Source organism: Falco peregrinus, chromosome Z (genome assembly GCF_023634155.1).
Source record: "Falco peregrinus isolate bFalPer1 chromosome Z, bFalPer1.pri, whole genome shotgun sequence".
Taxonomy (NCBI): Eukaryota; Metazoa; Chordata; class Aves; order Falconiformes; family Falconidae; genus Falco; species Falco peregrinus.
Window position 1 is genome coordinate 58,488,182 of NC_073739.1, and position 288,358 is coordinate 58,776,539.

The following is a 288,358-nucleotide window of genomic DNA, read 5'->3' on the forward strand; positions in this document are numbered from 1 at the left end:
GGTGTCATCTGCAAACTTGCTGAGGGTGCGCTCGATCCCTTCATCCAGATCATTGATCATCAATAAAGATTAAACAGGACTGGCCCCAGTGCTGAGCCCTGGGGAACACCACCTGTGACAGGTCACCAGCTGGATGTAACCCCATTTACCATGACTCTCTGAGCTCAGCTGTCCAGCCAGCTTTTAACCCAGCATAGAGCACACCCGTCCACACCATGAGCAGCCAGTTTTTACAGGAGAATGTTGTGGGAGATGGTGTCAAAGGCTTTACTAAGGTCCAAGTAGGCAACATCCACAGCCTTTCCCTTATCCACTAGTCCGGTCATCTTGTCATAGAGATCAGGTTCATCAAGCAGGACCTGCCTTTCATAAACGCATGCTGGCTGGGCCTGATCCCCCATTGTCCTGCACATGCCACGTGTTGGCACTTGGGATGATCTGCTCCATAACTTTCCCCAGCCTGTAGTTCCCCAGATCCTCCTTCCTGCCCTTCTTGTAGACGAGCACCACATTCTGGGACCTCTCCAGTTAGCCAGGACTGCTGATCCATGATGGAGAACAGCTTGGCACACTCCTCCGCCAGCTCCCTCAGTACCCTGGGGTGGGTCTGATTCGGACCCATAGACCCGTGCATGTCTAATTGGAGCAGCAGGTCACTAATTGTTTCCTCCTGGACTGTGGGGACTTCATTCTGCTCCTCCTCATCCCTGTCTCCCAGCTCAGGGGGCTGGGTACCCTGAGGGTAACTGGTTTCACTATTAAAGACTGAGGCAAAGGCAGCATTAAGCACCTCAGCCTTTACCTCATCTGTTGTGGCAGTGTTCCCACCTGCATCCAATAAAGGGTGGAGATTAGCCTTGGCCCTCCTTTTGTTTCTGATGTGTTTGTAAAAACATTTTTTGTTATCTTTTAGAGCAGTGGCCAGCCTGAGTTCCAGCTGGGCTTTCATGTCTCTGATCTTCACCCTACATAATCTCACAGCTTCCATATATCTCTCCTGAGTTGCCTGCCCCTTCTTCCAAAGGTGGTACACTCTCCTTTTTTCCCCGAGTTCCAACCAAAGCTCTCTGTTCAGCCAGGTCTTCTCCCCCACCAGCTCATCTTTTGGCACTTGGGGATGGCCTGCTCATGCACCTTTAAGACTACCATCCTGGAGAACGCCCAGCCCCTCCTGGACCCCTTGGCCCCTCAGAACTATCTCCCAAGGGATTCCATCAACCAGGCTCGTAAACAGGCCAAAGTCAGCCCTCTGGAAGTCCAACATAGCCATTCTGCTGACCATCCCCCACTCCCTCCATACTTCTCCAAGAATCGAAAAATTCATCTTCTCATGCTCCCTAAGCCCAAGGTGTCCTGTGACCACCACATACCCACCAGCGCTTCCCTGTGTGCAAACAGCAGGCCCAGCGGGACATCTCCCCTGGCTGGCTCACTGACAGCTGTGTCAGGCAGGCATCTGCCGCACACTCAGGAACCTCCTGGTCTGTGTCCTATCCGCTGTGCTGTATTTCCAGTGGACGTTTGGTAAGTTTAAGTTCCTCACAAGGACAAACTGTTGAAACAGTCCCTGACATACGGAGCTACCCCACCGCCTCTCCTTCCTTGCCTGTCCCTTCTGAAGAGTCTGTAGCCATCCCTTGCAGCACTCCAGTCATGCGAGTTTCCCCCCATGTTTCCGTGATGGCGACTATGTCATGGTCTTCCTGCTGCACGATGGCCTCCAGCTCCTCCTGTTTGTTGCCCGTGCTTCGGGCACTGGCATAGATGCACTTCGGCTGTGCCATCGATCTCACCTCCAGGCCTGGCATCCCACCCGCAGGCTCATCTCTGATGAGCTCGGGTTTATTCCCTTCCCGCTTTGAGTCGGGTTTAAAGCTGTCTCGACGAGCCCTGCTAACTCCTGACCAGGGATCCTTTTCCCCTTCTGAGGCAGGTGAACCCCAGCTGTGGCCAGCAGGCCTGCTGCCGTGTGAACTGACCCACGTCAGCCCCCCCGAGATCTGGCCATTGACACCAGGCCCAGAGCCAGTGCTGATCTGTGGGACCTTGCGGTGACACAGCCCCTCGCTCCCTGCGGCCGGCAGGACAGAAGGAAGCACCACCTGTGCTCCCGATCCCTCCCTCAGCCCTGAGGTCTCTCTCCGTCGCCCTCAGACTTCTTGGCGTTGGAGTTCATCGCTGCCCCTTGGAATCCCAGCAGTGGGCAGTGATCAGAGGGCCGTACCGGGCAGGGGGTGTCCTGGTGACGTCCCTTACCCAGCCCCAGGGAGGCAGCAGGCTGCCCAGGGGCTGGGTCCGGCCGGCATACAGCCCCTCTGTTCCTCTCAGAGTGGAGTCGCCGATGACAACCACCTTTCAGTTCTTCCTAGCAGAGCTGGTCACCATGCGTGGGGTTGGCAGCTCCTCCAACCCGGACGAGTTTTTGCCCACATCGACACTTTCCTGACCCTCAGGCTCCAGAGCCGCACACCTGCTGTACAGGGGCACCTGGGAAGGTGGAGCAGGCCAGCGGTGACTCGCCTGCTGTCCCCAGCAGGGACCTGTTTCCATTCCTCCCGATCACTCGGGGCCCTTCCTTCTGCCTGGAGGCGAGCAGGCAGGGGACCCTCCCGCTTCCCGTGGTGACGTGTCCCTGCGGTGCATTTGTCTCAGCGATGGTAGAGCGTCTCCACCGGTCTGCCTCCCTCTCACAGTCCCTAATACTCCTCAACCTTTCTGCTTCCCCTTTCAGCTCTGCCACCAGGCTGAGCAGCTCGGCCACCCAGTCACCCCTCACACTGGTGTCACCCCTGCTGCCCTCCAGCAGCAGTGACCGGCGCAGGCAGCCGAGTGGCCCGTGACGTGGGCAGCTGTGTGCTGACATGGGAGCTCCGGCTGGGTCACCACACACCTCCTGGCACTGGCCTTTGGCCAAGCAGAAGCCATGAGTGGCTAGGTTTCTTCTGGGGGGGTGATGACAGCTGCTGGAGCTCGGCTCTCTGGGACATCAAGGGGACGGTGCCCCCCCTGCGGCCACAGCTGCCCCATGGCCACCCTCAACACTCCCTGCTCTGAGCAGGGCTGGGGCTGCCCCGCCATCCCCCCAGCGCCCACGACTCTCGGTGTTGCTGGTTTGCATAAAGCTCACCACTGTCCCCTGCCGTGATCCTCTGTGAGGCACCTCGGAGGCCTGGCTGAAATGGCAGTGACGCTGGACGTTAAACTGCCACCTTCCATATGGAGCTCTGACAGCACAGCTCTGAGAAAGGTGGTGGCAGACGGTCTGTCCTTCCACCCCTCTCAGTGGCCTTCTGGCATGGAGTGAGGTCTCTTACTGTGGATAACTGGCTAGCTGAAAAGGGTCACATAGACCTAGTCCAGCTGGCTGGACAAAAATGCACATCGCTCTCAGCTTATCTGAAGTAAAGCAAAATACACTGTCTTTGGCTGTCCTTGTTACACAGTAACAGGAAGATTTTGGTGGGAAAAGAATGTTGCAGGTGGGAACAGGTAACTACAGAAGAGAAAGTAGGGGCGGGCTTGGTATTTAGGCAACTAACCAATAATGAGCTTAACTTTTGTCATATGTATGAGCTAATTATAACAAGGCATAAAAGGTGACTGTAAGGCACAATAAACGAAGTCTGCTGATCACTCATATTGAGTGACTGTGTCTTCCCTCAGTCGCAACATCTTACTACTCACAGTGCTTTGAAGATACATCATCATCTTTTCTGGGATGTGGCATACCGTTTTTGAGGTCGTGCCTGCTTCCCTCTCCCCCTTCGGCTTTGCTAAGGGAAGGTTCACACTGCGCTGCAACACCAGCTGAAACGAGGAGGGGATGGTTCGGGCTTCAGGCAGTGTCTGTGTTACAGCAACAGCTTCTCTGCTTCGAAGATCCTCTCTGTTGCCTCAGGAGAAGCTCATGCTCCCAGCAGATGCGTCTTGCTTTACACTCAAGGCAACCGCCATGCTCTGCGCCTGGTGGAACTCCTCGCACTGACAGTTCTGTGCCTTGTCTCCCTGCCCAGAGACCGCCACTGGCCCCCGGCTCACCTTGTTGCACCAGCCCCTGGCAGGAGGCCTGCTTCTGGAGCTAACCTTATCTCCGCAGCACCCTAGGCCTTTTGCAATCTGTTAAACAATAAAAATTACCTCCTGTCCCATCTTCACTGCCCTTTTATGTTCAGTCCAGGGGGATTAATTTATTGTCTTTTCTCTCTTTGTGCTGTAAACTTGTGTAGTCACTTTATTTAACACAGTCCCTCAGCTATGAACGATTCGCTGCTTGTGGTGAAATGGCCAAGAGCAACCCGATGTCCTGTTAAGATAGAAAATCACTTAATGAGTAATCCTAGCCTTGAAATTCTGTCAACAACTTTTAAAAATGTAAATTATGCAATTAACTCATTATATAAATCATCTGTTACATAATCAAACAGAGCAAATAATTTCAACAAGCTCACACACAGATCTGTAGGGTGGAAGGCTTTGTGCTAATAATTCACCACCAGCGAATGGAGAGTGCTGTATGCTTCGTCTGAAAGCCATTTTGATCCATAAAGGTGACAAAAGGGGGATTCAGACCCAAAGCCTGTGAGATGAGTGAAAAAAAAATTAATATCCAAGTTTTATTAACAAGGCAGAAAAAAACTTTACAGCCAGTACATACCTAACTGACCTTCCCTACTGTTCTGTGTTATTTCAGTATGTGCACATGTCTGGATCAGACAGTTCACCAGAGGTTTCTCTGCAGGAGTTCTGCCGGGAGGGCTCTGCTCTGTGCACTGGAGATGTTCTTACACAGAGCTGAGATAAAGGCCTGGCCCCACACAAGAATCCAGTTTCCCAGACACTGGCCAGTTGCATAAGAAAGGTTTTAGAGGGTGTTGAACAGACCTTGGGTGGCTGGAAATAGCGTTTGCCTTCCATTTCTGTTTCTCTCCACCTCCTCCATCTGTCTGACCAATTGTCTTTTGTGTCTGCTGTGTCTTATCTTCAACAACTGCAGAAAAAGGTTCTTTTAAAGATACTTTCAAGGTATAGAGGTGTACTATAGAGCCTCCAAGCCCACACTGACAAGCAGCTCAGCAGTTGTAGGACTGCATTGTTGCTGTCTTTTACATGACTGATGAGGGGATTTGGAGATGTTCAGAGGTGGGGGTGGGCGGGGCGTTTTGGCTCACCTATTTTGTCTAGTCCTACAGGGGGTTTGCTCAGTCTGCGGTAAGATCTGTTTCCTGCATTGCGCTATTGCATAGCTCCTCAGACTATGGGGCTACTTGGGGTAGCTGCAACCAGGGAATTGAAAAGAAAGTGTTTTTCAAAACAGGAAAGTAGACATCCTCTTACCTTTTTTTAGGCATTTTTGATGTCTAGCTATGCATTCCATCTCTGTTATGTTATTGTGGTCAACACGAAATTATTATCTTCTGTTGGTGAAGTCAGGTTAGTTGTATCTCTGTGACTTTGTCTTAATGACTGTGCACTTGAAGCAGAAACACAAGGCTGGTTAGGGGAACATCCCACCCCAGGGTGCCAACAGCCAGTCAGTTGTGACGTACGGAATTAAACTCTAAACTCGAAAGTTATAAAGTAGGTATGTTTATTGCACACAGATGCACGGGGGATCGCTCCTCCACAAGGAGCATGCCCGAAGTGATGAACCATCTCACATTTATACAATAAAACAAATGAATATTCAATTAACGCCTATACATATGCGTTACCTAAACCCACTTACTCTCGCTTCCTATGTTAATTAGCTTATCAGTCCTTTGCCTGGAATGTGGTGGTCTTGCAGGCTTGTAGGTGATTCAGGTCCCTGTGACCATCCCATCTTCTCCAGCAAGAAGCCTTAGCACTCCCACCCTCTAGATAACATTGGAATGTCTCTCATCCTTTTCCCATCCTTTTTATAAATAGCCCCTTTGTTAGAGGCGTCCCCTCAGAGCTGTGTGGCTATGTGACCAGACACCGCACCCATGACCAGTCACCATACCCACATTCCTTGAGCAGACATATACAATCACAATCGATGTCCATTGTCCCTATTTCACACTATTTCTCCATATCAATCCCCCCTTTTCTATCAAACTAAGTAAATTCTTTTACTTAAGCAGCCTTCCCGAATGATATAAAGCATCATACATAAGTGTTACCCTTTTAAACATTCTCCAAACCCACAAACATAACATAATGGTTAGTATTAAGGAAATTCCTAAACTGATCAATAAGATCACAATGGGGTGTACCATAGCGTTAAGAATTCCTGTTGCAGAAGGTGACCAGCCAAAGAGAGTATCCCACCAATTATGGTTTCCATCAGGGAATCATTTACATATTCATTACAATTCCAGGAATTCATTTACATATTTCGCTCCTGCGCAATGTCCTTGAGGAGTGGTCATCTGGGGGTCGATCAGGAGTCTTCCTCCAGTGAACCTTTTTTGCCTTCTTGTTTCTGCACAGACTCTGTTCCTCGATAGACTAATGAGCATGATTCAAATTCCTTGTTTAGGTAGCGTTATATACACAACAGAAACTTAGGACCAGATGGCCCTTATAAAGGTAACGAATCCAAGGACCTTGTGTCTAGTACATCCGTGGTGCTGACACTAAGGGTCTTGGTGTGTTCATCATGTTGACAATAAGGGTCCTTGAACACCTCCCAACTTTGGATAATTATATATAAGCACATCATTTTCTAAAAAAGTAGTATACCATTCATCACTCGTTGTACGTAGCTCATTATTCAATCCCCCTGTTCTAAAAACTATCATTATGCTCTCTGATCATTATGCTCTCTGATCATTGTTTGACAGCACCAAACAGAACACTGAAGTAATGAGGAGTATGTAATTGCCAATCTATTCCCAATACTGTACTCACTTGTTGTACTATTTTGGCACAAAAGTGTGAGTCTCTATTGGAAGAGATTGTTGCCGGAACCCCAAAGCGGGGGATAATTGCATTTAACAATCCCTTCGTTACCTCTCTTGCTTTATTTGTTCGACAAGGAAAGGTTTTTGGCCAACCTGAAAACATACCAGACATAACTAATAAATATTGGTACCCCCCTTTTCTTGGGAGTTTCTTCCTTCCTGGATGACCCTCTTATACCAGCGGTGGCCATTCCTCACATCAAGGTCTGGCATGGCATATGTCCCCACCGCTCAACACCTACTGGGTTGCAGCCAACAGCAGAGCTCAAGATTCTTCTTGGTGGCAAACACCGAGGCCAACCCAGTCTTGCCCTTGACTATGGTAGGAGGCACCTGACCAACCTTATTCCTTGTACCTCGTTGTCAATGCAGAGTTTCATCTGCGCAACTCATAACAAGTCACTGCCATGGCAAAACACACAGATTTACATTAGTAGAACTACTACAGAGTGTATTTTATTTCAGCTTTTCTGCCAATATGCCCCACAGCCCTGCTGACCAAGGGATACTGTTTTATCTGAACTGGGCAAGCCTCCCCCTTATCATTTTTACTGTAACAGGTAAAGCATTTTTCACCTTTCCTGGAATTTATTTTCAGATACACCTGGTTAAAAATTTCTTTTACTTCAGGGAGGTCCTCTTTCCCTCTTTTCTGTTTAATTAAAGATAAGCTCATTATTTCAATTACTTGATCATTTTTAACTTTTAGTTTCATTTCTCCTTTAAACGTCTAGATGTTCTAATAAATCTCACCCCAACAAAGATTTTGGTGAATTTGGCATTCTTCTTGTTTTCTTAGTTTGTACTTTAAAGGTTTCAGGATGTTTTCCTGGTGGCCAGCAGCTCCCACAACTGTAACAAATTATTAATTTTTTTTTTTTTTACTGAAGTTTAACAAATAAGTTGTTTCTGTATTCACTAAAATTCCACCTCATTTTTCCTAGTCCCTAGTTCACTAGAGCCCCTTGCTGGTTCTTTAGCTTAGGGCAATCTCACTTCCAGTGTCCGCTTTCCCTACAATATGCACACTGATCCGATCCCATAGGAGAGGGGTTCACTCTTTCACTTCTGCCCGACATTCCTCCTGTCTCTGCCTCGTCTCCTCTACCAGTTTAGCACGACCCAGCTCTTCTCTTACCTTCTGTACACGTTCCCTGTTCCTTCTATCAACTTTTCTATATCACGCTTACCTAGTAACTCGAACCTTTATCTAGTCCTATTAGATCATCCTGACAAGCCTTTCATAACCAACTTTCAAACATCTAAATTTCCCATCAGAGATTCACCTTTATTCTCCTCAGACCCACTGCCTGCCCTAAAGGGGCCGTTACCGGTCCTGTTGTGCTGCAAATGCTGCAGCACTTGGGGTGACATTGTCAGGTCCTTCTGCTCAACTGTCAGCAACAGCAACCCCCTCCTCCTCACCAGCAGAAGGGTTCGGGCAGGAGATGCTGTTCCTGCTCCGCAGGTTACGCAAGCCTGCCTCTGCAACAGCACTTCTGGTTTAACTCTTTCTGACCCTGAATGCAAATCTGCTCCTTGTTGCTTTAAGTCTGTGTGCTTACCTATCAGCCTCCGCAGGCAAACAGCAAACACCCTGCCCTGCGTCCAGCGGACTCAGCCGCACCTTCGAGCGGGTACGGGGGTTTGTACAAACTTACTCCAATACTCTTAACACTTTCACAAGGTCTCTCACACACACACACCCCGCCTCAGGTTTTACATACATTAGTACAAGTTTTTATCTTACAACGTGTTTCATTCTGGTTGCTCCACAGAAGGAACCACAACCTGAGGTTTTTAACACAAAAATTTCAACATGAACATCTTTCTAGTTTAGGTCTCAGGGCTTTTTTCCCTATCCTTTTCTGGCGCCATACTCAAAGATCAGGTGATGTTAATCCCGCACTCTTTCTGCCACATAAACATATCTGCACACATTATTTCATCCCACTTCTGTTCTCTACGAAGAAACAACATAAGCTGTAAAATTGTGTTGTAATGTAAGACTTCCTTCAGGTGGCCATCTTTCACCATCGCCTAATGTATACAAAGGCCACCAATTCCGACAATATTTTAAAAATGTCTTTTTTGTTCAAATTTCCTCCGGGAATTCCGCCAAATTCTTTCCAATGCTTCAAAATACATCCCAGGGGAATTTTGGTATTTATTTCTTGGCTCGGTTTGCCCCCCATCTTCTTAGTAAGTCTGACATATTTGTCTACAATGTATTAGTTATTTAGCCTTATTTCTTGGTCTTTTTTTTTTTTTTTTTTGAAAGGAGATAATATATTTTAGACACTTGCCACCCTTTGTTCGAGTATACAGACAGCACCTACGACACTAAGGGCAGAGGTTAATTCGTGCTTTTTCCAAATGATGTTAGCTCTAATGTTTTGTCCACAGTCTCCCTCTCTAATTTCTAATTATGCATTCCAACACTTCATAAATTGATTTTTCAATCGCTCCGTCCCTCTCTGGCCGGCCCCTCGCGGGGAACACGGACAGGCAGATCGGGACTCCCCACTCGCTTTGCAGTGACACCCACACAGGTCACACTCTCCGGGCAGCCCGCAGTCACACAGGCAGTACGTTACACGGTACCGTGCGCTTACATACAGCCCTAGTAATGCTGACAGTTCGCGTTATCACACAAAGTACGCATTTCAATGAACAATTGCCAAAAAACAGATTCTAATTCTTTTCTGGCCTTAAGCAGAGTGTTAAGTTTTCAGCTATTTGCCTAGAATTACCAGAATATTTTTTTTTCAACATACATTTCATAACTCCAAGTTTGAACATGTAACACATGTAACAAGACAACACATAGAACAAGACACAGAGCGCTATTTCAGTTGTTACGTTCTAGGAATTCCCCAAATCTTAAGACAACCTAAAGGAAGTTTTTAGCTTCCCAAATCTTTATGAAGTATTTAAGATTTTGTTACTCCCATGTTTTCTTTTTTTTTTTTTTTTTTTTTTTCCCCGACGCAAAAGTTTCCCTTTTACTTTTGCTGTGAGGTCCCTCTTAACTTGTTCCTGTGAGATTCCGCCTTATTCCGTCGCGCCCCCCGCTTTTCGTAGCGAGGCCTCCGGGCTTTTAGGATCTGGCAGTAACCTCGGGTTTGCCCGATCTGCCCTCAGGATCGCTAGCGGCCACCCCTCGGTCAGCAAACCCCCTCCCAAGGTACCTTTCCGCCTGGGGACTACGCTGCGCGCCGGACGTCTCCGTGCGTCTCGCCAGCCGCCCCGTTACTAAACATACCGTTTTACCCGTGGATCCAGGGGTTTCTCTTCTGCTCCTGGGGGAACAGCTGAGAAGAGGAGGCTCCTCCGAGGAGATCTCCCGGGGCGCGCCTGGGAGAGTCCGCTCCGCAGCTGGTCCCTCGGCCGAGCAGAAATCCTCCTGCCTGGCTCGTACGGAATTAAACTCTAAACTCGAAAGTTATAAAGTAGGTATGTTTATTGCACACAGATGCTCGGGGGATCGCTCCTCCACAAGCGTGCGTGCCCGAAGTGATGAACCATCTCACATTTATACAATAAAACAAATGAATATTCAATTAATGCCTATACATATGCGTTACCTAAACCCACTTACTCTCGCTTCCTATGTTAATTAGCTTATCAGTCCTTTGCCTGGAATGTGGTGGTCTTGCAGGCTTGTAGGTGATTCAGGTCCCTGTGACCATCCCATCTTCTCCAGCAAGAAGCCTTAGCACTCCCTCCCTCTAGATAACATTGGAATGTCTCTCATCCTTTTCCCATCCTTTTTATAAATAGCCCCTTTGTCAGAGGAAGCAGGGTAGGTGTCCCCTCAGAGCTGTGTGGCTATGTGACCAGACACCGCACCCATGACCAGTCACCATACCCACATTCCTTGAGCAGACATATACAATCACAATCGATGTCCAGTGTCCCCATTTCACATTATTTCTCCGTATCAGTTGCAACAAAGAAGTCAGCAGAAGAGCCTGTAACTAGGGGAAAGGTAAAGGCAGCAGGGTGTGTGGTGTGTGTGTGTGGGGGGAGATGGGGGCTAGGTCACAGTCACCCACTGAATTTGGGACTAAAGACTCCCCACCCGAGCCCCAGACATATGTGGTAAGTTAAGAATACACTGCAACTTTAAATGGAAGCAATAAATTTGTAGACCAATAGAAAACTGCCACGCATCTTTTAGGCAGAGTTTGGAAAATACACATGTGTAACTGGGCTATACGAATACCTTTCCTGGTCTCCTGGGCTTTGGGCTTGCTTTGTGGAATACCACTTAGCCCCCAGCTTTACACAAATCTGTAGTAAAGAAACACATCAACCCTGCGTGTTGACTGGCTCTTGCACACTGGGTGAACGGTTCCACTTCTTGGACAGCATTTGTGGTGACGCTGCTGTGCACCTCGGCTAGGCAGAAGGTTATCCACCATAGAAACAAGCAAACCTCAGAAACCATCCCTTGTGGAACACTAAAGTGCATTTTGTAGACATTTTTACTTTTCCTAGCTCTCAGCTTATATTCTTTCATTCTCACCACATTATGACCACACTAACCGAAGCTGACCTGTACACCAGACAAAACCTGTTTTTTGTGTGGAATTAAACTGTATAACTCAGGATGTTATAAAGCAGGTATGTTTATTGCAGCACCAGACGCAAGGGGGATTGCTCCTCCTAACTTGCACACCTAGTTATACTCACAATACATATTTATGCAGTGAAGTTGGTTAGTTCAGCCCAAAGTCTACACCTACTAACTGATTATTGGTTAGTTGCTTTCTTGCTTCAATTTAAAGGTACAGTTCACTTTAAATTTACTGGGCATGCTCCCCAAGTGGCAGATGGGTGTGTGAGGGATTCACTCTCTTGGGGGGGGGGGGGCATTTGAGTAGGAGGTCCTGATCTCCCACTACCACAATTATTTTATCCTAGTGTCCTTGAATCTTATCACTACAGTAGTTTTTCTTTTAGTAATTAGCACATCCTTGTCAGAAGGCTACTGATTTACATTCTTGTGGAGCTCATCTGCATCTGTACTAACTGTCCCTTCTGAAGTGCTGAGCGGGCCAAGCTCCAGACCTTCTCTCGCAGCCAGTGAGGCTCCTGCCTGCTTGTTGATGGTTCCTGTTATCTATGCAACTCCAGCCTGCAGAGTTGTAGGTTTTTCACTATATTTTCTCGCATCACCCACCTCCTCTGCCCCCTCTGGGTGGTGCCAGGGATGGGGGCTCTGTTCAGTTCATGGCAGCTCCTCTCTGCCGCTCCTTCCTGCTCATGCTTCTCCCCAGCATGAGTGCCACCCGTGGGCTGCAGTCCCTCGGGATGAACAGGCCTCCCCTCCGGGGGCTGCAGGGCAATCCCACGCCTGCAGCTGCCTCCTTCCCTGCCCTCCGTGCTCCCAGGGCCCTTCCTCACATTTCTTGCCCTCACACCTCGTTGTCTCGGTGCTGTTTCGCTCTTACTTAGGCACATTTTCCTCAGCGTGCTGCAGCCGAGGGGCTGGGTCGGGCCCTGCGGCAGAGGCTGGGCAGACTTCCTCGCAGGGACCCCTCGCCGGGACCCCTTGCAGGGACCCCTCAGAGGAAGCCCTCACAGGAACCCCTCACAAAGACCTCGCATCACTTAGAAGCGCAAGGAAGCTTTCAAACCATTACCCAAGCCTTTTGTTGACTATTTTCTTCCTTTAATGTCAACGCAGGCCTGTTAAGCGCCATGGGGGAGGCAAGGCACGATGCCTGTGGGGCCCAGCAGCAGCCGGGTCCCTGGGCGCGCCCCGGTTCAACCAGCAGCCCTGCTGTCCGGGCTGAGGGGAATTGTCACCGCCCCGGGAGAGCATGCTTACACCGTGTCACACTTGCAGGGGTTGGCTTGTGCTGATATTTGTATCATTTGATTGGGCGTGGTGGGGGGCACCACCACTGTGTGGTGATACTGGTAAGGGTATGACAGGGTTTATGTTCCGTGCAGCATGAAGTCCTGTTATAAAAACTGCTATTAAAAAAACCACAATATAACTCTAGTTTTGGGATCGGCAGGACAAATTTAAACGATATATACGGGGCATTTCTGCCACTTCTTGAAAACGGAGGCTTCTCTGTCTAGAAACGGTGCAAAACGCCGCGTCCCGAGGAGAGGCCGACGGGCGGGGCCGGGCCACCGCTCCCTTTCGCGCCGGTAACTGTTCGTTCTGCCTTGGGCGGCCCCGACGGCCCCCGCCCTGCTGCCGCGCCCTCCCGCGGGCCGGCGCCCTCAGCCGCGCTCGCACCGGCGCCGCTCCGAGAAGGGCCGCAGGCGGTTTCCCGCGTCCACCTTCCGCTGCGCAGGCAGCCTGAGGGGCGGCGCGGCGCTGCGGCTCCCACTGACGAGGGGTCGGCCCCCGCCGCCCGGGCAGGCCGCCCCCCACCCACGGCTGGGCTGAAGCAGCGGTGACACCGCCCGGCCGGTCCCGTCCGCCGTCCCCGAGGTCCCCGCGGTAAGAGGAGGCGCCTCCATGGTGCGGACCGCGCATCCCGCCCGCCCCCGCCCCGCCGTCCGTCGCCAGCCCGCGCGAACCGCCAAGCCGTGAGGTGGCGCTGCCGCCCCGGCCGCCCCATCGCCCCTCCCTCCGCCGCCTGCCCCGGGCGCGGCAGTCGGGTCGGCACGGCGCGGCCTGCACCATGGAGGCGCCCCCCGTCACCATGATGCCCATCACGGGCGGCACCATCAACATGATGGAGTACCTGCTCCAAGGTAAGCGGCGGCCCGGCCGGCCGGCAGCTCCCGTCCGCCGCTCCGCAGAGCGCCCGGCGGCCGCGGGCCTGCCTGCCGCCGCCGCCTCGGCCGGGGGGCAGCCTCGGGAGCTGGGTCTGAGGGGGGGCGCGGGGGGGAGGCGGCGCGGGCGGGCGGGGTTGCGGCGGCCTGCGCTGCGGGGAAGGCTCCACGCGGGCGGGCGGGGAGCGGGTGACGGAGCTGCTGCCACTGCCCGCTGCAGGGAGCATCCTGGACCAGAGCCTGGAGAGCCTGCTGCACCGCCTGCGCGGCCTGTGCGACAACATGGAGCCGGAGACCTTTCTGGACCACGAGATGGTGTTCCTGCTGAAGGGGCAGCAGGCCAGCCCCTTCGTGCTGCGGGCGAGGCGGGCCATGGACAAAAGCGGGATGCCCTGGCACCTGCGCTACCTGGGCCAGCCAGAAATAGGTGACAAGAATCGCCACGCGCTGGTGCGCAACTGTGTAGACATTGCTACTTCGGACAACCTGACAGACTTCCTGGTGGAGATGGGCTTCCGCATGGACCATGAGTTCATGGCCAAAGGGCACGTGTTCCGCAAGGGCATCATGAAGATCATGGTGTACAAGATCTTCCGCATCCTAATGCCAGGGAACACGGAGAGCATTGAGCCACTCTCCCTCTCCTACCTGGTGGAGCTAAACGTGGTAGCGCCAGCAGGACAGGACATTGTTTCTGATGACATGAGGAACTTTGCTGAGCAACTGAAGCCTCTCGTGCACCTGGAAAAAATTGACCCCAAAAGGCTTATGTGATTAAAAAGCTGGGAAGGCATTGGTTTTATTAAGTGTTCCTAAAGAGGGAACACTCTAGGAAAAAAAAACTAACTAATTTTTCTAGAAAGCCTCCTGAGGGCAAATTAAAGTAGGAAGAAGGGGATAAAGGACTGTGTATCAGTTTTATCAGTTGCAATTACAGAGTGCTTTTTTCCTTCACTTGTGGATGTGAACAAAAGGGAGATGCATAAATACCATTCAAAACATCAGTAAATGCTCACAATGGTCATTTTCCTTCTCCTGTTGGGGAGATACACATTAGAAAGCATATTACCTAACAATCCAAAACCATCAGACACTGGAATTCATCCTTCTGTGTACCCACATCCTGGTGCTGCTTGCCTTTTTTTTTTTAAAGCACAATTCATGTATCCTACCTAGTCATCCAAATTTTTTCCTTTGTATTAACTTTATAAAATTGATTATCCTTTAATGCAGGAGGTGTTGTTTAATACAGGCATAAACCCAGGAACTGCACCAGAACGTCTACACATTTACAGCAGAATAGTAAAGCAGTTGCATGTTACAGAACAGCTAGGGCTTAAGATACTTCAGAACGAAACAGTGTCTGATAGAACCAAAGCTGGAGTTGGCAAACCATTCAGCAACATTAGAACTGCAAAAGCCTTCAAAGCTTTTAACGCTGTTCCATCTTTTTCACTTACATTGGGTATGGCAGTCAGGTCATGAGAAAGCAGTGAATTACATGGGTTTGACTTCTCACGCCTGACAGCAGTATTGAAAATCGGCACAGATTTGTTTGGCACCTGTCTTGATTAGTAGGATGGTTAGTTACCCTCTCTGTATTTCAGTGATAATTGAATTGGTTTTGAGTTTTCAAATACAGTTCAAACAAAATAAGGTTGAGAAAAACAACAAAGCAGCTTATTTAAATTTCTCGCAGACCACAACTATTTTACCCATTACTAAAACCTACCAAACCCCTGTCAGAGACATTGCCACCCTTTAGCACCACACAACTCTAGATGAGAACTAAGGGCCAAGACCACTCCCACAAAAAACTTCAAAAAAAGCCTTTTATGTTAACAGCTCCATTTTCAAGGCAGAGCTTGCAAGAGATAAGCCATGACAAGTGGCTTAGTGCTGCCGGAGTGCAGTGTCTCAAGTGTTCCACTGATGCAGGCTCTGCATAGGGGGTGTGGGGACAACAGAGTACTTAACAGTGTTCTCCAGCCAGTGTTTTATGTTGGATGCATCACAATGATTTCCAAGAGGTACAAGGGTGACTGCCCATTGTCTAGATTGGAAACATTTTCTGGAGGCTTATGGACACACCTACAATTCTTTTCATACTCGGGCATGACTTGCCCTCATCAGACAGCACACTACCCTGGTCCTCTGAGTCTGGAATTTATTAGTATGCTGTCACAGGGCATAACTTCCTGGGGCCAGGGGCGATGAGCAGGGCCCAAAGCTCTGCCTGTACCTGAGAGCTGAGTGTGCTGAGTTGCTCTGTGATTCAGTTGCAGTCCCACCCCTGCAGGTGGGAATCCTTAGGGCTGTTGTCATATCCTGCCACTGCAAGACTGGACACTTGCCACAGAATTCCACAATCCATGACTTGTTTCTTGTGACACAAAATTTAGAGAGAAGTCCAATGGATCAGAAAAGTTGAACGTTGCATGCCAGCTTTTCCAAGCAGTAGGTACTTTCAGGTACCTTGAACATACAGAAAACACTTAAGCACATAGGTCCTTCCCACTGCATCTGAAAGGAACTCACAAGGTAATTTACCTTCCAAGTTTCTTTCTAAGTGGAGGGGCAAACAAATCACAGAACATTGATACTAGTATAGCGGTGATAAGACAGGAAAATCCCACATGGGATTTCAGGCACACCAGCTCAAACACAATGAGACTTCAGAAGACAGTATGTCTGACTATTGCTTCATTGAAGTTATCAAAAATAAAAATGACCACTTGAAATAGTTCTTTTCACAGAGGATTAGTTTAAACCTTCAAAATTGCAGCAGCCCACATTACCAGCCTTCCTAAGTCTAGCTGTAGTCTATGCATAGATGAGACAGGTGTGCAAGTGTCACGACGGAGGGAAGGCACAGTCACTCAATATGAGTGATCAGCAGGCTTCGTTTATTGTGCCTTACAGTCACCTTTTATGCCTTGTTATAATTAGCTCATACATATGACAAAAGTTAAGCTCATTATTGGTTAGTTGCCTAAATACCAAGCCCGCCCCTACTTTCTCTTCTGTAGTTACCTGTTCCCACCTGCAACATTCTTTTCCCACCGAAATCTTCCTGTTACTGTGTAACAAGGACAGCCAAAGACAGTGTATTTTGCTTTACTTCAGATAAGCTGAGAGCGATGTGCATTTTTGTCCAGCCAGCTGGACTAGGTCTATGTGAACTTTTTCAGCTAGCCAGTTATCCACAATTCCCCTGTTTTTATTTTGGGCGACATAGGCTTGGTTGACCATTTTCAATAACAGAGTTTTAACACAGGAAAATACACAGCCAACTTATAAAATCTCAGTTCAGAAGTATAATTCCTGAAATACTTGAAAAATAAAGTTAGCTTGAAGATTTAATTTAGATGCTCTTTCTGTTCCAGTGATATAAAAAGTTTAAAAAATTCAAAGGTAATTTTAAAGTTCTGAACATGGACTAATGCAAGCTCAAAACCCAAAAAGAAACCAAACTGATGTTTGACTAGGAATATTTGCAAATATTTTAGTGGAAAATCCCTGACCATTAACAATTTTCTGTCCAAATAACAACTGCCCTTATGCAACCAACCAGTCCATACATTTTCTGAAGAATACCTCATTGATATCAAAGAATTAACAAAGGGGGAAATTAGTTCTAAGCTATATACATTCATAAGTGGATTTTTCAATAGTTACATACAGATTTACACACTAAGCCATAATGGCTTGTGGGTGATACACACAAGAAGAGTACGTTGCTTATCTGTCTGAATGTCTATGCTAAATTTGACAGCTATGCCACAAGCCAAGCCTACATGGGTGCTGTGTGTTATGCACGCTCCTTAACAAACGGAAGTATAATAGACAAATTCCCAAGATCTAGTCCCCAACCTAATTATATTATTTTGTAGCCAATTAAGGAAAATAACACAAATGTGCATATCTACATGTGCACACACCTTTTAGTTCAGAACCGATCTGTGATAAAAGGCCTTAGCCTTATGGCATCATCGAATCTTAACGAGTACAGTAATTAAAAATGCAGTCTTAATGTAAGTGCGATTTACGCTGACATTCCCTCACATGCTACACGTATTTCTCACTCAACTGCCTCAAGTTAAAATAGTAGTATTTGTTAATATGTATTAAAAAATCATTAATTCTCTACAATAGCAGTTGACTTCCATAACACTATGTAAGCAAAAGAGGCTTAAGATGGGTTTTCTGAATACTAACAATTTATTTTAGACTGTCTAAACTCGGGTCTTGAAAGATTTCACTCTGCCAGACATAGAAACACTGTTGCACTCCAGTTGTGATATCCCTTTTCCCAAGTTGTCACATGCACATCCCGCTCAAGCAACATTATTGTCAAAGTTTCTCTCTGCTACATAAAAGCATATTGCACTTGCAGGCATAAAAGACAGCACCCTTACTTAGATTATTACCTTATTACCTCATAACTCTTAGTATACCTTGTATCTCTGATTTCATCACTTCAAAAATTCACCAGGAGCAGATAAAACCACAGCATCAGACTAAACTACACCTTAACTGCTGATTCAAATAAAGGCATTCTCTTCCAGACATGCCTAATGCTTACAAATAATTTTGGCTGGTTTTGATCAAAAAACTATTATTACAGTAATGATCAAAAATAATAATCCCGTTTGCAAAATGCCTTTAAGCCAGCCTCCTAGTCCCAACCAATTTCCACATTCAGAATACAGCGTAAATACAGAATACAGAATAAATGATCTCCATCGAGGCAAAAAGGCTTCTTTTTAAACACAGAGATGTTTGCTAGTTCAAAGCAGAAACCCATTTCTTCTAGGTGACATCTGAAGCACTTTTTGTTTGTTTGTTTGTTTGTTTGTTCGTTTGTCTGTTTGTTTGTTTGTTTTTGGTGGGTTTGTAATCAAGTCCGTATTTTTCCTTGAGAAGCTTAAGCTGTTCCTCTTGTTTCAGGAGTGTTTCCAACTCTGATGTGTCGACTAGCTCCGTATTTCCCAAAAATATCACACATTTCCTCTGCTGTGATTTTATACGGCAGGTTCCGAATATAAAGGACCCGATTGACCTCTGGGGGCAGCCAGATGTTAGCTCGCTTGGCCGCTTGCATCGCCATGGCGCCGATCGGAGGGGGGGGGTGGGGTGCCGCCTCGGAGAGAAACCGCGGCCGGGAAGGGGCCTGCCGGGCTGCGCGCCGCCGCTCGCCGCTGCCGCGGGGACCCGGACGCTGTCCCATACGCTAATAACCCGGGTAATTCCTTTTTACAATCTATGTCCCGAACGCTCCGCTTTTCTAAAAAGCGTATGAGCGAATCGTACGTCGCTTGTCCCTCCATGCCTTCGTCATCGCCGTTGCAGCCTTTGCGAGACTTCGGCGACGCGTGGCCGGCGGGACCCTCTGTAGGTGCCCCCGGGCGCGGGGACTGTGCCCTTCCGCCTCCTGCGCTGCTTTCAGCACCGGTACCCGAATCTCCGTCGAACCGTGGCTCGCAGGTTCAGCCCTCTCTAGGGTCCCTGTTCGGGCGCCATTTGTCGCGACGGAGGGAAGACACAGTCACTCAATATGAGTGATCAGCAGGCTTCGTTTATTGTGCCTTACAGTCACCTTTTATGCCTTGTTATAATTAGCTCATACATATGACAAAAGTTAAGCTCATTATTGGTTAGTTGCCTAAATACCAAGCCCGCCCCTACTTTCTCTTCTGCAGTTTTCTGTTCCCACCTGCATCATTCTTTTCCCACCGAAATCTTCCTGTTACTGTGTAACAAGGACAGCCAAAGACAGTGTATTTTGCTTTACTTCAGATAAGCTGAGAGCGATGTGCATTTTTGTCCAGCCAGCTGGACTAGGTCTATGTGACCCCTTTTCAGCTAGCCAGTTATCCACATGCAAGGAAAAAAGCTTACTGCATCTGTGGTTAGAGCTGAATTAAAATGGATACTTTGAGCATTAGTGGCCTGAAAGTGTATCCTCTTCCTTCACCTAACGAAATACACTTCTCTCCTACTATGAAACTTGGCTTTTATAGGTGGAGACTAAAGATAAGAATAGTGATACCATTCATAATACACACTGGCAAATTACGTGGCATAACTCTAACTACTTACCCTTCACTGCATCTAGGGTCACATTACACTGTAGTTACACAGACAGCTACAGAAGAGCAAAATCTCTCCTTACTGGAAAATATGTATTTTTTTAAAATTACACACATAACTTATGGGTCAAGCATGTGACTATTTTTATTTTATTTTGGGGGATTTCTTTGTGCCAGCTAAAATAGCTGAATTCTTCCAGGGCAAGTCTTGGCTCAGGATTATGTTACTTGATGCAATACATTACCAGAGGCCCGGTGCAACTAAGCTTTTGGTAAGTCTTCTTTTTGCGCAAGTGATGCCTCCATGTTATTTCAAATTGTTCCTCTAGTCTTGCATACTTGTAAGGTTTCTACAGCTTTATTCATTACTACACAAAAAATAGAAATCCCTCCATAACAAATAAAGGTAGGATTGTTGTTGATACCTTAGGCACCAGCTATTTCAGCTATTAAAAAAAAGCTTCCTCTACAGAAGCTCATCTCTGTTTTTAAAAATTCTTCGTATTTCAGGAAAAGCCACATGTTTATCCTCTGGCACTCCTCAGTCTTGGACCTCTCTTCACACAGAAACTTCGATGATGACGTTCATTCTGTACAAATGAAGACAAGAGCTGAAATACTTTGTAAGTGCTCTATATTAAGACTATATTGTACAGGAATTTTTTTTTAACATGCCTCAAAATGTGGTTTTCTATATATAAACTAATGTGGCATTCAATTTTTCATCTCTGTAACCTCAGTGATAAAAGCAAACTGCTTTCCTGTTAAATGTTTTCCATACAGTATAATGCAGATTATAAACAACTTTTAGATCATGTGTGAAGTATAATGTTTTAAGTAAGTTTCTCTAAAGCACTGAAAGTTGATAGTAACTACAAACCAGGATTTTTCTTAATTTTTTTTAATACTTTCAACTTTTAAATACTGTTTTAGATTTGTGATTGTAACATGGAAGAACCAACTTCTTTCAATTTTTGAAACTTATCATTAGAATCATAAAGCTATTATAGAACAGTTACAGTCTACACAATCAAGGTACTCAAAAATATGACTCATGTTTTAAGTCTGTAGATGAACAGTGGCAATTCAAATACAGTGTTATCTGTACAATTTGACAAAAATACAGGTGGACAATCTGATTAAAGAGAATCTGCACAACTTCAGATAAGCTAGCTCAGCCCGATTAAATAAAAGGTAATTTTCCCCCCCCCCCAAAGTGCATCACATTTTTCACAGATAAATTTGTCAAAATAAGAATGTTCAGGTTCTCAGACAGGAGAACAATGACAGTCTCATCCTCTTTCCTAATACAAGTTCCATCAAGTCATTTCCTTCAGATCTAGTTTGGCAGCATCCAAATGGCTACAGATATTTAGAGAATGGTATCTAATGGAGATGACTGTTGCGTTCTCAGCCCTTCAGACTGGTTCAGCTTCTAAAGACATCCAGTCTAGAGTCAGGAGCTGCTTCTGCCAAGACCACCATAGCTGTATAAATACTACTGAGCCATTAACAGGAAAAAGTGAACTCAGAGCACACAGATACAGAGCAGTGACTGGAGTGATGGGCAAAAAGAGAGACAGGTCGAATGTCTTAAAACCATAATAGCAAGATCCCTTCCAGAAGAATCTAATGGCTAGTTACACACAGAGTAATCTGAGAGTCCTACAGAGAAGTGTCTTTTTTTTTCTTCATTTTTTTTTATAAAGAGGTCAATTAATACCCATTTCTGTATCTTGCAACTCCTTCCATATTCTTAAAGAAGCCTCTCAACATTGATGGGGCAGGGCTAGCTGTAGTGAAGTACCAGTGCCTTTATCTAAAAGTAAACACTATTCTTTACAAATGGTATCTGTAGTGTAATTTTATTTACAGAATAAATCACAAAAGTACGTCACATTTAGTGCAAATGCAACTAATGATATAAATTTATATACTGCTTTGTAAACTTTCCATACCTTCATAGAATAAAGCTATCCAATTATATTAATAAACTTGCCTGTGTTCCAACAGTTACCAGAAATGGCAAATAAGGAGTTAATTTCTTTCTATTTTGGATTTCATTTTTTTTTTTTTAAAGTTCCCATCAGTGGCTATGGCGGAATGTACCATTGCTTGGTTGATTGTAAAAAGATGAAGTACATTTGAGGTATAAGATTTTTTTTTTTTAACATCTCTATATAAAATGCTCACTGGTGATAGAGTAAACATGTACATATTTTCATCTTATTTGCCTTACTAGCATTACCATATAGGCACTTTTCTACATGTTTGAATTAACAGAGTAACTCTGTAATAAGGCATACTCCATGCACACCATTATAGAGAAAGGCAAATAAAAAGGGAAGAGTTATATGGAGCATGAAATCTGCATGCATGTATTATGCATGATTTCACCTCTACAGAGAAGATGAACAGACTGAAGTCTTTCAACACTGCGCAGATCACATTTAATCATTTACCAAATCTTCACTGAGTTACTATATTTATTTTCAGGCACCTACCATACTATATCAAATAAGACTTTCGGCTTTCTTTTGAAAAAGACATGTCTCAAACTTCTCTTGAGATAGCACAGGTTAGTCAAACACTGAGCAATCTCTGAAGGGTTTCCAGCTATGGGACATGGACAAAAGACCTCAAAGCCAGTACCAGTCTGCCACAGTCCTCTCCTAATGAGCATCTCCAGAATCAAAGGCAGGCAAATATCTGACATTCAAATCCTCACAGCAACTAAAGGGAACTTTTCCAATAAGGACTATGCATTTTTATAGCTCTGACAGGTTTTTGATCAAGAGGCAAGTAACTTTCTACATAAACCTCATATCATGGCTTTATCAAGATGAGGAAAACACATGCAGGATCTGAAAATAATGTACTCATCCTCATTCTAGACTGGGAATGTTGCCTTATGTAGTTCATATTACTTCAATAATTACTATAGTGTACCTTCTCACAGTTTTGGGAAAGCCCTGGATATCATGCAAGAAAGCAGTCCACATACAGCATGGACAGATGACTTCTAGCTTTCAGGAGTCTCTTGCCCTCTCATACAGAACCTTCCTAGGTATTTCTGGATCATGTTTAATAACAAAAATTCTGTAGCACATATTACAGAACTAAAAAATACAATAGAAATATAGATATATCTGGAAAAAATAAAGCTTTTCACACTCTTACTCCTTCAGAACTAGAGATCGTCATAGGAGTAAGACAATAGAAAAGGCAAAGTCGTAAGGATATTGACAGCCCTCAGGTATTAAGTGACATTTTATGTAACAAGATGATTCATTATAGAAACCAGCAGCAGTGAACTGTGATTATACAAAGCAAAACAAAACCTACCAATAAGTCACCTGGGCTTTACTGAAGTCCCTCCCCTCATCCTCCCCAAAATACCACTAGATTTTTGTGCATATAAAGCACATACAGTATGCTATATGTGCATTTGTCTTTTGTGCTTTTTAGACATGCACAAGAACTGCGCGAATATCTTAGGAAGGCTGACTGAAATTCTGCAACTTGTTTAAAATTAAAGCAGTAACTCACGTTGCTGATTCAAAGTTGTACATGTTCTTTTAAAGCAAGCAAATAAAAATAGAGCCATATACATGTTATCAATACATGTATTTATAATTACACACTGATTCAGCAAGAAAAGTTAGCAGGAGAGAGCTAGTGTTAAATATTCAGCCCCACGGTGTTGCAACACTTCAGTATAGAAAGCCTAGAACTTGGGCCATAGAGAGACTGTAGATCCTTTGTTCCAGCATGGAGTGCTCTATGCATGGTCACTTCTCCAACGTGGAATGCTCACCCAGTCTTGTTTGGATTGCTGCAGGTAAGCAAAGACAAAAATACAGCACTGAAAAGTTTGAACACTAAGAGGAAAACAAGAACTTGTTGAACACCTTAAATACTATCAGCACTGCTATGGTCACAAATGAACTGTTTGCTCGTGACAGCCATGTTTTTAATGGTTCACCTACACTAGGTCTCCAACAACATACAGTGAAAAATGTGAATCGTTGCAGGGCTACCTGTTACAGAGGGATCAAATAAGTAAGACTTTTGGAGTCTGACATAATAAACAGAATCCAAAAATAGAGGTAGCTTATCTCATGCCTAGAAGCAGCAATTAAAAACTTACTTTCAGATCATGCTGTAATACTAGAATTACCACATGGAATTTGATGGTTTGATACCAGTTACACATAATGAAGTACGCAGCAAGAGTCCACACTAACAAGAATTAGAAAAGAATACTTTGACCATCAAAATATTCTATCAAATATGCAATTATAAGAATTTAAGATATTAAAACATCACAGGGCTCCAGAGAGACTTCACTCTGTTCTTTTCAGAACAAGTGTAAAATGCCTGTGGTAGCTGAGAAAGAACAGTATCTATTCATACTTCTTCATAAATTAAGACGTGTGCAAAAACGTATAAGATAAACTAATAAAGTCTACAAAACTTAATACTTGGTAACTTGTGGAGCCCTTATTTTTCATCCTAGTAATACACAGGAATTAATGAATGTTTTAAACTAAGCACCAAATTTATGCCAATCATAAAACATTTCTAGATGGAATACTTCTGTTTGACCTTAAATTTACACAAGTGAATGAAGAACGAAAAAATTAATGTATACCTGCTAATACTAGAATAAAATAGGCTTTCCTGCTGTTTTCTCTTGCACGTATGATGTAAAACGCTTCAAGAATTTTGGGTATTCTCGTTTTGCCACTGCCCGTAACACTGATGCTGGTGCCCATCCTCCTGGGTTCACTAGAAGTAGACAGGAAGACAGACACTGAAATACAGCAAATCCACTAAAGGCTAGAAAAGAAAATTCAAGTTCGTTATTCCCGCAACTCTTTCTGAATTAAGAGGGAAGAATAACGATCACCAAATATTTATATGCCCTTACAGCTTAAGCTTAGTCCAATTCTATGATGCCACTATTTAAAAAACATTAAACAAGAGTGTTGTGAGTCTTTGGGGAATACCAAATGGATGATGATATTCTTTAAGTACTTCCAAGAAACAACAGAAAACCGAGACTTCAGTCACTTCTTATTTCAAAGAAAAGAGAAGCCAAACGTAACTTTCCAGTAACTGCTGCATTTGTCTGCGGAATTGCTACATGGCTGCTGTCTTACAAACTATTTTTTAAAGCACTTAAGATTCAAATGAATTCTGAACTATGCTTCAAGTCACAGGGGAAGTATTTTGCTGAAAAAGCTGTCACTTCACATATAGTCATAGTTCAGAATTTATCAATGAAAATGTGTTTAAGTAACCGGGAAACTTCTAAAAAGGAAACAAAGCAGCTTACCCCATAATTTAGTTATTTATTTAGTATTATTTATACAGGATTTAACACAGATCATATCACTCATATGGCAAGGATTTAGGGAACTAATTTTTCAGACTTTGACTCTCAGTAAGCCATGTAATAGGTGGTTAAAAGTAATAAGCAGGTGAACTACTCAAAGTGTTTCGTAGCTGCAGGAGAGGAGCTATTAAGTATGTAGCTCATACTACAATACACTGCTAAATACTGGGCCAGTGACAAAACAGTTTGGCTTTAGTAACTTTTCAGTCAATATTAAAGATACTATCAGTTAAAAAGGCTAGATTATACAGCTTGCAAACATCCTCATATTTGCTCTTCCCTAACACTGAGGGTACAAACTGTATCTTCACTGTCAGCAGCTTTTCAGCCTAACAAGATGAATTGGGGGGAAAAAATTACAGCAATACATGAAAAAGACATACTATTACTGAAGCTAAAAGCTATGCCAAGTCATCCCAGTTGCAGACAGTTCTGCCCACCCTCCTCCACCCCAAGGGTCTGTACTTAGGACTGAGCTACACACCATTTCCGTTTATTCCTCCCAGCATGCCACAGAATGAATGAATCCATTCTCTAATTCATGTAGCACATTAATTCAAGTATTTTTGAACATGAAGACTGAAAGTGTGACGCTATATGTAAATGTAACAGAAAAGTACACAAAGCTTTTTTTGCCAGTATTCAGCTCCCCAGAATTAGCTTACATCACAAATGTCATATTGAAAAATTACTTACCATTAGCTACATACGTAATCTTGCATAGGATGTTGTCCCTGCTTATTTCCTTGTTCCCCTCTGGTGGGCTTACTAACGTCTGACAAATCATAGCTATATTTATTTTGGCACGGACACAGCGATTGTTCAGCTGCCAAAAAAATTAAACATTTGTAAGTCTCTAAATTTGTTCCAGCATACTTAGCTGCTAACATTTCAATCTGCTATGAAGTCCAGGACACCTCGGAAGCTGTGTTTCTGAGAGTGTGCATTCTAGCACTACATGGATGTAACAAGTGTGTGAAATGAAAGGTACATGGTGAACTGGGAAAGGGTTGAACTCAAATGCCTGAATCTCAGGTTACTGCTTGCTTAATAGGTATTACAAGTGAATTACTTCAATTACTGTGACAAATGAGTAGAGAAACATTTAAAGATTAATGAATCAGCATTTACAAATACCAGTTAAGTCACTTTTCCCTGGTAAGCTGGCTATGGCATAGCAATCAGCACAGAAATACTCCACAGAAAATAACTCACTGCTACTACCTGACAGAAGCAAGGCAGAACTGCAAGATGGAGGTTTAACAGATTCCACACCTACAGTTATACAAACCTACTCCTGTATCTGACAATATGTAAGAGTTATTGATTTGATTCCACATGAAATCAGCTCAATTCTTTAAGATGTTCACAAATCTCCAGAAATTTTGCTTGTATTCTACTGCAACACCTTAGGTCTGCCAACTGCTGAGGTAAGGCAAGAACGCTTTTGGCTCAGAATGCTCTCATCAGGTCACTGCATCACCTAGTTTAAATAAACTAGGTTTTTGCACAGCCTCCTCAACTCCCACACATTAGTATTGCACACGCATTATCATGTAATGGAAAAATATTACCTTAAAAGCAGAACTTGACAGAATGAAAATAACACTTACAGGAGCACTGTCATGTTCCACTGAGAAATTGCACACAATCCATGTTTCAGGATCATTTTCACTGAATGCTGGTATCTTTCTGATGGCAGACAAATATAGCACATCCCTTTGAGAAGCTGGCCACACCCTCTGCAGAGAAACAGCTGAATATAAACTCTCCCAGTTTTGCAAATTAAATACTTACTATCTTTAAAAGCAAAACACAAGCAAGGCAAACCAGGTTAATCACATTATTTAAGTAAAGTTTCTTCAAGTTAGTTATTTCATTTTCAAAACTGAAACAGAATATAGCTGTTGTACAGATGAGTATCAGGTTATATGGCCATGCTTAATTTTTAAAAATTTAAGGCAAAAATTTAAGGCCTTTGAAACACAGAAAGCCAAGCTGCAATGACTTTTTCAGCAGACAAACAGGAAGAGGCAGTTCCCCTCCTGTTCCCTCAACCTGAGGTTTACTTTTTAGTTAATACTTGTAAGACACAAACTGAACTAGTATTTAAGTATAAAGTAGATGCATCCACAGTTACTTAAGTCTTCAGAGAGAGGTGGAGAAACATATTTAAGACATGTATTATTTCAAAAAGCTACTACTTCAGTAAGATAGATTTGGTAAACTGGTATTATCTAAGAGAGTTTCAGAAGCAAAATGTCTGACAAAATAAGAAAATATAGAAGAGCCATTTTCCTGACACTCAATAGGGTTAAAAAGTCTAGCCGTTACTATAACACTATACACTTCACACAACTGTCTACTTAAAATCACGAGTCCTCTTACAATACAGAAGTTTAAGGTAACTGCATTACTGACAAAATTGTCAAAGAAAACTATGTGGTTTAATATTTGAGTATACTAATACGTGGAATCATGCAAGATTAAAGATGAATCTGTACACTTCATTCCCAATTTTTTTGAGCCTTTAAGCTACAGTTGTGGAGTTATAATACAAAGGAACTTTTTAGTAAATTTACACTAGAACTGGCTGCGGGAGGAAGAACATAATGAAATTACAAGAACAAATGTTGAACCAGCAATTATACCACCTCATAATGCAAATATGCTTGTCAACAATAATTTGCATCATTTCATGAAAACATATGATACAGTGGTATAGGTTTCTTCCTTGTAGTCAAGTGTTGATTTACTGTTTCCGTTTGCTTTAGATGACTCTTGCCTTTCTGACAGTGATATATTTAAGAGATTAAAAGCAATTCTCATTTGTTATTACAAGCTCTATCAGGCACATGCACAACTGAATATGCTATCAAGACAAGTCTGAAAAATTGATGAAGTTGCAGTTTAATACAGAACTTGTTCTGAAACAGTTCTGAACAGTATTTTAAATTAAGACATGAAAGTATTCAGAATAAGATTAGAACACATATGCCCCAGACTGTCTCAGTAAGGTATGCATACGGCTGAAGTGTTATTACCTTATGTGTCTGGTAAATGATGATTGCGTTATCAGCTAAATTTTCCACAACATGGAAATTTTCAATTGTTGCTAAAAGAGGAGGAGGGGGGAAAAAAATAATCCATCAGTAACCAAGCAAGATGTTAGGTCATTGTTATAAACAATATCCTTGCTGATAAACGTGCAAAACTTAAGAACCCATTCCTTACTTTCCCAGTCATTACGAACATCGACATTCCAGAAGTAGTGGCAAACTTCATGCCCTGTCACCCCTTTAACAGCATGGGTTGCTTTCAAAGGATCTAGAACTATTCCGTTCTCTTCCACCTCTCGTCTGTATACCTATAGCCAAATATAAAGAAAGAAATGTAGAATAGAAATTGTCAGAACTGTTCATGTTTTAATTGTTTAAATTTCATCAGTTTTTTTTAAAAAACAACCACCTAGAAGACTAACACACAAACCATTTGCCGTGTCACGGTTCCTGGTAACTACCACTGCAGACATTCTTACACAGCAATTCACATAATACGTAAATACTAGTACTTTGACTCCCTACTCAAAAATTAAGCTACTTTATTTACCACTATGTACAAGGATCCATACAAGCACAGTAGAGCAGCCAACACAGTAACTTGCTACTCTTAACATGTTTGTACATTCAATTTACACATCATTTTGATACCATGTTTTAAGTAGGAGAAAATGAGAAAGTAATCTGCAAAGGCAAAGCTATTGCAAGAGTTAGACAGGATTTTGTATGAACAATTAAAAGCCACAGCTCTTTGTGGACTCCAGTCCTAACTTGAAAGAATGCCATTCTCAGAAGTTTTAACAGCATAACTTGCCGAGTAATACTATTCCCAGAGAATCATAGAATCATTTAGGTTGGAAAAAAACCCTTCAGATATCATGTCCAACCATAAATCTAACACTGCCAAGTCTGGCAGAGTGAAATTATCCATCTTCACAGCATATAATCTCACATCAATTACACAAAACCCCAAGCATTTACCTTCATTTCTCCTTCTTCTACCACTAGCTGCCAATTGGCATCTCCTCCTACATCTTGCAAGGAATACGTCATGTGGTTCTGTACCACCTCTTCCACCTTTAAAGAAGAAAAAAATAAATACACATTTTTAGCTCATTCATTTCATCTTCTTGGGCAGAGACTGTACACTATTGGAAGCCACAAGTCAATACTTCAGACCCTGTGCAGAAGCAGAATTTGGACAACAGAGCTTTCTATTACAGGTTAAGAACCAGCAGATACTTCTGGACTTTAGAAACAAAGCCCAAGACCTTGATTCAGCTTCCAGCTTTCTTTATGGGTATTTCCTATCCTTCCTTTTACCTGTAAAGTGTCAAAACTCACTATTTCTACTTAAGACAATTTTATTTCAGCATACAGGAACTTACTTCAGGTATCTCTAAATGCAATTCCAATGCACTGCAAGATACTCAGAGGAGCATTTAAAAATATGAACAAAGGTGGGGGGTGGGGAGGAAGACAAACTAAGAAAACAAGTGCATATCACAAGTTATATTGCAAGAACAGTGAAGGAAACAGTAATGAACAAAGCATGCTTATTCGGTTTCATTGGCATCTTTGCACAGCTAGAAAAAAAGACAGAAAAGCTTACATTAAGAAAATTTATGATGAATCAGACTACTATTATAAAATAATAATTTAAAAATTATTTAGCTAGGTAGAAATGTCCTTTTCTTAAAGGCCAAATATTGGACACATTTTTGTCAAGCTATGCGAATACCTCATTTTATTCCATATACCATGCATGTCCTGGGACAAAGAAATAGGATTTTTATTTTAAATCTATAATCTGTTTCTTTTGTGTCCCCCGCTACCCCCATCCCCCCTCCAAAATCCCACTCTCCCCCAAATAAAAAGAGAAGCAAAAATATAAAGTATTCATTGCTGTGTAATTTTTAAAAGTACTGGAACTATTTTAATAACTTTTTTTGCACCCAAAAGACAGGCGACCACAAAACTTGTCACAGCAAATAAGTCCATGTGATTGACACTATTTTCCCAAATCACTAGAAATACCATTTTTTTCAAATCAGACAGCACTACAAAGGTTAGTTAACTGACCAACACAAAGATTAGTCTAAGTGCACAATCACAAGATGAATAGCTTGAACCTGTACTGTGAGTGGTTTTGCACAACTTAACAAAAAAATAAAGCCTAGTGTGCCTATAAAAACATATAAAACCTATTTGAGCAAGTAGTACAAGTAGAAACCAAAATTAAGTCATATTTAATTATCTTTCTGATACAATACAGAATTGAAAGATGTTATTTACTTCTAACTTCAAGCACTAATTTTGTTTGTACTATGTACTCCATGGACAACACATTCAAAAACCAGGAAGAAAGGTAATTGAATCAATTAAAAAAAATCGTTGAAGTACATAAACTAGAATTTCCACGCAATGGATTTTATTTTTATTTTAACTATAGTCTTCTGTACAAAAGTTATCAGTCCAGTTTTTTGAGTTTTGTTTGGTTTTGTTGTTTGTTCTTGAGTTATAATGAACTAAAAACACCCACAAGATTTGTGTTCCTGCTTTTAAACAGGACATCTTTTCCTGCCAGTTACTAGCAGGTTTCCTGTAAAGGATTCTTCTATTTATTTTTTCCAGAGAAACAATGACAGTATAATCCAAAACAGGTAAGAATGTGGACTGTTTAGATATTTAATTACTAGCTGTAGGTCACACTTCTTTCAGAAATTAATCCTCAGTATGACCCCAATGTTTACCTGCAACACCTTCAGGTCTCTGTGTGTCTTCTCCCCTAGCTCTTAATCTATTAAGGACAAAGCTAGCTTTTGTATGTTTGTTTTGTCTTTTGCGGCTTTTTGCTTCATGCTAAATGCAGAGGAATGATGGGAGTAGCAAGGGAAGAAGAGAAGGTCGTATCAACAGGAGCGCAATGTCAGCTTTCTTACTTCTGCTTCACCAAGCAACTGCAGTACCTACAACTGCCTTGTGCATACATACTACCAGTCCAAACTATGTAATCTACACGTTGGCCGCTGTCTGTCAGCCTGCAGCTATTGCAGAGGCACACAGTCAAGACTCACAGGCTCCTCCCTACTGGACAGGCCTGCATTTACCTCTGGTTCCCTTGTAACCTGTATGCCAGGTGGCCTTGGCATGAACATTAAGTGGGAAGTTCTTCACTTCAAAGGCCCTTAGAACAGCTTAATGTTTTAAAATCTCAATGCTTTAAAAGTGATCTACAATTCAAAAAAGTAACTGCATTTTAAATGAAAGTGACCTGACCTCCCACTTAACTGGCAGAGACAAATCAATGCCTTTCTAGAGGCACACTGCAGAATTAGCTCCCATCAGAATATATTTTTATAATTCTCAATCTTAAAAACAAGGCTGCAAGTCTGTACTTAACCTTTTACTGATACGAAAATTCCCTTTGTATGAATGAAGTCTAGAAACAAGTCACATTTATTCAGAGTCAAGATATTTGCTTGCCTTTCTAAAAGCCAAATCTTCAGCCTGGGGACAGAGGCCAGCTTCATATTAATAACCATTCCAGAACAGGCTGCCACCAAAAGAAGGTGTGCTTATGTTTTCTTCATACTCTCAGTTGTCTTTCACCTGCTTTTTCAGTAGCAATGGAACTCCACAGTAGGTGGATTTATTTGTTGATCTGGCAAAAATTTGTTCTAGTGAAAATATCTGGGTGTGGTGGTGACACCAGTCCATTTGATCCTGATCCTTAACCTCAATCTGCATTATTGTGATAAGGATGCGGTCCATCTCAGATTTGTTTCTAAATGGTTAGATTTCAGCCTCACTAGTGCCCAGATACTCAGGTTTATCATACAAATGCACAAACGTTACCACAGGCATAAGAGAGGTGAAAATGAGGAGGCCTGCATATTTTAGCAGCTGTGAGTTTCCCTTGTATTGAACTGTCCATGTACCCAATAGCCTGACAGACAACTAGTTCCTATCTTTGGAGTCAAACGTGCTTCTTTATTACTTGATCTCCCCCCTCCTCCCAAACTAAAACTGAAAAACTAATTTGCTTACTGGAGTACCAGCAGATGAGCAAGCCTATCAGTATTGTGCAATTATGACCCACACGCTCTTTCCCTAGTGGTAAGTTCCAATTTCAGAAACTGACTGCAAGACCAAGTGTCAGGGTTTCAGTCCAATGAGCATACCCTTAAATATTAGGGTCCTGCTCAAAGCTGCTAGTAAGGTCTGCAGATGCTACAATTCCAGGCTCTGTTAATCAAAAGAAAATTCATTCCTTCTATTTGAAAAAGCAAGTTTTTTTCAGCATTAGTTAGTGATTTCAAAAAACCCTCTAAAATGACAGATGTCAGAAGGAAGCTCCATATTCACAATCACATACTGACCACAGCGGAAGGAAACTAATGGCATGAATGCCATGTCTGAACAACCTTTTTTGAGACTAAAGAGCGAACACATGAACTCACCTATCTAATTCTACTCTAAATGATGATCTTCAGAGTAAGCACCTAGAGTAATTTTGTATATTACTGGAATATGTCTATGACTACACTGACATATTCAGGATGTCGACTTGTTTTCTGAAGGATAAGCGAATATATTGAAATGCTCAGTAAAAATTCTCATACCCACAACCTTGTTTGCCAACAGACTTTATGACCTTACAGTAATAAAACTAGTGGCAGTGGTAAAAAAAATGGTAATACGTAAACCTTGATGTTTAGTATATTAATGTCATTACAAACAAAAGTTAAAGACAAAAATTAAACTTTGGATTTAAAAACTATTCAATCTCCAGCCCACACAGAACAGGTGTTACTCAACTTCTATAATAATCAGAAATGCAAGATTTTCAAATGGTAGGCATTTTTATTAAAGCTATGGAATTAAATCCAACAGTTTCACAAGATCTGGGCCTCTGCACAAGTGATATGCATGCAAGCTGAATGTAAAAAGACAACCATTTAGTACAGAAATAGAGAACTCCTTTGTTTATCTCAATGTACTAGTTTAAAGCAAGCAGTGATTTATGTAACAAAAAACCCAGGTTTCTAGAGAAGAGGATGAAATATAGCAGAGATATGCAACCCCCACTCTACACATTAATACAGTACCTGGGCGCTGAATCTGTGAACATCATCAGAGGCACTGACTAGATCAATGGAAGACATGGAGGAAGAGCGACTATAGGGCTACCAGAGACAGACAAAGAAAAAACCAAGTAATCAGAACAAAGGCACAACAGAGCATTCAGTACCAACTTACAAGCACAAGATAATGAAGAAAAGGAAAACAAAAGCACCATAAGCAGCAAGCACAGCAGCAAACGCTGATCTCATGCACCTATTCTGTATTATGCTCCCAGCGCAGCTCTGAGAGGAGCACAGTGTTTCTAGTAACACTAAAAAACAGTCAACTGATCCTGATACAAGTGACTGGATGTTTTTTTTTAATAAAATCAATTCAATGAATTTTGGTGAAGGTATCTTAAAAACACTGAGGGTCACAAATTGGGAGTTTTCCCTTACTAATTCTGACAAGCTTGATACAAGTCAAGAGTATTCTAAATAGATACTCATATCAGTATTTTTTGAGCCAAGACAGAAAACAGTCCTTCTCCAATTCCAGCTACTTCATTTGGAAGTGAGTATACCACTGAAAGTTACTAGAAACACCTAAAAAAAGTTAATATCTCACCGACTCATACAAGATATTATACAGAACGATTACAGGTCAGCCCATTATTTGGAGGAGATCACAAGAAGTATCTTACCTTTTGGACAAATCTGTGAGTCCCCACAGCAGAATATGCATCTCCAGAAGGTAAGGATGTTGGCCAGTGTAATCTAACCTTTTCACTTTGGGACTGCAACAAAACAGGTTTAATTATTAGTAGTCAACTGCCTGGACTATGAGTCATCCTCAATCTATGTAGTGGCTAAAACAACTAATGCTGTCCGCGACAGGCATGAAGCTGTCATCCTGCTGGAATTCTCAGTAAGTGAACAGGCCTGAAGACTGAATTCATGTATACTTCAAGGTATATTTCTGCGTTAAGCAGAATAGATCAGATCCATGTAGTCGTACAAAAGTCACTCAGAACTTTCACACTCAGCTAAGAGACCCCAGCACAGGTAGACTGTTGGGTATATATGCACCCTGGAAAGTCTTTTAGTTTTAACCAAGTAATTATATTCACGGTATTCATAAGCCTAAACACTTTCAAGACAGAGGATGCTGCACCACTTTGTTAATCCCTTATTTTATATACTGCTGTGTGTTCTCATATCCTGTATTTCCTCACATGCATCTTACACCTTTTTTGATCCTTGTCATTCAAGTGTATTCAAGAAATAAATTAGAGAAGTAGTTGCAGCCTTCAGAATTTTTAAATAAAAAGCAAACACCAACACAACTGCCATCTTTCCTATTTCACATACTGTTAGTCAACAGATGCTTCAGAGCAATTAATTAGGTTTTGAGAAACAGCTGCAGCATTTGATATCCTTATTTGCATAGGGCATCAGTTACATATAAAGGTAAGTTTTATACAGGACACTCATTTAGGAGTTAGAAACTAGAGACATTCAGTTAGCATATCACGCTGTCCTTTTCTATATAAACTATGAAGTCACTTTCTCAAAATTAGTGTTAAGCAACAATATTTAATGTAAAAAAATTAAGTGAATTCCTCTTATCAGTGTCAGAATAAGCTACCTAGAGCTTCATGAGATGCACCACAGGACTGAGTTTAAGTCAGAAGTCTCCCATGAAGTGCCCACCTTAAGACATTTTTCAAGTACCAATACCTGTTCTTCCATTTTATCCTGTCTATCAAGAGCAGCTTCAACGGCATCAAAGAACTCTTCTTCATTAATCAGACTATTAGGACCCTCCTAGAGCATAAGAAACAAAACCAGTTCAGAATTTTTGAGCTATGAGAGTTCCACTTCACTTTAATATTAGAAATTCATACTTATGTATTATGCAGAAGCAATTTTTTTCTATAGACCTCAAATATTTTCACCAATATTCTTAGATTATAGTTTCTCTGAAAACTCTACTTGTTAAAGGAAGTTACTCTAAGTACAATTTAGGGATAGTTGTATAAAGAAGAAAAAAACCAGGAAACTAAGTTACAGTGTTAGCATGCTTTCACATCAGATTTAGGTTTTAATTAAATCTATATAGTCTCTTACAGATGTTTACAGTGTGTCAGTAAAGTACACATTAACATAATTGTGTAGCTAAGACTCCTTCCAAGTATTCCAGTGCCTTGGGGAATCCAATCCAGGATAGACTTCAAATATGTGCTCTCAAAACATAACAAGAGAAGATAAAATTCTGGGGATGTCTATCGAAAATTCTTGGAAAGAACAGTTTAACACTAAACCACTGGTAGAGCTGAGTCAAGGCATAGCATTTTTTAAAATTTCAAAAGTAGAATTTGTACCTCATAGTCTGGCCCTCCAAAGTGGGACTTTTTCTTCAGTTCTGTCACAGCATTTTTGTATGCTTCTTCAATTCTTCTCCTTTTTTCTATCTCCTGTAAAATTACATGATCATTTGGTGCAGAGAGAATAAACTGACTGAAAATAGTCAACATACCAATAAATGGAATGACCAGTATAGCTTTTTTCCAAGTTACAACTGCAAAGCTCTGATTTTCTGAATATATACTATATATACACCCATATACATATACTACATAATACAAAGCTTGGGGAGCCAGTAACCTTCAGGGTACCTTCTTTAAGTCACAAGAAAGAAACCACATCAGTGACCAAAAACTAGTTATCTAGTTTAAGCACAGCTATTCATGGTTTATTAAGGGTCAGACTTTGTATCTGAGTGACAGAAATCTCTTTGACACAGATGCTTGGGCAGAGATAACAAAGGGTGAGTAGTAAGACCAATAAAAAACTAACTTGTTGAATGTGGTGAGATACTAATAAGTCACAGCATGTAACTATGTATCTATGATCAGCTGGCATGGGACAAATGCAAATCATTGTGAACTCCATGCAGAGACTAACTACTCAACATCATTTTCCCATAATAGGTGTGACTGTACTAGAGCCCTTGATGTCTGTAGTGTTGTATATTTTGAGTAAAAAAGTAGTAAAGCCAGAATCAGATTAAGTCTAGTATTTCCTGGGCAAATTCTACATACTTCCAGATAATTCCCAGTGAAAAACCTATAAACACAAAATTCTTGCAGAAATCAGCTTTAATATGCAAGATGTTCCTCTGTCCCCTTTCAGAATCACTTCATGTGGAACAAAGTTCGGTCTTCCAGGTGATGACAACTTTGTTGTAGATATCAAAATAATTATACAGCAACCCAATTTGAATTTTAAAGATTCAGTGGAGAACCCTTAAGCAATACTGAAAGGCTGACTTTACCAACTGGGTATCTGGTGGTAACATTCACTCTGGAACACATTTTCCAGTTTCTAAAGAAAAGTTTCAGAAGTAAAGCAACAGTTTTGATGTAAAACGAAGTAGTATAGTTTTCCACAGGAAGATTCTTAGGAAAAAAAGCAGCACTTTGAAGACAGTATTGTCTTTATCTGTGAGTGTTTTCCTTTCTGACACTATCACAAGGAGGCAATAACTGCTAACACTTACGTTTCACAGAACTTGGCATATTTATCTTTTTTTGAAAGTAACTGGAGAGTCCTGAAGATGCATAAAGCATGACTTGACTATAACTCATTGAGAAAAAGAAGTTTTACCTGAACACTTGGAATGAAAAACAATACACCCCCCCAACTCCTCCTCCTGCTCACCTCAAATCCCCACACCTTCTGTACTTACATCTGCAAAGTAGTGATAATTCACATATGTCAAAAGATAACTAAATCTGCCAGCTTCTCTTGGCAACAACATTAAATAGGGAAGAAACAGGGAAACTGCACAGCAGAAAAATTACTGGTGTATTAAAACCATGTAAGATTTAATGAAACGTTTAAGTTAAAATTGTCAAAGGTGAACAAATAAGCTACCTAAACATGCTAATCTTGAATTAAATGTTCAGAAGCTAAGTTTGCTCATTAATAACAACTAGTACAGCCAAATGAAACTAATAGAAAAATGTTGTGGGACTCAAGACAACATGAAAAGCATCATCACAAGGATTTTGTTGCAAATGAAACAGTGGACCGAATACTAGAAATTATACCCTTGCTTTGTTCATACATTTTAAGAAAAGTCTATTTTAAAATATAGTTGAGAGGATCATACTGGAAAACGTAACTGCACTGGATAAACAAGAAGCCAAGCTCAGGATCTTAACATCTAAAAGTAAAAGGCTAAAAGCAAAGCTGTAACTATAATTGCCTCTAGATAACATTACATGCTTTTGTATTAATTTTATTCTGGCCATCATCTATTTTGGTAACAGAAATTAAATATAGAACACTAAAATTACAATAATTAAGTGCGTTACTTTAGCTGTGTCCTTAAAAATAAAAAAATGTTTTTATAATAAGTTTCTTATTCTCAAAGGTTTAGAAATAGTTTCCAACCTTCAGAATGTAACATAACCCCCTGTTATTTAAAAAAAGCTACAAGGCTGGGGGTTATAGAGAAAGTTATTAACTTCGTAACACTGTATTCATCTCTAGTCAGACTGTAGTCACCTGTAGATTCAACAGATTCTACCCAACTTGAGCTTTTTTAATAGGAGAATTTTTTTAGGACAGCTATGATTTTGAAATATATTTGCTTCAAGTTCAGCAGACATAAAACCATCTTGCATCTTTAGGCTAAGCTAGCTCTTAACAAGATAGAGGCCGTATAATTTTGTGAGGTCACGGGACCCTTACTAACCACCTTTGTGTGTTGCTGTTAAGTAAAAGGCAGTTCTGAAACTACTGGATTGAGGAGGCTGGAGAGGAGAGCCAGATTACAGGGGCACTTACACTACTTGTAAAAAGCTCATTGATTTTAGCCACTGACTGAGATGTTACTCTTCCTCTGGCAAAACTGCACACCACAGAGCCAGAGTTGTCAATCTACTGACACGCAAATGACAGATTAGATGCTGTCCCTTTCAACGCTGCTAGATGGTCTTTTACAGGCATTGTAGCTCTAGAACCCTCCCAGCTAGAAAGTAAACACTAACAGTTGTGCAATTTAATGTAATTTTCCCCTCTAATCTCTCAGAGAAGGTATTCTGAACTTCATAATCCCACAGTATTTACTTCCTTTTCACAGCAGTTTACAATCTAGCCAAGAAAACCAGAAGTACAAAGATAAATACCATTCTCCTCCCACATCTATTTATCAAATGACTGAGCAATGTTTTTTGTTCAGGCCCACAGTTAGAGAAGATAACTCTAACAAAGCCACGTTTAACCACTGAAATAACAAGACAGAGGAGAAAAAAAAAAGCAGCTCTACAACTGAAGTGGAACAGTGTGAGCAGAGGTCTGAACACAGTCAACTTTTGTCTTTAAGGGTGTAGGTGTCATGGTGCTGGCCACAGAGGACTGCAGGGGTGGCCTTTGTGGGAGGAGGCCAGGGGCTGCCCTGTGTCAGACACAGGTGGCTCTCGCCAGACCTGAAACAGACCCACTGCAGCACACAGCTGAGTCCACCCACCACAAGTGGGGCACCACTCTGAGAATGTATTTAAGAGCAAAAAACACCCCAGGGAGAGAGGAAGGGGGAGCAAAAAGTGAGAAAAAGCCCAGATGCCAAGGCCAGAACAGCAGGAGGAGCAGCTCCAGGCCAGAGAACATATCCACACTGCAGCCCATGGCGGGCATCAAGCCAGAGCAGAGGGACATTTCCTGAAGGAACAGTGTCCTGTGGAGGACTCACACTGCGGCACATTTTTTTTCCCCAGAGGACTGCTGCTGCACGGTAGGGATCTGTGGTGGTGCAGGGAAAAAGTTTGAGCAGAAAGGAATGGCAGAGATGAACTGTAACCCCCATTCCTTACCCCACACTGCTTGGGGCTAGCAAGCAGTGGGTAGAGGGGCTTGCAGTGAATGAGTGAAGCTGTGCTTGGGAAATTGGGGAAGAAAGCTGTTCTAGTGTTTGTTGGTTTGCTTCCTGTTAACTGAATCTTTTATAAATCAGAAAAGTGATTTTTTTCCTAAATCAAGAATGTACTGCCATGAAAAGAACCAGTAAGCAATCTCCCTTTCTCTTGACCCATGAGCATTCTCATCCTATTTATTCCATTAACCCTGCTGAATGGGTGGTGAGCAGCTGGACAAGCATCTGACTGTTAGCCAAGGCTAGCCCACCACAATTGCAGATTATTTAATTAAAAAACTCCTCTTCCAGAAGGCCAGCAATTAGAGGAGTACAAATAAAAAGTAATTATTTTATATTAGAAGTATTTTACCTTGGGTGTGCTGTAAACCCCAGAAAATTTCATTGACATATATGATTTTAAAAAAGTTTCAAGTTTACCAAAGCAGAGTAACTTAAAACCTCCAAGACTTTAGAAAACTGCTGGTATTTTAATTTTCGGGAAAAGAACTCCAAATAAGCTTGTGACCCCTTTCAAAATGTATTTACTCATGCTACACAAGGCATCAGTCACATGAGACCTAACATGTAATTTAGGATGAATTTGTTAACCCTGTGCAGCTTAAAACAAGTGCTTTACAGTTAGTCCCCAGAAGAAGAAAAAAGTTACAAATAACTAACCTAAATGAATTGAAATTATATAGTAATTATTATTCTGTATTAACATATACTAACTTAGGGACAAGAAAAATTCATCACTGGGTAAAATGCTGGCTGGACAGTTGAGCCTGCTGGTCACCAGTGGTGTTCCCCAGGGCTCAGCATTGGGGCCAGTTCTGTTTAACATCTTTCTCAGCGTTCTGGACAAGGGGATCGAGTGCACCCTCAGCAAGTTTGCAGATGACACCAAGCTGGGCAGCAGCGCTGATCTGCGGGAGGGCAGGAGGCTCTGCAGAGGGGTCTGGACATGCCAGACCGATGGGCCGAGGCCAGCTGGATGAGGTTCAAGAAGGCTCCGTGCCGGGTCCTGCACCTGGGTCACACCAGCCCCACACAGCGCTACAGGCTGGGGCAGAGCGGCTGGAAAGGGCCTGGTGGGAAAGGGCCTGGGGGTGCTGGTCGGCAGCCGGCTGGGCATGAGCCAGCAGTGTGCCCAGGTGGCCAAGGAGGCCAGCAGCACCCTGGCTTGTGTCAGAAGCAGTGTGGCCAGCAGGGCAAGGGAAGGGACTGTCCCCCTGCACTGGGCACTGGTGAGGCTGCACCTCGAACCCTGTGTTCAGGTTTGGGCCCCTCACTGCAGGAGGGACGTAGAGGGGCTGCAGCGTGTCCAGGGAAGGGCCACGGGGCTGGGGAAGGGTCTGGAGCACAAGGCTTGTGAGGAGCAGCTGAGGGAACTGGGGGTTTTCAGCCTGGAGGAGGCTCAGGGGGGATCTTGCTGCTTTCTGGAACTACCTGAGAGGCTGTAGACAGGTGGGGGTGGGTCTCTTCTCCCAGCTAACAAGCAATAGGACAAGAAGAAACGGCCTCAAGTTACTCCAGGGGAGGTTTAGATTGGATATTATTACTGAGAGGGTTGTCAAGCATTGGAAGAGGCTGTGCAGGGTGGTGGTGGAATTGCCATACCTGGAGGTGTTTAAAAAAACCACGTAGATGTGGCACTTCAAGACACGGTTTAGTGAAGGCCTTGGTATTCCTGGGTTAACAGCTGGACTTGATGATCTCAAGGGTCTTTTCCAACCTGAATGAGTCTATGATTTTATGATCCATGCACTAAGCAAAGTCTCAATGTGAGTGAACTGTGTTTGCTCAGCCAAGAGACAAGAATGTTTTTGAGGGGGGGACCTAACAGTAGCCTTTCGGTACCTCCAAGGAAGTCATTAAGAAACAGAGCCAGACATCTTCACAGCAGTCTACAGTAGAAGCACGAAACACAACAGGCAGATACTGGAATAGGAGTTACTCCAAGTGGATATAAGAAAAATATTTTTTTCACTAGAATAATAAATGAGCAGTGGAACAGGCTGCCAAGAAAAGCTGTGCAGTCCCCAGCCCTGGAGATGTGAAACCAGGCTCACGAAAGCCCTGAGCAACCCAGCCTGATCTCAAACTGTCCTTCCTTTAAGCAGGAGGTTTGAGACAAAAACCTCTTGAGGTCTTTAGCCTAAACTGAATTACCCGCCAATTCTACTAACAAGTTTCAAGCCTTAGATCTACTGTAAATTCCTCCAATGACTTAGATGAAGCAGTAACAAGCACTGATAGAAGTCTTAATACAGTTAGACAGGGCTAGACCTTTGACATATGAACAAAGGTGACCCAGGAGACAGGCTAAGGATTCAAACATGGAAGTACTTTGTCGGAATGCATTCGTTGAATTGTGTACCACTAAAACATATGAAGTAGGATTTAAAGTGTGACATACACACCACATGGAGTCATGTTAAATGAAAAATGGAATAATAGCTATAGGACTGCACAGGACACCAGCCATTGATGGCATGATTCTAGAAATCAAAGCCTGAAGTACAACCTAGTCATGCCTCCAGCACATCTCAAGAGATGACACTGCTCCTTTTAAGTTGCTATAGTCATTTAACAGGCTCAGCATGAACTATTGTTGCCATTAGAACAACAGATATCCTAATACCATGTTTTAGCCAATTAGCATAAAACATGACTTAATCTCCTAAAGGAAAGTAAATAATTGTATGTCAAAGACATCTGAAGTTAGAACAATTTGTTCTCCTCAGTATTGTCAATATCTACCACAATTAAATTATTTCTGAGATTTGCACATTATTTTGCAAGCATGGATAATTAGGTCTCTTTTAGAGGGCTGCAAGCAATACACTTATTACTGTGCAATACTGTCAGGTTCTCTATAGGCCTGTATTTTTTATACCTACCATCTGAACAAGAGCTGGGAAAAGACAGACTATAATGAATAATGTTACTTTATCACCAATCAGGACAAGGCTTTAATGTTTTCTAGAAGTAGTAATGAAAACACTTAAAATTAACAAATGCTGTACATAAAAATAAAAGCAATTCCTGGAACAAAAATTTAACAAGAACTCATTTGAAATGTCAAGCTAAACCTTTGTTTTTCAACAAAAGTAAATGGAAAATGATCTTACCTTATCTAACCTTTTTTGCCAGCTTTCTTCACGTTTTACCATGAGTTCAATACAATGAGAGAGTGTAGCAAGGATCCCAGCAGTAGTTGCCTTGAAAGTTATAGCTTCTCCTTTAAAGTCTATGCCATTAATTCCTTTGGGTGTCACATGCGGAAACACTAAAACCAAACATGAATCATTCACTGATAGCTGCCTTTAAGTCAAACAAGCATTTTACATGTATGCTTCATATTACAACTCTTTGATGAAAATAGACTGGCTAGAAAGTTAATTAAAAATAAAAATCAAAAGTCCTAATAATTTTCAGCTCTCTACAGGATAAGGAAAGAGGTTCAAAAGGAGGAACACATCCCTTCAGCTTCATCTTGCTATACTGTATTTCAATTCTGCTTGTAATGCTGTATTACTCTGCACTCTGCAAACCATGTGGGTGGAGGGAGTGGTAATACTTTGTAACAATAGCAGTTTGACAGCTTGAAGTGGGGCCTAATTAACACAGAGCAACCTTAAAACATATCTGATACAGCACTAGGAAAAGGAACAATTTCAAAATGCAATCAAACCCAGAATGTAACAGTCAAGGTTGCCTTAAGCAGGTAGTTACAAATTTAAAAAACTCAAAGCAAAAAGGTATAAGATAAAAGTATCAAATATGTTGAATTACCCAAGTACTGTGGGTTTTGAAGTTCCAACAACTATTCCATGCTGTCAACCAAGCCATCTGTTGCTAAGGTTATTTAAAGAAGTCATTTAAAATGTGTGACAAAAAAGGGTACCTATTACATGTCAAACTCCTATGCAGATTGACATAATAACAAATCAAACACTACACATTAATGTAAAAAAATACTAGAAAGCACAAGTAACACTCATGTGCAAGCTGACTGAGCCCAGCACAAAGTAACTCCTGCTATGTCATGGGGCAAGCTAATGCCTTACCATCTAGCTGGATATCACTTTTTTACCCTAGTCTGTCAGTTTGTCAACCTATCACTGTCATAGTTTAAAAAGTACAAGTAATTATTTGTTTAAGTTTAACCTATAGCTCTCTGCAAGAGCAAAGCAGAGCTTTCAAGCAGTTGAGTTCTCGTAGGGAAGATAAATGCAGTTGCTGTTCTCCAATGACAGAGCACAGTTATCTACACTTCAGGAACAGAGAGCAATCATCACATGGTCTTAAGCAGTGGCTCAAGTTTCTAGAGGTTTTATACACCCTTTTTTCAGAAGGAACCAAACTTTTTCAGAGAGATGACTACAGGCTACACACTACAAATACCTCAAATAAGCATACATGCTACAGTAGAATACAGCTTATTTGTTTCATGTTAATCAAGAATATTCCCTAAAAGGTAAAAATGATGGAGGCTGGAGAAAAAAAAAAAACTGTTTCAGAAAGAATAATGATAAAGCAGCTCCCCCTCCCCCTAATAGCTGCAGAGGGACCATGCGGGAAGCCAACGCTGAAAGTGGTATAAGCTGGCAAGGAGGCAATACAGCAGATTCCCCGAGAATGATGAAAATTCCACAAGAGCTTCCCATAGCACTTCATGACTGAAAAACACAGTTTATATTAATAATGTGTCCTGTTGGTGTAGACCATGCTCATATGCAGGCTTATCAGCACAGCTACAGTGCTTACAGATGTGATTTTTTTCTCGTAATTATGCAACACGCTAGACATGCTGAAGAAACTACTACTGGCTGCAACACTATAAAATCATTCCAGAAATCTCTGTGGAAGATTGTAAGGCAGAAGCAGCAACACAGCTCATTTCCTGGAAGAGTACCAGCTTTTTTCCTAGATACCTTTAGGTCTCAGCTATAGCTCATTAATACTTCCATACAGTTTCAGTCATCATATATTCAAAGTCATTCTTTAATGGCTAGTCTCAAAGTAGCACTGATACATGCAGAGCTTGCAGTTTTAAAGACAGTGTCCATAGTTTCTTTCAGCCATTGTAATACCGGGCAAAACCGACCTTGTTGCAGGAAGATGCAAAACCTGTTTCTTTGAAGAGATGGTCAATCAAGAGATTCCTTATGATGGGAGTATCTTAATTCACTCCTAATGACAGGAGACTTTTGTCTTCCTGGAAGATGTCAAAAGATGATCTCGAGCCTCACCTCAGTAACAGCTGAGCTTCAGCACATTAGAAGTATTTGTCAGGAGATTCTCTTATTTAGAGAGCGCAAACATCTTTCCTATTCCTTTTTTATGCTTTTTTCCTGTTAGCTACAGATTTAGTGTTTCCAAATGAAATCTGGCATCAGAAGATCTATATGGTTCAAGGTAAAGGCCGATAGGAAAGTGTTCTTACCATTACTAGCTTGGTGATCAAACTACATGTAGCCAAGTGAAAAAAGCAGCAGGATGATTTTTTTTCCTGCTTCTAACTTCAACACCTTCCAAATGGTTCCTTTTTAGTTATCCTGTCCTCTAAGCATTTTACTTTATTTCTGATTTTTCTTCTCTTGCCTTTCATGTAAAGGATTCTTCATATCATGCTTTAGCCTTCAATAGCTCTTTCGTCCTGCTCTTCTACACCTTTATGTCTGTTAAGATAGGTCAGTTTTCCCTTCTTGTTCCTAACATTGTTTGTAACTGTGATAAACGCAGTCATGATTCATGTCAAAAATAAAATGTACTGTGATAAGTATAATTGTTGTACCCTGTGTAAATCTGGGACCTGTATCGCAGTTGTGGTGAGTGGGCACGTGTGGTTCTCCTTTAAGACGACATGATGGCTTCCCTTTCCCCTGAGGCAATCACTGCCTGTAAAAGCCCGCCAAAGGAGATAAGGTAAGCAAAACCACACCATGCCAGAGAAGGCCAGAAGGCCTGCGAAGGAGACAAAGACCTTGAGATTTGAAAAAGCGCGCTAAAGGAGAGCCAGTAGGAGGAGAAGGCATACCCTAACGGCCCAATGGGGAAAGAGCGGGACGAACATCTGGCGAGAAGGGATTTGGTCAAGATCCGGGCATAAAAGGCGCTGCTTTTAGGACTCAGGTGTGTGTGTGGTGGAACTAATTGAGTTCTCCATGCACCCAGCGCTGTTTTTGCTTAGTTTCTCAACCTAAATTGATTGAACCCAAAATAAAATTGTTTTAATTATCGTTTATAACATAACACTTCCACAGATGTTACAAGCACCATGTGTTTGATCAAATCTCTTTTCCAGTAAAACAGCAAGTTATTTTAAAGACAGTAGCTAGAAAGAAGTTCCTTTATCTTTCCCATTTTATGCCACCTTAACATCTTATGTCACTAAAGTGAAAAAACATTCGAGTGCATGACCATTTATTAATATGAAACAGAACAAGGTCTTAAAAGATTAGTCAGGATGAGTTTGGTACAATGCTCTGGGTGATGCTTCATTTAGAAAGGAATGTACTCTGAATAATTAGAAAAGATAAGGTGGGCACCTGAAGGAGATAAGGAGACCATCAAGTCAGAAAATTGCTGAACAAAGAAAATTGAAAGGCCTACTCCACCTAGATCCCACCTATTGTGAATGGAATGTTTAGGTGTCAAAATCACATGAGTACATATGTAAAGATGTTGTGCAACCTCTCATGAAAACTGTATAAAATACCTAACTTTCCACTGAAAACAAAATACCTAACTTTCCACTGAAAACTTGTGAGCTAATTTGTCCAGTGTGAATCAGCTAGCTCCCCAACGTTGCATGAAATAAACACCTTTGCTGCTTAAAGACAAAATTAGTCTGAGCAGTTACTCTGTGCCGTTTTGGCATCAAATACCTACTGTTGCTTATCTTCTGTGGACAGCAGTAGGATCAATTATGCTTAGTCTTCCAATAAGAACAACCCCATTATTTCAGCAACACATTGATGAATATTCTCCCTCCATTCAAAGCACAGAAATCCAACATAAAACCCACTGTGGTTTACATTGAATTTCTCTCCTTAAGCTTGTGCAGCACTTCCATCTTTATAGTTCCAGCACAAAACCACCTTCCATCTTCAAAGAGGTTCCCTTAAGTAGGTTTCACCTGCTCTTCATATTCTTACATAACTTTAAATCAAATACGCTCATTTTCCTAAGCACATGAATGGGAACACCTCCTGATCATGATTATATGTTCTTAGTGAATAGAGAATGCTGTACCACTTATCTAAAGGATGACACACCTATGTTTAGTTAAAAGTCGGGAAATGTCTAAGGACCCTTATTGCCACATGACGGATGTACAGACTGCTAAGTCCTTGGGTTGGTTGTCTTTAGAAGGGATATTTTGTCTTAGATTCCTGTTGTACATGCAACATGGCAAAGATGAAAACTTTAAACATGGCCGCTAAGGAATAGAGTCTGCGTAGAGACAACTCCTCAAGGACATTGCGCAGGCATGAGATATGTAAATGAATTCTCAGAATTGTAATGAATATGTAAACAATTTCTTGGAAAACTAATGAATAGGTATGAGTTGCTTGTATAAATGGGGGACTGAAAAGTCCCCTCTGTGTACATGACTTTGGTGGAGTGATCCCCCATGCACCCAGCGCTGCCGAATAAAGATAACCTCCGCTCGCCTGCATATTACTGATTCTTCAAATCATTAGAATCTAGGATTCCCAATGGGTAAATATTGCTCAGCCAATCTCTCCCTTGGTGTTTTGTACATGCAACTTGTTTCATTTACCAGATTTTAACTGGAAAGTGACCAATAAATCTGAACATCTTCACAGTATTCTTCCTAGGTCTTCACTCAAATATCCTAGAGAACAAAGAAAAGAAAACCCCTCCCTATCCAGAACTACTACTTCAGAGTTGTTGTACACAAATCTCCATAGTCATGTTAACTTTCTCCTCCCACCCAGGGGAGGTGCAGAGGAAGAAATTTCAAAAGACAATGTGAACATGGTTCCCCAAGTCAGCCTTAAATAATGCTTCGAGCATTGGATTGGTGCACTAGTGGTTTGAACAGTGGGCTCAAACACTGTTTCGTATCATAGTAGGCTGACTAAGAGGTTGAACCCACGCTTCTCACTTCCTGCAACAATGACTGCTGAGCAGCTCCGCAAAAACAGGAAAACATTTCTCAGCTATGGTTAAAAAGATTGTTCCAGTCCTTCCAGGACTGAATAAAGACTTCAAAAAGTGAACCTGAAATTTGAGAAACCAAAGAATCTTAACAGCTGATCTGAGACTAAGCTTTAGAAAAGGGGGAAGATGAAGTTAAACCTTTCATTATCAGTTAAACCGAGTAGTTCACTGCCCAATACATGGGCATGGCTGCCTCAACCCAAGACATCTACTTCCCTCACTGCGCCACTTTCCACTTATGATTCTCCTTTAGGGCAGAGACTCTAATTTTTCATTTGTAATCAAGCTCTGCAGCACTCTGCTACCAAATATTTAATGGATTTAGCTCTCAGAAATCAAAATGAGCCACAGAAAAACTGAAATGGAGATAAAGCTTTTCAAAGAAATAATTGATGGAAAATAAATTTAATGCAATCAGGAATCGTAACTGGATTAGTTCTGTAAAACACAAGGGGTTGCAGAAATGTTCTGCAGTGAGCAAGTTTATATACAGGTACCCATTCTTAGCATCTATGTCTCTAAAGACTTGATACAGAACTTTTCACAAGACAAATGTGTATCACTTCAAATTCCTATTAAACAGGTGATAAAAAAAGGGAGTGAACTACTTCAAATTTAAATATTCTGAGATAACCAGATGTACTAAAAATACAGACTTTCCTAATGACATTCCCCATATCATATGTGTATATATAGCAGATACACTAGAAGAACGTAGATAGATATGAAGAGATGTTCTAAAGGTAAATTAAGCTGAAACTCCTACATGATCCACAAAAATTAAGTTTGACAAAGACATCTCCTTCAAAATGAATCACACAGTGAAATTAAACTCTTACTTAACATTTTTTTAGAGAAGACTTTTCTGAAATTTGTTCTGACAAACTAATGTCCACAAAAAAATGTACATTAATATACACAATAGGGTTAGTGGAGGTTCGTGCAATTGTGCATTTGCTTACAGGTAGGCATTATAAGCTTGTTTAACTCTAGTGATAAGAGGCATGAAAGCCTTATGCGAAACCTCTTTTACATGCTATTTAACCTCTGAAATCACTGTTATGATTAATTCCCAGTACAGCAAGCCCTTCATATAATTGAAAAAAAAAATCTAATCATATGATGAACTCTGAAAGTATCCTGAAAGCTCCTTCCATTCCCCTTCCTCATAACAGTTTTGGCTATGCTCTAGAACAAGTAAGCTTTAACACATAGGGGCAACAGCCAAACAAAAAGAAAACTGAAGACACAGAAAAGGCTTATTTTGTCCATATATTTTCTAGGTTCTCGATTAAAGTTTTTACATTTAAAAAACACTTTTGACTAGTCTTTGGGAGATTACATGCAATTTGAAACTAGAGGCAGTGCAACTTGAAAATGTTGTGAATCTAAGTCTAAGAAATACCTTAGGACTAACAGAAGTGTAAATAGAGAATGTAAACGCTAAAATATTTCAGCCTTTCTGTTGTTTCCTGACTAAGAAGAATGCAAACAGATTTTAAATGTACTGACAACTTCTGCCAGGCCAGAAGTATTAGATTTCTAGAACAACAAGACTTGCACGAGTTCTTCATATTTACTGCATGGATCATTTAAGATTAAAAATCATAATATCGGAAATGTTCATCATAACAATGGAAAATACAGCAAAAAATTGCTAGAACTATGACGAATGAGAATCAGTAACCCTTGACTTTAACCATTATGTAGTCATAGAACCTGGGAAAACCATACCAGGACATACCTAACTAGAAAATCATTGTGCTCGAGTACACACCTAAAGCAGGTAACACTTGCAAGAAAAACTGCAATTACCTGTTCCAAATCTCAGTTCCCACACCTGAATGACATCTGTTTCAACAGAATTTTGTAGTGAAAATTGCTTTGGACACAGAACAGGAAATTCCAGCTTGACAGGCTTGCATTAATATTTGTGTGAATTAAGAAAGGCTTAGAACCACGAAAAGCAGCTAATGAATGACAACATGAGTAAGAACTTCCTGTCACATACATTTAAATAACTACTCTTGCCATTTTCTTCTGAGAAAAAATATAAATATCCATGTTCTGCCAGGCTTATCACACCATTCATATGAATGTTCAGTGAAGAAGTTGGAAGACACTTACACTTTTCCTTACTGCTGTTGCTATTATGTACAAAATCCCCATCGGAACGCACTGTAGGGAAATCATCTTCATCGTCTTCTACCACTAAATTTGAGAAAGAGTGTGTTATGGGAGTGAGAAAGCTTTTCCAATTCTTTAGTGTGCAAGAAAGAATTAAGAGCACCTTCATGGCTAAATGACATTTAAGAATTTTTTTCCTATAATAAGTCACAAACACCCTGCCCCCTCCCCCCTTTTTTTTGACCCAAGACTTCTATCAACATTAGTGTCAGAAAGCATTAGGATACTAACATTTGCTCAATGTTGAAGTTTAGCACTTGATTCTATGGTAAATACTCTATGATAAATCAACAGTATTTTGGTGTTACATCTGGATAACAAGGGAGCCATGATTCAGCAACTATCTATTATTTACACTAGGAAGTTCACCAAGAAGTGTAATTGTACTTACCTACCACTTTCTTACTAGCAAAACTTTCAGGTAACTTGAACAGAACAAACCCAGAAATGAATATAAATGCCTCAGGCGTGTGTATGGATACCATAAAAAGCTGTGCTTTGGGAAGAGCAATTCAGAGATATGTAGACATCCACATGTGAGTCTATTAGGGCCTCAAATGTGCATTCAGTGCTCTACTTCCAGCCCATACATCTAAGGAGCATTCATTATAGCAGCACCTTTGTCTTTTTTAAAGAATGTACTGTTCATATCAAACCAAATATCCTATTGTTTTTTTGTTTTGTTTTGTTTTTTCAAAAGAAAAGGTAAGAGACACAGCAATGAACCTGAATTAATCTTATAAGGTTAAACTATTGTTCTATAATATCAAATGCTTAAAAGAGCATTTCTTTTGTACAGCTGACAGCTACAAATTAATATAAACTTAAGCAGATTTTTACAGGTGGCCAGCTTCTGAAGTGGAAGTCGTTAACACTATGCAGAAATAGCTATGATTGATCCCTATAATAAAGCATAAATTTAGGATACGTATTTTATTTACATGGCATCAGATGCTATAGTAACTATTTCAAGGGCTATTACTGTGTAAAAAGCTGAATGTTACGGAGGTAAGAGTTTTCAGTTACAATTTTACCTTTATCCCTCTGGAGTTCATCTTTGGAAACTGCATCTGCACAGGCATCGAAGTATTTCTGTAAAGTATCAACTTGTCTACACAAGATATCTCTGAAGGTTTCCATTTCTGCAAGCTTCTCACGCAAGCTATGGCCCTTCTGAATATACAAGAGAAAAAAGCCTGAAATGCTTCTAGATACTCCGCAATAGTTCAATGTATAAATAAATAAAACATTAGATTTCTGCAGCTATGAAGAACAAACTCAACACCACTATGGACATCTTAGCAGCAGCTATGAAATGCTGTTAATATTAGAAGAGTGCAAGAAACTGTATACGAAGTGTTCCTTACTCATTTTGTCCACTAGTGTCAATTTTTCCTTGACTGCTACTTCACAGCATTCAATATCAGCTTATAAAATGTGATCTTACATGCTCCCAACTTTATGCCTATTGACCTGAAAACAGTCAGCTCTAGTTCAGGATCTTTATTCCTGTCTTTACTCGCCTTTCTTTTGTTGATTCTCTTCCACTCTCCCAGAAGTACAGCCTGCTCAAGTTCATGTGTTAAATACATACACACATGAGACAAGGAAAGCCGTCATCTGTCTATCAGGTTAATCATATTTATTAAGTCATAGAATCAGCATTCATTTAGAGGGCCTGCTATTCTGAGGAGTAAGTGAGGAACAGTTAATAAATGCTCCTACAGGTTTTGATTTTCTTGCCATTGGGAAATGACAACAGTTTATGATGGACAACTGCAAAGCAGCGCAAGCGAGCTTCCTCTATGATGAATTACTAACACATACAGTAAACCAAATCTGTATTTTTTCCATAATTGTGTGAATGAGGCTTCACATATATTCCTTCTTTTCGAGTTGCATGTGTTATTTACACACCAATACTATGAAAACTTTATTCACTAACCTTGAACGAAGAGGTGGATGTTGCAGAGTATCCACTTGCTCCAGAAACAAGAGACACCATGGAGCCATGGCGTCGTAAACTCGATTCTGATCCATATCCTGATTCCGTCTGAAAAACAAACCATGCACAAAACTAGAGTGCTGAGGCTTTTAATAAAAAAGAAATTATGAAAGCAAAACTCATGTCAGGAAGCAGCAGGGGCTTAACTCAAATTGCACCTGCATATTCAGGATGTTGACACAGCATCAGTAAAGTTACTATGAATCTACTTTTTTGTTATTGTAGTCATCTGTAAAAGATTAATTATCTACAACTGATTATATGCCTGCAAAATGAAAAGGAAATACATATTTAAGGGTTCAAGAAAAGGACAATATTCCATTATCTTGCTTTATGTAATCCCTAACAATCAATTTTCACACAGCATTCAAAAACCTACAGTACTCCACAATTAATCAGGGATTAACATGGTTCAGTTTGAAGACAATCAGTCTCAATCAATCCTTCCACTGGTTCATATAGCGCCATTTTATTTTTAAAAGCAACAAAACAGATCACAGAAAAACAGACAATTACTGCTGCCAAGTTCTTCTTTTCCTTTTTCCAGGCTTTTGTAGCCAAATTCATTATACTAGACTGCAATTACTTTTTACACTTGAAAGAATTCTACATAAAGCAAGATGAGATACTAAAATCAAGAGGGAGAAAACAATCAATAGTAACTAAATAATGAAAAAAGAAAAACATGTCTATTAAAATAACATTTAAAAGATCTTAAAATACAAAGTTTGACAAGTTTCCTCACAAATCAGAATCAGATACTAAGGAACTGCAAGAAAAATACTTCCCTAAAGGTTAACGTAAATGGCCTGTGTATGGCAGAGGAGAAGAAAAACACTGAGAGAAAATGTAAGAAAAACAGATGGTTCAGAGCAACAATTAAAATACTGTAAATAGGTATGTCTGATTCAAGCAGACAGTGACAACACTGTAAAAGACTTTTACCAAAAATATGAAATTCTGCAGTAGCACAGAAATTCAGATGGGGCAGGGAAAAGGGGATGAAACAAATGATACAAAACAAGAAGCAAATTCTAGCTATTGTACTTTTTATGGAAAAATTGAAAGTGCATTGACTTGGGAAGGCAGGAGAGTGCTGACAGAATCATAGAATCATTTAGGTTGGAATAAACATTTGAGATCATCAAGTACAGCCGTTATACCAGCACTACCAAGGCTATCACTAAACCACATCTCAAAGCACCACATCTACGCAGTTGTTTGAAGGCCTCCAGGGATGGAGATTCCACCACCGCCCTGCACAGCCTCTTCCAATGCTTGACAACCCTCTCAGTAAAGAAAGTTTTTCTAGTATCTAACCTAAACCTCCCCTGGACTAACTTGAGGATGTTTCCTCTCATCCTGTCACTCATCTGGGAGAAGAGACCCACCCCCACCTGCCTACAGCCGCTTCTCAGGCAGCTGTAGAGAGCAGTAAGGTCCCCCCTGAGCCTCCTCCTCTCCGGGCTAAACCACCCCAGTTCCCTCAGCTGCTCCTCACAAGCCCTGTGCTCCAGACCCTTCCCCAGCCCCGTGGCCCTTCCCTGGACACGCTGCAGCCCCTCTACGTCCCTCCTGCAGTGAGGGGCCCAAACCTGAACACAGGGTTCGAGGTGCAGCCTCACCAGTGCCCAGTGCAGGGGGACAGTCCCTTCCCTTGCCCTGCTGGCCACACTGCTCCTGACACAAGCCAGGGTGCTGCTGGCCTCCTTGGCCACCTGGGCACACTGCTGGCTCATGCCCAGCCGGCTGCCGACCAGCACCCCCAGGCCCTTTCCCACCAGGCCCTTTCCAGCCGCTCTGCCCCAGCCTGTAGCGCTGTGTGGGGCTGGTGTGACCCAGGTGCAGGACCCGGCACGGAGCCTTCTTGAACCTCATCCAGCTGGCCTCGGCCCATCGGTCCGGCATGTCCAGACCCCTCTGCAGAGCCTCCTGCCCTCCCGCAGATCAACGCTCCTGCCCAGCTTGGTGTCATCTGCAAAGTTGCTGAGGGTGCACTCGATCCCCTCGTCCAGAGTGTCAATAAAGATACTGAACAGAGCTGGCCCCAGTGCTGAGCCCTGGGGAACACCACCTGTGACAGGTCACCAGCTGGATGTAACTCCATTTACCATGACTCTCTGAGCTCAGCTGTCCAGCCAGCTTTTAACCCAGCATAGAGCACACCCGTCCACACCATGAGCAGCCAGTTTCCCCAGGAGAATGCTGTGGGAGATGGTGTCAAAGGCTTTACTAAGGTCCAAGTAGGCAACATCCACAGCCTTTCCCTTATCCACTAGTCCGGTCATCTTGTCATAGAGATCAGGTTCATCAAGCAGGACCTGCCTTTCATAAATGCATGCTGGCTGATCACAGAATCATTTAGGTTGAAAAAGACCTTTAAAATCAATCATGAAATCTAACCATTAACCATGCAAGATGCAAATGAATATAAAGAGTACTAAAAACAGGGAGAAAGGACAAAAAGTTGTTTGATGTGTGGGTTAAAACTGGAGGATTTGGACAATACTGCAATGTGTGGGACAAAGTATGTATGTTTGGGTTACAAAGGAGCAGTGGCAGAGAAGCACAAGTTTGGGGAAGTGAAGGCATAACCAAAAAGAAAAATACAAGTCCCCGAATTCTCAACAAAATTCCTCAATGAACAAGACTGAATGATACTATCCCACGAAACCAAGCAAGAAGGAGCCAAGAGTCAATTTTTATCTGGCCCATTTAAAGACTGAGGTACAAGACAAGAAACCACTGGGGAAACAGAAGAGAAATAGAATGAGTATCAAAAGTAGAAGTGGAGCTGAAAAATGAATGACCAAGAAATTGAGTACCTTTTTCTAACTGTACTTACAAGTCTAGATAGAAGGTGGCTAATTGGTCATGAACTTGATTTTTTTTTTTCTTTAAAACAGGTACTTGAAATTCAAAAGATTTAATGAGGCACATCTTAATTTCACTTCACAAAAAAATCAGAAATACTGCAACATATCTGAACTAGCAGAAATAGAAGTTTATATTTAATGACAGCTTAGACTGAAATGAAAAGTTTTCTTATGAAGCCATACTATAAGGATGTATTAATAATTTAGTAATTTCTGGTATAAACCATGCATTTAAACTATTTTATACTGAGCAAGAGTCCTAGAAAAATAGCTACACAAGTGTAGCAATCAAAGTGGTAATAGTTCTACTTTTTAAGAATTATTCCTGATATGTGTTTTAAAGTATGGCTTTAAAATATCTATTGGAATAGACTTTTCCTTAAAAACACTCAGTCTAAAAAAGCACGATGTATCCAATATATTTCAAGTGTTATGCTTTGGTACCTGGCTTTGGTAATGTATTTGGGATATTGGATCATATTTTGAATTGCAATGCAATTCAGTGCAAAGACTGTAACTTTAATTCACTGGGTTGTAGTTTTAAGCATAACAGAAGCCAAATAATGAAGCTTTAGTTTTTTTTCAAATATTGCAGTAAGGGCTTTTGGCTTTCTTTAATGGCCTTTAAGTCCTCCAAAGGCTTGACAATTAAAATCAAAGTGGCTAAGGGAACAAAAGGATTTTCTTAAAAAATGGAGAGTTTTGGGCATACTATTATTTTGTTTCAGAAGTGTTTGATAAACATAGACCTCAGAAGAGCATTTTAAGTCACACAGCACCTTGAGGCATGAAACATTTCTTTAAAGATTTCCTCTAAATGCAAATCTAAACAAACTTCACTATTCTACTAGTAACCTCAGTATTTATTAAATATGCTACAAATATTAAGATGACTGAATGTGCTTTTACTACAGTTTGACAGTGGGAACTCATTCAATTTTCTCAGTAAGTTTTACACACTAGGAAAGGTAAATTTCATTTTATCAGGATATGACTTCATGAACCAATTTATTTTAAAATGAGCCAAAATAGCCATTGCATTGAGGTCAGAGCATTTTAACTAAGGACAGCAAATATCTTGTGATTGCTTTCTCCTTTAAGTAAGAACCTGCATTTCAACTTACAAAGTAAAACTTGCTCATTTCTCTATCTGAAGTTTTAATCTGTCACATCTTAATAGTACTACTTACAAGAATAGATGCAATCTTAGAAGCAGAAAATCTGGTGACTTATATTTTACATTTGATTTAAATCATTTTCTTCCAACATTACTCCTACAGTTAATGCTCAGTTAATTTAGTTCATAAAATAAAAGCTGAGGGTGAAAAAACACCCCCACTTCTTTCCATATCATTATGTAAGCTTTTATTTTTTAAGGTACCTTTGACTGTCATTTATGCTTGTGATTAATAATTCTACTGAACAGTTTATCTGTGCTTCAGGATTGTATACAAGACAGCCATATATGGCTCTCAGCTGTATACAGCTATCAGCCTGCAAACCCAACCAATAGAAGGGTGCTACATAAAAAGCATTTTGGCAGTTTTAACTCTTTGCAACCAAGGAGCAAATTCAGCAGATGGAACAGCAGACAAAATTAATCCAAAGCATGTGCATTTACAGACCATGTTCACAAAACTGTCTTAGACAATTATGTTTTAATAGCCAAGGAGAAAAAGTGAAAATAACATCAAGAATACTTATTTGTCAGAAGAATCAGAAAACAAGTATTCCTTTACAACTGCTACAGAGACAAGCCATCCAGCTCACAGCAGACACATGCAAGCAGCTTAACACAAACAATGAAAGCATGCATCATGCAAAGCCCCACCATTCTACTACCGCAACATCTAAACGAGAGCAGGTCACTGCCGCATTTATATCTTGCAAAGCAGATCATCATTAACTATTCACTGCAGAAATACTCAATTACATTGAGAAGAGGAGTGTTGACACAAGCTTCTTCTGTTTACACGATTTTTGATTTCCCAAGATAAAATTCAGAAAAGCAGGTAAAAGTCTATGTGATAGATGCTAACAGTCTCCACTTGAAAACAAAATAACTTGCAGAAGTTGTATCAATTCATACTACCAAGCATTAGCGCTGAATTACCACGCTCGGTATATAGATGCAGTTCTTTTAAATTCCATGCATACATAGTAGCTTCAAAGCTATACTAAACCAGCATTTGTTAGTACATTGCAACACCTTCAGCTTTCTAAGGTGGTGCGCAAAATCCATTAATCCTTTCGTTATGACAGATGAAAGAGCCACATGATCCAAAGCTTCATGTGATTCTTTACTGGAGCAGCTGCTGCTATCAGCAATAAGGCAGTATGTCACAAAAGTCGCTTTCAGTAAAACAGCTAAGTATTTGCAGAATCATATTGCAGAACTCCATTATGGCTCACACTGATCTGCTAAAGTAGGTCAATAATACTCTTGAGTAAAGCACACTCACAGGAAAGCTCCCTCTTAAAAAGAAAAATCAAATAAAGCAAATTATTCTCCCATGTCTTCAAGGAATTAACATTGATTATGTTTCAGATCAGTGCCTGTCAAGCACTTCAGTGTATGTTAGTCCACCAAGGCAGATATTTTCAGTTAGCATTATAAATTATTTATTATTTTTACATAGCACAAGCAGCGGGCAGCTCCTCCCTCTTAAGGCATATGGCTCACCCTAGGAGGTGATGAAACAGACATTAGGATACAGTGACTCTAATCACGTTCTCTGCAGTTACTTGTGAAAAATCCTACTAAAACATCCAAGAGATCAAACCACAGTATCTTACGAAAAACAAGAACGCAGAAAAAAGTAAAAATGCAAAATGAAAAGAACTATAAGGCCCCACAAAAGACTCTGTGGAGACTAAGCAAGACAAGCTCTGTAAAACATATATGTCCCAAGGGCTATTTTTAGACTTGCTACACATACTTCAACATATATTGAAGAAAGAAGGGTTACTGCTAGGACAAGCCATGGAAAGGCTACCTAGGGATGGCTGCAGACAGACACTACAGGTAGAGCAGTTCAGGATGCACTTCTGAGGACTGAAGTTAAAGATACAGTTAACATGTGTCTGCAGGTCTGACTTTTCAATTGTTTCACAGCCACTGACAATGCAAATTTAAGGTTTCAAAACCAACGTAGTTATTAGCAGGAAAGCAGAGATGAGAATTTCACAGCTCAGGTCACTGCAGCTGGGTGATGATTTCACTACCTACAGCCCTCCCAAGCACAGTGCAGGAGACTACTTAGAAAGCAAAAAAGCTTGTAACATGATCTTTGCAACTGCAGAACCAGGTAAAGATATGTAGAGATGTTTTTCCTTCAACAGCGATAGATGGTGCAATTCCATACTAAATAAACACACCACACACAGGAGGAAAACACCAGGCATTCTGAATTGAAAAATAAGTATTTGACAACTGAAAAAATAGAAACTATAGCAATATAGCCCCAAGACTATTGTAACTGCTATATTCACTTGTTGAATCACCTCGTGTCTTTACTTCTCAAACTCCATATACTTTTGCTAAGTCACTGTGTGTTGCCTGCAGACAATAAAGCCTCCAACAGCTGCATGAGCTAGAGCAGTACACAAGCTTATAAGCCCTGAAACCACATACTGCATTCTGAAGAAGGAGGAAGGGCTGTGGTATCAATACAAATTATTGCAGAGAGAACGCAAGTTGACAAAGGGGCAGCCAAAGGTAAATGACTGGACTTTGATAATCTTTATCCACATACTACACACCCATGTTTAATTACATGTACATATACTGTTATTCTATTAATTCTCTTAACTGTTAATGAACACAGGAAAACTATTCAATATCTTTAAATGCTGAGATTCCACAAAAGCTGAACGAAGAACAGCCAGGACACTCAGCATGGGCCAAGAGCCCACAGAGGTGAGCAACAGAATGCCTTTACCATCCTATTTCTGAGGCTTGGGAACCACTATATCAAAGTGTGATTTTTACAGACTAAAACTGCTCCCTGAGCAAAAGCACCAAACCCCAAGCTGACAATAACTGCATTCTGCTGTATACTGACTTCGTAAAACTAAAGCAGCTTGTACTGTACAGCAAGACTGGGAGAGGGCTCCCTTTTTCCCTCCTATGAACTTGGGCTGTCAGGAGAGGGACAAGTAAGATCTCTAGAGCTGCACAAGAACTAGAAGTCTCCACTGTGCTATTAGACACTGTCAGGAAAAGCACTGGTGTTCTAGCCTCACCTTCCAATGCAATGAATTAAGTGTTCTTACTTGCTTTAGTACTTTGAAAGCTAGAGGGAATAGTCATAGTTTAAAGACTTAGTTCCTTCAAATACATATTGCTTGATCTTGGTTTAAGGACAAACCTTGCACAACTGTGCCTTTAAAAAGAACAGTTCTGATCCTAACTGAAAGCACCTGCCATATCACTCTTTTTAACAGTTATATAACATTACATAGTAGTTAAATTGTATTTAATGGTTACACTAAATATTGCTACATAATTGCTATGTATAAAATAATTTTATCCAATACAAATATTAAAATCACTGAAATGGTGACAATCATATAAACTATATATTTGTATTAATTAATAAAAATCAATAACAAAAAATAAAATTGCCAGGGACAATGCACAAAACACTAGCAGGCAGAAGAGCCGGGAGGTGGCAGGAGCCCGGGAAGCTGCCTCTGAGCGCTCATCCACAGAGCAACAGCTGGGCAGAGGGAGAGCTGCGTCCTGCTAGGACAGAGCACACCGCCAGAGCCTCTAAGCTCGTACCTACCAACAGTCTCAAGGACTAAACTACACACTGTGTTCACAGTTAACAGACATTCAGGTACTATCTTTCTTATCCTTCAAAGCAGCAGTAAGGAATGTTTACCCCTTACTTCAATTGGGGTGTGTGTGTGTTTAACCTATGTAAAGTTGTGAAGTACTACATTAATATCACCTCTGTACAGAAGTGGAAAAACACATCCACAGTCAGTGTTAGACTGAAGAATCTTGGGCTAAAGACCGTAACTCGATTTGAAAGGAGACACCACAGTTGAACAGCAGGGCTTTTTTCACCTTTGCAGAAAGTTATTTGTTGCAAGTCTGAGCCAGTTTTGGTCCTGAAATTCAGAAGATTTCACTTCACTTATTCAGAAGAAACATTTTTATATCAAGTACCCCTGCAATTCAAAACACAGGAAGAGATGGACTACAAAGACTTTTACAGCAACATAGAACATATCCATCAGCAGGCTTACCAATAAGCAGTAAAACAATCAAAGCAAATACTTCTGAAAAAAACACCAAGACCACTAAATCTCTTGTTTACCTAGCACAGTTAACAGTTTCTTGTTATTGCTACACACACAGTAACAGATTTCCCCCCCCCCCCCTCCCCCTGCTTCCTTCAACCCTCAGACATTCATTCAGCCATCAGAATGCTTGGCATACCCAAGTATGCACCAGTAGCAAGTACTGGAGGATGAAGAAAGTTGAAATTGTCAAGGACTGAAAAGTTCATTTGTTTGACAGAGGATTTTAAAAAATGACCGGAAAATCACGAGAACACATTCAGTTTAAACTTCAATCTCAGAACAGTGATTTGGGAAAAGGCAAGGAAAGAGTAGTTTACTTTCTAAACAGTCCTTGTTTTGCATCTCACACCCTATCAAATTAACACATTTTTCTTGACTTTCAAAGCTTAGTCCCTATTCTTATTTCCTTCTTGCTGTAGCCCTTTTTATCAGCTCTCAACACCCACTACCCTCAAAAACAAGGGAAGCACACTGCAGGTAGTTGAATAAAAAAGGTTATACAAATCAAGAGACTCTCCAGGACATGCATTTTTTTGTCATGTTCCTGATATAGCTTCAGATTCCTGAAGCTGTCTAGGGTTTAAGTTTTATAAAAACAGTCCTCCTACTTGTGTCAAAATATGTTTGGTTATAAATGAAGCCCAGTCTGGTTTAAAAGCTTTTTACACATATGGAATTCTGCCATCAGTAGAAGCTTTATGCCCAATCCCAACCATACATCCACTTGACAACATAAAGATTCTGCATCTTAAGCTCAAACTAACTAGGCAATAATTCTGTTCAAAGGCAATTTGTTGTTTGTTTTTTTTTTTTTTTACAGAAGATTAACACGCTATAATTGACACTTTCAATCTAAAGTTCTGAAAGGATAACGACATAACTATAAAAAAGTTCCGCATGACAAGCAGAGATTTACAAGATCTTAAGTCAAACACCTGAAGCACAACAGATACCAACATTTTTTAAAAGTTAAATGAAAACATGAATTAGTTTAGAAAAAATAGCACTACCTGATTCTATTATTTTCATGTTAGTTTGTAGGTCAAGAACAGTCTGACATGATAAAACCAAAATTCTTCTAAAGTTATTGATGTTTAAGTGATAAATTTTCTTAGCACTTCAGATGTGTAGATGTAAGACCTAGTCCCAGACACAGAAAGGCAACAATATGCATAAAGTGCAGTTCCCACCTCAAAAAACTTTAGAAGCAAGTTTAGATTATGCTAAAAACTCTGTATGATTAGGTTTCATATTAAAAGCACATTTGGATATCAAAGGATAGAAACTCAGACGATTTCTACAAGCTTGTTGAATGATCAACTTGAAGCATGACAGTATGTCCTCCCATTACAAGATATAATAATACACTGCATTCTGATAGGCCAGGTACTGGGCAGATTAGTTTTCCATACACGCCATATTACTTCTGTGCTAGTTTACTTAAGTACAAGCATTTGAAAAGTTACCATACAAGTTCATGTGTTTAACCTCCCCAAGTCAATATCCTGTGTGACCACTAGAGGGAAGTAGCAAAAAGGAAAGAGACGCGTCTAAAGGTTACTATTGGTCAAAGCCCAACAGTAACCCTTACCCTGTTTCTGCTTCAGTCCCTGTGCCTATAAAACCTCCTTTCCTTGGCAGACAATTAAAAACAGCGCAGTTTTACCTTTAGCCTTTATAATTACATTTTATACTCATTGCTAAGTGAGGATAAAATTGACATCTATTGCTGAAAGAATGACAGTGAATCAGAAGTTTTCATAGAGATTTAATTATTCTAAAGTCACACCTCTCAGCCAATTCAAAACAGTGAACTCATTAACACCACGTTAATTTCCAGTTAAGATTGTCCGAAGTCATTAGCATCAAATTGACAAATGTTTAGGCACAGATTTCTTAGAATTTCATCTACCATGAAGTAGTTAGGCTCAAGATGATTTAGCTTTTAAAAAAAAGAATGCTTAATACATGACATAGAAACTGGGCACTTGTCAAGCACCAAGTAGGAGACTTCAAGGAGTCCAAGTAGGAGACAACTTTTCACATTCAAAGCTCTGCCATTTGTCTGCAGCTGTCAAACTATACAGCTTATCAGGAAAAGGAGGTTTATATATCAGCCAGATGAACAGGCAGGATTTCTTCCTGTAGGAGTACACATGAAGTAGGTACTCACCAGACCAGTTTTCCCTGGAGGCATATGCGTTTTGAGAAGCATCAGAAGAAACAAAGTTCTAGTTAAACCCTTCCAAACCCATGAAAAGTCCTGCAGCAGTGATACAGAGACACTTCATTTGAAACAAGTCACCTACTCTATCATAACGCTTAAGTTTAAGCAGGCTTACTCCAGAGTTTGTTGAACTATTTTGTGCAATGCAATTTTCAGAAAGCTAATCTTTGATAATTAAAATGTTACCTGACATTACACACAGTATCACTAAAAATACTAAGTTCAACTTAATCTGCCAATGTATCATTCATTTCTGCAAAAAGAAACGGACTGTTTTTATTTGCTGAAAGCCAACACCCTCTGTGCAAGACGACAGGAAAAACTTCAAGCATATCACAGGTCTCTACAATAAGCTGACCTACCCTGCCCTTTAAGAAAAGCCTGGGAACCAGTGGGATAAGTTTGTGAAAGGCTGCCTGTAGTGCACCAGAGGAGCAAACCAAAGGATCCAGGCTCTAAAATGCTCAGGACTTCTAGCATAAGCATTATCACCAGTTTCATACAAGACTGTAATACTGTTGGCCATCATTAGGTTGTGCATTAATGTGTGGGTCACCTTTTTCGTTCTTACTGCTTTCCAGAGGGGTAAAAAAAAAAAGTATGAACAAGATACAGGATGCCAGTGTGGTGCTTGGTAACAAGTAAAAGGAGGTAAAAACCTCCCTACAGTAAGCATGACTTAAAATAGTGTACTACTGATAAAACAAGCAGATTAGTAGCCTATTCTAGCTCAGTCTTCTAGTAACTAAACTGTCTCATTTCATGACAGCACCACTGTGTTTTACACAAGCTGTAGGAGCACTTTCTGCAAAACCTTGTGCATTAACTGCACACTGTACTATGAAAAGTCCAGGCAACTGCAGAAACACATTCAATATGTGAGTCCTCAGAATAAAATATTTTGTAGACCCGTGTATTCTCTACATGCTGCTGAGGTCCAATCCCATTGCTGATTCCCTTACACCAGTATATCCCTGAAGAATTAATCATGAAAAAGCCACCCATGTATTAAGAGGTCACAGACTGCTCAAAACACTGATGCTACTTGCCTGCAGACACCACAGTGTGTATATGGAGTGATGTATGACTTAAAGAGAACAGCCATATACTCACTGTAACCTGCTTTGAATTGCAACACATCAAAAGCTGACCTTGCACCACTGCTGAGTGAGGGGAGGGAGACTTGCCTTGTCTACCATCAGGTGGAAGGTGTTCCCTGCCTATTCTGCATGGCAGTGACAATCATACTCTGCCACCAGACCTCTGACAGATCTGCATATAGTCCAGTTCAGGCATCACAAAGTAGCAGTCATAAAACCAGCAGAAATGTAAAACTATGATATCCCCACCCAAAAGCACTCCACACTCAAAGCCACCCTACAGTCTAGGACAGTTAACGAGAAGTTTGCAGACTGCCTGTGTACCACAGGGCTCTAAAAAGATATGACCCTTCAGGAAGCATTTTATATTGAAACACTATAAATTAATGAGGCTGGCAGAAAACCTTTCCAGCCAGGTGACAGAGGTTTTGCTTCTAATTGCAGCCTCAGGTCACATATTGCAGACTTCCTTTTCACATGACCAAGGCCAAACACATAGAGCATTTTTTAACTCTAGGTGCATCACCTGGTTACTCACATGAATACTCCAAGAGGCAAGGCTATATATGGCTGGTGCTGTCAGCTGAACACTCTTGATCTGTTAAACACATGCATCTAGCAGGCATGATGGCCTCTTTTTAAACAATCAAAACAAAAACCAGCCCAGCAAGTCTTTGAAGGTTAAGATACACTTGCACAAACCTTTAGTCTTATGTATTGTTTGACTAGATTATGGAAAGTGTAGTCTAAATAGCTGTTGATGCTTACCTCTGCACTTTCTTTTTACATTTCAAAATGGCAGGTTTACCCAACAGACTTCCTCAAACCTACTAATACCACTAAACACATGAAATAAGTATTTTCTGCTTAACCCTGTTTAGCATATTTTGGGGCACGTAGAAACAAGAACCTAAATAAGCAGAAGCTGCACCTTCTAACAGTGCAAAAATAAAGCAATACTTCAGGACAACAGAGTTTAACCAGATCTTTTACTTACAGAGTGTGAAAAGAAGGAAAAGAAGGAAATTGAAACTTCACCTTGTTAAAAAAGGATGATTTCAAGACAGGAGTGAAGAATCCTTTTGCTGTGAAGTAGAAAATACTAAAACATAAGCAGGGAAGAATTGAACAAAGATACAAGAAATGTGGTTTTATCATGAAATCAGAATGACTAGGTTGCAAGGTATCTCCAGTACCACCTCCTGCTCAGAGCATGTCCCATTAGATGCCCAGGCCTCCACCCCATAAGGAGGCATTCTTCAGGGAATTATAGTATCTATTTTCAAAGCCAAAGTGATTGTTACGAAACATAACTGGAACACACAGGCAAAGAAAGATTGGGCTGGTCAAAGTGAAACAATCTGCATTGTCTATAGTTAATCAAGTGTGTTGAGCTGGAATGGACTGACAGCTTCAGTCCAGCTTTGAAAAGTCATAACTACTTAATAAAGCTACAACTTACAGCTGCTGTTTGAACATGGCATCCTTTTGCCACTCTTGGGCCCAAGACAAAGAACAATTTTCTTCTGTCCTCTGAAAGGGAAGTTTCAACAGTTTGGAAGTGACAGCATTTAGGTTTGCTGCAGCATACGCTTGTGTACAACTGCAACTGCTGATTCACTGGCTTTCCCCTAAAGTCTTCTTTCAGGAAATACAGTTTCGAGCAACAAGCACACTTAGCAAATTTAGTAACATTAAATGACAAGCAATATCATATGTATTGAAGAGTTAGTTTGTGCTGGTAACAATGCTAGAATAATGGCATGTGTAAGACATACCCAGCTTAGCTTTCCTGCTTGAAAGAGCGTATTTGATTAATTTTCAAAGGCAGAAATTTTTGTTATTTCCAGTAAAGGTCTAATAGCTTGAGCAATCCACCTGATCTTCCCCTGAAAGCAGAGCTTCCCTACAACATCAACCAGTTTCACTGCCAGCATCATAATGTACATCAGGGCAAGTAGTTCTTACCAGCTGAACAGCCTCAGCTGAACTTCCTTGTTGAAATCCGCAATTTTAAGGTAATACCCAAATCTCCACAAATTATTTCAGATTACTGGGGGGAAGAAAGATGCACCTGCCTTTATTCCCCCCCCGCCCAACATTTTCTGATGCCTGTGTTTGTACCAATCAATGTAGGACATTTAAATACTAGCAGTTAAATATTAACCCTTTCTTCATTCCTTCTTGTTTAAAATACATATGCTCAAAACACCAGAATTTTGATTCCCCTGCAGTAAGACCACTCACCCAGATAACACTAAAGTGATAGCAAATGCATATTTGCAAGTATTATCTATTTTCAGAGAGAGGAAAGGATCTTGTTGTTGTCCTACAGCAGAAATTACATTAGAAGAGTTACCTTATGAGTTTCCAATAATAGCAAGTGGATATTGAATTAAAAAAAGATGACGACCCAAAGTCTTGTCGTTCTGTTTTTAAAAGAATACCCCTAGCTAACAGAGTCACATTAGCTCCTGCAGCTATTCTGTTTTTCAGGAGAGGCACATGGTGGTGAAGTGTGCATGCATGTCTTGTGTCTCTCAAAAGAGCCAGGAATTTACCACTGTTGAATGCTACTGAATACGTACCATTGCTACTTGTGCACACCACCCAGGCAGCTAAGCAGTATTTACTCCCTATGGCTAAGGTGTGAGTCTGGTCTGTTAAAATCAACTCAGTGCATTTCACTGTAATGAAAGATCACCAAAGAAAACCCACCCCTTTCAAAGTCATTTTTGAAAGAAAAAAGACTGCCTTTGGTATATGGAGGCATACAGAGTATCCAAGATTTTCCTGTTAAACTGATAATGCACAGTACTGTTTGAGCTGATGAGTAACAAACAGCACGTAGATCTATTTGGCAAGCGTCAACTGTTCAACCACTCACCACTTCCACATTGCAGCTTTGTACTTTGCTCTTGATACCAAAAGCTTACCCTGATTTGAAGGGGCATTTACCACCAAACTAAAGCTTGACACGTGTCTCTCTCAATGAACAACCCTGTTTTCAGGGAGACCATGCAAAAACATGTTGCCATTGCCACAGAAAGCTGTGTCTCATTCCGCCAGCTACAAACACTGGCATTCCCCTTCTTTCTATTAAATGAAAGCGTACACTATCGAAATGATCTACCACAGTTGTTTTCAAAGTGAATTGATAACACCTTTGAGTTTACTACTAGAAACCCACCTGTTTACTGAATGATGAATGATGTACTACTTATCTATAGGATGTACTTATGTTGATCTAAAAGTTGGGAAACATCCAAGGACCCTTATTGCTAACATGACAGTTGTACTAATTGCTAAGTCCTTGCATCTGTCATCTTTAAAAAGGCTATCTGGTCCTAAGTTCCTGTTGTTTATACAACGTGGCAAAGACAAGGACTTAAATCATGGTCACTAGTTTGGTGAGATATGTAAATGAGTTCCTGGAAAATTAATGAATATGTATGAGTTGCCTGTTTAAAGAGGGGACTCAAAACCCCCCTCAGTGTGCATGACTTCGGTGGAGCGATCCCCCATGCACCCAGTGCTGCCAAATAAAGATAACCTCCGCTCACTCAAATACTGGTGACTGATTCTTTAAATCACTACAGCAGTAAGACTGGTTATTTACTGCACAGCCAGCTGCATGTTGACTCCGGTAGCTTAGTTCCAGTCACCATAAGACTCAGCATTATTAGACCTGACACCAAGTTTACTTTAGCCATGTACATCACCCCTTATTAAATAGCATTACAAAAATATTGACCAACATACTCTTTAACAGCTTACCAGTAGTGTCACAAGCCTTCCATATTGTCTGATACTCATTTAGCACTTTTCAAAGTGTTTCACATGGTATTACACCCATAAGACAATGCTCTGCTAATCTGCATTTTTGCCAGAAATGTTCAGGCATTTTTAGATATTTCAGAACACACCAGTTAACCAGTCTGACTATACAGGGATCCAAAAGTTACTTGAACCTTTATGTGCATGTGAATGTTCAGTCAATTAATATCTTTAGCTTATTAAAGGGAAAGATGAGAGTAAACCATCTCAAGTTCACCGTCTTTTAGGGGTACAGGTTTGAGAACCTTGAGAGGTTCAAGACCTCTACTAAGATTATGAGGACTACCTGTTAATGCTCTGACTAGATGGAGAAGAACACTTTTTAATTAGGAACATACGGCAGTCAGTGACCACAGCTTTCATGGATACAAAGACTTAAGTTTATCTTAAGTGCACACATGTATACAGCTTCAGATAAGCAGTCCAACAGAGTAACAAACAATATCAGCTATCGATCAAGATAGTGCTAAATGATCTAGCCTTTCTTCACCCCGCTAGTCTCCATACTTCAGAAAGTACAAGTAGCACAATCACTTAAGAAACTGAACCTAACCCAAGTAGCACAAAGAATTATTTCTGGAAAGAAACCAGAACCCAAGACAGAGCTGGGAAGACTGAAGCTGACAGAGCAGTAACAACTTAACACTTATGTACACTGAAGAGAAATAAGGCTTACTTGGTTATAGGAAATACTGTACTGCACAATTATAGGACAGGTAACAATCTGCAGATACTCCTAGCAACTAATCAGATTTAATAGTTCAAACTGAATAAATAAAAAAGTCATGGTGTTGCAAAACAGGGTAGTCGACAAGACCCATAAAATACTCTTATATTCTATACAACATCTGTAGGATCCTCTGTAGGAATACTGACTCCAATTTTGGTGCTGTACATCAAAAAAAGATGAGGGCTCAGTCTGGAAGAGAGCCATACAAAGTATCAGAGATTTGTAAAATGCATCCACATGAACAACAATTTATGAACAGGCAGCTGTTACATTTAACAGTAAGAGAGAAGAATTCTTACGTGTTGCAAAGCTGAAGACAATAATGTCCTCTCCAGATTAAGACTGTTCTATAAAGGAATACTCAGCTTTGCTGAAGATGGCAAGAAGAAATCCCTCAAACAGCAGAAAAAGGCTAAAATGTTCCACAACCTTTTAACTGCTAACAAGACTTAGCAGTTCAACTTATAATGAAACATGGCATCTAGTAAGGATGACTTCAGTTTGTATTAGGGGAAGAATTAGGATGAAATTTATGACTCTTCCTTCAAGAGGGCCCTTTCGTTTATTTCTCCTTCCTTATTTCAGATGTCACTGAAGAACAAAAAGAAAAAGGCAGTATTCAAAGGATCACTGAACTTGAAAAGCTAGACAAGGTGCTTGGACCTGAGACAGCTACATTGTTCTGTGTATATCCCACTTCAGTCTGATATTCAGGCCAAAATTAAAAGTAAATAAGCTTATTACTGCAGAGTTCAGAAGACTATGCCTGCACTCATTTTCTTGTTTAGTTATCAGGGAGTACTTTTGCAAACACTTCAAATTCAGCTTTGAATGAACATACCAAATGTGAATACACAAGAACCTAAGTTAGGTATTTTATGTCAACATGCAACAGTAACATAAGAGCAACAGGAGTACATCCAAGTTCCTGCATGAGCTTGAGCAACGGTTCATGGCTTTCTAGTTTCAAACTAGTATACGATGTTTTTGCAACACCTTTAAGCAGGTGTCTCTACCACTCACCAGCTACCTGCCTACACATTTAAGTCTGTTAAACAGGTAACAACCTTTTACAGCTTAACACAGATCTGAGTGCTGTACTCTAGCCTCCACTCAGGCAAGCTGCGCTGCTGCAAATGAATGCCTTGTAATGCCACAGTGAGAGTGGGCCACCAGGTTCTGGAGTGACATGCAGTATCACAGAAACTAACAGGGTATTTTATACAATCCAATCTGTCAGCACCAAACAAAAATTTAGACTTTGTTGATGTTCAGTTGTCTGATGCTCTGCAGCACAAGGCAACCCAAATCAATTTCATAGGGAACAATAGCTGACAACAAGTCTAAGAAAGAAACTTGGGTTCCAACACTCAGGCCAGCAATATTAACAGCGGAAAAAGGAGGCTGCATCATCACTCTTACAATCCTCACTATGAACTTAATAAAACCAAATTTAAATAACATTTACCTACTGTCATACCTCCTGTGCTTTCCTTTGTCTGCCTATTGCCTCCACTTAAGCTAGTCTTATTTGTGAATGGGTATGGAGGGGAAGTACGGGCAGAGGAACAGGTGTTAGGATAAAAGGTCAAAAAAATGAACAGACTGGGGAGCCACATTCTTTTTCCTTTTCAGACCTCACCCACTGCTGCTGAGGAAGCACGCAATTTAAAAATCACACATTACTGAAACACCTAAACTCCAGGACAGGAAGTTGATTGAGAAATGTCAACAGACACTATTCCTGTTGCTCCCTCCTGTATGGTATGTCTGAAATTGCACTATTTGAAAGCTCTAATTTTACAATAATCAGCAAGATTGTATTTACAACTAGCATTCACTCATCAACATTAGAACAGATAGCATTTGCTAGAAATTACTTGACATGCCTAACTCAGCAACACAGTAAACTGGCACAAAAAACATTTATAAAGGTCATAAAACATCAATGCAGACTTCTGAAGACCACTTGCACAATGCTTCATCATGCACTTAAACGTAGCCTACATAAACATCCCAACTACTAATTTCAGTGGCTCCATAAAAATATCCCAGCAAATAGGAAAATCAAGTTCAATGTACAAAGCTATTTAACAATGGGACAAACTAGAAACTGAGACATACAATTTGTTTGTTACATCAGTATGCTGAATCAAAAGGTTTCCATAACATCTCTACTCCACATATATTTTCCTATTCATTCTGAATTATCTTACTAATACTGGTTTCAGTCCAGACATACAATAGATTTGGAGCAATTTATTTGCATGTCTTTATTGGCCTTGTCAGTAAATTAGTTCAATCCTAGGGGAGGATTACAAAGCTACGGGAAAGGAGAAAACTACTGACTTCACAGAACGTTATAGCCCTTCTCACAATTGCTGAAAGCCTGTGGACAAGTAGTAGTAGCACCCTTCTGTACTCTCCTGTTGATAACCAGAACTCTGTTTTTCACAAAATAAAACTCTGATAGTGGTTTCTGACCCAATTAACCGGTCAGAAAACTTTTGTTATGGCATCCATTGCTAATAAAATAGTAGTATGAGAAAGTTACGTCCATCAGCATTTTTCAATGTTTCCTTAGCACAGGTACCTAAAAAACATCTCATAGATCAATATTTACATACAGTATTCAAAGAAAAGCTTGACTTAAAGTATTGTTAATGTGAAATTTCCTAAGACAAATATTAGGTTGAAGGAATGGGTAGATGCACTTCAGTCTCAGTCTGAAGGTGAAGTATCCCAATTACAGAACAAAACACAGGGAACGGAGATACTCTGGGTGCTTATCACCTAAAGTTTAAAGTGAAATTTAAGGTTTCCTCCGAGTTTGAAAAAAGTTACTCCTGCATAACCTCTTATACTTCAGTTCGTAAGAGAAGTAACACAAAGACAGAAGGCCAACTTGAATTTTAAGAAATACTTCAACATAGTACTGCAATATTTTAACAGATGCTCTTCATCCTGTTTACCCAGAAGCTGATTTGTATAACCAGATTTAGAACTGGAATAACTAGAACAGTTTGAGGGAGGTCCTTTAAGAGGACTCTGTGGGTATTCAAGATGCTTCTCAAGTGCACAACAATATGGTACTATGTAGCCATTGGGAGTTTTGCTTTTCTGTGTTGTTGCATTCATGTTAGACTAGCAAAAGCCCAACTCTACTCCTTTTCCTCTCCTCAGACACCTACCTGGCTGCCCCTTCTGCTTCAACATCACAGTTACTGTTAGCACTAAAATTTTCCAATGCCTAACAGCACATTCAGTAACTCCTTTAGAACAGTACATCAAGAGAAAACACAACATGTAGATGACCTTCAGGGTGAAATTAATGACTCTTAGTACTTTGTACATAAGGTAACTGTCAACTTTTTTAGGTTATGTGGTACCCCTTCCCCACATTTCATGAGGTTAACAAGCATTTTTTGAAAGTTTCAAGCTCACAGTGGTTTTTCTTTTGTTCCCCCCCACCAACAGTAATCTAAAGCGCCCTTATTAACTACAATCAAAAATAAGCTGTTGAAAGTTTCCTCTGCAGTTTTCTAAGTGAATCTATGAACTAGGATCCACACTCAGAAAACAATTGTCTCAAAACTAAGTGTTGTGATTCTAGTTTACTTGTTTGGCAACTTACCAATGTTTAATAAACAAAGTGAACCAACTGTTTTAATACTTACAGCTAAATTTGACTTCACCAGATTGCCAAATCCAGCATTTTGGTTTTTCAGGATCTTAACTAGATCTGTACTTAAATGCAAAAAACTGGGATGTGAAGTGTCTGAGTTTGACAACTGATAAAATATACTAAAATTTGTTTCTTAAATTAAGAATTTCACAAAATTAGAATAATTTATAAGCTAAACTATCTTTGATACCTGAGGCTGCCACGCCCCCTTCTCCCAGCTATCTGGGGGAAAAAATTGCTAGAAAAATAGATGTGCCACTGTTCCTAATGTTTTTATATAACCCTATTCTAAGTAGCTGATTTGTCCTTTCCCAGAGTCTGATCAACAGTAAAAACAATGTAATCACTCCTTCAAGGCAGCCACTTGATGCCTTTCACAGGCTTTGAAATTCATGCCTCCTGCTCTAAGAGCTTGTATCTAGAGGATATACAAACATGTTGTACACTATCACTTCAAAAATGAAACAAAGCCTACCTACTTCTTACATGCCAAACTTGTTCGTTATCTAGACATCCCTGTGGAGAATGACCTTTTCCAGTTTGACACACTGAGGACAGGTATTGTAAGAAGTTCAGCAAGACTTAAAACAGTATTTCGGTTTGATAAAAAAAAATTTTGAAAATCCAAGACTTAAACCACTGTCAGTTTATTTTGCTGAAGGGTCACAAAGTCAATGAACACATGCAGAAACTGTGTGGAAAAAATTAAAACCAAGATAGAACAAAATGGGACACAAGCTGATCCAGAGTTTCTCTTGAAACATTAATTTCTCAACCAATTCTCAACATGTTTTCAACTCAGGTGTTAGATTAACATTGCAAGAAATCAATATCTGGCCTTCAGGAGTTCAAATTTCCTCAAAATAAATTCAATCATCCAGATGGTTTTCACAGCAAACAGCAATTCACTCCCCTCAGTTACATACCTTGTAAGTTAACATACTGACTCTACCAGAGAAAAGGGTAAAGAATGAAAACTTTTGGATAAGTTTAATGTGTAAAGAAACACTTTCCACTTCAGTGAAAAAGTAAATCTTGTTTATTCATATACATGGCACACTTTCATTTTTTTTGTTAGAGCTATATGCTGCAGAAGTCCACTTTCTCTATACGTAAACCCAGACATTTTCTTCACAGTACAGAACTAACTATATGTAAGCCCGTTTCTCTAATCTCGTTAAAAATTCCACACCATTTTCAAACCATGGTACAGACATGGAGTAAGTATTTCAATTTATTATTTAAGGGAACAGCTTTTCAAAAGCATCGGTACCTTGCTACCCATGCACCATCAATGTTTTTACACCGGAGAAGTGTAGAAACTTAATCTGGTCTTGAGTTCTTCAGCAATATATACTGCCATTAGATCCGTCTAAGAAAAGGTCATCAGCCATCCTAGACCTGACTATCTCCTAGGGTAGGAGAACAGAGAAGCTTCCCAACACAACTTTACAACCAGGTGTTTTACAGATAAATATCTGCTTAGTGTATTTAATGACATATTTAAGCAGAAGAAAGGACTCCTAGTTAGACGTGAATTATTTCCTCATTTGCCCCACTGACAGTCTTATTGCTGTTCTAGAGTTTTCCCACTTTCATTTCAGTGAGGTTAATAAGCATTTTAGAAGCTGTACTTGAAACATTTAATTTAGTAAGCATTCAGGAACCTCAATAGAAGAGAAGGCTAATGCAATGACTAAAAAAGCAGCAGCAAATTCTAGCAGGTTTTATGCTTGAACACTGTATGTTTTACATTTCTTGGCTACCAGCTACTCATTGGTGTTGCTAAGCAGAAAGTTTTTCTAACTCTTCTCATATTATACTCAGATTTAATATCGAATTCATTAAATCACTGTTTTCTCTGTTCAGAGCACAATGAAAGCCACAGTTTCAGTCCATCTTTCATACTCTAAAGATAAACAACCTTGTGACATGCTACAGTAAGTCTCACAAACATATTTTTGTCAGCAAACAGCTTAAGCAGCCTATCAGAGCTACCAACCCAGTAAGCAACAAAGAGCTTCAAAAACAAAAAAGTACTTCATATAGCAGTAGACCCAAGTTAATCATAATGACTGCTTAGTAAGACCAAATAATTTCCTCTTTCAATTTTATTCAAATTATTATGTGTCAGTTCAAGAACCTAGTTCTCAAAGGAAAAGAATTTTTATCTGGTGACAACAGCTTGTCAAGGAACTTTTGCTTGAGTTCTGGAAACCTGACCAGGAAAGTTCCTTCAGGAAATTTCAGAGTAAACAGACAAATCCAAACTTTTCAGTGAAATTGGATATTTTGCCTCAAAACCTCATCTTCTGCTCTTATTCAAGTGTTTAGATATAAAACTTCCACACAGGCTGAAAAAATCTAAAGGATGGGTGAAAAGTTAGCTAAAAGTAAGGATCACTGAAGTGTGGTGTTCATGCAAATTCAACTGAAAAATGGGATTAACTTCCCGACTCCAAGAAAACCTATTTTTCAGATCCTATTGATGTTATTAAGCAGCAATACATTTTTCCTACAAATACATAGATTTTGTATAATATAAGTTGTACAGAATATAGTATATACCACTTGATTTGGAAAATATAGAAAGACATTTGAAGATACATTATTTAAGAAACATTAACTGTAACCAGACTGAAAACTGGGTTTTGACATTTCTGTTTTATGGCTAATTACATCAAACACCTATTTATGTGCACACAGCACTTTTCCAAGGCTTCTGGCGATAACTCCTACGTATTTTAGTCAGAACAGTTAGAAGGAACAGCTGCACCTACAACCTGCAATATTCATCACAGAAAGCCGCTACTGTATTAAGAAAACAACAGAATATTGCACTGGAAAAAAGTGCTAGTAACCAATAGTTTTCTGAGATTTAATGACATACTTTTAACTTGAGTCCAACCTATTGTTACAAGACTGCATTACTTTTGGCTCTTCTTGACTCATCTTGTCTTGATCATGGTATTTAGTTGCATACTACAAAGAGAATGCTTTTAAGTAATGTATTGCTTTAACATATTAAATGGTTTGATGGTTTATTCAGAAGTGAGGTGCCATAATATTTCCCTCTAAGAATGGAAACTGCTATTTGTCTTGAACACTGTAAACACTACAGAGTAAAAATGACAGAGTACACAATGACTACACAACAAACTAGAAAATGTCAAATAGCCATGAAACTACAAACTATACATACTGAAAAAGCCAGATTCAGAACAGCCAAGTCCACTGTTATTACATTAGGACAGCAAGATGTAAACTGAACTATTTCTTGTCAGTTCAGAATATACAGAAATATTTTTATTTCCATTTCCTGCTTGTAGACATACTTTTCCTCAGAGTATGTAACACTGCAGAACATAACTGACTTTAAGCAATAAGCAGAATGATAATGCTAATTAAATAATGAAAAAAGCACTCATTACCCTTTTCCTGATACTAACTCTAAGTGAATACTGAAAAAATTGGGTAGTGGAATTATCCAAGAAACCTCTCATTCCACTCCTTTCAACATCAAGACAGATCTGGCACAATTATTATTATTTTTTAAAAACCACCAAATTCCTGAAGTTTAAACCTGTTCCAAACTAAAGTCAAAGGAAGCTTTTTTTTTTTTAAGTGGAAAACTGCATAATTAATCAGGCATCTTCACAAAGAGAGGTTACTTTTGGAATGCTAGAACTTATGCCTCTCAACGCTCATTAATCTGAAAAGGAGATCGAATAAGATGCCTTTAGTTTACCAGTAATAACACACAGAAAAAGAAGATACCTCACAAGAGAGGCAGGGAGAGGCAGTAATGCAGGATAAGAAAATTCAGTGTTGACAAATACAAGATTTTTTTTTTTTGTAAGTGACAAAAACAATTCCAAGTTTACAAGTACAATGGCAATCTATTACCACGCAGTACTTCCAATTATAAATAGGCAGTTCCATAAAACTGTCAGCTCAGAATTCAGCAACAGTTAAGGACAGCCTTAAAACAGGGAAAGGAACAGCATGAAAAAGACTTGCCTTTGAGGTTGTGCAGAGCAGAGTTTATGACAGGATTTGGGTTTTCTTCCTCGTTCATTCCTGCGTGGTAGCATGCAATGACTTAGCCCCCATTTCTGCATATCTGGACTTCAGGTTAAGTTCTGCATTTCAACAGCTAAATCATTCACCAAACCTAGTCTGAATTTTAGCCCAGGGTTATCAAGTTCCATGTCCCCACAACCCTATACCTGAAGACCCCTGTGCTTGTAAAACAGTTGTTGCCAGCTCCATGGATGTGTAATCCAGCAACTTGTTCATTGTATCCTCTTGAGACATTTCTCTCAGGTATTGCAATAGCAAGAAATTACAGTGGTTTTGTCTTAAAAATACTCCATGGTTAACTTTGTATTTTCTCACTAGACTACAGAAAAGAATCCTGGTTTTGCAACTCAGTTTTGTTTTAATGTTACCTCTGCATCAAAACTAAGGCAAAATGCCAAGCTAGAAAATGGTTTAATACCCTAATTGAGATTTCTTTTCACAGCACCATTATCAAAAGGCAGCACTTTAAATTTAAGAGCTTGTACTGCTTATTCTAAGAAATGCCCAATAAAAGTTAAAACTTCCTAATTATGCATAAAACTTATGTAAGCAGTATGTCAAGAAACTCACGGTAAAAATACATACATAGGCAACTAATTTAGTTCGTATTCCTGTAACACCTGTATAACCCAGATGCAGAAGTTGCATTGTGCCAGGTGTTGTAGTTAAACACCTTGAAGCAGTGTCTATCTTGTATCTGAAAACATAGTGGGTATTTTGTGCACTACATACTTTTAAAAATATCTGACCTTAGAGCCCTTTAGGTGAAATGAAAATAACTGAGTTCATTGCAAGACATAAGGAATAGATCAGCAAAACAAACAAAATGCTGATGAAGAGTAGGGCCTTAAAAGACAAGGAGACAAAAGCCAGTAATTAGATACTGTAAAAGCAGCTAAATGATGAAAAGAGAAGCCTAAAACCAGAATGATAACCTAGGAGAACTGACTCTAAGACTAACAAATTTAACACCTAGGAAAGATAAGAAACAACTCAATAATGAGGGAAGATGGAAAAAACCTAAGAAGTCACTCAAACATAACGCAAGCTTTTCCTTTCTCAAGCTTGGGAGCTTCAGAAAGGTTCTCAGATGTTAGCTCCCAGTTCTCTAAACTCTCATCTATGAAGAACAAGCAAATCAACTTCTTTAAAACATTTAACATACAGCTTCAATCTTGCAGCTTCTACCTGCCATAAATACCTGGAATATTTTAATGACTGTACAGGGAAGCTTACAACTCTCAGCAAGCACCACCAGATCTAATGAGGGAGTGAGAAAGAATATCAGAATAAAACAAAACATACCTTGTGTTGTTCTATTGCATCTATCCACTGTTGTCTGTGGTCTGGGTCCTGAGCTCGGAGGTACCAAACACTATCGTTTACACTAATATCAAATCTGCATTCGTCAAAGTCATGGGGCTGTGACAGAAAAGAGTGTAAGAGTAGCTAAAATTAGCAACATAATCAGCAACACCTCACAGAACATTCTAACAATCTAAAACACTGCAATTAGATAATCTGGTCTATATTGCCTTGAATTCATCCTAGATTCTAAATGAGGGGTCCTCAAACTACAGCCCATGGGCCAGATACGGCCCCCCAGGGTCCTCAATCCGGCCCCCGGTATTTACAGACCCTCCCCCCCCCCCCCCCCCCCCCCCGCCGGGGGTTGGGGGGGAAACCAAGCAGCCGCAGATGGCTGCCTGCCACTGCATCCGTGCGCCGGCCCCCTGGTTAAACAGTTTGAGGACCCCTGGTCTAACTGCTGGTTTATGTGGCTGTCTCAAATAATGAACATACACTCTTATGAAAAATGCCTGTCTTCTGAAATAGAAATACCTGTTTAACATATTATTAAATAAAATTGTCACAAAAATGTTCCACACAACACTGACCAAAACTTCATATTTTGAAACCAATCCTTTAGCAATGTAACTATGAGACACAGCCAGGAAAATACACCTATGTTTTTTTGGTTTTTTGGTTTTTTTTTTTTTTTATTTCACAGCAGGAAAAAAAGTTACTGCTATCAATATTGATTTTACGAGGAAGAAATACATACATTGTAGCAAAAAGCATCAGGACAGAACCATACACGCAGACTACAGCAAAATGACAAGGAAAAGTAGGGACTAAAGGAAGCTGTGGTACCCACTGCCTCAAGTGTTTTCCCTACATAAGGCAGAATTGCCAGAAATTAGGAGCAAAATTCCAGCACTCCCACCCACCCTGCACCAAACCCTTCAAAAACATTCTTAAACATAACACAGATATACCTGAATACCTTTTCCAATTTTAATATGAAGAAAAATTATATACACAAATAACCATAGGAAGCCAACAGGCTCTAAGGTTAAGGCAAATTACATGATCTGAAGGACCTCAAATATTGATTCCAGATGTTATAGATAAGTCTACACATGTCAGTATTATCCTTCACAATGCAAGAACCACTCTGAATACACTCATCTTGCAGACAACTAAAGCACCATGTATCACTTATAAAACACTTCACAAAAGAAAACCTGAAAATAAGTCTCATTTTGACAGGCACAATGGTCCAGTGTCAGTGAAAATTATTTTCAAAGCATCTAGAAATCTGAAGTTACTTACACATAACACACTCTTTCTTGTTTAAATATACTAAGGAAGAAGAAAAGCACAACGGAAGTCAAACTACCCAATAAAAAATGAGCAAGGAAATTTAACAAAGTACATGAATATTCACCTTTTTTTAAAAGCTTCACATATTCGGTCAAGCATCTAGACCTAAGTTCAATTTAAAGAAATTTAAATCTCCCATAGAAAAAAAACCCCAACAGACAAAACTGAGTCAAACAACTGCAGCTACTAATAACTTAGTACCTGACCATCTCAACTTAAATTCAAACAACTCTCAGAAGTGGTTCTATGCACTACTTTGTCTTCACTGAACTACAGAGCAGAGGTATGGAAGAAGGGACATGTGGTGACTTGACCCTGGTTTGATGCTAGGTGCCCACCAAATTTGCTCTCACTTCCCTTCTCAGCTGGACAGGGGAGAGAAAATTTAACAAAAAGCTCATGGGTCAAGATGAGGACTGGGAGATAGCATTCACCAATTACCATCACAGGTAAAACAGGCTCATCTTGGGGAAATTAATTTACTTTACTGCCAGTCTAGGTCAGAGTAAGATGATGAGAAATAAAAACAAAACTAAAGGCACCTCCCACCCACCCCTTTCTCCCCAGGCTCAGCTTCACCCTCTATTCTCTCTACATCCTCCTCCTGAGCAGTGCAAGGGGCAGGGAAGGGGGGTTGTGGTCAGTTCGCCCTGCGTTTCTTCTGCCACTCCTTCTGCCTCACATTCATCCCCTGCTCCAGCGTCAGGTCCCTCTTAAAGGAGACAGACCCCCCATGAACTCTTCCAACATGGGTCCTTCCCACAGGTTGCAGTTCTTCATGAACTGCTCCAGCATGAGTCCTCTGCAGGGTCACAGATCATGCCAGCAAACCTGCATTCCTCTCTCCATCAGTCCATAGGTCAATCCAGGAGCCTGCTCCAGCAAGGGCTTCCCACAGGCTCACAGCCTCCTTCGGGCAGATCCACCTTCTCTGGCATGGGGCCCTCCACATCTCCAGGGCGCTATCTCCTTCACTGTGGGTCTCCAAGGGGGAATCTGTTTCACCATGGTCTTCAGCATGAGCTGCAGGGGAATCTCCGCTCCAACACCTGGAGCCCCTCCTCCCCCTCCTTCTTCACTGACTTTGGTGTCTGCAGCATTGTTGTTCTCACATATTCTCACTCTTCTCTCCCAGCTGCTGTTGCACAGCAGTTTTTACTCTTTCTTCAGTATGTTATCACAGAGGTGCTACCATCATCACTGATTAGCTCAGCTTTGGCCACCAGTGGGTCCAGACAGAACTAGCACTGTCAAATACAGGGGCAGCTTGTAGCATCTTTTCACACAAGCCACCTCTGTATCCCCCCTGCTACCAAAACCTTGTCATGTAAAGCCAGTACAGGAGATCAGGTCTTCTAGTCCAGGCCCCTCTTCTTCAAACTGCATTTGCTACATTATTATTACTATGAGAAAGACATTTGTCTGTTCTAGGGTAGTTTATCTGTTCTAGTAGTATCTAGAACAGCTTATATGCCTGTTCCCAGCCACTCACCTGCCAGGCCTTCCTTTAGCCACATGGTGGGGGACATGCATCTATGACAATGGAAGATTCTCTCCAAAAACAACCCAAAAGGCAGGTGTGCAACAGCTATCAAAGCTTTTCCTAACATGATAGCATTTCTCATCTCAATCCCCCCCCTCCCTCTGAAGCCCTTTAGGACGAGTTGAAAGCAGTTACATGCTATGCAGCTAGAAAGACTTGTTAAAACCAATCTTAAACACCTGCAGTAGTGCTGTTTCCATACACAACTTATTCCAGTGCACAAGCATCCATGCTTGTTTTTCACCCCTGCATCTTTAACTAAGAAGATTAAAAATCTTCTAATGTGATTTAAGACCATCACCTCTCTGCCCTTTTCAAAGGCAGGTTTATGTATTCCTTTTCTTTGCACAGCAAGTTTTAATGTTTAGAAATCTACGCCTTGCTGCTAAGACAGGGAAGGGAAATGTTTTCCTTGAGGTCTAGCTAAAACCTTTAAACACTTTTCTGGGTCATTCACTGCATACACTTCTGCATTACCTGTAGTTAAAGAAACTAGGCCGTATAAAAAACAGGCCTAGGGTTTTACTTAGCTCATTGTGTAGTTCCATGTTACAAAGAAGCCAGCTGATCAGGTGGTCCAGTTAGACAAGCTGCTTGAAGATGAACAAATCTTGTGTCACCTGACTAAGTTCCTTGTTAGTGCATATTTTTTAACAGACATGTTACCTATTTACCATCTTACAGTACTTAACTGCCCATTTTCCATATTTTTTGGCAACTGAAATCAGACCCATTTTTCTCCCCCTTTTCCCTTTTTTTTTTTAAGACAGGTCACACCATAATAATACAATAATTATTTATTTAAAAAATTAAAAGGAAATATGTAAATTTCTATGATGAAAAAGAAAATTTGAAAAACAGAGGATATTGATCCTTGCAAACAGTTAACCAGGCATGGCCTTGGGAGAAGGAACAGACACCATAAATACCTTGTTACTACTTAGCTTGATGTAAGCTAAAGGATAACCGAACGGTTAACAAGACCAAACAGAAAATTACTTGAACCATGTGAACTATCATAATTTGCTTGGGAGTGGATGTTTTATTATGCTAAAAAAGCCTACTCCCCACAGAATATGCATGATAAAAAGAAAAAATACTGTACCTTTAAATGGAGACGAGGCTTGCAAGAACCAATAAGAATTAGTTATTAAAAAATAACTAAACCTAATTATAAACATTTGTTCAAAGTGTATAAAATGCTTTACTATGTGTTAAGAGGTGTGCTAGCTTTGTGGATTTACTACCTAGCACCCAGGTCTGCACAGACATGCAATAAATAAGTACCTTGACTGTGTGTGGATTGGCTCTTCCACACTAGGTGAATAACCCAGACTGGGCTAACAACAAGAATGCTGAATTAACTGAAAATGAAAGCCAAGTTCCCTAATACACATTCTACCAAGAGCAAATAACACTCCTGAATCACATGTGACCTGTTCTTTCCTTAACACAGAATAAGTCAAGTTACTGTTGAATAACCCTCTTCTCAACCAGGAATGACTTCACATTTCATCTTCATTGATAGCTTGGTAGACTGAAGTATGTAACTTTTTGGTATCGTTACATTTTCCTCCCTACTGAGCTGTGAACAAACTTCCTTGATTTCTCCCTTGGTATAAATGCTTTTACCCTTTTCTGTAGCTGCATCTAAGAGTCCACAAAGCATCATTCACCACTTCTCAGGGGGGTCCTTTACTCTTCCAACATCCTCTTCAGACTACTTACACTTGCTGGAAGTTTTTCCCTTTCTCTTCACTTTCTTCCTGTTGATCCCTACACATTCCATTGATATCTCCTGTTTTGCTTAGGTTCCCTGTTTCTAGTCTAGTGTTGACTTTCCTCCTTATGCTTAGAAGCGATTATAAAACAGTACAGTTCTTAGTCAACTGCCTGACAAGACACTGGAGGGTGAATAGCGATTTTTGCCTGTAACAAGCTATAGATAGACCTGTGCTGAAGCCAGGATATGTCCTACTGCCCTTTCTCAAGGAAGATAAGGCAATAAAGAGGAATGTTTTAGTCATGCAGAGAAGCAGGAATCAAGTAGCAGTTCACCATCTACTCTCAGGACCTGAAATTGGGGAACTTCAGCTGCTTTTTCCAAACACCCCCACCCCACAGCAGCCTCAAGCAGCACACACATGAATTCAGAGGGCACTGGGGAACAAAACCCAGGCTGACACAATACCAAGTAGGAGCACAAGAAAACCTTTATAGCATTTTAAAAGCTGAGCTGGGCAGACTTTAACAGTCTGTGGCAGAGGCAGTCTGTGTGTGTATCAAGGCCTCCTTCTAGAGCCAAAATTAAAAAACCAAAAAATATCCCGAACAGCCAAGTCATAATTCCATGCAAGAATACTCTGCAAGAAATAGGCCTCCAGCATCTCTGAACACCCTTTCTGCATGCCTCCTAAGCTTTCTTCTGAGGGAAGCAGCTGCAGAGAAATAAAGGCAATTGCCAGTATTCAAGTGTCCCCGATCTTTCTGTACAAAACCAATTGATACTACCTCTTAAATTCTAAACAAGCAAGAACAGTTTACATGAAGAAACATTTACTTGGCTACAGTTACTGAGGAAGTCCATAGGCAGCTCTGGTCTCATGAGTCATAGCTGACTACTGCCACAAAGTCCTTCCTGCTATACAGCTCACAAGACCAAGGTACTCACAGAACAAGCTTCAGAACAGCATCTGCTTGAAAAATACTGGTTCAAGTGCTTAAGTCAAATCAGACAGAGAAGTGTGTTTTTATATACTTCATAACCTTTGAGAGTACCCCATGTGGAAAAATAAATACCTGAACAAAGAAACTTTTGCTTGCTTTCTCACTACTCTTATACTGTTCCTCCTTTTCCCTACAGAAGCAAACCAGAGCAGTTCATGGTAGATCCAGCTCAAGTTTGCACATCACAACTCTCAGAAGTGTCCTTGTGCTGCTATTCCCACTGCAGAGCTAAAAGTTATCTACAGTGAATTTATTTTAAAGTTTCAAAGGTTTTCATATTAAGAAAATATCAAGGGCGGCACTAGGACACAAGACCAATGACAGAGGCCTACAGAAAATGAGAACTACCATCCTTCAGTCCTCAGACACGAATGTCACTAGCATAAACGTGACAGAGGCTGTTAGCTAGCCTAGCTCCACAGTTCTCAGTTATTAACTGAACAATACCATATACTGCTACGAAGGTAACTGCTCTTTACAAATACATGGTAGTAACATATTAACTGAGTGAAGACAAACATTGAACTTTAACTAATCCAGCAGTATAAAGCTATTTATTCATGAAGCTTCGACATAGCAGTTTTATGTTACTTTTGTGATACCAGTAAGTATTTTTTCACAGAAGATTAAGAAAAATTTAGTGTAGCTGCACAATGATTTTGCCTATGGCTAAATGTGAAAACCTGTTCAGCTACCGAAAATAATCCCTGAATTTCTAAATTCCAGCTGTATTTAAGCCAGATTCCAGTAAACCTCTAATGCTAATTCTCATTCATCCTGCTAGAGCACTACATTTACTTTTCTGCCATAAAATCTTGTAACAATTAGATCATAAAAGTAATTTTACAATGAAGGCAAATAATTAAGTACTACCTGGTTTATTCCCTCTAATAAAACTATTGCAAAATTGTGAGTAATCATTGCTTTGGAAAAGGCTTTTTGTGAAGTGATGCATTTTGGTTTACTTAATTAGGTAAATTCTTTTAAGAGAAAAAGCTTGAATGATCTGAATTCCTCTGATGATTAGTTAGCTTTCAGTCATTAGTGAAGACTTTAGTAATAGCTTTAAGTTAAAACATGAAACCTGACATTTCTTCCTCTTACTGCAGCTCAAAAGTTTACAGAACTTCTCATTCTCTTCTCTAGGTAGGCTTGATGATGGTGTCAGTCAAAAGGCACTTAACTGAAAACTGAGAAAATTAATTTTTTATAATCAAACTGAAAGTTTTTTCTTAGAAAATGGTCTAAACTTACATGCCTTAGATCAGAATATCTAAAGCTATAAAAAAAGTAATTCTCAGCTTTTAAAAAAAATGCCCTATATAAACAAAACTGACTTAATATAAGACTATTTTTCCTACATAAATGCAAGTGTTTTGTATATATTCCACTGATGTAAATGCTCTAACCCATTGTTACAGATTTTCCTTTTTTTTTCCCCCTCAATTAGGATGTGTGTAAAGACAAGCCACCAAAATCACTTTTCCACTCAGAATACAAGTTGCTGCATTCTGCCCTTTGCTTCATCTGATGGGACAGTACCAGAATACCACTTTGCAAGTCTGATGTTTATCTGCAAGAGTCTTCACATTCACATGCTTGAAAAATATTTTAAAGGCAGCAGTCTCCACCAATTGCAACCTCTTACAAAAGTGGACACGAAAAGTTTTATCCTGGAAAACAACAGACAAGCCAGGCTACCGTAACCAATGTTTGCCAGCTCAGAGTTGAATACAGTATCTTTTCGCACATGAATAGTTTCACTTTCCTACAACACAAGGTACAATTTATCCACTGGTTTGTGGATTAGTGTTTCCACCATCCCCATGGAATTCAGGAAAAAATGTCCATTCTGCACCACTCTGCAACTTCCTGAAATTCTCCAGTTACACAGCACCTGAACAAACTACCTCTTCCCTCCACAACGAAAATGTTCCAAGCAGTTACCACATAACAAAATCTACAGATCTGCCTGTATGTTCTCATAGGTCATTCAACAGGTTCTGGACCTGGATGTATTCATGCAAATGCCCAAAAAATCCCTCTATCCTCTCCAGTTCCCAGCAGGAAATCCAGAAGATCGTTCCAGGACAATATGTACAGGACAAAAAAGGATAGAGGTGCACAAACTATCCTCAGAATATGCTAAATTGCATCTATAACATCGTATTACTTTTAAAACAAACAGAAGTTCAAGAGAGGACTGTGTTCACACACAAGCAAGCAAACCGCCTCAAAACAGGAAGCAGCCAACTGGAAAAAGGGAGAGATGTGTATTTCCTATTTTAGAAAGTAATGGACAAAACCACCATCACATATTAAACAGAAGGTGTAATATCTTACATTATGTGCTACAGAAATACAATACTAAGGACCTTAAAAAGTAGCTTACCTGATGCAACAGAAAAAGGGGAAGCCAGTGAAAAGAATGTAACGTTAACAGGTAAAAACAAAATAAAATTAAAAAACCCTCTTCATTTTCAGTAAGCTAAGAAAAACATTACATTTATTGAGAAGTGACATTAACAGTGTGCATTTTGACTGTGGGAGCAAATAAAGAACCTCCCTGACGACAGGAAGGGAAAGTTATATGACATTTTTCTATATGTACTTACGTTGAGGTGCTAAGAACCCCCCAAAGTTTACTTAAGATTTGTGCTGTACAGTTGAAGGAATTAATTTTCAAAGTACAGACAATTACTTCATTTCATCTCCCATGTAAAACCAGCTTGGAATTGGCAAAGGCTGTGATTTTTCAGCTAGGAAAAAAGCAAGTGAAAAACCTCAGCCAAGTTTCAAAAAGTGCACATCTTAAAATAATTTTTCTGAAGCATTTAATCCACAACAGATCCAAACTGCAGAGAAGTTATGTCCCCTCCCTACAAAATTCAAAATAGCTGAAAACATGCTAATGTAAGAAAAAACATTGAATGGAACAGATAGTAAAATAAAGTACCACAGATTATTGTAAAGTTGTATTCCTGTGAATAGTACTTAAAATCAAAGGAAAACTCCTCAATCAGCTGAATCAACGCATGTGTGTTTTACCAATGACTACTACATTTGGCTAAAAATTTAATCACATACAATAGGTCTAAAAACATGTCTTCTGTGCCCTATTGAATACTACAGAGAAGTATTTAGTCAGGTTAGTGTATTTCTTTCTGGAGTCACTGGTCATTTTTTAGAATACTGCCTGAACACTGGCACTCCAAATAGTCTGTTCCTCCTTGTACTCTTCCATGACATTATTTACTCTGAATGGGCATCATCACTATATTTTCCGTTAGAGATTTCTTCCCTTCCCAGAGTTTGAGTACATGCAGCATTCTGTTCCCTCAACTTTTGAGAGAATCCTTGTCCCTTCCTACCCTTTCAAACACATACATTAATCACAAGCTATGTCTATAATGACTCTCTAGATGAATGTGGTAGCTTAACCCTGACTGGCTGCCAGACTCCCCATTCAGTCAATCTCCCTCCTCAGCTGTACAAGGGGAGAAAAGATGAAAAATTCATGGGTCCAGATAGACAGGGAGATCACTTACCTACTGCCATCATGGGCAAAACAGACTTGACTTGCTGAAAATTAATTTAATTCATTGCCAGTTAGAGTTGGATGGTGAGAAACACAGACAAAACTAAAAACACAGGCATAGATGGATAGGGAATGAGGGCTGCACTTAGTTTGTAACGCAGACTCCTCTGCTCCTTCCTTAGATGCTTCCACTTCTCCAGCATGGATCTTCTCCATGGACTGCAGCATCCTTCAGGGTAAACCTGCTCCAGTGTGTATCTCCACAGGCTGCAGCCTCATTCAGGACATATCCAGCTGCTATGGTAGAGTCCTCCACAGTCTGCAGGGTGGACATCTGGTCTGGTGTGGTCCACCTCCACAGGCTGCAGAAAAATGTCTGCTGTGCAGCACTCTCCTCCACAGGCTGCACAGGATCTCTGCTCCACACATGAAGCACCTTCTCCCTGCTCCTCCTGCTCTCACTTCAGCACTTGCAGGGCTGTTTCTCAAATTTTTTGTCACTTCTCTCTTTCCCACACACTGCTGAGCAGCATTTTTACCCTTTAACTATGTTTACCTCAAGATGCCGTCATGGTGGCTGAGGGGCTCAGCTGTGCCCTTGTGTCCTGTTGCAGGTCTGCTGAAGCCAGCTGAAACCATGTCCAGTGCAGGGCAATCTGGCCTCTCCTCACAGAGGCCTCCCAGCAGCCCCCACCCAGTATAATTATAAAATTATAGAAGTCCATCAAGATCCTTTTATCTCTACTTTTTAAGACTCTTGGCTTTAAAAGTATAAACATTAAAGTTACTAGTCTCATTAATTTTGCAAGTGTTTTTTTGGATACCATTAGCTAATCTAGATCTAACTCTCATGGTGAAGCAACTTGAACAATTAAATATAACACTTTCTCTATAATACATGTTAATAGAAATGTATGACAACCAAAGAGATGTTGCAAGTTCTAATTCACTTTATTTGTAATACTTCCCACCCACCCCACAAAACCCAAGTAGATCCACAAACCTGGGTAATTAGGATCTGCCAAAATTCACAAGACAAGACAAAATTTTGGTTTGTTTTTCATGAGTTCCATTCCCAGGCAAAACATGATAGAAACATTGGATTAGGAAGCACTGCCTTCCCTTGCTGTTACTCTTAAACAAGAAGAACCTACTTTTTAGTTACATCAGCTGGCTGTGGTGGTGTTTGTTTCTTTTACAGGCTATGGGAAAATACTGCAAACAAGCAAGTAAGCAAGACAGCTTTATGCTTACTGAAACAGTGATGACCTTTTTAGGTAGCAAAACATCTGACAATTAGTTTGCTCATTACTACACTAAAAAGAAAACTCTCTCATAATGCTACATTTACACATGTAGAAAAATCTTATCAAGAAAAGCCTATTAGATATTTTATAATCTTTGGTACTACACAAATATTTCACCTCAGGCCTTGAGTTAGGATATTTGCTTTTCAAAATGCCTTTCAGCACTGCTTTGTCTTTTAAATAATAAGCTTCCTTTTCCAAAACCTAGCTAAAATAGATGCCTACTGCACCCATGAAAGCAGAAGCATTTAAGTGGAATTTAATATTAGCTTGTTAGTATGCTATGCAAACTTTAAAACTAGCTTAGTTTAATCAATTGCAAAGAAGCTCTCTCAGAGAATCACCTTTTTAGGTCTGGAACAAGCATATGTTGTATGTGTAACTTTAGCACTAAAACCACATTTAAAATTTGAAACCTACAGCTCTCAAGAGCAAACCTGGCAGTCTTTTTTTGCACCTCGGCAGAGAGGTTCACATGCTGGAGTGATTGTATAAAAATAATGTTCAGATTCTTCTGGGAGGAATATTATCCTACAGTCTTAGAGTACCCAATCTGTTAATATTTTATCCAATTATTTCCCTGTTAATGTGGAATTACTACGTAGTATCAAGTCATGCTGTATTGTTTTATACATAAACACACCTCTGATACATGCTATTCCCAACTGCTTACTGAAAAACAGAGGACTTGTAATAGCAAGATCTAGAGAATAATGAGTGTGCACTTGAAACACCAGCTAGACTTGGTCAAAGACATGGGAACAGCACTGTCTCACTAGAAGAAATCAGAGCAAGACAGAAATAGTTGTAAAAGAGCATGTGCACACAGTCATTGCCTAAAGTCATCTTCTAGTGGCTGTGGATACCCTATGTAAGACCTTGATAGATTAGTGACGCAATATTAGCAGATTTAGATATGCACCCCAAGAAATCAGGATGTAACTAGTGAGCCTGTCCTATCTGAGCCCAGCCTGAAGAATCCTAAACTTCACTGAAGTTGTAACAACTTGCCTTTAGAGCTAACTATCCGTTAATGACCCCAGGATATGGGATACTGAAATAGAAGCGTATGTTTTGTCACTTTGGTGGGAACCAAACTGGAAAACTGAGCCCCCTACAAAAAAATTTATATGATGCTTCTCAGGTATCCATTGGGAGCAAAAGATTTGCATTATCCACCAACATCAGCATGCAACAGGACAAGGCACCTGCTGCAGCCTAGGAAAGTAACACCTCCCCAGCATCAGACCACATGTAGTTCAGGGCCAGAAGCCTCTATTTTATAAAAGATGGCTATAAAAAATCCTAAGTTGGGGGTGGGGTGGTTGGCAGAACGAGATGCTTACTTCAGTTCTGTCCCTGTCCTGTCCACCTCCCCCCACCCCTTACTGAAGAGCTTTTCAGTCATGTTACCTTGACCTTAGCAACTAGGACCATCAGGAACAGATACCAGGCTAGCGCAGTACTGCATGCTTACAGCTAATTTAGCATATAAGTCAGATATAAGACTGACTGCCTTGAATACATAATGATAATGGTTAAGTGTGTAAGAACTGATGTACAGTGATAATTAAAAATGTGTAAGAATTAAGCACAAGGCACATTGCTAATGAATGTCAGCCTAAAAGCTTTCATTCTAAAGTTTGAAATTGACCTATCAGTCTAAACTCTCCCATCACAGCTACCTCCAATTCCATGATAAATAGTTCTATTTGTGTACATATCTATGTATGCACACATATAGTTGTGAAAGAGCTTAAAAAAAAAGAGCAACTTTCTTCCTTAGAAGAGAGCAACTTAAAAAGCTTTAGGAATATATTAGACACTAGTAAGAATACAATCTGGGTTAAGTGCCTGTAGACATAGGGTAGCAAATTCTGTTCCAACTGGTGCTCTTAACTGAGGAATGGTGATCTTCAGTTGAGTGGAAGGACACACAAAATAGGCTAAACAGCAGCTGCAGATGGCAAGAACATTTGATCTAATCCACATCTATCACAATTCATGAGAAACATGGCAAAACTAGCAACTGAAGTTTACGCTTAAAGGAGAAGGCAAAAAAATAAACTAGGAGAAGCAGAAATAACACTCATGTAGTTCAAGCAGACACTTCATAGGCCAGCTTCTGCCTGGTCAAAGTCACACTGGGCTGGTGTACAAGCTGGTGGGGAAGACAGCCAGTCTGGTTGAACAGAGAGCCTTGGCTGGAACTTGGGGAAAAAGGGAGAGTTTACCACCTTCGGAAGAAGGGGCAGGCAACTCTGGAAGACTCTAAGATTGTTACACAGGGAAAAAATTACTAAGGCAAAAGCCCAGCTCAAACTCAAGCTGGCCACTGCTGTAAGGACAAAAAATGTTTTTGAAAATATGTTACAAACAAAATGACAGCCAAGGATAATCTCCATCCTTTACTGAATGGGGTGGTGGTGGTGTTGGCAGGCAGAGACAGAAGGATGTTACTACAAAATACAAGGAAAAGGCTGAGGTACTTAATACTTCCTTTGCTTCGGCCTTTACCAGCACGACCAGCTGCCCTCAGGGTACTCAGTCCTCTGAGCTGGAAGACAGGGACAATGAGGAGCAGAATGAAGTCCCCACAATCCAGGAGGAAACAGTCAGTGACCTGCTGCTCCACTTGGACACACACAAGTCTATGGGGCTGGATGGGATCCACCTGAGGGTACTGAAGAGCAGAGGAACTCACCAAGCTGCTCTCCATCATTTACCAACAGTCCTGGCTAAACAGGGAGGTTCCAGAAGACGGAGGTTAGCCAATGTGATGCCCATCTACAATAAGGGCAGGAAGGAGGATCTGGGGAATGACAGGCTGGGGAAGGTTATGGAGCAGATCATCCCAAGTGCCAACACGTGGCATGTGCAGGACAATGGGGGATCAGGCCCAGCATGCATGTGTTTATGAAAGGCAGGTCCTGCTTGATGAACCTGATCTCTATGACAAGATGACCAGACTAGTGGATAAGGGAAAGGCTGTGGATGTTGTCTACTTGGACCTTAGTAAAGCCTTTGACACCATCTCCCACAGCATTCTCCTGGGGAAACTGGCTGCTCATGGTGTGGACGGGTGTGCTCTATGCTGGGTTAAAAGCTGGCTGGACAGCTGAGCTCAGAGAGTCATGGTAAATGGAGTTACATCCAGCTGATGACCTGTCACAGGTGGTGTTCCCCAGGGCTCAGCACTGGGGCCAGCTCTGTTCAGTATCTTTATTGATGATCAATGATCTGGATGAAGGGATCGAGCGCACCCTCAGCAAGTTTGCAGATGACACCAAGCTGGGCAGGAGCGTTGCTCTGCGGGAGGGCAGGAGGCTCTGCAGAGGGGTCTGGACATGCCGGACCGATGGGCCGAGGCCAGCTGGATGAGGTTCAAGAAGGCTCCGTGCCAGGTCCTGCACCTGGGTCACACCAGCCCCACACAGCGCTACAGGCTGGGGCAGAGCGGCTGGAAAGGGCCTGGTGGGAAAGGGCCTGGGGGTGCTGGTCGGCAGCCGGCTGGGCATGAGCCAGCAGTGTGCCCAGGTGGCCAAGGAGGCCAGCAGCACCCTGGCTTGTGTCAGGAGCAGTGTGGCCAGCAGGGCAAGGGAAGGGACTGTCCCCCTGCACTGGGCACTGGTGAGGCCGCACCTCGAACCCTGTGTTCAGGTTTGGGCCCCTCACTGCAGGAGGGACGTAGAGGGGCTGCAGCGTGTCCAGGGAAGGGCAACAGGGCTGGGGAAGGGTCTGGAGCACAAGGAGCAGTTGGGGGAACTGGGGCTGTTTTGTCTGGAGAGGAGGTGGCTCAGGGGGGACCTTATTACTCTCTACAACTACCTGAAGGGAGAGTGTATGCAGGTGGGGGTGGGTCTCTTCTCCAAGCAACAGGACAAGAGGAAACATCCTCAAGTTAATCCAGGGGAGGTTTAGGTTAGACATTAGGAAAACCTTCTTTACTGAGAGGGTTGTCAAGCTCTCTAAGAGGCTGCACAAGGAGGTGATGGAATCACCATCCCTGGAAGTATTTAAAGAACACATAGATAAAGTGCTCTGGGACATGGTTTAGTGACTGTCCTGGCATTGCTGGCTTAATGGTTGGACTTTATGATCTCAGAGGTCTTTTCCAACCTAAATGTTTCTATGATTATCTCATAAGCATCAACTCCTTTTCTCTCCCGACACTCTCCTGTTACTCTTTGGCATTTTCCTCTCCAGAATACAATCTTCTCGGGCTTTTCACATATGAGTAAAGATTCCTGACCACACTTGCCTCTGTCTAGAATACCCATTCAGTTTTCTCTCCCATTTAGCCAAGACTTTTCACCAGTCTGGATTTAGCTACTTGGTTATTTAAGGAACACAAAACCCTTAAAATACTAATAGCCATTGTCTACTAAATAAATCCAAATCAAGTTAGGGCTTGTATTCTGTCTTAGTTTAGTAATCTTTTTATTAGCAATTAAGGCTGAGGAAGCACTTTATCAAATTACAGAAAATGCATTATTTAATTAAATACTTGTCACTTCATACTGAAGCAGACTGTATTCCAACCTCAGAAAGTTGGAAACAATATTTTCCCACGCAATTAGCAATTGTTACCAATTTACTGCTACCGTATTTCTATGGCACAGATTTACAGCTTAGCTTTTTAAATAAAAGTTTTCAGCTGCCGAAAGCCACCATTCCCAACGCTGCCTGCAACAACCTGAATCAAACCTATCAGTATATAAAAGCTGCAATTACATCATTCTTCTTTTACCATAAGCAGGTCTGTTAGATCAAAGTTCAGAGCAGTAGCTAGAAAAAAGCTATTGCAAAATCTACTCATGTTAGTCCTCCAAGTGTGTTCATTTCTATACACCATCACTGCAACTGCATTCAAAATACTGTTACACTTCACTTTGTATAAGATTTAAGAGAAATGCCTAGGTACTGTTGGTGTTAAGGTAAATCTTTAAAGTGTATTTTAGAAGACATGATTCTTCATGCTAGGAGTGTTTTAAACAATACCAAGAATATTTGTCTAATACTGACGTCTCTATTAATTAAAAATACACCTTTATTCTAAAACTTTAGTATCTGTAGAGTTTAAAATTCCTGTGAAACAAGGTCTCACAGGAAGCTTCTGTATGTTTAAGTTGACAAATATATGATTCATTCTGTTAAACTGTCAATCTACTTTTAAGAATTAGTACTTCCTCTCACAAGTGCCCACTCATTAATGGTGGCCAGCATCATAGTATAAATAATCCAGAAATCCTGCTAGAGTTAGAAAGGGCAGCTGCTCAACTAACTGTATCTTTAAAAAGTGGGCTAAGTCTTTATTAGTGGCTGATTACTGGAAAGAACCATCTCACTCTTTCTTCAGTCTATATGTAAGGAAATGAGAAGCTTAAAATTGGAAACTGACAGTTTAGCTCTTATGTATAGCATTCTTATTCTTTTCATAAACTGGAACTAACACATGTTTATACCAGCCTTAATTTATAATATGAATATTTATTAAATTCTTCACAATAGCAATGTGCTATTTAGGAAAAAAAGCTAAGACCATTCACTAAGCTGTCTCTCTCAGGCAGACTTCAGTTTTCTATGTTTTTGCCTCTCCTGAGCTGCAAATATTCACAACAGATACACAACAGAGTAAGAAATCCATCCTTTCGCAAGACCATTCTGGAGGTGAATGGCTTGCAACTTGTATATTAACATAAAACATCATTACTGCCTTCATTATGCAACACTGCTTTTAATTACTGGGGGGTGTGTGTGTGTGAATCTAGTTTGTTGAAAACATCTCCATTATGCAAACTGAATTTATTGCTCAATCCTGGTCCAGGCATTTCCAGAGAACTGTCTAAACATCTTTTTACAACACAATAAAACCAAAGTATTCTAACAAAAAGACTAATAAACAAAAGCATCTTTCTCTTCAGATCTTGCCATGAGTATGCATCATCATAGTATAACCAAACCCAAGGAAAATTGCTTTATCATAGTTTACTGCATCTTAAGCTACCAACTTAGAAATCAATAAATTTTCCTACATCAATAATATACACAGAAATGAAGATGAAGACCAACGACTGGATTAAAACAACAAGGCAAGCATAAATCCTATCTGAAGAAAAGCTGAAGGTTAAGCTGGAACTCTAAGCTTTTGGAACTCTTCCTGTAAAGGCAGTTACCCCTAGTGACAAAAAATATGAAATCCACACATAGCTGAGTTGAAAGCATTCTTAAAATTTATCAAATGTGATATTTCTCTATGCAGTTTTCAAGGTCCTCCACAGAGACCCCTGCAGAGGAGCCAAATCCTTTCTGGAAATACCCCAGAATGCATGAGATAAACATTTTATTGTTAATAATTTGTAAACAGGTTTGAAACTATATTAATATAAACTACCACCAGGATTAAATTAGTGCTGGCCTTTCTGTGAGGCTGCCTAAAGTGGAGGGGGCACAACAGATGACCTTGAGAGTTCTGCTCCAGCTGAAGTTATTCTACACATACCAGGTAATTCTTGATATATCACACCCTGACTGCATGAGCTGGTGCAAGTCACTGCACAAAAGCACTAAAGGCACTACCAGAACAGACACAGTAATCAAGGCAGAGGCAGTACAAGCTGAAAGGACAACTTGCTTGGAAGCTGGACTTCCAACTCTACAGAGCACTTCTGTCAGTTCTTTTAATGAAAAGCCTTAGACCTCCCAACTCCAAAGCTGAATCCCACAGATCCAACACTACAGGACAGCTATCAACATCCAATTCTAATCATGTACACACAAGTCTCCATTGAAAGTTTGACTTTAGGAACGAAAAGCCACAAAGCTTTATGGTAATGAAAGGTATCTTCAATTAACACCATCTGGCATTGCCAACCAGCTACAGCAGTAATTTAGGATGTCCAGCTAAATTAATATAACAAAGCTTAAATCTGTGCATATATGAACTTTTTATAATACCCATCATTTCTTCCCATCCCTTGACTACATAGCAAAACTTGAGTTCAAGCCTCCATCTACCCTGTTAGAAACCAATTAAACAATTCTGAGGTGTTGTTCCTGACCTGTCTTAAAGAAACTTAGCATGATGTACTGACTTTCACTGTCCTCCCCCATAACTTAACATGGCCAGCTTTTGACAGTTCGTTACTTGATGTAATCCAGTAAGTATACAATACATACTCATCCTTCAGTCCTCTATCAACTCTTTTCAGTCCTAGCAGTCAATATAGCAAATAGTCCAACCAGGCCCCCTATTTTTCATTTGACTAAAGACCACTGTCACAACAAACTGCATGTTTTGGAGGGATGACATAATTCTACGCTTGAAATACCTAAAGAAGCTAGTTTAACAAGCTAATTTAACATGCCCTCCTCATTAAGAGGAGAGAGACAAATGTCTTCTAAAATATCCCTGTAGAATTACTTGTCTATCAATCTCTGCCCAATGTGATAGGAATGATAAAACAAGAGCTGAAGGGACTGCAGCTTTCTGAATAAAACATTGGTATCTCAATACCGTAAACTATCATGAGGCTGATCTTCATTGCCAGAAGTACAGTTAGACTATGCAGTGACACCAGCTTTCCAAATTTATGCTTATATGCCAAAGTGCTGACATTCTACAATACTTGTAGCACTAATTACACACAGAAAACCATTACATTCCCCACTGAATCCAAAGCTGCATACCTAATTTGAGTGCCTGAAAGAAAGCTTCATGAAAATACAATCACGATTTCCTACAAAGAAACATTACAGCCATCAACACCATCTCATACCACTCATGTCCTGCTCTGTACTGAAAGGCCACTTATGAAATACACCAGGTTAGGAGATAGGTAGTTACTATACCTGACTCTGGATCAGCAAGATCAAGGAAAACTGAAGTTACAGTATAATAAAAGACTGTTCAAAAATATTCAAGATCAAGATCTTAACTACAACCTACATCAGTGCTACTGAATATTAAGCCCGTAAGAAACCACACTTTCCCTCCTTACCAAAGTAATCACATGACATACAGTAAACAGCAAGTTCCACTGACAGCAAGAGTACTTTTCACATGTTACCTCAACATGTATTTTAACAGCTATTGGTGTTCTATGCATTTCAACACATGCTAGTAAGCTTATAGTTAGTAATACATTAAAAGGACATGAAAGTAAAGATTAACTATGTATCTCAGGAAGATTATTTTAAACATTTCTCTTTCAGCATAATAATTTCCTATTGAAAACATGGGTTTACAAAAAAAGTCAGTTTTCTACCAAACAACTCTCAAATCAGAAGCATTTATGCTGAAATTCTGGCTTAGAAGAATAACTTCTGAAAAATAAAGACCTAGAATAATTGCATGACAGTTTCAAAAGTAAATTGCTATACCCTAAAGACATGAAATGATCCAGTAGTATTCCTGAACCTGTAATACTTACACATCACTAACTGCAGTCGGAAATAATTAACAGGAATTTCTCAGGTTTCAGAGATGCCATCTCAAACCACAATCAAACAATTAAACTCTCAAATACCACTCACAAAGCATGAGCCTGAATGAAAATGGAACAACTGGAACAACTGATTAACTTTTAGAACTGTGCCCACTTTTCATTCTTTTTCCAACTCCGTAGCTTCTCAGTGTACTCAAGAAGTTCAGAACTGAAAAAAATGCAACATTTCAACTCTAAGCTATCAGATGCAACAAGTGTCAGATAGCACAGGAAAAGCTACCTATGTAAGTTCCAGTGTTACATACTCCCTAGTCAGAAAATAAGCTCACCAACCTCCCTTCAGAAGGTGCAATTCACCAGAACATTACAGCAGCAATAGTAGCATGACTATAATTTCTTGTGGAATTCAAGCTGCTGAGATGTGCTCTACAGCATGCTTCCAGACATCCCCCGGCCTGCCTCCTTGCCACCACCTTCCTATCTCTGCCTGGCTGGCATCTAAAGCCTCTTCGCTAGTGAACTTGGAGACCTTTCTGGAAGTCCTGATCACAGGATAGTATGTGTGTTACTATCATTATATTGATATATATATAGATACATATCAATATATATATTAGTACATAGATACTACTATGGACAGTCAAAAGTACACTTAAGCCAGAATTCGTAGAGACTGTTGTGCACCATATATTCTTAAGTCAAATCTTAAGTTTTAAAAGTTTAAGCAGTTTTAAAGGAAGTTTTAAAATACAAGTGAAGATTGTTTCAATTTTCAGATGATTGCAATACCTGACAACTGAATGTTAAAATTTGCTTTTTCTTTACAAGCTTTTTTCTAAAATGCATGCAGTTGATATAAGTAAACCAGTCTTTTTTTCAAATCAAAATGTTTAATAAAATTATATTTATAAGCTGAACAGTAGTAAGAAAGGAAACTTCTCATTTGTCATCCTTTGTTCAGATTACAGGGGAGTAAGAACATAAATATTAAGATTTAACATCACTATCTAGTAACTTGTGAACTTGTGTGTTTACAGAGGTCCAGCTATTTTTCCCCTAAATCATGTAACTGGACCGACTATTTAACAGTAACACAGAAAAGCGACAGCATGCTTTTTGGCAAGCATTATGAATAATTAATACAGATGGTAATACTGAAAGCCACAGATAGCAGACTATTTCCTTTGTCTTCTACGGCCCACTCACCTTTACAAGATTTCATTTAAATGTAGGCTTTTTATTCTTAATAGTGTAATACTGGATCTTTTGCCATTTGACAAACACGGCAACTTGTTCAGAAGAGGAAACACAGAGTGATGTTCAGAAAGTACAGCCAAAGAACTACTACACACTCTCTCAAGTGCAAAGCATGAAGACCGTGACAGATGGCACTCCCTCTGGGAAGCTGGTCCAGGGTCTTAGACCAACCCCTAAAAAAACTTAGCAGCCTCCAGGGACAAACTGTATCCCTACCCACAGAAAGCTCTAATGCAAGAGATAAAAAGCTGCTTACTGCAGCCACAAATGAGAATAGTTGTTTTCTTACCAGGAACTACTTGCACAGCTCCACAGTGTTCCACGGATACCACTAACTTTCATAATAGATGACCTAATAGAACTTGCCACACGCACGTTTGCTTTCACCAGACATTTAACACCTCAAAACATGAAAAGATGGCAATACTGAAATATTACTTACTGTAATCACAGCTTTGCTCAGACAGATAGAACCTCTGCAGCCATACTCTGTTTCATCTTCAGACTTGTAATAACTGAGTGTGTTGCTTTTCAGAACTACCCATCGATCCTGCCACCCATGAATGTAGTTGGTCCACTATAAAAAAAAAAATTGCAAAGATCAGGTAATAGAAAAACCAATAAGTGTGTATGATATTTCTCAGGCTTTCAAGCCAGAGGAAAAGTTATTTATTTTTACAAGTTCTTCCAAATTGAGAGCTTTATTCTTCTCCGAGCTCCTAAAATAACGTTACAAACTTCTAAAGGTCCTAAAAAATAGTTGTTTCAAATGAACAGTAAGATAACAGATATCCTGACTGCAATGCATTGCCAAGGCCAGTTGTAACAGAAGTAACAAACATACTTATAACACAAATTGAGTAAAGGGGGGGAAGAGAAAAAAAAAAAACAAGCATTAATCACAAAGGTAAGTTTAGCCACCTGATTTAAAATCTTGAATTAGACCCAAAGCCAAACAAGTAGAACATGAAATAATTTACTTTATATAAAAGTTAGTTTCTACAGAAACAATTTTAAAGTATCTAGTTCTCTTCATATAAATGCAAGCATGCCATTATACCACAGTACAGGATATAGCCTAGAGCAATCAGTTCTTTACTAATTTACTACTGCCCATAGATAGTGCTTTAGGTTTTAATTCCCAACTTTCTCATTACAAAAATACTTACTTATCAGTAGACATCCAATCATCCTTTTGCTATTCAGCTTTTTCTAGGCATTCCTCATTCAGACATGGAATGAAACAGATATTCCAGCTGTGCTTAATATATGAACTGGTAGCACAAGCAGTCATGTAGGTATATTATTTCCTAATAATATGTCAAAGACAGACCCCAAAGTTATCTTGGGCAAAAGAACAAGGGAGAGGGAGGAAAGCTCCTTCTCTTCTCTGACAAAGTGAGACAAATCTAGCAGTCAATCTTGCATTTGCTGTTGCAATCAATGCTTGCTGTTGCAATCAAGATGTGCCATGGATTAAGAGGCTCCTTAAAGTATACTGGGTAGGCACAAGGTTTTGGCAAAGAAATGGCCACTCGTTTTTCAAGTATCTACATTCTTGTGCTTCAAGACTCTGCCACATTGAAGTTGTTTCTTCACGTGTACCTTAGAACTGTTACCAGGAGATACAGTGGAGAAAAAGCCTAGAGTTTTGAAAGTTTTTTTAGAGACCAACCAACATACTTCCAATAAGCATCTCTTAGCAAATTAAGCCATTTCCTTCAAAGCTTCTCTTTACTGAAGGGCACAGCAACTGAAACACTACTAAGCATGCAGAGAACTGCAGCCTCCTTTTATGGCTTTAGCATTTAATTATACCTATTTTTAATAACTTACTGTGTATTTCCTTAGCCGAAAGTTTGTTACGATGCCATTTCATTTTAATTAGTCTCAAGTACTACCAAGACATCAACTAACAACAGGTAAACTTATCCCTCAAGCATAGTTACTGCAACAGGTTTCACCATACTTGACTATTCCCATTACATCCTGTGTTCTCACAGGAAAGGCAGAATCAGCTACATTCAGCATAATCATCTAGAAGTATAAGAACTTTGCACATACCTAAACTACAGAATATCAGAAGCCACAGCTTCACCTGCTACACCAGTAAGAAAAAGCATCTGGACTTGAAGTATTTAATTTGCCAACATAAAAATCAATTACATCCCACAAATCACATCCTTTCTAAGGATGGAAGCATCTAATCAAAGTAAAACTTCGCAATGGAAAAAAACCATCACTGTAACTGCACTAAATCAAACCCTCACATTTTAACTGCTGCAACATCTCACTTAAGTCTCATTCTCTCACTCCCCATCCACCATTAGATGACAAAAATCTTACAAATGAAAACAGAGACCCTCCTTCTCTCCTGAACCTTCTGCTCATCCCTGGGGTTCAAAAGATTTTCAGGCTAGAAAGGAGTTCAGAGAGTCCCTCACAAGCAGACTGTGTGCCTTGCTATTGCTGTTTTCTCAGCATCCTGGGCCAGTTTGTGACCTCTGTATCCTGTGACCAATGCCTCCTACACGGGCTTCTGTCCAGCAGACAAAATACAGCGCTTTAATCGTAACCATATTTCAACATTATTCTGAAGGCACTTTCTGTAATAAAAAATTAATTTAAATTCAAACTGCATTAATTCAACTTCAAAGTACTCCTAAAAATAAAATTTCCCTGTAACACCCGACACATACTCGCAAGTCATCTTATTTTCAGTGGTAAAAGAAAAAAAATGTTTATTTTTACTAGGGGAGACAAGCTTTAGGGCCATTTTCCTTCCGCTCCTCCCCACCTCCTGTATCTCTTGCTGCAGGAATATTTTATTGCCCTGTTTTGATACCCGGACTACAGGCTGCGCAGCTCCCGCGCCGGTGCCCTCTCCTGGGAGCGGCCACGGGCTGCGCCTGCCTTCGGAAGCTGCCGGGAGGCGAGCGCGGTGCCCCGGCCCCAGCCCGCACCCGGCCCCGCCACCGGCTCCGGCCGGGCGCCTGAGGCGCAAGGCAGCCGCCCTCCCCCGGCGCTCCCCGCCGCCGCCTCCCAGGCCCGGCTCTCCTCACGAAGGGCAGGCAACGGGCTCGGGGCGGGGGCGGCCGGGATCCCCGGGCCGGGCGACAACGGCGCCAGCCCAACAGCCCTGCCGCGCCGGAGCCGCGCCCGCCGCTCTCGCCCGAAGAAGGGCTTCCTCCCGTGGCGAGGAGGGGCGGGCGGCCGCTGCGCAGAGGCGGGGGGCCCGGCGGCGGGGATGTGTCGGCGCCCGCGGCTGAGGGGGGGGGGCGCGGGCGGCTGGCGCCGGGCGCTGCAGCGGCTGCCTGGCAGACTCCCCGCCATCAGGTGGCGGCTGCCCCGGCCGTGCCAGCGCCTCCCGCGAAGCCTCTCGGCCCCGCCACCGAGCGCCTCGGCCTGATCCCCTGGAAGGGGCAGGAGACGGGCGGACTGGGCTGACAGCCTTCGGCCGGCCACGATGCGGAGGGGCTGGGGTGGGGAGAGGGGAAGGGAGAGGCCGCGGGCTGTGGGGAGGGGGAGAAGCAGCTTACCTTGCTGAGCACCCCGCAGAGCTCAACAGGCAGCCCGAGCTCCGTCTCGGGGTCCTCCTCGGACCCGGAGGAATTCCAGCTCTGGTTGTCCGACATGGAGATCCGAGCCGCAGTCACCGCCGAGCAGCGAAGAGCCGAAGTGGCCCCCGCCCACAGCAGCCTCAGCCGCCTCCTGCCGAAGGAACGAAACCGGCGGGCTCTGCCTGAGCGGCACCGCTCCGCAGCCGCGGGTGCCACCGGAGCCGCCCGTCCCTGCCAGCAACCGGCGGGCGCCGCGGTACGCAGACTGAGGCTTCCCCCTCACCGTAGCTCCGCAACCCCCGCCCGAGGCAAGAGCCACAACATAGAGGCAGCGAGGGGAGGAGGGGCGAGCGCGCGTCCGCCAGCCGCGCACCCTGATCACAGCTCTCCCGCTCCTGCCGCCGCCATTTTACGCGAGCCGTGTGCGCTGTGCCACTACTTAGCAGCTCCGCCCTGCCTCCCAGCCCCGCCCGCGCCGCGCGGTGCCTGACGGGAGTTGTAGTCTTGCCCCGCGCAGCCGTCCGCCCAGCCACCGTTGCCTCTCGGGAAACGTAGTTTCTGGTGCTCGCTAGTGCGGCACGGCATGCTGGGAGATGTAGTCTGCCGCCGCGGCCGGCTCCCTCCCGTTGCCGGTAGCCGCCATCTTGGCTTCATCGTTTCTGTGGCGCTACTGGTGGGTTTGGCCTGTGTGCCCCCGATGAGGTGGGGAAACTGTGCTCCCGCTGCCGTCCGGCGAGGGCAGCGATGCTGCTTAGGGCGGTGTTTACTTTATTCGTTGTGGGATAAGGAAGGGCTCTTTCTTTAGTGAGGCGAAGCGCCTCTCCGGCCCTCCCCGCTTGCTAGCGTGACAGATGCGGTCTCGCCGTCCCCGCCTCAAACCGGCGGGACTCGGGCTGTGAGCGTTGAACGTTTCCCTTAACAAAAATGGTGGCCGCGGAGGCCGCAGGAAGGGGCGGGTGGTGCTGCCGACTTCCGCGTGAAGCGTGAGGAGAGGACGTGCCGTCCCGCCGCAGGTAACGGGCCGCTTCCCGGGGTCGCGGGGCGGAGGGGCCGGTCAGGCTATCGCCCTGTGGACGGCAGCGGTCGCGGTTCAGTGTGGCGTGCCAAGCAGTCGCGCTGTGCGGCCGCGGGTGGGCTCGGCAACCCGCTTCTTGCCGGCCGACGGAGTACCCCTGCGCCGCCCGCTGTCGTGCTGCTTCACCGGCTGTCCCCAAAGGCGTGCGATGAGTACGGCGGAAAGTGGCGGTCAGCGGTCTGCTACGCTGCCAGGTAACGGTGTCCTGTGTCTTCTATTTACCTAATATTTTCGTAGCTTAGGGAACGAAACAATTTTTTTTTTTCTTCAGGATTACGTCTGAGATACGTCTTCTTGCCGATATTTATACGTGGAGAAATATTTGAGGAAAGGAGAAAAAAAAAAAAGCAAGCAATTGAATGTGTCACTTCACACTGTGAACAGATGTAGTGGGTTGGGAAGGACTGAAGATTAGTGCTGGCTCATCTCCTTTATAATGATTTCTTGAAAGATGTGTGCTAAGTATTGTTGGCTGGGGAAACTTAATTTTGGAACACACACTTCTGGTTGTATCTCAAGAGGAATGCTGTACAAATGCATTTTCTCTGACTTCTTCCTTGTGACAAATTATTGTGTAATTTTTCCATGTTATCTGCTTGAGAGTTTCCACTGAGCATTTAATATTTTTTTGAAAGAGCTCTTAGTATTGATACAGCTATATGCATTTTCTACATATGTAGCAGCTGAAAGTTCAATAATACTAGTACCAGCTCGAAGTCTTTGGTATAAAGATATTTACAATTAATGCAGCACTGAGAATGATTGGTGAAGCAGCATCCTTGTCCTAAACACTTAGAAATAAGGAACAGTCACAGGTGTTTTAGTATTTGTGTAATCACTGGAATGAATGCACAGGGGGGAAAAAATGAGTCTACAGTGGGTGCTATTTCGGACAATTTTCTAATATATAAAACGTTCTTGAGAAACTATTTGATTCAACAGCTGTTTGGAAAGAAACTAAGATACATTTTCTTAGTGTCTATTGCAACATACTGCATCTGTTAAGCAAGCACAGTGGTCAGGCTGTGTGTGTATTGATATGTATGAGAATAATTTATAGTTCTTGTCCACAGTACATTGATGAAGTAGTATCACTTGTAAAGCCAGTCATATTTTCCCCACTAAACTCTGAATGAACTTCTTTCTCTGTCCTGATCGAGAGCAGGAGGTGAAGGGACATGTCTGAGCAAATCCTTTTGGCAGTGATGCATAGCCATGCACTGTCATGCTTTTGGTCTAGGATTGTTCACTTAGTTCCAGAAGTAGCTCTTTTGTTCCCCGCCCCCCCCCCCCCCCCCCCGCCCTCGCCCCTTCTTATTTTTCTTTCCAGAATGTAGTTTGACTCAAGAAGGTATTAAAAAACAAAAATGCCATGGGTAGATATTCTTTCAGGTTGCTTAACAAATATATTCTTCCATGTTAGAGAGTATATTTGTTTGATCATTAATTCTAGTTAATATTTTATAACCAAGCTTTAGATGGATAAATACTGGATGCTAAAAGGTTTGTCTTTTCGACTTTTCATATAATGCCTTGTCTCTGTTAACAGATTTTTTTGACATCTGCCACATCCTCCTAATATGTTTTATTTTTACCATAATGTCACCAGTTTATGTTCTTCCAAAAGTTGTGTTGGGATTGTGAATGCCTTATGTAAATTAACTCTTTTTTCTCATGTTCTGACCATCTTTTTAATATGTAACTTTCCGTCTGTTACTCTCAATGAGTAGCTGCATTGGCAGGATTTAGAACAGAATTGTAGTGTGTCATGCCTGCAGAAAATTAATATAGGGGGAAATTGTTCCACTTGTTTCACTTGTGTCACAAGTGGACACATAAGCGAAGAATTATTCAAACAGTTTGAATGGCGTATGCCACACATTTTGATATTTAATTTTAGGCATTGTCAGAAGCAGTCTCTATTATCTGTTTATTTTGTAGTGTGAACTATTTACTTTTTAAAAGAATTGAATTGTCTGTAGTTTGTTATAAAAATATATAAAGCCAGTGAGTTCAGAAGAGACATAGTTCTGGAGCTTTATTTTTTGAAGGCTAATTCTAGGTACTTGTATGGGTTCTATGTTTTTGTAAAATGCTGAGTCAGCTGCCACTTGAAAAATAATCCCATTCAGCTGTGTCATCTTGCACTTGATACTTTCACTTCCACGAATCCTGGCCTGATTTTCTGTTCAGTATTAATTTATCATGTACTTTGGCTTGTTACGTTTGTGGAAATATTTACATCTTTCTTAAAAGATAACTGTTTTCGGGGTAGGGAGGGCTAGGGCAGGGGCAGGGAGAGGGAAGGATATTGAAACAGTGGCAGTTTTGAGCAATAGCAGGGAACCTAGGTGGTTAACAGTGTGTATATTAAATGGCTATAACACTGGTGTGCAGTTCCTCCCACTAGTTCTTTTCTTGTAGATCACTAGAGGATTAAGACTGACAGGAGTCCTCCAAGGTATTCAGAAACTAGGGCTGTAGTAAATAATCAACACCCCTGTGTCTGAAAAGAGTTGAGCAGATAGTTCAGAACAGTCTGATGTGCTTGCTTGCATATGTCTTTGTTGGTAGTTTATCCTGCTGAGGAGAGACTTTAGAGCAGCTGATACTTAAATCATTGAAGGAACACATTTCTACAAGGAAGTGACAGTTAAGGAGTTTAAATTTGATCCTGTCAGCCGGAATGTTTCTTTGCCAAATGAATACGCAGAAAAGACAGGTGTGCTTCTTATCATAAAGTATGTAATGTAATGTTACAGTTTTGGAATAAAATCCTTATCCAAGTAATGGATAAATCAAGTAGTATGAAATCAAATGCAGTACCAGAGTTTGTTTGTAGTGTAACCTTTTAAATATCAGAAATGTTAAAAACATTCTAGCAAGGTTGAATTTTCCTGGTTTGTTGAATGTATGTTTGTTTTTGTCTTAGAAATTGAAGAAATTAAGCAATGCATTTGTGAGAAACCCATTGTTCAAATGGCCTGAATATTGATACATGAATTTCTATATTAAGGTGGGTTGGATGAGTTTTAGTTCTTTAATTGATGGTGACTCCAACAGTTGCATACATACACAGCCTAGATGAAGAGACTTCTGTGCAGCGAGTGGAATAAGAAGTATTGCTGGTAGCCCCCAGTTCAGTCTTAATTAGCAATTGAAGTAAACCCAAAGTGGAGTCTATTAAAAATGTTGATTTAGATGAGTTTTGATCTTATTGGGAAGGTCTTCTATAGTCTTTTTTATTTATTACTTGTAGTATTGTTTCAATAGTACCTAGAGGCTTTGTTTCAAGGTAGCCTGTGATGTGGTTTCCAGTTGTAATAATTTTCAGTGCAAGGGAGGCATTTGAAAGGTTGAGATTGAGAGTTACTATTAGATCAGTCTGCTTGGCTTGTTTGTTCTGCATTCACTCTTCAATTCTTTGTTCTTCAAGTATTCTTCAATGCTTTGCAAAAGGTAATGAAGTAGATTGAGAAAGTATTTCATGCTTACTTGTGAATTACCATCTTTGGTACAAGTGATTTTGGTTTCTGCCCAAGAGTGTTCCCATTCACTTACAGTGAAGTTTAACAGCCTTCCTCATCTCTTGTCAAAACTTTTTACATTAGAGGGTTTTTTGTTTGTTGGTTTGTTTTGGTGTTTTCTTGTGGTTTTTTTTTTAAAGGACTTGATGTTTTATCCTTTGATACAGTATGTATATAACATAATAACAGTATGTATATACGTGTAATCTTTGGGGTATATTTTATATTTTACATTTATATAAACTGAACATTTTTACAAATAGGTGAATATGAGTTGTCCTGTCTAAGATCTAGAACAGTAACTGCTCATTAGTTTATTGGTTTTGATAGAGGAAGCTGCTTACAACACAAAGCTTAATTCCAATTCAATACAAAAGAAAGTGACCTGAAGAATGGTTGTTAATGACTTTGTTTTGTAGCATTCTCACTAGGGAAACACACATCCAGCTTGCTTATTTTCATTCACATTGCTTGTCTTGGCTTATGGGGTTTTTGGTTGGCTTAAATGTGTATTATGGTGAGGTGGTGGCCCAGCAAAGTTTTATGACAAGTGTCTTTTTTGAAGTGACTGAAATTGCCTCTTTTAGAGTCTTAAACTACTGAATTACCCTTTTATTGAAGGTGTGTTAAAGCTGGATATTTCATATTTGGCTTTTGAGGATCTTATGATTGCTTATCAAGTGTTCTAGAAATTTAGTATTATTAACAACCATCTTCTACGTGTATGTGATTATTTTGATAATTGTTTTATGGAAGAAATTTTTCCATCCTACACTTGACCTGAGTGCTCCAGACTTCAGTAGTATTTGATAGTGGGTCATTTGTAAAGTTTTCATAAGGAAAATAAAAAATCACGGATCTCATGTATATATATATTGATATTTGAAAGGAAATTTTTTTGTATTTTCCTTCTCTGATGTTTTTCTATAGTACTAACTTCAGAGGCATTTATCTTTTGAACATAGAGTGATCCATACTATACCACACTTGATGTTAGCCAAAAGCCTAAGAAGTGATCCTTTGTGGTCAAAACTGGATGAGGTAACTCCTAACTTTGTTAATTGTTTCATGTGCTTTCAGTGCTTTTACAGAACTCCTATCAACTTTTTTTTTTTTTTGTTATTGAAATTAAAGGTAATAATGATTTTCTTCTGATGCAGCCTATGTAGCTGGATTCCTGAAGCTTATTCCGTCATCCGTTCTTTGTATTAGTATGTGAAGGTAGCTGCTGTAATTCTGTTTTGTTCTTGCTAAAGTAAGAATAGAAGATTTTAAATAAAGGCATCCCTAAAACATTTTAATCAAGGGAAAACAGGAGGTTTATTTTGGGCTCATACTACAGTAAATGAGGTGTCAGAAATTCAAGGAACTATTTAATTTAGAACCTTGTTTTAGCCATCCTAAAAATAATAGTTAAGAAATCGTATAGAAAGGAGTCTTTAATAATTTATATTAATGTTTAATAATTTATTAAATACTTAGAATAATTAAATTAATGATATTTTCAACATCGGTGGTTTTTTGCATGCTGTGGAGACTTACTCAGGGTAATTGTGATGTAAATGATGGTCCTTTACATCTGTAGTACCTGTCTTGATTCCCATGTTTAGCTTTTGCACTCTGGGGGAAGTAGGCAGTTGTGTATCTTAGTGACTTATTTGCATCTCACTATTGGCATGAGCATCTGTGATAGCAACAATGTCAGAATATCATTTTCCTTATGAGGACTGGTACAGAATTTACATGCATCAAACCATAATTCAGTATGTAAATATTTTTTCAAGTTTTTCCATGCTGGTGTCACTTTCCAGTCCTAGTATTTCTTCGCAACAATTTGTTGATGCTATTGATAAAAGGCAAACATCACATACTTTTCAAGTGTTAATAACCTGCATAAAAAGTGTCCACTTCTTAGAAATATTTATGTTTCTTAAGTATTTCATTACTTGAAAATAGTAATTTAAAGGCATTTAATGTTTGCACACAACATAAAGGGTTTCTGTTGCTGAATTGGAGTATTTTTACTGAAGATAGGCTGGAGGAGTGGCACAGGATCAAAACCAAGCCATTTCTTTCAGACTAGTTCAATCAACTGTCCAAGAATATTCTGAATCTGAATAAAGACAGAGGCACTCAAAATCAAGTTGTTACTCAGATTTTATTGCTATTTCAGTCTTTTGATACTTTCATATACTGACTGGTTTAATTGAGTTTCTGTGCCTTCTCCTAGAAGAGCCTGACTGGGGTTTTTTTAGTGGTCTTTTTCCACTTACAAGCATCCCAGGTTACTAACAAAGCTTACTACACAGTAATGCTGTTCTGTGGTTTTTCTCCGCTTCTTTGTTTTGCATTAACTGTTGGCATCCACTGCTGAACTTTTCTTTAGCTTTAGAAATCCTTCCTGTTGCAATTGGTAAGTTACTTTCTCCACTTAGAGATGGCTCTCCTTCTCCCTTCCCCCCATTCCCAAATCATGGGAATAATAGGATAGTATGTAATTGTAGACTGCCTTCACGGACTTTTCTGGTTTCACACCCTGCTTACTTGGTATGATGCTGAGAGAGATTTAATGTGTTCTGTTAGAGGAAACAGCTCCAGCCTTGTTTAATGTGTTCTATTAGAGAAAAACGCTCCAGTGTTGCAGCAGCTTCTTGAGGTGACAGCATGCCAAAAATATGTTCCTCTTTGCCTGTACTGTTCTAAGTTACTGTTTCATTAGACTCTAAACATTTACCCACTTTTTCCAAGTTGTTTTAGCAAAAGTTTTGTAACATTATGACACCACAAGCTTAATGTTTTACCTAGGTCACTTTTTCACTAAAACAGTTACTCCTTTCATTATCATTTTGTTCACATTTTGCATAGTGTTTCAAACTGTGCTTCTGTGTTTCCTTTAAGTATTTCCATTTTCATTTTGTCCATGGCAGATCTTCTGCTGGTTTTGTCTGACAGGGCTCTAATTATTGTCTTATTGTAGCTTTTGTGATTTGTTTTAATATGCTAAATATTTTACATAATTTTTTCAGGCCTGCTAATCTGAAGCCAAGATAATCTTCATGTTCTGTTCATGTTAAGTGGTTGAAAACTGTATCAGTTGTTATTCATGTTATTCCCTTCTGTACACCTTTAAGCTTTGGTGAATATTTAATGTCATGTCCTCAAATATTTCTTCTTAATTCCAACTAAGGTATTATTTGATATTTATACATTTATCATCTGCTACTAGCAATACATTTTGTTCCATACAATAAGCTGAAAAGATAAAACACATCAGGACACCACAATTTATGGAACATTTTAAATACAACTAGTTTTTCCATCACTGGTATCATGGTAATTTTTTTCTTCCTGGATATATAACAGTTGTGATAGAGAAGGCTTCTGACTGACATGAATTAGTGTTTAAAGCCTCCACTATAAGCTGAGCCTTTAAGAGTGATCTGAATGACAAGACGGAAAGATTTTTATATGCTTTACTTTCTATATGTATACACTTTCAGGAATAAGGAACAGCTAAAAAATGTTGCAAAGACTGGAATGGGAAGTGGAAGCAATCTTTTGTTCATTGCAACTTCCTGAAAGGAAACAGTGATAAAAGAACCAGGCGTGATAGTGGAGGGGCATTTACTTTGGGGAACGTATTTATTTGAAATTGTGCCTTTTGCTTACCAGAGATTGCCAGTAACAATGGAATTATTGTGGAGCTAATTGATATGGGCGTGCTTATGAGCTTGAGATGAAACTTGGAACGTTGTGTGGGATGCAGTGTTTTTTCCTTTGATGGAAGCCTAGCAAACCTGTTCTGGTAAATGTGTATGAACTGTAAGAGATTGTCCTACTGTAAGTTAAAAATTTATGAAAATGTAATTGTGGTCTTTTATTTGATAGATACATGTAAGAGCTATGAAGCCACTCGCATTCCTAGTTGAATTTATAGTAGCTCAGGTGCTACTAAAGCGTTGAGAAGAGTTCTGATCTCTACATCACCTTCTGTTCTTTGAAATACAACAAGCTGGAAATAAATGCAACATTACTAAGCTGATCTTTTATCTTCAGAAGACATAATGAATAATAATCTGAATGTGAATAGTACGTGAATAATAGAATGTAATTAAAATTGGGATATTTTTGTCAGAACTTTTTTTAAAAGATGACTTTTTTTTAATATCTTGAACTCAGTTGGCTAGCATGTTTCAGGAGAAGGTTGTCAGGAAGATATGAACACTGACACCATTAATTTTAAAAAGTCACCCGTGTCGTTCTTTGATAGCAAAAAATAAATCTCAAAATGCAAAGATACATAATGACCTTCTTCAGTTTGGTTACTAATGAGGCCAACTGAAGTCCCAGAGTTGGAAAGCCGCATTTAAAGGAAAAACGTAACAAACCTAATTTGTGTAATTTGTGGTTATTTAATAGAGCAGTTGTACGTGCCTGAAAGGGTGTGGCTTCTCCAAGCAGGAAGGCCTGCCATTACAGGGAGAAGCTTGAAGGGGGAGTTTAGGAGTAAATCTGCTTCCCTCTTGTAAGTAAAGCTGAAGTGGTTTATGAGTCAGCAACTTGGGGTAGAAAGAAATCATTTCTGTATGCTTTTCCAGTAACAAATACATGTTAAGTATATGCCAGTATCACGCTTGGATTCTGCTTGTTTTAATCTTGCAAAAATAAGGCCACAGAGGGTAAAATTTGATTTCTTTAGTTTTTTAAGATCAATTTCATAACTAGACAATTTACCACATCATTAAAGCCTGTTGAAGGATTCAGGTATTTAATTCCGTAAGCCACAAGGGAAGATATTAGAAGTTCACATGTGAGAAGTACCTGCATGTGTAAGAAATCACTTAGGGAAGTAATTGAGTAGTAAAGGCTTGGTGTAAGTTCCAGTAGTTGCATACCATGGCTCCACAAATTAATGGAAAAAAAGAATGCTTGAATTTTACCCTGAATTAAACAGTAGGGTTTTGTTCAAAAGTTTTAATAGAAGCCATCTGTTTCTAAACTATGAGATTTAACACAAACAAAAGTTATGAATCTGAGCTAGAAATTACTGAGAATGATTCTATGGCTTGTCTCCAGCAGGAACGAGGAGTGAATGAATGGTATTCTGCAATGTAAAAAAAATTTTTTTTTAAATTTAATAATCTAGTGAGCAGTATTTTGTTTTTAAGGCAGTATTGTTTCATGACACAGGGTAATGTACAGGCCTAAATCTCATGTGCATGTGTACAGTACTAGCCTTTACCTGTAGTTGGTGGTGCTCAAGTATTTCTGTAAGGGAGCTTTCAAAAGTGTATGTTTTTAAGTTAATTGAATAGTAAAGTCTTGCTGTCTCCAAACACTGGTAGAGTTATAGATGGCTTTGTGTGGTGAGTGTGGCACATCAGCCACTTCACAGGAATACAAGTCTTCATATTTGTCATATGTGTATTGTTTTCTGAGTAGTATGAAATACTTACTCAATAAACACAGCAAATTAATTCCATAAATGTTGGTTTGTATTGTTCAGCTGGCATTTAGAAACAAATATATGATTTTAATTCTTTTTTTTTCCAGATATTAAGTTTTAATAGGGGTACTTGTTTTCAAGTACTATGGATGACATGAAGAAAGTTGGTAACAGCTCTTGCAGTGATGGAGTTCTACTTAGAATGGGCCTCAATGATAACAAAGCTGGAATGCAAGGTTTGGATAAAGACAAAATTAATAAAATCATCATGGAAACTACCAAGGTTGGTTTGATTACTCTTTTTCTGGTGCTTTATCTGTTGTCCAGTATCATAAGGCCCTCTTTTTCCTTTCCCAAATTTTGTCCCTCATGTATGTAAGTGTAGGGCATCTTTCTTCTAAAAAGAAATGCATGGGTGGTGAGGAAGGGGAGGACTGTAGTTTAGGGTACCTTAGGGTACTGTTGGATTCATCCACAGGGACATGGAGGAATCCTGAGGTGCTCCCTTTTTGCCCGAAGCAGTACGTAAATACGACACGGCACTGTCCAGAAGTAATTGTGAAGGTTTCAGCTTCCTTAGGCCTATTGTTTTGCCCTGTTGTTTTCCCCCTTTTCATTCCTTTTGCCTGCCCCATCATTAATCAGCCAAGCAGATCTACCCCAGTTGCTCACCTTCCTGTAACTGATGATTTTGATGTATTCAGGTTTTTCTAGTACTTTCAGTGGAATTTCTTTGGCTTACTGCCTGTCTTCTGGACTGTCTTCTCAGTATTGAAGAGAGGTGGCCCGTAGTGTGCTGCTTTGTACCAAAGATCCATAGAGGACCACACAAACCTACAAAGCATTGAAATATTAGTTCTCTTGTTATTGGAGAGTCTTCACATGGAACTTGGGGATAGAATTCACATAGAATATGGGGATAACACTTCATTTGAGCAGCTCTCAGTTTTCTTACTTTTTCTTGCATAAATGTGTATTTCATTTGGTGTTGCTATGGCCCTAGGTTATGTGCTTGGTATCTTGCTCATGAATTCTGTGTTGACTACTGTTGCTCTGTAGTAAACTGCCTGAGAGGCGGTGGGAGAGTAGAAAACTGCATACAGCTTATTTTGCAAATGTTTTCTGCTTGCGTTTTACTTTGATGATACTTTATATGTTACCAGGCCCTTTACTAACTAGGTGTTTCATCTGCTTATTCTGTTCACTCTTGAAAACTTAGTGCTTTGTCAGACATATCTCTAATAATGATACTTGGATAAATTATTTTTCAGATCAGTTACTAATTCACTCCCTGGTATGGAATAGAATGAACTGTAAAACAGACTTCAAAATTGATATACTGGCATCTGTGTATTAGAACATACTTCTGTCAAAAAAAGCAAAGAGAACATAAATACCAGCTATAGCTCAAGAAATCTGAAGAGAAGCATTGATTCTTTTTCTTAGCTTTTTCTTTAGTCTTCAAAATATACCTACAAACACTACCCACAATTGTATTACAACAAGATTGTATAGTGTTTCAACTCTGAAGTACTGCAAGAGAAGTAAAAAATCTCACAGCTTAATAACAATGTTGAGTATTGAGTTGTTTTCCACACTAACAGTTTGGTACTTTTTTCAGTGAGTCTCAACAAGTCCTGTTTGATTGCAGAGAGGAGAAAGATTAAATGCATGCCTAATATTAAAAGAAAACACCCCCTAATTTCTTCAGATTAGAGATTTCTTTTAAGCAATGAGACATGACATATTAAAGTCTTGCCATTCATCCTATTGTTATTATAAAAGTGGGTATTTTAGCTTTTTATACAAATGCCTGATTTTTATTTTACTATGACTGAATTCTTGAGATCAGTGTCAGTTCGATAGGCAGAGGTTTTGACCTAAAATCTTTTCCACTTTTGCAAATTTTATCAGGTGGTTCAATAAAATACATTACTGCTTCCTGCAAATGTTATTTCTCTTGTAAGCTAAGCAAATGTTGCAAGAAAAATATTTTAGTACCTGGTTTTGAATTTCCCTCTTTTCATTTTCATCATATTTGCCATTTTTTCTTTCTTATGAGTCAGGAAGGGAAGTCACATTATATGTTCTCTCACAGTTGTCTTTTTTTCATTCCATGTTTTCATTACATCTCCTTTTATTCACTCCTTTTCTTGAAGGAGCAATTACATACTTTAGAACAAGAGGTCTTTTTTACACCCTTTTGCATTTCATTATCCTCTTACACATAGCTTCTAATTCTGCTATGTTTTTCAAGATTAAATGGCCAATGAAATACTCAACATTGTAAGTGGATCTGACTTTTACAATGTCATTGTTTATTTCCATGTAGATTCAGCTATGTGGGAGTCTGGTAAAATGCTTAAATCCGTTGGTTTTTTTTAGAGTTTTGTACTTCATATCTTGGAGGTATTGCAAAGAACAGTTCGACTTTTATCTGCTGTTTTGGAATTTTGCTTGTCAAGTGTTAGAATGACTAAACATAGCAAGTTCTCAAATAGTCCCTTATACTCATCTGAGTATAGGGGATCCGAGAAGGAGAAATATATTTGTGTCACTTGAGGAGAGAGATGTAAAGAACCACTGGTCTTTTTTGTGTGTTACTTCTGTGAAAATCCAAAGTATGCCTTAGAAGCTGTTACTGTGTTTTTAAGTTTTATGTATTTAAAGAACAAATGTCAGAGTTTATAGGAGAAGACAAATAGAAACTTTAATGGTTTTGCAATTTTCTTCCAGGGTTCCAGATTTTATGAAAATGAACTTAAAAAAGATCAACAAGTTAACCAACGAATTGAAAAAATGATGCAGCTAAAAGAGAAAATTACAGCACAACAGCTCTTGAAAGCACAGTGGCAGGTACTAATCTTTGAAGACTTCTGGAGTAAATGTTGAATGGTATTGGTGTGTTGTGGTTTATTGCATTAAATTCTGGTGATAGGCACAGTGTTAACTATAATTTTGATGTGAGTCATGCCAGTAAAAGTGCACCATGTTTTGATGATGTGTTCTTAATAAAAACTTCATAGAAGAATAGAATGTAAAATGAGTCCGAAATGCTCTCCAAGTGAGCAAAATGAAGCAAAATAATTCTTGTTCTTTTAAGTCTGATCAGTTTAAAGGGATATCATTATGGTCTATGTAAAAATTTTGTTAAATACCTTATTTACAAGTTTCATATCAGTCTTGAGTTAATGTTTTTCTGATATATGTATATTTGTGTTCAATGGCCTGCAGTGGGATGAGAGGGATCACAGTTGTCAACTCTTCTGGATATAAATTATTCCTTATTTATGATATTTAATGAAAAAAATCATCATGGCAAGCAGTCACAAGAAGTACAAGTGTCCTGAACAAGAAAGATGAAGAGGCAATTTGTCTTCTCAAACGCTAAATAATAGTATCCAAAGTATTATTGCGTATGAAAGGTGGCTAAAAGAACGGCACCGAGGCTGCACAGTAAACATTAAATGCAACAGAATTAAAGTTGCTTGTGGGAGCTTAATTACTTTTCTTTTTCTTTTGTGCTGTGTTTCAGTCTTTTAATTACATGACCGATTGCTCTTTTTCCCTAATAGATTTCCTGCTTCATTCAGCGCACAGTGCAGACAGTGTTCACTGAATGGGCAATTATTCAGTACTTACTGTTGTCCTCATTGTTCAGTGGGTGGCCCCAAGCTTTATTTGTTGTACAGAGGTCTAATCCAGCTTTGAATGCAGAATTACAGACTTCCTCATAGCCTTTTCTAGGTCGTATACCACTTGGTGTGAATTCTTTAAATTATTCTTGCAATACTTCAGCAAAGTGATATTTTTGTTTTGTAGATTGGGAGCTGAAGCACATGAAGATAAACAAACACATCCATTAATTTTCAATGCTATTGTGAGGGCTATAGATCCTGAGCTTTGGTGTGCAACCTCTTTTTGTTCATTGCAGATTTGCAAATCACTTCGGTAAATTATATGCCAGTGTCTCAAATTTGTGCCCAGAAAAGCTTGCAATTACCGAGTACCTCTGAAAAGTTTGTTATAAACCTGTGTGCCTCAACTGCTTTTAGTTAGTTGTTAACATGATTTAGTTATATCTCTGCTTGTCTGGTTTTGGGTTTTTTTAGTTTTCTAAAGGGTAGCTTTTATGTAATTTAATTATTAAAAAATACTTCCATTTCTATTATTTCTTCACCACGGAACTTTACATTTTACAGAGAACAGTCTTGTTATGAATGACATGAGTGAATTACATCCTATAATCCTATATATATATATATATATGATTATTTCCTATAATTATATCCTATAATCCTTTTATAGATCCTATAAAATTAGTGTATGGTTATGTAATTAAAGAACATATAGTGCATATCATGAAATAGTAATTTTAATTGCTTTGACTACCCTCATGCTGTCTTTTTCTGAACTTGATTCTTTGATCTTTTCTTTGCGTGAAAATTGCTTTCTATAGAAGAAAAAAGAAACTTAAGTAGCAGTTGTTACTATTTCCAATGGAGTAACTGTTAAGTCAGCTGACACTGCGTGAGAACTGTCATTAGAGGGAGATAACATGCACACTTTTTTGCTAGCTTATTTTAGGTCTTTGCTGCTATAAAAACTTCTCAGAATCTTGGATTTTGGTTCTACCCTTTGTATGCAGATAAGCTCTGGTTCATGGTTGTTGTTGCCCTCATTTCTTCATCACAAGTTTTGACTCTTTTACTCTGTCCTCTCCGTTCTTATGACTGATTCTATCCTGAATTTTCCTTTTCTTGTCCCGCATCCCCGGATCACCATCAGCCTTCTTTCCAAAGCAGTCCTTGTCTGTGCCCTCAGAGTCCCCGTTGAAGTCCCACATCTCCTGGCCCAGCCAGTCTTTTTCTGCCTGTGTCTGATATTCTAAATGTCTCCCCCTTTTCCTGTCACTTACTTGCCAGCTACTCTTCCCAGACCATTATCTGCTTTGGAAGTCTTGTTTGTCCTGTTCAGTGTTCTTAGTATGTGCAGTGTGTTGTTTAATAAGTTCCTCTAGGCCTTCGGATATGGATATGGTCAGCTCTCGTTATCTTCTTTCTTCCTTTATCATTGTGGTCTATCAAGTTCTTTAACTTTTTAGTACTACCTTCTGATACAGTATGAGAGAATTTGTTCTGAAATTTATAAGTGGGAGGTACTCCAGAATTACAAAGATAGCCATTTATCTACTTCTGTGAATGCTGCAAGTTCTCATCTGCAGATCAATTTTTGTTTGTAGGATGGTTAGAAGCTCAGATACGGCTTCCTAAGCTGGCAGTTGATGTAAGTGCTGCAATGTAAAAACAAACAAAAAGGTCCCCACTTACTGGATTTCATGGACAAAACCCTGGTTTCATGGTGGAAACAGTAATATAAATAAAATGCAGAATCTGCAATGTAATGCTGTCTTTCTCACTGCTAGAGTGTGTGTATGCCAAGGAATTAGTGAGGGTTTTTGTCATATTTTTGCAGTTTTCCTTAGAGGGCTTTTTTTGCAGAAACGCATTTAGCAGTATGGATTTTGCAAATATGGGAGATTAAAAGGTACTTGTAAATTTTCTTAAAACTGCTATTTCTGTGTACAAATATTTCTTTGGTTGTTTGCTTGGGGGTTTTGTTATATTTAAAAAATACTTCTAAATGTGCAAGATAGTTTTAACTTTTTCCTAATGAATGTCATTGTTGTCATTTAAGGGAATTTATATACTGTACAGTATCATGTAATACTTAATTTTTGAAAACTTTTGTGTAACAGAGTTAGACTATACTAACAACCTAGAGTGGAATTACCTGAAAATGATCAGTAGTTAATAATACTTTAAAATTATCCAGCTGCTACCAGATTTGCAAGCTGCTGTACTGATGTTTGCTATTTTTATTGATGTGGGTTTTATCCCAGGCTTTTATTCTGTAAATAGTTACTATTGTGTTAAAATAGTATCACTGTTTGTTATCTCTTCATCTTGTCAGATGCTTTTACAAATATAAAAGATTTTGAATAATCTTATCTGTCTTACTTTGGCAAAGCAATTTAAGGTAGAAAATTTGAATTTTGCATCGTGGAATAAGAAAGAAAAAAGTTTTACCCTTTACATTGTTTGAAAGTCATGATAAGCAAAATTAAACTTCTGATTACAATTTGTACTTTTTAGGGTGTTTTTTTAAAAACTTTTAGAGATAAACTTAGTATCTCTTTTTATCTTCAAAGGAAAATTGAAAGCAGCTTTTTAAAACTTGTCACCCTGGCTTGCCTCTAAGGAACTATTCCATAACTTTCCATGTGTTACTAAGGAAACACGTGTAGGTGCCCAGGATTCTCTGAGTACATCTGGATGTGTTTTGTTTTGGCATATTACTTTTATCTGTTGCTTTTGCTGAAGAGTTATCTTTTTGTATTTCTGATTAATGTAATTTTACTTCATTCTTTAGATGCTTTTCTAACATAATACTTAATGATCAGCTAACATACGCATTTGGGGAGAAAAAGCAAAGAGAAGCTTGTTATAAATGTGATAAATTGCAATACAGGAGTTATGTAACTGGAGGAGCAATTGACAGTGTTAATTAATTAAGCAATTTGAATTTGAGAGTAACCTGAAAATTATCTGTAAAGTATCATTTAAAGTAAGGATGCTTTTTATGATTATAGTGTGACTTGAAACCCTGCTGAATTAGTAGCATAATGAAAATAATGTAAATTCCCCACTTTTATTTGTGGTTGTTGTTTGAATGGCTTTCCCCTTGTGCTTTTAATTTATCTAAACTAGTTTTCTCAACCTCGGAGCATACTGTGCTCTTCTGTATGGAATAACCTAGTTCGAGGGCCCTTTTATCCCTCAGATCAACTTGGAACAAAACAGAGAAGAGACTTTGTAAATCATTACTCAGCAATTTAGTTAGAATATTCATAGTCACTTGCCTTGGTTCAAGTGTTTTCAGCTCCAAAAATGGGGTTTTGGATAAGACTTGTGGTTTTTATTAAGCAGCTCTGTTGAGGGGAAAAAAGAGAGAAACTGCCTTCATCTCAGGACCATAAAGCCATTGCAATCAATCCAGAGATAATTCTGTAATGGAACCTTGATGTCATTAATGTGTTTGTGTGTCCTTGTGCTTGCAAGCATTTCGTTTTTGCTACTTGCATATCTTGAGCTCTGTTATGCCTATTTGTTGGGGGTTTTTCTTGTGTTTTGTAAACAGAACTCAGTATAGTCATTAGTGTGGTTAGATAATCACAGTTTTACAGCACTTCCTTTTTTTTTATTCTTTTTTTTCTCCTCTCACTTTTAGAATGATGTGTGATAGTGCCAACATAGTCATCTTAAATTAGACCTTAAAAATTGCCTGTCAAATGATGCACTGATGCTTCTGGTGACACAGTTCGTTTATAGTTGAAAGACATTTCAGAAACGAGCACATGATCTGCAAGTCTTTTGGTAAAAGAATGCAAGCAAATTAAGCACAATTGAAGTATTTAATAGAGAGGTCTGTGTGTTTGGCCTCTGCCTCGAGATACCGTGGAGCTGGTGAAGCAGGGGGTGCTGCTACCTGTCTACTAGTAGAGGATGCTACTTTAACTCTTGGAGTGAAATGCACTTTCTGTGTGCTTTTCTGTAAAAGTCACCTTGCAGTTTTGCTAGCAATCCAGCCTTATGTGGTATGGATTCCTATAACAAATGTTAAGGAACTTTACGAAGGGATTAACAGCTTGCTTAGGAGTAAATGAGCCTGTTTGTTTGAGGCCTGATCTCAGACAGGACGAGACAAACGGATCTGCCCTGTGAGCTGTTGGTTCTCAGTTGTCTAGGGCAACTTTCTGAAGTGTGATGGTTTTGTTTAAGAGTGTTGGAAATTCTCCAATAGCAGGGTTTAAGTCTTTTTTAAAGAAAAAAGCTGGAAAAAATGCATCACAGTAGCTAAAGCTGCATATTCAATGGTCTTACAAAGTTTCTGTCTGAATGAGGTGATGTATCTTCCCCCCACCCCCCCTTCCCAGCATAGATGGAGTTTTGTTGTTTGTTGGGTTGGGGTTTTTTTCATTGGGTTTTTGGTTGAGGTTTTCATGTACCTTTTGCTGAAGGGGTCTTGTCTCTGAGAGCAAGTTTCATCAGAAATTTAGGTGAGTTTTTTGGTGGTGCTTGTTTGATGGGGTTTAGTTTTGGTTTGGAGGTTTTTTTATTTGTTTCCAGGTGCATCTGAATTTTTAGGGTCATATGTACTGTGGCACTGCTGCCAGGTTAATAGTTTTTCAGTTACTGGTTTATTCTGTTCAGGTGGACAAACTTGTGATGGAACTAGAACAGAGCCGTAACCTGAGCAGTACGATTGTACACATTGACATGGATGCCTTCTACGCAGCTGTGGAAATAAGAGACAATCCAGAGCTGAAGGAAAAGCCTATAGCAGTGGGATCAATGAGTATGTTGGTAAGGCTGAATGTCAAAGCTAATACAGAAATCAATTACATGCATCTGAAGCCTAATAAAATCATACAAAATTAGCATAATGTAACAACACTGTTCTGTAGAGAATTTTTATAAGTGTAGAAAAAAATAACAAAAATAATAGAGGAAAAATCTGTCTAAGACTAGATTCTGTAAGATGTAATTTATTTTTCTGTAGAAAGAGTACCGATGAAAGTTTGAAGGATGTAAATAGATTGAAAGGGGGGGTGGGGGAGGTATGCATATAAATTGTCAACCTTGTCAGTCATTTCTGTGTGAAGATACATGATTAGAACTTTATTATTTAACACTGAACTTCAAAAAAACTTGATTAATGAATATTAAACTTATTTAATCTTTCCTAAGTCCACCTCAAATTACCACGCTAGGAGATTTGGTGTACGTGCAGCCATGCCTGGATTTATTGCTAAAAAGCTATGTCCACATCTAACTATAGTACCATTAAACTTCGAAAAATACAGCAAAGTGAGTAAAGAGGTAAGTCTGAAAGTGCTTTCTAACTGAAAGTCAGTGAACTTGGTCAATGACTATCAATACATCAGTTCTAGATAATATGAAAAATGGTAGTTTAAATATTAGACTCTTCAGTGAGTTGAACATGAATTTGAACATAAATTAAACAAAACATGGGTGCTTTTGGGCAAGGAGATGAAAATGTATTGCATTCACCCATCTTGCCACTTCAATGAAGTCAGTAGTGATGCTGATAGACATTTTCAAAACTGTGTAGTGAGCTAGTGATAACCCTTGAGCCTTATTATTCTTAAAACTCGAAAACCATGGAACATAATCTAATTACTAGGATGCTGCAAGTACATAGGAAACTTGAAGATAATAATTTCATGTAATATATAGTCATCATTTTGAATGCCAATTACTGGAGAGAGAAGCAAAGGGCATTAGTGAGCTCTGAATGCAGATTCATTTGTTTTAAAAGAAGGGACTTCAAACGAAGATCAAAAAGTAGGGAGAAAGAAATCACGTTTTGCTTTCAAGAAAGTCAGGGGAAATACACTATCCAAAATCCTGTTTAAAAAATAAATTAAAAAAAAAAGGCCTTTTGTAGGTCTTAAATCAAACTAGTGTGTGGCACAAGTCTCCTGACTTCAATAGAATTATGCCCAAATTTATTCATTCATTCATTTATTTTTATGAAGCCTCAATCTCTTTACATAAATAAAGCAACCTAATTACTAATTTTGATGTTGATTTTTCTCACTTCTGTTGTGAAAAAGCATATATAAATACGAGTATTTCAGAATGACTTTGAACTTGTTAAGGATCTTGGATTTCATGATAAGTATTTCATTTTTTGTTTAACGGGGTAAAGTACTGAAGGTTCAAGTTGATTTGCGTTTTTAGTTACGTTTTTCTATTGGAATTTGGATTGAAAATACTTAAATTTATTTCATTTTGTCATTAAAAGTTGAGCAGTGAATCCTGTCTTTAATCAGTTTCAGAAGGATGAACTGCATGTGAACAAATGTTGTGATATCTAAGAATCTGACCAAACTGGTGGAGAAAACATGACACAGTCAAATTTTCCTCCTTGTTTAAAAATAAAGAGAGAGGGGAAAAAAGAGGACAAAAGGTAGAGATTTTATTTTGACAATTTCATTTACTATATTGCCTTTTGGGAAGATGCACTTATCACGAAAGATTTTTCTAACAGGTTTTGCCTGTGACATTAACCAGTGCAATTGGCTGTAACTTCAGTTTAAATGTAATTTAAAACTTAGTTGTGGTTTTTTTTAACTTTGCATATGTAATATCTGACACACAGCGCACAGAAAGCTCTGTGCTTTGTTGAGTTCCCAGGTCCCTGAAGTTTTATTCAGGTGGTTGCTGCAGTGTCTGTGACCCTAGTGTCTGTGAAGTCCTTATACACTGATATTAATGCCCTCTACGGTAAGATACACGGCTCAAAATTGGTTTAATTCTCTACTTACTATCTTGCTACTTGTGAGAGCAGTACTATAGTTTTCCAATATCAATAGATAATTTGTTTTATAAGTATCTTTAATACTGATTGGTCATCTTGAAGTTTCAGAGTATGTTTGCTCACCTCACAATTGTGCGTCATGATCTGCTTTTAAAGCAGCAAGGCTTTAAACTTTCACTGTTTGTTTATCAAGGTTAGAGAAATACTGGCTGAATATGATCCCAATTTTATGCCTGTGGGTCTAGATGAAGCCTACCTGAACATAGCAGAGCACTTGGAGGAAAGGCTGAACTGGCCTGAAGAGAAGAGAAGATTCTTTTTTAATACAGAAAGCACTGCAGAAAAAGGTAAGCAAATTACTGTCTTTATGTGGTCACCTGACACTGAGGGGACTTAAGTCTTTGTGTAGTTTGTCCTCCCGTATATTCTTTTATCTCCAATTTGTTAGTTTACAGGCTAACTTTCTCTGCTACACACCAGTGCAGAAAAGGTATGCTGCTAATGATTTGGGCTTGGAGGATTTTTTTTTGAGTAAAATGTGTGAAAAGTGATACTAGGTTTATTAAACCATGTGGTGTGTTTTAGGTGTGTATTTTTTCTTTACAATTCAACATGATAATTTTGCAAATTCATAGTAATAATCTTATGGCTTAAGGAAGTGTAGAATAAATAAACTTTCTGTTCTAGAAGTTCTTTGTATTTTGCAAAGATATTTCCAATGATACTGTAGTAAGTCCTGTACATCAGAAACATGAGAAATAGTCTGTAAAGACAGTGAGCATAAGCTCTAGTTACATGCTGATTTTGCAAGACAAAGTAATGAGCACTACCAGGGTTACAGTAATGCTTGAAATATGACTGGATTTCACTTGGCTCTAGAAGGTGGAGTTGGAACCACATCCACAACTGTATATCCAATTGGGAACCATAAAAAAGGAGGAGTCATATAAATGGTTGATTATCGCACAAACCGGAACATTTCTTACCAGTATTCAAAAATTATCTAAATAGCCATTAAGAGGATAATCAACGATACATTACTACTGAAAAGCTTTAATGGAATACAAAGAAGCGAACTGTCATAGCCTTTACAAAATAAGTATCACTGATGTCTAGCATAGTCATGTGCCTTTTCATACTTCTCTAACATCTTTGTTCCCGTGAAACACAAACAAGCACTCAGAATGTGGAACTATAACAGTAAAGTTTGTAGAGTCAAAGGGCTGCTGACATTTCTTGTTCTCCCATGACAGCAGTTGAAAACAAGAAGCTCACCAGGCTGGTGGTTCTAGAACCAGATATCTCAGAACCCTAATGTTCTTCAGAGATATTGAAAAAACTTCTGCAAAGGATTTTCATTTCCACAAAAAATGGGGGTATCTGGCCTTCTCTCCAATATGAAACAAAAATAATGCCAGAATTTTGGTGGTTTTCTGCTGCTACAGCAACAGGACATTAAACCTCGTTATTTCCAGTCTCCTAGCCAATTATTCCAATCTCAGCCAACTCCAATCGTATTAAGAACAAAGCATTAAGACTCTCTTTTCTCCTAACAAAAACCCCTATGCAGTTAGTTCAGCTAAATAATTATTTTTTTCGCAAACAGAAAAAATAAAATTGTTAGTGAACTATTTTCAGCCACTGCAGAAGGAAATCAGTAAACTATGTTTTATATATGGATGGATTATCTATTTCTATTTCTATCTAACATAGATAAAGCTGATATAAACATGTCTGCAAAATTTAATGAAGATGGCTACTCCGCTTCACCAGTACTGTTTGAAGATAACGCACCTCTCATGAATGACCACGCTGAAAAAAAAGATGAGTTGGTGCAAAATTCAGTTGTCTTTGGAACTAATGCAGAGGAAGCAGTGAAGGAAATTCGCTTTAGGATTGAGCAGAAAACTCAACTGACTGCTAGTGCAGGTATTCAGACACATGAATAGTAATAACGCTTTGTATTTCCACAGTGTCTTCTACTGTAATCTCAGAGGTCATTAATTAAGAAATTAGCATTGCCCCTGCATTCTTCTGCTGCAAAGAAATAAACTGTCTTCCAAATCTGCAGACTGTGACTTTCAAGAGATCTAATAGCTGTCAAAGCCACTCCTTTTTACTTTTGTTTTGTTTTGTTTTTTAAATCATAGAAGCAGTTCTACCACCTTTTGGCTTCTTTCTTCTTGAAATACAAGTAGTGTGGTAGAACTGCTGGGAGCGCTCAGAAGCTAATCTTAGTGCTGATGGTTGTTTTAGTGCTTCATGTAATTATTTTCATAAGCCAGTGTCACAGTGAAATCTGTCTGGTTGCTAAATTTCTGTTAGTTTGAAAAACAGATCTTATTGTTAAGTATTTGTAAAGTTCTCCATGCTGTTCCTTGCTTAAGGCAATATCAAAATTCATTAAAAAGTTAGTTCTCAGAGTAGTAAATACATATTGAGGTTAATAAATTGTTCACTAGCTTTTTAATATTTACTGTTCAGTTTTTATGTCTTTTGACCTTGGGCAACCTACCTGTAAATCGAATGTTTTGGTGATAATCTGGATTAGGTCACTAAAAAAAGTGTATGTCCCTAGTCACTTAAATTGGATGCCATCCAAACTGTGAACGAGGTCAGTGAGTGCTGAGCTTTATGAAGCAGATGTGGAAGGCCAGGGAAGTGTTGAAAGTAAAGCAGTTAGTAGGAAGTAGCAGGATGAGACCTCCCCTCCCACATGTTGTGAGTGGTAGCAAAATAATAATTTTTTTCTACTGAAGTATTGTCTTCCTAAGGTTGTTAGCGTTCAGAAAACAGACATAGCTTTTATAAGTACATCAGGTGTTTTAAGCCCAGTAATTAAAAACTATTAGATGGCTAACTGAAACAATACTGATAATCAATAATAAATACAATTATTTCTACCATCTTGAATAATACCTTACATCAGTGAGCAAATCAAAATTTAGAATACTAGAGCTGTAGTGCAGAGTAATTCTATTTTCCTTGCTAAACTAATCCAGAGTTCATTTGCAAAAATAGTTACTCTGATAGAAAAGAGCAATCCCTCCTCATCTCTACTAGTGTCAGTGATATATATATTTTTTAAAAAATAACTGCATAGCAGTGTTAGCCCACAAAACACTTCAATGTGGTAAGTTTTGTAAAAATTTAGGTTTTTTGCTGAAATACAGGGAAGAAATATCTCTTTTTCATTAGGAGTTCATTGTAACTGCAGTTGTAAGCATTTCCTTCTTTCTTATTATGATCACCATCGTAAAATCCTTCAGTGGTGTAACTGATGTTATTTTTAAACATTTGGTATTTAACCCCTTATGACTGATTAGTGCATGTTGTGTTACCCTATCTTAAAAACGGTAGCTACGCTCTATCTGTTATGTTTCATCTACGACAAATATTTATGTTCTCACATGTCTGTTACAAAATTTTTTTTGCAGAATTGTAACAAATCTGTTCATCAGTTATTGTCATTCTTCTGCTTATGTTTAGTCTTTGCCAAATGTGTAGTCTATTCCTGTGCTTTTAAAAATAGGGCAGTTGAAATTAAACATTGTCTAGTATCTTTTGAAAATACAGGTTTTGTTTGTTTGTTTTTAAGGCATAGCACCGAATACAATGTTAGCAAAAATGTGCAGTGATCGTAATAAACCTAATGGGCAATACAGAATTGATCCCAAGAGACACGCAGTGCTAGACTTCCTAAAAGATTTGCCTATTAGAAAGGTAAGAGATACCATGACGTTTGCTATGCAGTCATGTTCCTTATGTTCTAAAAGCAAATTTCTGCTGAAGAAATACACTTTCCTAGGTAATCTGCAAGTTGTGTTTGATTTAAATTGTTCTTAGTATTGGATCTACAAATGGAAAGTTTCCAACATAGTGATACTTACTCTTTTGCAGGTACCAGGTATAGGAAAAGTAACAGAGAAGATGTTAAAAGCCCTTGGAATTGTGACTTGCTCAGAACTTTATCAGCAGAGGGCACTACTTTCTCTTCTTTTTTCAGAAGCATCTTGGCGTAATTTCTTGGATATTTCCCTTGGTTTGGGTTCAACACATTTGGAAAAGTATGTTTTGCTTTTTGTTTTTTTATCCTGTGTTTGCGTTTTTCTGAATTTTTCCTTGTGTATGTTACATACTGTACATTTTAAGACTTGACGCATTGAGAAACAAATATGAAAGTTTGGCTTGTTTAATATATTTTAAAAGATCTCGGATAACTGTTACTCTTACAGTTATGGCTAAGATACTCATAACAGCCAAACATTAAAAAGCAAAAGTTTGTATAGCCATATCTGATACGTAAAATTCAATACATCTGTCAGAGAAGTTGTATGTATATATCAATAAATCAAGTCAGTATCATTTGGGATAACCTCACGATTACTAAAATAGCTAAAGGAAAATGAGTTGTCCTAAGCAGAGGTATTCAGTCCTGTTTCTTCTATTAAAAATGTATACATTCATTGGGTTTTATTATTATCTATATATTATTACAGTATTATACATGTAATTAAAATCTCATTGGTATCTGATCTTCTGGTGGTAAATTGTCATATTGCTAATTAAAGTAAATGAAGCTACTGTTTCCTGTCATGCTGTTTCCTATCATGTTTATGTATATATTTGTAATATCAATTTGTGAATTTGCTGGAATAGAACTGGAGATTTTTTATATCCTTCTTCATGTCTGTTCCCTTAAGGTTCATACTACTGTAGTGGTGCTTTAGCCTCCTGTTTGGGAGGGGAGAAATCAGTCTTACTGGTGAATACAACTTTTCCATAGTATGTGTAATTTTGAAGCTTGTCCGGGATACAAACATGGAACATCTGTTCTTAAAAAAAAAAAAAAAGAAAAAGAAGACATTTTGCTGTTTGTGTAACCAAGAGTCTTAATTTAAGAATGAGTATTTTCTTTTAAATATTCCTTCCGTAAATATCTTTCTATCCTTCCCTATGTGCTGAAATTCTGTTTAAAAATAACTTCATAATGATTTGGTTTCATTAGGAGTTCCAAAGTGTCTTATGTACTTCTGAAAGACCTATTCTGTATTATTTCTGTTACTTCTCTGACAGTAATACATCCTCCCTTTTGTCCATTTGACTACAAAATAATATATACAGACAGCAGTTTGTAGACCAGTAATGTGCTAGCACAAGTCTTTGTTTTTTCTTTTCAGAGTTATGCTGAGTTTAAACAAAATGTGCAGTAAGATTGAATTTGTGAAGGTGGCTTCACAATATAAAAGATAAAATTCAGTTTTCCAAATATTTGTTTCTGTTAAGATAATGCAACCTCAAATGGTCCTTTAATAATTGGTGCACTCTTTCCCTGTATTCATCCTGTTCAGGTGTTGTACAGTCTAGGAAATCTCCCAGTACATTTAAAAAAAAAATAAAAGGTGCATTTCAAAAGCCAAGATTATAATTTTGAAGGAGAACATATTTTTAACAGTGTTTTATAAGAAATATATTTCTTGGTTTTGTTTTTGTTAGCATGAACTTTATTTCTGTGATTTTTAGTGTGGAGAAAGCAAGCCCTTAAATACCAACACCTCAGTCAGTAAACTGTTGATCTTAGGGTCATTGTCTTTGACTACCTTCATTTAGAAAAATCTAAGGATACCAAATTTGTTATTTCTAATAGTTATAAACAGAAGAAGGACCTAAAAAGAAATTGCTCTGAGGAACTCCTTATATGCAGAAGAGTTGTTAAAGGATGCTCAGTTAAAACCAGCAAGAAACAAAAGATGCCTTAACACATCACCTTTAACATGAGCAATAATTTAGTCAAAAAGCATACTAATTCCTCAGATAAAAAATATTCAAATATGCATAGTATGTTCAGGATTTTAATAGCACAGTTATAGCTAGGTGAGACAGTATAGGATTTGTAGTTAGTTTTATTTTTAAATAGGACTGTTGATATGAGGGGAGTTTCTTTGGGGTTTTGTTGTTGCTTGGTTTGGTTTTTTACCAACTGTTTATTGATGTCTATGGCTGATCTATGTCTTTACTTCATCTACAGTAAATTAATGTTTTCTTTAAATAAAAACCTCTTCATTTTGCACTTGCTTAAGCTTGATGTACAAGATTTGTAGAAAAAGTTAACGTCCAGATTTTATAGAAGACGACTACTATTAGTTATTGAAGCATGATTGGTTGATTCAGTTTATTGAAAAGATAACGGTTCTAGGTAAAGTGAATATAATAAATTGTTTTTTTCTTTTAAAAGGGATGGAGAAAGAAAAAGTATGAGCACTGAAAGGTATGTCTCCTTAATATTGGAAAAAATTACACTAATCACTAAACTTGCTTAATGCTAAGTAGTATATACTTTTCTCAGTCATGTAATTTCATTGTGTATTTATATGTGTTTTGATAACACATACAACAAGCTCACTAAATCAGATTGAGGCTTTCATTATTTTCTGTTTCCTTGGCTTTAGAATATTGTGGAGGTACTTCTATTGGATTGTGTGCTCTCTTTTCATATCATCTGATTCTCCTAATGCCTTTAATGCATCAAAGTGGTCTTTAAGACATAATACAGGGTGGAAATATAAGGACTTTTTTTATATGGTTTTTTTATATGTTCCAGTTTAACATCAGTATCAGTCAAGTAGCCTGCAGTGCCATGCATAGCAGAACATGCATAAGGTAGACTTGCAAAACAGAGAATAATTTTGCAAGGTTAACTAAAATTTGTTACATTTCCTATCTTTTTAAGTTTTTAACAGTGTGAAGTTCCTTAAGAAGGTGGTGTATGTAATTTCCAAAAGTTCATTTTTAAAAAGGCAATACTACAAGGAGAATCTGTAGACCACTGTGATAATTATCCTTACCCTCATGTGTTGTCTGTTCTTAGAAAAGAAGATAAGATTCTTATTCCTACTAAATAAATCAAAATTCCTATTTAAAACCACTCTTAAAACCACTGCTAATTGAAGGTTGCCTTTCTTCTCATGTTTTTACTAAAAAGCAGATGCACAACAGAAAAATAATATTGTTAATGCACTGCTAAAAAGCTCTAGCAAAGGCAGCAACATTTTGGTGGTAAGGTAGTTTTTCCTCTTCTGAGGCATAATTATTCTAGCTGGCATCTTTTTCTTGGCATCTGTATAAATTGATTCTGATACTGGGTTCTGTTGACTTTCAAATCCTTGCTTTCTTCTGATGTAATACAGCACTGTGCAAAGGAGTTTAAATACAAATAACGTGGCTGGCTCCATGAGTTCAGTCGGTGTTAGTATTCTCTCTTGCAAATATTTAAACATGAATGACTATACATGTGGTACATTTTCAAGTAGTGCGTTAAAAATTGAAAGCCAAGTTATTTCATTACTTGAAGGGCTTTGAAACACATAAATGTGCACAAATCTTTCTGTATAATATTCCTATTAACATTCATTTTTCCTTGAAGTAAACACTCAAACTGACACAACCTTCTTCTGATGTAGTTTTGTTTAACTGTACAAAAAAATAATTTAGATGGCAGCCACTGAACGAATTTTGGGGGTTCATACTGTAAAAGAGATCCTATCTTTATCTTAGAACATTCAGTGAAATAAATGCAGCAGAAGACCAGTACAGCTTGTGTCGAGAACTCTGCAGAGATCTTGCTCAAGAGCTACAGAAAGAAGGACTTAAGGTATTTATATTATTCTCTGTTTACTTGCAAAAAGACAAAACTGTACTGAAATTCAGTGTTAGTATGAGTGCTTTCAGCATCATCATACCATGCAATCTATCTTCCTGAGTTTCTATTCTTTAATTTGCAGATGTTTAGAATTGTTTAGGTGGCATTTTGTTATTGTTCAGGTGGCTATCCGATAATATGTGTGGAAAAAATTCAACAAATTAACCAAGTTACTTAGCATATAAACATCTTATGCTAAAAGCAATGTTTTTAGGCAAGCAATAAAGCTGATTCCCTATGAGCTGTGCTTTGGTCAGTCATGTAATACTGATGTATTTAAAACACTGTGTTACTCTCCCGTATTCATACCAGATTCAGTCAACAGCCAGTAGTGTAGCTGAAGAAGTTCACATGTCCCCAGCTCGCTGACAAGTTATTCATACCATTCAGTGGTATGAATGGTAGGAACAGTCCCTGTATTCCTTCTGCTTAAATTTCTGTTTACTATCTGGAAAGAACAGTTCATATTTTCTATGGAGGTCTTTATGGTAAAGCAAGGAATAACATTCAAGACCTAAAAGAACGGTGATTGGTCTTCTTCAGCCATAAAAGATTGTCTCAAAAGATGACAGGTTGAAAGGGAAATCATCAGCTAAGTAGGACAAAGGGATAAGCTTACAAAGGCACCAGAACAAAAAAAGTGCCATGTATTTACATTTGGATGGTCACACTACATCACACAAATTATTTGGAAGGTGTTGCCAGGGGAATATCTGTGCCAAACACAGATGCTGTGTGTGGCTCTGATAGCACCATGCAGGAGGAAGTTTTCAGTGAATCCTTAATTGGGTATCATTCTTAGTAGTTTTCCCAGCAAAGTTAAGCTATCTGGCACTAAAGTTTCTAAGTGAGGAAGTAAATTTTGTAGACTGGATATAAGTTGAGGCTGTAGGCAAACCATGAGATGTGTTGAATATGCACTGATGGCAGATGGTCTGCTGGGAACCACAGCCAAATGACCCAGTTCAGAGAATTTGACTTTGGCACCAGTTTAGGAGCAAGTGCAGAATCTTGCAGGCAAATTCTTGGCAGTGCCTCTTGCTGTACACATACAAACACACAGTCTTGACTATGGCTTTAGGGCATTTCTATAGATGCTACAAAATAATTATTTCTGTGCCATATATGACATATTTAACCTTTTTCCTTTCTGGTTTTTTGTTTTGTTTGTTGGTTTTGGTTTTGGTTTTTTTCCCTAGGGTAAAACTGTTACCTTGAAGCTAAAGAATGTGAACTTTGAAGTAAAAACAAGAGCTTCAACTGTCCTGTCTTCTGTTTCTACTGAGGAGGAAATATTTGCTGTTGCTAAAGACTTGTTAGGAACAGAAATTGATAGAGTTGCTCCTCACCCTTTACGGATAAGACTTATGGGTAAAATATTTCAAACTCTTCCTTTTTAGAGTTAGATTTTGTAGTGTATCAAAGTAATAGACGATAATCTAAAGTAAACTTGGTATAAATGGATTTGTCCTTTCTGTGTTACCCTGGTAGTTTTTGAAAAGTGAAACAGGTCTGGAGTGCTGAATGGTGACTCAGGAATGTTTTACTAATTGACATTGTACTTTCCTCACAACCTGTTAGCCCTGGAAAAACATACATACTGGCATGAGAGTAGAATCATAGCAGTGCATAATTCTGCCTTCAAAGAGCTTTTAAATCTGCTTTGCACCACAGCAACATGTTTCAGCCCATAACCTCTGTTAGAAACAAATGCGTTAAATAAAAGTGTTTATAGATTTGAAAATGCTATGTGCTGCAAGAAATCAGAAAATTTCTGTCAAAGTAAACTGTGTTTTGATTCTAAGACCAGTGTTCAGGTGATTATACATTCTGCTTGAACCATTCAGTGATACATAAAACTTACTTTCTACAGTATTAGTACACACTGAAGGAAAAAATATTTTGGTGGAGAAACTTAATGGAAAACTCTGTTTCAGACTGAATCCTGTATTAGGTGAATTAACTTTATAGCTTCACATTATGGTGCTATCAGTTAAAACTTCATGAGTATTGAAATTAATATGATGGGGCAAGTGTTTGGGTTTGATAAAATCATATGAGCCTTGTGATCCATTGTTAGCATTTGCAGGTAGTATAGCCTCCATTTAGAGATAAAAATGCACTTTTTTTGAGTGTATGTATACCTCAAAAGGTGTTAATTAAGAATTAGTATTAAGTTTTCATAAATTGGTACTGTAAGTTTGTACCTCAGAAGATGTTAATTAAGAATTAGTATTAAGTTTTCATAAATTGGTACTATAAGTTTTTTTTTCATCATTAGGTGTACGAGTATCAGGTTTTCTAAGTGAAGAAGAGAAGAAGTACCAGCAAAAAAGCATTACAAGTTTCTTAAAGTCAGGAAAAGAAATAGGTTTTCTTAGGCTTCAGTCAAGGAATTCCAACCAAGAATATTTCAGAAAAAAATCAGAAGCATCTTTCAGAGGAAGTTTTTTTGATAAAAAACGAGCTGCAAGGCAACTAAACAGTGAGAATCTTTCTCCAAATGAAACTGTAAGTAAGTTGCTCTTTCATGACAGGAAGTCATCAGCAAATTTTGTGGAAGAAACAAAAGAAGTCACAGACCTCCAGGATTCTAATGTGTGTAAGATCTTCACCTGTCCTGTTTGCTTTGAGGAACAAAGCAGCAATAATTTGGAAGAGCTTAACAGGCATATTGATGAGTGCCTCAATGGGAATCTTGATACCGTGGAAATATCCAAGTATGACAGTTCAAGAGAAAATACACCTAACTTTCTTCCACAATGTAAAAATGAAAATGTTGATGAATGTAAACCAAATAGAACAGATCAATTAGCAGGAAGAGACCAGTCTGCAAGTACATCAGACAACCCTACTAGCAATAGCACAGAAAAATCCGCTCAGATAATATCTGATAAACCTCACAGAGAAAGACAGCCTAGCAATCTCTGTGATATTGGTAGCAATGTGTGTATGAAGCAGTGTCTCTACCCCAAAAGAATTTCACAAGACAATGAAGACCATTTTGAGAAGACTGAACATACAGAAGAAACTAGTTCATCCTATTTCTTTGAAGCCAAAGATGACAGTGTTCTTGTTTGTCCAGTTTGTAATTCAGAACAGAAAACAACGAGTCTTTTGTCATTTAACAGACATGTGGATATCTGCTTAAATGAAGGCCTTGTCCAGGAGCTGAAAGAAAAGAATTATTTTCCTAGTAAGACATACCATATGGAAAACTCAAACAGAATTGGTGAGTATGCATGTTGGGATATATTTGATTATTCAAATTATCTAGTTGTACAATTAAAATAATTTGGTAATAGTGTACTTCAAAGATTTCAGGGCTTTTGAGATTTTTGCAACAAGTTCATTTGAGTAAGGCCTATGTAAGAGTGAACATTTTTATTTAAAAAATACCAAATCAGTTTTCATGACAAACTAGATATATAAACATGACTGTAGTTACACAGTACGTTCTTGCTTGCCACAATGGCAACATAGGAGTTACTGCTCATTTCTGTAAATTGCGTGTTTGCTACCCCCCAACCATGTTCAGAATGGTCTTTGTAAGGCCACTGAGATTTAAGTGAAAATCAATTAAAACATCTTCAACCTGGATCATTTCAGATATTGACAGAACAGTTCCATTATGTAATGTGCTGGCAAAACCAGAGGTGATGAACTGAAGCATAAAGACAGGAACTCATAAGCCTGTTTTATGTCTAATAAAAGATATCACATAACTGTACCTCTAACATGCCAAGCCAGTAGCATATTTACTCAACTAAATTATCTTTTTGATGAAGGGTTAATCTTTGGCCAGATTAGAGGACATGTGCAGGTAGTTAAGTATCTGTTTGAAGTACCTTGTCCCTAGTCTAACTTGGGAGCTTTATAAGAGGAAATTAAAACACTACTGTGTTAGAATTTTCAGAACACAAGATTTAGAATATGGATCCTTTACACATTTTATAAGCAGTGTTGTTTCTACATATGCAAACAGGCTTTATTTTAGATGAAAATCTTACTGTTGGCAAAGATTCTTTTTTCGCCCAGCAGAATAAAAAAAAATTAAAAATACCGTTTTCAACAACCACCTTGAAAATAAAATATGTGATGCTGAAATATTTCTGAAAACTACCACAAGACTAACTAAAGGCTTTTTGTTTTTCTCTTTTTTAAGATGTTTATATAAACTACAGTACTCAAACTGCAGAGAATCAAATCTTATCTGCTCCTTGAGACAGATTATATGCAATTATGTTAAAAAAAAAAAAAGCTGGGGAAAAAAAAAGCTTTACCCAAAACTCTTAATTTAAAAGTTCTGTCATGTATGTAATTTCTGAAGCATTCTTTCTTTAGTGGAATAATTAATTTTGGTTGTTTCTAACTACTTTTCAGGAGGTTTAAGCAGAGGACAGCAACGCACAAATCCATCACAAGGAACAAAAAGGTAAGGGATTTCTGGAAACTTGAGTATACAACTAATTTTAAAATAATAAAGTTTAGAAAAAATATTCAGTGTTGGAAAAGTAGTGTAGGTATGTATTGGACACTTTAACCTGACTGATATTTTTTTTTCTTTCTTTAACTTTAGGTCTGGACTAACAGCTTCACAGTCAGTATCAAAAAAGGCCAAGTTGAGCAATTCCAAGCATACAATTGAAATGTTTTTTAAATGACTGTGTAGCAATATATTCTATATGAAGTATTTCATAGTGTTTTATGACTGCAAATTAATTTAGCATTGGTGGTAGGCTAGATTCAGGCCTGTCACTTTGGAGCCATTGCATGCCTGTGTAAAAAGAACATGATGTTTGAGGCAGAGGAAGAGGTACAACTGAGGTAATTCTTTTTTGAGAATAATACCTTTCCCCCAATTTTTTCAAAGAATCAAAATTCACTAGCACTTCAACTGTTTTTTATATTGAACATGTGGAACTCTGTTAGAGTCACAAGCAGCCTCCTGAATTCTCTCTGCTGTTCAACAAAGAGAACAGGGAGATTAGAGCTGCCGTTGAGCAAGTCTGTAGGGCAAGCTCCCTACAAAGCAGGAATCATTAGCTGAGGTGCCATGCTGCACTTACTGAAGGCCCTCTTCCCATACCTAACCTGCTGTTGTCTTTGTGGTCATATTGGCCGTGGTAACCATAGTAGCTTAGGCTGACACTTCATTGAACAATTCAACACCAAGTTTAACTGTAGTATTAGCTGTGTGATAACAAAGAGCTGAGCTGCTTGATTTCAGCTTACAAATGTCTGTCTTCTCAATGGACGCAGAAGTTGATGGGTCTTGCAGTTTCAAAGGAAAAGAGCAAGAATTTAGTTTGCTGTTAAGCTTTCATTCTTGTGACAGAAAATGACTTCAGTAAGAGTTGATGGAGCAGCCATGAAGGACTCATTGTGTTGGGACAGAGGATGACTTCACTGATTTAAAAAATGTTAATAAACCTGTTGATGAGGGAGGGATTCCTCCAGGTTAGTCAGACAAATGCTGTTAGATCCTTGGCCTTTCCAGACAGACTGGGAACTTAAATTTTCTTTGCAATTGTGAAATTGTTACTAGTCAGTAGCACAAAATTTACTCTAAATAAAAGGTCTCATGGTGCAATAATAATATGAATGATGTGCAAATATGCAAGATTCTAAACCTTCTTATTGTTTAGCTATCTTGCTCTTTAAAATTATTTTGTATTTCTGCATAAATGCTATTTTATGAGGGCAGAGTGCATATGTGGAAGGAGGAAGTTATAAAGGGCAAATATTTAAAATACTCTGTTTATATTTTTTCTGTTCACACCAAGTTGCTTAAAGGTAGTCATTCTAATTGAATATTTATCAGGCAAATAATTTATGATGACAGCATATCTCTTATAAGTTACACAGTATCAAACCCTGTATGAAATATAAACTGCTTTTTAATTGCAAAGTCTTTAAAAGAAGTGGCTACTATAGAAGCATCTGTTTTGTTATTTAACTGTACTGGAAGTACTTCAGGGTTTGCTTGTTTTTTAACAAACAAATATATATTTGGTATGTTTTAGATGCCCAGGCTAAGTCCAGGATGTGCTTTTTTGTTCCCTAACTTGCTGGAATGATTTTACCATCTCTACCTGCTCATCTGTTTGTTTGCCAGATGCCACTGTACCCCCAGCTCTGTCACGTGAATTCATGTCAGTGCTTCCTTATCTGCTTTGGACTGAATCAGCTGGACTAGTTCAGCCTGTCTAAGCTGATGCAGTTGACTTTTTCTAAACCAGGACATTCAGCATGAGCTGTTCTGTTGACAGAGGTGGGAGCTGGAAACTTTTGGTAGGAAAGACATAAAAGCAACTCAAGGAACTTAAGCTGCCAGTGCTGTTTAGAAAGTGAACACCTGTCCCTTTAATAGTTCATATTTGTCTGATTAAATAAAGTGTAGAATCTTAAGTACTACCTTGTCATTTTGTGTATTTTTTTAAAATGTCTATTTTTACATATGCATTGCTTAGAAAAAAGTAGAAGTAAACTCTTGCAAGTGCTTGAACAAATGAGGTTAGTTTGGCTTAGCCTTGGAAGCTGTCTTACCATCTGTTTAAAAAAAATAAGTGCCATAGAGTTATCTAAGTGTCATAAAGTTGTGGAGTATGTTAATGAGGAAATAAAACTCACAGTAAGAATCTAAAGCCAGAAATTTCTGTCTTTTGAGATGTGTTTAAAAATACATCTTTTGGAAAGGTGATTTTGTGTGTTTACAGAAAGTTCACAGTGAGATTATTTTAAATTTTTTCATGTAAATTATTTACTGCAATGCAAACCAGAAGCCTTTATTCCCCTGTTCCTTATGGTTTCTTATACCACATTTTTTACTATTTTTATCTGAAGGCCTTCAATACAGAGTTAATTATTGTCATAAACTTCTGTGACATGATTTTTCATCTCTGTTCTTGTGGAGAAGACTGTAAGCAATGTTATTGTTTTGCATTTTTCCTAGCGTGTGTGTGCATCATATAATTGACCTTAACTTAAAATCAATTAACATCTGTAGATTTCTTTATACCTGTGTTTAACTTAATCCATAAATTATTTCCTTTGTGTGAGCTATTCTGTATTAATATCTGGATTCTGCATCTCAACTGTTAAGTTTCTGCATTGGTCTTTTCTGCAGGTCGCTGGGGCCATTTGAAAGAGTCAAGATCATGAGAAGTGGTTAAGAGAATGTGGTTAACTTGCTATTTGTGAAGTTTGAGCACACACAGTGTAGTTGTAATGGCAAAGTTAGTTAAGAGGCATGGGATATGCTGTGAAATAGTATTGTGTGATAGTAATTAGAACTGGAAACTAACAGCTGGTGTTTCCAGTCTGTATGTAAAATTCTGATCCTGGTTTAAAGATTGAAACTCTTAACTTGTGCTCTGTATGAGGCTGAAAGCTATTCTTCCTTTTGTGCAAGCTTTGTAGGAAAAGCTAATCATTCCACAGTTGTCGGTTGTCTCTCATTTTGAAAAGGAGCATTAATGTTGCAAACAATGGGTCTGTATTACTAGTCTGGTCACCATACACAAAACTCCTCCTCTTAAGAAACTGCTGGAACATTTGACTCACAGGAAGCAAGTAAAAGTGAAACCTCTGTGATTCAGCTATGGCTAAATCAGTTACTTGTTCTTCTCACTCTGGGTTTATTTTCACAGGGTGTTTTTCAGCTGAGTAACATTCATGTACTGGAAATACAGTTGATGAAACTGTCATAGCAGACCAAGGTGTATCAAGTGTGAAGATTCTTATATATCACAGCCTGACTGTATCAAAAATGTTTAAAGGAGAACTGTGAAATCTCATGTATGATAAGCAGAATCTGAGCAAATGGATTTGTATCCAGATTTGCTCAATTTACAGTTCTTGAGTCCTTCAGATCAAATTTACCATGGACATGTATGGTATTAATAATCTTGGAAGTTAAGACAACTGTGTAATTTAATCAAAAATTAAAAGTTATAGTGAAGGAACTCAAATATGTCTTCAGTTGTGTAAGGCTGAATACTGATAGTCCTGCATTCTTGAAGCAACTTCCAATACTTATTTTGAAGTACTAGCAATATCAAAGGCTGTTTTTAAAGTAAAATTTGGCATAGTCACTTTAAACAATTTTTATGCCTTGTCTCAGAAAACCATTGTCTGTATGAAATGAAATATCAGTGCTGGCTTAAGTAGACCGGAGTAACAGTAGACCTCAGAATAAATTGAGAAATAGGTAGATTAGATGGATCAGAGTACATCAGTTCACAAAAACTGAACCTTTTGGGATGTGTGTATTGATTTTGACTGGACTTTGACAAAAGCAAATGAAAGAACCGTCTACCTGAAAATAAAGAGTCCTGTGACTGCATGAATACTGCTTCTCCATGTGTGCATTTCTGCCCAAATTTATAGCAGAAACACCTCAGTCTCTCAGATCCCAAGGCTATGTCAAGCTTGCAGAGGCACAGGAACAGTCGCCCCCTCCAGTCCAGTGAGCACTGGTTGATAGCAGGGAGGACAACTCCCAAGAGGCATTTCCCCCAAAAATGGCTTTTAACTTGCAGGGAGAGCTCCATGACTGCCCTGTAATTAGTAACAAAGCCATGGCCCTGGGGTCCTGTGTAAGCTGTGCTGCCTCTGTGTGTCTGTACTTGTGGCATTGCTTTTTGAAATTACCTTGCTTGTGCGAAGATTTGGGAAGCACTTCAGGAGCAAACTGGACTACCTTTTTGTCTCCTGTGTGCGCTCGTCGGCGCAAGTTTTTTTGCTATTTGCACGTAGGGCTACTAGCTGCTGGAGAAGACCTGAGTGGGCTTGTGTAAGGATGACTGTTTGCCGCTTAGCTAGTATCAAGAAACACTGTGTATTTAGTTCCTGGTTTCTTTTAAAATAAAATCCTAAAGCTGCTCCGTAGCTCTCCAAAGCCGAGTGCTGGGGGGGTGCTGCTGGGTGCCTGCAGGGTGTGCTGGGCCTGCCTGGGTGCGCCCGGCCAGCTCAGCCCCGCCAACGCCAACGCCAACCGGTTTGTCAGGGCCAGCGCGGGGCACCTCCCTCCTGGCCCCGGCGGGGGCCCCTTCCCTTGGGTGAGGAGGAAGAGGAGCCAGGGCAGCGATGAAGGGGCTGAGCCACCTGCTCCGCGCCCGGGAGGATGCTGCGCGGGGAGCTGCAGCGGCCAGCCACGAAGCCAGCCACGACAGCCGTGAGTGCAGGGGGGTCAGAGGCGAGAGCCCAGCGGGCTGCTGGCGGCCTTGGGCCCCTTGCTGCGGGTGGCGTGCCAGGCCCTGTCGGGGCTGCCTGGATGGTGGGGCGCATGTAAACCCCCTTTTTGCCTCAACCAAAGACCAAAATGAACGGTGTGAGGAGAAAAGGAGGAGGTTTAAGCATGAGCCGCTGTATGTGTAGCGGAAGACATCATCAAAGACATGTGGATGTGGGGTTGGGAGGTGGGGTTTGGCATGTCTGTCTTCCAGGGCACAGGTCCTGCAGGCTGCCCAGCGCCCTGCTCTAACTTCACCCCTGAAGCCGTCCCAGGGGCTTCGCTGGCATCCCACGTCCCTGGGGCTAAGAGCCTTCCAACAGCTTCACAACCAATGTGGGCTCCCCCCAGTCTCGGGGGGGCACCCAGAAATCGGCAGACCTGCTGGCCTGCTGGTGCTCAGCAGCGTGACTGCCAGTGAAGCGATCTCCAACTTTCATCCCACAAACCGGTCTGTGAAAGAGCAGCCTGCTCTGGCATGGGCTGCAATTAGTGGGAGCGGGTTGTTTGTGGAAACTGAGCGATGACTGTTAAACCCTGCCACGGCCCTGTCCTGTGATTGCAGCGTGACAGCCAGGAGCCATTCCCCTGGGCCCCGCTTCCAGGCTGGCAAAGAGGGCAGATAAACTAATAAGATAACACGGTGGGACTCAATAGGTAGTTTTTCCCATTCTTTGAATTGGAAAATTGTTATCTTAGAAAAACATTCTTATGACTTAACAAAATACCTACTTCTCCCTAGTCATTTTATTTCCAGTAACAAACAAGAAGTGTAGGGAAAACACTGAAAATGTTACCAAACCTTTAAATACATGATTTAATTTTTAGAAACAATAGAGTAAAAACAAAAAAAATTGTTGTCATTTGAATCTGAATATTTTTATTATTTTTGTATTTTATCTCCTTGTAACTCTTCATTCAATTCAAATTCCTGGTATTTTTCCATGTGTTTTTTGAGGCAATAACAGATTCCATCTTGGGGATGCCATGACAGGAAATTAGAAATAAGGATGGGAGGGAGGTGGAAAGATTTCCGTCAGCTATGAGTACTGAAACCTCTGGTACACTTCCTTACTTCTTTGGAAGTCACTGTTACTTGTGGTTTCACTGAAAGGCAGACTGAGGGCACTAAAATAAGGTGTAAATATGAGGAAAGAAAAATTGAAGGTACCTCAAAGCTTGAGTTTCTGTTGAGGAAGACTTTCTGTTTTCAGGTCAACAAAGTGGTTTACTTTGCATCCTTTTACTTCCTTGCCCTTCCAAAAGAAAGAGAAATGTTGAAATGTTCAATACACTACAGACAGGGCTCTCTACAAAGGAAATAAGTGATAAAATTACTACTTCTAGTTAGCTCAAAAGAAAAATTGAATATAACTATTTTATAATTATATAGTTATGATACAGCCTGCAGGGCAATAAGCCAGACATTTTGTATGAAACCAAAGAAAATAACCCCCCAAAAAAACCTGACAGCAACGAATTTATAATCATTTGCTGCTGTTACGTGAAAGTAGAGTGACTGCTAATAATGCCAGGAGTGCCAGATCCTGGACACCCCAGCTTGGATAGAAAGCTTCCATAAATCTGTAGTCTGACAGCTCTATATCCTGTAATGTCATGTATGAAAAAAACATTTTGCAAGAGCAGTGAAAGGTTGTGCAGCAGGTCAGTCCCTCAGTATATCTGGATTGCCGCTGTTCTTAACTCCTGAATTAAGAGGTGTTAAGAGAGAGAGATTTGTAAGGAACATCATGCCCAGAGTAACAGATGTTTTTTTAACAGCATACAGCCAATTCATGACTTCTGGGCAGGAGAGAAAAGAGCATGTATTTATTGTCAGAACTACAACAAAACTGTCCTTGCCGATGCAGATGCAGTAAAGAAACATCATTTTCTCTTGTTCCTTGAATGCAGTGCAAATAAATTTTTGGGATTGGTCCTGAATGTCCTGAGATGCAACAGCATTTATCTTTGCATCCTCGGGTAGGATGCATGTGTGAGTGTTCATCAGCAGTCAGTAGGAATGAATGTGGCCTAATTGCAGCTGACCGGTGCCCTATGTTTTGTTACCACGCTTGCCACACGTTTGCCTTGAGCAAGATATCCTGCAGCCATGGGTTTACCGTGTTTGAAATCAAAGTAGCGGGAAGAGCTCTGCTAGATACTTCCTTAGGGTGTGGACTATGAAAACTATGAGTGAGGCATTTATTCTGGAAAGATCCCTGTTCGCAACAGATTTAGCTGTCAGCCACACTCCTTGTCACAGATGTATTTTTATTTGCAACTGCTTTGGTTTTGGTTTTGGGGGTTTTTTGGCTGTGCCCCCATGTTGTAAAACAAGCAAATCGTATCGTGTCATTTTCAGATAATTGTGGGAGGATGCTTCTGTAGTTTGAGGTGCTTGGATAATATCATAGCAAAACTAGAAACTGCTTTGCAAGTGTTCAGTTCCATTTCTATCTTAATTTGTACAGTACAACTGTGATTACTCCCACTGAGATTGTAATAATGGGTAATATGTAAAATGCGATTAAGTGAATCCCATACTGATTTTTCTTAGTATGCTCTGCAGCCATACTGCTTCAGGCTGTATTCTCATTATGTGTTAATGAACTTAAATGTAATGCAATAGGATCAACTTGCATGACAGGCCTCTAAGGAGCAGATGCTTGCTGCAGTTTCTCGTTCAGCACAGAGAATGCTGTCCGCTTTGGTGGTATCATTGGACAAGTGGCTTTTCAGGCCAAAATATTCTAGACAGAAGATACCTAAGTGATTAATTTTTGAAGTATGATAGGCTAGGAAATTAAAATATCTAATAATATTTTTGCAACTGATTTAACTGTTACACTAATTTCTTTAAGTGATTAATTAAATGTTATGGTAGAGAAATAACTCTGACCTCTAAGTTAGCTAAAACACCAGACACTGGGATTTTACTTTTGAAAATTACTGCGTACAGCAGCTACTTCAGTTCACCGAACAGATGCTAATTACTGGGTTGAGATATTTAAGGAAGGTCCCAAATTAATGGTCATACCATTTGGTTACTGCTATACATTTTTATGTTTTTTGGTAGTGTGTTCTGTTTTAAAACAGAGCAACTTTTCAAAGAATAGGAAATAAAGACTGCAGTTTGTACCATTCACTGCTATGCCTATAAAATACTTTGGGACCCATTTAGATAGTGAAATTTTCATAAATGAACCCTTGTTCATGTGAGCATTGCAAGTAGGGGTATTCCCCGCTGTGAAAAGTCTGCCTCCATTTGCGCTTAAAAGTTGAAACTAGAAATGTCAGCCAATGTCTCTAGTGGAGAAAAATGTAATCCTGTAACAGTTCTATGATGAGAAGGAATTGATTCTCATAACATGTGAATTCAGGACAAATAACAGAAAGTAAGAACAGTATTGTCATCCTTTAAGTTGGTTATGGCTATTTTTTTAGTAATACAATTTTTTCATCACATTTTTCCACAGTATTGCCAGATGAGAGAGAATTTCAATATGCTGCTAAAATGAACAATTTGGAAACCATGGAAAAGCTGTTTAAAAAGAACGTTAATATAAATGCTGTAGATTCTGTGAGTATGAAGCATCTGACAGATCATTGATCTGAAATGGGACTCCTCGGGGGCTTGCATGGTGGAATCCCAGTATGTTAGCCCCGTCAGCTGCAAGGTGGTGAGGCTGTGGGGAGTCCCTTCTAGGACATGATTAAGAAACATTTCACACATCCAGTATGGACTGTGGGATTTGTGCAACATAACTTGCAGGTCTTGGTCTTTGCATTTAGCCACTAGTCTGTCCATCATATTGGGAACTAAGGACTACTGAATTGTCCCTGCTCTAATATTTGCTCTGTGATCTTGGGTGACTAATTTCTTAAGTTCCCCATCTTTTCGTATAGGAGGACTTAACCTCACAGTCACTTTGAGAATGAATTTACACTGCTAGCATTACAGATTTAAAGGGTGAAGTGTTACCATTCGGTTTGTGTGGAACCACAGGAGCTTTCTACCACATCTTCTGGCACCAGGCTGAGATCGGAGTTCAGGTTTACCCTTGATAGATCAAAATGCATCTTAAGCTGACATCAAATCTAGGCCTAAAATCTGAGGATGTGTAATACACAGTAACAAAATACAGTGCTGTGTTCCACGTGAAGGTTGCTTCAACAGCAATGGAGCGGTTGTGGTGTTAATCTAGGTATTGTGGAGAGCAGTTTGCCTTCAGTGGCTACATATGAATCATCTACCCATGAACATCTGATGTTACTTAATCATGGTTCTAAAAAAACCTTGCTTCCCATGCTTACATCTGTTTTTTTCCCCACTGTGGACTTGAGATAGTACAGGTATATTCCTTGGTTTGTTTTTGAAAAAGATAGGGAGACAAAAATTTCTTTTGAGTAAATTTCTCTTGAACAATGAGAGTGTTGTCATCTGACTTAAGAATAATTCTTGCTTCCTTATTATTTCCAGAATTCAGGAAATTAAACTAAATACTTTTCCAGTCCAGCAGTTTGAATTTTTACTGTCATACTTAGATCAGACATATAGTATAACAGTATAAGGAATTTACTAGCATAGATACATGTGTTGTGCATTGATTAATCCTTCTAGTGGGGATGTAGCTTATACTGGCAAAACCATTCTTTTGTTCATATTGATCATCCCTACCTTTGTACTCCCAAGCCAAATAAGCCAGGCTGCCAAAGGTAAGTTTTGTTGATAGAACTATTTCTGTGCAAGAGGCTTTTTCTGGCATAAATGCACGTCATAAATCCCACCTTTTTATGCTTCTAACACATATAGCAGTAAATTTAAACTTAGACATGAATAAGTCAGCTGATGTGCATAGAAGCATAAGAGAACAAGTCCAAACTGACTTTTAAAGTTAATTGGTTAAATCACTTACGTATTTTTGTATGGAACCTCTCAGTGAATAATGTTAAAACCAGTTATGTTCACCTTAACTGGAAGTAAAACTCTCTCCACTAAAGTTTAATTCAATTTAACCAATCCCTTTTAAATTCACACCATTAATTACTTTAATGAAAAATTAATCAAGTGTTCCTGGTAAGTGTTGAGCCTATTCACCTGTGTAAAATTACTCACTGCAAGGTGGAAGCTTTCATTTACATAGTAAATGACTCAGTCTGGGAAGGTGACTAATACTGCGTGAGGGAGGAATCTTGTAGTGCATTATAGAGATACAGTCAAAAGCAAATCTAACTGCTTAAGTCTAATCCTCAGCTTTGCAAATCAAAGCATATAATAAAATAATAAACATGGATGCTTCTTGAACTGTATGCATTTCCTCTAGACAGACAGTATATGATTACTTAATCCCATTTTGACTTTTCAGTGAGTTTCAGTGAAGGGATGATGCTACACAGAGTGACTAAATCATTCTGGTTCTTTAAGAAATCTTTAAGATCAATGTTTAAATCTTATTGAAGGAGCAAAAATGCAGATAAGAACAAGCATGGCTGTTGAAGGAAAAATATGCAATCGTATATATTTTAACAAATACAATTGTTAATAAAGAATTCAGAAATCCTGATCACCTGCAGAAGGAAAAGAATTGCATTATGGACCTGACAGCCAAAGCTTTGCTTATTTCAGCTGAAGCGCACTGCATTCCATTTTGCTGTTGCCAGAAGTCATACATCAGCAGTGGATTTTCTTCTCTGTCACAAAGCTAGACTTGATATGGCAGATCAGGTAAGCTGGTTTACATGTTTTGATTCACACAGTATAGGAACACCTTAGGGGAAAAGTAAAAAAAGATATTTGCCTTATGCTCCCAGTTTTGCAAAGTTAAGTGCTTGCTGTAAATGCTTCGGTTTGTCTTAAGACTGCACACATTTATATGAAAAAAAGCATTGTTAAAAGAAAAATGCTTTGCCCAGAGCTCTGGCTACATTGAATACTTGAGTGAGCACAAAGGTGGTTGAAGCCACTTGTGCAAATAAGCTGTCTGTGGTAGCTGTGTATTAATCATTGGCCACTTCATATGAAAGCAATTGGTGAAAGTAAAAATGAACCCTCCTGTTCTTTCCTTCCATTTTTATGTGTGTAGCGTAATGCAAAACTGTCAGCTACTTTGCAGCCTCCAAGATATTAAGAGTTTAGCAGTGTGTGACTGATTTGACTGGGTCAGGTGGTGATCCACAGTGCAAAATTTGATTTAGATATTAAAACCATATGCATGGTATGTTATTAATAAACAGGATATTCAAACTAGGAGGTTTCCAGTGACCTGAGTAATGAAAATAGATGAATCATTTACCTTTTTCCCCTTTGTTTGCTTCTTTCTCCTTAACCACCATATGTGGCAGTATTTAAATTAAGACACACAAATTCCAGGTTGTGAGGGGTGGAGAGAGAAAGTTTCCTTGTTTTCATATTGTGTTGGAATGAAAATACAATGAGAGAGATCTGCCAGTTCCAATTACCAGCAGTTCCTGTATTTGGGCATGTTCTTGCAGTGTAGGTAACTATCTCCTCATTAGTGCTGCTTGAGTTGCTCTGAAATGTTCTCCCAATCTGCCCTGTCAATGAATACCTCACGTGCCACTTTGAAAAAATATGGCTGTCTTTCTGGACCCTACCAGCTCCTAAGCAAGTCTTACACTGCTATAAGCAACATTTCCCTTTTGTCTGACAAGCTCAAAGATGTTGCCTGCATGAAGTACTCTAAAATGATTAGTCTATGATATAAATGCTAATAAGCTAATTCTGCAAGAAGTGGAGAGTGTTCTTTAAGTAGTATTGCCGTCTATAACAACAGTAAGAAATGGATCTCTGGATATCTTACAGAGTATCACTGGGTATAGTGTTAACATATTTATTCTGTAACTATAGTAAATTATTCTTTATAAAAAATTATTTTTCAATGGCTATCGTCCAGATTTATTGAGGCAATAAGGTGACTAAAACATTTTGTGGGTCCTTTAATTACCCTAATAGGGTGCATTGAAGCCAGGTTGGAAATACAGACCCTCCCTCCATGCTGGTGTTCCATTAAACACTCAGAATCTCATTCTAATTAAGGATTACCTTTTAATCATTAGTTATCTTTAATTCTTAGATGTTGCTAATCATCTTTGTTGAAAGACCGTTGGAAACACTCCATCATAATTAGCTTACAGAGTCAAATACTTTGACATTACATATTGTATTTGACAGTGATTCATGTACTCTCTGGCAATCAGTTTGATCTTGCAATTGGTAAGAAATAGAATGAAGATACTATGACTTTATTTCTTACTCCATTTCAGTTTCTGGCATACTTTTTGTATGAATAAGCATAAGTTCTTAAGCATTCTTACCATTTCTCTGTACAAAAAGGAAGGTGATTAAAACCAAACAATGGTATTCTTAGCAGCAGATATGTGGTACTCCCAACTTTAGACTGGTGACTTGACATAAGTCATGGAGGTAGTTAAGATGTTTAATGATTAAGCAGCACATCTATAAGGGTTAAACCAGTAATACATTATTTGGCTAATAAACATAACTATTATAAGTAGTATTAATAAAAAACGATTCTATCACTCCAAGTTGCAGTGATTGAGTTACAATTCTGTTGCTTATTATCAGTATTAGCAATGATACACAATTACATTACTGCAAATAAATCTTATACTACTAAGCTGAAATTCTGTCACCTGTCCTGCATTTCATATCCAGGCACAAATTTACCCCTTCTTATCTGCCCTGCTATCCCAACTTTATCAGACGTGGACCTGACAGGAAGACCAGCAGGAGACTATATCAGGGGAGCTTGTGTCTGCAGGTCACCTCCACCAGTGTCAGCAGGAGTCCACAATGGCAAGATTGTGGACATCACAAGATCCTTCCCTTTTTTGCTTTTCATATGATTTTATACCTTATTTGTCCCTCCCCTCTTTTTTTCCCCCCTCAAACTCACCTTTTTGCTACCTTTGTGCCTCTTTTTTGCCTCCCAGACTCCTCCTTGTCAAACAGCCCCCCCACAGAATCACACAGAGTGGCTGAGGTGGGAACCTCTGGAGATGACCTAATCTAGCCTTCTGCTCAGAGTGTGGTCATGACAAGCAGGTTGCTCAGAGCTATGTCTGGTGGTGTTCTGATTATCTCCAAGGATGCAGACTTCATAACCTCTCTGGGCAATCTATTCCAGTGCTTTATCACCCTCAGAGTAAAAAAGTTTTTTTCTTATGTTTAAGTGAACCTTCCCGTACTTCAATATGTGCCCGTTGCCTCTTTCCCTGTGACTGGACACCATTGAGAAAAGTCTGGCTGCATCATTTTTACTCTCTTCCATCAAGTAGTTATAAACAATTACAAGATCCACCTCAGCCTTCTTTGCCTAAACACTCAAAGGTCTCTTGGGCTCTCCTCATATGTCTCTTAATCATCTTTGTGTCCCTTTACTGGACTATGTGCAGTATGTCCCTGTCTATTCTCTACTGGGAAGCCCAGAACTGGGCATGGTACTGCAGGTGGACTCACCAGTGAGCAGGGGGAAGGATCACCTCCCTTGACCAGGTGGCAGTGCTCTTCCTAATGCAGCCCAGGATACCAATTTCCTTGTGTGCTGCAAGGGCACATTGCTGTGAGACATGTCCAATTTAGTGTCCGCCTGAAGTCCCAGGTCTGTCTCTGCCAAGCTGTTTTCCAGGCAGTTGGCCCCCAGGCAGTACTGATGCCTGGGGTTGTGCCTTCCCTAGTACTTCACATTTCCCTTTGTTGAATTCCTTGAGGTCCTTGCTAGCCCATTTCTACAGCCTGTAGAGGTCCCTCTGGATGGCAGCACACCAATGTGGTCCATGAGCCACTTCTCCCAATTTAATATAATCTGTAAATTTGATGGGGCACTCTGCCCCATCATTCAGGTCATTAATGAAGATGTTAAACAGTACTGGACCCGAGATCAATGCCCAGCATGCATTGCTAGCGACTGGTCTCCAGCTGGACAGCTGCCTTTCAGTACACCTTGGCATATCCATTTGTTTACGCCTGTACTTTGACAGTTTGTCTACAAGAATGTCATAGGGGGCAGTGTCAAAACTGTTAGGAAAGTTGAGATCAGCATTCACTTCTGTCCCCTCATCTACCAGGCTAGTCTTCTCCTTGTATAAGGCTATCAAGTCTAGTTACTTTTTCTCCTGGGTCATAGTTGGGAAGGTTTTTCAGAGCAGACTTTTGAGCCACAGTCACAAATTTTGCCCAGATTCAGCTTTATTCTTGTAGCCTGTGCATCAGACGCATGTTCTGTATCGCTCCGCACTGTTTTCCAGTGCTATTTCTCCTTGCTGTGCCCAGTTTGGGCAATTTCTGCCTCAGTACAGGAAAGACATTGATAAGCTGCTGTGAGTCTGGTGCAGAGCCCCTAGGATGGTTAGGACTGCGGCACATGGTGTATGAGGAGGTGCTGAGAGGGATGGATCTGCTCAGTCTTGAGAGGAGAATGGTAAGGGGGAGAACTTATGGCTGTCCACAGCTGCATAAGGGGAGAACGTAGAACGGGCAGAGACAGCTTCTTGTCAGAGGTGCACAGTGATAGGACAAGAGGCAACAGACACAATTTGCAGCACAGGAAGTCCCAATTAGGTACAATGAGAAAAAAAAATCATTGTCAGAGTGGATAAATACTGGAACAGATTTTCCAGAGAGTCTGTGGACTCTCGATCTTTAGGCTGTTCAAAAGTTGAAAGGAGAAGGTCCTGAGCAACCGGATCTAGTGGGACAGGCTTTGAGCAGGAGGCTGTAGAAGTGTGACCTCCAAAAGCCTCTTCCACCCTGAACGTTGTGTTATTCAGTGAAAAGTTAGGGAGAAGTAATCCTGAAGTGCCTGTCACAGCAAGCATCCTGCTGTCCAAAGTGTTATACCAACGTGCATAAAACCTCCACTAGAGATGGGAGTCAACCTATTTATTCCTCATTTACACAGGAGAAACTGGGGAAGGGTTAAGGAAGTGCCTTGATCCCCCTTGCTTCCTTTAGGTTCCTTTGACTCATCACTTAGGCCAGATGCTTTTTACACAGCACTTAGCACAATGAGCCATGATTTAGGGTGGTGCACCTGGACAAAGTACACACAAATTGAGGAAGAGGTATGGAGAAGCTAGAGACATCTGTGGCCATGACAGAAGACACTGGCTGGAAGTTCTTTATCTCTATTCCATTTGGCTATAAGAACTTAACAACAGTGTTCTTTTTTCCTATAAGAAGAACTTTTTACAGAATTTGACAGAAGAAAAGAGAACCTTAAAAGGAAGACTAACTGGAAAATTATGGTGACTCATGGAAAGACAGTCATTACGAATCGTCACCTGAAATTTCATCCACCACACCCAGCACTTAACTATCTACGTAGTTTCTGGAGAGGGGGAATGACTTTCGGGTAGTATTTAATCATCCCATCTTAAAACAGGATCAGTCCTTCTCTGGAGATTCCAGGCCTTCTGCCAAGAAGAGGGGCAGCCTGAACGTCTAGCTAGGTCTTGATGCATGACATTTAGCTTAATTTAAGTGAGATCCCACTCACACTGCCAGGTGTTAATACTGATTTTCTAAGAGCCTGCAGAGCAGAACCCACTCATACACTGAATTAATCAAAGAAATTTAAAGAAGTTTGGCATGAGGTATTTTGGTGATAATTTCTGCCTTTATCACTTTATTTGAAGCATGGCCTGACAGTGATTCATCTAGCAGCTTGGACTGGAAATCTAGATATAATGCGAAAATTAATTAAAGCGGGTGCTGATCAAAAGGCTAAGAATGAGGTTTGTTGACAAATTTTTACCAACTCTAAACATATTTATAATGGAAAAAATCAAACATATTCTTAGAGGGTTGCTTATGTTTTTTCAGGAAGGAATGAACGTACTGCACTTCGCAGCTCAGAACAACAGTGTTAAAATAGTTGATTATTTTCTCCAGGATCTTCACCTGAATGACTTGAACAAGCCTGATGGGGTACAGTATGCTTCTGTTTACTTCTTTGGTGTAATGAGGCATCTGTTGTGGGCAAAACAATCTTGACTTGGGGAAATTAAATGAATTATAATTTATTGCCAGTTACACAAAATTTCAATACTGATTCGGTATGGAGAAACATGTAAGACAAGAAGTCAGACAAGCACTTAGGGAAAACACCTTTCCTCCCTCTTTGCCTGTCTCAGTTGAACTCCAGACACATCTCCTTCCCTGCTCCCATTGCCTTTGCTGCACATGATGCTCAGTCCCACTGGGGAGGTGACGGCAGGCAGAGGCGGCTGAGGTCAGTCCACAGTGGTTACCATTTCTGAACAGTTTGCAAATATATTCTTCAGCATACGCAAGACATATAATCTGTTTCCTTACCCTACTTGAATAATGCATCCTTTTTTTATATTCTTACTATTATTGTGTATATCTACTTTTTTGTTAATCTACTTAGATATATGATAGATAAATTTTTATGCAGAATACACATATGCATGCCATATACCTAGTAACTGGAAGCAAAGTATTTTTACTTTCAAAAACACTGTGTTCCTTTCATGATTGTTTTCTAGAAAGGTAAAAAGCCATTTCTTCTGGCAGCTGAAAAAGGCCATGTTGACATGATAAACAATTTGATTACTCTGAAGCTGTTTACACCTGAAAAAGATAAGGTAAATGTTTCTATTTCTTAGAAGTGCAACTGAAAATGTGTTTATGAAAGATTACTTTGTTTCACTGTAGTTACTACACAACCAAGTACTGTGAATAAACTGTACAGATGTCACAGTGCTTGTAGTGATAAATACTGGACCAACAAATATACAAGGATAATGATTTTGCAGTAATCAAGGGGAGACAGTGGGATATCTGGTCTTCTTGCCAGGAGGCTTTTCCATACGTATTCGTAGTTCACATAAAGCAAGACTACATATGCTGTCTGCTGGGAGAAGTGGGGAAGTCTTGTGATTAAGGTGTCAGTCTCTGTACTGGGAGATTGTATTTCCCAGTTTTTCACCCTGCTCAGCTGTGTATGTGTGTGTCACTGCTAAGTCCCGCATGAGTAATTTTTCAGGGTGTTTAAATACTTCAGGATACAAATAAACACCTAGGGGGATTTTTCAGAAGTGCTTTAACACTTCAATCTGATTGACTGACTGTGCTTTTGACACCGCATTTTAAGGTATCTAAATAGCTTTCAAAGTCTGCCCTTAAATTTCCTTACTCCTTACTTGACTGTATGTGGAGTGAGCAAGTTGGTATTTCTCTGAACCTGTGAGGCACTGCAAGGATAAATATATTAAAAACTGTGAAATGGTCAGACACTGCATTTATAGAAACATGTAAGCACGCACCCAGGAAGTGACTCTGTTTTCTTGGTATTCTGGTAATAGTTTAAAAGTTGCAGTGCAACTGAGAGCTCTGCTGTGCTAAACAGTTTATCAGCAGAAGTTAAAAGACAGTGTTGTCCCAGACATCTAGCACTCTGAAGCTATGATATCTAACAGCAGTCTAACAGCAACAATGGGAGGCAAATGCTGTGATCATACAGAGTAAGCAGGTAAGAAGCCAGGACAGAAACTCATCTGCTGGATCACTAAAAGCAACCACAGCATATCCATCATTTCTAAAAGGGATTTGAATTTTCACCCATTTGCCCAGCACACACCACCCCAGTGCTGTGAATGAAAAGCTCTTTTGGACTCCCATTTCTCTGAGGTTTAGGATTCTTCTCCTAATTTACAGCTTCTGTTTGTTTTTAGTCTGTTTTGTACTGTTTCTTGTGCCAGCATTATCTTTTAGCTCAAAACCCACTGCTCTTCCTGAACCTGCTCTTTGTTTTTATTTGCTTGCTGGTGTGTTGTTGGTTTTTTTGTTGGTTTTTTTTTCCCCTTAATTAGCTAGTGAGAAATTGTGCAGATGGTGAAAGAGATTGGGAATTGCCATGTTGGCATGATGTACTGAGGCCTGAGCAATAGGCCTTGAGCCAAAGTTGACCTCTAGATGAACCCACCACCTGAACATTATATGTAGTTAGTATCCAATCATAGCGAAATATGCATGGTCATTCGTGAAATATGTATGATCCTTAGCGAAAGATGTAACTTAGATAAAATATAATCATTAGCAAAGATATAGTGCATCCTTCCTTGCTCAGAGGCAAGTGGTCAAGGATATGAAACCAGATATATGGTCTTGTTTGGAAACCAGCGGTTAAAATCAAGTAGATAAAGGAAACTCCCTTGGTTCCTCCCTGAGCCCTGGCCAGGCTTTGGTGGGATCTAAGAGGAAAGTGAAACCAGATGTTTCCACATTTGAAATTATGTGAGCTTGTTTATTCATCAACATAAAAGCTGGACCTTCTTATGACTTCGGAGACCTCACCTACGAGTGGATGCACTGTACAGGACCTCCCAATTGCTAGGAAAGGTTCTCCAAATCCTCACTGTAACTGGGGCTCCCAAGTGAGTGTGGGTCTGCGTGATGGTAAAGTATCAGGGCAATTGGTGATGTATCTTTCTTAACCACTATAGTCTGTCGTGTGCAGTAGCCATTAGGTGCATTACTGTGGCTTGATTTATTCTTGCTATATTATTTCACTTAACTGTTCTATTGCTTTAAACTTAAGTAAAGGTCAACTCGCTTCTTTAACTAGGTGTCTGTGTCCTTTGTGCTGACCCCATCTATTGGCAAAACGTGGCATCAAAGCCACTACAAATTTCTATATACTTACTATGTTTTGACCATTAATCTTTAGGTGATCCTGGGGGCTTGGTGTAGTCCCCTTCCCTGTAGAAGCACGCAAAGTTTTCTTCTGATTCATTCTTTAGGAGTTAGAATTTTTGATCTTTTCACTGGTCATACACTGCAGTTTTCAGCATATAAAACAACCAACTAGACCAGCAATGTCATGTCTGAATACATGTGAAAAAGACCTCTTTTGGATTAAACTTAACCTTGGAACATGCTGTGTGGATCTGCCTCCTTCTCCTTGTATGCAGAAGAGAGATGTATGTGAAAGACCAAAGGCTTTGTGTTGGTTTTACTTGATGTTTTGACTTTATTCTGGGTTTTAAAGTAACTTATTTGACATTTTGATTTCAAGGAGGGGAACACAGCACTGCATCTAGCAGCCAAGAATGGTCACAGTGAAGTTGTAGAAATCCTGCTTAAACAGTGGGAGGAAATAAATGACATAAATCAGGTAAGGACACAGAAATTACTGAAAGTGGTAAAGTTAGCGATTGTAAAAATCAACTCCCCCAAAAACATTTTAAAGGAATAAACATTGCATTGAGTAAACTTAACTAGTTCTGCTTTTCTATGTACCTTCATATATATGCTTTTCTATGTACCTTTGCATCCTGTTTCGTTGTCCCTTCTCCAGCAAATGCAGGTCCATTAACTCCTTCAATGTCCCTTCATCCGTCCTCTGCTCCTCACACAACAGCCTCCTCTCCATCTCATATGCCCTTAGTAACTACTGGTAGAAGGAAACAGAGGATGACCTAACCTCCACCTTGCTTCCTGTCCTCCATTTGTGGCCATGTGATCCCATTCTTTTTACCATCTCTGGTGCTTTTCAAGATATCCACTGAGCCAGTTCAGCATGCATACCCAGCACATACCACTGCAGGCACCTCAGCAAAGAGGTCTCGGATTTGTATCCTGTTCATCTGATCTCAATTGACTGCCCAGAACTGGCTGCAGACATGCCTACCCACATTTTCTTTCCTGGGTGAGCTTAGCCGGCATATTCATGAACTGCATATTAGCTGTGGAGGTTGTATCCCTGAGATGATGCACTCATGAGCTTAATTTTCAGGCTTAAAGTAGGGGTGGAGGAAGGAGATACACTCTAACTGCTCAACTCAGCATTCCTGATTTGCAAAGGGTCCTTGAGCCTTCTGCTTCTTCTGTGGGGAGCTGGAACGAGCCAGGCAAGTTAATTCACTTCGTTGCCCCCTGTGGGAACCTGCCATGTGGTTGATGGACTGTCCTGCTGGCCCAGTGGGCGAAATGAGTAAAGGACATCTGCTCCTACCCAAGTCACTCCTCTTCCTTAATCAGGTTCTGATTAAGATCCTGATCCTTAATAAGAGAGATTTTATGCAATTTATTTCCAGCTATGCAAGCTTTGAGGCACACAAGCTTCTTTGAAATGTGAGGACCTTGTGTTTCCAATCCTTGTCCAACAATGTTGCTTCTGCACACAAAGTTTGTACTGCTTGTGCCTCTGCCTTGCCGTGACCCATGGTGTGACCTTCCTGTCCAGCTGAAGATGTTCTGATCTGTGGATAAATGCGTTTCTCTTTCCCCAGCATAAGCAAAGTACTAAGATATGTGAAGTTTACCAGGAAAATGGTGGCTGGAGTTTAAGCAAACAAAAATCAGGATTTACTGATGCTTCTGTGAATGCTGAAACACTAATTTTCAGTAAACCTTTTTGTATTTTAGGAGTTCAGAAGCAGAGATTAGGTCATTGTGCAGCTGATGTAACTTTAAAGACTTGCTGTGGAGACATGGAAAATTTTTTCGGGGGGAGGAGATTTGAAATAAATATGCAACATGATTATTTCTGCTAAAAGTGCTCCTTATAACTAGCACTAGAATTGGGAATTTGTCAGAAATGCATGACATTGGACTGACAGAAATTAGTACTTATGGTATGTGCAAACATGCTAGCCATGTTGCCTGGTGTTGAATGGCAGCAATTGCTACCCACTCTTTGTTTCTGTGCTGATTGCTAGCAATCTTCTTTGAAAAGAGCATGATTACTATTTATGAAATAGTTATCTGTATTGTAAACTGTACTGTACATCTGTCCATATAAATGTTATCTGTCACTTAGGTGTTGGTGAATTGCTATTTCTTTTAAGTGTTAATTTAGGAGCATTCCTGTTGTGCTCTCTTGAGACTGTCTCCCCTTTTCTGTTGAGCTGGATGAGTCTGATCAAGCTAATCTGTTTTGTGTCACAGCCTTATAGTCACATGGCTTAAATTGGAACAGACATTTTCTCTCTGTTGGTCTAGAGCGGAGAAACTCCATTTTACTTGTCTGTTGAAGGAGGTCATGAAAAATGTGTTGAACTCTTACTGGAAGCAGGGAGTGACATCAATGTTTTAACTCAAGTATGTACACATTAACCCTCCAGCACACAGGTATTGGGACATCTTGGGCTGTAGGAAGGACCTTATCTTCTCTTTTCTGTGTGTACTAACAGTGTATTTGCTCTGCTTATTTTCATGAAATGGTAAATATATATAACTATAATAATAGTTAATAAAATAGAACTGGGAATATAGAAATTTCTAACAGAATAAAACCGATTTGGAAGAAATATAGCATAGATTTATTTGACAGAGTACTGCGGTGGAGCTGTTTTATTTACTGTATGTCCAGTATGTAGTAAAACATACAACTAAGAAACTTAACCAACTAGAGTAACTGAAAATCCTCCTTTCTGGCAGTGTATATGACTGAACTGATGACAAACCTGTTCTCCACATCTGGACTGCAGTCTGGCTCACATCTGTTGAATGGCCTTGGCTTGCCTGCTGCAATAAGTTTATGATTCCAGCAGACCGAGAGCTTGTTTGTTTTAGCAGAATTATTGAGTGAAAATATTCTATTGATTTACTTCTAAAAGTTTGTTAATGCGACTGTACTTGCTTGTTAAAGTTCAAACTGAACTAAAAGTCTAGAAGACATGTTGGCATTGTCGTTGTCCATGGTGCAGGATAGCTGACAATGCTGATTTATCTTTTTCTTCAGACTGACTGAGAAGGACTGTAGAATATTGGTGGTTTTAGCATGTTTGTTGTGATGTGGTAAAAATAGGAAGTTCCTTTAGTGTTTACAAAATCACATCATGCTAACTGCTGGTCCACCTCAATTTATATCATTTTATCAAAGGGTATTTTTTGGAGGGGAGGGCTAATAACACAAGTTTAAATGAAAGATTACCCTGTATTGATAGCTCCCTTTAGTACTGTTTTCCCAGCAACAAAAATGTAAGTTTTTGCTGTCTATACCCTTTCTTTCAGAACAATAGTAGTGCTTTGCAGATTGCAGTTCAGAACGGACATCTATCCTTGGTTACTTTTCTTATTGATAAGAACATTGACCTGATTCCTAAACCCGAGGTGAGTGTGTATCAGTAGAACTGTCCTGATGTGGATTCAGTCTGTCCTGTCTTTTATGGCCTTCCTTGGGAATTGAGACAGCTGAAGAGATTGTCTAGTTCCTTAAATGTTTTTACTATACACATTATTATGTGGTTTATGGATGTTGGTTAGCAAGATGTATGGACCAACAGAGACAAGGTCCTGTGGCACAAACCCAGTGAGTGCCTGGGCAGACTGGTGCAGTGCAGTGTGAAGGTGGCCAGGCTAAGCCAAGGACCAGGTGACAGGAGAAGTTGAGCATACCCTGCTTGAACTAAGCAATAATGCAGGCCTCCCTGTGTGCCATGGGAAAAGAGTTAACATTTGCAGCTGATTTTGAATAAGGTAATCAAAAGGTAAATAAACACTTCAGTGCTTTTACCCTGTGCATTCAAAGCATATGCCTTCAAAGTCTGCATGACACCATTCTTTGGGGTTTAAAAAGAAAGAGGTATTCCTAACTTTCAAATATTGTCTCAATTTAGCTATTACAGTTTTTGTTATGTCTGAGATTTTCTGTGAATAGGAAGTTATGCTCCACTTCTACAGTACAGGATGAAAACAGAAAGTGGGCTTTGTGATGTGCGCCATGATCACTGGCCTGTTGTGTAATGTTACCAGTGAAGAACAATTTTTTATGTGCTTGAAATGATCAAGCTGTTGTGTTGCTTGTTCTCATTGGCTTTCTGTAACAGAAGCCACTCACAAAGTTGTAACTTACATTTTGGAAACATTTCCAGTACAGCATTGCATAAGAGCTTGCTTTATTTTTCTGTAGCCCTGAAAAAATGGCTGTGGTTTATAAAGACACTAATGAACTGGTGTCAGGCACCTGGGAATGACACTGGTATGGAATTATTCTTTAGCTGTATTTAACAAGAAACTGATGACTCATAGGTTCAACATACAAAGCGATCTTGCCAATCTAATGGTTGGATCGTGACGGGGGTTGGATCTGTGCCCCAGTTATTTTAACAAACAATCACTCATATAAAAAAACATCATTTCTTTCTAGCTGTAATTTGTTTTTTGTAAATATGACAGCAAGTCAATTTAGTATGAAGAATATTTCCAGCACCAATATGTGACAAGATATTATTCCTGGAAAGTAGATTTGGACATCTTTTACCCAATACAGAATTAATCTGTCTCCAGCCTATTCAACTAAGGGCAAAGCCAATTTTCTGAGGGAACAGAAACATTACCCTAAGCTTTCTATTGTTGGCCAAGGGAAGGCAGCACATCCCAGCTATGATACGTGCCCCGTGCACTCAGCATTCTCAGGTTTCTCGGCTGTATTTGTTTACCTGCTGCTGTAGGTGTTGCAGGAGCAGGCTACCATCTCTGGCATAACTCCGCACCTCAGGGTGTGTCTTCTGCAGTCTTGAACCTCTGCTAGAGCTTATCACCTTTGCAAGGGCAGTTTTAACAAGAACCTTTCTTGTTCAAATGAACCAATACCGTACCCAAGTATAATCGTTTATTGTTTTCCCTCAACAGCAGAAGAATTCCCCTCTCCATTTAGCAGTCATCAATAATCATCTACCAGCAGTAAAAAGCCTCTTGGATGCCAGTCATGATATAAACTCCTTAAATCATGTAAGAAAGACTGGGAATTAGCATAACTGGTAAAGAGGAGATTATGCGGATTTTGCTTGAAATGTTCTTATTTTTCCTTCTGAGCTCAGGGTACAAGAAAATAGGAAGGAAGAAGCAGTTCCCTCCTTATATTTTTGCATGTGTGCATATGTATTATGGTACTTGCTGTGCTAGTATTGTTTGAGCAAGATAACAAATTCCATAAATGGCAACATATCTTATTTGCTGCTGCATGCACCCTTAGATGACTGGAAGTTCTTATTCTAATATTCTGTAGAAGGATAAATAAATCAATAGGTGCAGCTGTGTAGAGATCACACAACTCTCATTTCAGACCCAAAGATGAGACTTGAAGCTGAATGTTGCTTTAGTTGTACTTCTTGTTAATGGTTTGGGTTTGTTTCATGCTTCCCCCACCACCTTTTTGTGTGTGAGTGTGTGTGTATGCGCATGCACGCGCGTTAATGTTCACTGAGACCATCATGGAGCAAGTACACTCCCGCTACATGTTATCACTTTGTGGCAGTGCTGGCTAAGAAACCCTGTTGTGGACATGGCACAAGGTACTGCTGAAAAAATGACAGATATCCAGTTATCTTTGCATGAATTTCTGCAGGGAAAATGTTACTCAAGAGGTTAGTATGGGTGGGGACTGGCAGTCACATGGAGCACTCTGTCTGAAACACCTTGCTTTAAGAGGGAAAGAGAGACGTCATTAGGTTACAGTACACTAGAGGGGTATGAGAGCAACTTTTCCCTGAGCCAGCTGGTTTTCCAGCTCCTGCCTGGTTTTCCTGTGGAAAACATCCCACATGCTCTCTTGTTTGCCTGAAACAGAACTGGCAGGTAGGCCACTCAAAAGTTAGCTGATTTAATTCTGTTCAGTGTTCTTTTGCCAATACCATCTTGTGAATATTCTCCAGATTCAGATTGTAAACATTCTGCTTCCAAGAGGGAGTTTGGCATACTGTATTTATTTGTTGTCACTAATTTCAGAGGGAGGATGGCTTTCTGTATTTATTTGGTGTCATTAATTCCAGAGGCAGGAAACCCCTCTACATCTGGCAGCTGATCTTGGCAATGTGGAGCTGGTGGAAGTGCTGCTGAAGGCAGGCTGCGATCTCAAGTCTGTGGATAAGGTAGATTGACTTCCTCACACCTGCAAGTATTATGTGATTTTATTTTTTGTTTTATAACCTTCTTCCCAGAGAAGCAGGAAGCACTTGTTGCCAGGTAAAGCTGTTAGTTGTTACAAAGGAAATCTCCTTTTAATATTGCCACATCTGCAGCCTGCAGAGATCTGAAATGGTTTTAGTGAAGAGCCGTAAAAATTCCAGGCTCCGTTGTTTGCAGGGTAAACCCTGCTGCCAGAGACCTCTAATGGAAAAAAAGGACTAGGCTCACAGAGTGGAAAACAGCCTGTGGCTGTTGTAACTGTGCACCCGCAGCCAGGTTCACTGCCAGGAGAGGCGCGGGTACTGCCAGATTCACTAATTGCAGTGATGGTGAGTTTGTCCTTTAGTACTTTGGGCCATCTGGAAATGATGGTCCTGTGTCCCTGAGAAGCTGTCCCAGATCCGTTTAGGTAGGTGCTTAGATCCTGTTGCTGATGTTCAGCCTGGAAGGACTAAGGCAAAAATGGCAATGGCTGGAAGAACTACTAAAGCAAAGAGTCTCTGGGGAAGTGCTTTTGAAAGGACAGCATACCAAATCCAGTTTGCGCAAATGTTCCTAAATTACTGCAAGGCTGAGCTTCCCCGTTTTACACTGTTACCACTATACTGATTTTCTGTATGATTGAATGGACAGATTTGACGTTTATCATAAGCAAAATCTAGGTCTTTACTAATTCTGAAAAGTTACTTTTATGTACAAAATTGTCCCAATGAGAACTAAAGCTTTATGGACTAGGATCATCTTTTTTTCCCTAGCCTGGTGTGAGGCTCGGGACTCTGAGTGTGTGTGACACAGTGTATGTGTTTTGGGAGGCTGAGGTAAGATGCTACATTGCAGTTAAACCTTCCCCTTCAGAGTCATGCTTACAGGGGCTGGAGAGCTGCAGTCTCATATGGGTTAACACGGACTGAAAACTTGTTCTCCTTAGACAGTGCCTTAGCCATTGGAAAATTGTCTCTACTTATTTGTATTCCAAGGGCAGGCACAGAAATTTATTTCTTATTGCCTGTTTTGACCTTAAGCACCTGCAAGTCTTTGGGCTGGGTAGTGCCCTGGTATTACAGTAGTGTTGACAGAGTCCTGGGCACATTATGAGAATATGGCTCTGAGCCAGCCCACGTTCTGTCACTTTTCTGCAATGGTTTTATTTCTTGGAGTAGTTTTTCCCTTGCCCGTTTGCTGGATGACCCCTGAGGCCACGCTACTGCTGGGAACATTTGCAAGTACAGACCTCTTTGAACTGAGTTGGTGCCAAGATGCAAAAAATGTTCCCATCCTTACTGAACAGCAGGCAGGAGAAAGGAGAGCCTGCTGCAATTGCTGAGTTTTCCTGGCATCTGTGCTCTGGCAATAAGAGCCTCCTCAGTCTCCAGAGCATGTCCTAAATCTGCACGAGTTGCAAGCTGTTATAGCTCAGGGATTGGTCTCTCAGGAGATCTTCCTTCCTCCAATCCGCAGAAACAATTGTCATCAGTTGTGATTGATAGTGCACAGAGTGCTCCCTGTGTGCAAGACTGCCGTGCTACATGTGCACGCAAGAATCCAGCAGTGTTTGCACTAGCACAGGAGGCTGGCAACACCTCCTTTTCCCACTCCCTCCATCTCCCTGTGAAATGCAGAACATCTTTCCAGATGTTGGACCCAATAAGCTCTTGTGGTCTCTGGACTCTTCACATACAAAGTAGGTCTACGCTATAAAGCTTCTTTGAAATGTAAATTCCTTGGCTTCCAATGTGATGCTTTTCTAAAGCAGGCTAGAATGATCTTGAGCAGAGCCAGGAGCTAGAGCTCCAATGGTATATCTTAGGGAACTTTAAAATAGCTGGAGAGTTGAAATGCCTTGTATTTTAATTACTGAACTTTCTGATTAAGAGAGTGGCTTCTTTTAGGTCTAATTTTCTAGAACGCCTAGCTTGATATCCCTGAATATTTAAATCTGAGGTGATTCCACTCAGTACAAATCTGCTGAAAATAGACAATTGCAGAAAAAACCCTGCAGAGCCAAAGAGGTGCCCATGCATCGAAGTGCTGATAGCAGAGACAGGTTCAGATAGACTGAGCAGTCTTCTGCAGCTGGAATTAAAGCAATGGTTTTTAATTCCTTTGACTGCCTGTACTACCTGGCAAACATCAACTTCAGTTGCGCTCACTTCAGTTATCATGAGAAACTCAGTCCCACACTCTCCTTTCATTCTGTGAGCCAGCTTCTCTTACCGTCCATAACAAGATGCAGTTTTGCCCTTAAAAGTTGTCCCTTTCCAGCTTTGCCTGCCTACCCATCTGAAATGCCAGTTTAACAATAACACGCCAATGGACTGTATTTGTGGTAGTTTTCAGCCTGTTTGAAACAGGGGCTTGCACGAACTTGGAAGCCGTTACTGGAGAGGGCAAGCTAGTATGGAGTAGAGAGCAGCCCGAGTGCTGGAGGTTTCTGAAAGCAATTGTACCTCACCAGAAATTCTTGAGCGGGGAGTTCAGTGCAGGGGGAAAAATGACCGCCTCTGGGCTGGGGGGATACAGCTCGTACAAAGCATAGAACTTTGTAGCTACCTTGAAGCCATAAATCCATAGTAATAAATTTTCTTGGAAATAAGGGATAGGGCTCTGTGAATGAAACTCCTGCATTTTTTTATGATATACATATCATCATACATATGAGATAATGTTCTGATTCACTCTCTCTGCTTTCAGAATGGAAAAACTGCACTAGCTGTAGCATCAAGGAGCAATCATGCCCTTATTGTAGATATGATCATTAAAGCAGAAAGGTACTATGCCATGAAACAGGTAAGATACATCTTTCATTACAATGAGGAGAACTATAAGGGAAAAGCCAATTCTGATCTTGAAATGCCTTTTGCCTGAGGTGGTTTATTTTGGCAGGTTGTGAGACTGGCTTTGAGAAATTGGGGTTAGAACTGGGAACGGCAAGGTCTCTACCCCATAAAAGTTTTATTTCTGACTAGCTGTTAAGCTGTCAGTAGATCTTACCAGTTTCCTGCATCATGCTCTACACACAGAAATAAAGGGGTGGGGAGAGTTTCTAACCCAAATTAAAACTGTGCCATCAGCATCAGGTCTCAGATGACCTGAATCCACACCTGTGTACTCTGGTACAGCAAAATATGTGGAGGAGCACAGGTGTCCATCACTCCTTGACTAGCAAGCACTTAGCTGCTTTGGCAGGAGCTCCCTCCTCTGTTCTACGTGTGTTAATTATAAAATACAATCAATGAAACGGGAAAGAATCAGGCAACAAGTGTGAAGGACATGGCCTAGATTGACCTCAGATTGTCTGAATTTCTAACCATTTTCCCCTAGTTATTTAAACATAGGCTGCTTAGTGATGGCCCTCCCTAAAGGGCTGAGAGGCAGATGTATTAAAGTGTAGGTGACAATTATTTTGGCCTGTGTTAATTATCCTGAATCACTTATGAATCTGTACATGCTTTATAGGCAGTAAGTGTCTGAGCAAGAAAAGCTGAGCTTAGTACCTCTTAAATTCAAAGGAATATTTGGAGCTGGGCTGCTGGTGAGGCCGTGCCCAGAGACACGCCTTGAAACTCAGACCAAGCCCAAATGGGTCTTGAAAATTCAGGACATCTCATGTCACGAGGGACATTCAGAATTCTAAGAAAGTTTATTTATTACACCAATGACAGTTGTAGTAGAAAGCCACAAAGCACCTACTGTACCTACACACTTGAAGAAAGGGAGGTATTTCATAGGATGGTGAAGATTAATTTTAAGGCATATTAATGCTCCACAAATCAGTCCTGTATTAGCTTGCTCAGTTTTTCTTGTTTGGAGCCATAGGTTTATGTGGGCTCCCTGAGAATTGATTAAATTTGCTGGGTTTTGACACAATACAGTGTAAAATCTCCACACTCTCAAATAAACTGCAGGTTGGTCCTAGTGAGGCAGTAAAAGACATCTCTTATAGCATCCACCAAAAAAACTGCAAGAAGGAAGATGCTGATACAATTTATTTATGTAGAGCAAGTACTTCTGTGAGCACCAGAGCTAGCAAACCGGGGCAAAAGGAATTCACTTGACTGTCAGCTCTTGTGTCTCCTTGCTGAGCTGCCACACAGACCTGTGAGGTCATTCTCATGCCTGCTTCCTGCTAGGGAGTGTTTAACAGGTTAGCCAAGCGCCTCCGGGGGCGGTGCAAGCGTACTCGTCCTGCCCGAGAGCAGACACATAAATTAGCTGGTTTTACTGCCCCACTCCAGCCCTGCGTGTCCAAATACATGAAGCTTAATGTTAGAGGGAATTGTGCTGGTAAATCACATATCTACATTAATTATAATGAAAAACACCTCTACGAACTCCTTGCGTTGTGCATGTTTGATCTGCATCAGTTCAACTCGAGTTGTCAGGTATGTTATTGATTCTTTTGGCTTAAAGGAGAATCAGAAGTGAAGTCATGTGTTGCCAGAGAAGACATGACAAGTTAGACAGCAGCAGTGAGCCCATAATGCTCCTAACCTCTTGGCATTGTTTACTGAATTGCCTGAGGAGAAGAAAAGGTGTTTAAGTAGATAGTTTTTTTGCAAGAGTTCCACAGATGCTGGGAAATGGAAATATAAGTGTTTACATTCCATTACCTAAAGCTAAGAGCACAGTCTTTAGGAGCAGCTTAGATCTTACAGTTATGGAATATGATGTTCAGATGGTGTTACCATATATGAAATTACAGCATTTTTTAACCATTTTTGTAAGAACTCAATTGTAAGAACTGTCATTTTGTTACATTGAGCTGACTTTTCATCTGTGACAAGGCTTTCGTTACAAAAAGGAAATGTCATGTTGCTGTGAGGAAGCGTATGATACCAATGTGTGAGTGCCTTGTTCTCTCTGTTTGCCCTTTTTTCTATTTACTGCTTCCACCCAACCCTTCCCTATCATTGCCCAGGCTCCAGGCTGTTTTTGACTGGATTTGAGGGCTGCTGTTACTGTTCCACCCAGCCATTGCCTAGACACACAATTAGCAGCAAAGAGAAGCTGTGCTGCTGCAAAGGGAGGAGAAATAAGTCTGGGGTTTTTTGTTTGCTTGTGGTTTTTGCTTTCGTTTTTGGAGGAGGTGAGGGGTTTTAACCTCAGAAGAGAAACACTGAACTGGGGAGATTCTGAAGCTGTCCTGTAGAATGTCCTAAACCTAAACCTTGCATGTGTCAGGAAGCATGAAATAAAGTCTGCACCACAAAAATGGAATCAAACATAAATGACAACGCTTAGTTACCGAACTAAGATCTTTTTTTTCTTGCACAACTCTCATAAAGTTAGGAAATAACCCTGTTGTATTTTTCTGAATTTAATCTGGAATGAAGTATTTTATATTTTGTACTTTTAAAAAATGTGGCATGCTGCCATTTCCTTTTTTGCTTAGTATCTGCTTTGTAATCCTGCATCAACTTCCTGAAGACATTTTTCACTTTGGAGACTGATTTGAAACAGGACTAGCAAGTAAACAAAATTAAATATAAAAGTAGTTTGAGCTTACCTACATTCCGATTGAGGCTTTTTCCTGGGCACTGCTTAGCTAGGGGTGAAATCACTGATAGGCATGGCTTTTGCAGAGGTGCTCAAACAAGAAGCAACCCCATCACTCCTGTTCCAGGTGAGCCATGCACATGGTAGCAACATCACTTCTAATCTGTAGGGTAAAATGCTTGCAGTTTTGGTTTCTATCTGATTTTGCTTATGCAGGCAATAAGACTAGATCCAGGTTCAACACACGTGCTTATTGGTGCTTAGACACTTTGCTGAACTGGGTTCCACATACTAAACCCTATGGCTCATGCTGCCATCAAATGACCTGGTAGCACCCGCTTCAGCCAAGTGGAGCTGACGGAGCAGAGGTGGTGACAGCTTGAGCAAGTGCCATGCCAATTGTGCCTAGACTCTTCTCAGAGAGATGTTAGGACTTTGAGGAGCAAAAGGAAAGCGTTAAGAGCTGTGGCTGAATCCCAGCCATGTTCAAAATGTGACATATAAAGTAGACAGAGCCCAGGAGCACTGCAGTGGTGGCGTAGTACTTGCAGTTACTTGCTGCTGTATATCATGTGCCAAAGAAAGTGGTTTATTTTGCATTTAACTTAGTAAGGTATAGCAATAGACACAGGAAGGCTTTGTTTCTGTTCTGTTATTCAGACTCTAATAGCATCATCCAGACTGAGTTCAAAAGAGTTCTACTAGCCAAACATGGTTCCTTTACCTGCACTGAGCAAACCACCTGTCAGTAGCTACATATGACGGTACAGGACAGTGTTGACGGCTCACTAAGCAAAGGTTCCCAGCTTTGTTACAAAATTTATCATCTGCTTTCTTCTTTAGGAACATCTAGCTTGTAGTGATGATGGGTCAGACTTTAGCTTGTCCTTCAAGCAAGATCATAGTGCACAGACCAAACAAATCCGTTCCTCCCTTTGGAATCTAGCATACAACCAGTTAAAACCCCAGGAATGGAAAAAACTAGCCCAGTTCTGGAAGTTCACAGATGAACAAATTAAAGCCATTGAAGAACAATGGACAGGTAACAATATCTGAATGGCTAGACATAGTATTTGAACTATAAAAACCACAAGGCAGAGTTGCTTTTTAAACTAATGTGAGTATCACAGATACATGCTGGCCATACTGCTCTTATTCACATTATGAAAAAGAGCAATGAATGGATACAAACTTTGTCCCTGGTTCCTGGGAAGTGGTCCTGTAGAAGTAGAGGCCACTTCTGTTCTCCCTCTTGGCCTGGAGTAACCTTCATCTTTGGAAATCAAAAACAAGAGCAGTAAGCAGCACGGAGGGTCTTGTGGGTCATGCTGCAAGTGAGGACCTGGGGAACCGTGTGACTCAGGAAGACCTTGTTCATGCTTTGTCTTCACAGCTGCCATTAAACAGCAGTTGCTGGTTTCAGACATCTCAAGTGCTGAGAAAGCAATCATTTTATAGCATGCATTGTACTTGTTTACTACTGCTCCATGGTATATTTCCACAGGTTGAGAAAAAATGAAAGGAAAAAATTAATTTTAAGATGTATTAGCTTTTTTTCTCCCTTTACAGTAGCCTGAGGATAAAATTAGTATTTTTTTTTTAACCTTTATAAGGAAATAAGAGTATAAAGTAGGTTTTAAAACATCTTGAAACTCTCAGAAGGGTAAAAGCACAAAATACGCTGTTTCCAGCATGTGGAACAGACAAATGCTTTGTGTATTGCATAGGGAAAAAAAGTTATAAGGAACATGGAAACAGAATGTTGCTCATCTGGTTACATGGTATATCGCTGGCTCATCAGAATCCTGTCAAGCATATCTACGAAGAGCTGGTGGAAGCAGGATTTCCGCCTTTAGCTGGTAAGTTGTTGTAGAGCAGTTTATCTTCTGCAAGATTGCAGTGTGGTGCTGAGGTCCCTGCTGGTGCTGGGAAGGTGCAACTGTGGCAGAGCTGGAAGACACTTTCTTTCTGGGACTCTGCCCTTGCTGGGGGGTGAGGTTGCTTGAGGAAGAGCATTTAAGGGAGACTTGAGATAAAGGACAATAAAAAACGTGCAAGCTTTGCTTCCCTCCTTTGTCCTTTAAACATAGCTAAAATGTGGCTGGCCATTCTTCATTAGAATAGTCTGACCTTGTAAAAAGCAAAGTACATCAAGCACGTACTTTTCCTTTTACTTTACAGAGAAGATCAGAGCTGCAAGTAGCACTGACATGGTCTCCAGAAAATGTGCAATTTCATGAGTTCATAAATAAAACATGGCATATATGATGGAATTACCTGCCAAACAGAAACTGATTTTCAAATACAAATAACATCTTCCCTGGAAAAAAACACCTGTTTTGAAACTGTATGATTTTTTCAAGCCAGAAGAACTTGCACCCTTGAAACACTGGTTAGTTCATTCTCGTCTGTTTGCTATACAATATTTTAAATAATTTAAAAGTGAATGGCTGGCTGGTAATTTATGACAATACCGCTAAGCTAGACCCATTCCCCTACAATTGCTACATCTGGCTTAACACCGATACACTGATTCTATATTGGAACTGCAAATTAAGGTATTTTGTGTTTGACATGAAATGTAAATGAGATGTTTTCTACCTGAAAGTAAACTTAATTTACTAAATGAAAATTATAAATAAACACTTCCAAAAATAGGTTGGCACCTGGCCTCATTTGGGATTCAGGTTTTTATAAAGTCTTGCTAGGATTACAGTGTTCCTGTCTGAACAGGTCTTTTCTCTTGTTTAATCAGTGTTAGGATTAGGACAAGTCTTTTTCTTCAGCATTTGATTTATGTAGTGAAAATGCACAAAAATTTCATGTCTAAAATAACGTGTGGCTGCAGAATTTTGTATCAAGGCATTACCTTATATACATACTCAGAACAGAGCATTTGCTCTTTAATAAACACATCTAGCAATTACTTACCTATTTCTTGTTCATGTCTTGAATTAATATTTGGTAGTGTCTTGCTGAATATTTTTAAAGGTTTTCTCACTACTAAATAAATTTCATGTCTAAATATATTTCATATACTAAATATATTTCACGTAGTCTTCTCTATAACAAAACGGCAACAATTTTATCATGTAATGCAAGAATTGAATTGTCTTGTCTGTCTCTACAGAGCTAGCATTCTCCTGCAATCAATATTATTGTTTGTACTAAAAAGTTGATGATCTGATTCTTAGTCTGAAGTCTTATCCCCAACTGCCCTCTTATGTGCAACCTGTTTTGACAGGGCTGCTGATCATCACAGGAACATGAAGAACAGACTGCTAAATCCTCAGGTTTTGGAATTAGGGATCTAAGATCACAAATTCTTAAGATGCTGATAGGTATGCAAGATTAGCTTAGAAAATGAGAATGTTTAACAATTTGATGGACTCAGTACCTTAGCTGGCTTAAGTCACACCCTGAGTGTGAAGGATACCACCCTGTTATTCTTCATTTAAGAATGCTGTTATAGGATATAATTAAAATGCATGTCAACTACACCTAGTTGCATAAGCAACCAAAAGCATATGTATCAAAAATAAATGTAATTTTAACTTGAAAGTAGATGTAACACTGGGACAAGACAAACTGACTCAGAAAAAAAAAATAAATCACATTCTATCCTTTATTTAGAAGTGTGTAAAAGACTCCTTAAATAAAAAGTGTTTATCTTAATCAGTTCTCAAATGGTTTGGAGGTAGAATAAGATTTCAAATTCTTTTTTCCCCTCCTGCTGTTTACTATAAAAGCACTTTTACTTTAAAAAAAGTCTTTTTTTAGAAAAGGGTTAAAGCATGATACATACTTTAGGCCTTGCTACATCAAACCCGAAAAGACTGGGAAGAAGTTTAAGTTGTACTTTGATAAAAACCCCACTGGTGAGAAAAATATTCACTCAGTCAACAACTTTTATTGACTGAACACTGGTATCAGTTTGGCCCTGAAGCATTCGCCCAGCTTGTCCTGCAGGTCTCACAGTGGTAGAACCAGAAGAATGGAGCACAGTTCGAGGATATTTAGCAGCAGTTGCTTGGGATACAGTTTGCTGAAAAGTAACCAGATACATCAAAACACTTAACAGTTAAAAAAAAAAATCCCCATTAAAATAGCTCTAAGTGAGCTATAGCTTAAACAGAAAGATTTGCAATCTGAACTGAAATACACTTCTCCAACAAACAAACCCCAAACCTTGGTTACTTTAAGACAATGACAGTAATTTTTTTCCTTCCTTATCTGTAATATACTTTTCAGAATATAAAGTGCTAAACTTCCAGTTAACTGGGTACCCTGAGCTTTTATCACCTCAAGCTTATTGCAAAGTTGGTTTGCTTGGTGGTTTGTTTTTGGGTTTTTTTGTTTGGTTTTTTTTTGTTTGTTTTTGTTTTTTTTACAAACTGTTCAGAGTTTTCCCCTGTAGTGCTAACTTAATCATGCCAGCTTTCCTTTTGAAGTTCAGTATTTGCTACGAGGAAATCTCTGAAAAGTCCCTGGTCTCTAAAAGGAAAAGGTTTGCATTTATTTAACAATGAATTTTTCTCCCCAAAACCTAGCCACCTTACCGCCATAAACAGTAGTCATTCTGCTTTTAATCAAGGTAAACTCTCTCCCCTGTCAAATTAATTCAAAAGAAATACTTCAATCTGATCAACTTCCACTTAGGCTTTTATTTGCAGAAAGAGTATATGGAATATATCTCTGGGACTGTCACATTTATTATTTTCCGAAGTCAGTTTTTTTTGTACAGTAGTTCAGGTACTTTATTTGTCATGCTAGTCACACAATCTGAATCCAGAAATTGTCTTATGAAAGAAAGAAATTTCATTAAGAAATCTGTCTTAATGAAAGAATTTCCACACCAAACCTCTAACCCCCTAAGGACATACAATTTAAATATGAATTTCTGCTTAGGAGCCCAAATTCTTGAAAGCTATGTGCAGCCTGTCACAGGGCTCTGACTCACCACAGGAAATGAGTGAAAGCAGAAATTCCTCACACAGACAGCTACCAGTAACTCCAGCTCAAATTAAAGGACCTGATGTAGGTCTGCTTGTTCCAGCAGTATCTCTGAAGAGAAACTGGACTTTCAGATAGCACAAACTCAGATCCTACTTTACAGGTTAAAATAGTGGGGAAAAAATTAATAAAAAAAAATAATCTTCAACTGTCCCATACACCTCCAGTTACAACCATTTTTTGCTCAGACTGGTCTAGACAATTGCTACACTTTTAGACCATGTAGGTCACTGTTTACAGTCTTCTTGTATGTTGCTTTCATACCTTATTAATGCACTTCCTTCAGTATTTTCTTCAGGATGAATGGGGGGACTAGGACTCAAAATACAACAGGCAGCAGGCTTGATGAAATTAATTGCCTCTGGACAAGGGTTTTACTTTCCCCAACCCCAATAATTTGCTACCCTCAGCCTGTCAGGCTAATTTATATCTCTGCCACCTCTGGTTCAGTCACTATTCCTGCTATACACCATGAAGCTTGTCTTTAAACTGTGGTTGCACAGTGATGACACCAAACACTGCTGTACCAGCTTCTCTTAAGAGGAAGACTTACGGAAGAGCTGGCCAAGAGAGAGACAGCCAAGACTACTATACCTATGAAATAATTACTACAGAAACAAGACAAATAGATTGAAGCGGCAATATTTACTTTCTCTCCTCACTAGCACTTTCTACCCAGCCCAAAGACAGTACTGTTATTTTAAACAGGCCTCAAGACTGAGCCTTGTGTAATACCTCTTCACGATGGCTGTTTTTCTTTAAACTACTACCAGATGTGCTGTAGTAAGAATACTGTTACAAACTTAACTCTGACTTACCTGAGTGACTGGATGATGTTTTTCAACAATGACAGAACTCACGGGTGGAACAACTCCCATCACTGCTAAACTACCACAAATTCTGGGTTTTTGTCCCATATCAGCTCGGCCTGTGATTCGAGCAGTGATTGTTCTTCCTGCTTTCTGTTGAGCAGATGTTATTACTTTTGCCGTGGGCTACAAATAAATTAAATATTAGTTGGTAAAAAGTTCTAAACATAGTATTTACAGTGGTTTAGATATGTCTGCTTAGATATGTCAGCCCTGTGCCAAAGTGGAACATGGAATGTTGCAGGTAATCCAGTTATGTTATACAGGACTGAACTGGCTCCATCTAGTTGCAATCTAGTTTATTCCACCTTTTTCCACATAAAGATGAGACAGCATTTCAAGCAAGCGACTTCTATCCTGAAGGGAGTATGGCTAATTTAACAAAAATCAAGCAGCATGGATAGCTTAGTTTTGCTCACTGGCTGCATACTTGAGTGACAGCTGCAGGCACTTCTGTCACCCTGGAAAGTCTTTCTAGCAATGACAGAGCAGATACAAAAAAGCTTCCATGCAGTAAAATGCTGAATCTTTTTCTGACAGCTGGTAGCAAACTGTATCAGATGGGAAAAAGAAAGGAGAGCAATGCAGAAGACAGCGGAGAAAAGTAAAAGGCCAGTTTAGTAACAAATACAGCAGAGGGGATGAGAGAGACATTTCAAACAGCAGGATGCTAAGGCAAAGCATATTCTTTCCAGAACAAAATGTTACCAAGTGAAACACCAATTGTTCCTGTTGCGCTACACGTTAAGTGTACGTGCACTCCTCTGTTCTTCATTTTGTCACACCTCCCCCTCCCCCTGCAAAAACAATTTAAAATTTTTCCTAACATAAATGGGTTTCTGTAACATTAATGAGCATTTGAAGCTAGTGTCTTCACACTGTGATGTAAACTCTATTGGCAGTTTCCTCAACTACATACTTGTTTTGCTCTGAAAAACATGGAAATAATGACACCCAAACTAATATTTGTTATAATTATGCCTTAAAATAAAAAAAAGAAAGTTAATTTTAGCATGTTACCAGTTTCTGAGTTGACACCACACCAGATGCTGCAGTTGTGCTAGTGACAATTACTGGAGAGTCAGAATCTAGCCTGGTCTGGTAAGTGCTTGCGTGACCCAGGTGGCTAGAAAACTGTGAATAAAACCAGAATTTACAAAGAATGAGAAAACTTTCTAGAAAACAGTTTTACTCTTCATATAGATACTCTTCTTTAGACTATTCCAATTACCCTTCTGAATGTACCTTCTTTGCAGATATTTTATGTCTAGTTTTACTGTTCTCTGGCTAATTTAAAAATACTTGTTTAAAAATTGTAGAAACATATGAATAACATTTGATAGTATCAGAATGGAAAATCAGGACAGCGGCAAGCACAGCTCCCCTGTTGTAACCTGTACTCTAGTGTGAAACTGGTTTACAGTGGCAATGTCTTCAGGATGACTCTAGGGCAGGTGCAGAACATCCAAGGTACCAGGCAATAATCTGGCTAAGTTGACACAACCAAGCCAGCTTTCTTCTTTTCAGACTATATTAAGCTCAGGGTTTGTTTGGTTTTTTTTGTTTTGTTTTTTTAAACCCAAAAACCTTCTAACAGCTTTTTTTCCAGAAAGAATCTTAAGAGAGAAAACTCTTCTTATACTGACCTTTTCTTCATTAGTTTAACACATTTTCACTAAAGTAAAAAGCAGAGCTTAATGAAAGCATAGTGAGACACAGCAGCTGTGCCTCAGTCACTTCACTTACACCATGCAGTCTGAACACGTCCATAGGTTTCTTTTTACACTTAGACTGTCTTAAAATTTCTTCAATTCACGGGCTACGGCATTTATTTTTATAAAGCTCCAACCAATGAAGTTCATTTTTGTCACCAGCAAACACAGTTCTGTTCCAGCTACGTGCTTACCATGTCTTCCAGCTGAAGAGTAGTTGCTGGTGGAGGTGGTGGTGATGGAGGATTATATTGCGAAGGAGGTAGCCTTCCTGCAACAATGGTACTGTTATCATTTCTCCTACTTCCTACATCTATTATTAGAAACACAAAGTAATGGGATCAGCACATAATCTAGCAAACCCTAAGGGGAAAAAAAAAAAAAAGAGATAAGCACAGTAACAGCTTTATTATTCCTTTGGGATTTCTGTATAGTCTAATTGAAAGGATCTGCCTGTTCTTTATAGGGGGTATGTTTGTGTACACACACACATATATATAAAAATATATATACACACATAAACATTCCTGTACTTGACCCTTCTTTTCAGATACTTGGAAATAATATTTTCCAAGGGGCTTGTTTCTGTGTTATGTCTCAAAATCCCTGTGGCACTTGTCACATACTTGTAGTGCAAAGAACTGCGGTTCTCTGTACTGCTTGACAATAGTAACTCCACTGTGCAAGAGCTGCTTTTACTCTACGGGACAAGATCCAGTTCAGGTGGAGAGCAGCAAAACACAGAAATGCCATACTGGACCTCTGCAAGGGTGTAAGATCCTTAAGGGGGCTCACTGTCAATAACGTAAAATGTTATTTTAACTTTCCTGAGAACGTACTGCGATTTCAAAGACACAGATCACGCTCAGCAGCACCTCCTCTCCATGTACAATAGCTGGACACTGGCCATATCCTGGCTGTAGGGCTGGGATGATCTCCAGGTGCCCTACAGCTCTCATCACCCCTGCATAAGCTGGGTAAGCCTGAGCTTGTGCAAAATCCATCCAGGATTTTTTTGTCTTGCTACGCAGACAGCCTGGGGATGTCACATCTGCAGACTAAAGCCCAGTTTCTTTTCCAAGCAGTTTCAGCCTTTTCCTTTTGAATACAAACTTCCTTAAAGGAAGCAGAGAGATATTCTTATTTATGTCCCTATTTCTGAAGCAGATGGTAGCAGTTCCAGGACAAGGGAACTTAGCTCATTCCAGGGACTAGAGAGACACCATGTGGTAGCTTGTTGTTTTTTCTCTTGAAGCATGCAGGGAAAATACAAGGAAGGTAGTTCAAGTCGGTGCATTTACTCAAAGATTTCAAGAGTGCCAGAAATATGCATTCTGTACATACGTATGTGTGTACACACACATTAAGCTTCAGCACAGACAGGACCAATGCATAGTTACATACCAATCAGATCTGATGTATGTTACTTAGAAAAGCAGTGTTAGGTTTTTTAAAGTAAAGTTACGAATTCTTGTGGCTTCAATGTTCCTTTAAATACATAAAGAGGTTAAAAATAATGTTAATATAATAATAGTTGTTAAAAAACAACCAACCATGTGTTAGTAAATCAGCCAGATAGATTTTAGACCATCAGCATTGGCTACAAATGTTACAGACCCATTAAGCTTGTGATACATGCACACTATAATACAGATTATAATGTAGGTTATTAAAGTATGTTATCTGTACATCGTATACACACTAAATGATTAAATGTACATTATAATAACTTTGTAAATCTGTAAAAAGGTCAAATTCTGCTTTTATTCCCAATGACAGTAGGTGGCACTGCAGTGTTCCTATAAACATGTAGTCGCTGACCGACTGGCACACGAAGTTCTAGAGATTACAAGACTAGAACAAATCACAATAAGCATCTAATCTGACGTTTGAAGTCCTCTGATGTCCTGATTGCTGTTCTGTTACACCTGAGGAAGAATGGTAATAAGCAGTTGTACAACCATATTAAATTATTACGTAATTCACTTCCTGAAATGCACCACCTGGCTGTAGCCAGAAATAGTGTGCCTGGGGCAGGGGAGAAGGTGGTATGAGAGGCAGTGGAAGAAGATGGCGAGCATGGGACCAAGAGCAACAGAGAATATGAGACGTTATGAAGCCTGATGAGGACTACACCGACCACAGAAAATTAAAAAAGCATGATGCTGGACACCCAAAAAGTTAGGTACTGCCACCCCAGTTGTCCAGCGTAGCCAAATCTCTAGGAACTGTGCCCGTGTAGTGTATAAGCTCCTGTCTCATGGTAACAATCAAGCAAAAACATTGGTCCGTGAGTCCCAGTGGTTGGTTACAGCAGCTCTAGAGCTCGGTTTTCTTCACTTCCTACCTACCTACCCTCCTCTTTGCAAGTTTACAGAAACAATGCATACCTATTTCACACCACTCGGTTACCCAACAGTATTAGGTACACCCATTGTCTGTTGTGTATTTTTGGAAAACAATAAACAAACAAATATAAGATAAAGCCTCAGAAGACAGTACTTCTTAATTTATAACAGTGAAAAATAAAAAGTAGTTGGGCAATGCTCTATAACTTTATTTCCAAACTCAGTATCTTGAAGACATCATTCATTTTTCACCTTCCCCAAATATCGATCATATTTTCACTTGCACACAGCTACCGCACTTAGCCAATGTCATATTCTAATTTCCTAAGTAACTGCACAAATACCATGTATGTTTAACAGGCTCAGACAGCTGCTCCGGTAAGTACCATCTTACACCTCTTACACCTTCTTCAGGTTTTTATCTCCTCTTCCTACCTACATTTTTGGGGAAGAATTACTCTGAAGTATTTCAGAAACTTCTCGTATAAGATTGTTAAGTTTAGCAGCTGAAGTTACTTTCCTAAGGCCATTAACAACTGCACCAGTACAGCTGGTTGTTAAGCCACCTGTACAGCTGTGCCACTCCTGCTGGCACAGCTGTTTTCTCTTTAATGTAGACTGCTGCACCAGCATGATTATGCTCCTACAGCTATAGACAGTCTCACCCCAATGGGGTTATTTCATTACGTCAGTAAGGGTGTGCAGCTCTTACCTGTGTAGCTGCACAAGTTTTATGAGTGTGCTGCTGATATAATTAGACTGGTGTTTCCTGTTCTGGCACAGAACTCCAACTAAATACAGAACCTGAGAGACTTACTTGCCCTTTTAGCCTTAAAAGGCAAGATTAAAAAAGACGACTCATTGCACACTGAGTAGAGGTGGGTTTTCCAGGATTTCCCCCTCACTTCCCCATAACCAGGGTGCTGACAAAATGCTGGGTAATCTTCCACAGCAACTTAAGAAGTTCACCATCCCCATCTTCCTTGTTCTGCCTTCAGCTGCAGGTTACCACCCTCCCAGCAAGGTGGGATGAAGAGAACATGTTCCATCTTCCAACTACAGCAGTACAAAATTCAGCATCAGAATATTCTCAACTTATTCAACAGGACTTTGTAAAGCAGTATTTGATAAACTCTGTATTGCCACAAGTCCTCATATTAAATTAAAAAAAAAAAAAAAAAAAAAAAAAAAGAGAGGGGGAGAATCATTCAAAACAAACAAAAACCCCCAAACCAAGAAAGCCAAGAAAACCCCACACAGACTACCAGGTTAGAGCTGCTTTTTATACTGACCAGGTTCTGTCCTGCTGTCCTTGCCCTGAAACATGGTCATTGCTTCCAGATTCAAAGCACACACACCACGCATAAAAGCTTTCTTCATGGTGTCTTCATACTGTTCTCTTTCACTGTGCAGTCGCAGAACCTCAGCTTTTGTCTGTTCCAAAGTAGCAGTTAGCTGCGAGAATAAGGAAACAGCCTCCTGTACTTCTGAATGCAAACTACAAACATATTCAAACTATGAACATACTCCTCAATTAGCTTCAAAAGTCACTTCCTATGTTTACAAAGATAATGCATTTTCACTTCAAAACGTCTGGTTCACCAGAGATGTGCAGCGACTTGTCATTTCTTTGTACCACCGCACATTTGTACTAGAGCAAACCAAGGACAAGAATGAATTCAAAAGAATTGTCAGAGCTACTTAACCAGCTAAGCAGAAATTTATCTGACAAGTTTTTGTCTTTAGACATCTGGCACAAGCTAGACTTCCGCAGGAACATGGATTGGCTCAACAGAGGAATAAGTGTTCCCAGAAAACTATTGAAGCATAGGGTGAATTGTCATCAGCAAACTCTTTCCTACCTACTGTAAAAAACTAAAAATGCTGAGAAAAGACACCAAGTTACCTTTGAAACTCACGGCTTACTGTTTTTTTTTTGCTGGTAAACCACATTGGTAAGCCTGTTGAAATTCTAGGTTTAATGTCTTGTTAAAATAGAGTGTCTTTACAATATATCTTTTAAAACTTTATTTACTGTGTATCAATTCGTATGTTGATAACTTCAACTTAAGCTCTGAAAATTCTTTAACAAGCTTATTTGGCAAGTTGAACGCAAAACTAAACTTAAATTCAGCCTTTAAGAGAACAGCTATTGAAGGAAAAAATATTGTACTCATCATGATCATTCATAGCAATAATGTTCTTCTATTTCCATTGTCTTCTTCAGTAAGACCTCAAAACGGATAGTCAATATTAACAGTGTGCTCTTAGTACACAAACACCACAAATGTTCCCTATTGTTGGGCAAATAGAGATTTGTCTCATTTCAGGAAGAGTCCTATTTACTTCACCTGTGCATGCAGATTAGCAACATTTTGTATCAGATGCAGGAAAAAAAGATTCCCATCTAGAAACCAGTGGAGATCTTAGATCTCCTCAGATCTTCTTGTGTACTTGGGAGCTCTGTTTTGCTGGGAAGCCCTCGTGTTTTACAAGTCTGCTGAGAAAGAGATACTTTGGAGGGATAGGGGGTGGGGAAGTGAAGGAGAGAAAGAATGAAAGACAGGAACCTTATTTTACCTCGGCAATTTTGGCTTCGTAATCATTGGTGAGCTGAACACAGACATCTTCTGCCCTTAACTGACAGGCTTTTGCTACTTTTTCTTTCCATTTTTCTTCACTAAGAGTGCGCCATGCTGCCCATACTTTCTTCATCAAACCTGTCCGGAATTGTCTGTCTGCTATTCTATTTGAATATTCCTTAGGAAGCAAATATAACAACAAGACATGCAAGTTCAGGTTTCTTAAAAATGTAAGTATTGAAGAGAGTGTGGATGATTGTTTTACAACTTATTACACAGATGACAGTAGGAACGCCTAAATGAGTTACACATGCTGTAGTGAAGTGGTATACAAACATAGCATCAGCAGCCCAATGTTTCTTCCTGCACGTGTCACAGAACATTACTATGGCTCGGTATGAGAAAGCATATTTGTGAACTCCTAGGTTAAAAATCCAGTGTTTTCACTCTTAGATTAATGACACTTAAACAACCACCTCACGTATATGGTGTAACCATGAATGTTTGAAGCAGTTAGGGTATGTGGCACATTTTGATTCACTGCAGGAACCATGTAAAACCTTCAGACACAAAGATTGCAGATGATTAGCATAAAATACCTACATTTGTAATAAATTTAGAATTCAAGATGCTTTAAAAAGGTCTTTAAGACAGTTCTATTATTCTACTCTATTTCAAAATAGTCACCAAACTATGTATTTCAGCATTGCATTAGTTTTTCAGAAATTAATTAGGAAAAATAAAAAGAGCCGAGTAAAAACAAGACTCCAAATTATTAGTAAATTCTAAGATGGGAGGGAAGGGAAAAAGCAAAGGCTATTCTTCTCTGCAAGTCAGCAGTTTTGGATAGAGTCAACACACCTGAGTCTACACAGGAATCTGGCTTCTCCTTTTTAACAGCTTGAAATGGGAAAGGTTTGCAGTCTTGATATGGGATTCTTCTTTTCCATCATACTTCACTGAGTAGACTGTTTATTGTTAGATGCCTGGCACAATACCCAACATTTTGTGTGCAGCTAGCTCTTAGCTACTTCAGGTTTTGGCAACATGAGAAAAGAGGGCAGCAGAAGTTTTATTGTGGAAGTGGCTTTTCCTCCCAAAATGATATTGTATCACACCACTGTTCAAATTATTTTGTTCAAATTTGTTTGAAATTTAGATACAGATTCCCTCGACACCTACTTCAAAACGCAGATACTGTATTTGTTGTGAGCTCATTTGCTGTGAGCTGATCACAGTAATTGGAGCAATCCAAGACAAACATAGGTTTGATTTCCCTCCCTGCCCCGCCCCGAGAGTATTCTGACAGCAGGGTTCTTTTTAGAATTGACATTGTCAAACATCAAAATAAAGACACTGTCATTTCTTCAAACTGTAACAGGAACTGCAGCAACTCTGACCCTTTTGAGTTCAGAGGTTTCATTCTCATTGCATTTTTATTTTGCGCACATACCTCTTGTTTGGTTTTAACATGTTGAATTCGCCACACTGAAAACCTTCTCATCAACTCTGTTCTCTCCTTTTGCCTCTCTAATGCTTGGGTCAAGTTATTAATTACCTGCAAAAATATTAGTTAACATTTTTTAATAGCTATGATCTTTGTAAGGTCAAACAGAATATACTTTATGCATCAGTTATTTTTCACTTAAAGTATTTGCTTTTTACAGATGCTTTCTACTGAATCTTCTCCTTACTCTAGCATGCAGGAAACAATAATCAGAATTAAAATCAGAAGTAAAATTCCTGTGGCTTCAACACTCAGAATGTGTCACTTAAACACTTCTACTGTATAGTTTAAGGAAAAGTTCAGCTGAACTGTTATTTCATCCTACATCTGCAGGCTTCTGTGCTACTTCCTCATAATTAAATGTCATTGTAGCACAAGGTCAGAAGAATCACTTATTTCAAAGACAATTTTGGTCAATCAGGAACGTTTATATTAAGTTTGTTTTAGTGCATTATTAATTAATTGAAGTGTAAAGAAATTATTTATCTGCAGAAAGCTTGTTCAACCATCTGAACATAATAAACAAGGTAAAGAGTTGCTAAGAACTAGAAAAAACTGGTTAAGAATTGTTATTCTCTTTAAAAGTTCTCATGAAAGGTATCATATAGGCCTACAGCAATCAAACCATTTGAGAGGCAAGATGGTCTACTGGACAGAGAATGCAACTAAGTACTTTTACCACCAATCTCTAAATATGCTTTAATTAGTATACAGAAACAGCTGAGGTTCCCTGATTAGAAATTAGTCCAGGTGTGATGCAAATTTAATACACAAATCACTGAGTAGTTCTCTATTTTTGCCTGACTTCTTCAGCTAGACTCTGCCACCACTAATGTCTGAGCAACTTCAATGGCCAACAGTGACCGATCTCGGGACTTTCAGGAATGATGTCAAGTTACTTTAACTACTGCATTAGAATTGTGAAGAACAATATTCTGTGATGTTATATACTATCATATCTTAATATATTTTATGGCATATGTTACATGCAATACATTTTGAACATATATCAATTAAATGAACGATACTTAAAATCTACCCTTAAATCAACAAAGTTATCTAGCAAATAATAAATATCTCATATTTTCTTCAGTACAGACTTTCACACAACTTGTTTCAGTCCATCTTCTGCATGTTTAATGAAATATTACTGGGCAAAAACTTAGTTTAACATGTTCGAATTCAAGAAACAAATAAATGCTGCTCTGATGTATTTAAAGTAATTTAAAGATAATCCACCTGTAAATTTTTAAGAATGAGCTCTTCCTAATACTATACTTTAATCTAGTATAAGCTACTTTGTTTAAATATGACTCGTCTTAACTTTTCAGTTCCAGAATTGAATAGTCTCAGCTATATAAGTAACAACAAATACATCTAAAATTAGAAGTAAATTTGCATAAATATCAACTAATCAATAAGCAAATAGAAAGCAAAGGAATACAATAAATTACTTCTGTTGCAAGTGTCATATACTAATATAAAACATCAACAACTGTTGATACACACTAGAAGTCTCAGCCTAAATCATCATTTGTTAATTAGTATATTTTTGCCACTAAAAAGCGTTGGTGAGATTTACAAAGCGAAAACAAGAATCCGCAGTATTTGTAATATTTGTGAGGCTGATAGATATTGTCTTATGCCCTTGTCAGAACACAGCAGTTCTGGTAAATACAGTGATACATGGAAGCACTGACACCTCCCGTTAGGGTGGTGGCAACAATAATTTTCTACTGAAAACAATTTCTCTTAGAAACAGAACTATAAAATTTAACAAAGAAACAATTTCTTTGGTAGCAGGAAAAAAAAATACTGCTTTCCAAGTATCATCGAGAATTATGGCACATTAAACGTAAGTGTCATACAATGATATCCAACAGAATCTGGTATGTTTGAATGATGTATGCTGAAATAACAATGGCTCTGCACATACTTATTTAGATAAATGATATTATACTAATCCTGTTTTTGTAATGTTACAGTATTTATATTTGCTTGGTCTGTAAGATTAGACTGTTTTCTAAATGGATACAGAACATCATCTTCCCCCGTATTTTAACTACTTCAATGGATGTTTTTTTAAAGAAGGTGGTAAATGGGAATTAAAACCCAAATTCCATTAAGTGTCCTAAAGTACAAGTTCAAAAAAATCAGGATTGCAATAAGAAGATTAAATTACATTATGTGATCATAGGGCTGCCAAAACTTTATATCATCTCGTAATTCCAGTTAATTTTGCAGTTGTTGATATTGCTGATAGCAGAAAAGCTTAACTCAAGAGACTCCAAAGGTACAATCTTAAGAATTCTTACAAATGTACAATTCACAAGAACCCCAAAGTAGAGACCTTTAGGAGACTGCTGCCCATTTAAAATTAAAGAAAACCAATCCAATCATTGAAAAATTAAAGGCTTTTAAAGTGTAAAAGCTAATGGATTCATCTAAGCCTGTGTGATCTTCGTGAAATAAATAAGGAACAAGAGAGCCTAGATTTAAGAATCAAACAATGCAAAATATATACACGCAGCATGTTAAGTTTCCATTTTAAGTATGGAGAACGTAATTAGCAGCATTGATACTTCTACTATACAATCTAAGTACATAAGAGATGCACCCAAAAATTCAGTGTGGATACTTTTAGAAAAGACAGTAACTGTTGAATTATGAAATTGAATTACTACCTCATCTTTCCTTCCAATAGATATTTCATAAGTACGTAGCAACTCCTTCATGTTTTCCATCTCATTGCTCAACTGTCTCACGTGTGCAGCATGTTTCTCTTTTTCTTGCCTCATTTGAAGCTTGTGATGTTCAATCACACTAAGCTTCCATTTTCTCAATTCAGTCAGAACGTTTGTCTGAAAAGTTAAAGAGGTGACAGTAGTGCAATGATTAAAATTATTTTCTGCTCCCTAATCTTTTAATCTTAAAACACATAGCAATTAAGGAGACATGAATATTTACAGTGATGCCTCCATTACACAGGCTGTTTATAAATATTACTGGACATAATGCACTATTGAATAACTGATAATAACTGAACTTCCCTAATGGAGAAAGTTACTCCAAAATTCTTGAAACAAGATGTTGTAGTGCTTATACACAATAGACAACAACAATCAAAAACAAAACCACCACTTCCCAGTGCAATCACACTCAACTTTTGCAGCACTCTCACTTACTCTACAACACACTGATGTCTGTATATGATATTTAAGGATTCCACACAAAATAAATACCTTAAGACTTCCACTCCAGTAATCGAGTATGTTTTCTATTTCAGTTACTTTTTCATCAGGTAAATTCAATTCAGTCACTATGATTTCGTTGATTTCTCTTGGACCACACGTGGACTCTTGTGGAGAAGCCTCTTCTGAAATAACTGTGCTAAGTCGGTCCATATTGGCCTCAGAAAGCTCTTTCACTGATATTAAGACCAAAAATGAAACAGGCAATAAGGATTGATACTGTGGACAGGGTAACTGGTCTGTATTCTGGATGGAAGTTAAAACCTGGATAGAAGCCAGGTATTAAAATAACAAACAAAGAAACAAACGAACTCCCCCATCAAAATCTTAAAATATTTCTGCCATCAGAAACCTCCCTTCCCCAAGTAAAACAAACAACCCAATTCAAATATATGTTTCAAAGATATACGTATATTTAAACCAACAGTCTTATCGTAAACAGTCAAATCAAAACTACCTGCCCCCTTAAAGAACAGAACCTTTTAATTTAATTTTGTTTTAAAGAGGATGATTACAGCAAGTACCAAAAAAACCCCTAGCATTGCCAGAAACAAAAAGTATCTCTCTTATGTCGATTAACATCTCCAGTCAAAAACGTAAAAACTTTTGCCATTTTCCTTAATGAGACTGTAAACTCCTAAGGCCAGGGGCCTGTTTGCAAGATACAAAGTAAAAAACAGAACAAAATGTTGACAGCAGTGATACCAGAAGTTTAATGTATAACCTTAGTATAAGTATAACCTTATTATAATTATTAGATTGTAATCGAGAAGTCCCTGTGTTAGTATAATTATTAGATTGTAATTGAGAAGATCTAGTATTGTACGGATGAGATTTATGATCCAACTTGAAAAGAAAAATATAGGATGAAAGAAAAGAACTGATTGAATCTCATGGAAACTTAGTAGGTTTTGCCAAGAAACATCATAAAAGGACCAACATAACCGGGTCATGGAGTGTTTAGGAGCCAACAGTGTCTCAGTCGTCACAACAAAACTATGCATGTGCAAAAGAAGGAGGGACTAATGTAAATGAATTCCAGGAAATAATCAAATATGTCTGGATTTTGGGGAAATGTAATGCATATGTATGATTATACAGAATAAAAGCGACATATATTTTAGGACAAGGTGAGCACGTTAGGAGGAGATATCTCCCGTGTTCCTGGTGCTGTAATAAAGAATGCTGCTTTCTGAACTTCAAAACAAGTCTCAGAAAGTTCATTCAACTGATCTTTCAGTAGCAATGTAACCAGTAAAACCAGGATATTAAAATAGACTGACAACTGTCATAGTCTGACATCATAGTTACAAGTTCATCACTCCCTTCCCCTTAATCCTATGTACAGATTATCTTAACTCTGCTTGCAGTTTTCTCATTTATCATAGGATGTACCTTCACTGAATCCACCAAGTGTATTTGTTATATGTTTCTATGATCATCTATGTCATTTATCTTGGCCTTTCAGATAGGCCATAATTTTCCAGTTGTATACATATTAATTTCATTCTTACTCCTACTGCTCTCCTGTCACCTCTGTCCCTTCCGCTGTACTACATGATGCATTCAGCTACAGTGCACTCAGGCACCAAGGACATGGAACCATTTGGATATGATAAAGTATAAAAATGTACTTCATTAAATAATTCTGAAATACATTTATTCTGACAAATACCTAGACTGTATTCTTGTTTATAGTAGAGGTAAAGAAATAAGTCATTTTTCCATATGTTTGTTATCCCAATACTATCATTTGGGATTTTTTCTGAGTTCTTCTAGTACCTGACTTTTTCTGCTTTTATTAAGTAAATATGCTCTGACAGACTGTTCTCACGCATGATCTGCTATCAGTGGTCAAAGCTGACGGTAGAAATTTGTTAAAATGTATAGTTTTTAAAAAGTCTTCTCAGAAGTTTTAATGAATCAATACTGAGGGCTGGTAGCCTGAAGAGAAGGAATTTTCCCACTGTTTGGATACGAGTCATCTTTAGACATCTTTGTACAAATTATTTACTGCTCCAGTCTTACTCATTTTCCAATTTAATCAACTGAACAAGAACAGGAAATTAAGTTTTAGGTTTCAAAGTTAAAAAGCATTTGGACACTGAATCAAACAGTACAGCATGCTTCATTTCAATTATTTTTCTTACTTGACTGAAAGCTTTTAGTGAAGGTATTATATATCATTAAATTAACTGCAATGAATACCAGCAATTAAGACTTCTACCATCATAGTGGAAACATTCAATTCAGTTTCAAAAACCTGAGGAGGAAGTAAAAATGCCAAACAAGAGAATACTTCACAAACAGAACTTCATTTCAAAAGGCATAACGTGGCATTGGAAACTTGGTTGGTCTCAATACTAACATCACATGGAGAAGGCGAAAAAACACTGCAAGCTTGAGAAGCTCTGCAGAAGATTAAACTTTTGTTTCACAAATGTATAGAACACTACCCTAATAATTTATCGTTTTGTTATTTTAACATAGCAACAGCATGAGAGCCAGACAAGGAAAGGGCAAATGTCAAAGAACCTGATACTTAGTATGAACATGAAGCAATGCCAAAAGAATGGAGCTAAACAAAAAAATTAACAGCCTTCAGCAACAACCTATTGATCTATCCTATCTAATCAGCATCAGAGGTAGAGGACTGAACCTGAACTTGACTACTTTCTCACTGTTCAACTGAAGTCTTACTATTAGTATCATGGAAAAAAACCCAAATATGCAATCACCCTTGCTCAGTACTAGAGGTTATATAGAAGAGTTGGACAGATTTTCATTGAAATAACCTTCTTTTTACAAATTGTTTTAAGCTCTGTCTCAAAGAAATATAAGACTTCTGTTTCCTAGACTGACAGGACATAGAGACATTTTGAACATAAACCTATGTTTTGACACAGCAGCAAAGCACCAGAAGTTTAAAGCGTGTAATTAATAAAGCATGATGGGGCCATATAAACTTTCTTGCCTCAGCCTCTGAGATGATTAAAAGCACCTTCTTTACTGTTTTTAACCAATGTTTTCATTTTGAAAATACAAGACAAGTTGTACTTTGCAAAGTGGTGCCCTTTGCAAAGATAATAAACACCTGAGCATATGTAACTGAGGGGAACGTGTGGCTTCTTGTAATGAGCAATACATAAAACTGTGATGCCAAATTTTGTCACCATCAAGTATAAGCGCATTTCTTTCCTGTGTTACATGCTAATTACCTACAGCTTGCAAATGACTATTCTTATCTGGTAATACCAAGCACAGTAAAAGATAATTTTGTTCAAATATTTCAAAAGAAACAATCAAGGGAATGGAAATTTGTCCTTTCACTTCTATTGCATACTTTTAGACAGCAAAAAGGAATAAACACGTCATAGGCTACACTATTGGCCCCAGAGAGGGGAGGGGTATGGGGAAGAAAAGTACAACCCCTCTCACTAAGAGAGAGACAGCAGACAGTGCTGGCTAAGATCTTCTCTTCAGACAAATATGGTTGAAAATAGAGTATACAGACAACAACCAAAAAAAAAGTGCACAAGTCTAGTGTTTTGATTCTGATCTGCTTTTGTATAAGCACAGTAACACACATCACAAATACTCCCTTACAAAACAATGTTCCACTCAAACTGGAGACAAAATTCTATGCAGAGAGCACACTGGGGACAACACCTGAACTAGAATTTGCTCTGTAATATAATTCCACATAGCTGGATTTAAAATTTTCCACTTTTAAGTGGAAGTTCTCTTTTAAGAACTACTCGGGCTGAGAAACGTTCCCAGCAGCTGACCTGAACCGCTTGCGATTCAAGAGATTTGCAAGTGTATTTGAATCCTTGCAATCTGATAGTGCAATTGATCAACTGCCTGCTACAATGGAGGAAGATTCAGAGGGGATGAGCCCTATGCTCTTGAAGTTCAGGGAAGAATACAGGGAGTGACCAGAGCTGTCGTAAAGAAAGCTGCACTTACCTGAACACAGGGAGGGGCAGAGACTGGCCTTTGTTTTTCATTAAAAGGCCGCACCAGCTGAGTAGATCAACTGGTTGTGTAAGTGGCCTTAGTGAATCAAGAAGTGTGAATGCATCCTGTGCTAGCCAGACAAGCATGCGGAAAGTGTTGGCTCAACCCAACACAGTAAAAAACCTGAGCAACCAGCAAAATGAACTTTCAACTGAGGTGCGGGCTTGAGCTGGCTTTAACCCACATAGTCCTTCCTGGCAACCAGGGACACCCTAAGTCATGATGGTTCTCGTATAGACCAGTAACAGGAACCACGTTGTACTGTGATCTTACTGTCGATTACAATTACTCTATCATGCTCTGACTGTTCACTCAGGTCCTGCTCAGATTTTGGCTAACGCACAGCTCAAGCTAAGGCTTGGTGTATCCTGGGAGCAGTGCTATTAGGTCAAGGCAAGAGCAGTGTGTAGGCGGGACATGATGGACAGAAGGGCTAAAGGTCACTACGCAGCCATTATCACCTGCAGCTTGCTGTCTCCTGCCACCCTAATCCTTGCACAGGGACTGTCTGACAGTTCCTTCAGAACAGAAATAGCACAGATCAAACTTCCAAGCTGGAAGGTATAAATAAGTCAGCTTACACAAAAAGCTTTTGAAATGTATCCAGCAGCAGCCAGACTGCCAAGATTTCTGTGCTTTCCGCTGTGATACAGGGGAGTCCTGCACTGTGATGGGGAAGGAAGGATGAGCACTCCCTCTGTCAGCTAGGCAATTCTGCTCATAGGGGCATGAGCTATCAGTTGCAAGTTAGGATTGGAGAACTTGTGAGTTAAAAACTTCATGAATTAAGGGATGAATTAGTGAACTTGAATTCGTTAGACTGGTCTGTACAAATGGGATTGAGCCCATGTTCGATGTGTTTGTTTTCCTTCCTACTGAGCTCAGAAAATAAAGTTTAATTCATGGAGTATGCTGACCTGTTAATTTGAGAGATCCAAACAGACCATGACAGGTGCTTGTATTGCAATTTCAATATATTGCTGTATCACTCTGCTAAACCAAAATCCCATTTAACAGGAAATATTCAGACAAGTAAACTGGTACCAGAAGACGAAACCCTTCTCATGAGCATATCTAAAGGAACCTAGTCAGACAGTATTGGACTCCTGACAGTAACCACACAATGCTCTTCGGTTGTGGGAATCACAGACAGCTTAAACATTACCTTTAGCTGAATCTACCAGACTGCAATTTTTGGTACCTCAACCTGATATAACAGATAAGGATTTTTTATTCTTCCAATCAAAAAATTTTGTATCATAATTTTTTAAAGCCCAAGCAATTGTTCTCACTGTAGGAGTTGCAGGAATACTTATAACTGTTGTGGAATTTTTCCTACTATGTTTGACTGTTTGAGAATAATTCCATAGTTCAAAATACCAGCGGCTTCTATTGATCTGATTCTTATGCAGCTTGGTACAATTCCCACACAGAACATAACTACACTAGATCAAGTTAATAAAGTTCAATATGTAATACCAAAATGCAAAGGCTGCACTTCAAACTTTTCTGTTGAGAAAAGTTTTTCTAACATCATTCACACTCTTAACTCCAGATCTACTTCCATTACAGAGTATTTTCTCTCTCCAAACTTCCATTCTCATGATTTCAGTGAACTCAGAATCATACCTTCTAAATTTCTTATGGCAGTCTGATATTCAGAATAACCACCACCCTAATTCTGCATGAAAAGAAGTTATGGATATGATGTCCTTAAGGACTAAGATTCTCCATTAGTTTATAAAAATGATAAAACATTTCTCCTTATGGCATACTGGAAGTAGAGGATTAGTTTGGGTGTCTGAACATACCAAAACTCCACTGCACAGACTCACTGCGGAAGGATACAGAGCATAACCAATACTACCTCCCTCACTTTAATCACATTCCTTATTTTAAGAACCCGTTTATAGATAATTTATTATATGGTATTAACATGAGTTAACTAAAAGATAATTGACAGCTTACAAAGATTTCTTTATATTCAGTGAAAACAACAACACAATTTAAGAGGATAGATTTATTTTTACTCATGGTTCTTTTTCTAATACGAAATTAACAACTTCCAATGACTGCATTGCCCTTTGCAATTCAACTGGTAAATTCCTGCTAGCAGACTGTTATTTAGTTCTGATCAGCATGGCCAAGAGCTCTTGCATACAGTAGCCATGAACAACATTTATTTCAAGGTGACAATTAGCACCAGATTTACACAAGCACTTCAAGGCTGCTTAGTCTTTAGCAGTAAAATTATCTACACATTTTATACCCCATGGTCCTCTAAATAGTAGAGATAAAGCCATCCTCGAGGATCACAAAAAACAGGAGTGTAGAAAAAACTGTAGGTAAGTATTTTTATCATGAAATAGCATGATAAAGAATAGAAGTTAATTTAAAACTTAGTTCTTCCTGATTAAGCTAAACTCCCTGGTAAAGAAATAATGCAGGTATGATGGTTTACTGTTTCTTCTGAAGCAAAAATTAACAGCTTCCTCAATCTAAATGCTAGTGACAAAAGCAAACAACATATAACCATAAACATCAGTGTTATTAATGCATCACAAGACAGTCTTAAGTACCAAAGAATAAAATAAAACTAGAATAGTGTGATTGAACTAAAAAGAGCAAGAATGACATTCATGTAGTGACATGATTACTCGTTACACAAAGCCCTTTTAAGGTAACTCTTATTTCCAAATAATAATATTAAAAATACCCATTTATCTACCATGGCAGCACAGGTATGAGCAAAACCAGTTGTGACTTGCCAGATTTTGATGATGTGTACTGTAAGCAAGGGCACCCCTTTTTGCACCATTACACCAACCTCTTTAAACGTCTGCATCACAAAACAGAGAACTGTCAGCACATCAATACTATCATCTGAAAGCAATGTCAGTGAGAATCCTTCACTGAATAGGCCTTCCTATTGCTGTGCAAAATGCAATTGTACTATATATGTGCCACCTGTATTTTTCAAACAGAAGTTGTTAAAAAACTTAAGTCAAAAAAGCTGTATCATTGTTCTTGTAATTGACAGAACAAATCAACAAAGAGCTTTGCACATGGTACCTGGAGTCTTACAGTGAATGGCATCATCTGTTACACCTGAAAATCTTCCACCTGCTCTCAGTTCTGATGCAGATTCTGACCACTTTGAGACACACTGTTCAAACTTTGGAGTCACTACAGCATAACGAAGCAGGTCTCCATATTCATCCTGTCACAAAGCGATGACAAATAAACATAAAAATATAATCACATTTCCAAAAATTTTATATATATATATATATATGTATAGGAAGGAGTGGAAACAGTTTTCAATAATTTGAGACATTTCTAAGAGGATTTCCCATAGAGTTGCAAGTGAGCTGTTTTCCTACCATGATTATAATAATTTGTCTCTCTCTTGTTTCATGTTCACATTCATTTTGACTACAACTAATATAATGCAATAGTTACACAGAAAGACTTTGATAGATGCCAGATTGGATACTAGAATAGGCACCTGAAAAACATGAACTGTGAAAAAATAATAAATTCTAGATCATGTAAGCTATTAATCACCTGATACTATTTCTAAGCGTTACTGCAAAGAAAAATATTTTTATAGCCATGACAATGATGCTACTGAACTCAGTCACGTTTCATATTCCATAACACTACGATTTCTTTGGTGGGAGTTCTAAAGCCAATCACTAAAAGACATTTGATTATCCAGTAATTTCTTTTGATTAGATATAATTATTCTTACCTTATATTATGCATTTTAAACATTATATAGGTATAGGGAATACATATATAACTAACATAAAAGCTTTCCTGTTAAAAAATTATAAATCAATTTAACTGGTATGTTGCATTATACTATGTACTGAAGTAAGCCAACTAACGAGTTTTTTTAAATCTCTCAAAGAGATTTTCAGGATTGGAAGTATTTAGAGTTCAGTGTGTAACTATAGACAATTTGTATTATGGCTACATCATACATTCCAGTAATTAACTAAAAATATTCCAGTAGCAGTTAAATGGTGAAACTGAACAAAGTCACTAATTAAACATTTGGGAAAAAAATGCCAGTTGGAAAGTACTAAGCCAGGCCACTAGCAGTCATTTTTAATTCACTTAATACTATTGTATTAATTCTGTTTGGTATCCTAAGGAGGTCAAGCCTCAGAAATCACTTGTGAATTGGAAAATATTTTTGTTCTTCAAGCTGGGGAAAGTTAGAGTGGAAACAATCAGTTAAAGGTACCAATTACATGTTACGTGTTTTTGAATCTACCAGCTGAAAAGGATAGTATTTTAAAGTTTCCAGTGAAACTGTTACATTTATATGGGTTTCAACTCATTTGAAAATTTAACAAGCTAGGTTTTGTACATTTTAGCTGAATTCTAGTTTCCTTTCAAATTTCCATCTCCCATATTCTAACCCATCGTGTTAAAATTAAAAGGCTAAATAATTGTCTGTGAAACTATATAATTACAAATACATAGTGTATCTTTTTGATAGGTTAAAGGAAGTATCACATGCCATGTTAAAGGTATAGTCAGCTGAGAATCAACAAGTTATTAATTTTTCCTTATCCCTATCTTTCTGAATTTAGATTTTATCAGATGTCAAAGAAGAAAACAGTTGTCTTCAGGTGAGTTATTGATCCAGGAACTGCATGGAACTGTATAAAATTCCCTGCAGCAAAACTTCAGCAGAGTAAAAAAGCCAATATATTCACCTTAACCTTATCTAAATTAAATGATTGGGTTGAAGACATTTTATCACTTCTCTGTCTTCCTCAAAGTGATCATGTGGCCAAATAGCAACTTAAAACTAATTCTTCCCCCAAAAAATTTTGTTTTCAGTCAGAGCTGATTCAGCTTCTTCCATGATTACCTTACCCAACTCAAGGGACTTAGTAGGTAAGATGTCAGGTGCAAGTAGGTGGTTCATTTTGAGTCACCCAATTTCATCACTAGCACACAGTCCGTCTTACTATAGAGATCCTGAGCACTCAAAATATACATATCAAGTTATAGCAGTATATTTATCTTATCTTTCAAATTCTAACACTAACACCCTAAGGATCCACTACGTCCAAGAATACACACCCTCATGCACCAACAGAAAGTGTCAATTGACAGCATCCCGTGAAAAATTACAATATTACAACACTGTTGGAATGAAGAAAACACAGTATCCCAATTGTAAGCAGAAATTCAGACCTAAGAAAAATAATTCCTGGAGACTGCAATAAGAATATGTAACACAGAGCAATGGAAACATTGAATGATTAGCTGTATCATTGCAATCTTAAATATTCCGCAACAAAGATGCTGCAATTGCAATACAATATTGACAAATACATTTAAAATAAAACCACAGTAAAATTAACAATATATCTTCAGTTTACTTACTATCTTTGTTCTGCTTTTAACAAAACTTTCAAGCCGTTATGTCAGCTACAAAAATTCTGTTAAAACATAAAACTACAGGAATATAGTTCTAAGGCCTGAAAGTCAAAGGAGTTTTGATCATAGAATCATAGAAAGGTGGCTGGATGACCAAGCCCAGAGAGTGGTGGTGAATGGAGTTACATCCAGTTGGTGGCCAGTCACCAGTGGTGTTCCCCAGGGCTCAGTACTGGGGCCAGCTCTGTTCAGTATCTTTATTGACACTCTGGACGAGGGGATCGAGTGCACCCTCAGCAACTTTGCAGATGGCACCAAGCTGGGCAGCAGCGTTGCTCTGCGGGAGGGCAGGAGGCTCTGCAGAGGGGTCTGGACATGCCGGACCGATGGGCCGAGGCCAGCTGGATGAGGTTCAAGAAGGCTCCGTGCCGGGTCCTGCACCTGGGTCACACCAGCCCCACACAGCGCTACAGGCTGGGGCAGAGCGGCTGGAAAGGGCCTGGTGGGAAAGGGCCTGGGGGTGCTGGTCGGCAGCCGGCTGGGCATGAGCCAGCAGTGTGCCCAGGTGGCCGAAAAGACCAAAGGACCTGATGGAATCACCATCCCTGGAAGTGCTCAAAAACATGTAGATGAGGTGCTTAGAGGCATGGTTTAGTGGTGGATTTGGCAGTCCTGGGTTAATGATTGGCCTTGATGATCTCAAATGTCTTTTCCAACCTAAATGATTCTATGATTCTGATTCTACTCCTGATGACAGGAAGTGGAAAGAGAGGTGCTGAACTCTTCTCCCTGGGATGCAGTTACAGGACGCACTGTAAAGGTTCAAAGCTGTGCCAGGGGAGGTTTAGACTGGACATGAGGAAACATTTCTTTACTGAGAGGGCAGTCAAACACTGCAATAGGCTTCCCGGAGATGTGGTTGATGCCCCAACCCTGTCAGTGTTTAAGAGCTATTTGGATCACATCCTTAATAATATGCTTCGACTTCTGGTCAGCTCTGACTTGTTCAGGGAGTTGGACTAGATGATTGTTGTAGGTCACTTCCACCTGGCTATTCCATTATAGACATGTTCTCAGTTGGAAAGCAGTCATTAATTTAGTTTATCATTCTCTAAAAGGTGGCCTTAGAACCTCCTTGATAATCAACCAGATCATAAAAGAAAACTGGTTTTTCAAAATATGTCACACAATGCCTTCATCCCATTTTCCAACTATAAAAGGCACTGGAAACACAGATTAATTACTATCGCTGAACAAAGATTAAGAAAACTTATCTATGAGATATGATCACAAATAGAGAAGTGTATGAACTGCAGAAATGAATTATTCATGAACAGGTAGTTTAAAAGGGCAAAATCAATCCAAATGAATCAAAACCCCCTTAATTTAACAGTGCTTCTGCTGTGTATGACCATTCCACCAGGTGACAAAAGTGGAGATACATTTCTACAGGGCAATTAGTAAAAGCTATTTTTCTCAAAACTAGCCTGTTTTGGATAGAATTCTATCAAAGGAAAAAAATCCACTCACTGCTCAAATAGGAATAATCAATTAGTAAAGGATGAAAATCTGCTGCTTTCAGAAGCACAGGACAAAGACTTTGTCTAGTACCTTTGCATCCTTTCAAAAGAATGCTGAGCACAGAAAAGGAAAAAACGCCACCATAGTTCCAGCATATCTTGGTATATTTGATGCTGGGAGGAAAAAAAAAACCAAAAAAAAAGAAGCAAAAAGCAGCATTTCCCTTCCAAGGTGAACTTGGCCACAATTGTACTCTATGGGAAACAAATCCATTAAAAAAAATTCAGTTCTTACATCATGTAAGAAACATAACACAGTTACAACTAATCCTGCAGAAATAATGATTTTCCATCCTACTGTGTCAAATTTATGCTACTTGATAAGACTTACATAAAAAATAACACCAGAAAATAAAGAGGTAAGAAAACTGTATGATTTTACTTGTAGCTATCATTGATCAGCCTCTTAAGTTTACAGAGGAATTTTCACATAAATTAAAATTTCTTGTGAAATGCACAAAAGGGAATTCAAGTGAATATATTTTAATCTCGGGGTTTTTTTGTCTAATTTGTTTCTTTTCACTAACATTTTTATTTTCCTGTACACATAAAACAAAAAAGATGCAAGTTTTGTTAATTTCCCCATAATCATCCTTTGCTAAATAAAATACCATGACAGTGAACTGAATGAGGTTGCCTCTTTCCTACCTGAAGATCTGAAGAAACAGAACTGCCCCCAACAGAGTCTTTTGGCAAAACTGGACTTGTGCTTTTCTCCTCATCTGATGACATTCTGCACAAAGTCTATAAAACAGTAGAAGCTGAACTTCATTTTTCAGTTCCAGTATGTTTACTGTATCTTCACCAACATTCTCCCCAGAAACAGAGATCCTGCTGTAGAAATTGCATCAATGCATTCTCTGGGCTAAACTGATCATATGGTTTCATTATATAATGCCAGGTAGGAAACTGATCCAAACCATACTGAAAACATTGGAAACTCTTCCATTTACTTTAAAAGAAAACTATGGAAGATCAAAAAGCAACAATATAAATGTTTTCTCTTATATTTTACATTGACTGAATAAGTTTAATACCAAATGCTTCATGATACACAATATAAAATTTTACATCAATTATAACTAAAACACACTGCTAGAGGGAAAAAAAAAAGGAACAGATGATAAGAATAACAGAGGCCTTAATTTATAGATAAAATCCTGTGTCAATCCCTCCTCCTTATTTACTTATTAGTCTTGTTTTGGAGCTTGTTTCACTACAAAATTTCTATAGAGTGACTAAGCTATGCTGTGATTTTTCCCCCCCTGAACTACCTCAGCCACTGCTCATGCTGAGATAATCATGAAGCATCACCACCTTTTTTAAAAAATGTCAAAATCCCACAATAACCTCACAGTTCTCTACAGAGGAATACAGATGGAAATTATCTTTTTGTTCTTTGAGTTACTCCAGATGCTGATTCTTCTTGCACCACAAAAGCTCGCTCTGCCACAGATATCTACACCTTGCAGAATGGGTAGTTCATTTCTATGCTTAAGATGGACATTTTTTAAATGGTATAAAGACAATTTTAAATGCTGAGATTTCCTACAGCCCAAGGTTCAAAAGATACGACTACCATCTCGCTGCCTCCTGCTGAGCCCTAATATACCAACCATGTTAAATAAGCATTAAATACGAAGTCTTGGGGAGGTTTACTAAATGTTTTTATTGCTGTATTCTGGTGTGTAGATGAAAGAAGAAATAGGAGCTTCCTCAAGTCTTCTGTTTCCATTGTCCCCAGCTCTGAGAATTTTCTTCTTTTCCTTCCCCCACAAATTATTCCCTACCTGTTTTTTCGGTTTTGGCTGCTCTGCCTAATAAAGTAATTTTATACTAGCACTCACCCTTCCTTTAGTTGACAAATTATTTTAATAGCCAAAAAATACTTCTTTAGTAACCTTTAAAAGTCAGCTTCTACTCATACAGTTTCTGAAACTGTGGGTCTTGACTACTCTTAAATTTCCTGGAGGTATTCAAACATGTGTGTGGGCATTAGGGAGCATCACAAAGGATCAACTATCCCGCACTTACCTGTGTATGTGCTGCCAAAAATTAGAAATACTGTTCTCTTCCTCCTCAGCCCACTTAAAAAGAACTAATCTACCATCAATTCTTCTGCAAAACAGGAGGGCAAATGGAGTTTTGCATGAACATTGATGAGTTCAAGGAAGTGAAGGAGAAAGGTTTCTTCCAAAATGTTTGTTCAATAACTTAAGACCACTATCCTGACTTCTATTTTCAGTCTCCTGAGATCCTGCCCTTGACGCTCAGTCTAGTGTGTCTAGTTCTCTGCTTAGCACTGAAACTACGCTCAAGTCTGTGGTCTTCCAAAACTCAAAAGGTTTCTTCACCACAAGTGATGCTACCTCTCCACTCCAGGTCACCCTTCCTCCAGGTTACTCTTCCTTTCCAATCTATAACTGCAGTTTACCTGTTTGACATAATCTTCTAAGAGTCACTTACTGTCACCTCGAGCTCAGCGTGTTTGCCCCCTCTTCCCACCCCTTTTCTTTACACTCATGGACCAGCCCTCCTCTGTGTTTATCTATTGTCCTCCACCTGACTGCCTTTACAGACTTGAATGCTGCCTTAGATTTCACTAACAGCTTACTACTGAGCGTTCAAGCTTTCCCCATGTTTCTACATTTTGCCCGTCTGTACTTCCAATTTTTGTGTCCAGAGTCTAACCCTGCATTTTTATTGCAACATTACAGTGAAAATCCCAGTAAATCTAGAATTCTAGAAATCTGCTTATATATTAAACAACAGACTGGATTACTGCAGTAAATCGAGATAAATACACTTCTTTTAAGCTGATATTTATAGACATCATTGCCATGTCACGCTAAGAATAACCTGTCAGCTTTGATCTTGGTGAAAAAGCATTAAGTTCAAGAAAATACCGGGTACGTTTCTAAAAGAGAAATCAATGGATATTAAGTAAGACACCATCACTGGGGCAAGAAGTTGACTTGCTAAGCTGCAAATCATTATACCATGAGAGTGACAGGAGCAACTTCACACTTACCATGTTATTCTAATCCTACCCAAGCATCTGCCAAAACATATGTCTCACTTCATCACAGAAAGATTCCTGTTGACAGCAGTAGTCCCTTCCAAACCATAAGCATATAACTACAATGCTAAGGCAGCCACTTTTAGAAACAGGATCCTAAATCACAAATATGAAGATCTTCGGTTCGACTCACCATGGCTGCTCTCACCCTTAACTTTGAACTGCTTGGGCTGGGCTCAGAATTTTGCGCTTTTCAGTCTGTTTTTGACTAAAAGTAATGCTTTCCACTTAATAATCAGATCAGAGGACTCAACGGCTAGGAAACAGAACTACTCCATCCCCCAGCACACCCGGGGCACGCCTTCCCCTTAACCGCACCCCCTCGCATGGCTCAACTCCCTGTTTTTAAGCTTCTCACCACGCGGGGGGACAGGCAGAAAAGAGCACAATGCCGTACGGGAGCGCGGGGTGGCGGTTTTGTTTTTTTCCAAGGCTGGGCCCTTAAGGCAACCGTCCCGGCCACCCGGAGGCCAGGCGTACTCACTGCTCACAGACCGCTCCGGGGCGCCGGCAGCGGTTCGGCAGTGGGGGCCGCCGGTAAGCCGCCGGGCAGCCGCGCCGAGGTTACAGAGGAGGTGCTGTGGAAGCCGCGGCCCCCCGGGGCGCAGCACCCCTGGCCGCCCCCCGCCCCCTCTCACCTGCCGGCACCAGCCGCCCCCGGCCGCGGAGCAGGACGGTTTCAAACCACCAGAGCGGAAGCAGAAGCGGCTCCCTGATAGGCTCACGATGCGCTTACAAGACATCCTCTGATTGGGCGGTTTGGAGGCAAAATAGCCAATTAACTCGCTCAGCCGCAGCGGGGCAGGCGTGCCGGGCCGTCCCACCGCCGCCCGTGTTTGGCCGGCGGCTGCTTCGCGTCCCGCCGGCCTCCGCCTGCCGCGCGCTGATTGGCGGTAGCGCGCGCGGGGCTGCCGCGCGGGCTGCGGGCGGCCGTTGGCGGGGCGCGCGGGGCGGCGCGGTGCTGCGGGGCAGTTGCGGCGGTGGGGTGGCGGGGTGGCTCCCGTGGCCCTGCCAAGGCCGTGCGGACCCCGAGCTCTGGGCCCCGTCCTTTGCCGAGCTGCAGAGCGGTGGCTAATGGCCCTGTTAATGCGGGGGGGCCGTGAGGGGCCGTGCCAGCCTGAACGTTTGGCCTGGGCAAGGTCGGGGGCTGGTGTTGACCGTGTTGCAGGAGAACAGCTGCTGAAGGGGGTCCCTGTGGAGAACGAAAACGAGAAAAAGGGGATTCTCTGGTGGAACCACTTCATTCTTAAACGTTTCCACCTGTGCTAATTATGAAACTAGAAAACCTCCCCGAGTAGGTGCTTTAAATAATTTTTCCTGTGATGTTACAAAAGGAGGTCTGGGCTCGTGGTTTCCAGTGTTTTATCTCCAATCCAGCCTTTCTGTCTTTTATAGCTAGACACGCTAAATGAATTAAGGTGTTAAATTCAATTTGCCCTGTGGTAGAGTTGTGTGTAGCATACCCCATCTGCGGCAAAGCTGCTGGGTCAGCAGTTGGAGCAGTAATTGTTTGGTGTGATCCCAGGGAGAATTGCTTTTACTGCTGTTATCTCAGGGCTATAATAACAGAAATTCAACACCAAGTTCTAAAGATTTTCTCTCAGGCACAGAGGAGTAGCGAGTCCTTCTGTTTGCTAGCCTTTATCCTGATGCCATCTTAATTGTTCTTTTTGTAATGTAAGCTGTGACATAGAAAATGTTTTCAAAATAATTTACAGCGCAGAACTCTGGCTACAGCTGTACCATCTGGTATACTAGAGACACAGACGTCCTGGTCAAGCTCCTTAATATGCAAATTACCATATATTGCACCATCATTTTGTCTGGTAACATAAGAAAAATAGCATAGATGTAAAATATCCAGGCATCCACAAAATTATAATTTGATCTTTATAAACATTTACAGGAATTTATGTATCTTGTTTTAGAATTGTTTGCAACTGTGAAACACAAGTAAGGAAACCCCAAAATACCACTTCTCTTAGAGGCGCTAAGTTCTGCTGAAGTAAGCCTTTTTCCATTTGGGTTTTTTTTCCAAAAACTCTTGGCTGTTGCAGCATCTACTTAATTGTCAACTTTCTCTAAAGTGAAGCTTTGCTAATGTGGAGTGGTTTTGCTTCTGCTGCTTTCCACTCAGGTCTGAGCCATGCAGAACACGATCAATCCCAAGACTTCATTTCCTCTTTTTAGAGTACTTCTCAAACTGTGTGAGATACGTTAATTTGTGTAAATGCAAAAATGTCTACTTTCTAGGTCATAGGTCATCTCTAAAACAAAGACCAGCACAATCTCTAGATCAATGAATAGTTTTAAATTATCCCAGGGATGGTTTTGTAATATTAGTAAGCTGGTAGAAAGATAATCTTTGTGCCTTTTTTTTTTCACTGATTTTTTTCAGGTATTTCAAAATAAATCTTTTATTATGGCATATATCAGGTATAGTTTTTACATTTTCGTAACTTCCTTATTTTTATATATGTGACATTGTTCACTGTTGTATTTATGTGTTTATGTATTTTTATGCAAAATTGATTGCCCAAATCTTACCTCAAGCTCAGCTCTAATCACAACCAGATGGCTGCTGTCCGTATAGGCATGAACATAATGCATTTCCTTACCTCGGCCATATGCTTTGATACAGTAAACCAAATTCTTCATTCCTACTTTTTTGAAACCTTATCTTTAATCCAAGTAATAACTTCAATCTATAGCAAGTGACCAACAACTGTCAGAAGTAACAAAAAGCATTGCCCCTTACCCGCCTCAATTCTCTATTCTAGCAATCTGCACAGTAACCATCTGCTAACTTGAGGCATTCTGTTTTTCTTTTATAAAGACTTAAAAACAAAATTTCAGTTTAACATTAGCTAAAGAGAGGTGCTGACTTTGTTAATATTAAATGCTTTAGCAATTGCCACTTACCAACATTAGACTTCCTCTTAGGCATAGGAGTTCAAGGAATAAAGTAAATTTCCCATGTTTTTCTATAAATTTGTAACCCTAACTACACCTAGAATCTTTCCCAGGTTATAATAAAACAAGAGAAACATCTTCTAAAATTAAATTTAAATCCTTTGTTACCTACTAATACCGCTATTGGTTCAGCAGTGTAGTCTGTTGAAGACACTGCAATGAGCCAAACCCTTCTGCTCTTGATTACCAAACAATAACCTGGCCCCAGCCTTAACCCTTGTCTAAGTCTTAACTGGTACATTCATATTTGGTCCAAACCCAAACATAATACATTTTCCTTGGCCTGTGTTAGCTTCCATCTTAGCCAAGTACATATTCAATACTGAGCAATAAACAGGCATTCGGTCTTTCCTTTTATAAAACTTGGCCCAAAGAACATCCTTGCCTTTAGTCTTGGCCATTTAGCAATGTCTGCCAATTTAGCCAATTTAGCAATGTCTGCACCAAAACCTAACTACAAACAATTGGCTATATTGTCATAAGCTACATTTATTGTCTGAGACCTAGGATGCAACCTTTCATTAGCAGAGTGACAAGTGTGTGATTTGCTGGTGATACAAAACTGGGAGCAGTGGCCGACAGCCAAAACTGGGAGCCAGAAGGCTGCACTGCTGTTCAGCAAGACCTGGACAGACTAGAGAGTTGGGTGGAGAGGAACCTAATGAAGTTCAACAAAGGCACATGTAGGGTGCTGCGCCTAAGGAGGAACAACCCCACGCACCAGTACAGGCTGGGGTCTGACTGGGCAGTGCTGCAGAGAAGGGCCTGGGAGTGCTGGTGCCCATGAGCCAGCAGTGTGCCCTGGTGGCCAAGAAGGCCAGTGGTATCATCCTGGCGTGCATTAGGAGGAGCGTGGTCGAGGGAGGTGATCCTCCCTTTCTGCTCTGCGCTGGTGAGGCCCCATCTGGAGTGCTGGGCTCCCCAGTTCAATGGAGACAGGGAACCACTGGAGAGGGTCCAGCAGAGGGCTACAAAGACAGTTAGGGGACAGAAGCATCTCCCTGATGAGGAAAGGCTGAGAGAGCTGGGCCTCTTTAGCCTGGAGCAGAGAAGACTGAGAGTGGATCTTATCAATGTCTACAAATATCTTAAGGGTGCATGTCAAGAGGCTGGGGCCAGGCTCTTTTCAATGGTGCTCAGTGACAGGACAAGGGGCAATGGGCACAGACTGCAATGGAGGAAATTCCAAATATGCAGAAAAAATCATTTACTTTGGGGGCGACTGAGTACTGGAACAGGCTGCCCAGAGGGGTTGTGAAATCTCCTTCCCTGAAGACATTTAAAACCTGCCTGGATGTGACTGTGAAACCTGCTCTAGGTGAACTGCATTTTGTAAGGTTTGCACGAATAGGAACAGTGTTGGCTTCAGAGCTTGTCTTGGCACTATTCCTTGTTTTTGAATGGTAAACTGAACCTGAAATCCAGCTGCAATCATATCTTAGCGACTAATGCCTACACCGAAGCAAGGCATGATCTATTTTCCCTGCCACAGCTGGCTTTTCTGCAAGGTCACAGCTGAGGGCGAGGATTTTGTAATAACCCAAAGTATTCCTGAACAAAAGACAGAAGGGATATTACTGTACCCTAATAAGAATTTGTAGGATTGGACCATCCTTAAACTCTAAACTAAGGGTCATGAGGAATAATACTGTTTGTCACTGGACTGAGTTGGCCTCCATATCAAAGGACAGCAGGTGCAGTGGCATTTGTAGTCGTGAAGTGTGGCAGAGTGTGTGGTTGCAAGCCTTCCTCTACACATATCTCTAATATTTAAGAGGTATAGTTAAGAGGGAGAAAAAAGCTCCTTCAAAGAGCAATTTTAGATCACCAAATCCAAATGAGCTTTTTTTGCCCCTAGCTACTAAAAAACAGCCTCCAAATTTAGGTATTTGTTTGGTTTTTGAAATAAGGTCACATGAATGTAGAACCACTGCAATGTTTTGAAATGCTTGCCAGTGTCTAACTTGTCAACACGGCTTATGTTTCGTGCACATTACTGAAACAGAGCACGAGTTCCTTGTCTCAGACCCAATAATGTAAAAGTATTCAAAATAAAGAGATGACATATGCTTCTATCATGCTGTTCATGTTAATTTGTGTTGCACGCTACTGGTGTAAAAAATATGATGACTCTTTCCACATAAAATAGTTTTTTAAATACATGTCATTGGCACGTAAGACATAGCCTTTAAAAAGTCTTTGGGAAAATGCAGACTTCGAAGATCAAAGGAGATTGCACTGGGTACTCAGGCCAGTCTTCATGATGCAAACGTGTACTGCTACTTTGTAATTAGATGGATAAAAAGAAAGGAGATCAAATGGTATAAAGCTGATGACTAGTATAAAGAGATAACTGTATATAGTTTGAGAAAGTGATGAAATGACAATAATTACCCTACTCCTACACGGTGGATTTTATGGAATATCTCATAAAACCTTCTGTTGAAACTTTCTGATTCTGAATTGTATATCAAAAATACCAGTCATCTTTAATGTTGGATTCTATAGTACAATAGAACATACAGTTATTTTCACAGTGAGAAGGAGATTTTTCCATGCTGTTACGACCACATATCTTCATACACTGCTCTAGTCAAGTGAGCCAGGAAAAGTACAGTCATCTGTGCAGACTAGGAATTAATTTTGGACCTGTGCTTTTTTTGAAGGAAACGGGGAGAAGGGAGGCAGAAGGAAGGAGCTGAACTGATTTAATAGCTTTAGCACACCTAATGGCAAAAGGTCATCTCTGTTCTTTGAAACAGTTCTTGAAGGATTCAAAGTACAAAATGAACTTAGTCAAGTTTATATGAAATATCATGATTTTTTAGTGTTAGCTGTAGTTCTATAGCTTGTTGAAACACCTTTTCAATGTTTTCTGTTTTCCCCCCATATCTACCGCAATTACTGTGATGGAAGAGTAATGTATTACAGATGCTTTGTAATAACATAAGTGGATACTGGATTGATTACTGTTTGACACAACCATATTCTATTTGGCTGATCACTGTGTGAACACAAGATCTGTCTCCTTCCATGCAGTGTTAGATGCAGCTCTGGCCTGTAGGCAGAGCTGTGCCTTGTGCAATGTAGTCTCACAGTCTCTCTTCTGCTTTATGGCTCCACATGCCTCAGACAGAAGCATTGAGCATCTGGAGGCGAAGAGCAGGCAGAAGGCACCAAGCCACGTCTTTTGGGATTTTACATTCAAAGGACTGTCATGTTATGGCTACTGCCTTGTACAGTGGGGCCTCTGTAATTGTGTGGTCCAGGACCATTCCTTTCCCATCATGTGAACTGAAATATTAACTACAGCTGATTGGAAGATCACCCATTTCGAGGCTCAGATAATTTTTTTTTTGTTCTAATTGGAATAAAGAAACAAATATTTTGAATACTTGAATACTAGCATTTCATACACAATATAAATCCCAATTTTAGACAAAAAATAATGGCTAAAGATAATGTATATGGGCCCTGTGACAGTGCAGTTTCACATATTTTCAAAGCTACCAGCATTCTTTTCTTGTGATAATGACCATAGTAGTAGTGCTGATGAATCATATCCTGTGAATATTGAAGATCTCAATGTTAAAGGGCTCTACCTTCTACCCAATGTGCCACTCTCTATTGTGGAAATGCTGTTCTATGTCATCTGTTATATAATGGTTAGTTATATATCAAGTATGTATACTTTTCAGGGAAAAGATGTGAATTGGAATTAGTATTGAGAGATTGAAAATAATCTGGAGTCTAGTATTTGATATGTCTGAAAAGACATTCTCCCATTTTTTTTTCACAGACGTATCAGCTTATAGCTTGACAGACACAGGACAGTGTTGATGAGTCTGTACATGCTGTAGGCCTGGTGAATGTGTTCATATATACTTAAAAGTTTCTCCTAGGACATCTGAATTTTTTCATCATCGGTCAGTCTTTTTCCCCATCAGTAACAGAACCTATCATGACTGAAGTTATGAATAGATTTTGCATGAATTGCAAGAAAGGTTTTTCTGCCATAATGATTTATTGGCACGTTATATAAAGATTTTCAGTTACATGGAAAAAAGTGTTTCTCTTACACTTCAAGTGTATTGAGTAACAATACATTCACCTGTTTTTCAAGCTTCTAACTTTTTTCCAACATGATACCAGAGTTGCAACTGGATCTGTAGGCCTTGATGAGTGTTAGGAGAATGCTTTCATCAAGATTATTTGATCTTCCTTTGCCAGATTTTTTCCTCAAGGTAGAGAAATACCAGCAACTTCACTGTGTTTAGTCTGTGGGGGGAGAAGTAGGAGACCAGCTGATTAAAAAGAAGGTGTTTCAATGATTGTTCTGTTCCAAATATTGAAAAAAAAATGGAATGGAAGATGCCTGAATATTCTTGCTTGCCCTCTGTATTCTAAATTCCATTCTGTGACTATATATGAGTTCTGTAATGAGCTCTTCCTCTGTGGCAAATAATGGTAGCAGTACAGTGACTAGAATCTACTGTTTCGGTGAAATAATCCATGTAAAGTACTTAATAGCAATGCATTGTTTATACTTTCAATAATTGAAAGAATAATTCATGTTGCAAACTTCTGAAATGAAAAAAAAATAAGCAGTGTGATAAAATTTTACAGTGCCATGGATACTCTGCATAAACCAAAACCGCATTCTAAATCACAGAGTCGTGGATACGTTCCTGCTATAACAAACACTCTTGAACTCGTCCAAAAAGGGTCTGTCAACAGTTTTGCCAAAAAGCTCCTGGAATATTTTTTTGGTAATGCTGCTTTTCTCCTTTTAAACATAGAGAACAGGAGGTTCTCCCATGAAATCAAAAGATCAACATCCCTAGATATCTTTCAGTGGCAGGGTGCACATGTACAGCATATTTGTGATGACACATTCTGCTGCAGGGGCAGTAGAACACCACTGTGCTACAGAGTACTGAATGACCATAAAGTGCACAGCATCAGCTTCTTTCAAGACTAGCATTAAGGCTGCCCATAAATCTGCTATTGAAAACTGTTATCTGAGGAATGAATACTGGTTTTCGTTTTGTAATTGTTCCTCACAGCAGCATATAGGGTTTTAAAGAAAGGAAAAAACGTATTTCTTATAGGAGTCTATAGAAAGCAGTTGGCAGCAATTAAAGTTTTCTTTGAGGGGGAAAAAAAAAAGAGTTTTTCCAAGCTTAATGGTATTAATGATCTATTACTCAGGAAAACACAATCTTTTTAAATCACAGTTGTGATCTTTATCACTGTCTTTAAAAAATCTATGGACTGTACTAGCTTTATGACTTTTAAGAGGTTCTTTGCACAAATGAATACTAGGCAGGTTATTTGAATGAGGATTCTATTACAAAGCACAGATCCGTCTGGTAAATGGTGTGCGAGAAAAGCTTGACACGATTAATGTGAAGCAGGCTTTCATCCTTCCTTTAAGAGCTGCCCATTTACACGAGTGATTTTTATAAGTCATAATGTTTCAGCATCTCTCCTGCACCTTATGACAGGATCAACACGTTGACTGTTACAGCTGTAAATGTGTCTGTTTGCATTGCAGTTTGAATGCTTCCAGCCCCTTGCCTGTAGCCATCACTCCCTCTCTCCCCTTTGTCAGGCAAGTTCTGCGGTCCCGGTGCTTGCCTGCTCCGCATCATCGCAGGCTGAAGGACAATTTCTTTCCTCGGGGCTGATTTCCTCCCAAGACATGAATCAGCAAGGAAGGCAGCTGACGACATTGCCGGGATGGGCCACGCAGAGATGTGCCTCTGCAGTGACGCAGCCTTTCATCATACGAGTCGGCAAGTATTTTTACATCACCTCTACACCAGGTGGCAACATACCATGCTAGTCTGCTCCTGAGCTGCATTCAAAGAAACAAACGCCTAATGTGTAGCAGCCTGTAGAACTCAGCACAGAAAGGAAGAACCATCTTTAGGTGTTGAATGGTCTCTTGTTTGTATTGTGTCCACCGCTGTCCCCTTTGACTCCCCTACTCCTTTATTGACCTTAAAAGGCGCTTTTCTATTTTAAAGAGCTCTGAAAACTCTCTGATCAGCTTGAGATGTTCTGCAAGAGGTGTTGTGACATTCAGCTATAGGATGGCTCTTTAGGCATGTCGCAGGAATCAGTGTGTACTAGAATGAAAAGATACTAGGCTGAGGCTTGAGCCTGCATTGCTTAAGATGTGTAGAAACACAAAGCTGTCTAAAAGCCACCATCTCTTGTTCCTCTGTGCTCACCAGGATGAGAAAGCAGCAAATGTCACTTCAGTAAGTTTGGTCTCCCTCCCTTAGATAGCAACATACAATGTGACCAAGTGTTTTGGATACCTTTCAGAGCTGTAGAATTTTCTAGAATTTGGAGCTTCGTGGAAACCTGCTATTTTGCTGTCACAAGATAAGGCTCAATATTGATACAAGCAATAGTTCATGATTACTGCTAGAATCATGTATGCAGTAGCGATATCCTGGCTCTGCTACCCCTTCTTTTTTTTTAATCGTATTAAGTGTTTCTGGTATTTGTATTGTTATCTAATTATATTATATTACAATTGACAAAGACTGCTGGAATGAATGCCATTAACTGAAAGAAAGAAAGTAATTTAGTTAGATTGTCTAGATGGTGTAAGAGTGTATAGCGAAGGTACCTTTGTAAGTTTTAGAGAGGATTGTTGGCATTCATTTTAAGATGCAAAATACTATATATTGTAACAGTTTTTTCTTTCAAATTTTCTGGAACCTAATTAATTAAAAAGTTATCTCTGCTAATAAAGAAAGATTTTGAAGTCTTTGAAGGATTAGCGTTCCCAGTTCAGACGGACTGTAATCAAAACTGTGGTTGGTATTAAAATGCCTTTCAAGCAAATGTTCAGACAGGCTGCCTGTCTGTGTATGTCTGTGACTTTCAGGCTGAAATGTTTTTCCTGGTATTCACCCTGCTAACTTAAGGTCTTTTTATTGCAGACGTCTTCTGGGTTATTCATTCTGGATTCCCCTTAGAGTTGCTTAAGGGACATCTGAGAGAGCCTCATCTGGAAAGTCTTTTAGTCTTTTATAGTCCTAGCAGAGAAACAAGTGCCTGCAGGGTTCAGCTGATCTCATACCTTTCTAAAAGGTCAGATGAATCATACCACAAAAGTGCTTATCTATTGTGACTATAAAGAGAGTCTGGACAACTAGTTCATGTATCTACATTTTAGACATTTGCATTTGCTTACGTGATTTCTATCTTTTGAGTTTAATTGCACTTCAAATGGAACTACAGACTTCCACAGGAGGTGATTATTAAACCCCAGAATTCGTCAGTTTGGCACCCAAATTCTTCAAGCCTGGTTAAATATTGATCTAAGTAATTCTAATCCATTTTTTGAGTAAGTAGACATAACTGCCACTACATTAGGTGAGAGGTGAATCTGGTAGGGCCTGTCTGCCTCCATTCCAGAGCACTGTGTTAGCATAACAAAAACACAGTAAAAGCAATGTAAGGGAGGAGTCTTTATTAAAAGTTTAAATGGCTTATTCTGTGAGGTTGGTACAACAAATCTAAGAAGCAAAGCATAGTGTGGTTAAAGTTTGTGAAATTTAATATGCAACTAACAAGTAAATGGACAAATGAGACACTTGCAGAAGACAGTATTATGAAAGAGAATGGGAAGAAAAAGGGTATATGAAATATATTATATAGACAAAATCAAGTCCATGAATATGAACTAAAATTAAGGGAATAAAAGTGCTTATAGAAGTTTTTGCAGCCTTAAATAAAAGAAGGAGGAGAGGGGGGAAGATGAAGGCATGTGTGTGTTGGTAAGTACCAACCTTTTAGGCAGAATGTCAAAAGCTTTGACACTGGGGTGAAGCCAAACACAATCAGTGACAGAGTTGTGAATTTAAGCTTGTATGAGACTAATTTATAATGAATTAATTAATCAGCTACAGAGGCTACTGTTCTGGAAATTCTGCACGAATAATTGGATTTTAATTATTAATTTTTGGATCCATAAGCTACCACTTAGCAAAGTGTTCGGTTTTTTATTTCAAGGAGAGTAGCAGTGCAGGGTAAAATACACTGCCTAACACTCACAGACCGTCTCCGATTATCTTTACAAGACTTCGAGACAATGATTGCAGGTTGGGGTGAAAAATTTATCTAAATGTGATTTTATCTAATATGTATTGTGATGTACATAAAAGCTCTCCCAACTTTAGACATAATATGTGGGATTTTGAGCTGCCCATCTTCACTCAGGAGCAAGGTCTTCAGTTTACAACAGATTTTATGAGAAAATTAGTTTGATGCTTACCAATTGTTATCCACTCCTCCTAAAAAAGCTACAGTTGTCCTGGAGAAAGTTCAAAGAAAGGTGAAAAGGATGTTCTAAAGCATGAAGTGGCAACAATAGGAAGAACAATTAGGCACGCCAGAGTTCTTCAGCCTAGAGAAAAAAAACGTTCTATGGAAGTGAAATAGAGGGATAAAAACCCCCAAGTGATACGAAAGTGGTGTGTTAGGGATTTCTTGTTTACTTTTCCAATAAAACAGCTGAGGAGCATCAGCTGAAGCTAACAAAAGCCTCATTCAAAGCAATCCAGAAGACTTGGTTCTTCATCTCGTTTTAGCACCTGCAATATCTTTTGCAAGAGGATCCACAGATTCACTCCACAAAGTTTACATGCCTTCAAGAGAAGAGTGGACAAGTTCATGGAAGGAAAATCCACGAATACCTATTGAATATGAAGACATCTCTTCATATTCTCATGAATGACTCCTCATTCCTCATGTGACTGAGGAAGTCTCAATGTTATGTATTTTTGGAGGTTAGGAGATCATTTGAGAGAGGACCTACAATGTGCCATATTGTTCTCTTTTTACTTCAGAGACAGGATACTAAGTTTGATGAAGTACTAGCCTTTGCTGTGACCTAGAATCATAGTTATGTTAGAAACAGTGCTGATTTTAAATAATAACGGATTTAATTAATTGTGTTAGAATAGTTTTACAATAGGAGTATGTAATTTATATTGAGATATTCTTCAGATGAATATATGAAATTTATGAGATTTCATTTAAAGTAGAGTAAATGCTTCTTATTCTCTGTGTGAATTAGTTGTCCTTAATGTCATTTCTGTGAGCACACTTTAAAAAATGTTGAAAGTTTTCAAATATGTCAGTCCAGTAGGAAAAAACAGTGAAAATGATAAATAGGAGAGTAAGTGGTGAAGAGACATGTTAACTTTAACTCTGCTGTTTTCCAGTTTTCTTCCTCAAACACATTTAACTTCTGTTTTTGGTTTAGTTTGCTAGGTTTTGTTTGTTTTCCTGTCTTCCACTTGCTTTATTTAGGTGAACAGCAAATGTAGTTGTGCCAAACTGAAGAACGTTCACTTCCTGTTTTCCATTTTTATCAGTGTGTTTCTTTTCCATTTATGGGACAGTATATCTACTCAGTAGTACCAAATCTCTTGTAAGTGTTGCATTCATGTTTTCCTGCTTCCCTTCTTCAGGACTACAGATTATACACTTTCCATCATGTTACGTGAATACAGATGGCTCTTCTATTTTCAGAAAGAACAGCAGTCTAATGAGGAATTGGACCTGGAAGAAGAAAGCAAAAGGAAACACACTGTTTGCTTTGGTGGTGTCATGGCAATGTATGGAAGACTTGGGAGGGAAAAGACACCTCTTCAATGTAATTTTCACTTTAACAGAATTTTTGAATGTGTGAGCATAAAAGTAGTTAGCATTACCTGCCCTACAGTTTTCTGTCTGGTATGATGCAGAAAATTAGAAGTAACGTACAGAAATTAGCGTTCAGTTGAAGGTGAACTGCTTATGTTCAATTACATATTTCTATTAATACGAAGACAGTAGTTTAGAACACCTGTAAAGATATTAAGTTTCTCTACCATCAGGCTCATACTCACTAAGGCCTATGTGCGAATTCTTTTTGCAGTATGTGGAAACATACCACCCATCTGTAGGCAGGCATAAAAGTTCTCCCAGCTTTCTTTTCCATTACATAATTAATCAGTACTCAAATTTATGTTGAAAAAGAGTTTTTCAGCAGGCAACCTGCAAAAATAGTGTATCAAGAGTCTTTGTCAAAGTGTGCATAATCATCAGTGACTGAAAGACTGCAGTAGGAAACAGACCTTTAAAGAATACCTTAAATGGATGAGATCTTGTGGTAAGTAAGTCTTAATGTGTTGAAATTGAGAAATTAGTTCCAGTAATGTGTCTTACAGTATTGGTATGTGTTAGTGCTGGCCTCTTTTGGGGATATAATTTGACTTTGATGGATGATAGTTAAGGGCAGGAGGAAAAAGTGGAGAAGGAGATGCAGCAGAGTACTAGAAAACCTTAGAAATTGTAACCCTTTTAGTTTGGAAAAAGACAAAAGCCTATGCAGAAGGAACAAAACAACCTCTCCCTCGGAGAAAAAAAAAAGAAAAAAAAAAAAGAAGGTGCTTCATGACAATTTAGAAGACATTGTAAACATTTGGGGTGAGATTCTGCTTGTATAAATGCAGTTACGCAACTCGGACTTACATCTGAGCTAGAAGTCAAAACTCCCTTTTCCATCACTGGAGAGAAACATGCATGTTTACCATGTGATTTACTTAATCCTAAACCTGTCACAGGAGTCAGGTGACAAGTTTAGATGCAGACATCTAAAGCTATGTGTGGAGTATTCCATTCGCTGTCATGTGAGGGTGCCCTTACTGTGTTATTGTGCAGAAAGAGAAAGATGAGTGGGGAGACTTCAGGAGACACAGTAGTTGTGATCTTGTTTTTGTGAGAATACTGCTTTAGGAGATTGATCACTATAGCTTCTTTAGCTTAACAGAATCATAGTTTAATGTATTGAATCTTGAAAGAAAGAGACAGCCTGAAAAGAAGTACAAAAGCAGCACAGAACTTGGTAATGAGGAGGGGGAGATCTTGGATTGGGAGCAGTGGTACTCACAACACAGGTAACACCATGAGAAGTTGCTCTGCTGGCACCAAAACCTCTCTATAACAAGAAGCATCCTCCCAGTTGGGTGCTGTGAGGTGCCTGCATCCGCCTTGTGAACTGTCAATGCAGTGAACTGCAACAATGTACACTCACACCTGTGGTGTGCATATATGAAGTTGTGGGGTGCTTTCACGCTGGCGTGTGATTCAGCGGGTTGCAAGGAGCTGCACAGGTACACAGGAAGCTAGAGCACCCACACCTCTAGCAGGGGGTGTGTGAGGAGGGGAACCAGTGCTCCCAGATGAAGGGTGTGTGCTTGTAACTACTCACAGGTCCTCTGGGAAATGTTAAATGTGCTCACGTGTGTGTGATTAGAACTTTTTTGGGGGGTTGTTGTAGGAGGTTGTGTCTGTATGTGTTATAAACATTTCATATGCATCTAATATTGCGGTTTACTTGTATTGCTGAATCTTAAATATACAGCTCACCAATTGCTGGTTAATTACATGCTGTTAATAAATTGCTTCAGTTCCGATTTTAGTGTAAACTGAGCAGCTTGTCCCTGCAATAGTGTATCATGTTTAACAGAAGAACTCTGATGCCAGTATACTATCACTGCAGCTGTAAGCACAGCTGTGGAGTATTGCACAGAAGATGAAGAACAGTTTTTTTGCTGTAATGTAACAGCAAAATTAATAGCTAGGTAATAAATAAGTTCTTGATTTACAGTGAGATCTTGCCAGTCTCAGAAATGCCTACCATTAAAACTTTAAAAATTTTGCCTATAGTTACAATGAAAATATGAAATAAGGGTCTTAGTTTAATCTGCTAACCTAGAGTAGTTCTTGAGGAATAGAGGAGAATCCTTCTAAAATAAGGAGCTTTATTAAGAGACATAATTCAGGAAAGAGAGGTCATAGTTCATTCATTATGACTTGAGTAAAAGGGGAAGTAGAATAAGCATTACTGATGGTAATTAATAATGCAACAAGAACATTTCCTGTGAGACACAATGTGAAGTGCTGCATTCTAGAGTTTTATGATGAACATATTCTTCAAAGACAAAATGTTGATTAAAACCTTGGAAATAAGAGATAAGTAAGTAATAGTTGGAATCAATTTTCCTTTAGTTAGATGACATAGTTATGTTTCAGTATTTCTAACCATTCCTAGAGTTTGTATCAATTAGTTTTTAAAATGTTATGCCAATTTAAATTGACTTAAAGCTTTAAACTTCCTCGTTGGATATATTATGTGTGAATAGATTTTTATCTTAAACAGCTTTGTTAAAAGGCCCCAAGTAAGTAAACCAAGACTGTGATCTGTGTTGAGACTTCTAACATACTGTGAGGAAATAAGGCATTGTCTTAGCCATAGTTGTGAAGCACAGTTGTGCAATCCTTAAGTGGTTAATGTTAAGTTATTAATACATTATTTGCAAGACTGCATCTTAATTTTCTTCTTCATGTTGCCTTATGCTTCAGTTTTATCATTTCAGTTTTACTTCTTACAAAGATAATGGTGTGTCTTGAAAAGAACATTTTTCTTTACTTCTAAAGGGAGCAATTGAAATGTGATATTAAGTAGATTACATAAAGACTAAGTAGTTGGTGGCCTTGGCAACTCTTAAGAAAACTCACAGTGTTATGCAAAAAGCAGGTTTTTTTTCTTGTCACAAGTAGTGTTGCAACAGTGCAGAAGAGTTAAGTATTATAATTACTGATATTATATGGCAAGAATATATCATGTCTAGACACTGTCAGAGTCCTCTTTGGATTTCTGTATACTGAATGCAGATGGGACATCAGGCTGTCAGCTCTGTAGCTCATTTTATTCCTTGTACCTAAGGGACAATTTTAAATATAAAGGTGTTTATATTTCATTATATATTTAATCAGAGATGGGTTTTTTGGCCAGCCTTTCAGTGTTACTCATTCTTCAATTTTCTCTATGTCATGATGGCTACGTGCATTTCTAACATTAGGCAGGCATTGTTCACTTTTTTTTTGTGCACAGAAAATCAGGATTTCCTGAAGATACTTTTGCCTATCTGTGCTAATATTTGATAAAGAAAAGGATCTCATGTTCCTGACAGGGAAAATAATTGGCATTAAGGAGCTCTGGGTTCTTGCTTGGTATCCTAATATGTTTGTGAAGCACTTTGAAGTCTTGCTAGAAAATATACTCATATGGACAGCAAAGTATCCCTATTTGTTAGATAATCATTATTCATAATGAGTAATCAGATCCAACATGCCTTTTCATCTGTTGTCTTTTTATTTACTCCTTCTACATTCAGGTCATGAACACCATTTAATAAGATCAGCAGCTCAACAGAATGAGAATTGGTAAATTTGAAAGGACAGCTTAGGGAAACCAGGCAAATACCCAACTCTGCTCATGGCTGGAGGAGCTACAAGGTATATGGATTCTAAATTAGTGACTCTGAGAAGCATTAACTGTTCTGTTCTTTTTTAACCCCATATAGAAGCCTGCATTTCTAAAGCCTTAGAGTGGACCCAGGGTTATAATTTGTTTGACTAATTGATTTATTGCTATAGTACATCTTCCAAGAGCTACATTTCTTCCTTTTTTACTAATGCATGGTGGTAGCTTACCTTAACAGAGCAGCACTTAATGCAGTTAATTTCACCTTGAGGAAAGCTTCCTATAGGGCCAGACTGATACAGGTTCTCCCAGTAGGCAGTACTTATGGTTATGGTTATATGTTGTATGTTATGTATGTTATAGTTATACTTGTCTGGCTTATTAAAATTATTCTGTTTTAATTATTTTTCCCTTGAGATTACATGAATTTTAGCATTTGTATGAAGTGAAAACAGTTTTTATCCTTTTATCTGATGTCACTTATCTTCCAATTACATAATGTTTATTATTAAGTTTTCTTCAAATTTCATCATGATTGTTTCAATTATGTTGTGTTGCAGATTTAGCACTTTAGCACTGTGTCATGCTCCTCCCTGGTCTGCATAAATAGATAGCACTGTGAAGGGTCCTTTGGATTTCATAATGTTCACACAAATACAGATCCTCTGAGGGTTTGTGTAGTTTGCTTTGTGTTGTCTCCTTCCCCAAAATGACTAATATGTAAGCACCTGAAAATCTGGTGCTGAGAGGACTAATGCATAGAATTTTTAATTTTTCTTTTGTTTGAAAACCTGTGTAATTATTTGTTTAACAATTCATTTCACATAATCTTGCTTTTGGGACTAGTTTTGTGGTTAGAATTTCTAGGTACTTTGGGGGATGTTTTTGTAGAAAGGCAGCTTTTCTTAGGAGGTATGTGAAATTTCAAAAATAACATTTCCAGCAAACATGTTGTCCCACATTTTGAAAAAGGAGAAAAGTGAATGAAGAAAGGAAGTGATGGTGTTTGCAAGAAATGATTTAGTGGAACAAATAGAGGTGTGGTTGAGGGGAAGTTTTGAGTTAAACTTGTATTCCCACAACTTATGGGTCTTAATCATGGTTTGGTATTCAAGTATCATTTAATGATGAAGTAGTTAAATATCATTCAGCAGTACTGTTGCTGGGCTTTAAGAAACCAAGAAACTGAAATGCAGAGAATTGAAATCTTACAGTTTTCAAATCGGCTGTTAATTTTGCCTGTGCCCATTTGGATGTGCTGACTACAAGACAAACAAGGAAGAATTTGACAGAAAGGTCCTCCACTGAGGATACAACTGCATGTTGTTTTTCTTCAAATATGCTGAGTACTCAGGTTCTTTCAAGAGCAGTAGAAGCTGGAAGTTTTCACTACATGTGGAGCTGAGCAGTATGTGTGAACTTGTTTGTCAGTTAGTGTTACTGGATACTTGGAAATGTTTACTAGTCACAAGCTAGTCCTTTCATTCACTCATGTAGAATAGCCACCCTTTAGCTTAAAAAATAGCTAGTCTTAAAGTCTTGTGTGAAGTAAGTGTAACTTCCAGAGCTTGGCCAGTAAGATACATAGGGATCCCAATGTTTTTTATCAGCCCAGTGACGTTCAGCCTAATCATTTTTTTAGTTCCTGTTAGCTTCTCTATGAGCCAGGTCTCTGCTGATAAAAACACCTGTAGAGGAGCAACTGGCTGTGAGAACAGTCAGCAACAGTTAGCTGGCTGTGACAATGTACAACAACTGTCTGTAACAAGACTCAGACCTGGGATTCTTTTGTCTTCTAAAATGATGTCATTGCTGGGTACATTTTAGTTGTTTCAGTCCAATTCCTCAACAAAAGAATGATGGAAAAAGGTGCTATGGTCTTAACCACCAGCACCCCCTCCACCGCCCCCACCCCTTTTACTCAACAAAGTATTTTATAGTTTTCTTATAAGTGAAAAAATAAATTCAGCTATTTGGGCTTCCAAAAGAAATGTGGTTTCCTTATATAAAGGCGTATCTTGCTGAAGAGATGTTTTTGATAGAAAACATGCCTGTCATGTCCTGACTCTTGCAGGGAAACCTGAATTAATATCATGGTGGGGCTTGTTGCAGGCCTTTCAAAGTGCAGTTTTATAGCCAGTGCATGTATATAATGTGAGAATGAACAATAGTGATAGTCCTCTCTGGCCTTAAAACTTAAATGCAGTTTACAAGTTAAGTGTTCTTTACTAAGGGAAACTCATAGAGGGCAAAGGATGCATGAAGCTCTAGAGCTGAACCTGTGTAACTCCTAGAGTGTTCTTTCAAGGTATGACTTGCAGACGTTTGCATAGCACTGCCTTCCTGTGGCTCCTGGAACAGTTACAATGGGGGCAGATTCTTCTTCAGCAGCCAGTTTTGCACATACTCACCACCTTACATACCAGTAAATTTCAGTTTCAGTAAAGGTGGACTGTGGGCTATGTCGACAATGACATAGCAGAGAGAAATAGACTCAAATTCCTGTTTTCTGCATTACTGTATTGGGCTATAAAAGCAGCAGACTATCCCTACAAGCTGCATATTTGCCTCTCTCAGCTGACAAATGAAGCCACCCTACAAACATGAGGAGTTGAAAGGACTAGAATATAATTACCACTGCCCAGAAGCACAGCTAAAGGAGTACCTTCTGACCAAGCAGCTGGTATAATGTATGAGATGAGAAATTGGAATCAACTGAAATATAATCTAAAGTTTTGGAGGTCTGTAAGTGGAAGGTGGAAACTGAAGTTTTTCAAAGCCATGATTTTGTCAAGCTCAATAAGATACTAGCCTGTTCCTCAACTTCATGACAGTCTTTCTAATCTGACTCTTCAAAGTCTGAAGCTTTTTCACTCAGTGGATTTGAGAAAAGCATTAAGAGCAGATACCAATATGCCAAGCACTGTGGTGCTTTCAGTCTCCATCAACTCTTCTGGCTGTTACCAAAGGACAATATTGTCTTGAACGTAATTCTGAACTGAGCCTCCTGGAAGTGTAACCCTGGATGTTTAAAGCATGTTTTAGCATATAATGAAGTTAGGAAATAGAACAGTTACATGGTTTCCTGTTATAGCGCTTTTGTTTAATAATTGCCATTACAGTGGAGTAAGGAAGTCTGTTGTGTTCTGGGATTGGCAATTATTCACCACCTTGGAAGAACATTTTATCCTCAGTTGGTAGCATATTTAGTGTAGTCCATTACTACATTTTAATGACAAACAAACATTCCAATTTTAGGAGAATGACACTGTTCTTACAGTCATCTGATACTTGTATATGGATTTTTATATAGATATATTTAGATATATCTGGTTTCTTGCAATAACTGGAGCAATTCCAACATACCTATACTGTGAGGCTTTTTCTATAAGAAAACAGCATTTTGTGTTCCAAAAAACATCTGGTTTAAGGAGACCCACCCAACAGACACTGAAAGGTTCTCCAGTATCTCAATGAACACCATGGTACATTGTCTTTGACACTAGTCCTGGCATGCAGAATTCATAATTTTACAACCATTGTGTATATACCACTTTAAGTATTTCTTAGTTTAATCTTAAGTGGAGCCCTGGGCTTGTAGGCTTATACTGAACCTTTTGCATAAAGGGGAGTTTTAGAGAGTGTGAAGATTTGGTTCGAAGAGTGAAATAAGACTTTCTCTTAAAGGATTTTAAATATAAAAGGTGATGTACTCTTGCCTTGTACAAACTGTGTTTTTTCTCAATTTTATATTTAAAAAACCCCACAATTTTTGGAACTGTGGCTCACTGAATTATATTTTTTTTATAATTCAAGCATGGGCATTTTCAAACCCATTCATTAATCGCTAACTTTACAGCAGTTTTGCCTGTGAATTGGATGTACTGAGAAACAGTATCTTTAATGTTAATGTTCTTCCTATTGTAATTCTTCAAATTTCAACAGTGTTAATATTGGTTTCTTTCCTAAAGGACAAATATATCTTTTCCCCATTGTTGCATGTAGCTAATGGCATAGTGTTTTTCTCAATATAAACTATACTTGATCTGTAGAATAAATAAAATATTTAATATGAACAGGCAGTTATAGTCTGATATAATGGTACATGAAATTAAGGTGACAAATTACCTGGCATGAATATGGCTGGCACCATTTTTGCAGAAATTTGAAATATTTGTACCTCGAAGTCAGGGAGTGCTCTTCAGTATCCCATCAGAAATCTCAGCTTGGTAAGTAGTTTCTGAGTTTTACATCTCTCCAGCTCTTTTTTATGGCTTAACTGCTTGGCACAATAGCCATTATTTCCATTTTTCCTAGTTGCTTGGATATCTTTCAAAAGATTCTGAAACACCAAAATTGAGTGCTGGGCTCAACTCCATTGCCACTAGAGAAGATCAGTGAACTGCCTCAAGCAAAAAGTCTGGTGATAATAGTCCCCTTTGGTCATGAAACCTATCTTCCATTTAGCACAGAGAAAATACAGACCTCGTTGTCTTGGTACTAGTTATTGTGAAATTCAGGGCCTGGACTCACAGGAATATTGATTTGACTGCGTATATGGGTGATAGAAGTCTAGGGTTAACGTTGTGCCTTTGCTATTGGGATTGTCTAGATTTGAATTATCTCTTTTTAATTGAAAAGCTTACAAATAAAGATTTTTTTTTTTCTGTGTGCATACTCTTCTCTCAGGGCAGTTTCAGCATTGCTCCCAAGACCGTGCTTACAGGGTATGTAGGAACCAAACTACAACTACTAGTTCAGTTTGGAAAGCCCAGTGGGATCTGTGTGTCCAGACAGCCCAGTGGATTAACACACTGCTGGTCCAGGTCTGCATTTCCTTACTACCGTTAATGTTTCCCTCCTTAAGTGCGCTTGTGAAAGCCTCACTGAAAGCAGGCTAATGCTGCACAGGCTGTAGTATGCTCTCAGTTAAGGTCTGCAGAAGAAAAGACCAAGTCAGGTCTGCACTCTCTGAGTCACTTTCTGCCGTGCTGGAAGTCAGTGCAGTAAAGCTGGCACTCGAATATTCCAGAGATTGCCTGACAGAAAGGTGAAAGACAGAAAAAAGAACAAATGAGGTTAGGATACCTGTACACTGACTGCAATTCCTTCCACTTTCCATAGGGAGAAAACGACTTGGGTATTAGTGATACAATGTATGGGGCCTCTGAGCCATTATCAATCTCTCTGGGAAGCTCCCAGAGCTCTTTTCTCTTACCTTGTAAAGAAGTGCAGCATAGCAGCTACACAGGAAACCAAAACCAGTAGGCAGTTGTCGCTGATGGAGGAGAAAGCTGCTGAAGAGATTATAAAACAAAAGTAGGCATAGCTGCTGACTGCTGAGATAATTTATCCTGTATATTCAGTTTTTTCTGCCTTTGGAAGTAAGAAAACGCTGGCATTTAAGTTGTTGACATTAAATAAGTGTTGAAGTAAAGCTGCCAAATAAACATGTTCATGCCTTCCTTTTGTCCTGTGGAGAAATTTTTCACGGAAGCCCTTCCTGACATTCCAGCCCTAGGGGTGTAAGATGTTGGCATTTGTTCTTGGCCAACTGTAATGAACCGAAAACACAAGTAAATAATGATTGTTAGGAAAACTGTGCAGCTGTGATACCCCTGAGACACTGCCTCAGGGAATGTAATTCTCTTTTGAAAAGTTAGGGAGTGCTGCCATACTTTCAGGTCTTTTAAACAAATGCAGTTGACCATAAGATGGTGCAGTACAGGACATCTCAAGGATTTTTGGTTGTGTGCAGTGATTTTAAATATTGGAGTTCTTCCTCGAAGTGAGGGAATCGGACTTGGTGACTTTACTGATGTTAATTGCCCTTCACGGTGGATTGCTAGAATTTGATCTACAAAAATTATTTATTTGTCTAAGAATACATGAAAATAAGAGGCCTTATGCAAATAATGAAATAAAAGGAGACCTCCACATAAATGTAAGAAGGGAGCAGATAAATAACCATTGATCTTAGAAGCATCAATATATGCAAGAAAAGCTAGACAAACCAAACCAGAAAGTAAATAACGGAGGAGTAGGGAAGGAAAAAAGGAACTTGGTATAGAAATGCAGTAATTTTATTGTTGTTTTGTATTATCTAAGATAGCTTGTCTTCTCCCCCCCCCCCCCCCCCCCCCCCCCCGAGAGTACTGTATGTTGACAGCATTTTAATAAAGGGGTTGTTCTTTTTTGGTTTTATGGAGAAATAGAGTAGGATTTTCTGTGATTAAAAGCAGCTGGCACAGATCTGTGCTTAAGAGATGGGAGTAGGGTTCTGAGCAGTATGTGATGATGACTGAGAGAACAACATTGATCAGCAGGAGAACGTGGTAGAAGCTTTGGCTGGGGTAAGACATACCTTCAGAGTATATATATTATATGGATTTTGACATCACCACTCTAGAAAACAAACCTGATCCAGTTTTGGGATTGTGTTGAACCTTAGAGAGCTGTGATGAGTGGTTAGTCCAAGCTCTGATGCAATGCTGTCTTTAAGTTGTGCATTCTGCAGGCAAGATTCATGTGAGGTCGCTGCAGTGGTAGGGGTATGCCAGCACCTTTCCCCAGCTCTCTCCAAGGGCTGTGCCTCAGCTGCATACACATGGCCAAGGGCAGAAGCTGTTAGGAGCCTCGTAACTATTTGTGAGACTTTGCTGTGAAGACCTGGTGCCTGGGCTTTGTTGAATAAGCAGCAATCTCACTGTTCCTTTGGAGGACTTGGGATGACAGTTCTGCAGACCCTCTGAAAGCAGAAAGCGTTCTGTTAGCTTTGAGACTGCCTGGGTGGAAGGGCCATATGCATAAGCATTCTGCATTTTGGAGGACCTCGAGTCCACAACTGATCATGCCCGGCCTTTGTGCTGGATACTTGGAAGAAGTAGTTTTGTGCCTCCTAAGTGATGTGCCCTCCTGCCACGGGTAGGCACCAGTCTGGCTTGTAGGGACAGACGCATGGGTATGGGCATGGAGCTCTTAACAGCTTGATGTTTTCTGCTAATGCATCAAGCTTTATATCAATACCCAGTTATGATTGCTTAGGGCTTGATATTTTCAAAAAAGGGCATTGATTAATATTTGTGGGGCTCATTAGAAACATGATCATACATCTACACACATTCTATTTAGGCTTGCAATATAACGTGCAGTGCAATTAGCTGTGGGGCAGTGATGATTAAGCAGTGTAGGATATTTCTTCCAAATTGTATGCTGCTCTTTATTATTTCTGGGACTGCAGTTCTCTTTCCTCAGTCTGATTCATTCTGAGTCATACAAAACATCCTCATTGAAATGGGGTGCACAGCAGCAAGGGCTGTCATGCTAGTTCTGCACCATTAGGTAATTGTTTGAATCTTTTCTAGTGGAGATGTCTGTTACACAGGCAGTACAAAAAGACTAGGAGAATGTGGGAGTCTGGTGGGAGGATTCAAAGTTAGAGGAAAAAATCCTATTAGAAAAAACTCAGCTTGAGCTTGCTTATTGCAAACTAGCCAATATTTCCATTTAAAAATATTTGTACAATGTAATTTGAGGTATGAAAATGATTGTTCATACATAGAACTAATCGTCTTTAATACAGTGAAAAAGGACCATGAAGATTCATCTATCTGGGGGTAGATTTGGGGCCCAGTTTTGATATTGGATCAGTTCTTATGACAGGCGTCAGTGAAATGCTATTTGAAAATGTGTCTCAGAAATTTGAAAGTGGGATGTTTGGTGATTTTTATGGCTTAACTCATCAGTCCCACTGATAACAGCACAGCAACTTCTATTCAGTGTTTTAATCCTTCAGTCTCATTTGGTAAGAATTTTGAGGGAGCACATTCTGATTTATAAACGGGGTTACCCTCCTCATGTGGAAGGTAGAATTTGAAGTAGATAGCACTACAATAATTATATTTTAAATTGATTTTCTCATCTATTGACTAAAATTCAAAAGCTGTTTACTCAGAAACAGGCAGCTTACTCCTTCACTGCTTGGAGAGATATCATATTAAAGAAAACAGCCACCAAGGATAGCACATCAGGAATGACGTCTATAGTCACAAAGGGAGGTATTTATGCAGGGATGAGGCACTTCCCTTCCCCATACTGTGAGCAAGTCAAGAAGGATTATTATGGATAACTGAAAAATCACCTCTTCCCTCATCTCACTGACGGGAGAAGAAGAAAATGACTGAGTAGTTTATTGGAGTAAGAAGTAGAGGGAAACAGAATGGCTGACATGAAATATGCTTTATTTTTAAAGTGTTGGTTGAAGTACAGTTGATTTGATTTGCTTTGGTGGCAGCAGGGACTTAGATAAAAACATGAACAGAACTGCCTGAACAACAAGAAGGAGACGGTTACTGTATTAGTGCAAAAACGCCAGAACACAACACTATTAATGAAAATATTTAAGATAAAAGTAAGTAATCTTATTGACCTTTCTTTCTTGGAAGTGGAGTACTATATAAAAATAAAATGTGTTGTTTTATACGTAATACATCTCTTATTTATTTTAAATCCCTTTTTGCTTTGAGATACCTTCCACAGCTATGAAGTATGAGAGTGTTTTTTAACTGTGTAGCTTTCAGTAAAATCCATTACCAGTTCTTTGTTTGAATTCAGTTCACATCATCTTCTCATAGGCTATAAAGAGGCTCAATCTGTTCCAGAACAGTAATCACAGTCCATTAAACTCTGTTCCCTGTAGTCTTTGTTCCCAGTTACATGTGATACTGTAATTGCGTGTATGTGAGGGGGGAGGGGTGGAAATCTTTAAGCAGCCTTGTAAAATTATCATGAAGATTCACCAGTCCAGGCAAAATGTATGCTTGCCTTCCCTTTAGAGTGTTTTCCCTGGAAAATTTGGAAGTGTTTCACTTGCCCGATTAAAAAAAAAACAGAAAAGCAACCCTCAGCTCCCCAACCCAAGCCAACCCCACCCTGGAGGAGTAGATTTTCGCAAAACTGTATTTGAAAGACATATTTGTGTACTAACTCATTAGTTAATTCTTGATCACCAACTTAATCTGCATGCCATGAACAGAAGCCAGAGGGAAAAAAAACCCCACAACCTTTCATGTCAACTGCAGAGATAATGGAGTTCATGATCTAAAAGGCTGTCTCTGTAGATAGCAGGCCTGATGTTTTTCTGCCACATCAAACTTGTTTTGAACTGCTTTAACTCCACTGATTTCAGCAAGACAGATTGTAAATCTGGTGTAAGATCATAAGCTTATCAAGAAATTTAAGTTAAATAGTAATACAGTAATAAAGGATGTTGGATTAAAGCTGCAGTCCTAGGTGGTTTTCAATGCATTCTCAGTGCAGACTGATGAAGCACCTCAAAAATGGATGTCAGCTGAACCATCTGTCTGATTACAGCTGTTGAGAGAGCTGCAGAACAAGTAGATTTCTAGTTTTTCCATGCCTCTTCTACTGTTATAAATATTCTCAGAGTAGTGGAGTATACTGTGGAGAGCTTCACAGAAGCTAGGGTTTTTGCTTTTTATTTAGCTATGCAAGATAAATCTCTTTAAATAAAGAATACTGAAAGAATGAGTTTAATCAGAAATGTTGATCTGGGGTTGAAATGGGGATCTGGGGCATTTTAGCCCCAGCTTATTCATATATTTGACTTTAAATAAGCAAGTTAGTTTGGTGTCAGTAGGCTACTCACATATAGTTAAAATCTTCAGTTGTTTTGCTGTAACAATACCAATGTGTTCTGCAGTTAACAGACTCAAGCCTACAGTCTCAGAGCTATAAGCAGCGCCAACCCTTGCACAGTATGGCTTGAAGTCTTTGGTCTTTTGTGTAGGCTGCCTTTTCCTCAACCCACTGGACAGTAAATTCATGGTGGTGGTGTTACAATCAGCTTTTATTTCTTCTCTTAACTCTAAAGATAAAATACTTACATTTTAATGGAGAAATAATTGCAGCAAGTTTCAAGAGAGAGCTCTGATGCTGAATGGTAAGATGCTGGTCAAGAGAGCATCCTGGGTGTCCTTTTCCTGCATTATTCTGATGGGATAATTTCAAGGCACCAGGGAGTCTCTGGAATTAGTGTTGCAGTCCCTCTTTAGGAGTATTGGCTATTACAGAATGGAAAGGAGCTTCTAAAGATAATATATGGGGAGCTGCAGTATTTACCTGTTCTTTTCTTCCCAAAATAAATGCTTTACTGGCATTTTCTAAAAAGAATTAATACCTGCCAGCAAATTATTATTCCTGAGGAACCATATGGAAACATACAGTTTGTATGTATGGAGGAATGACAGAGATATGGTGAAGAAACAGATTTCCATTTTCAGCACTCAATTCTTTATAACAAAATAGAAAAGTCTATTTTATTAAAATATTTTGACATTGTCCTTTTAAATGTAAGCTTTGATTTCAAGGCAGTTAATTTGTAGTGTGGTTTGACTGTGAAACAGACATGATAATTATCTGGCCTGTTCTTCCTATTTTGTATAACAAATTTGTTTAATTGGAAATTGGAAAGCAACTTGAAACCAACTGTACTTGGTGTGTATTTGAGTGAAATGGAAAGGATCTAGAGTGAAAAAATTGTGTGTTACACAGTGGACAGGTGTACTATGTTCTGAGGGCTTCATTTACCCATGCTAGGGTAGTAGTTTATGAAAGCCAAGGAACATGTAGGTTTATATCCAGTTAGAAAATACGAATCAGATAGATGTATGTTAGGATAATGAATAGGGGATTGGACGTGGTCAGTGTTGAAAAGAACATCTTAGAGTACTTGCATGAATCATTTGAGCGTGGTCCTGGCCTACTATAGATGTGAAATATTCCGTATTATTTTCCTGTAGAATTAATAAAATTCAGTCCTTGACAGAGAAGAAATTCTGTGACATACAAGTGTTACGGGGATCAACCATGTTGTCTGTGGAAATGTATAATGTATGTAATATATTTGTAGCATAGCATCCATATGTATACTGTATGTTAGAAAACACTGGCAACTGAAGGTTAAAATTCACTCTTAGGTCATTTCCCTTGAGATGAGCTTCTGATTTTAGTGTAGTTTGGATATGAGGCTTCAATAACTATCCATGTATTAAATTTTCAGTTTTGTAGTTTGTAATTTCAGAGAAGAATTAAGGAAGACTGCATATGTATGCATTGGGTAATCAAGACTACTACTTGAAATTTAATGTAAGAAGTATTTCTTTGTAAAATTGTACTTGCTAACACATGCAGTTCCGTAAATAACAGGACAAATACAAAGTTTATACCCCTATTTTTTTCTGTCTTAATGGTAAATAACACTGACGTCTTAAGGATCAAAACTCCTTTTGAAAAACAGATTTCATTTGATGCTTTAATACACATAATGCATAACAAAAATGCATAATTTGAGAGGAAAATGTCATTCAAGGAGTATTATTTGAAAGGTAAAGCTCTGAAAAGCACCTCAATGAAGATTCATTATTTTTGTAGTATGTGTGTACTAATACTATAGCTGTTGTACAATAAAATCTTGGACTGCAAGTCCGGTTTCTTAAAGCACACAATGTAGCAGCATAGCATTTTGTTCAATCAACTGTGTTACACAGGTGTACAAGCTTGTAATACTGTGTGCCATTTTGTGTGCGCCAAGTAAACTGTCTGTGGTAGGTGCATAGTGAAATGTTCCGTATATGGAGAACTGAGACTAGCTCATATGATAAAGTTCCTGTTCATTTAGGGCTTTTAGTATAGTATTTGGGAGTAATACTGTTACTTTTTACTAAGATTGCCCTGCATTTCCTATGATGCTTATAATAGCCTCAAATTTCTATTGTTTGGTCTGAAGTTTTTTTGTAGGTGGGTTACTTCAATATTGTATTTGTTTTCAGCCATTCTTAGGAATAAAGATAGAGAAAAAGTGCCTTTTTCCAGTGCTTAAAATAAGGGTAAGTAAAAATTCTTTAATCTGACATTCTTACACCTTTTGGGAGGGTGTTGAAATTTGCCATAGGAACAGCCTTTCAGTCCAGGATACATTTATTTTGTTCTTATAACATTCTGTTCGTATAAATCCATGAAGGATTCTAATTTACATATGCACAAGACTTTTGGTATTAATCAACTCAAACTGCAGATCCTGGTCTTCAAGGACATGCTTTGGTGTCACACAGCTTCTAGTGCTGACAAGGCCATGCATGAGATGTTTAAGCAGAGTAAGTCTGCTGCAATATGTTTGTGATGCTCTTGCCTGCCCTGCAGCAGGTTGAGGCTGGGCATTGGAACTGTTGTTCCTCCTCAGCTCTTCCCTACCTAGGTGTTTGCGTCTGTGCAATATAGAGGAACGCGTCAGTGCACAGGTTCCTACAGGACAAGAAGCCAAGGGTAACAGCGTGGATGGCAAGGCAGTGCGTTGCCTGCTGGGGCTCTGTCGCACTGCCCCCAGTGAGGGGGGCTGGGAATGCCTGGAGAAGGTAGCCAGTTTCAAGCAAGAGTCCAGATCATCAAACAAGTGCATAGTGACAAGGCAGATCCAAGGTCAAGCTGCTAAGTCAGCGAGCAGGTCAGAATCAGGTATGAATGATGGTAACCAGGGTCCAAAACAGCCCAGTGATCACCAGGGAGGTTTGTAATAATGAAGCAAGTTCTAGGTCAAGCTGGGAAGTCCGTCTACAGGTCAGGGTCTGCATCAGCGTAGTGAGAGAGGGTGGAAAGAATTATATCCAATTAATTATGGAGACTGATGTCAAGGAAGAGAAGCAACTAGAAATGACTTTGCACTCTGGGACTTGGGTGAAGTTGGCAAAAATCTGGCTGGATGGGAAGATTTGGTCTGGGAGGAGGACCCTGACTACCAGACATATTAAACAAAGAGAATAAAACCCACACTGGGTATCATGAACAGGGATTGGGGCAAGGACTTGTTAAAGGTCCAGATTTAGAGGAATAGGTTCTATACATCTGTTGAAGAAAACATCTCTGTCTTGTGAAACAGTGGTGAAAGTTTCAGTTCCTATGCTCTCAGGAGGTGTTTGTAAAACATACTGAGACACTCAAAAGAATGACAGGCTGTCTGAGGTTACTCTGTGTAAATGGTATAGGCACGACTCATAGAAGTGTCACAAATAATGTATGGGGGATTCTGGATTTTTGGTTTTCTTCCATTAAAATTTAGTTTATGTATGTATTGTCTTTACTAAAACCTCATTTTTAGTAAATTTTTAGTAAACAGTAAAGAAAACATTTTTAGTAAATAAAAGCTCATAAAACAAAAAAAATGTACCAAAGATGAGATACAACCCCCCACGCTGCACACTCCCTGCCCCCAACAAAAACAGTAAGACTGCTAGCAGATAATCTGTACTGAAGTCTTTAATTAAAGTTTGCCTTCCATTTTTTTCAGATAATGGATAATGTTGTGTTATAGATGGGGACCTAGGGTTTATAGGATTCTGCCTTTCATTTATTGCATGATTTAAATATGTCACAGTGCATATGTTGGGGGATTGGAGAGAGGGGATGGGGTATCATGAAAATAATTGCATGAACATAGGCATTTTTGATATTGTAAACTATTGCAACTTGGCCAGTTCTGAAGGACATGAATCTTCTGTAGATCCTGTGTCATATGACAACCTTGTGCAGGTATCTCATATGTTCTATAGCATAGAACCAGATACCTATGTACAGGCACCTGAACCGAGAGCCTAATTTTTGCAAAGCATTTAGATACTAAAGTAATGACTATACTGAAAAAAAATCAACAGATAATTAATAATGGTTTGGACATCAGAGAAAGGCTGAAGTGGAATGGTACAAATTAGATTTAGGGTCATGTACCAGACAAAGTAGATAAAGCCAAATAAATGATTGCAAAATGAGTATAAACCATTTAGTGTGGAATGGGATAGGTACTCCATATAAGAAACAGGAGAATAGGAAGGTAATTGATTATTTTCATACAAATGCTAAGATCTTATGTTACATAAGCATCATAGACCTTCATTCTTGGTTCTTTGCTTTATAGGCTTTTGCTGTTTTAAGTTCTTGTGTGGAAGCATGCAACAGAAAATAGTAAGAAATTTTTGATTTTTTTCTATCAACAATGAAGTTAACAACAGAGTTAAGTACCTTACTTCTGATGTGATGGAAAGTGATGCTGCTGGTTGAAGTTTGTGTGGTCAAGAAAAATTCTAAATATAGCCTTCAAAAGAGTTACATATCTAAATGTTTCAGTCAGTATCACAAACCCTCTGACAACCACTGAAAGTACAAAACAGGGTACTGTAAGTACAAAACCACAGAAATAAGAGCACAGAGCCATTTAAGACTAGGTAATACTGCAGGTGTATAATGGTTGAGCTATGCCGTGTTGTCAAGAAATTCTGGCATACACATATGCAAGATTAAGCTTTTAATTTGCAAATACTGATGCTGGTAGCCAGCCCCCCTCTTTGTATTCCAAGCACCTGGTCGAAAGTTGACTTCATGTGACATTTATTCTGTCTCAGCTCTCAGGCCACCCAATTCCCCATTTACCTGGTGGTCCACCTGAGGAAGTACCAAGCCATTCCAAGTTGTTTCCAGCTGTGGCAGCTGGAAAATACTGTGGTACTGAGGGCCATGATCTTCCCAGCCATAGACTTTTGACATCCAGACTGTCAGACACCCTCTTATGTTCCCCTGCGTTAAGGAAAGAGCTGTAAGAAAAATGATACCAAGTTTACAGTAAGTGAGGATTCCCCTTAAACTGTGAAATCTCCAAACAGCTGCTACTTGAGCATTCAGGATGGTCTTTGCTTCTCTGATGGTGTAATACCCAAAGTCTGATCCATAAAATGTGTTTTGTTTTTCACCAGCAATATGCCAGTATAATTTTGGAACTATAATGATAAACATTATATGATATAATCTGCAAATAAAATGTTAATTTGGGCCTCCAATCTTTCCTTTCATTCTCTCTCTGTTCCTCTCCTCATTTCTCACTTATTTTTGGTTGGAAATCAAAAGAAGGGACCAGAATGCTAAAAGCTTTTCTCCCAGCAGTGTGTGTATATACTTGCGTGTGTTATGAAAGCCTGTGCTGATTGCAGCAGCAGGAGACAGCTTCAGGGAACAAAAGCTGTTTTCTCTCCCCGCCATTTCCTGTTCAGAAATTAATCTTGCATGCACGTGTGTGCATGAATACACACACATGCACACCTTGAAATGTAACGGGGGCTGGAATTTGCTTCATCAATGTGCTCCCCATAGCTTTGTGTGAGCTAATCTCAGTTGTAATACACAATCTTTTTCGCTCCTGTAACTTCTATTTTAATACTCTATTGATTTTGTGTTTCAGTAAACCTAAAATATTTTTTTTTTTTTTTACATAAAACATCATTTATTCTAATACAGAAACCACTGGTCTTTCCCAGGGAGAAGGAACTGCATATGTGTTCTTCTTTAATAAAAGGTACATGAGATGGAGTTTTCTCTGACAGGCCCAAAATAGAAAATTGAGGCAGAAATGCCTGGAGTCAGCTGATCAATTATCAGGGGAAAACTGGAGATGAACGTCAAAATGAAACTTCAGAGAATGTGAATTATAGCACTTGTGGCAGTGTCCACGTCAAGTAACAATGTCAAAAATTCCATTTGAAAGGTTGTGTATAAAGAATTGCAGGCATGCCATGTTGGCACTTTAAACTGCATTTAAACTTGTGCTTCTTAAGTTAATATAATGGTGGAAATGTTATGTTAGTAGTCACCATCATTTTTGGACATTAAGATAATAAACTGAATGCCCATTTCATAGGCATGCAAATTCAACATGCGTTTTGGTTTGAAGTCTTGTTCTGTACTTGGGGTGGAAGCCTACATTGTCAACCAGTACTGGAGAACAGTACCAACGAGTTTAGAAGCTTCTTCCTTTATAGGTACAGGTTTCATTAAAATACAGAAGTGATGGGCAGATTTTGAGAAAAACAGCCAATAGTAACTGAAGGACCTTGTCATCCAAATTCTGCCCACTGTAATAGTATATTGGTTTAGTTTTTGCTTCTCAATACTGACAAATGTGAACATTTTATGGAAATCTTAGTCAGCATTTCTACTTCCACAAAGACAGCTGAGAAATATTTCTGAAAGCCCTGAACTGTCTAGCTAGTACTTCTTATAGGTTTCTTTCATGACTGGAATTCTGACATTCATGATGTGGAGGAAGAAGTGAGAAGAAAAAAAAAAAAGTTGCAGATTCACTGAAAGATTCTTCTTGCTTTAAATGACAGAAGAAAAGGTGTGGTGAAATTACAGTATCCAAAGTGCTGCTGCTTTCAGCCTTTCGTGGGGTATTACTGGTGTTTGAAATCCATCCACAAACTGATTTTTACTGTGTGAAATGCAGTCTTGTCATGCAGCTTTTCTTCCTTTTCTAGTGGAAGGGAAATGGTAATAGAATGTTAACTAAAGAAAACCCTAATATTGGTGTTGAGAAATGAATCTTTGTAGTAAGGTTGTGTAGGAATTAATTTGTAAGTTTCAGATTGTTTTTTGGATGAAGTTGTCAGCCACTCTTCAGTCAAATCAACCTTAAAAGCTAGTGTCTATTATCTTACCTATAAACAGCTGCTGGAAACAGCATTTCTTCTTGAGGCTCAGTTGTCTTCTGAAAATTGGCTTTGTCAGCTTCTGCAGTGTATGAAACCAAGTGATGATTTCTTGGCTGAAGCATTTAAATGAATTGTAAAATGAATATTTAGCAAGGTTTTTGTTTATTTTCTAGCATGCTCACATATGCCTGTCTGTGATCAGTCTTCCATCTCATAAGAATTTGAATGCATGAAGGAGAAAAATTTAAGGAAGAACATGCTGAGGTTCCACATTTGCAAAAACACGTCTCAGGCTGTGTGTATCAAGTTAATATCTGCCTTCCCTTTTATAACCTGCCTTAAGTAGAAATGTGCAAAAATTATAATAATGCAAATTATTTGTATCACTAACTTTGGAAAAAACTTGAATGAATTCTTATGTCATGCTGGGGGCAGTTTTAACTCAACCTGTGCTTGAAGGACCCAGGACTTTGCTAAGCAGGGATCACATTTATTCATGTACTTACAGATCTTCCTTGACTGGAATCTTTGTTAGATTTTTGTCACATTTACCTTTTCCAACAGCTCATTTATTTAGTTTTGGGTTGCATTTAAAGCAAAACACTCCAGGTTAAAAGTCCTTGTCATTGTGCTTCTCTAATATATTGGGTGATAATGGAAAAATTCTGAAATGACCTGTGAAAGGCAGTATGAAACTTTATGAATAAAGATGTAGGAAGAAAAAAACCCCCACATAATACCATCTGATACTAGAATTCTGGAAGTATGGATGCAACTGGAGAGTTCCCAGTTGTAAGTGGGATGAAGATATGTTTGGAATTGCTAGAAATCCACATTAAATTTTCCAGCTTCCAACATTTCTTAAAGAGAATTTCTTTTCCTTGGTATTTTAGGACACAATAGTGAAAATGTTGGTACTCCCCTATGATTATAACTCTAGTGGAAAAAAAACCATGTAAGTATTATTTTCTCTGTGTTCAACAGCATGTGGATGTCTGTGAGGGAAATAATTCCTCAAAAGAGATGGAATAATTTCTTTTCTCTAATGATCTTTTCTGTGAATGTACAGTGTTCAGGCCAGGAATATTCAGGCCAGTGACATAATGGGAACTCATCTTTGTAAGCAGAAGGTCATTGGACATTGGTCTCAAAAGTGTCTATGCACAAAGCTGTGATTCAATGTCAAACACTGCAGAAGTCTTCTAGCAGTGCCAAAGTTGGGGTAACTTGCTTTTCTGATACAGCATTTAATGTCATGGTAATGGCAAAAATGGAAGTTATTTTCAAGAATTTATTTGTTATCAAGGTTATCTATGCTAGGTAAGACCTTGTCCTTACTGAAGATACAGACATCTGCTGAGGGTTTATATGAGGCTAGGATTTCATCCACTATACTTACAGGTTGTAGTTTCAATGTCATGTGACCATGTAGTGACATCTGTTCCTAAGGCTTTCCTGGTCTTTGTTTTATTTATAAACAATAAAGCAATCCATATTTACTTTTTACCTTTGTATTGTCAGACTATATTTTATATCATTTATATTATTACAAATATGTATACTATAACATATATAATGATTGTAATTAACATACTTAAAATTAAGTATGAGCTTTGGCACTTTGCTAGCTTCTGGCATATATCGAAGTGTGTTTTAAAAACTTGAAAATATGTATGTGTCAGGAAGAGGAGGAATTTGTGTAGTAGAGCTGGTAGGACTTGAAGCTAACACGATTTGTTTTGCCTACTTCTTTATTTCTGCATGACACTGAGTTTGTGTTTGGAAGCTTTATTTTAATTCACTATTCTTGGTTTGTGTTGGGTTTTCAAATCCTTTTGGGTACAAAGCTGCAAGGGTTCCGTTAACTGTCATGAAGGATAGCAGAAGATGCCTCTTTAGCAAGTCATCTCTACCTCAAACAGTCCGTGAAGATAACTGAGATTACTGGACACATGCAATAATTTCACTTATATATAACATTGCTATTCAGTAAGGTGGCTCTAAAAATGAAATTTTAATGAGCATGTCTGAATATATGCTGAAGAGTTTTACCAGGTTTATGTTTTTCTACTGTAGTTTGGGTTTAGAAATGTCTGGCTCAAAACTTTTTAGTGGCATACCTGCAATGCAGTTTTTCCATCCATGTGGTGGAAGACTGAAACCAAGTTAGGATTCAACTGTTGCTGGTACATTTAATGAAAGAGAAACATCAGAGCTGGGCTGCAGATCAAAGATGGAGTCCTGGAGAGTCAAGCTTGCTCTTCCTCAAGAGAAAGACTCAGAAGTGATATTTAAGGTTACTAGGAGGGATCATTTTCCTTCGTGTCTTTCCCCTAGTAGTAGCTGCTGTTTTATCTCTCAGTGGTGGCAGCAGTATAAATATTTTGTAGGGCTCTGGCAGAGGTAGTCAGCTATGATGATTTTACTGCCACTTCTGAACTTGTCAACTCCAAACGTTATTTATGGCTAGCACAAGTTCTGCATGTAGGTCTAGCACCTTTTTTTTATTTTTGTTTTTTATATAGGTTTGATAGTATACATATTTTGAATGGCTTTTACCTCATTTTTAACTGAATCATCTTTTGCAGATTGTGCAGCATATATACAAATACACACAAAATATATCTTATTTGGAAAGTGCTGTTACCTGTTCAGCTTATCTTTTTGAGACTATAGCACTTAGAGGGCTTATTTTGTCCCAAGGCCCTCCTTAAAGAAAAAGTAAAATGTACAGGGCTAAAAAATATCCATGTAATGATGTGCCTAACAGCAAAAAGAGTATGTATTTGTGAAAGTACTTCTATTGTCATACAGTCCTCTGCTGCTATCTGGTCCTGCTTCTGACCTGTTCAAACATGTCTGGTTTTGATGCCGTGGATATCAGTTGTCCAATTCCCAGACTGTGTCTTTGTGCCTCCTGAAAAGGTGCACTAGTAATAGACTAATAATCAGAACCATTAGTATGTATTATTTTTCAGAAATTCTTTGTAGCTTTTGCAGAATTCAGGTCAAAGTTCAATGTTTGGGTTGAGAATTCTTTGGCATGTCCAAACTATAAAAGGATCTTCTGCTTTTTTGCTGCTTTTTTGCTGCTTTCTAGATTTTTATTAACTGTCTTTCAGACATGCTGAATCAGCTCAGAATATAATATCTAAAATACAGATTTTATATAGGGTATAATACCTATATAGGCTATAATGTCTAAAATAAAAATTGGTTTAGATACTGTCAAAATTTGATATATTCAGGAGGACTATGGCTTTCCATGGAAATTTGACTATTAAAATATCAAACTGACAAGTCCTAAAATATTTACCTCCTGCACAATTATTTTTCTTTGTGCCTGGGAAGCTTATGGAGCAGATCATCCTGAGTACCATCTTGCAACACGTGCAGGACAACTGGGCATCAGGCCCAGCCAGTATGGACTTGTGAAACAGGTCCTGCTTGCCTAAGCTCATCTTCTTCTATGACACAATGACCCACCTAGTGGATGAAGGAAAAGCTGTGGATGTTGTCTGCCTGGACCTTAGTAAAGCCTTTGACACCGTCTCCCACAGCATTCTCCTGGAGAAAAAGACTGCTCATGTCTTGGACAGGTGTTCTCTGTGCTGGGTTAAAAACTGGCTGGGTGCCCAAGGCCAGAGAGTCATGGTAAACAGGTTGCTTCCAGCTGGTGGCCAGTCACCAGTGGTGTTCCCCAGGGCTCAGTACTGGGGCCAGCTCTGCTTAGTATCTTTATTTGCGCTCTGGATGAGGGATCAAGTGCACCCTCAGCAAGTTTGCAGACGACACCAAGCTGGGCAGGAGCACTGATCTGCGGGAGGGCAGGAGGCTCTGCAGAGGGGTCTGGACATGCCGGACCGATGGGCCGAGGCCAGCTGGATGAGGTTCAAGAAGGCTCCGTGCCGGGTCCTGCACCTGGGTCACACCAGCCCCACACAGCGCTACAGGCTGGGGCAGAGCGGCTGGAAAGGGCCTGGTGGGAAAGGGCCTGGGGGTGCTGGTCGGCAGCCGGCTGGGCATGAGCCAGCAGTGTGCCCAGGTGGCCAAGGAGGCCAGCAGCACCCTGGCTTGTGTCAGGAGCAGTGTGGCCAGCAGGGCAAGGGAAGGGACTGTCCCCCTGCACTGGGCACTGGTGAGGCTGCACCTCGAACCCTGTGTTCAGGTTTGGGCCCCTCACTGCAGGAGGGACGTAGAGGGGCTGCAGCGTGTCCAGGGAAGGGCCACGGGGCTGGGGAAGGGTCTGGAGCACAGGGCTTGTGAGGAGCAGCTGAGGGAACTGGGGTGGTTTAGCCTGGAGAGGAGGAGGCTCGGGGGGGACCTTATTGCTCTCTACAGGCTGTAGGCAGGTGGGGGTCAGTCTTTTCCCCAGATAACAACAGAAAAGATTAAATGGCCTCAAGTTATGTCAGAGGAAGTTTAGACTGGATATTAGGAAAAACTTCTTTACTGAAAGGGTGGTCAAGCATTGGAAGAGGTTGTGCAGGGAGATGGTGGAATGACCATCACGTCATGAGGTGTTTAAGAAAAGAGTGTTTAATTGAGTTCTACTATCCCAATGTTTACTAAAAGTACAGCCCTTATGCCCTGTGATAGCAAAATAAATGTGCTTGTCTCTAATCTTTAGCACTGACGTCAACTGCTGTGGACTGGCCTGTGTCCATGCTTTTGAATTCTTTCACCTGTGAAACCAGGGTAGTCATATCATAACTACCCACTAGGAAAAGTCCCTGGCCTGTGCTGGTTCACAAAGCTGTCATTTTTTTTGCAAAAGTGCTAATTGTTGGAGGTCCAGGCACCATTCTAACAAGCAAAAGGAATAGACGGTCAAATTCCAGTTCCCAGGAACATTGCCTAGCTCTGTTTAATTAACTTGTATACAAACCTGCTTATTCTATTCAGTCCTGAGACCTGGCTGGCTTTGTCTTTGCTTTTAAATTGTCAGAAACTCTTAGTAAACTCAAATTATTTTACCTGTAACTGAGCAACTTGCTTCAAGTCTCATCATCCCCTTCTGAACTTTAGAAGAGCCATACCTGCCTGGAGTTTGGCTTGTGTTGGACTAAGTGTCTTATGGCAGTGGATTATTTTCTCAATTATTCAGAACTGTTATCTGGCTCAGAATTGAAGCTGCTTAGGAATTTTTCAGTACAGTTTTGTGAGCAGTTAAAAAATGTTCATTTGCTAGGACTGAAAGGTTTTCCTGGAAAGGGTTGATTATGATTAATTTACTGATGATCTTTAGAAGAAAAACCCAAACAAATGGATTGGCATTACAGATGGTACCTTTTCCCAAGGCTTTCCTTTCAGAAAAGAGTTCTTCCATTCTTGACCTGAGGAATGCTGCACAATGGTAGACCCAATCATTTCCACCTCTTGCATGATGAGATAATGTGTCCATTCAAACAACTTATTTGAAAGATTTATATTCTCCATCGGCTGTTGGGATGAACTCAGTATCTTTAAGTCTACAGATACAGATCCATTAATGAACTAACAGTGAGATATTTTGGGAGTTGCCTCTTTATCTATGCCCTTCAGAGATAAAAATGGATGTGGTGCAGCTTACAGCACTGTTACTTCATTTGGTAGTGAGAAGGCAGTTCCATGGGACTTTCTTCTATGATAGTTAAGGCAATTCTAATCTAATACACCGATAGTTTAAAAAAATGGAAACTTTTTTTTTCTTCTTAATTTTTCAGTGTAAAAATCTCATTGTTCAAAACTTCTCCAAATTAGGGAGGGGAGAAAAAAAAAAAGAACAAGGAAAGATGAATAGGCGAATATACAACAAGAAAGGCAGGATAGCTTTAGCTGCCACCTGCTATCTATGTTTGTTGCTGAAGCTTAGCTATCTGGGAGTGAATGGCCTATGATAACAAGATCATTAGATCTGTCTTTCAGACCTGTGAACTTCTACTCTGCATTACATGTTGGAGAAATCTAAGCTCCATCTGGGACTATTAGCTTTCGGGAGCCTATCCAAAAATGGCTTACCTGCCAGGCAAGTAATATCTACTCTAAGCTGGAGACTTAATGTCCTGAAAAGACTTAATGCTTAGCTTATCTTGAGTCCTAGGTCCAGTGTGCTGAGAAGAGCTTAATTTTGAACACCAGTAAAGCATTTTCCTCCAGAAAAAAATGGTGTTCAGAAAGCTAGAAAAGAAAAGCAAAGAAAGCACCTTTTGGGATATTGTGTTTTATTTTTTTCTCCAGTTCACCACCTGGGCTAATAACTGAGAACATAAGACTGACTCTGCAACAATTGCTACTGATGCATACCACTAGCTTGTCTCTAATTAGAATAAAAAACTTTCTCAGCAGCAGTAAATCTGTAATAACTTAAAACATAATGATGAGAGCAAGAATGAAAAATTTTCTGCTGCTTGCTTTTGCTCTGGCTTTTTTTTGTACACCTTCTGAATTCTTTCACTGTTTAAAGGAATGCTTGAAAAAAATATTCTGCTGGTCATTTCATAGCAACAGTTGTTACCCAGATGTTTTCTATTGGGGATTCATCTCTGCCTCACTATAAGTTAACACTATGCTTCTACAAATCCAAGACATTTAATTTTATGCAATTCATCTATAATAAAACCTCACATACAATGTTTTTTTATTTTATAGCTATTTTGATATTTAAGAGAAAGTCCTTCTGTTACTACATTTGAATTGGGAACTTACTGGTAACAGAAAAAAACCAAGCACACTAGCCATTTGTTTATCACAATGGAGCTGTAACGTGTCTGGGCTCATCTAGCCCTCATAAGAGCTTTCTTAGATGCTCCTAGTCACAACCTAACTAGCAAAAAATTGTAAATGCCTAGGTTTAAGACAACATTCAACATCCTATCTCTGTTGTATGTATTTCTGTTAAGGGCTATAATTTTGGCATTTCAGAGTAGCCAGAATTACCTATACAGAATTACCTGTAATTGATCTTGCAAAAGACACAGAAGTTGAACATGAGTTGTGCTGATAAGGCGTTCCAGGGCATGGACTGTGTCCCATTTTGTGACTGTGTCATATGCATATCATATGTTCTTAATATGAAAGGAGCTGACCATGAAGCATTGCCACTAATGAGAAGGACGGAAAATACTTTTGCATTGCATGGAAGATGTTTGCTGCTGACAGCAAGAAACATGCTGCCTGAGTTCAAGTTCACGTACTTTTGTCATCACTGCAACAGAGGAATCAGTTCTTATTATCCCAGCCATATTGCTAAAATTGCAGCAATATCAGTTTTCAAGCTTTCAAGCTTTTTTTTTTTTTTACAAGTTGATTTTGAAAGTAAGTGTCCCCTAAACACATGGTTCTTTCAGACATAAAGATTATAAAGGAATTCATGAAGTTGTCATAGGAGTTAATTGCAGAATTCTTACTGACTTCATTTGCGCCTTGGTTCTGTCATGTATTCAGAAATTCTCCAAGGTTCACCTTTAGGTAAGTGTGATGTTGTCATATATTAGAAGCCCAGAAAAAATAATCATAGGCCCTAGTCCTGTAATTTACTTGCATAAACTGAAGGTTACACCCATGCAGTGCCTCGGTGAAGTGAATGGTGTTTCATGCTGATACAACAATCTGCCCATCTGCTATAAGTGCAGGATTGAGACAATGACTTGTAAATTACGACACTGATGGGCCAAACTGAAATGCTAATTCTGCCTCTGAAAATCTGAGGGAGCCCAGTCTCATCTTTACCCAGAGAGCTATGCAAGAGATGATTGTCCAGCATATAGATGGTAGTGATGCTTTAGAGGTAAGTGGCTATATTCTTGAAAGCTTTTTTCACTGCATTATGTGACTACTCTGAGGCATCCTAGTATTTCAAACTTTCTGCAGTTATTTAACCTAATCAATGTACGTGGGATATAATTGTGCTCTCTCCTGTAGGAGGTAACACAGGCAAGAAATGGCATAATTCTGCATGTCTCTGTGCTGTAGTGACAGCCTGTCATTTCCCGTACTCTGCTAGAGATTATGAATAGACAATGTGTGTAGGCTGAACATAGTTGCTTGGTAACCATCTTTTTTACTTTCTTAAATGTAATTGCCTCTTTTCAGAAAAACATCAATTAGCTTAATTTCTTTTGATGTTGAAGCAATAAATTTGCCTTTAACTCCTCTGAGTATCTCAATAAATAGAGGGGAGGCTATTTGAAATTTCAAGATATCAATTTTCTTGGACTTTCTAAGGCAAGTCACATTGTAAATGTTAGTGTGGACATTATCATAATCAGATTTATTTTTTCACTCAATGAGCATACATTAAAATTTATGTACATTTATGTAGCATACATTAAAATTTGAAATTATATTCTGGATTGTTTTTGTGATAGAGGAGTGAAACATTTGCCAGTTTAACACCCTTCTATTTAAAAATCACATTTGTACACCAGTTAACTGCATGAGTATTATTAGGACTGCAAACCCATAGACAGATTTGCATCCTACTGTAAATATTAGGAAAGACACCACGCTAAAAATCTTGGAAGTGAACACTGAAAACTGTAAGGAAAAACTGCTTAAGCTGATGGAGAATATGTTAAAAGCCCCAAGATTAAGCACTTCCAAAGTATAAATTCATTTGCTTATGAAACTGATTTGGTTCTGTGCACAGAACACATGGGAGTAAACTCTGGGACATGAAGCACAATAATTTAAACAGGATGCAAGTACAGACTTCAGAAAAACTCTACCGGTTTGTGGCAGCCAAGGACTACACTCTGAATGTTTTGAGAATATTCTTCATGATATGGAAGTCAGTGGAAACCTTAGAATCACAAAGTCATTTAGGTTGGAAAAGACCTTTGAGATCATCAGGTCCAACCATTAGCCCAGAAATGCCAAGTCCCTCAAAACTCATCCTCCAGACCCTTCCCCAGCCCCGTGGCCCTTCCCTGGACACGCTGCAGCCCCTCTACGTCCCTCCTGCAGTGAGGGGCCCAAACCTGAACACAGGGTTCGAGGTGCAGCCTCACCAGTGCCCAGTGCAGGGGGACAGTCCCTTCCCTTGCCCTGCTGGCCACACTGCTCCTGACACAAGCCAGGGTGCTGCTGGCCTCCTTGGCCACCTGGGCACACTGCTGGCTCATGCCCAGCCGGCTGCCGACCAGCACCCCCAGGCCCTTTCCCACCAGGCCCTTTCCAGCCGCTCTGCCCCAGCCTGTAGCGCTGTGTGGGGCTGCTGTGACCCAGGTGCAGGACCCGGCACGGAGCCTTCTTGAACCTCATCCAGCTGGCCTCGGCCCATCGGTCCAGCATGTCCAGACCCCTCTGCAGAGCCTCCTGCCCTCCCGCAGATCAGTGCTCCTGCCCAGCTTGGTGTCATCTGCAAACTTGCTGAGGGTGCACTCGATCCCCTCGTCCAGAGTGTCAATAAAGATACTGAACAGAGCTGGCCCCAGTACTGAGCCCTGGGGAACACCACTGGTGACCGGCCACTAGCTGGATGTAACTCCATTTACTATGACTCTCTGGGCTTAAATAATAATAAATAAGTAATGAATAAAATACGTATAGTATATATATAAATAATATACAGTTAATATAAAATAAATAAATAAATAATAAGTAAAGATATTAAACATAACTGGGAATATTTCAGTATCCTCATAGTAATGAAATCTGTTTACCAAAAAATAAGACTTATGGAAAATCATAAATTTGGGTTTCTTCTTATATGTTTTCTAAGGTATATACAGGTTATGTGTTTAAAATTTGTTCCACACACATGAAGACTAGAGTATGTAACTGAAAAGGAAAGACCATACATTTATACATTCATGCTCTAAGCATTCATTATTCATAATTATTTGATTATAATCCATATGCTAATACCACTTTAAAGGGAATCTGTAGGTAAGAGCTGTCATATTTAACACAATGCTGAGGTCCATTTTCATCACCATTTTCACAGCTAACACTGTGTCTTCCTAGAATTGCAAAGTCCTGTGCTCATTTTTTCAAAGACAGCTAATCCTGCGGAACTATGTGGTATTTGTGCTGCCGCTGAAAATTAAAGAAACGCTTGCAATGAGGACTGCACTGCAGAGGGTGGTATGTTTGTGTGGCTTTTAAAGCACAGTCCCACATGGAACTACAACAGGTAGCCACCGTTCTGGTATCATCTCAGACTATATCAGGATATCATTAATGACGGAAGTTAGCCCTGTGCTTCTGAGCTGCTTGTGTGGTTTAGAGGGCTAAGGAGCTAAGTGCGTAACAACTCTAACTGTTAACTGGATACGTATCACAAAATGCTGAAGTAAGCATCAGGCAATGAAAATGAACATCAAACCTTCAAATTTTGTTTATATGCAATGTATTGCTTATAAATTAATTTTAGGGTAGTGTTCTGCAAGAACATTATTTCCTTTGCTTCTGTATTCCACTTTCATATAAATGATGAAATGTATGAAATTAGTTTCTTGACTTCTGCCCATTTAGCCATATTCTTACCAGTCATAAAAAAAAAGTGTTCAACTTTTAAAAGTATTTCTCAGGCAGTGTAGGCACAGCTGTTTACATATCCATATAGACATATATTTATACATATCATACATTGCTTTTCTTGTAGTTTTAAAAAGAACAGTAGTTGTCAGGCATCCTCTGATATTATTCCATTACTGCAGGACAATCTGCAATGTCATAGTGTGTGGTAGGATAATGGTATATTGTGAGTTAATTGTCACATTCTGCAATAGCTTACAAATACTTAAACATTTAGGACATGTATGAGGTTATTTTGTTTTCCGGTTTAATAAGTCAAAACAGTGGTGTTTCCCCTGATATATCTGATCATGTGATAGGTGTATTTAACCTTCTGTGTTTAGTTTTAGTTTCCATTAATAGCTTGTCTTTTAAAATGGTTACATACGCTAGCTAGCGAGCTGTTATCGCAAGTCCAAATCGTGTTGTGGATGTTATGACTCAGCAGTGTTGCTAATAGTAATTATAGGAATTTCACAGCTCCTCCTTCAGGTATGTCTCACAGATGTAGACTGTGGACTTTCTTGGTGTTTCTATATGACAGATCATTCCTTCATGTCCACCATCCTTTTGTGCCTGTTGGTACTTTCTGTGGCCTGGAGCCTGTAAACAACATGTTGCTGACAGGCAGACCGTAATTTGCTCTAGCTATTTGCAGGCAAATTCCTACAATATAGAAGTTTCCTCTGATGACAAAGAGTAAAGTTTTGATGACCAAAGTGTACAGTTTTGATGACAAAACCAAACTGGGTAACACTGCAAAGATTGCCAGCTTTCATACTGGTCTATTGGAGCCATTGCAGGAATATGGCAGCTTACCATGGCAGGTGGCTTGCTCATATTCATGTCTAATTTGTAGCCCTCCCAGTCATGTGTTCGTGTCTGTTCCTGAAGGCATATCCTTCAGGAAGACGTATCTGCCATTGTTTATTTTCCACTATTGTTTGGATAATAGTATTATAAATAAACATACGTTTTTTCCAGTAAATCTCTCTAATGTGGGTACTCTATTCTGCAACAGAAGTAAAAATAGGATGATATTCTGCACCTTGCCAGCAGATGCAAAGAAAAGTGTTGTATGTTCTTCTATTGCTGTGTACATAAAAGGTAAGTTTAAACTAGATGTGTGTCTTTAGAATATGAAGAAGATCATGTATTACTTCTACAGCACAGTTTTTACTGTCTTCTTGGGACACTTTGTGTAAGATGTTTTTAATGCATAATTTTCTTACCACTGCTTCATTTATTCCCCCTCTAAAATTCTTCTAGGAAAATGGACACGACTTTTCAGTGATTATTGTTATGTCACCCTTTAGTCCAGACTAGGAAAAGGTATTTATTACTTACTGTGTTCCTGGAACACAAATCAAATAACATTCACTTGCTGTTTAAAACAGAAGTCAGACGTATATTGTGTGAGGTATGCAGTCTTCCAATATTGTTATTGTCAACCTCTTCTCTCATTATTTTTGAAGTAAATGTGGGAAATGAAAGAAATAAGGACAGAAACTCATTTCCAGCTTAACATTCTTTTGTTCTCTAAACTTTCTGAATATATCTAATTAAATCTATGAGTTCTTTTTTGAAAGACGTCATTGACAGGTGATGTGCTGAGACGATGCTAGACATGGAACTAAACACACATGGACTAGGAACTCATGACATTGTCTGGATTGTATTAGACATATGTTCAGTACTATTTAAGAGTTTACACAGGAGTTAGATATCTAAATGCCTTGGAGGACCTTGTCCATGCACAATCTGTATCACATACAGCACTGTGTACTGCTGCTTTTTCTCTGTAGTTAGTCACAGAGTTCCTTTTTGCTATTTAGTAGTAGCTTTGTGATCTGCTTTGCAGCTTGAAAACACCTGATTCTCCACATGCCTGTTGGAGATCCACAGAAAGTCATCAGTAACTTTGAAATGGGTCCTTGCTTTGTATGCTGATATTTTGTGATATGGCTTTTTAGGTTCATAATTTACTAAGATGTGGAGAACAGAATGTTGTATCCAATGTTCTTATTTTTATTGTGAAAGCAATCAAAGAAGAATATTTGAACTTTTTTTAATCTTTATGCATTCTCATTATGAAGCCATTAAAGTTACTTCTTAAGTAGGTGCTCTGGGGATTCTCTGGCTCTTGCAGTCCTGTGGGAGGGGCACTTAGCTGTGGAATGAAATTTCTGCTTACAATGGAAACACCTTCTCAAAATCACAAGTCTAGTGTGAATTGCATGCTTATACAGAAAGAAAAGAAACCAGCTATGATTTTTAGTAGTAACTGTATTAGAAGTATTTACGCCCCAAGAAGGCAATAGCTGTTCTATAATCAACTACAAAAGAAAGAAGAGCACTTCAGCATTGTCTCCCTTCTTCCCCCGCACACCTTTAGCTGTAGCTTTGGAGCTTTTTTTTGTTCCTGGCAAATGATATGCGTATACTGAATATATGTTTTTTAAAAAGTGGAGAAATGTTACTGATAATCAGCTGCCTGTCAAGATTACATTGTACAGAGCAGAAGAATAATACATGTAATTAAACATTCGTGTCTTTATGGTTGCCAGTTCCGCCTACAAAGATCTGTAGGGCAATTTTTCTTGTAATCACAAATATAATCACCTTCCAACAGGGCTTTATTTCTGCAAATGTCCTCCCAACCCCTACAGAATCTCAGCTGCAGTTCTACACCAAAATCAATAGCCTGAAAAATTCCTTTGCAGAGAATATGAAACTAACTTCTAAATAGACTGTCATGAAGAAGGTAAGGATTTCATATGGAGAAGCACAGGAGTATGGCTTCATAAACTACATAATCTGTATCTCCATCTTTTTAAATATAGGGAATCTTTACTGTTCTTTCTTTCCCACTGTTCTGGTATGTGCTCACTCTTTGACCTGTGTGTATGGAGATAGAAGTAAAAAAATATGTTGTGTCTGTGTGCAAAACCAACAGTTTCATTAAACTATTTGTGTGAAATTTGCAGGGAATTCTTGAAGGAAGTTAGAAAAAACCCATTAGAAATAGTGGGTATTTTCACTTTAAAGATATCAATCATGATTTTTAGTTGTAACTCTGTTCCTAAAACCAGCCATGTAACAAGCAACCACTTTTGAGGGCAGAACACTGGCTACCTTTGCTTCAGCTGAGTTACTTGTACTGAGCTGCCCTCTCATTCATAAATCTGTATTGATTCTGGTTGCATTTCTATGTATAGGTGCATACTAGCTGGTGTATTACAGGACACAAAAGTAACCTTACAGAACAGTCATATTCTTCTCAAAAAATTAATGGAATTACCTGTAAGTACTTCCATGTTAAGTTGGAAGAACACAGTATTTCTGGGCACAAATATATTCACTGTGTGCCAAATACTATGATAATACAGGGAGAGTAGTGTATAAATACCCATCCATCTCCAGATGACTTATGAGCAGACCTTAAAGTTAAGATAGAATGTAGAGTGAGAACCTGTGCGAATGAAATATTTCACTTCAACTTCAGCTACAGACTGTAGGAGCAGATGAAACATGCATAGGTATCTAAAAAATTTCCGATCAAAGAAATTTCTGATGAAATTAGAGCCAAAGTAAGGAGCTCATACTTGCTACTTGGGTCTGATTTTTCTATCATCATAATCAGCTGGCTGAATTCAGAGTTGCCTCCAGGGCTGAGATTAGTCAAAATGTCAAAGGCAATGCAAGTTGCAACCATTGACTGACACACATCTTGGTGAACACACCTGACCTTAATATATGGTTGGCAGGGATCTGCTACTCTTGGCAAATCAATGGTGCATTGGCTTTACTGGTTTAGCTTTAAGGCTGCAAAATATCTGTGAGATAAGTAAAGAAATGAAAGCAGAAAAGAAATGACAAGGGAAAAGATAATGAAGCAGTGACAGATCAGAGAAATTCTCTGCAACGTGGAATTATTGTAAGACTTTCAGATCACCCCAGTTTAACCCTTTTTGATCTTAAGCCCATTTTCTCATCACTGACTGAATTTTTTAGCATTTAGTTGTGACAATAAACACAATAACATCTGTCAAAGTTTATTTGCTAAAATGTTTTTAACCATGGCCTTTTTTTTTTTTAATTTGTAGTAATTTTGCACTGAAAAATGAAATCACGCCTGTTTTCTGTTCTCATATGGTAACAAACTATGTAAATACTAGGTATTAGTTTTTCATTTAGATGTATTTCTTTTCCCACCTGGTGTGTGGGATAGGTTTTTCTTGAAGGCTTATTCATTCTTCTGCATTACTTCTCTGCAAACATGTTACTTTTTATTTCTAGCACCCCTGATTTTATTAACCACCCCATTATTGAATATAACATCCATCTGGTGTTACTTAAAATGTGCAAAATTCATCACTGAATATTACTGAAATCTTTAAAGAATAGTATCAAACATTTTTCTTTTCAAAAGCTTCTCTGTGATGATGCTTGATGATTTTGTACTGTTCAATAGTTTTATTGTTCAAAATACACTTGATTGGAAGGAAGTAAAAATATATTAGATCTTTGTAGGGGTTGTCCTGGAAAGTTATATATTGTCCCAGTATGGTGCAACCCTTCCTTTTAATTCTTATATCTTCACTGGCAAATACAAAGCATAAAGGAAGCAGGGCAGAAACTGGAGAGAACAAAATTGATAGAGTATGTCATAATTCCTCCCTTCACTCAGTTTTCCCCAAAGTAAAATCAAATGCAACAGGCAGCTGTGGTGCCAGCAGTAATGTGATTACTACATGAGCCCCAGCAGAGAGGAGGCCAGGAATGGAGAAGGCACAATTGCTCATGCTGTACCTTAAGAAAATGATCAAACTGCTTAACCCTTCTGTTGTATAAGGAAAAGCAAGCATAGTTCAGTCCTGAAGCAGACCAGGTAGAGGCTATGTCCCTGCTGTAAATCCCTAAATGATTTAGATGTTATATTTATATAAATACTGTGTGATTGAACCTGTATCGTTATGACTGGATAGGTCTTTCTGCCCAGCAGAATACATATGGACATGTGGTGCGACCTCTCTATTTCTTTATTTGTCCCCAAATTAATAATCCATTGATTGATGCTTTAACTTCTTACATCTCTTTATTTACCTAAGTGTAATTGATCAAACTCAGTAAGGCATTATTATTCTCATTCCAAGATTTCTATCAGCTTAGGCTGCATGGGTTGCAGATCTGGGACAGAAGAGAAGCAATTCAAGAAAAGATTAAAACTGGGGCAGTTTCCAAGTGAGAAATGTATTGGCAGAGATTATTGCTTTTGTAAGGACTGTGACATGTAGAAAAAGGGTGACAGAGGCTGGCAAGTATTAAAGAACAGAAAAATGTATCAGCTCATAAACAGTACCTATTTGTGGGGTCCGACTCAAAAACCAGTTGGAGAAAAAGACGAATTCTTCGTATTTGCAGTTCATGTAAAAATATGTTTCCCTTTATGCTATTGTGCACTTCTTTTAAAGGGAAATGTATTTTTCTACTGGTGCTTTTGAGAACAGTTGTTCCTGCAAGTGTAAACAAAAGTGCCAGTGAGATGAGCATTCCAGAAATGCCATAACTTTTATGACTCACATAAAACTTAAAGGAAGAATCTTACTTTGGGGGAAAACTGGTTTGAGTGGAATTTTAGGGTGATTGTTTTCTTTGCAACAGACAAAAAATTGGTTATTAAAGAAAAACAAAGTATGCCTTAAAAGGAGAAATACAATTTAACGGTAGCTATGGGCTCAGAAAAATGAACAAGTTACCATGAGACAAAGAGTAACTATACATCAGGCAGTTCACAGAAGTTGTCTGAGAGATGCTTCTAGCCTGTAAGAAACACAAATTAATTTAGATGACCTTTCATGTCTTCCACTGGCAGCTAAGCTAGCTTGAATGACCTCTCCTGGCAATTTTCTTCTCTCATCTGGCTAGAAGTGCATAGATGAACAGTTCACAAATGAAAACTGATAGGTATTAACTAGTTAAATCACAGTAGCTTGCTTGTAGCTTTAGTTTCTATTATCTAAACTTATTGCTTGTCACAACAGTACTATTGTACAGTAGTTTTATTTTAACAATAAAAAGATGCATTATTAGTTATTGGAATTAGAATAGCCTGTAATATGCACAGTCTGATATTAATGACATAAAATCAATTACAGTGCAATAATGCAAAATAGCATTATTGGCAGTCTCCACTTACAGTTTCCTAAATCACTGCATTCCAAAAGTCAAGTATTTATTAATGTTATCTTTATACCCATCATATACTGTAATGCTTCCTTCCCTTTAGTGCATCTATAAGTCTTAAATAAGACAGCATGGCAATTTTATTGCCCAGTCTTTTAACATGCCTTTTAAATCAAATAATGTCATCATAAGCTAATTTCTGTGGACCCAGACTGATATTACTTTTGTCTTATTTAATCACATTTTCCACTGAACTCACTTCTATCTCAACAACAGTAGCTATACTGTAGATTCCAGTTTTGAAAACATGTATTTCTAATGCAATAGCTGCATTATGCATCTACTCAAAATGAAAATTGATAGTTTTTAGATTTTTGATTTGTGATTCAAAAGAAAATGACATCATAGTTTCTAAGATTTGTGTCACATATTTTGGATTTAAGAAGTTAACATTTAAGTTGTGTTTTATCTTATGTATTTAGCCTGTATAACTGGAAAGAATATAGTAACAGCAGAAAGTGGGCTGGATTCTCTAGTGTGTCTTGCACAGCCTGTCCTTGGAACTGTTGTATAGTTTTGCCTAGCACTGCCTGTCACTACAAGTGCATCTAATGGAGTATTGATGAGATCCCTTTGTCATGGTGTGGTCAAAGCTAGAGCAGGCAGGCACTAATAAAGCTGAATATCAACAGATTCAGAAAGAGAGGCGGCATAGTATTTGCTCTTGGGTTTGTGGATCTTTCAGGCAATACATTTTAGGCAAACATGAATGATTGTGTCAAACATAGAAGACATGGATTTACCAGAGATGCTACTTAACTAATGAGCTAGAATAAAGCAGTTAGGTAGTTTGTGCTTAAGTTTTCGTCACAGCTTTGCAAGGAAACTCAAGACTCATCAGTTGAATTCATGGACCTTTCCACATAATGGAAAGGCATGTCCCCTTGACCTGACATATAAGTAAATTGGTAGAATAATTTTAAATAAAAATTTTGTTAGAGTAGTCATGGCCCTTAGTGCAATCCATGATCCTCTCCATTAATTTTCCTGTGACTTTATCTTACCTCATCCAGTATTTTCCTTTGTTAGAAGTGACAATAACCAATGAATGCTCCAGCTGGGAGATAGGAGAAGTCACCTCTATTTTGGCACATAACTGCTGTTATCCCATTGATAGATACTATTCTGTTCTGGCCATGAAAGTAACATATTCCCCACCTTAGTTTTTGATTGTTTTTTAGTACCGCATTTTATCCTTTTTTATTTTTTACTTGGTAAACTACTGAAGGACTCCATTACAGAATTTCAGACTTCTTGGAGAGAGAAAAGTAACATTTAAGGTTTTAGAATATTGACTCTAATGATGTCTCAAAAAAGATGTACAGTAAGACTATTTATTCTTCATTTGCATAATATATATGTCATATTAATCTCATGTCTCAAGACTTATAACAAGAAAATTTTTCTTTTCCTCTTAGTGCATAATTTAGTTTAGGGAGGTATTTTTCTGTCATCTTCCCAGATATTAAAGGTAATCACAGAGAAATGTGCATGTGTGTACATACATATACATATATTATTGGCTGAATAATGATGGATAACTGTTGATTTGTGTTCTTTGTACATTCCTGGTTAATCAGCCAGACTTGGGATCCACTGGAAATTCCTTCCACTATCATGAGATTCACAACAGCCATTAGCCTGTTTTTGTTCGCCATTGTAATATGGAACACAATCCAATTTTTAGAAGTATTTAGGCATGTTTTTCTTCCAAACATCCTCAGTTATGGGATCTAGCACGTTGGAAACAGCTTCTTCACTCTTCCTCTGCAACATAGTTTTTCTACAGGTCTTAAGTTTCTTGTAAGGTGTTAGAATCATTTTATTAAGCTGGGTTTGGGGAGTAGATGACCTTTGGGTCTTATAAACACCTATTTCCTGTTCGTCTGCACTTTCAGGACTTGCTTATTTAGTTGGCTTTAATACCTACTTACAACATGTTTTGCTGGGAAGTCAGCACTTTAGCTCTTATTTTCCTACTAGATGCTTGAGAGTTTAGTTAGGAGCTCTACACATTATGGCTATATCCTTGTCAAAATGGCACGCAATACCATTTCATTTCTAATTGTTTTGACAACTTGACACTCAGGACTTCATTCAGCCACAGCTAACTGACTTAGTGCTGCAGTATAAATTCTGTTGTCTTAGAGATCTGCACATCCTCATCACTTCAGAGGCAAAAAGAATATTTCTAGTTGGTTTAATGACTAAACTATTTGTATGATTTGATTTTCAACTTCTAAGTATGTTGTTATGTTTTCTTGAAGAGTGGAGATATAGAGCTTAGTTTTTAATTAATTTTTATCACAGTTTCACCTGTGAGTTAATAGCGTGGAATGAAATAATCATGAATATTTTTCTCCTATTAGTAACTTCAGATTTCCACACCATACATCAGGTTTTTCTTTTGCAGGTGATGATTCCTTCTCACTTTTAGCTGATGGTATTGTTATTTCAGGGGTTGCAAGTTTTTTTGCTGCTTTACGACAGTTACAGCAGTTTGCAAGTACAGTTAAAATTAACTTATCGAAAGAGAAGTGTCCAATTTCTGTGAATGGATATTTTGGCCAATTCATGTTAATAACTAAGATGAAATAGACAATATTTTGAGTGCTGATTTTTCTTCATATCATCACTTTCCAGTAAAGAATTGTTATGTTAGAAACTCATTCGCTAGCCTTGCTCTGAGTCACTTAGCCTTCCATATGGGAAAACTTGGCAAGATATCTGGGACACTGTTGGTGTTGGCACCACTTGCCTGAGTACTAATCTCCTACAATATGATTGCATGCTGGGTGATAGACTATTTCAGGATAAATGGTGTGTTTGAAGTTAAATGAAGAAATCACACCTTGGTGTTAACTGCCTTGAACTATAAGGCAACACTATCAAAATAAAAGACTATGGGGTTTATTACTGCTCTTTGTGGAAAGAGAAGAAAAGGTATATTCAGTCTTTAATTCTAAGTGAGCCCAAGGAAGAACCAGTTAAAATGCAAATGAGGCAGTATAAGAGGGTCTGACACTGTGAATACATTTATAGTACACACCATAATACAGTATGCTTAAGCTTTGGAAGAGCTAATTTGAGAAGTAAAGTAGTACAGTGCCAGTAGTGTGGAGTTTTATGCTACCATGACTAGCCTGTTGGCTGTTAGCTGTGATATCGTTACACTGCTTCTCAGTGAGGAGTGTGGACACATATTTTTTTCAGAAAATAAGTACAGCCCCAGAGAGATTTCATTCTTGACACAGAGGTGCATTTTCCTTGTTAGTTCATAAGGGCAATTGCTATTGTTATTACTATTAAATATCATAATTCTGTAACTGTGTGAACTTGTCTATCAAGCAGCAGTACAGTCAGACATTATTATTATAAGTAAAAATGACTCATGGAGCTGTGGAAATAACATTGTAGAATAAATGCTCTTTCCCAGACTTGCTGTTACTTATTCCTTCCTGTAAGGAATGTACAGTCTCTGATAAGCCTTGGAAAGGCCATATTCTGTATGTAAGTTCTCACTTGACCTAACTTCACAGGCATGTGTCCCTCTCTTCAAGGTGTTTGGCAACTAATATAAACCTCACATGTTATATCCATTGAAACTTCTGTGACACAGGAGAAAAAAAGCGATTACAGAAAACCACAAACAACGTATGTATATTAAACTGCTTACAAACAATTTTGATTGAACTTTCGACAGACTTCTCATATTACAAATACTCTGTTTTGTTTACTGACCTGGGTATCAGGTAGGCTGCAGAATTTTGGAAATCTTTTCCTTTTTTAACCCTCACAGATACAAAAAAAAGATGTCTCAAAGATTCAGTTATATGGCAGAAGTGGTCATAAAAACGTCTTTTTTGGAAAGCTCTCACTGTGATGTCATCAAGCTGAAAGATAAGTGTCCCTTTTTATTCTCCCAGTGACAGGTCTGTAATCCTTTTAATACATCTTTGCCAGTTTGATGCACCTTCAACAGTTTACACATCACCTCTTCCTTTAGCACAGGAATCAGTACTTCAATCCTTCAAAGTACTTACATAGAAGATGGGACCCAATGCAGTGCTGTGTCAAGTACAACTCATGCTCAAAAGAAGCCTTTTGACTCTTAGGTTACAGCAATTCCCTTGGTTTCATGGTGTTCAATACAAGAGTGCATAAAAGACAAAATGTAGTTCCTAATCTGCAATACACTTCTTGCCTTGTATTCCTTGTCACTTTACGATGCAGAAGAGATGAAGAGGAGCAAATCAAATAGCATTACAACTTCATTTTCCATCCTCTTATCCCTTTCCAGTACATCTCTTACTATCATACTCGTTCAGTAAAATCTGTGCATCTACTAAAACGGAGTATTTGGAGGAAAAATGCCAGCAGATGATCTTGAACCACAAAGTGGAAGAAGGAAATTATTCTACAACTTTTCCTGAGAACCAGGATCATTTCTGTTGGAAAAGTCATAGGGACAGTATGTAATTGGAATAGAAAACAGAAAAAGGTAAGTATGTGATCCAGACTGAAGCATGAAAATTCTGGAATATTCCAGAGTACTCATTCACAGTTAATAAATCAAGATTTGTATGCTGGTAAACCATGTACAAGAAAATCCACAAGAATGTACATGATTACTTATTTCAGCCTTACTGATGAGGTGTAACCCATGTTCTCAACCACTTGATTGTTTTTGACTCTTTATGAAGGTTTTTCCTCTGCGTGTTGAAGTCCCTGGTTCATATTTTAGGGTGGATCATACTTTAGGCAATCAGCTCCAGAGCAGGTGTGTTCTGCAGTGGGGCAGGGGCTTGCAGCATACAGGCGGGTTCCTGAGCTGGGGAAACCCTGGGGAAGTGCCAGGACCCTGCAGGAGCTGTTAGCTCCCACCAGAACAGCTGATGAGGCATGGACAGGGCTGGGGTAACGGTGGGCACCCCCACAGAGGGCAGCCCTAGGGGATGGTGTGACCAGGGTCTGGCACAGCAGTTGGTGCGGGAGGGTGCCTCTTTGAAGGAGGGATGTTCCACTGGCCAAGTGGAGAGACTGCAAGTCCACATGACCCAGCAACTGGGCACCATTCTGTGACCATCTGCATAGGTCAAGGGCATTCATCCTACCTGAGCCCCAAGGGAGAATGGTGGGCACTTGTCTGAGAGCCAAGGCTGCAGCTCCAGCTGGGGGGGTCTGCATCATCAACCCCAGCAGTGGCCAGTGCCACCACCCAGACAGAGCTGCTGAAAGGAGAGGCTGCAGTGCAGACCTCAGGCTGCTGGATGTGCCCAGACCTTCCTCCTGGGGCAGGGACAGGCAGTGGAGCTGCTTGCAACAGGTGTGTTCTGGTACATGCCCTCCGGCAGCAAGTGGCTCAGCTGCAGGAGGCGGTGAGAAGGCTGCATAACATCAGGGAGGTTAAGAAGGAGTTAGATAGCTGGTTCCAAGCACAGTCTGCAGTGGACCCACAGCCCATGGCCAAACAGGCAAAACCTCCCCTGCTGGCAACATGGGAAGGAGGGGGGGGCAACAATGCAGAAGGATGGAAGCTTGCAATGGTGAGGCCCACGGGAGGAAGAAACTTCTCCCAAAGATTGAGATGCCCTGGAAGAACCCCTTTGCCACTCTGCAGACTGAAGAGGAAAGACCCATCACATTAGGAGAGACACTAGAGATGAGTAAGGCAGCCTGATCTGCTCCCCATATAACAACCAGAACAACTAAGAGAAGGTGACAGGGGATAGCAGTAAACTTTTCTGAGAGGTATGGAGGCACCCATCTGCCAACCTAACACACTCTCTAGAGAGGTGTGCTGCTTACTGGGGGCTCGCATCAGGGATGTCACCAAGAGACTACCAAGTCTCATACAGTCCACTTACTATTATCCATTGCTGTTGTTTCATGTGGGCACCAGTGATGCAGCCAGGAGCAGTCAGAGGAGCGTCAGGAAGGATTACAGAGCCCTGGGAGTGGCAGTAAGGCACACTGGAGCACAGGTGGTTTTTTCATCAGTCCTTCCGGTCAAAGGGAAGGGGTTTGAAAGGGCCAGTCAAAGCTCTCAAATCACCAAATGGTTACAGGACTGGTGCCACAGCCAGAGGTTTGGCTACTTAGACCCTGGGACTCACTTTGAGAAACCTTGCCTGCTGGGGGCTGATGGGTTCCATCTGATGGAGAAGGGGAAGAGCACCTTTGGTCACAGACTTGCCAAGCTGGTGAAGAGGGTTTTAAACTAAAGTTGCCAGGCATGGGGAACCTAAATCCATCCTGCTCCTACCAGTTTGACGCCAGTGACAGCAAGAGATGCCCAGAGCCTGGAAAGGAATCGTGGGTCAGAGGGAGGGCACCTGAAGAGCAGCATAAAGGAATTCCAGGCATTCCAGCCAGTAAATCAGCTTCATGGGGGCCCAGTTTAAATCCCTTTTGTGCAAACATCAGTAGCATGGGGAATGAACATGAGGAGTTAAGATCTTGACATGTGCATGCCTGCAGGACTATAATCTTATTGGCATCATGGAGATGTTGTGGGATGTCTCCTATGACTGGAGTGTTGGGATGGAGGGATACAGGCTCTTCAGGAAGGACAGGAAGAGGAGGCAAGAAGGGGGAGTTGCCCTCTATGTCAATGACCAGCTGGAGGGCATGGAGGTCTGCCTGGGGAGCTGACCAAGAGCTCCTGGGAGAGGATCAAAGGGAGGGCAAGGACAGGTTACATTATAGTGGGGGTCTGCTACAGGCTGCCAAACGAGGAAGACTGAGTGGAGGAGGCCTTCTAGACACAGAGAGGAGCAGCCTCATGTTCACAAGCCCTGGTTCTCTTGGAGGGACAACAGAGCAGGGCATAGGCAATCCAGGAGATTCCTGGAATGTGTTGATGATAATTCCCTTCTCCAAGTGACAAGAAGAATCAATGAGGAGAGGTGCTATGCTGACTTATTCTCACCAAGGAGGGGCTGGTGAGGAATGTGAAGCCCAAGCAGAGCCTTGGCTGCTGTGACCATGAAACAGTGGAATTCAAGATCCTTAGGGCAGCAAGGAGAGCACACAGCAAACTCATTATCCTGCACTTCAGGAAAGCAGAATTTGGCCTCTTCAGGGATCTGCTTGGTAGAATACTATGAGATAAAGCCCTGGAGGGAAGAGGAGCCCAAGAAAGCTGGTTAATGTTCAAGGATCACCTCATCCAACCTCAGGAGTGATGTGTCCCAACGAAGGGCAAGCTGGGCAAAAATACCAGGAGGTCTGCATGGATGAACAAGGAGCTCCTGGACAAACTCGAACATAGAAGGGAAGCCTACAGAGTGTAGAAGCAAGGAGGTAGCCTGGGAGGAATACAGGGTAATTGTCTGAGCAGCCAGGGACTAACTTCCTTTGTTGACCTTTTGCTCTGGGAAATGCCAGATCTTTGCCTCTCTGTGGAGCAGCTTAGGTTCCCTGGGCACTTGGCCCACAGTGGTGATAGAATAGGGAACAATGCAAAGACTATTTCTTCTTCAGTATGCTTATATGCTCTTCTCAAAGCAGCTGAAGCAGAAGGGCCCAAGAATACAGTAGAGTAGCAGTCTTTATTGGGACAATGTAAACTGGGTTAAAAATGGGACACAGTTTTCTGATATAAAAAAGTCCAGAATATGGTTCTGGTTTTCTAAATATAAAGAGATCGTAAGAGGCACAGGTATATGCCAGGGGGCACAGAAGAAAAATGCTTATGCTAATTTTTCTTCATTCCTTCAGACTATAAGATTTAAAATCTTTCAAACAATATACTTAAAGGCAGATCAAGATTTTTTGTTTATATACACTGCCCTGACTTTCCAAGCTTTTTTCAAGTTGGCAGCCCATACTCATTCAAACAATGTCAATCAAAGCAACCTTATAGCAACAGTGTTTTATGACTAGTGAGACAGCCCCACTGGAAAACTCATTCTTCTGTGAATGAAAGACTGTGGGAATTTAAAGAAGAATGAAAGTGTACTGAAATTCTGTAAGAGTGGTTTGCAAGGGCTACACAAATGTAAACAATACATATACTCTGTTTTTGTAATCTGTTAAAAAATAAGATCAAGACATAGTTTTTAGCCTCCACTTCAGTAATTTTTTTCCACTGAAGATGTTAGTCATACATACATTTTCTGCTCTTTTGATCTTCTTTTAACCTTAATTTTTTAAAACCATGCAGTCACGAATTGCTAGAATTACAGTATTATAATGTTTACTACATATTATGAATAGCTTGTGGATAACCATAACAATATTTCAAACAATTGATTTTGTTTTATTGAGTCCTTCTTTTGGAATAAATCTTTGGCTTTACAGCATCAGTACATTCAATAAAAACAGCTTGGTTTTTTTTAATGTGGATTTCACAATCCATGCAGAAGATACAGTTTATGTTATCTGATATAGTCCTAGACAGTAGTTGTACTAATATGTTTTAATATGTTCTTTCACTTTTCTCTTTCGTTTCCTGACATATTGTTCATCTGCACTGAATGTGACATAGTCCATATTCCAATAGGAAAGAAATATGTGGAAAAAGTTTAGCCTTTATATTTCTTCTATTCAGAAACTGAAAATTCGTCTGGATAAATGGCTACTGAGGATTACCAAGAGGATTTAAAAAGTAAGATGGATTTGTAGAAACCAAAAGCATTTCTAGAAAAACTGACATGTTCTAAAAGAAATGAGTCATTCTACAAGAGGAGATCAAAGCCTCTGTTCAGTAAAAGTATATTTAGGAGGAGGAGCTGGTATTTATCCAGTAAGATGGATCTGATCTTTATGGCTAAACTTGAAATGTTGAAATGAACCTGATTTACTGTGGTTCTAGTTTCAATTCTCTTAATCTCTGAGAGGTGTATATTCACTGAGACAATGATTTTCTTGCTTTTATTATGTATAGTTTACTGGACTGTTGAAGGGTGTTCTCTCTTCTCCACGTAACATGAAAAGGTGGCGGGCAGCCTTTTTTTTTCCCCAACAAATCATATTTGCAATACAATACAACACTTAAATGTAGTTATAGTAAGGGCCACTCAGGGTATGTTTTCAACCATGGACATTGTACAAGTCCTTCTACTTGCTGCTTCTCTCAGGTTTTTAGTCAATGGCATTTCCATTGAGTAGTTTCTTTGATATTTTCCTTGATCTTTAGAAGAATACTTTGAATATTTTCCTTCTCATCTTCAGTTTTTCACAGCATTTCCTTCTCTTTGCTGATGCTGAGCTCTGACTTTAGACTAATTGCTTCTCTCATAATGGATTTCTCTTCTATTGTTCCTTCACAGAAAATACTATCCTGACATAGGCACATTTAACTGAAGTCGGTTTCGGTTTTGTCCTGGGTTCACTATGCATCCTTTTGAATCAATCTGTTTTAGTGGTTTTTCTTTTAGAAGCATTTGGGCCTGGTTCTCCCCTGTAGCTTATGCAAAGCTTTTTTTCTCTCTAGCAAGGATGAACCAAGGATTTAGAAGCTGTTCTCCAAAGCCCTCTTGTCTTGGAGGACATTCAGATGGGTATGCAGACTTCGTTTTTCTCTAAGCTTATGTTTAATTATATATAGAACTACCACTTTGCTGGAAAGGCAGCTGTTACTGTGGTTTCTCTTTGGGTGCCAGGCTGTTAGTCAGTCAGTACCCCCTCATTATGGAAACCTTACAACTTGTCATTTTTCAGTTGTTTTCCTTAACTTAAAACAATTATCTAGACTGGATGTGCACATGCCTGTCTGTGTCTCTCTTTCTGAATAGACAACCATGTTTTGTTTCATTTCTGCTTTTCCTTAAACAGGATGGTTTCCATCATCAGATATATGATATAAAATCTCGACTCCAGATGTATAACTGAGCAAGATTTAGCCCACTTGTACCTGTTTGCACATAGGATGTATGCAGAAATTGCAGTTTTCTTTCTTTTTTTCTTTTTGAATACATGACAAAGCTTTTATTGACGTTCATTTTTATGCTTGCAGACAAGTGGTTTCACCAAAGAAAATACTCTCACAAAGATATTCCTCATAATTTTCTTGTAGTCTTTTCTTTAGATGTTACTATCACCTTTCCATCTTCTGTCAACCGTAACTTTCACAGCTTTATTAAGGGGTAAGCACAACTGTTTTCTTTGTTATTTCGGTTATGATTTCGTTGAATAGCATTACTGTGAAATTTGCAGTGAAGTCTACTGATAATACACGTACTTGTCTCAGTTGCTTCTCATGGGTCCAAATGTAATGCTTTATATTTCATGTTTGTTATGTTCTGACAGTAAGAGACCTAAAAGAAAGTTCAGACATGACTGTGCCATTAAATTATTTGCAATGTTGCAGTAACTCATGGGGATTATGCAGTTAAGCATCAGATAATTATTTGAGAATTACAGTAGGGCATCATTCTATTCTGAGTTTTCCATTCTATGTTATTCCTTCCTGAACTCTTTAGCTAGTTTACCATTACCATCTTCTCACTCCAGTACCTAGTTCTGCTTCCAAGCATAGTATCATAAGGTAACTGAGGTTGGAAGAGAAGTTGGAAGGTCTGTAGTCCAATCTGCTCAAAACAGGATCAGCTATGGGTCAGATTAGCTTACTCAGGGATTTATCTCATCTGGTCATAACTATACTACATCCAACGGAATCACACAGAATCACAAACTAGTTGTGGTTTGAGGAGCCCTCTAGAAATGGCCCAGTCCAAGTCCCGCACCAGCTCAAAGCAGGATCAGGTAGAGCAGATTGCTCAGTGACATGTCCAGTCAGGTTTTGAGTATCTCCAATGTGTTGTTTTTCGCTGGGATAGAGTTAATTTTCTTCATAGTAACTGGTATGGAAATATGTTTTAGATTTGTGCTGGTAGCAGTGTTTGTAACACAGGGATGTTTTAGTAACCACTGAGCAGGCCTGGCACGGAGCCAAGGGCTTTCCTGCTCCTCACCCCACCCCACCAGCGAGTGGTCTGGGGGTGCACGAGAAGCTGGGAAGGAGCACAGCTGACCCCAACTGGCCAAAGGGATATTCTATAGCGTATGATGTGCTCACCATATAAGGCTGGGGGAAGGTGAAGGAAGTGGGGGATGTTCAGAGTGATGACATTTGTCTTCCCAAGAATGATTACAGGTGACAGAACCCGGCTTTCCTGGAGATGGCTGAACACCTGCCTGCCGGTGGGAAGTGGTGAATGAATTCCTTGTTTTGTTTTGCTTGTGCATACGGCTTTTGCTTTACCTATTAAACTGTCTTTATCTCAGCCCACAAGTTTTCTCACTTTTACTCTTCTGATCCTCTCCCCCATCCCACCAGGGGGGAAGCAAGTGAGGGGCTGCTTGGGGCTTAGTTGCTGGCTGGGGTTAAATCACGATACCAGAGAATGACAGTCTGCAGCCTCTCTGAACAAATTGATCCAGTGTTTGATTGTACTTTCAGTAAAAAAGGGTTTTTTTGTGTTCAGATGGAATTCCCTGTGTTTCTGTTTATGCCCATTGCCTCTTGTTTTGTTACTGGGCACCACTGAGAAGTGTCTTGCTCCATCTTGTATACACCCTGCCATCAGATATTTATAAACATCGATAACCTACAAAATAGAAGGTTTGTGGTAATGTTAAACAATACCTGTTCTCATATGAGTGGTGCTCCAGTTGCTTAATTGTCATTGTGGCTTTTCAGTGGAATTACTCCAGTAAATCCATGTCTGTCTTGTGCTGGGGGAAGTTCCCCAGTACAAGAAAGGACAACAAAAAATGGAGGTTGCATGGTCTCTCTGGGCGACCTGTTCCATTTCAGTGTCTTCATGGTGGGTTTTTTTCCCTTTTATCTAGTCTGAACCTGTCTTGTTCTAGCATCTGCTGTCTGTCATGTTCCCAGTGCACTCTACTGTGACTGGCCTGGCCTCTTGTAAGTGCCACAAGAACACCATTAGCTCTGCCTGAAGCCTTTTCCATGCTGAACAAGCACAGATTCCTCAGCTTCTTCTCACACGGCAAGTGCTCCAGCCCAAAGACTGTCTTAGTGGCTCTCCCCTGACCTCAACCCAGGTGACTCAAGTCTTTCATGTCCTGGGGAGCCCAACAGCGGGCAGTGTTTTTTACATGCAGTCCATCAAGTACTGACTAGAGGGATAATGACTTCCCTTGATTTTATGGGCTGTGCTCCTGGTTATACAGCCCAGGATGCTGTTGGCTATCTTAGCTGCCTGTTCTGCGAGCTGCTCCCCGGCCAGTTAGAGCCCATCTCTGTGGTTGTAAGGGGTTCCTCCTTCCCAGGTAGAGGAATTCATATTAATTCTTACTAAAATTAATGCAGTTCCTCTTGGCACATTTCATCCAATCTGTGTAGTTCTTTCTGGACTTTGTTCCTGAAGGACCTGTAGAGGAATGTAGCTGGGTTAATTAGCATTGATAATATACAGCTGTGGGCTGGCTTCAGGGTCGGTGGGTTGGCTGATGTACAGAAGGTGCAGCTGTAGCTGTTCTGTTAAGGGGTTGGGCAGCCCGGAGTAGTGAGGAAGGGACAGGAGGAAATGGAGAGAAGAGTGAGAGCGAGCATGCCCTGGAAGAGGAGAGACTAGGAGAAGGCAGCAGAGGGACTGGCATGAAGAGTGTGATGGTATGACCTTGTTGCAGCTTGATAGTTTGGAGAGTGCTGTGACAGGACCTGCCCTTCAATGAATTCTGATTTGCCCTGAGACCCATTACTTCCCTTCTGGCATGGAGCTAGGCAAAACTGAGACCACTATTGCTCAGTTCTGTCTGGTGTATTGCCTCCTATTTTATCAGGGTTTTTTTGGATGGGTCTGTGTTAATATTTAGATGTAGCCTTTCTTAATGGGTGAAACAATGCACAGTTTCTGCTCTGCTTCTTGCTTTCTGACCCTTTTCCTCTCTTTCCCATCATAGTTGTTATTATAGCTAGTCACACTGTACACCAGGGGTCCTCAAACTTTTTAACCAGGGGGCCGGCGCGCCGATGCCGTGGCAGGCAGTCATCTGCGGCTGCTTGGCTTCCCCCCAACCCCCTCTGGGGGTTGTGGGGTGTGGGCGAGGGGGTCTGTAAATACGGGGGGCTGGATTGAGGACCCTGGGGGGCTGTATCCGGCCTGCGGGCCACAGTCTGAGGACCCCTGCTGTAGACCTTAGATTTTAAACACTGCATCAAAAACCTTTTATTTTTATTTGCCTGTGAGATGTTTAGTAGACATTGGGTCAACCTGTGAACTCTCTATTAGTGTTATAGAACCCTTACTCATAGAGTTAGTGTTACTAGCTTCAAAAGCTTGAAGAATTTATGTATCAGGGCCTTGATCCTGTCAGTCTCTGTTTACGCAGATAGTCCCACATTTCAAATGTTAAGTCAAAGGACATATCTCAAATAAGACAGGCTGGATACAGACCTTAATGAAACTAACCAGAAAAACTCGACACATTACAAGGGGAAGAGGCATTTTCAGCTAAGAAAGAAACTGCTCAAGGATGTGGTTTTCCAAGGTCAATTTCAGTAACTGTGAAACTCAAATCCAGTTAGGAAAAAGTGATGGAGGATAACTGGCCTTTGGGAAACTTATGTTTTTAAGCAGTGAGAAGCACTTTGTCTAGCATTCACTGGGCAGTGAGCAAATTGAACCAGACATTATAATCATCATCATTGCGGTCCATCAACACAGACCTTGAACATGGAAGTGTCATGGAAATTTCTACCTAGTTTTGCTAAATAATAACTTAACTGCTTTACAATAACCCACAGTTTTGATCCCTTGAAAATATTAAGCGGAAAAAAAAATATATTTGTGTCCCTGCAAATATTTAACAAATATTACAGCATTCCCTGGTATATGAGAACAACGCTGGTTTCTTTTTTTCTCTTTAGTTGGGATGGAAGGGACAGTAGATGAAACGTAATGACTGTCTTATAGGTATGCTGAATGTGCTAATTTTATTGAATTGACTTCTATGGGTTCCTCTAAATTGTTGTGTTAGGAAACGTATCCCAGAGAAACCCGCCCTTAGACTTGCTAGTATGCTAATACTTTCTCTAAGCCAGCAGCATAACCCTGAATTTATTGCACAATACAGGTTTTCTGCTCTCTGTTATTATCCCATAGTGAGAAGACCAGCAGTGGTCAGTAACAGGTCTAACTCTACTGAGAATATTTTAACTGTAGGTATTTTCATATTGGAGGCAGTGAGAAGAACAGCAGTTAAAATCAAACTGGCTTTAAAAATTACCCCTGATAACAGTGTAGCCACCGCAGGAAGTAAAACAGCCATTAAGGAAGGTAAATAAACGTGCTGTAACTGTGACATTTAACATGGCTCTATCACCTATATTCACTGTGATGTCTAATTTTAAAAGAGTTCATGGTGTTCATGGAGTAAGATATAGCCCTCTGGTACGTAGAAAACAGGAGCCAGAACCTAGTAGCACTGAACAGCTGTGTAGCAGCTGTAGGTGATATGTAGCTGTAGTAGCACAGTATGACAGGAATTTTTCATTACTCTGTCAGATTGTGGGACCTAAGTCCACACTGATTGTTGATAGTAGTCTGTCTAAATGTGCTCTTTTGATTATTTCACTCTGCACAGGCTAGATTTGTATTGTAGTGGAATAAGGAAAAGGAAAGGTGGAAGATATTTTTGTCTTATCTCAGTAATTGGAAGGAAAAATTCTCACTCTTTTTGGGAGGCAGAAAGGGCAAGATCTTGGGGTAGTTTCTCCACAGCTATTTGTGGAGAAACTTGTCATTAATGTTGAGCTTCTTCTCTTAGGTTCATAATTTCTTTAAAGAATTTTCCTATCTTGGGCATTACAATGTGATTTCTAGAGTCTTGTGCCTGTATGTGACACCAAAATCTGTCCCTTTTTCAGAATTAGCATTTCTTGAACTACTTGGCTGCATTAGCGGCATTAAGTCTTTCCACAAATAGTGAGAAAATAACCACAGTGAATTCTCACTGTAAACTCCCACTCCGAGTTGATTTCCAGTTTGAACCATCCTTGCTGGTAGTTTGTTTAATGCCAGATACTATTCCTACCCTTTAAAGGGCAAGAAATCTGCAATGCCAACTTTACCACTTTAACTTTTGATTCTGTTCTATGTTAGAGGACTCATGAAGATTCACTGCAAGTGCAGGGAAAGGGAAGTTCTATTTATACCCTTATTAGGCATATTTATAATGCCATTTTGCTTAGCTGGCATAGCTGAATGGTTTCTTTTAATCTGACTGGCTAATTGTACAAGTGCAGTACATGTGCTTTCTTTTCTGAGTAGCTGTGGGTGAGTGCTGAAAGCAAAGTGTTATGCTTGCTGGCACTGAGCAAAGAATGATTTGAGCAGTAGTGTAACAACAAGATTGACTCTCAACTTGGCAGTGAGGTTTATTTTAGTACAACATTGTTCTCAGAGTGCTATAATTATGGGGCAGACAATGGTTCTGTTCAAAGCTTTTCCAGTGATTTATGACCTCCCCAAAATTACTTTATCACTTGGTATTCTCCTGTTTGCTCTTCATCAAAAGTGATTCTTTTAATGGGAAAATGGGAAGAGAATCTTTTCAAATTATTTGAGTTAGGTGAGCATAGTGAAATGAGTTTCTCTTGCCATTAAAAAAAAAATTATTCTTTTGAGCTGGAGTCCTTTGAAAACCTGGGTATATTTTTTTCACTAGGAATGTTTTTTTCAAGATTCAACATTCACAGTTTAAGAAAGTATAGCCTTGAATTAAAGGTTTGACATAGACACAATTGTCACTTATTAATGCCTTCCCTTACTTCTCTTCTTTAGAGGTACCACTGACTTTGCCATGATTTTAAAAAATAAAGAAAACAGAAAAATTGCTTGTCGTTAGCAAAATTCAGCTCTCCTGCATGGCAATTCAGCTACCATGCAAATAAAGAAAATCTTCTCATCCCACTGAAAACAGGACAAATGATCAATTATGAAAAAAAAAATCATCATTTAAACCCCACAACAGATCTTATAACAAAGATGACAAAAGGCCACAAAGAGAGTCAAGTCATATATGTTGGTGCTAACATATGATTAAGTAGGGATGCCTTGAAGAAGAACAGGTTATAAGTTGACATTAAAACTGGTTTTTTTTTTAATTATAAAGCAAGAGTTAAACATTGAAAAATCTAGAGCCCATTAGGTCTTCAATTAAATGATTTTTCTGTCTCGGTTTATAGAGGTGAAATGTGGAAATCCACTGTAGTGATAATGTAGGCCTCTAGACACCTTAGAAAGGAAATGCCGGAGAGAAACAATTAATATTAAATAGAATAAATTCATAACATGGAGGATCAGTCAGAAATGTCAACTTTCCTATTCTTCCTGTTTGTAAAAAAAGATAAAAGTGTCTGTGATAGGCTTTAAAAATGGTAGATATACTGTAAGGCAACTGAAGGAATATGTAAAAGGGTCTGAATGAAAGATCTTTCATGTAAAAAATCATATTGAGAAAGAAACTTGGCATCAGAAAGGAAGTGCTAGGAACAGTCCATCTGAGAAATAGTTTTGCTCATACCGCTGAAAAACTTTTGGAAACTTGGAAATAGTTCTAATTCTCATTTAACTTTATTTTAATTTATGTATTCTTTCAATTTACTTGTGTGGATTTTACTGATTACAATTTCCAATTTCTGGGCCAGTATTTAAAGATTAATATAATTCATGAGGTACAGAAAATTTAATAACTGGACTTTTGGTGCTGGCAACAGAAATAATGTTAGACTTGTGTCTTGCAGGTAATATATTGCTTTAGAAAACAACTTGCGATGTTAGTGAGATATCTTAATATGGTGTCTATGATATTAATAATAATTACGTTCACTCTTTTTGGAGGTTAGGGGGAACAGTCAAAGGCAGATGCATTTTTTTCCAGTACTGACAAATGCTACTGACCCAGTGAAATTCTGATTTTCTTTAGTTCTGTGGCAGATTTGCCACTTACTCTATTGAGCCCATGTTTTCACCTTGCTGGTCCAAGTTTATGTATCATGAAACCCTGAACAGCATGTTTACTGACAAACCAGTTAGAGCTGAACTGCTAGTCAGATGTCAAATACTCTCAACTTCCAATAAAAGCTATGAGTGTTCACACATTCATTGATTATGAAGCCAGACAGTACCTTTGTAGTTACCTTGACTGACTGCCTCTACTCTGTAGGCTATGAGTCTTCCTGTAATTATTAATTGCTGTGCGAACCTGAGTATATCTTCAGAACAATGTCTGGACTTAAATATGTAAAGGAATGCAAACCTATCCTAGTTTTTTGAAGTTGCTCCAACTGTTAATTATTCTTGTTAAAGTGTTACATCTATTAGCCTAATATTATCTAGTCTGAAGCTTTAGGTTTTGGTTCATATTGTCTCCATATACATCAACATTAATCAGATAATACCCCTTTTTTTTTATGATGAGAAATTGATCTTTTGTAGTCTTTCACGAGATGTGCTTTTTGACATTTTAAGGACTTCTATGGGTTTTCTCCCAATTTTTCAGTACTACTGTATATGAGAGGCACAATATTCATGTCTTTGCAGAAATTTTTCCTAGGCCGTTCATAGCCTCTCCCATGGGTAGTGGAAAGGCTTCCCTTTCTATGAGAACAGCAGCAATTGCTTCAATTCCAACTTCTCCTCTGGAACTCTAAAACTGCACTAGGGCATACCACTATTAAAAATAATCCTATTCTCATATAGACTATTATAATATATGATGTTTTAGAATATGAAGAATACACTGGTTAAAAAGCTGATAATCAGCATAGTTTTAATGTGTTTATCTAAATAGGACTATTGCTGAAAAAAGAGAAAGGAGATTTTTGTCTATATTTTAATAAAGTGTAGGGCTTAGCTTGCATAAAATGTTTTCCTGTTTATATGTATGCTTCTGTGTTATGAGTTATTGTAATGCTTGCATGAAAACAATAAATGTATTTCAGCATTTCCAAATAGCACAGTATTGATTCTCAATATGTCTTAAAAAAAGTTTGTGTACCACTAAAATCTTCATTTTTGTATATCCAACTTTAGCAAAATGGCATGCTTATGCTTGTTTTATTTACTAGTGTTTAAAGACAAGTACTTATTTTAATCTGCATTTTTATTTAAGCAGTTATTCCATGGTAATGACAGCCTGTGTTCAGACTTCAGTAGCTGTTTATTTAAAAGAATCATAAAGAAAAATACACTAATTACAAGAATCTCTATGATACAGGATGCAAAGACTTGCTTTTTTGCGGGGAAGAGTCTTCCATAGCACAGTTTTTGTTATATCTGATAACAGCTCAGGTTAATAATTGCCTACTTCTAATAGACATCTTTTTCTCAAATTTGTCGTTGAATACCCAGATGCTTGGGTTGCTTCCCTGCTGACCAAGGTGAGAACTGATTTTTAAGACTGCAGTTACTGATGCTTCAGGTCTTTGTTCAACTCTTTTCCTGATGTGGTTTCTCTAAGAAACAGGACATTATGAGTTATAACAAAAGGTAGAATAAATTAACTGTAAGACTACTAACTGCAAAGAATCTGGACCAAGGCCTTGGTTACAGCTTGAGTGAAAGATGGGAATCATAGGTTTATATATATTTGAAATATTTGACTGCATGTCGCACACATACTGGATGAAGTTTGAAAGGGTCTTATGGAGATTGAGTCCAATGTCTTGCTCAGAGTAGGGTCATCCAGATCGGGTTAATAGCTCCAAGGCTGGAATCTCCACAACCTCTCTGGAGATTTGACCACCCTCACAGTAAAAAGGTGGTTTGTTTTGTTTTTTTATAATGTAAATGGAATGTTTAGTACTTACTCCCATCACTACAGTTAGGAAAACAAAGAGCAAACCAAATCAATGAAGGTGCATCTCATCTTGCTAAGTAGAACTGGAGATGACCTTAGATAAATTTTAGCGTCTCCTTGCTTCAAAGCAAGATAAATTCTACTTAAATCATTCCTGACAGATGTTTAAGCAAAATGTTTTTCAAAAATCCTCCAGTCATGAAGATTTTACAGTCTTGGGCAATGTGACCCAGTGCTTCACTGTCTTACCTCTGAAAAACTTTTACTAATGTTTACAGTAATCTCACCTACTGCAGTTAGACCACTACTTCTTGTCTGTTTCGTAGGGCCATGGAAAAAAAAATTATTGTGGAAAACTCTTTTGCATATTTTAAGAATTTTCTCCTCATTCTGTCAGTCTTCTCTTGACTATATCAATACCGTTCTCAGTCTTCCCTCCTATGTCATTTTTCCTAAGCCTCTGATCATTCAAGATAGTTGTCTTTGAACTTTATTTTCTGAAGGAGTTGTGTCTGCCTTCAGGTACTATGCAGGATACAACATGGTAGTCCAGCTGAAGCTGTACTGATAATAAATGCAATTATTTTTTCAATTGTCCTGCGCACAATGTTTTGGTTTACTCTTCTTTATGTGCATGCATTTTATATGGTATTCATGCATCTGAGTTTAGATTTAATTTGAGATTAGCAGTGGGCAATGTAAAATAAAAATGCAAGCAGTTGTGTATGCAGAATGCCTGTTACAGTGTGTAATCAGTTATGTATGGGTTACAATTTATATATATTTGGACTTAGAAAAAGTGAGGTACTGGTGTTCACAGGGTATTTGGACTTCAAAAAGTGTGGGGACCAGTGATTTCTTGGAAATAGATTATGATAGAATTCTGGTTGCTCAGTCACGCTTAGTCTTCCTTGAATATTAAGCGTAATACTTTCTCGTGCATTTAAACAGAGCAGTAAAGATTTGTTTAGCAAATAAGACCTACAAGAGAAATTTGTAAGTGCTGGTGTTCTTTAGTTTGAAGAAAACTGAAGAGAAATAGTTATATTTACAAGCATGGAAGAGAGCATTAAATGAGGGGCAAGCTAATCTGTCCGATTACTTTAAGCAGTCCTTAATGGCAGATGGAAAAGCAAAGGGCTAATCTGCAAACATTAAGAAATTTAATTGAAGTGCGCAGGTGAACTAACAGGAACAGTATTGCTGTGTGAATTGCTTAAAGTCAATTTTTTTATCTGATTAGGACTCTTCTTTTCTTTTTAGCACATTTTCCATAAAAATGTTCAGAGACATTTCTTGGTTTTTTTCTAATATCTTCAGAGACAAGAGTGATACTAAACAAGTGAGGTTTATAGCAGGTAGAGTGTGTGGGTTTGTGGTTTTTTTTTTCTCCTTGTGGTGTGATCTGATTAATTATTGGCAGACATGGAGAAAGATCCGGATTTTTTTTCTAATTGTATTATTAAATAATGTTCATGTTGATAATGTGGGATGAAAACATTTCTTATGTTCTATCATTATAAAGCTGAGAAAAGGCTAATGTCTTGACCAATGTAGAAAAGTAAAAGATGCAGTGCTTCATGATGGGTAAGTCATAGCGGAGCAAAGAGAATGAGAAAGAGGCAAAAGGGGAATATTCACAAGTTAGTAGACATAATTTAGGGGTTCCCATGGTGTTCCCAGGTTGCGTGCACACTGAGACTCCCCTGTATTTCTTGAAATATAGTCTTACAGTAGGTCTTCTTGAAGCTGTCTCATTCTCCTTTATTTGGTCCTCTCTTGTTCAGACCTTCAGTATTGTGCTTCCAAGCCTTCCAGCTGCTGATGCCTGCAGAATGTTCCCCTCTGTACAACTGGGTACTTATTTAAGTTAATGAAGTTACTTGTGTAAAGTAACAGCAGATGCAGCTCAGGTAAACCTGGTATTTACTTTTGAAGTAATGATTCATTGATGCCTTACATGTGGCCTGAAAGAGAACTTTGATTAGGTATTATTACAGGAAAATTTAAGTCACTCTGTAGCACTGAGTACATAATTTGGGAAATAGCAGCTTATTGTCATGCAACGTAACCTGAGTTTGTTAAACGCTCTTACCAACTTAAGTATATCCCCAGTTGGACCATCAGGTACTACTACACCAATATCTCTTCCCTCACTCGCCAAAAACATTTTTATAAAAATGAGGTAATCATTTTAATTCCATGTTAAGAACTGACATACTGACAGAGGAAAAAGCAAACATGCTTGGAAGAGGCAGCTCAGAAAAAGAAGAAAAAAAAAGGGCTTTAAGAGCAAGTCCCTCCTTGGTGTAACACTTAAGGTCATTAAAGAAGCAATAATAAAGAACAATTTTGTACAAAGACTTCTGCCTTTAAAATGTGCTGTTTAGACATATTGAGAGCAGACCAAAGAAAACTGTATGGATTCAGCCTTTTTATCTGAAAGTCAAGGCAACATTTGATTCACTGATGTTATTTCATTAGCAGCCAGGATCTGAATTGTGTTTTTTCCTCTCAAAATCTTATGGATTTATTTTTCTATACAGATCACAGCTGTACATTTCTGACTTTCTTACTTTCATTTTCTGGTTTTGTGCTTTGGGGGAAAAAAAAAAAAAAAAAGACCTTCCCACTACAGTGATTGCCATAAAACAGGCAAAAATTAAGAGTGAGTTTTGAGTATTCACAGAAAGTACGAAACACAATGGCAAATAGAACTGTGACAAGCTAGGTAGCTTGCTAAGATGAAGAAACTGCCCAGGGAAAACAACACGTTATGCTGAAAACTTCTTTGTCTTTACTTTTCTTTATTCCTACTCTTAACATTCTTGATTCCAAGTACAGCAGAAAGGCATCTGGCTGGTCAGTGCCTGGTTCATAGCTGATGTCACATGCAAGGCTTTGTCTTTGGTGACTACTTGGTTCACTCTGAAGAGTAAAAAACACAGGGGAGAGATGGACTATTGACTTGAGGGGGCAAGAGCAACTTTGCCAACAAGTGAGGAAGACTTGAATCTAGATTCTTTGAGGAATGGTGACAGAGGCCTGAATAGAAGAGTACGAAGGCTTGAGAGGCAGGAAGGGAGTGGCTGGGGACACAGCATGAAGGAGGCTCTCATATTTCCACTCAGAAAGCAGTTTTACTGGAGGCCTCTCTCAGACATCTGTGCATCAATTCATACAGCATGGGAAACACAGGGAAAGCCCAGGTGTGGTTGCACCTCATAATCTCACCGGGATTGCAGAGGCATGGTGAGATAGTTCGCTTAAAGAGAGTGTTATGACGAATGGATATGGGGTCTTTAGGTAGGACAGATCAGAAAGGCAAGGAGGAGAAGTTGCAGTTTACACAAAGGCACAAAGATCAAAGGCAAAAAGCAGCTCAAATGTGTATGTATATGGGTAAAGCAGCATCAAAGAGTCAACAAGAGTGACTTCATGGTGGCTGTCTGCTACAGACCATCTAATAACAAGAAGCAGATGAAGCTTTTAGACAACCGGAAGAAGCCTCCCAGGTGCAGGCCTTGGTTCTTGTGGGAAACATGAGCTACTCCAACACCTACTGAAAGATAGCTGGGGAGAAGCAATCCAGGAGATTCCTGGAGTGTGTTTAATACAATTTCTTGATGGACAAGCTGTCTAGGGAAGTTGCTTTACTGGATCTGTTACTCTCTGAAAGAACTGCTTGGGAGTGTGAAGGTCACGGCAGTCCTGGTTTTAGCTATTATGAAATAGTAGGGTACAAGATACTGAGAAAAGTGAGCAAGATTAGTAACAAAATTGCAAACGTGGACTTCAGGTGAGCAGAAACATGATGGATTACAGACTTGCTATGTTAACTGGGTAGCAACCACCACCTCTCTGTGGGGTCATTCATTCTGTATGGCTGTGTCTGTGTTTGTGTAATTTATCAGCCAGACAATCAGAGCTAAAGATTTAGATTCAGGGTCCTCACATTTTTACAATTGAGTATATCCACTAAACACAAAACCTCTTTGAAACTCATCTATTTATTACTTTTTTCCTGTTTATAGCCAGTATCTTCCTGATTTCTTTGCTCATTTATTTTAAAGTACATAATTTCACTCACTAGGCTAAAAACAGATGTGAGTTCTTGGAATTGATTTTTCTAGTTCTAAATCATGCATGCACTATATAGTGTAATGTCATTGACAAGAACGAATAAAGAGGTCAGCAGGTGAAACGTGGAAATGAATCCTGAGGAAACCACACAGTGAATTTTCCTGGCTTATGAGGCTGTTGTAATTTCTAATATTTGGAAAAACTATGTGAGATGATCAACTGCTGCTGTGTGTCAGATTTACTCAGTAAGAGTTGCATATGCTTTGTTCCAAAACCATTTTTCTCCACAAACTTTTCTTATGGAATCATGTCAACAAAACTTCACTTCAAAGGCCAGAGCTTTTTCTCTTGCTTTCTTGGTCTCTAATTTATATTTGAGAATCTGAGGCAATGTGAACTCTGGAGGTGAGGCAGTTAATAGCACAAGCAGGAGAATTTCAGGCTTCATTGGTCTGTCTAGCATATAGATCTTATGATCAGACTTTCAAGTACACTTAGGGCACCTTCACAGTCTTCTGCTAGCATAGTCATCTTTTGTGTTGGTGCTGCATCACTGAAAACTGTACCCTTATTTTTAAATATCTTCTCATGTCCTGGTATTCAGCCCCCAAGTTAGATGCCCTCTCTCCCTGTACATTGCTTTAGAATGTTGGGTGTGTAAACACGGTATTAATGAAGGTATTATGCTAACATGTTAAGAGTATCATAAGTGCTACGTGTGAGCCACAACAGGCAGGATGCTGGAACAACCACAAACCCACAGATGAAATGCGAAGAATAAATTTATTTTCGTTACCTCACCAGCCAAGGGATTGCCAAAGCAGGACCTGGGCAGGGTCTTGCAAGCTGGGATGTGGGCACCATGGAGCTCAGTCCATGCTGGAGCACCACTGAACCTGCTGTTTTCACTTGCATTATCAGGTATTCATGCAGGAGTAGCTTACCACTGTGCTTTGATCTTTCCCACAGCAGGGCAGGAATCTCAAGTGTGTTTGATAGGGTACCTCCAAGTCTATCACAGGCCTATGTTATCTAAACACAGGTGTTCTACTTGTCAAACATGCAAGACTAAATTATTAATATGATACATGTTTTTCGACACCTCACCTGCAAGTCACTTGAGCATGTTTATAATCTCCTTGCCAATCTTCCATTATTTTCCCACAGGCTAATGAACAGACCTGAGTTTAGGCTACATTTCTAAGAAAATTATTTATATCCAGACAGACACAATTTCTATACATTTCTTCCAGCTTCTGAATAAGTGCTTTACTTGACAGTAGAGGATAAGAAGCAGAGTATTGTCCATTTTTAACTGTTTTGTGGGACAATTTGTAATTTTCTAAGCACTGCTGATAGGTTTTGGATCCCAGAGTTAAGCTATGCAGGCAATTCCTTCTATGTGACTCTTGATTGAGCTCAGCATGAGATAAACTTAGCATGTCAAGTCCATAGGTGGCTCTGTAGTGCCCCAGTAGCAGAAATTTAGAGTCCTGACAACTATAAGGAGAAAACTTGTAGGCCTCTAGGTCTAGACAGTGAATTAAGGGACATATTTTGACATGGATTATGATGCTGTCATACAAGTACCTTTAGCCTCCTTAAGACTAAGACTTGAAGTACATAGAGTAATCTTTGTCATCTAAGAAAGATAAGAGATCTTAGAAAAGTAAAGACATATAAAAGACAAATCTAATTTTTAGATACCTGCTTCTTAATGTTACCTTCTTCTACTCTGAGCCACTTACAGGTATTAATGTTCATTTTTTGGGAGCCTGAAGTACATGCCTGTGCATGGCTGTACGTGCCTGAGTGGAAGAGGCTCCAAATTGCTGACAACAATTCTATGTCTGAGAGGAAAGTAGTGCTGATACAGTGACTCAGAGAGAGATCTGTGCAGCTCTAAGGAGCTGTAATGAAATGTCAACTTCAAGTGGTTCTTCCACCCACATACTTACTACTGTCTATTGTGGCATGGAGGGAAGAACAAGGACGGGGCTAAGCAGTAAGGTTAAGTTCTGCAGCATGATGCTGCAACCTTGTGATCTCTGAGCTGTTCCTCAGGTGCTATTTTTGTGGTGCACTGGCTTTTTGGAATAAATTGCATAAGCTTGAGAAAGAAAAAGAAAACATTAAGGCCTTTGATCAAAGGAAATGAAAATAAAATGAATGATTTTTGACTGAATTTAAGGTACATGTGGTGACATTGCTTGAAGTCCTGATGCTGTGAGGTAAGCTGTGGATCTCTTCTGGCACACATCTACGTTTCCTTTCCACAGAAGGCAATGGCTGAAGAGAAGGTAGTTTGTATCTCTGGTATCTGAAGAAGACAAAGAAAACCTGTGTATTACAGATGTTGATGAACTGTTTACTCTTTAACTGTTTGAATGAGTCTTTTGTCAAGGAAAAGCCTTACAAATTCCAAGCTCAGCTTTCCTTCTGCAGGCTGATAGAAAGAAGCTATCATGAAAGAAGATCATGATCCTGATCTTCTCAGAACAGCCAGTCCCTGATCCAGAGACTCAGGTTGGGTCCATCAAACAAGGTAGCCATGAACAAAGTGCGTTAACTCAGCTGAAGTGTTTTCAGTAGTACAGCCAGAAGAGATTTAAGGCTGTTCGGTATGAATGCATTTTGTTGAAAGGAATAGTGAAATGCGAGGTGCAATTATAAAATGCAAGGTGAAGTTACAATAACAAAGGAAATGACCAAGGATAACTGTTAATGTGAACCTAATAGAAGTGACATGTAGCCCGTAGAAGTAACATTGTTATATATTCGATTCAGCTGAGGAATAGTTGGTAAATCAATATTAAGGTACATAAAATAGAACAATGGTGTTTCTAAATACCATACTATGTTCCTTCTGCTAGCCTGGATAGGAGTTGTGGTGCCCACCAAGCCACCCTATCACTGCCTTCTTCAGCTGGACAGGGGAGAGAAAACATAAGGAAAGGCTCTGGGTTGACATAAGGACAGGGAGAGACCACTCACCAATTACTGTCATTGCAAAACAGACTCAACTTGGGGAAATTAGTTTAATTTATTACCATCCAAATTAGGGCAGGATAATGAGAAATAAAACCAAAACTTACAAACACCTTTCCCCCCCCCATCCCTCCTTTCTTCATGGGATCAACTTCACTCTTGAATTCTCTACCTCCTCCCCCCACAGCAGCGCAGGGGTCAGGGCGTGGGGGCTGTGGTCAGTCCCTCACACGCTGTCTCTGCTGCTCCTGCCCCCTCAGGGGAGGCTCCTCACGCTCTGCCCTGCCCCAGCGTGGGGTCGCTCCCACGGGAGACAGTCCTCCATGAACTTCTCCAGTGTGAGTCCCTCCCTGCGACTGCTGCTCTTCACACCCAGCTCCAGCTGGGTCCCCCACAGGGTCACAAGTCCTGCCAGGAAACCTGTTCCAGTGCGGGCTGCTCTGTCTCCATGGGTCCACAGGCCCTGCCAGGACCCTCCTCCAGCATGGGGTCACAGACTCCTTCAGACATACCCACCTGCTCCAGTGTGGGGTCCTCCACCAGCTGCAGGTGGATATCTGCTCCACCGCTAACCTCCGTGGGCTGCAGGGAAACAACCCACCCCACCATGATCTTCCCCACAGGCTGCAGGGGAATCTCTGCTCTGGTGCCTGGAGCACCTCCTGCCCTCCTTCTGCACTGCGCTGGGGGTCTGCAGGGTTGTTGCTCCAATGTGGTCTCATTCCTGTCTTCCAGCCTGTGTAGTTGTGCAGGTTTTTTTCCCCTTCTTAAATAAGTTATCCCAGAGGTGCTACCACTGTCACTGATGGGCTCTGCCTTGGCCAGTGGTGGGTCTGTCTTGGAGCTGGCTGGCACTGGCTCTGTGGGACATGGGGGAAGCTTCTAACAGCTTCTCACAGAAGCCACCCCTGTAGTCCCCCCAGTACCAAAACCTTGCCATGCAAACGCAATACAAGAGTAGACAAACAATGGGTTTAGTCATACAGCACATCCACTTTTTCTGTTAAAGCAAGCTCAAAAGCCTTCTGCAACAATTTCAGTGTGCTCAGTAACAAACTTATCACCAGCCAGATAGTCTTCAGCTAACTGCTTCAGTATCCCAGCTGTTATCTCAATGCAGCACTATGGCATACCTTGTTTATATATTACTACTAGTTTTGAAGTCTCCTTCTCACATTCTCTTGAGCAACAAGCACATACACTCAGTTATGCCTGTATTCTGACTGCTGTCTTTAAGCACTCGATTGTGGAATTACAATACCCAAAAAGCAATGTTCAGCTCCAAAAATAGATTTTCTTCTGATACTTCCAAGTTATGTCAAAACTTCTAAAAATATTCAGTTTTAAGAAGGCTTGTGACACCAACACCAACGATTTTATCATTTGGAAGCTGAGAAAGTGCATCTACATGATGGCATGGGCTACCAGATGTATTGAAAATTGGATGGATACCAAATTTAATGGCTTGGTATGTGGTTGGCAGCCGGTAAGTAGCAAGGAGATACTGCAAAAGCCAACGCTGGGACCAGTGTGGTTCAGTGCCTTTGCCAGTGACCTGGATGATAAGATAAATTACACACTTAGCAAATCTGTGAATGATACTAGCTGGGAGTGGCCTACATACCTAATTGTAAAGGTACACTCCAGAGAGTCCTTAGGAAAATTGGCGTTTGGATTAACAGATACCTTATAAAATTCAGTGAAGGGCAGAGTTCTCTATCTTGGATGGAATAACCCTGTAGATAGGTACAGGCTGGGTACCAAGGAGCTGAGTAGTAACTCAAATCAGGATCACAGCTAATGCTAAGTTGAATTTAAGCCGTAAGTGTGTTCTCAGTCCAAATAAGTTATGTGTCGTACATTGGGCTGCATTAGAAGGCATGTGGCCAATGGATTGAGAGGAGCTACTGTTCTCACCAGTTGGTGAGGCTGGAGGTTCTGGAATACTTTGGGTTTGGACACACTGTTCAAAACGGATGGAGAGTAAACAGAGGGAGGTCCACTAGAGTGCAACAAATATGGTCAGGGGCCTAGAGCACATTGTTCTGTGGATGGAGACTGAGGGAGCAGGGCTTGTTTTGTTTGAATAGAAAGCTAAGGGGTGATGTAGTAGCAGCTTGCAATGACATGAAGGGGAATTAGAAAGATGAAGCCAAATTCTTGGTAGCAACAGGTGATAAAATAAGGTGTAGTGACCACAAATTGTAGCTTGAGAGATTCAGGTTATGCATTAGGAAAAACCTCTTTACCCTAGAGGGTCATGAAACACCAGAATGGTTTGCCCAGACAAATCTGTGGAATCTTCATCCTGAGATATTTCCAAAATTCAGTGTGATTTATTCACGGCTAGCCTGCTCTGAAGTTGGCAGTGGTCTTACTATGAGCAAGAGGCTACCTTAGATGTCTTCTAGAGGTCCCATACAGACAACATGGCCATGATTCTGTGATTTGGTCTGAAGAATGCAACTGGAGGTATTAAAAAAAATATTATTATGACACTTCTGATTTCCATGGCTTTTATTTTTTTAAACTAAAAATTAATTAATTGTCATAACTAGACAGTAACTTAGAGCACATAGTAGACAAATCAAGAAGCTAAAGATAAGAGACACAGAATTTCTTGTCTCTTTGTCATGTTCTCAAAATTACAGGTCTTGTCTCCATCCTTAGCTATTATAATGACAGAATTATTTTATGCCGAAGCATTAATTGTTCATTAGGGAACATGAATAAAATCATGCAACACAGCTAATTTTTTCTGTGTGAACCACACGAGGACATACGTTTATTATTAAAATCTTTTAATATACACAGTTTCAGAAATCCAGGCAGAATCTTTCTTCTTCTCTTTTCTCAGGTAGCATTAGCTTATTTCATAACTCAGAAATTCTTAGACAGTTCATTCAATATAATTTTACATTAATATTGTTTAAAAGAATAACTTCACTAACTTAACATGAAATAACAGTGATGCTGAATCACTAATCTGCGAGGCCTTGTTTCTTGTTGATCTTACTCATACAAGTTAAACATGGCAAGTCATATGGGAAAAAACTGTTATTTGTGATTTTCAAGAACTCAAAATGATGGCAAAAGCTGTAACATCAACCTTCTTTAAAATACTCTGGTGTTTATAACAAAACAAACCAAAACAAACATTAAAGTGTTGGTATTGCTTAACAGAGAAGCAGTCTGGGGAGGTACAAAAACCCATCAGGGGAATGACAAGAAATGGAAAGACAGTCCAGTAATTTATTTGTTAGTAATTTGCAGTTGGAAATGCTTGGTTTATCAGATGTGCTATATGACATATGAAGCCAAAATACTGTTACAACCTATGTTATGTTCACTACCAGTATACACTGTGATGCATGTCACTCCTCTCTGCGCTTCTGGGATTGAGCCTAGAATGCTTTGCCTATTTGTATTTTTAAAATTATTTTCTTAAAATTTTCCTCTGTGAAGTAACACCAAATGTAGACTTGTTGTTTAAGGGACAGAATATATTGGATTTCTAAAATTGGATAGGAATTTCAGTGCTGTTTCACTATTGTAGAAAAAGAGAGATTTATGATCGTGGCTTTATTTCTTACATTTTGATGTAATGTCTGGGGTTTTTTTGGCTGAATATCTAGTTGTTTGTGCACTTTAAAAGCAGTTATTCCCATCCCTTTGAAATTCTACGAACTTTGAGAGCAAAATTTGATTTATCTAGATTCCTTAGAGAATACCAACAGTATTTTTTTGCAACCAAGAAAGATACAGGTACAATATATATTGTTAAATATTTACAGATGGTGAGAACATTTGTTATTTTATGATATAAGACCTAAAGAAAAGAAAAAAAGGATAGATTTGTTGTCCCTAGAATTATTTTTGCTTTTAGATATAAATGGACCTAAGAGTCAGGATTATTTTAACCTTCAGGCTTAGCTGAAACTCTAATACAGATAGGGAGGAGATGCAGCCAGCAGACATTACTACAATGTCTGGAAAGAGACAATGCTACAGTGCAAAGTGTCACAGTGGGGAAAGAGAGGAAATCTGTGTGCCTCTGTTTCTGGTCTCATACTGCATGACATCTCTTATGTATCTTGAGGATCTTGATCTAAGCCAGAAAAGGGAGTGATGCCAGCTTTTCATTTACTTACACGCTTTTCATTATTTTTGTTACCCAGAGTTTTGTGCTTAAATTGTTTAGCAAAATTATTTCCATTTTGAGGGATTTAATAAATTATGGTGGGTCATATCTTAAAATGTGCTGTTTTACCAGAAAACATTCACCAGGAGCAATGACTTGTTGGCTTAATTGCTTGCCTCACCTGTCAGAACTAAAGGCTGATATTTCTGACAATCCATCTATTTATAAATCAGTTCAAAATTGACTGATGGAAAATGCTTGTATTTGTATGAGGAATCTTTGAACAGGTCATCTACATTGCAAGCTATTTTGTGGCACTGTCTAAGGCCCAGAACTTGCATTTATACATGTATGTAAGTTTATGCACAAATACATTTGCTGTGCATAAAATTAGCTTCATATGTCTTCACAGGATCAATCTTCAGAAAGCACAGGCAACTTTTGTCTATCAGTTCTGTGGCAGATCAGAACTGGAGAACTTTATGTTTTAAGCTCTACAAACCAAGTGAAAAAAGAAAGTACGTGCATTTAAGAACATGTACTCAAAAGCCAAATTCAAAACATTTGGAAACAGCTACCAGCAATATAGATGGTTACATATTGCTCATCTTGTGAGAAATAAAGATAGTTACCTATCTTTAGTATGACCAATGATGACCAATGATTAAAAAAAATCCCATTTGGCTAGTTACCAATGCAGTTTTAGAAAGCAGAAATGAAAATGCATGTTCCTTCACTCCTTTTCTGTAACTGTTCATGATATTTATAAATCCAGAATTCCTTTTCTTTGGATGTTTATATCTCAACTTTTGAATAAATATTGGTCAGTTCCTCAAAGAACAGATCCAGATCAGAATCTGCTTTGGGCTAAGTGAGTTAGGTTTCATTAAATGTGGGTTGAGACTTCGGAATGTCAAGTCACTAAGATCTTAAAACTTCGAATTTCAGTTTTGTATTCATGTTTCCACTGACTGATAAACAATGACAGGATATTTCCCCCCTCACTATAAATGCAATGTCATTGTATATTTTGAGCTATTTAATAGCACTTTGATCCCAAGGAGATGGTATAAAATGACAGCATATGCACCAACACATTTTGATCTGTGGAACGAGTTCAAGTTTATATAAGGATTTTTATAAAGCGTTTTAGTTAAAATATTTTTATATAGCATACATATAAACACGACAAAAGCCTTTCTACCTAAGATGCAAGTATAGCTCTGAGGTGCAAATTAAATGATCTCTGACATTACTAGCTGATATGTTCATCTGTTTTCTGTGACTTGGCAACAGGAATTATTCTTCAGATTTGTTTTGTTTTTACATCGTATCTTAGATAAGTCAATAAAAGTATCTTCATTTTTCCCCTTGCATAAACAACGGGATTCTGTATTCTTTTTAACTTTTAGGTTCAATTTTTTTGTTTAATTTTTGGCTGAGGCCTACCTTTACTGTGCAAGTCAGGAGTCATATTTGCATACTTATGCAAATTAAATATTTTAGGATTCCATTACACAGAAGTGACAGAAATGAAAAAGAGAACATAAAATACAATGCAGTTTGTGAAATGACATTGTTATAACTTCTTAGTTCAGGAAAATTCAAGAATCATTTGTCACTGTATGAAGGCTTATGTATGGGGATATGCAGTACATTGTCATTTTAAAACAAAAATCCTGCATTTTACCAACTGAAGTTACAGCAAGTCTAGTAGTAAATGCATGCAGAGGCTTTTCTAGATTGTTGGCTCAGAATATTTTCCAGGGTTCTTATATGAAGTCCTACATAATAATTATGAAACCCAGACAATAAGAAAGCAAATAGCTGGAAGACTCTTTTCAGCTATTATTTATGACTTATTCCTGACATTTTAAAGTGAGGTTTAGAGGAAAGAAATTGGAGATCAGGCCCTTGTTACTTAAAATTGGAGAATGTTCATACAGCTATTGCAACTAGTATATGATTATGGATAATTGCCCATAAAATAGGTTTTCCTTATCTTCATTTGGAAATAATTAATGTCCTTCTTAATTTTAGTTTTCTTGTTATGTATTTCATAATATTGTGATTTTTTTTAGGTGCAGAGCCTCATACTTTCAAAGTGTTCACTTTTGTCATATTTAATAGTAATGGAAAGTCAGGAAGCAGGAGAAAATAAAATAAATTCTGAAAAAGAAAGCAAAGTGGTTGGCTGTATCTGGGCTGAATTAAAAAGGGCTGTTGGCTGCCACAGACAGATGTTGCTGAGAAATATGAAGGTCCAGTACACAAAATAATTGCATAATTTGGCAACAGTTGTGTCACACTAAGAAGGTGGGGTTTCCTGGAACCCTTTATATTTGATCAGCCTGTCCTTTCCCAAGAAAGACAAGACCCTTGCGCCTGACCAACCTGTCTGCTACTTGTGTTTTGACAGCCCTCTGAGTTGGGGGTGTGTGGTTCAAGTAACCTATTCAGGGACCCTGCTGACAACATCACTGAGTCAAATCCCTTATAACCACTCTTCAAATGTCCAGAGACTTGTATAAAATTAACCTCAGCTGAAGATTTTTATTTTACAAAATGCAGGCTTGTGACAGAGTGAAGTTTGAAAATTGCTGCTGATAATACTGCAAAGCAAGCTTAAAACAATACACTTAATAGCTAGCATGAGCTGGTCATGAAGTTCTTACCCAGTAGGTGTCCCTATGGGGGAGAAGACAGGTTCAGCCTGTCAATTGATCCCAGAAGTTATGATGGAGTTTCCCTAACTTCTCCCCTCATTTGTTTACTCTTATACTTCATAGTACATTGTACATTGCATATTCATCTATCATACAAAGAGCTGGTTACAAGTTTCTTGCTTCTAATGTAAACTAGTACACATCCTCAGATAGCACTACTGAAGTCCTTTACTAACTAGGCATGCTCCTCGAGCGGGGTTTTACCCTCTTTTGGGAGGGCTTGAGCTGGATGTGACTATCTCCCACTACCACGATTATCTTTGTCCTATTTTCGATTAATTTTCTGTTGATGTCAGTGGATTGCAACACCCTATCAGTCTTCCTCCTCTTATAGACAGAACTTTCCTCACTTGAAGGCGTCTTTCTGCCTAACTTAGATAACAGTGATCTGTTCACTGTCCATTCCTTGTTCATCATGCTTCCCAAGGCTTGCTCCCTTGATTAGAAGTCCTTTCATTATGACTTTAGAGAAGGGTCAGCTTGACCTAACTTTGCACGCAGATTTGTGTATAGTTAAACACTAAATCAGAGCGCGGTAATTCAGCAATTTACACAACAGTTCCCCCCTCTGTAGACTTATTTCAGTCCAAGACCAGTCCACTTTCTTTACATTTGGGTGGAGCTTGGGTGACTCCAGTCATACATGTTTTTCTTACTGATTGGAATCACATATCCAGTGAGGTGCAGTAGTACCTTGGAGTCAGGTAACTTTGGGGTAGAGGTGTGTGTTAGTTTTACAATGAGATTATTTCGTCTGAGGAGAGTCATTTCACCACAATGGGTGGCTCAGCAGCAGACCTCTTCTCATAGATTTTTCATGTGACAACTGCTATGCAGCTTACCAGCTGTGTGGTGCCATCAAGTCTCCATTCCTGCATGAAGCACAGCAGAGCCTGGCTGTGGGCTGTCCACTCTGCTCCATCCTCCATTACTCCTATCAGCATGTCCTGAGGTGGCAGGGTGTGTTGCTTAGGGAGCCATGATAAAATAGATTCTGTGCATGCCAACCATCCTGAAAGCAATAGCTGTATTTTACTGTAAAAGCTTTTTGTCATACTGCACTTCTATTAGGTACTAGTTGTCTCTAATTCCCCTCCCAAAGTAATTTTCTCACAAGTGGCAATCACAAAAAATTCCAGACATACCAGTAGAATGTTGCCTGTGTTACCTCTTTCTGTCACTTGTTACGGTGTAGAGGAATGAAGCTGGGCTAATTAACGTTGATAATATACAACTGTGCGTTGGCTTCAGGGGTGGTGGGTTGACCGATGTAGACAAGGTGCAGGTGTGGCTGTTCTGTTAAGAGGTTGGGCAGCCAGTGAAGAGGGAGCAGCCGAGGAAGAAGCAGAGAGAAGAGTGAGTGTGCCTAGGGTGAGAGACTAGGAGAAGGCAGCAGAGGGACTGGTGTGAAGAGTGTGATGGTATGTGATGGTAAAAGACCTTGTTGCAACTGGCTAGTTTGGAGAGTGCTGTGGCAATTGATGCCCTGAGGCCCTTCAGATTATGAGACTGGGTGTAATGAGCGCAACAGCAGTGATGGCTGTGCCGGGGCATGTTTGAAGTTTTGAGTGGTGACAGCAGCACCCAATGTAGTGGAGACAGGCAGGGATAGCCTGTGATCCAGATCACATTGAGATAGGTGGGAAGAGCCTGGGCATCTGGATCAGACACCAGTAAAGGTGAGCTGTTGGGATCAAAGAGAAGGAAGCCTGACTGCCGTGGAGTTAAGAGACTGAGGGAAACGTTTAATAGTGGCGGAGTACATGGCCAGACATGGCAGCAGCGGCAGGTCCGGCCAGACAGTGGTGATGGCTGTGCTGGGGGAAGGTGTGGGAGCAGCGTGGTGCCGTGGGCAGCTCCCACCATTGCTGCTGCTGCTCGGCCTGGTGGTATTCTTGTCCGTGTTTATGCGCTCATTGAAGGCATCTCCAGTCATAGAAGAAATGAGCGACCACAAGGATGTTGAGAAGGTTGTTGGAACACAGAGTAATGTGTTAGTACTGTATTCTAGATCTGCTGCTGTTGAAAGCTCATTCAGGTTACTGTCCAGTGTGACCCAAGAGGTGAAAGGACAAGGTACTATAAGTTCATCAGAACCTCACACTGAAGAAAACAAAATCCCAGATATCAAGAAAGCAGATGAGGAGAAAGGTGATCAGCCCCCAGAAGCTGAAAAGCCCAAGATAAAAGTGAAGAAGCAATACGCGTATGAGTTCAGGGACAAATTGTCTGGACTGTATGAAAAGTTTATTTGTGAAAAGTTTGTGATGATTGTTAAAAACATAAGGTATGAAATGTTAAAAAGGAAAAGAAAAAAAGGGGGGAATTTAGAGGAATTATAGAGGACTGTATGAAAAGTTTATTTGTGAAAAGTTTGTGATGATTGGTAAAAACATGAGGTATGAAATGTTAAAAAGAAAAAAAAGGTGAATTGTAGAGGAATGAAGCCGGGTTAATTAACATTGATAACATACAGCTGTGGGCTGGCTTCAGGGACTGCGGGTTGGCTGATGTAGACAAGGTGCAGCTGTGGCTGTTCTGTTAAGGGGTTGGGCAGCCAGTGAAGAGGGAGCAGCCGAGGAAGAGAGAGGAGGAAGAAGCAGAGAAAAAAGAGAGAGAATGAGAGCGAGCATGCCCTGGAAGAGGAGAGACTAGGAGAAGGCAGCAGAGGGACTGGCATGAAGAGTATGCTGGTATGAGATGGTAAAAGACCTTGTTGCAGCTTGATAGTTTGGAGAGTGCTGAGACATTACAGCTTCTTGCTTCTGCTAAGATCTTCAATAAAATGGGTCATGGATAAAGTACCAGCTTTTTAATTAGTTGTAGATTCACACACTTGGGTGGCTCTTGCTTCACTAACCCACACTGGTTGATAATGAGCTCATCACACTTTAACCAGCCTATTCTAGTTGCTTGGGTTCCCTCAATACCTAATGAAGAGAGGCAGGTATCTCCAGGATGGGATTCATTACATCATGAGGCAAGTGTCTATGAGAAATAGGATGACTCACCTTGCAGTTGTCCCTGCCTTGCTTAGTTAACTGCAAATAAAACTTACACAACCAATATAAATGCAAATGTAGATACAAAAATGTTAGGTGAGATGAATTAATTTATGGTAGAAGAATAGTAGAAAGATCAGTGTTAAGAACATGTTTTGCCAGATCCAGATCTTTATGTCTTAAGTAAAAAGAAAAAAATATTTTCAGATGAACAGAGATCATAGATGTGCCTGTTTGGTTCATATTTGTTCAGAACAATTGTTCATTTTCACTCCGGAGCAGTAAGCAATCTTACTTTTTGTTGAGTTCCACTGTACTCAGATGATACCATATAATTTCAAAATGTAGAGCGAGCAGGTCACCCTTCAACTGGGAAATCAAGAAAATAAATGCTGTATCCTGACAGTCTGATAAAGAATCCAGAATCCTCCCCATGGTTCCCATCACGGGTGTAAATCCAGCTTCGTTTTTTTTTCTCTATAGTATGTTGTCCTTTCAACTTCAGGGTGTTTAGTCTCCTTTTAAAAGGAAACCTACATCTTGTGGAGTTGGAATGAAAATAAAATCTCAGAGAACAATGAGAAGTGATGTTTTTAACTCTTTGTGTTAAAAGTATATGTAGCTATTTCAAAAAATAAATGACTGGCTCAGTATAAAGCAGCAATATGCTGATCTAGAAGGCCAAAGCAGTTCTGTTCTTCTTTTCAGACATACCTATAACTTAGCATACATTATAGGGGTGTGTGTATATATATATAGTGTGTATATAAATACTATACATATATTATATATAGTATAGGTACCTACATTTAGTATGAATATATCTGGGTAGAATTTTTTTTTTCTTAGAAGTATTTTTTAATATATTTTATGGACAGATGGAACTTTTGTTACATTTCTCCAGGTTTTCCAAAGCTTTTTTATATTTTTTTAATTCCACAGTAGTTTATGAAGTGTATTAATTTTTTTCTGAATTACATGTCTCTGTAATTTGGGTCTTTGTATATACTTACTGTAAGCTGCATACAATTCTCTGTAAGCTACATAAATTGTTTTCAAATTAGTGATTTTTTCCTCTCCCATTTGTTCTCAAAGAACTAGTGTTTAGAGCTAATATGGCTCTCACTCAAAGTAGACGTTTGTCTGATGCTTTACTGCTTCTCAGTTTGGGACGCTCACCATACTGACTTCAACCTGTCTGGTTTTACTGAGAGATTAAATCCATTTTATTTGTCTGTTTTGCTTTAGGGGGCTTCATAGTCATCAGGCAGTACTGTATTTCTAGTTCTTTATTGGTTATGCTGACCTTATAGTATTCAGGGAGATGCAAATGGCCTTTTTGAATGGTGTGCAGTGAAAGGCCATTATCCAGCCTCAGAAGCAGCATCACAAGCCACAAATGCAAAATAAGCTGTATTTTTAAACAAAATCTGGAGGGAAAATCTCAGGTTCTGAGTCCAATGCCCTATGCATCTTTCACAGCTCATTGACAATAGTAAGAATTCCCCATGGATGCCTATGGAGAGAATGTTTCTGTCTGTTGTGCTGGGCCCAACGATACTTTGTGCCATAAAACGAAGTTATAATGAAAGAGTAAATCTCAACATCAGGCACGTTATAAGAAGGTGAGAAAAAAAAAGTCAGTCTTCTAGTTTAGAATTTTAACTAAAGAAGATTGATTTTGGATCATCAGACTGAAACTTGTCATGTGCTTTTACCTTTACAGTACCTGTGTGTATGGAGTCAAACAACTAATATCAATTTGTGAGACTTTTTTCGGCAGAATTAAATAATCAATTTGTTTTTCAGTAGGAAAATAATCTGAAACAGTCATTGATTTCACAGAAAATTGCCATGGATATTAAACTTCCCAGAACTAGGAAAGTGCCTTTCTCAGAATTAATTTAGGATTTTGTATGCTAAACAAACATCTGCACAGTATAAGCCCTCTGGGCAATGTTTACATCCGAACAAAATTCTTCACTTCAGTTTTAATGTGTGGACTGTGAAGAATGCATGGTGGCTTTAGAATGCTTTTCTTGCTTCCCACATAAGCTGATAGGAGCTGGTGGCTACTGCCAATGAGTTGTATTCCCTGCCCAGAAAGACTGTTATAACAGGTGGAGCCCAATGTTATGGACTAAATGAACTTAATGGACTTTAGAGGGATGGTTTGTAGACTAAGGGAATGATATCTGTGTATTTCTATAAAGGACAGGAGAGGTGATGACTTATTGGAAAGTGTAGCATGGCATAAATGGTGCGTAATAAGGAGTGGATACCATTCTCCATTTTACTCACTGCCATCAATAGCAGTCAAATAATGCTCCCCATCCTTTTAGACACCAAATTGCCTTACAATGGTTCTTTGCCTGTTCTCCTTTCCTGTATGTGCATTTTCTGGAGAATGCTCGGGACACTGCATCACCATAAACTCAGGCCTTATTTTTGGTAAGGACTGGACAAGGTTGAGATGAAGGTTTATTACTTTGTATTTGGCTAACACAACATTAAGTAGAAATTTTTTTTCTTCCAGACCTTTCATAAGTCACTGAGCTTACTTGTGTGACTAGTACTACACAGTACACCATTATACAGTAACTGCAAATAGAGGCTTGACCAAACCACAGGTTGCATAGTTTTCCTATGAACGCAGATCAATAAGTTTAATGGACTCCAGAGCAGCCTGGTTCTAGGAGTGGCAATTCTAATTTGGTCAAATTTCAGTGGTGATGTGAAAAGATGATGCAAAAAAAAGTGATGCACACCAAATGACATGACACTGTTAAGTTTGATTTATTAGGCAGATCAAGTGAGTATCAGGTGTATGCACATATCATAAACTTAGACCTGCCCCAGTTATCACGCTGACTGCGTGGTGCAACTGAGCGAATGTGACAGTGTCTCTGACAAGTCTCCATACTGAGACTGGGCAGCAGGTTAGTTCCTGTGTGTTACAGTGCCTCTCTCTGGGCATGCTTCTTCTCCATGATGTTGGACATCTGCATACAGACGAACCCCTGATCTCTGCCTTTGATGGTTTTATAGCCAGGTGTTGTCAGAGGCAACCAGTAAGATTGATCCCTGACGATACTGCTGTATACCTTTGGAGATTCTTTCCCTGCTAATTGTTGCTAATTGCACTCTGTTCCTGCTTGCTGTGGCTTATTATACTAATTTTGTGCTCACTTTATACTTGGCTCTTGGCCAAAACAAGGCCTTAGTACTCTCTTGTCAAGAGGGGAAGACAAAAGCAACTGAATAAGAAACTAGCATTCATCATAATGAAATCATACTCATACCACACATTTGATGCTTGTATAAAGGTCAACTCCAGAATCCCAGACCTCACATCCTCCCTTCAGGTATCTATACACTGTCTTTCATGCTTTTTCACAAATAACATTATTTGTCTTAGAATTCTGAAAAAAAAATTAAATACAGTGCTTTCAGGAAGTCTGCCCATAGCACATCATACTTATCGGTAGTCTCACCTGCTATATTGACACCACAGCAGAAAATGCATAATGAACAATAATTCATACTGTTTTTCCTGCTATCTTCATTAGGTAAATATTGTGTCTTATTTTGCTGTTGGCTCCATGAGTCACCTAATTTGTTCCCCTAATCTTAATTTGTTCTTTCAAATAATTAACAATAAATTTGATTCCTTGAGGATATATCAGAACAACTCTCTCCTTCAGAATATTCTTCAGTAAACTGTGGAAGAATGAACTCATCCCCAATAGCAATACTTTTCTACATGACCCAGAAATACATAATGAATCTAATTATTGTTTTTTTCTAAAGCTTCTTTTTGGGCTGCCAATGTTCTGTTTTAAAAACAGGCTTTCTCTCACACAAAAATTTTATCCCATTTGATAGTGGAATCCTCATGTCTGAACTGTGATGTCATGATCATCTGTCTTTCAGCAGATTATGCTTAAGTAGTACCATGTCTAGAATCTGCAACGTTAAATGGAAAAATTCCTTAGCTTTAAGTCAGCTCTTCTGACATGGCTCAAGAAGCGTACCTATGACAGGAAAAACCTTTATTAAAATACACTCTCTTCTGTAATAGTGAAGGAATGCAATAAATATTACCATAGTGAATGCTTTTTTATGAGAAATAGTTTTCACTTGTCAGATGTTTGCTAGCAGACATGATGTAACGGGTTGAATTCCTCATACCTCCATGTAGCAGAAGGCTGAAAAAATATTTTCTGGGGATAGGGGGAGTGTAACGTGCTCAAAAGTCTTAACTGACTTGATGGTTGGGCTTGACAAACATGTAGGCAGAAGGTTGCTGACAAGGATGTGATAGGGAGTAAGTATACTTTGTCGAATTTTTGGAAAGTAGGAGATTTGAGATCACAAGGACTTGACACACTCTTATAGCTTGGAGGAGACCGGGGCATGTGGATATAAGCAAGAAGGACAAAATCTGGCCGAGCATAGATACATAGGCAAGCTTTAGCTTTTCCACAATGATAAACCCTGATCATACAAATATGCTAGCTATTCTTTTTACCTTTACAACCATAAGATTTCTTTCTCTTATCCCCAGGAAGCTTAAAAAACATCTTTAAGAGCTGACTGTTAATTCTGTTAAAAGTCAGTTGCAGGGAGACATCTAACTCTTTAGGTGTAAAAAGATGACCCTCTCTAATGTTCCAATATAGTAATATGTTATCATATGAGAAATAGTAATGACAAGAAGCTGCAGTGTGAATTTTTAGGTATCTCTGTGGCTTGTGAAAGGTGAAGTAATAAAGCATTTTACCCAGATCCTCATTACAATAGACATCTGTGTTTAGCACAAAAATTCTGTTTACAGCTTATATCAACAGGAGGGTCTGCATCACTTGTTGGTTCATCCTTTGATAATTGAACTGAATGAACATACAGTGTAGCCATACAACGGCACACACAGATCTATTCATGTACAGGGTTGTCTGAAATTGGTGTGTGTGTGTAACATTCATGTGTTCAACTGACAGATACTCTTTTAGTTCTTACCTGATTATTTCTGGAGTACTGAGAAGTTGGCTAAATTCTAATTCAGCAGATAAAATCAAGCATTCTGACAGATATATGGGCAGCACAACATCATTATATGGTTGAATACTGTCTGATGACAGTAATATATGAAATATATGTAAGAATCATCACGATTTTAACTTTTTATCAATTTTTATTGGTTTAGTGTTATGTACACCCCTTATTTTTGCTGTAGTCTGCCATTGTCCCATGTAGCACAGAATCCTAAACTAGCAAGACCTGTTGTGGTATGTCATGGCATGAGGCAAGGCTCTGGAGTCTGCTTTTCTCTTCTGTCCCCAGTTTAGACAGCAGCACCTGTGGCCATAATGAATACTGTGTCAGAGATGCTTTTTCCTTAATCTGTAGGCATAATTGTCAATATACCATCCTGAATGCAATTACATGGAAAAACCACTGTGAGTACATAGCTTGCCTGTTCATTTTGTTAAAAAAGCATTTCAGTGGAGGACACACACACACACTCCCCCGCCCCCCCTCCAACTTTCTAAAAACATGAAGCATTTGTATTTTGTGATGTTGTAGTCTGGCATCTGTCTCAGAAGGTGAGGTAAATTTAATCTGCTGTGAACAAAGAGCATTTAGAAGAACTATCTGTCCTTTCATTGCTCTCAAATTCAATGCGTATTTCCTTCTACCATCTTTCTTGGCTGTACTCAATCAATCATGCACATTTTTCAACTTTATCTAGAAAAGAGAGACAGGTTGACTGCTCAGTAGATTTCATTTGAATATAATGTATGCTTTAAACAGAGTTTTGAAGGTTTCTTGCACACGTCTGACTTTCACTAATATATTAATTTTCTGTTTTTGCTTTTTGTGGAAACTTTTCTGTATATTTTCCATTACTGCTTCATCAAATATGCATTTATGTTAACTTGTTTAATGATATAACTCAGTTGGGATAATGAATGTGTTCATTCTTCCACTTTATTCAAGACCATACAATGATGCAAGTTTGCCTGTTAAAGATACTTCATCTATCAAGTATTTTCCTGTATCATGTTTCTTTGAATAATCTTCTGTGGTGAAATGGATTGCAATTGAATAGCTTCATTCAAAGAAGTACTATGTTTTTAACACCGTTTCATAGAAAAATCCTATTGTCTTCATGTTATTTTCTCTCTGGTCTTTTTCCTTTACTCTTAATTTTGTATATGGCACGAATGTTCATTTACTTATAATTGTATATTTAAAAATCATGGTTTAAGCATGCAGTACAGGAAATTTTTGATGATGTATTAAACTTGAGTATGTTTTGAAGTACCACATAATTGGAATCCCTCTTTCAAAGGCAATTGTGTTTTATGAGGGAACTCTTTTAATTCATATTGATAAGGAAATATCAGTACTAACTTTGCAAGTATTGCATACACTTTCATGAATTTCAGGTAACAATGGACTGGTAATAATAAGAAACTGCCCAGGTTCTTCACAGGTAGGCTGGGTCACTATTGCCAAGCCAATAGTTGGGACTGAAGAGGATATTGGACCCTAATACAGAGCTATAGAAGGAATAAGTGTTTTGAAAGAACAGGTCAGACAGCTGCTGTGGATATCAGTCCATCTGATAGAAGGCAAGCTATGTTAGGTCTGTCTGCTTCTGCTTCACCTAACTATAGATGGGTTTAGCTGTGGGGGAAGGAGATTGTAGAGGAAGCCAGGGAAGGTTGTGAAGATGTGAGTAAGATCCAAAATAGAGTTCTAAGTCTTTTCTTTCTCCTTATCTATGAATTTGTAAAAACTTTTCTGCACAGGCATTGTGGATTTTTTTTGGAACTACAGTGGAAACAGGTCATTCAGATTCCCAGAGATGAAGAAATGTAGATGCCAAGTCAAATACAGCTTGTTGTGTTGGCTTATTTGGGGAATTAGGGTAATGAATGACTAGAAGAGCCAAATAATTTTTGAACTATATGACTACTCTGAGCTGATCATCTACAGGACATACCTAAAAGCAACTGCTATCAAACTCGAGTGTGGTTTGTCCTTTTGCCTTGACAGCATCTTCAGAGACCGTTAAGCAAATTAACCTTGACTGGGTAGTGATGCAAGGTCAGTTGGCAAAGGTTTCTAATGCAGGTAGTCACAGATACCTGCTTTTCTAAAAGAGAAGGCTTGTGAGATGATTTTATAACATGAAATATGAGAATTCTATATTGTATTTGATGTCAGAAATGGAATAAATGTGAACATATTACAAGCTCTGTGGTGGAGAGGAGTCCCCCATTATTCTCCAGCTACTTAAGAGAATTACAGCTGACTATCATGGTAGGGTTTAATTCTGCTCCTGCATAGCAAGATAGATCTGACAGATGGAATCCTAATTGGGTGGGAAGAAAAATGCAAGAGTCATCAAAGCTTTCCCATCTCTCTGAAGAACATGTCTCCAGATAGCAGTCCTATCTGATATTCAGTTATTATTTTGCTTTAAGGAGGTATACTATTGATCATAGGGCAAAAACTGGTATGGCATAAACACAGCAGGAAACATATAATTATTGAACGTATGTAAGTTTCACCATAGTCTTACTGTTATGACCTGAAGAACAGAGTGCAATTACTTTGCTTTTGTTCTAAATGTTATTTATATAAAAGATTACAAAATTTACCACTTTGCCTTTTCAGCTTTTACCTCTTAAATATGTGTTTTCATTTTGATTTCATATGCTAGCAATATCACCCATAGCAGTACCCTGCAAGCTTCCATATCTTGCTTTGTAACCTTTCAAAGAATATCAGCTAGATTTTATCTGAGATAAAATTAATAAATCACTTTTTTTTCACTTGAATTAATGATGTAATTTCCTCATTGAAAATGACATCTCTATGGGTTACAAAGCAGTGACAAATTCTAATATTTTTAGTATATTTTAAATCAATGTTTTTCCCTTTTTGCATTCTGCATATTCATATAAATTTAATATGAGTGAGATACTAACCTCCTGTATTTTGCTGGATGTTAATGGTAGCTCTGTCTTGTTCATGTTTTCGTGGCTGACCCCGAGTTTAGTAAATTATTTCCCCTTATAATTTTCAAAATGTCAGGATACAAAATGGAAAAAAATGGTCATTTTTTAAATCTTACATTTAACTATGGGCATAAACTATAATTTGTAATGAAGCTGTCTATATCAGAGACAAGACCTGGATATCAGGTTTACTCTGAATTTCATGTTGAACCATACCTCTAAAGATGTGCTGGAGTTATGACAACAGTTGGCCTCCTAAATGACATATGTTTCTATTGAGCTGATGAAGTCTTTAACCATTCACAATATTTGCATATTGAGT

At 39.2% G+C, this 288,358-nt stretch overlaps 5 protein-coding genes across 12 annotated transcripts; 3 read left to right on the plus strand and 2 right to left on the minus strand.

The window, feature by feature from the left end:
• Positions 1 to 13,492: 13,492 nt before the first annotated feature.
• On the plus strand, positions 13,493 to 14,594 carry MED18 (mediator complex subunit 18). Its single transcript, XM_055790600.1, has 2 exons — positions 13,493 to 13,652; positions 13,894 to 14,594. Exons 1-2 carry the CDS (start codon positions 13,580 to 13,582, stop codon positions 14,445 to 14,447), a joined length of 627 nt encoding a protein of 208 aa, XP_055646575.1. The 5' UTR covers positions 13,493 to 13,579; the 3' UTR covers positions 14,448 to 14,594.
• A 5,298-nt stretch (positions 14,595 to 19,892) lies between these two features.
• Positions 19,893 to 100,924, minus strand: CERT1 (ceramide transporter 1). Of its 2 annotated transcripts, XM_055790598.1 has the most exons (18): positions 100,485 to 100,924; positions 97,388 to 97,522; positions 76,765 to 76,881; positions 51,546 to 51,653; positions 50,635 to 50,773; positions 49,541 to 49,624; positions 42,349 to 42,506; positions 35,676 to 35,768; positions 35,032 to 35,118; positions 33,996 to 34,088; positions 33,337 to 33,414; positions 29,207 to 29,302; positions 28,401 to 28,533; positions 28,211 to 28,281; positions 26,780 to 26,908; positions 25,863 to 25,992; positions 24,420 to 24,556; positions 19,893 to 23,600 (listed from the first exon to the last, which is right to left on the minus strand). In XM_055790598.1, the coding sequence occupies exons 1-17, from the start codon at positions 100,578 to 100,580 to the stop codon at positions 24,429 to 24,431; spliced, it is 1,875 nt and encodes a 624-aa protein (XP_055646573.1). In that variant the 5' UTR covers positions 100,581 to 100,924; the 3' UTR covers positions 19,893 to 23,600; positions 24,420 to 24,428. The 2 variants fall into 2 exon arrangements, with proteins under 2 accessions (XP_055646573.1, XP_055646574.1); XM_055790599.1 differs by lacking the exon at positions 33,337 to 33,414.
• A 234-nt stretch (positions 100,925 to 101,158) lies between these two features.
• On the plus strand, positions 101,159 to 135,073 carry POLK (DNA polymerase kappa). Of its 5 annotated transcripts, XM_027781510.2 has the most exons (16): positions 101,190 to 101,774; positions 104,513 to 104,596; positions 110,661 to 110,836; positions 113,290 to 113,409; positions 118,827 to 118,979; positions 119,364 to 119,495; positions 121,154 to 121,307; positions 122,674 to 122,889; positions 124,559 to 124,683; positions 124,861 to 125,027; positions 127,196 to 127,228; positions 128,515 to 128,611; positions 129,859 to 130,030; positions 130,941 to 131,891; positions 133,043 to 133,094; positions 133,239 to 135,073. In XM_027781510.2, exons 3-16 carry the CDS (start codon positions 110,699 to 110,701, stop codon positions 133,321 to 133,323), a joined length of 2,595 nt encoding a protein of 864 aa, XP_027637311.1. In that variant the 5' UTR covers positions 101,190 to 101,774; positions 104,513 to 104,596; positions 110,661 to 110,698; the 3' UTR covers positions 133,324 to 135,073. The 5 variants fall into 5 exon arrangements, with proteins under 5 accessions (XP_027637314.1, XP_027637311.1, XP_005233841.1 ...); XM_027781513.2 differs by lacking the exons at positions 101,190 to 101,774; positions 104,513 to 104,596 and adding an exon at positions 101,159 to 101,178; XM_005233784.4 differs by lacking the exon at positions 104,513 to 104,596.
• A 2,616-nt stretch (positions 135,074 to 137,689) lies between these two features.
• ANKDD1B (ankyrin repeat and death domain containing 1B) lies at positions 137,690 to 165,968 on the plus strand. Of its 2 annotated transcripts, XM_027781516.2 has the most exons (15): positions 137,690 to 137,837; positions 141,374 to 141,477; positions 143,524 to 143,622; positions 148,575 to 148,673; positions 148,762 to 148,866; positions 149,448 to 149,546; positions 151,979 to 152,077; positions 153,907 to 154,005; positions 154,921 to 155,019; positions 156,541 to 156,639; positions 157,680 to 157,778; positions 160,507 to 160,602; positions 164,155 to 164,353; positions 165,039 to 165,170; positions 165,493 to 165,968. In XM_027781516.2, exons 1-15 carry the CDS (start codon positions 137,750 to 137,752, stop codon positions 165,549 to 165,551), a joined length of 1,575 nt encoding a protein of 524 aa, XP_027637317.1. In that variant the 5' UTR covers positions 137,690 to 137,749; the 3' UTR covers positions 165,552 to 165,968. The 2 variants fall into 2 exon arrangements, with proteins under 2 accessions (XP_027637317.1, XP_027637319.1); XM_027781518.2 differs by lacking the exon at positions 141,374 to 141,477 and having other exon boundaries at positions 137,695 to 137,837.
• A 950-nt stretch (positions 165,969 to 166,918) lies between these two features.
• Positions 166,919 to 195,376, minus strand: POC5 (POC5 centriolar protein). Of its 2 annotated transcripts, none has more exons than XM_055791072.1 (12): positions 195,317 to 195,376; positions 192,248 to 192,343; positions 187,686 to 187,833; positions 180,585 to 180,769; positions 180,027 to 180,203; positions 177,289 to 177,393; positions 175,834 to 176,013; positions 174,546 to 174,708; positions 171,100 to 171,176; positions 170,214 to 170,327; positions 169,143 to 169,319; positions 166,919 to 167,356 (listed from the first exon to the last, which is right to left on the minus strand). In XM_055791072.1, the coding sequence occupies exons 2-12, from the start codon at positions 192,329 to 192,331 to the stop codon at positions 167,207 to 167,209; spliced, it is 1,560 nt and encodes a 519-aa protein (XP_055647047.1). In that variant the 5' UTR covers positions 192,332 to 192,343; positions 195,317 to 195,376; the 3' UTR covers positions 166,919 to 167,206. The 2 variants fall into 2 exon arrangements, with proteins under 2 accessions (XP_055647047.1, XP_055647046.1); XM_055791071.1 differs by having other exon boundaries at positions 171,100 to 171,218.
• Positions 195,377 to 288,358: the final 92,982 nt, after the last annotated feature.

Excerpts from the sequence above, each read along its gene's own strand:
- MED18 (XM_055790600.1), top strand. The coding sequence starts at position 13,580 with ATGGAGGCGCCCCCCGTCACCATGATGCCCATCACGGGCGGCACCATC. Across the intron at positions 13,653-13,893 it reads GATGGAGTACCTGCTCCAAG|GGAGCATCCTGGACCAGAGC; the intron begins GTAAGCGGCGGC and ends TGCCCGCTGCAG.
- CERT1 (XM_055790598.1), bottom strand. The coding sequence starts at position 100,580 with ATGTCGGACAACCAGAGCTGGAATTCCTCCGGGTCCGAGGAGGACCCC. Across the intron at positions 51,654-76,764 it reads ATGCAATAGAACAACACAAG|ACGGAATCAGGATATGGATC; the intron begins GTATGTTTTGTT and ends TTTGTTTTTCAG. Across the intron at positions 28,534-29,206 it reads TAGAAGAAGGAGAAATGAAG|GTATACAGACGAGAGGTGGA; the intron begins GTAAATGCTTGG and ends ATTTGGCTATAG.
- POLK (XM_027781513.2), top strand. The coding sequence starts at position 110,699 with ATGGATGACATGAAGAAAGTTGGTAACAGCTCTTGCAGTGATGGAGTT. Across the intron at positions 121,308-122,673 it reads AGAAAGCACTGCAGAAAAAG|ATAAAGCTGATATAAACATG; the intron begins GTAAGCAAATTA and ends TATCTAACATAG. Across the intron at positions 128,612-129,858 it reads TACAGAAAGAAGGACTTAAG|GGTAAAACTGTTACCTTGAA; the intron begins GTATTTATATTA and ends TTTTTTCCCTAG.
- ANKDD1B (XM_027781516.2), top strand. The coding sequence starts at position 137,750 with ATGAAGGGGCTGAGCCACCTGCTCCGCGCCCGGGAGGATGCTGCGCGG. Across the intron at positions 148,674-148,761 it reads ATCAAAAGGCTAAGAATGAG|GAAGGAATGAACGTACTGCA; the intron begins GTTTGTTGACAA and ends ATGTTTTTTCAG. Across the intron at positions 164,354-165,038 it reads CATTGAAGAACAATGGACAG|GGAAAAAAAGTTATAAGGAA; the intron begins GTAACAATATCT and ends TGTATTGCATAG.
- POC5 (XM_055791071.1), bottom strand. The coding sequence starts at position 192,331 with ATGTCATCAGATGAGGAGAAAAGCACAAGTCCAGTTTTGCCAAAAGAC. Across the intron at positions 176,014-177,288 it reads ATGTTAAAACCAAACAAGAG|GAATATTCAAATAGAATAGC; the intron begins GTATGTGCGCAA and ends TTGCTTCCTAAG. Across the intron at positions 167,357-169,142 it reads AACATCATCCAGTCACTCAG|CAAACTGTATCCCAAGCAAC; the intron begins GTAAGTCAGAGT and ends GTTACTTTTCAG.